This window comes from Pinus tabuliformis, chromosome 8 (genome assembly GCF_031772625.1).
Source record: "Pinus tabuliformis cultivar Carrire ecotype Pingquan chromosome 8, CPIR1, whole genome shotgun sequence".
Lineage (NCBI taxonomy): Eukaryota > Viridiplantae > Streptophyta > Pinopsida > Pinales > Pinaceae > Pinus > Pinus tabuliformis.
The window spans coordinates 114663135-114951492 of record NC_142294.1 but is presented as its reverse complement, the minus strand read 5'-3'; the positions used below and the strand labels follow the sequence as shown (position 1 = coordinate 114951492).

The 288358-nt window shown below is 38.3% G+C and overlaps 2 protein-coding genes and 1 non-coding gene across 3 annotated transcripts in view; all 3 read right to left on the bottom strand.

Annotated features, from left to right (window-relative positions):
• Positions 1–51330: 51330 nt before the first annotated feature.
• LOC149234389 (sodium/hydrogen exchanger 8-like) lies at positions 51331–179057 on the bottom strand. The gene is made up of 5 exons (XM_089368257.1): positions 179030–179057; positions 130075–130377; positions 51903–52000; positions 51606–51737; positions 51331–51473 (listed from the first exon to the last, which is right to left on the bottom strand). Exons 1-5 carry the CDS (start codon positions 179055–179057, stop codon positions 51354–51356), a joined length of 681 nt encoding a protein of 226 aa, XP_089224383.1. The 3' UTR covers positions 51331–51353.
• LOC149234390 (small nucleolar RNA Z107/R87) lies at positions 154070–154164 on the bottom strand. The gene has a single exon (XR_016246932.1). It is a non-coding gene; the product is annotated as a small nucleolar RNA Z107/R87 (small nucleolar RNA).
• A 38648-nt stretch (positions 179058–217705) lies between the features above and the next one.
• The window catches only part of LOC149234388 (sodium/hydrogen exchanger 7-like), a 418034-nt gene continuing 347381 nt past the window's right edge, over positions 217706–288358 (bottom strand). Inside the window, exons 5-8 of the mRNA XM_089368256.1 lie at positions 231556–231740; positions 218661–218714; positions 218310–218417; positions 217706–218023 (exon numbers count right to left, since the gene is read on the bottom strand). Of these exons, the coding sequence (XP_089224382.1) occupies positions 217706–218023; positions 218310–218417; positions 218661–218714; positions 231556–231740 (665 nt within the window). The remainder of the gene's footprint in view (positions 218024–218309; positions 218418–218660; positions 218715–231555; positions 231741–288358) is intronic.

Genomic DNA, 288358 nt, shown 5'->3' with positions numbered 1-288358 from the left:
TAGAAATTGTAATACATTCTCTATTCATATTATTAATGCAAGCAGGCTTAAATAGTTTTTAGGAGTTGCTTTCCCTTATAAAAATATTGTGCATGCGTGTCGCAGTAGAGTAGAATTGTGTCGCTTGATTTAGATTAAAATTTCTTGAGCATTTGTGATTCTACACCATATTTCTACAAAATGATAGATATATTCATTGCTATAGAATTAAAAGCATCACAAACATAATTTCTTTTCCATTTTCATTTATTCTGACGTGTGAAAGGGAGCTATAACTCAAATTTTCATTATGGCATGAACAAATACCCACTTTACAAGTTTTCAAGATATATTGCACCTTGCACATAATGCCCCTTCCTTGACACAAATGACCTCCACCTTTTCCCCTCTCCAGTCCACCATGAACAAAATTAAGGAAAGGAGTAAAAACACCAAAATATTTGTTAATCCAAACATTGATGTTGGAGTTCAAGGCATCTAGTTAATGTGATAACATCCTCGCTCACTATTTTAATTTCCTCTCAATGTTTAATTAATCTCGAGTTCTTATCCTTTTTTAGGTTTAATATATCTAGTGTTAATATGGATTTGGGAGATAGTAAGACATGATTACCTCCATTTATTTCTCAACTAGATGGTAGAATGAATCAAAAAATGGGCATTGATTTGTAAATTGGCTTAGGTATCTCATTGCATAGATCATCACAACAAAGCTTTCTAGAATTTTACTAGTAGAAATTTAAATACTATGGTTGTTATGCACTTTCATGTATAGGAATGTATAACTATGCCTTTCTTACTTATAATAATATACAAGAATAGAATTTGAATAACATGGAATAAATTAAAACTTTATATCAAACAATAAAACTACTGACAAAATATTTATTGTAGAGAACCCATTGTGGGAAAACTCCCAACATCCAATCAAAAACGTACTCATTATGCGTCCCCATGTAGATCAAATCAAGAGAAAAACATTATCATTGGGATTTCATACATTCTTACTTGTGCTAATTTATTTTCAAAGATGTTTGTTTCTAATGAGTCACACTCCCAATTTGAGATTGTTATGTGCATAGCTTAGGTTTAGAGATATTATTGTTGTATTGTGGAAGGGGAACAATATCTTGAACATGTTTCCCCTCATTCTTCATAACAATTTCTTTTGTTTTGGATTCCCATGCTTCCTTTTCAAAAAACATCACAATTAGAAGGTTCCCATGTAATACCCCTTCATGACCCCTGTGTTGTATATGTATGTATGTGGATATATAGACTGGTGGTGTCTTTGGAAGTATCCACATGGTTAGGCTAGTGGATTGAGTTATGACATTATTAATGTCATAGTTCTTATGTAATAGGACTAACGACTATGATATTAGGTTGGTGACCCAGAGTTACATTATTAGGCCTGTGTGCCCATGTAAAGATGTTAAACATGCTTTGGAGCCATCATGTTCGGGTAGATATTCTTTAAAGCGGTTGTGAGGCCGAAGAACCTAAAGTTGTAAATATGATATAATTAAACATTATTAATAACAAAATAACGCTCACTGCGAAACCCACTCCACGAAAAAGAGTATGGGGAATGCAACTCTAGGGACAAGGCAATAGTTGGGTGTTTTCTTTAAGTGGAAAGTGCACCCTCGGGCCCACATGGCTTTAGGGAGTGCCACAAGACAAGTGAAGGTCATGCATTTATAAAGGGGAATGTTTTACATGTAAAGGAATTCATTCAGGCATTCATTCATGGATCATTTGGGGATTATTTAGTTTGGGTGACTGAGGAGCCAGTGAGTCCAGAGGGTTGGACTTTTGAACTGGCTAATGGCGTGGTTGCGCAGTTAATTGTACTGAATGGATGCATCTTGGTTTTATATCTTGGTGTTTTGTTTATGTGAGCCTTGATGACTCCGAGATATTGGTGGCTCTAAGATCTTGGTGCTATGATTATGGCTTGGTGGCCATGGATTCTAGTGGGGAACTCAGTTCAATGATAGTTGTGGAGTCCTGGTTTGGACTTTGGCACCAAATGTGGGGTTATTTTAGTTTGACTGTTTGGAACTTAGACATTGGACAACAACAAAGCTCTTGGAGTTGTAGGCTAAGACTATTATGGTCAATTGTAAGTCACCCTAGAAGGTGAGCACTGCAGAGGGACTTGTGTTGTGCCACTTGGGTGTCATTTAGGGGAACATAAGCCTATATTTAGACATTGAGGTTGTTGGGGTTGGTGCCTTGGCCAAGGTTTGTTGTTTGTTTGATAACTATTCCTTGTGTAGTTGTTGCTCCAACTCAGGGGTTACCTGTGGTTGAGACTATGAACCAGATGGTCTACAACTAGGAGGAAGATGGAGAGCTCGTAACCAGCTGGATAATTTATGCAAATAAGTGTTCACTATGAAATATTATGCTTTATGGTTTTTTGTGTGTGTTTATGTGTTTCTGATAATAAATCCTAAAACAAGTATTTGTCATATTTATGATCCATGTGAATATTTTTGTGCTATTTGTTATAAACCCTAGTCAGGGTTTGGTATATATGTGTATTTAATTTTGTTGAGCATGTTTGTTTGTTAAAATGTATGAATAAATGGTTAATTGTGGCATGGTACATGGTGGTTGAGTATTTCTTGATTATGTCGGTAGATAGGCATAAAATATATGAATAAATTGATGCTAGTTACATGTACATACCCTAACAACACTAATGTATTCAAATGACTCTGGATATGAGCAGGGTGTTCAAAATCATACTAATGCCTTTTAACCTTTTGTAGAAAAATGGCAGTACTCGAAAACTTGGTTGTAGTAGAGTTTCCCAGTTGGGGGTTGAGGACGTTACAAGGTGGTATCAAAGCTAAGTTACAACACCAAGTTTGAAGTGGGTGAATTTAAAGGTTACCCACCATTTGTTTGATGGAAGTCCCAATGGTGGAAATAGCAGAAATCATTGTAAATTTTAAATAAGATGCCATAAAGAGGTAAGTAGTAGGTTTAAAAGAAATAACATATCATAATTTGACTATTTATGGGCTTGACTGGGCCATATTTAGGGTAGAATTAAAGAAATACCTATATTTTAGGGATTTGTGAGTGGATATGAAGAGATGTTACTTGCTAGATGTTAACATATGGTTGTAACCACATGAGATGTTTGTGGGATAGAGGAGTGATATGTGGATCTAGGAGATATTTTTGGATCTACATTTATGAATCAATTATTTTATTTTTTGTATAAATAAGAGTTCCTTCTCCATTCAAAGGTGTGTTAAGTTTGGAATGCTTATCCTTGATGTTATGAATACTATTGAAGTTTACGCATTGTTCAGTTCATACAGTCTTTTGATATGGTTATGCCTTCATGATGAGATCTGGTGTTTGATCAATAGCTTCTTGAAATTTCCACCTCTCGTGCACTTCAGGAGGCCCCCCTAATGAGTAAGAGTGTATTTTAGTGTTTCATACGCAAGATAGATTAATTTCTTTTATGCTCATTTTCTACGAGGTTTATTTCAAGTCTTTTAATTAGATGCTATGTTTTCTACGCATTGTCTTTACGTTATTTTCTGCTCATTCCATTTATGTTCTTTTGCAGATCAAGTGCTTGAATTACATTTAAAATACCAAAAAATATTTACTTCTTTAGATTCTTCTTTGCACACTCATTTCATTTTCATTCATAGACATATCATGGTTTTAATTTATGAATGAACTCTAAGCTTTGAACACACATTGAATTTATGAATTTATTTACAGTCTTCAATGCTTTCATAGTTAATTATATCATTTTCATAGATTAAATTTACAAGCTTTCATAGATTAGATTTACTCACCTTCCTAGATTAAAGATTTCCATGCTTTTATAGACTAAATGTCAAATGTTTTCATACATTAAGATTTCATGCTTTGATAAATTAAGTTCAAGTGCTTTCATTAGATTAAATATACTACTTTAATTAGCATAAGTGTCTTTACTTTCACTAGCTTAAAATTTCATTAGAATCAGTAGTCCTTGCTTTCATTAGATTATAATAGTTTTCTTTACTTTTATTGTTTTCAAGAATAGCCATTTCATTGCTTTCATCCAAATTAAGTATATGTGTGTGCCTTGACTAGATCTCATCTCACTCATCTCATAGATTTTCCTTACATTTGTAGTCTTTAAAATTCAATTGCTTTCTCGATTAAGATTTCATTTTCACTCCATCTCATTCTATTTGATTCATTGGCATAAGTTTACCATTCATTTGTTGCTATTGATAAATTAGAATTCTTCTTTTAGAATTAAAATTGAAAGTTGATTTCCTAGAACAAATAGTGTAGTGTACTTTACAAGTATACAAACTTAGATTGATAATTTAATGCTAAGTAATTTAATTAACAGTTAAATTACTCAGCATTTTAGTGTTGTTATCGGGGATGTATACATAGGCGTTAGCTTTCAATCTAGAATGTCTTTTTATTTATATAACTCCGGGTAGGAAGAGCAGTAAGATAAGAAGTAAGAACTTGCACATCATGATTGTGGGGTTCTTCCTAACCAAAGTTGTTGAATTGCATCTCTTTTTTCGCTGCATAAGTAAGAATAATAAATAAGATGCATGAATTTCAATTACTTTTGGGTGCTCTAAGAGTTTTGATACTAATCCATTTGTGGACAGGAGTTCTAGAATGATGATCAAGCATTTATTGGAAAGCAATGACTACATTGAAGATTGGTTCCAAGCAGTGACTAGGCCATAATATTCCTCCATTCTTCAACAAAAATTGGCACCAAATCTAAATGTATAGTTGGTTTCTCATATCTTGGTGTATATATAGGTATATTTTTCAAAGTTGGATATGAGAATACTAAAGATCTTGATCTGTAAATGATTTCACTGGAAATTCTTTTACACTTGACAAAACTTTTTCTTTTCCAAAATATAGTAGGATAGAATAAAGAAATAAAATCAATCTTGATGATGTTTTTGAGTTTTTGTTTTGAAGTTTGATTGCATTAGTTTCATGGAAATTTTCCTTTGGTGGTGTAGTAAAACCACCTCATTCACTAAACATTGCAGGAAGATCTACAAGAAAAGGGAAGTTTGTTACGGAGGAGAAAAAGTAGAGTTTTGGGAGCTAAAAATTTAAGGTTTGAGATCAATTCTTCTTACTTTGTTTTTCAAATTTCAGATTTCAAATGAATAAGGAATTGACAAATTCCAAAATATGCTCTCTTTTTTAGCCTTGTTGTGACCTAGAACATTAGCAAGGAAATTTGGATAAATTAGCTTTGAATTTTCACAATATAATTCATAGATCTAAAAAGAAATGGATATGAGATCTAAATTTACTATTCATTCTAAAATTTTTCTTAAATTTTGATCTCCAACTTCCAATTAAATATGTCTCAAAATTTGTTAAAATGATTTCTTTTATTTTATTTAAATAAAATAACCTAATTAAAATTTTCTCTAAACTTCTAAAATAAGTTATTTATTTTCTAATAAAAATAAAATAAAAAAAAGCATAAAAACAAAATCATTAAAAAAACAAACATTAAAAAAATACATAAAAACAAAGAACAAACACTTAAAAAAATATATAATAAAACAAAAAAACAAACCATTGAAAAAATATATAATAAAACCGATATGTAAAAACCCCACCTATTATATATAAAACAAAATAATAAAAAATTAATAAAACAAATAAAAAAAACAAAACACATAAAATAATTAATAACAAAATGATAAAAAATAAAACAAATAAAAACAAAACAATAAAAAACCATTCATAAAGAAAACGTAGATAGGATTTCTTAATAAACCATACAGAAAATAAAACCTAAAAAAAAATCTATAAGTTAAAAGGAAAATGAGTGTCACATTTCGTATTTTTTTGGGCACATATCACAATTCGAATCAGATTAAAATTATTCGGTGGATAATTAATGATGCAACATGTGGTGTAATCATTGGAGGTTTAGATTATGAGGGCGGAGATCTCGGGCTTGACCCTATCCACCGTTCATTTTTAAACTTAAAAATAAACTTAAAATTTAAATAAATAAACTTTTCTATATTTATCACATGTTGACTTAATGGTAAGTTGTCCCATTTGTTAATGCAAGGTCATGGGTTTAAATTTGGAAATTTCCGATTACATGGTTAATAAATCAATTTTTAAAACAAAATGAGGCTAAAACAGATGGGCCTATGTGGTAATTTTTAAAACAAAATGAGGTTGACATTGATTGGCTCACGTGGCAATTTTTAAAACAAAATGAGGCTGCAACTGATTGGCATATGTGGCTGCTCATCATTAGTCCATGTGTCGGTTGCCACTTCACACTGCCACATTAACAGTACAATGATCATTTAGCTAGTTGCCATGTCATCATCTAGTCAACAACCTAGTCAGCATCTTGCTCAGTTGCCTCATCAACATCTCAATCACCTTGCCTAGTCAGCATCTCAATCACATTTCCCACTCAGCCTCTCAATCCACATGTTCGTCTCTGTGTTGCCATGTGGCACTTTCTGGAGCTGCCTAGCACCCCTACATTGCATTTTTCTTATTTCCCAAAAACTTCAGACCAACTTAACATTTTCATACGATGTTCGTCTAAGGTGATTCAAGTGTTGTTGGAAAGATCTCGACGAGATCTATGGGATCATTTTCATTATCATTTGAGACAATAAAAATATGGTCATTTTTTTTTTTTAATTTTGCAACAATTGCACTTAGAAAAATGATCAAATTATCAAAAACATTTTTCTAATATGAATGTGCTTTAACCTAGTTTTTTAATCACTCAAATCAGATATAACAAAGAAGCTATCAATGAAACACTAATAGATAGTCCAAGGTACCACTTCCCGACAGGTAAAAGTGCATTTCAATTTTATTTATCTTCCTTGGATTTGTTTTATTAACACTATTTTAGAAAAAATTTCATATATATCAAAAGAAGAGAGATTGATCACCTCTCTCCCTCGATAATCTTACATTTTATTGTAGATTAAAACTAAGTTTTTGCAGACTCTAGGATGATCAAAGAAGATCAACCCATGCACAAGCAATTTTCAACGACCAATTTCTTTTTTAGAAGAACATAAAGAAGTCAAGTCCATCTCAAATCACATCCATCATGTCATTGCTACTCATTCATTTTCCTCTCTCTAAGCTTACAATCCATCTACATTGAAGTCCAAATTTTCCATCGTCCTACTACTACTAGATCATGACCTCAAAATTTGTTTTCCCTTTGCAAGTTTTGTACTTTCATGCCTCACCTACATTTCATCCCTAACCCATGAATAAAGTCATTCACCTCACTTACGATTCTGAGTTACCTCATTTTCCTCATCAAGTTTTTCTAAATAAATCATGTTTGATAGTGAAAATATGTCATCTATGGTCCTCTAAACCATTACTATATACTCACATTAGATGACGGGGGATTCATGAAATCCTTCCTTCTAATGAGTCTTGACCCATCGATTTCAGTAAATTATTTGGGTTCAACACTAGAGATATTTTTAGTACCTTGAGCCCATCTTGAGGCTTGCATTCCTCAATGGAAATTTCTCTCTCCAATAAATAGCGGGAATACATCAATGTCCCATGTTTGTCGCATCTTCTAGGTGTCTCGACTACAACTCATTTATCTGTATGTCGTATGATGTACTTGGGAATCTTGACTCTCATTGACATCAATAGTGAGTACTCTTGTGTTCGTTAACAAAATTCATTAATGGCTGGCAATCTAACAATTTCTTCCTATGTTCGACATCAACAAAATTTATTCACATAGAAAAGAATTATGCCGTGATGTAGATATGAATGAAGACTATATGATTTCAGTGTTGAGAAATCTAGGGTAGAATAGTTAAAATATTTCTCTTCTTGATAATTTCTTGTGATATACTTTTACTTCTTAGCTTATAGTCTTTTCTTCGTTATGTTATTATTGTGTTCTTTTCATCAATAAAATTACCAATATGCACAATAAAAGACAAGTGACATAGTATGTAGGCTTGCCAGCCAGGGCCAAAACCTCTTACCTCTTGAGAGGAAAACCTGATCAAAAATCTTCTTCTAGATCTTCAAATGATGAGTACAAAGACCATGACAAAGACCCTTGTCTCTAGTATCCTTCCAAGAACCTTGTCACTAACCTTGATGCTCTGCCTCTTCCCTTTCTCAACTTTCTTCTTGAACTCACACTGCTCTCCTTGGCTTCTTCTAGGGACACTCAGTCTCTGTATTCCACACTACTCCTTCGCAGCTTCCCCTAGAGAATCTCGGTCTCTAGGCTTTCACTGGTCTCCTCTAGAGAATCGCAGTCTCTATCTCGGTTACCCAAAGAATCTAGGTCTCTTAGGTTTACTCTAGATTAGAAACCCTAGTCTCATTTAGAGAGACCTATATTGCTTCTCTAATAGGTTCTTCCTTCGATCTTCTTGCGATGCCTTCGTTCCTTCCTCCTTCCAAGACAAACCCCAGAATAATCCTTCCTTCGCTGACCTAGATGAATTCCTTCCTTCGCTAACCCAGAAGAGATCTACCTTCACTATCCCAAAAGAAATCCTCCTTCGCTATACCTTCTTCGCACTTCTGTTGTTGGGATCTACTTCACACTTCTTCTTGATCGAATGTTAGTTGAGTTGCTCGCCTATAAGTGAGGCCGAGTGAGGCTACTTATACACATCAACTCATGACCCTTAGGGCGACATGATGACAAGTAATGAGGTCGACTTCTTCTAGCAAGTTATTCCATTGTTGTAGGTTGACTTGAAGAGGATAAGTGACAAGGTCTTGGAGGATATTTTACATAGACAAGTTTGACCTTTTACAAAGTGTAACATGAATTCATTACATGACAATGACTCTAACATTTTATGACTAGATGAAAAATAATTCCTAAAGACTCTCAATGGGAGTCTTGACTCAAAAATAAAATCTCTTGCTCATGAAACCCATGAAGCAAGAAATGAAATAATTATATTATTCTTCTTTACATCTCATTACATAGAATCATAATTACATAGAATCATAATTACATGTCATTATGAAGACCGAAAGTAGTTACACTTTTCAACTCTCCATCTTAACTAGGGAGGTATTCATAATGGTACTTGGTCATTCTCAATATGAAGAATTTCTCATAAGAAGAATTTTGGATTGATAACTCATTTATATAGAATCATATCAATCAGCATTGTTACACAGCAAGGCCTTGACTAACAGCTCCATCTCTCCTCAAGATCTAAGCTCAATGTTGGAAAGACTAATGATTTATAGACACTCTCATCATTATCTCTCTTGGAACATCCCCTACTTGGGTACTCAGGGTGTGTTCTGTTGGGCACCAAATTGGCCTATCTTTCCCCTGCATGTCCACTCATCTTTTCACACTTTTTGCATTCATTCGCATATATTTACTATGTAACATTATGAGGTAATTCCCCTTTATCATCTCTTGGGATATTTAATTAATGAAGTAGAGTCATGAAGGTTTCTACCTATACTAATCACTAAAACTTGTGATGACTGCAGATTATGGAGCGCAGGTGTTGACCGCGCAGCATATCGCAGCAGTTCCGCAATTCACAACAGCTGATTGACCACGAAAAAACAGCATAACTGATTGCAGCTGCTCTCAACCCATTTTTAACCATTCCTATTCTTGCTTCTCTTGGCTCTAGTGCTGCGATACAACTATTGTATATCTTTGGGCATACATTTTCCAGGTTTTGGGGAGAATTATTCTCCTTTGTATTGTATAAAATATGGGTCATTCCTGTATTAAGGCAATCATAGATGACAGTGTAACAATAGTATTCAGATTAATAAGATATAACCCTTTTTTCTAATCTATCATTCGCCATGAGTAAAAGCAACCCTGATCAGAGAGTTGGGCCCTCTCTTCTGATCGGGTGTTGCACGTTTCATTATGTTGTGTGTATTTTCTATTTGTTGTGTGTATATTCCCTTGGTTGAGGGAAGATCGTAACCTTGCCCCTGCATATACCTTGCGTGTTTCCTTGAAAAGAATACGCACCCGGATTGATACATTAATGTAGCAAAGGAGTACACCGACACCAACATTTTTCCGTTGTTTCCGGGGAGGCTAAAGAGGTGTAAGACATGATCTGTGTTAACCAAAGGGTCAATCTCTCATCCTGGGGAGTGAACGATCTTTCTCACTTTGCTCCAGGTCCTGAGCACAGGTATTTCGCTTATTTTGAATTTTTATTGTTTTTGTTTTAGTAGGACCGATATCTTGCCCTGGGGAGGGAGGAGTCTTTTGACACCTTGCTCCAGGCTTTAAACCTAGATTTTTCTAGCATTTTTGTTTTGATTTCAAGAAACCCAATCTCTCGCCCTGAGGAGGGAAGGGTCCTCTGATGCCCTACTTCAGGTCTTGAAGTATTAAGGTTTTCTCGTGTGTGTGTGTTATTTCTTGATTAAGGTCTTGTTCCTAGGGAGGGAGGAGTCTTTTGACGCCCTGCTCCAGGTCCTGAACCCTAGGCTCCTGTATTTTTTTTTTTCATCAACAACCCTCTCTTCAAAAGAAACCTCTCGTCTTGGGGAGGGAATGGTCTTTTGACACCCTACTCTAGGCTTTGAGCATAATGGTTTGATTTCTATTGCCACACCAACTTATATGGAGAGCCAAATAAAAGGGGCAGAGCGAGAGCCCCAAAGAAAGGAAGATAGGATTTGGGAAGGAACACCTACATCCAACGAATCATTGCAAAAGCTGAGTCGGAGGCATCTTCCCATGTAGCCGTGAGGCCAGGTGCATGAACAAAATTGGAGGGACAATTTGTAGATCAACTAGTGATGTTCACAGCACCCCCCTCTGGTTCAATACAACAGATCCTTCTAGCAGCTGGAGAGACAAGCAATAGTACGCCTGCTAAAGGAATCTCATTGCTTGCAACCCAAGAAGAAGAAGTTACAAGTAAAGCATCCGGAGGAACTGTCCATCCTAGTAGGGAAGAAGAAATTACAGAGAGGAGATCCAAAGGGTCTAGCCATGGTGACAGAGGGGAAGAGATTGTAGAAACATTTATATCACCAAATGATAGAGGAAGTGCTATTAAGGCAACTCGAACCCCTATGATAAAAACCCTTCCTACGGAGCCAGCTAAAATCCCTAGTGAGTATTGGAGGATATTCATGGCACCTACAACCTCTACTATTGACTTCCCAATTGGGGATTTGGGGATTGGTGCACCAACAAAGCCCATCCCTTTAACAACTTTACCCAGTTTCCATGGGCTTACTTCAGAAGACCCTGACACATTTTTGTTTGAATTTGACATTGTGTGTCGAGGGTATGATTACATAACGGATGCTCAGAAATTAAAATTTTTCCCTGCTACACTAAAAGGGACAGCCCTGCAGTGGTTTATGGGTCTTGGGGGAAGGTCTATCACCACGTGGGAAGCAATGAGAACTACTTTCTTGGAGAAATACCAAGACTACTGTAAATCACAGGATATTAAAGAAGAGATTTTTAAATTTATACAGAAAGAGGACGAAAATATGGAAGACTGTGTGGAACGCTTCAAATACACATTGCAAAGGTTAGGTCACTCCGACCTAGATAAAGACATTCTGAAAATTATCCTCCTCTGGGCCTTCTGAAAAGACTCTTTAGAATTGTTGAATATAGTCAGAAAAGGGGATATATCAAAGGAGGACTTTGATACCATCTGTGATTTGTGTATTCAGTGCTCAAGAGGGGTTGCAAGAAATAAATGAGGAATTCGATCAACGAAGGTATCTGGTAGAGGTGTTACAAAAGCAGAAATTGGGAACCTGCTGGACAGCCTGAGGACTGATATCCTGAGTACCTTGTCTGAACAGATGGACACACTGCAGGTAAAATAGAAACAACTAGAATTAGAAAGAACTATGGTCGTATTTTGCCCCACATGCAGAAAGAAACATCCACAGAGGGAATGTCCGTTGAACTCTGTAGAGGAGTGTGCAATCTGTGAACTAAAGCACGCGACAAGTTCATGCCCATCTTTGCCAGGACTAAAAGCAGTTTTTCAAGGGACAGGAGAAGATATGGAGCAGTTGTACTTTATGGGACCTAAGAAGCCATGGAAACCTCGGCCGTCGATGGGAAATCAAGGTATGTTTCTAGATCCATCTCAATATTTTAGCAATTTTAATATGGGTCCCCAGACTATGCCTTATCCGCCCGTATGGCCCCAATACCAGTTTCCATCTTGGCAGTAGTGGGCTCCTCAAGCTAGTTCAAGCTCCTCATGGGCTCTGAATTGGTGAGGACCTTCCCCTCCTGGTCAGTTTTCTCAGTCAATGCCACAAAAACAACTTCAGTTGCCCTCTAATGTGCCCCCTGGTAATCAGCCTATTCATCCTCAACTCCCTATCCAACCGAATCCAAAGCCTAATAATAAAGGGGTTCAACAAATTAACACCCTCAACCTTCCTTCATACAACATCTCCACTGCAGAATTCTATGAGATGCATTTATGATCTGTGTAGCCCGTAGGCGCTCAGCCCTCGCCAGTTATCATTGAGCAGATTGACAATGAGGAGAAGGAACTAGAAATGGTTGGAGAGGAACCAAACTGAGCTAACAAAAATCATACACCTCCTCAAGCGTTAGCTACTCAGAAACCCCAAGCTGAACTGCCCTATCCAGAAAGGTTGGTTGTGAGTAAACCAACCCCTCAAACTGAGTTTGACTTGTTAAGGGAGCTATAGAATTTATTTGTCAAGATTCCCCTGTTGCAAGCCATGAAAGATGTACCTATATACGTGAAACCGCTTAGGGAATATTGTGCTAAGAAGCCTAAAAATAAATCGAGAGATCCACTCACCATTCATGTAATGGGGAAACTATCAGATTTCATGATGGGAAGGTCCATTCCTGTAAAGTATGGGGATCCCGAGAACCCAATTTTGACCGTGCTCATTAATGGGGTAGAAATTCCAAATGTACTAGTAGATTTGGGTGCTGCCATAAATGTCATCACTGTTAAAACCATGCATGCATTAGGACTTCGTAACTTGAAACATACACCTATAGTGTTAGGAATGGCAAACCGATCTACAGTTAAACTAGTTGGGAAATTAGAAGATATCACAATTTCAGTGGATTCATGGCACTACCATGTGGACTTCCTAGTACTCCAAACACAATATCCAGCTGGAGGCCATCCATTGATCCTAGGAAGACCTTGGTTGGCAACCGTAGATGCTTATATTGGGTGTCGGTCTGGGCATATGATCATCTAAAATGGGAAAAACACTAAGGATCTAGTGTTATATCCACTAGCAGAACCTAACCCATCAGCAAAACCAGCATGCCATAAGAAATATATACATACGAACGAGTCTGAATCATAAAATGAGGAGTTAAGACCAGTTCTCACTATTGGGCAGGCCCTCCAGTTGAAAGATGAGATAGAAGATGACACAATTACTACCTTTATCAGTGATCCTTGTTCTGTTTCAGATTTGAATCAGCAAATATTGGAGTCCATCTTGAGTTGTGAGACTCAGGAAAGTATTGAAGCAACAGATGGATTCGAGGAGCTACTTACATCCACGCCCCATGACAATGTTTCCATGGAAATAGAACTAGGAAAAACCCTGAATATCAATCCAGAACTGTCAAATACCCAAAAAAAACTCCTGCAGGTTCTTCAGAAACACAAAGAAGCCTTCGCCTAGGACTATTCAGATATGAAGGGAATTCCTGCTAATTTGTGCACTCATCACATATACATTAAGGAGGATTGTCGTCCTATAAGGCAACTCCAGAGAAGAATGAACCCTGCTTGAAAAAAATTGTTAAGGAAGAACTCCAAAAGCTGTTGGAGGTGGGATTTATCTACCCCATTTCAGAAAGCCAATGGGTTTCCCCATTTCAGAAAGCCAATGGGTTTCCCCATTGGTAATGGTCCCTAAGAAAAATGGTAAATGGCGAATATGTGTAGACTGCAGAGAATTAAACATTGCAACTCAAAAAGACCATTTTCCGTTACCATCCATTGACCAAGTCTTGGATACATCAGCGGGGAAGAAGTTTTTTTCCTTCCTAGATGGATTTAGTGGGTACAACTAGATACATATAGCTCCTAACAATCAGGATAAGACCACATTTACATGCGCCTAGGGAACATTTGCATACAAAGTCCTCCCATTTGGTCTTTGTAATGCACCTGCAACGTTTCAAAGGGAAATTTTGGGGATTTTCTCTGATCTGATGGATGATAGTGTTGAAATCTACATGGATGATTTCACGACATATGGAGATTCATTCGAAGAAGCATTGGGAAAGCTAGAAAAAGTTCTTGAAAGATGCAAGCAGGTGCATGTCTCCTTAAGTACGGAAAAATGCCATATGATGATGAATGAAGGAATAGTCCTGGGACACTTGCTTTCAGCTGCAGGAATCTGGATGGATCCAACCAAGATAAAGGTAATACAACACTTTCCAATACCCAGAACACCCACTCAGGTATGTAGCTTTATCGGTTGTGCTGGTTATTACAGGCGCTTTATAGAAAATTTTGCTAAAACAACACATCCGCTTTTTCAATTACTGACAAAAGATGCAGACTTTGTGTGGACAGATGACTGTGATGCAACCTTTGTGAAGATCAAGAAACTGGTTTGTAGTGCTCCGATCCTTAGAGGGCCAGACTGGGCATTACCATTCCATATTCATGTTGATGCTTCCCAAACAGAAATTGGGGCAATTTTAGGACAGCAGGTGGATAAGGTACCATATGCAGTTTACTATGTTAGCAAGAACTTGGCCTCTGCTGAGTTAAACTACATAGTGACTGAAAAAGAATTCCTCGCTGTCATCTATGCCATCAACAAGTTCCGGCACTATATAATTGGTTACCCCACCTTTTTACACAAGTATCTTGTAGCCATGAGGTATTTGATGAATAAACTCGTTACTCCTGGTCGTATTACAAGATGGCTTTTGCTACTTCAAGAATTTGATATTACCATAGTAGATAAACCAGGAAAGGACAACGTGGTTGCAGATTTTTTGTCTAGATTAGAAAACAATACCGAAGGTACACCTATCGAAGATAACTTTCCATATGAATATATTTTTGCAATTTTCGCTAACACTCCGTGGTATGCAGATATTGCTAACTATCTTGCTACAGGAAAAGTACCTCCTCATTTGTCATACAAGGACCAACAAAAAATTATTCATCATAGTACCCGATATTCATGGATGGTTGGATACCTCTTTCATACAGGGGTGGATCAATAGATTTGGCGTTGTGTATCAAAGGATGATATCTATGAGATATTAAAGGTTGCCCATAGTGGTTCGTGTGGAGGAAATTTTGCAGATAAAAGAACAGGCCACAAGGTGCTGCAAATGGGATACTACTAGCCTTCTATCTTTTGAGGTGCTAGAGATTATGTCCGAAGATGTGACAGTTGTCAACGTATGGGACAACCTGGGAAATCATATTAAATTCCATTATAGCTCCAAATAGTCCTGGAACCTTTTGAGAAATGGGCCATCGATTTTGTTGGACCCATCAACCCACCCTCCCATCAGAAGGTTCACATTCTGGTTTGTACTAATTATGTGACTAAGTTGGTGGAAGCCAGAGCGGTTGTGAAGGCAACAGAACAGGTGGTGGCAGACTTCCTTTTTGAAAAGATTTTTGCCCGATATAGTACCCTAAGAGAAATTTTTTTAGATGGAGAAGCACAGTTCACATCCCACATGATAGAGAATATTATGCAGAAATATGGGGTCAAACACAGAGTGACAACTCCTTACCATCCCCAAGCGAATGGACAGGTAGAAAGTACAAACAAGGTGTTGGAGAATATCTTGACAAAAATTGTAGCAAGTCATCGCCGGGATTGGTCACAAAAACTCCCAGAAGATCTTTGGGCGTATAGGACGACATGGCGAAATATAATCAGATTTTCCCCATTTGAGCTAGTCTACGGGAAATCTCCCTTGTTTTTGGTTGAATTCGAGATCAAAATGCTCAGAACATCCTTGGAAGTAGGATTGGACTTATCAGAGGCCCAGAAACACCGGCTGGAACAACTCAATGAGCTAGACGAGATTCATTCAAAAGTTTTCCAGAGAACTACTATTGTCCAACAGCAGAGAATGAAATGGCACGATAAATTTATCAAGAATAAGGTGTTTCATACAGGGGACTGGGCATTGTTATATGATTCCCGGTTCAAAGATTTTAAAGGAAAGCTTTGCACTCATTGGATGGGACCTTATGAAGTGGACGTTGTATTCGCCAATGGCACAGTCAGATTGGTTACAATCAATGAAAATCATACTTCCTTCCTGGTGAACAGACACCGTATGAAGTTATACCACCGTCCAACGTCTAAAGATGCCTTCATAAAACATATTTCTGATACATCTGGTTTGATGGATTTTGGTGTAGAGAATGCTCCCTCTGCCTTTTCTAAAAAATAAAAAATAAAAAAAAATATGTTGTTACTACTTACTTGTTTGTCTTTTTGCAGGAATAAGAACTGAATTATGACAAGGAGAAATGGAGAAATTTTTCAAAGTAGCAGTCATTGTTGTTACTCCACTGGTTGTTGCTACTCTGTCGGTGTTGTTACTCCACTATTGTTGTTACTCCACTGGTTGTTGTTACTCCACTAGTGATGTTACTCCACTGTTGTTGTTGCTCCACTGGTTGCTGCTACTCTGCTGATGTTGTTACTCCATTGTTATTGTTACTCCACTGGTTGTTGTTACTCCACTGTTGCTGCTACTCCACTGGTTTCTGTTACTCCGTTGGTGCTGTTACTCCACTGTTGTTATTACTCCGCAGGTGCTGTTACTCCGCCGGTGTTGTTACTCCACTGTTGTTGTTACTCTGCTGATGTTGTTACTCTGTCGGTGTTGTTACTCCACTGTTGCTATTACTTCACCGGTGCTGTTACTCCACCGTGTTGTTACTCCACCGATGTTGTTACTCCGTTGACGTTGTTACTCCACTATTTTCGTTACTCTTCCAGTTATCTTTGTTGCTACTCCACCGTCAAGTAGGTCGCCAGGTACGCCTTCATTGACTCTTATAGATTTAATTAAAATATTCCAAAAAGAGACTAGTATGTGCCACGGACGGCCGCATTTAAGTTGGGGGGGTCTGATCATAAAGAAACGACATCATACCTAAAACTGTAATCATATCACATCATTACCAAATCCAATGAAAATAGAAACCAAAAAAATTGTGTGATTTTGTAATCATGATTCCCACGCATTGGAATTTGAAAACGTACGCCAAGAAATTTACCGGTCATTTCCCTAGTGCGTTGTATTCAATTGCCATAATAATTCACCTGTATTGCCACACCCTGCCATTAATTGTTGTGTTTTTCGAGGTGTACCAGTCATTATTATCCTTTCATCCTGCGGCCACCATGCCAATAAAATTGTCATCATCAGTTGGGTTGTTGTTACTCTCGCCCCTACCAGCCGACTGCACCCATTGTGCTGGTCCAGTTCTTACAGCAATGGGTGGACTTGCTGTTCGCCATGAACCAGAGGGCATGACAATGGTAAGAAATAATCTAGAAGTATGGTAGGTCTTCGTAAATGCAGGGTGGACCGTTTATTTTGATAGGTTGCAAGGACTTAACGAGGCAATTGTGATTGAATTCGCACTCAATCTAGAAGAAGAAAGCTCTCCAGTCTAGGGGATAGAAATCCCTATCACTGAAGAAACCATTGCAGATGTCAGTGGGTTACCCCAGTAGTGGCATAAATGGTTTTCACGAAGAACTTCCCTTCTAGAGTTCCCCAAATCATTCTTACAGGCTGGAGAATACGTTATTCAGAAGGGCCAGGGGTACGACCGAAACTCATTACCACACCCATGGGGTGAGGTAGCAGGTTTTGTAATGAGATACATAACCGGCGAGGGGAGGTATACTACCATGTTTAAGTACCATTTTAGAATATTGGCTCACCTCTAGTTCCCATAGGCAGAAGCCTTCTTGTTGAATATGCCTTTCTTCCTGTTAAGAAGTCTCTAGCTGATGGCGTACTCTACTCGACGTTTGTGAAAAGTGGCATCAATCATTACCAACCATGGCCTGGTCCAGCTGCTAGTCATGCATGCAATTGGTCGATTTCAAATCCCGTGGGAAACATTTTGGGATTCTATAGAGGAAGAAATAATGGCTACTCGAGCTGCTAGAGAGGAAGAGCCGGAAGCAATGGAGGAAGGAACCGGAGCAGAGGATGAATATATAGATCAAGAGGAACTGGAGGAAATGGAGATGGAACTTGAAGAGCAGGAACAGAATCAAGAATGTGAACTAGGAGAGATAGTCGAGGCTACTCCACAAGAACCAGCCTTGACCTCGGAACCAATGGAAGAAGAAGTGCTACAGCAAGGGGCCAATATAGAAAGGGCCACTAGCACCACGACCCAGGCTGTCTTTCAAGAATCAGCCTCGACTATAGAGCCAGTAGAGCAAAGCAGCAACACTATAATAAGCAAAGAGGGACCACATCAGGCTGAGGTGGAGGAATCCATTAATATTGTGGCCAGGGGTGTCCCACAAGAACCACCCTTGACCGTAGAACCAATGGAGGAAGAACCAGAATGAGAAGGGCCCGAAGCTGAAAGAACTGTGGGGCCAACAGAAGAAGAGGATAGGGGTTTAATGCATGGAATCGATGTGATTATGCAAGAATCCATCTGGATCAATGCCATGCTAGAAGAAACAATGCCAACATCGCCTATTCAAGAAATGCTAGACATGGAAGGTGGTGTCCCACAAGAACCACCATCAACCTGTCCGACTTTGGAGACCACAGAGGAATTAAATGTCGGGATTGACACTATTCCAAAGGAACCAGCGTCAACCTCAGAACAGGGGACTACACAGGTAGAGGTTTTAACCTGGAGCGGAGACGCTGCAGACAGAGGGAAGGGGCCCAAGACCACAACTGGTGCCGAGATAGATCAGGTAGGAGAATTATTTCAATTTTCCTCATACTTCTCCATTCCGAAAGGGGCAAGGGTGTCTCGCTTTGCCCAACATATAGAAGAGGAGGTGGTCATTCCACTGATTTTGAAATATGATGGGTTGAAGAAGGGACCAGCTGCCACAGGCTTGTTGGCCATAGATCCCCACATAGACCTCTCTCAAGGACCCAGAATAGAGGAAGAGGCAGATGTTTTTAAAATAAGGGAACCTGGAAGGAGAAATTTGGCTGAACCACCGATGAACGTTCACCGAATGAGCCTACCACCTGTTGAGATAGCTTCACAACAGGGCAAGGTAGGAGACAGTAAGGAAATGGCTGCTCCCTAGGAAGAGAAACCAAGTAAGGAAGCCCCGCGGAGTAACCCTATGGATACTCCCTCGGGTAAATCACCACCTGTCGAACCAGCTGTAGTACCAGATGAGGTGGTGGTTAAACAAGAATGGGTGGAGTTGTGTGAACAACGAAGGCTGCCTATGAAGCAAAAATATCAGCTTCAGTTCAAAGAAACGATGCGACTCAAAACAGAGGTTAAGAAGCTGAGGAAACAAATGCACCGGTTGAAGAATCAAGTGAAGAAATATAAGCGGCGGGCTAAGAAGCCCAAACCCATGACGACTGAAGCAGGGACGCAGGTAGAGGAAGTGGCAACAACTTCTGTTGCCACTCAGACAGACCCGATAGAATATTTGTTTGAGGGCCATGAATTTTCTTTGTCGGCTGAGGTATAGACCTGGAAGTCCACCGCGGCACGATATCTGAATGAAGCAAAGAGAGCCCAAGAGCGAGCATCCATGGCTATCTTTGAATATGTAGAATGCATTGATATAATGCGATTGAGGCATGCGAAGCAACAATTCAAGGTGGAGCAGCTGGAAAGGCAAGTAGCAGAATTAAAAACCGATAAAGAGCAGATGCTCCATTTAGCACAAGAAGCAATGGCATGTCGCCCTCCTGCTTCCTGTTACTCTTTATTTTTGCATGAGCGCTTTCTTTTCTTTTGTTTGGAAAGCATCCAGAAAGAAATTAGTCACGAGATTGAGGATGGTGTACAATTCCTCTAGATATTGAGAGCCCATGATGTGCCAACTCAGCACTTGATGTGTGACTTTATATGCATGGGTATCTCTTGCGTGTTGAGAAAGAATTTAATCAGGTTCTATATGTGGGGGACATTCATTTAAGGGCCCTCACCTCTTACACTTTTAATCAAATAAGTTGGCAGAAGGTTTCTGACACGTTCAAGTCAAATCAGGCCACGAAGCCTTTTATGGTAAGAGGAGAACCCGAGAGATCAGTGACTATGTATAATAAGCACACTACATTTTTGAAAATTATTGGAAATAGGGAATGGATGTTGAGGACACAAAATTGGTGCATCGATCTCTATGTCAAACAATTAGTCACGTTTCACGCTGAGGCCCTGGATAGTTGTCAGAAGAGGTGGGTGATGTCACCCACATTTATTCGGAACAGAGAACCATTTGGAGCACCAAATTTTGCATGGGAACTTAGCAGGGTGCCAAGATACGTGGAGTGCATCAAAAAATGTGGGGTCCGATGGATGGGAATTCGATTCCAGTACCCTGTTCTATGGCTGCCAGCGAAACACTACACCCTAGCCTATAATGTACCAAATTATTGGTGGAAGGAAGTTCTCCTCTCAGAAGGGTTTAAGGTTCCAGGAACATAAATGGCCGAGGAATATGATCTCGCCCGGCTTCAGGAAGCACACAGCCTATCCAACCCAGACCTGTAGAGACGGCGAGATGCATGAGAGCATGTAGAAGGCTAGTTGGGGGGAGATGTTGGGCACAAAATTGGCCTATCTTTCCCCTACATTTCCACTCCTCTTTCCACCCTTTTTACATTCATTCGCATATATTTACTGTGTAACATTATGAGGTAATCCCCTTTATCGTCTCTTGGGATATTTAATTAATGAAGTAGAGTCATGAAGGTTTCTACCTATACAAATCACTAAAACTTGTGATGACTGCAGATTATGGAGCACAAGAGTTGACCGTGCAGCATATCGCAACAGTTCTGTGATTCACAACAGTTGATTGACCACGACAAAACAACATAATTGATTGCAGCTGCTCTCAACCCATTTTCGACCATTTGTGTTCTTAGTTCTCTCGGCTCTAGTCCTGCGATACAACTAATGTATATCTTTAGGCATACAGTTACCAGGTTTCGGGGAGAATTATTCTCCTTTGTATTGTATAAAAGATGGGTCATTCCTGTATCAAGGCGACCACAAATGATATTGTAACAGCAGTATTCAAATTAATAAGGTATAACCCTTTTTGCTGATCTATCATTTGTCGTGAGTAACGTAGCCCTGACCAGAGAGCTGGGCCCACTCTTTTGATCAGGTGTTGCGTGTTTCCTTGTGTTGTGTGTATTTTCTATTTGTTGTGTTTATTTCTTATTGCTGCTACAGATCTCTTAGATAACTGTGAATACCTTTTTACATTCTGCAGTTGATTTTTACTTCTGCCTCAAAAATGTTTTGATTGTCACTCACGAACCCTTGGTTGAGGGCAGATCATAACCTTGCCCCTGCATATACCTTGTTTGTTGCCTTGAAAATAAAATGCACCCGGATTGATACATTAATGTAGGAAAGGAGTGGATAGTTTATTCATACACTGACACCAACATGTTCCATGAGGAATATTCTTATCTTGGACTCCCCATCCCTCAAAGAATATTGGTCCTCCACAACTACTCTTCTATTGGATGCCCTATCTCATCCTCAAAGAATATCAAATTTCAAATAATTACCCAATCCTCCATTTTGTCTTCCCATGTGAAGACCAAAATGATGTGTCTATCTCTTCCTCTCAGATAAGGAGGACATATTCCAATAAAGGAATGTACTCATTCCTACAAAAGTAATGTACCTACGCTCCCTTTTGTCTTAGGAGTTTCCAAGTTTCTTCCAAGTAAGTGATCTGAATTTAAACAAGAATGCAACAAATTACAGATATAACCATAAATACAGAGGTAACAGAAATAACACTTCGTTTCATTAATATCAAATAACGAAATACACTTACAAATAGAATGGAAATGAGACTAGCTCGGGTGATCATAGCTTATCTTTGAGAAGAGATGTGGCGGCTACATGCCTTTGAACTAAGTTACAATGAGGCTCAATGGCCTTTTTATTATTGAACAATAAGAGAAAACCATAAAAAACCAAAACCATAACCCGAGGGGATGTAACACCAAGAGTTTATGGGCCCTGTTTGGGTTAGTTGGGCAACCAACTTCCCGGGTCATAACTTGGTCATATTATCTCCATTTGATGCACATGATACCTCGTTGGAAAGATCTCTTTGAGGACACAACTAAAAAAATGATTTCAACAAAATAGACTAAACGAATATTGCCAAAAAAATTCGGTTTATGGCCTCAAATCGGCTATGGAAGTTTAGGACCTGAAAAACTACCAAAAATAGTAAATTGTGCTACAATTAAGGAAACTGAAAAAAATGAAAGAAACAATGGTGGGGGTCCAAGTGGAATAGGGGGTGGCCACCAATATCCACTTGGATCATTCCTCCCCCCTTAGGAAGCAATTTTCTCCATTGCGTTGAGTTCCTCCATGAGATGAGGAAACTTTTGTTGAACTTGGTCCCTAGAGAGCCATTTTCCTTGGTGTAGGAGTTGGCCAGCTTTAACAACTCGATACAGTTGGATATTCTGCTAGTGAGTGTTCTTGATCTACGTGTCCATGATCCGATCAGTTGCAACTTGTTCCATGCAGTCTGGATTTAACTTTGTTAGTGTGAGTTGTTCTACATTGTCGGATGTGTCCAATAATGGTGGAAAGTATGGCCGACGGCGATCCACATTGAACACTACGTGTAGGCCAAGGAATGGGGAAATGTTGAGCTCAAAATCATTATCTTCCATAGCCTTGGTGATGGTGTATGGCCCATATCTAAGCGGGCGAATCTTGTAGTGGGGCCCAATGAGGTGCTCCTTCTGCAAATGTAGCCAAACTTTGTCGCCCACTTGGAACTTGTGTGGCACCTGATGTTGATCATGCCGCTGCTTGTACTTAGCATTATATTTTTCCAATATGTCATGGACCTGTTAGCGAATGTGTTGAATGTGCTCAATGAAGCTATTTGCCTTGTCAACTTCGGACTGGAAATGAGCCACATCTACTTGAGTCGCTGAAAATGGTATCGCCACATCAATGGGACATAGTGGCTGGAATACCAAGCCCACTTCAAAAGGGTTGTGGCCAGTCGAGTTGTGGAGATCCTAGTTGTAGCTGTGTTGGACATAGGGAAGGCTCTCATCCCATGTGCGTGGATGCTTTGAGTTGTACATGCACAGAATGTGTACGATCATCTTGTTGATGCCTCTATCTGGCCATTAATTTGGGAATGGAAAGTTGTGGACTTAGTGAGATTGGTGTCTAGCATCAACCATAGACTGGACCAAAATGTACTAAGGAACATGTTGTCCGATCTGAGATGATAAACTGTGGGATCCCAAAGTGTACCCACACTTGTTCAAAGAAGAGTTTAGTAGTAACTTTTGCTGTGATACTCTTCTTGCAGGCCGCCATAATGGCCATCTTTGAAAATCTGTCAACGACCACAAAAACACAGTCGTTGCCATGCTTAGTAGAAGGAAGGCCTGACATGTAATCCATGGATATGGATTCCCAAGGTCGACTAGGGGTAGGCAGCAGAGTATAGAGACATTGCTTCTTGATGTTTGGTTTGGAAATGGCGTAGGCAGTGCAATATCTGATGTACTTCTCGACATCTTGTCGAAGATTTGGCCAATAGAAATACTTTTGCAATATTGCCACTGTTTTCTCGACCCTGAAATTCCCAATGGCTTGATTGTAGTGCACTTCCCAAATCATCTTCACATGCTCGCTTGAAGGAACACAAAGGTGTCCCAGGTGGCATAACAGAGCATCCTGGAGGTGAAAATATGGAACTTACTGACCCTCCAAGAGCGTATGGTATGTGTGGCTAAATTCTGGGTCGCTTTTGTAGAGAAGTGGCCAATCAGAAGTCTCGTGCCCACAAGAGTTGAGCACGGTGGTTAACGCCATGATCGGTGGTCAGCTGAGGTAGTCTACAACATTATTTGTGTTTCCCTTCTTGTACTTGATATTCAAATGGAACTGTTGCAGGTATGTGGACCACTTCTTATGGTGATCATTCTGCAACTTCCCTTGCGTTTGTATGAACTATAGGGGTCGGTGGTCTATGTGGATGACCTTTTCCTTCCACAAAATGTAATGCTTCCATTATCGGCAAGCCTGCACAATGGAATACATCTCTTTGTCATAAGTGGGATACTTCTAGACTGTGTCTGAAAGTGTCTCACTATGATATGCCACTGGATGCCCCTGTTGAGTAAGGACTGCCCCAATAGCATAGTCAGAGGCATCTGTCTTGATCTCAAATGGTTGTTTCAAGTCTAGTAATGTAAGCATTGGTGCAGAGCAGAGGTGATGTTTCAACTCTATGAATGCCTTCTGTTGAGATTCAGACCAAAATAATTTTTCTTTCACTCCTCCTTTGGTGACTTGACTCAAGGGCCAAGTGATATGAGAGAACCCCAACACAAACTTACGGTAGAAATTGGCAAGACCAGAAAGCTACAGAGCTATGTCAGAGTGGTTGGGGTTGGCCATTCCTGAATGACTTGGATCTTAGTTGGATCCACATGCACCCCCCATTCATCAATAATGTATTCGATATAGTGACCCTGGGTCATTCCAAAAGTGCATTTCTCCAAATTGGCACATAGCTTGAGTTTCCACAATGTTCGAAGAACCTATCGGATATCGTGGAGGTGCTCTTCCCAACTCCGGCTGAAGATCAGGATGTCAATCAAGTATACCACTACAAATGAGTTAGTGAATGGCCGCAAGATGTCATCCATCAGCCTCATGAAGGTTGTAGGAGAATTTGTCAACCTAAAAGGCATAACCAACCATTTGAAAAGGCCCTCCTTGGCTTTGAAGGCAATATTCCACACATCGGAGGTTTCAATTGGTACCTGGTGATATCCGGACTTCAAGTCAATCTTGCTGAAATATTTTCCCCCCTTGAGTTGGTCCAGAAGGTCATCAATCCATGGGATCGGGTACCTATTTTGAAATATGATATTGTTCAGCGCCTAATAGTCAATACAAAGTCTCCAAGTCCCATCCTTCTTCTGTACCAACACGATCGGGCTCCCACAGGGTGATGAACTTGGCTGAGTGTGACCTTTCTACAGAAGCTCCTCGATTTTCCTCTTGATTTCATCATTCTCCATAATGGAGCACTGAAATATTGGTCCATTGGGTAATGACACACCTAGGGTCATATCGATGGAGTGCTTGGCCTGACAGTGCAGAGGCACCCCTACGGGAGAGGTGAAGATGTCCTCGTACTCCTCCATGACCTTGTCCATCTTTTTTTGTCATGCGGAGGGGTCCTGTATAGAGGTTGTGGCCACCGTCTTCTTATGTCCTTGAGGGCGTATCATCAGGAAAACAAGTTTCCTGGTTTTTGAAATGAGCTTACTGCATTGTTTTGTAGTAACCAGATAGATGGCAGTAGGTGGTGCTACCTCAGGTATCTCGTACAACATATTTCCCAACGTAACAATAACAACCTTGAATCATACACAACAAGTATGTTTGGCCTAATAATACATCACAAACATCAAGGGGAGCAACGTCACATAATACCTCATCCGTGAAGGGCTTGATGCTTTATGGGATTCATACATGCAATACCATGGGTTAGTACCATGGTTCTTATTAATACCATCTATCTAATACCATGGCCCATTTGCAACTAACTATGGTCCCTTCTTTAAATGCGGGTCAACCACTTACAATTATTAATATGGGCTTTATTGACTCTTTACTTAACTATAGTTATGACTCGGCCCTATTACATAAATAAGCGGGTTAGGGTTGGACCCTAACATGCCCTCCCCCATAAAAATAGCCTTGTCCTCAAGGCTGAAGCTGTGAAAACTGCTGAAGGATAGTGGCTGGTTCCCAGGTCACATCTTCTGAAGAGGTATCTTTCCACTTTACGACGACTTCCTTGATCGTGCGGCCTCGCAGGTGCCGTTCTCGCGTGTCAAGAACCTGTTCAGGTTGGAGCCAGATTGAACCTTCTTCATCCAATTCTGGTAGACTAGTTTGAATTTGGTAATGGTTCCCAACCACTTTCTTGAGGCATGAGACATGGAATACTGGATGGATTTTTGCAGTGGGTGGCAAAGCTAGCTTGTAGGCTACTTCTCTGATGCGCTGAAGTAATTGATTATGTCCGCAGAATTTTGGGGATAATTTCTAACAACCCTTGTTTTTTAGGGATGTTTGCTTATATGGTTGTAGCCTCAAGAATACCTGATCCCCTTCTTGAAATTTGTGTTCTGAATGATGTTGATCTGCCTATTGCTTCATGCGGTTTTGAGCTTGATGGAGATTCTCTCTGAGGTGGGCCAGCATGGTTGTGCGGTTCTGTAGGAGTTGATCCACTACTTGTACCTTCGAGCATCCCTAGATATAAGAAGTAGGTGAAGGACGGAGTTGACCATAAACTGCTTCATATGGAGTCATTTTGGTGGTGGCATGATAGTTAGTGTTATACCACCATTTGACTAGGGGTAACCACTGTACCCATAGATGTTGCTTTTCTGAATTGAAACACCTACGGTAGGTCTCCAGACATTTGTTGATTGCTTCAGTTTGACCATCTGTTTGGGTATGATAGGAAGTACTGAGTTGTATTTGGGTACCTTGTAGCCTGAAGAGTTCCTGCCAAAAGTTACTAGTGAATATCAAGTCACAATCAGACACAATGGAAGTGGGCATGCCATGCAATTTGAAGATCTGTTCCATGAAAGATTGAGCCACCAAAGCTGGTGTAAAAGGGTGGGGTAGGGCGCAAAAATGAGCATACTTAGAAATTTTGTCCACAACCACCATGATGCCTGACTTGTTGCCTGACTTCAGAAGATCTGTAATAAAGTCCATAGAAACTATGGAGCACTGAAGAAGGTATGTTTTTATCGATTATTTTGTCATGTTTTCTTTAAAAACCATAACCTTTTTGTATCATGAACTAGGTAGATAATAAGAAATCATGACAAAAGCTATGGGATTTATATGCAACACAAAAATACTAATAATTGCCATTTTCTTATGTAGGAAAGGGAAAAAACGAAATATTGTCATCCCAAAGGAAAAGACAGGGCAAAGTTAACTGTTGTCCCTTTGGAAGGGAACCACATGCAAACAAGGCGATCCAAATTCAAGTGTATCAGCCAAGGAAAGGAAAAGGAGATATCGAATGGGCGCAAGAGAACAAATGGATAACTGGGAATTAACAGTTTGGCGAATCCCTCAGGATCCTTTGATCCTGAGGGATCGCTATCTTAACTATTTTTGCATCATTGATATCTCCGCTCGGCTGTTATAAGAAGGGGCAGCACTGCTAGCCCAGGGGACGATTTTCTGTTATTTTCTATGTAACTTTCCTTTGTATTTGAAACTTTGATCATCGACTCTCGTTGAGAAGTGATCCACTGTAACTCTGCTTTGATGTTTTAATATAAATCTGGTTGCCATTCCATCTTTGATCCTGGAGTAATCTCAAGCGGTGTGTCCCTAGAGGCTAAGGGCCCGGCCCTGGTGGAACACTTGCTCCTATACTATTATCTCTAATTCGTGTGCGGTTTTCATTAGCAGTTTTGTCTAGTAATCTGATGTGTTTTGTTATTTTACATCACGGTCCTATTATATTTGATTTATGTTCAACTGAGTAATATTGTTCTCTATGACAGGAATGTTGTATTGTTCATTCTAACTTTGTAATGCATTGTTGTTCCTTTAATCATTGATATAACATTGTTGTTCCTTACAGAATGCTATTGTTGTTCAATTACAGAGTAACCGTGTTGTAACATTCATAAGTTGGTATTACTGTATTCATCTATGGTTTACACTTAATCGCGATTGTTGTTCAACTGACATTGTTGTTCCATTTTGAATTACAATCGTTATTCTTTATAACTGAGATTGATACCTGTTGTATCGAAGTCAGATTACTGTTTCTCTTAATATTAAGCGTGCCGCGTGTGTTATTTATCTTGGTTCATTGTACATTTACATTTGACTCTAGTTGTTGTTCTATATTTCATTGCCTATTAGTTGTCGTTCTATTTCTGTTTGCTGTCTGATTTATTCTTAGAGTAAAGATTGCTATCTGATTTCTGTAGGATACGATTGCCGCACTTATTTCTGTAGATTAAGGTTTTGTTGTTTATAAGAACTAGTTGTTGTTCCATTTCCTAGTTTCTATTCCATTTCCTGTTATTTGCGTTATCATTGCTTTGGTGTGCAGAACGATCTGAGACTATAGTGAGCATTGACATTTGTTGTCTAGTTCCCAGGTTGATGATCTGTTCCTTGATTATCTTTAGTTACATCAGTTTACAGAGGGATGAGTTACCATTACTATACCCTTGACTGATAAATTGCTAGAGTTTTCTGAATGCATGATTTAAGTCTTAAAGTGCTTTGCTGTAAGTAGATCTTGTTTTAAGCATCCGTTTACTCTTGTATTCTGAGCACTATACTACTAGCATTACTCTGACAAATGACCGCCTCAAACTGAGTACACTCTTTGAGATAACAAATCGTTCCTGGATTGATAAGTTAATGTGAGGTAAATAGAGGTGAAAAAGACCCTTTTTACTGCTCGACAGAAACCTCCATCTAGATTGAGGCCGGGATGGGCAGGTTGTAATGTGCCTAGGGATTTGACTATTTCTCCTTTGTGGCGCTGACACATGTCACATTCAGCTACAAAAGTAAGAATGTCCTTTTTCATGCATGTCCAAAAGAATGAACGTCGAGTACAAGCATAAGTCTTCTTAAAGCTTGAATGACCTGTAGTGGGAGATGAGTGCAACTCCACCAAAATGTGACTTTTGAGGGTGGATGTTGGTGATATCACTACTCTGTCCTTGTAGCAAAGAATCTCATCCTGCCAAGAGTAGCCCGCTATGGAATTTGGATCCGCCTGCAATTTATTAATGAGTTGGGAGAGCAAAGGATGTGAAAACCATTCCTTTCGAGCTTCTTCAATCCATTCTCAAATGGGAAGGGAGATTGCGAGCAGGGTGCCTTCCTCCTCAAATTGGCATGATAAAGCATCTGCTATGACATTTTTGCGCCCTTTCTTGTAAATTCTCATAATCATATCCCAACATTTTGGCGAGCCATTTATTTTTTTGTGGTGAGGATAGGCATTGCTCCAAAAAATATTTAAGTCTTTGATGGTTTGTGCAGATTTGGAAACGCCGCCCCAATAAGTATGGTCTCCAGGTATCCATTGCATGTAATATGGCCATCATCTCCTTCTCATAGGTAGGTTGTCCCAGATTTTTCCCACTTAGTTGTTGGCTAATGAAGGCCAATGGTTGACCTTCTTGCATTAAGACCACCCTAACCCGTACCTAAAGCATCACATTCAATCACAAAAGATTTGGTGAAGTCGGGTAGTGCTAATACGGGAGTGGAACACATGGCATGTTTGAGAGCTATAAATGTCTGTTGTGCTTCATCATTCCAGAGAAATGATTTTTTCTTGAGAAGGTGAGTGAGGGGTCTAGCTATGCAACCATAATTGCGGAAAAATTTGCGATAGTAGCTGATAAGACCCAAAAATCCTTTCAAGCTCTTCAAGGTCTTTGGTTGAGGCCACGCCTGCATTGCCTGGATCTTTTTGGGGTCCACCCTGACACCTTCACGCCCCACAATGTGGCCTAAATACTCAACTTCTTCCATGCCAAAAGAGCACTTGGACCTCTTGACAAATAATTTATGCTTCCAGAGCAGTTACAAGAGCAGATCTACATGCTAAAGATGTGTTGCCCAGGTGCGTTTGTAGATGAGGCTGTCATCAACGAAAACAAGGACAAATTTTCTGAGATATGGTTTGAGCAGGTGGTTCACGAGGCTCTTAAAAGTGGATGGGGCATTGCAAAGACCAAATGGCATGACCAAGAATTCATAATAGCCTTCATGAGTTCGGGAAGCATTCTTTGGAATGTCTACTTCTTTCATGCGAATTTGGTGATAGCCCGAGCAAAGGTCGAGCTTAGTAAAGAATTGAGCCCCATTTAGTTCATCCAGAAAATCATTGACAACCGGGATGGGAAATTTATCTTTGACCATCAGCTTGTTGAGGGCCCTGAATTCTGGACACATATGCCATTCCCCATCTTTCTTGAGCACCATGACCACAGGCGATGAGTAAGGACTAATGCTAGGACGAATGACGCCTGCTTCTAGGAGTTCCTTGAAGATTTTTTCAATTTCATTCTTTTGGGTGAATGGATATCTATATGGGCGCGCATTTGGTGGTTGTGCCCCTAGGACCAAAGTAATGTTATGATCATGTTCCCCTCTCGAGGGTGGAAGCTCATGAGGCTTGTCAAAGACCGGAAGATGGTTATTTAAGATCTGTTGCATCTTAGGATGAATATGAAGATAAGTGGGTTCGAAGGCTTGGATGGCATTAAACTGGGCTATAACTCTATGGTGTCCCTTTTTTAACAATTCTTCCATCTTATGCGAGCTGATGATAGACGGAGTACCCGCCTGGAGTGCGCGGAGGGTATGTGTGTGGCGATTCTACTTAAAGCTCATATATAAATCCTAGAAATCCATTGTGATTGGGCCGAGTGTGCAGATCCATTCAGCACCCAAGATAATGTCACACCCACCCATGTGTATGGCAAACATGTGGGTCTTTAGTTAATAATCCCCCATTTGAAGTTTAACATTTTCACAGTGGCCTTCACATTTCATTGTCCCCCCATCAGCAGTTTGGACCTGGAAATTAGAGATTGCTCTGACAAAATAATGCACCGCTTCAACAACTCTTTGATGAATAAAGTTATGTGTACTGCCACTATGAGCTAAGTTTTACTCCGCGCTTAGGAATACTGCAGTAGCAAATTCCCTGAAAATTTGCTTATGCCCAATGTCCTGTGAGAATCTTTCCCAGGTATAGGAGCCACACAATGGCGGATCTTACTGTTGCGACTGCTACTGAGCCCAACTATTGGATCTCAAAGGTGGATCTGATAGATCTGATTGACGGATCTGATATATCTAAGTGGCGGAACTGATTTTTATTGGGGCGACCAAACCCAACCTATTAGATCTGATCAGGCAAAGATGATGCATGATCGAGAGAGAGATAAGGGAACTAGGGTCTCAAGGAGTGTTAGGTGCTACAGATCGCAATATACATAAGGGTCTGACAATAGTACTTGGCCCAATATTTTAGGGCACTAACCAAGGAGGATCAACCGTACCCTTAGCCGTACAACCCGACTACCCTATTTTACACACAAGTAATCTCCCTGAGCATTATTCTCGGTGTACTGTAGCAGCAAGATGGCCGACAATTTATCTATGGTGAGGTTTCAAGAGAGCCTAGGGGGCTTTCAATATACCTAGAGGGTACTTGGAAGACAGTTCATGCATGGTTCTATCTAATGCGCTACTACTCGAAGGGGTACCCACAGGGGTTACAAGGGAGTCCAACAAGTGTGACCACCTCTTGTATTTCCTACGTGCATTCCTCCCCAAATCCGTAGGTTTATGCGCTCAACGACAGATTCCGTGGTTTAAAGATGCCGAAACACGTCTCTAGCCCAAAAAAAAATTCTGCTAAAAATGGAGATCCCACCGGCCCTAGAAAGTTCTTTGATACCACTTGTTATGCTCTTGACCTGTGAGAAGATACCAGAATACAAAATATGCGAAGAAATATACCCAGAACACAGAACAATAAGAGATAACAACATGTATTTTATTATTCAGAAAGGAAAGCAATGTTCACTTGCCTCTTCGAGGGGGCAACCTCCAACAGATCTGGGCTCAATTAAAAAATAAGACACGACACTCCTCGAGGGGAGTTTCTATCCTTTATATAGGATTCATACATGCAATACCATGGGTCAGTACCATGGTTCTTATTAATACCATCTATCTAATACCATGGCCCATTTGCAACTAATTGTGGTCCATTCTTTAAATGTGGATCAACCACTTATAATTATTAATATGGGCTTTATTGACTCTTTACTTAACTATAACTATGACTCGACTCTATTACATAAATAAGCAGGTTAGGGTTGGACCCTAACACTGTACACCATTGGGTGGCTTCACCAAGGACAGGATCTTCGCGTGAGGTAGCAGTGTTGCCTTCCATACAACATCAAGCCCTTCATGGATGAGGTATTATGTGACATCGCTCCCCTTGAAGTTTGTGATGTATTATTAGGACAACCATACTTGTGGAAGCGACACGCTATGTATGAATCAAGGCCCCATGTTGTTATTGTTACTTTGGGAAATAAGTTGTGCAGGATATCGGAGGTAGCACCGTCTACTGCCATCTCTTTGGTTACTACAAAACAATGCAGTAAGCTCATTCCCAAAATCGGGAAATTTGTTTTCCTGATGATACGCCCTCAAGGAAAGAAGAAGACGGTAGCCACAACCTCCAGACAGGGCCCCTCTACACGACAACTACAAATGGACAAGGTTGTGGAGGAGTACGAGGACATCTTCACCACCCTCACAGGGGTTCCTCTACACTGTCAAGTCACTCCATCGATCTAACCCCAGGTGCACCACTGCCCAATGGACCAATCTATTGGCACTTCGTTCTAGAGAACGATGAAATCAAGAGGCAGATTTAGGAGCTATTGCAGAAAGGTCACATCTGTCCAAGTAATCACCTTGTGGGAACCCGATCGTGTTGGTACAGAAGAATGATGGGACTTGGAGACTCGGTATTGACTATCGGGCGGTGAACAAGATCACTGTCCGTAATAGGTACCCGACCCCACAGATTGATGATCTCTTGGACCAAATAAAGGGGGTAGAATATTTAAGCAAGATTGATTTGAAGTCAAGATAAAACCAAGTACCAATCGAACCCTATGATGTGTCGAAGATTGCCTTCAAAGCCAGGAGGGCTTTTTTGAATGGTTGGTTATGTCTTTAAGATTGACGAACACTCCTGCAACCTTCATGAGGCTAATGGATGACATCTTGTAGCCATTCACCAACTCATTTTTAGTGGTATACTTGGATGACATCTTGATCTTTAGCCAGAGTTGGGAAGATCACCTCCACCACATTCGATAGGTTCTCCAAACACTGTGGCAACACAAGTTATGTGCCAATTTAGAGAAATGCACTTTTGGCATGACCTAGGTTCAGTATCTGGGATACATTATTGATGAATAGGGGGTGCATGTGGATCCAGCCAAGATCTAATTCATTCAGGATTGGCCATCTCCAACCACTCTGACAAAGCTCCATATCTTTCAAAGTCTTGCCAACTTCTGTCGCAGGTTTGTGTTGGGATTTTCTCATATCACTTGGCCCTTGAGTCAAGTCACCAAGCGAGGAGTGAAAGAAAAATTCTTTTGGTCTGAATCTCAACAGAAAGAATTCACAGAGTTGAAAGATAACCTCTGCTCAGCACCAGTGCTCGCATTACCAGACTTGCAACAACCATTTGAGGTCGATACAGATGCCTCTGACTATGCTATTGGGGCAGTGCTTACTCAACATGGGCATCCAGTGGCATATCACAGTGAGACACTTTTAGACATAGTCCGAAAGTATCCCACTTATGACAAAATTGTGCAGGTCTACCGACAATGGAAGAATTACATTTTGGGGAAGGAAACGGTCATCCACACAGACCACCGACCCTTGCAGTTCATACAGACCCAAGGGAAATTGCAAAATGATCGTCATCAGAAGTGGTCCACCTACCTGCAACAGTTCCTTTTGAATATGAAGTATAAGAAGGGCAGCACCAATAATGTCGCAGATTACCTTAGTCAACCACCGATCATGGCATTAACCACTGTGCTCAACTCTTGTGGGTACGAGACTTATGATTGGCCACTTCTCTACAAAAGTGACCCAGAATTTAGCCACACATACCAGACACTCTTGGAGGGTCAGCATGTTCCATATTTTCACCTCCAGGATGCCCTGTTATGCCACTTGGGTCACCTTTGAGTTCCTTCAAGCGAGCGTGCCAAGATGATTTGGGAAGCACACTACAGTTGGGCTATTGGCATTTCGGGGTCGAGAAAATGGTGGCAGTACTGCAGAAGTATTTCTATTTGCCGAATCTTCGACAAGATGTTGGGAAGTACATCATATCATGCATTTCCTGCACCATTTACAAACCAACCATCAAGAAGCAAGGCCTCTATACCCTGCTGCCTACCCTTAGTCAACCTTGGGAATCCATCTCCATGGATTACATGTTAGGCCTTCCTTCCACTAATCATGGAAACAACTGTGTTTTTGTGGTCGTCGACAGGGTCTCAAAGATGGCCATTATGGTGGCCTGCAAGAAAAATATCATAGTTGAAGCCACTGCTAAACTCTTCTTTGAACAAGTGTGGGTACACTTTGGGATCCCACAGTCTATCATCTCAGATCAGGACAAGAGGTTCCTTAATACATTTTGGTCCAGTCTCTGGTAAATGCTGGACACCAAACTCACTAAGTCCACATCCTTCCATGCCTCAAACTGATGGATAGCAGAGGTTTTCAACAGGATGATCGTACACATTATACGCATGTACAACTCAAAGAATCCACGCACATGGGATGAGACGCTCCCCTATGTTCAGCACAGCTACAACTAGGCTCTCCACAGCTCGACTGGCCATAGCCCTTTTTAGGTGGGCTTGGGATTCCAACCACTATGTCCCATTGATGTGGCCATGCCATTTGCAACTACTCACGCAGATTTGTCTCATGTCTAGTCTGAAACAGATAAGGAAAACAACTTCATTGAGCACATCCAACATATTCGCCAACAGGTCACTGACATTCTGGAGAAATCAAATGCCAAGTACAAGCAGTGACATTATCAACATCGGGTGCCACACAAGTTTCAGGTGGGCGACAAAGTCTTGTTGCATTTGCAAAAGGAATGTGTTACCGGAGCCTATCGAAAACTCAAACCACTCTGATATGGTCCTTACACCATTACCAAGGTTGTGGGAGATAATACATTTGAGCTCAGCATTCCCCCATTCCTTGGCCTACACCCAATGTTCAACATGGACCGCCTTCAGCCATACTTTCCACCATTACTATACACATCCGACATTGCAAAACAGCTCACACCCACAAAGATAAATCCAAATTGCATGGAACAAGCTGCAACTGATCAGATCATGGACACAGAGATCAAACACACTCACCAGCAGAATATCCAACTGTATCGAGTTGTCAAAGCAAGCTAACTCCTTCACCAGGGCAAGTGGCTCACTAGGGACCAAGTTCAATAGAAGTTTCCTAATCTCATGGAGGAACACAAGACAATGGGGACCATTACTTCCTAAGGGGGGAGGAATAATCTAGGTGTATATTGGTGGCCACTTGCCAATTCCACTTGGACTCCCACCATTGCTTCCTTCAGTTTTTCAGTTTCCTTAATTGTAGCACAGTTTACTATTTTTAGCAGTTTTTCAGGTCCTAAACTTCCGGAGCCATTTTGAGGCCCTAAATGACGTTTTTTTTGGAAATATATTGCCAACGATTTTGTCCAAAATTGTCTTTTCTTTCGTAATCCTCAGATATATCTTTCCAACGGGTTATCATGCATGTCAAATGGAGATAATATGACCAAGTCACGACCCAGGAAGTTGGTTGTCCAACTCACCCCAACGAGGCCCATAAACTCTTGGTGTTACATCTCCTCGGGTTAGGGTTTTGGTTTCTTAGGGTTTTCTCTTATTGTTCAATAATAAAAAGGCCCTTGAGCCTCATTGTAAGGCATTTTAGAAGCATGTAGCTGCCACATCTCTTCTCAAAGATAAGCTACCATTGCCTTAGCATGTTTATTTCCATTTCTGTTTGTAAGCATATTTTAGTATTTTACATTAATGAGATGAAGTATTATTTCCACTGCAGCTCTGTGTTTATGGTTATCTCTGTAATTTGTTGTGTCCCTGTTTAAATCCAGATCACTATTCTCATAAAGTAACTTTGGACCAAGTGAGCTAGTTTAAAAGGTTAGTAATTTTTGGAAAAGAGGAAAGGTTTTTTTTTTTTTTTAGTCACTGAAGCTTTGGGGTACGTGCTTACTTGAAGAAGCTATTTTTTCCTACAAAAAAAAAAACCACACAACAACCCAACATGGACATAAAAAAAAAAAAAAAAACTTTTGGCTTGAAGTTAGCTTTTGCCGGAAACTAAATATTTTCCTCAATGTTTCTGATTTTCTGACATCACACTAAGGCGCAATGGAAAAGAGCATACGCATGAGAAAAATCCTTCCTTTCTATTTCTAATTTTCCCAGATCGCACAGAGTCGCGGGGCAAAGAGCATACGCAGAAATGAAAGGTATAGATCTGGTAATGAAAACAAAGAGATAAATAAACCGAAATAAACAGAGAGATAAATAGGTAAAAATGCAAATAAATACTATATACCTCCAAATCTTAAAAATGACGTAGCTAGGGCTACTTAAAACCTTTTCGCGTGAAACGAAAGGGGTTCCTCATTGGAATAGATGCTCCTAACAGAATAGAGCAAACCTCTTGGCCCGAAAGTGGTCAGAAATAGTTGATCTAGGAAATGACAGTCGGATGCAATTTTACTGGCTTCGAATTTGGATCACCAATGGATACAGCCCTCAAATAGCTCCGATACCATGCAGGAATTTATAGGGTAGGTTCCTCAGATAGAACACCAAAAGACACCGTTCACAAATAGATCACAAATCAATACACCAGTATTCTTGACGTGGTTAAAACCCTCAAAGAGGGAAATAGTCCACTGGCTGAGCCAACGTGGCCACTTCAGGAAATTTATTAATAAAAGAAAGAAAATTTACATAAACTTCTCTCATGAACGGTCACCCTACAAATGACCCTCCATGCTCTTTAAATAGAGATCATGGACCAATCGGGTGCTAAGCCATGGATCAAGTGTCGGTAATATCGAGGAGAAAATGAATCGTTTTATCACTTCATGTCGAGAACATATCATGACTGTCGGATTCTAAGTTACAAATGTACATAGTAAAGAAACACACTTTACCTAACCCTACACTAGACCAAGTTATACTTAACTATTTCCTATGTGTTGGAATATCCTAACAAAATCAAGGGACCAATCTTCACCATAGGTTGTTTGTGCATGAGTATCGACCAAGGAGATAAAATGAGGATGGGATGAATGGACCATAAATCTAATTTTCAAATTTCATAACTTGAACAATAGCACTAGAGACCTCTATATTAGGAAAAGAAAATAAATGAGGATAAGGAACAAAAGGAATAGTAGGTTCCTCCATGGGAAATAGAGGCATCTCATGATTAATAGAAGTTAGGAGAGCACAATGAACCAAGGATTCAAATTTAGATTGTTTCAAGGAGATTTGAACCCAAGCGTTGAAAATTTTATTTAAATAAATCCGATTTCACATCTTCTTCAAGAAACTCATAACACAGGCAAATAAATATATTAGTGAAATCCCTATTTAGTCATCAAACTTCATTCTAAGTTTATTAATTCTTTTGTAAACATCTCAGTAATCATACTTGTTAAAGGCTTGATGAAGCTCCTTGAAGAGTTGTTCAAATGAATGAATAGAAGCAGATGGTAAGGTATGACACCATAGATTAACTCGACCTTCAAGAGTGAGAGTGAATAATTTACAAGAAACATCTTCACAATTGATTTCATGAGATTCACAAAACTTGAGAAAAGGAAATGTATGTTGATCTATGGATATTGACCCTCACCATAAAACTTTAATTGAGACAAGTTGTAAGAAAGTTCCATGAGGATTGAAAGTTTGAGATTGGATCTACTAGAAAAACATATTGGGAGTATGATTTGGGAATGATCCATTCAAGGTAAGATATTCAAAATAGAATCAACGGGCTCAACTTGTCCAATCAAAAGAGATTCAATCTTCCATAGTGATCTAGTGTCCCTTCATCTTATTGCTTGATAGTATCTTTGTCTCGTTTGCTTCACAAGTGTGTTCTTGCATGATCTCCTTGGAATCCTCCTTGAGCATCATCCTATCATGTCAAGATACAATACCTGCAAATGAAATTTACTCATCACAAGATGAAATCAATTCATAAATATCCTAATCTAACTTCTTCATGCATTTCACTTATTCAACCCAAGACAGAGTGCAAGATTTAGGACATTGTGCTCATGTGGATGTGTTGTAATTTTTCTCTACAAGGCATACAATGAAAAAGCCCTTAGTAATGCTTTAGTCCTAGCATTTCCTCCCAGAAGCATTCCATATATTTATATTCGTGGTGTATCTTTGTGAAGTAAGCTAGGATGAAAAGGAAACTCTTTGGTTGAAAAACCAACACTCTCGTCAATGAGTGAGTGAGAGAGAGAGAGAGAGAGAGAGAGAGAGATGAAATTTACTCATCACAAGATGACATCAATTCATAAATATCCTAATCTAACTTCTTCATGCATTTCACTTATTCAACCCAAGACAGAGTGCAAGATTTAGGACATTGTGCTCATGTGGGTGTGATGCAAGATTTTGGATTTGTGTTTGTGATCTTGTTCTCTTTCGTAGTGGTTTTACATTAAAAATAGAGTTGATGGCATAAGAATGATCAAATGACCGTTAAGCGAAACCATTTTAAAGTCTTTGGCTTCTTTAACAGAGGTAAAAGTTGAAGTATCATTTTCAATCTAAAAACAAATGGTTATATATATATATATATATATATATATATATATATATATATATATATATATATATATATATATATCTTAGGATTACAATTCTTTATGAGGGTTACAAGCTCTTATAGCGGAATTCGGGTTTAGTGAGTTTTGGGTACAGATTTTGAACCAAAGCTCTGATACCATGTGTAAGAGCCCTATCCTAGGGTCTTCTAACAGATCTATTTCTCTAGAATTTAAATGCAACCAGAGGCAATAATTTACTTTCTTACAAGACTTTTAAACAATGAAAATTTTACCATTTACATCCTAATCCTTATAACTCATAGTGAACATTCTATTTTAATAAAATTACATGAACAATCTATAGAGAAATACCTGTACCGGTGGCTGGTAGAGATGCCTGTGAGAAGGTGCTCCTGCTGAACTCTCCTCTTGACTAACCCAACTGGATTTACCTCCCAGCCAACTAGGAAATAATTCCTAGCCCAAGAAACCTCCACAGGTTCCCTAACCCTCCGAGCCCATGTCCAACCAGATGTAGTGTGTCCAAAATGAATAATCCAGATCAAGATAAACAATATTTCCCTCCTCTCAACTAACCCAAGAAACCTCCACAGGTTCCTCGGGTCTCCAAAATAACAACAATTCTAAAATCACAGCCAACTCAAATCACAACAAACGCCAAAATCAAAGCAAGGCCCCACATCCCCCTTTTCTCCCTTCCCCCTTCCCTTTTTATGCCCTCCCTCTCTTCTCCATCTCAACCACCTCTCATTAATGTCATTAACTTCTCATCCATCTTTACAGTTGACTTCTCTTCTCCCAAGTAAAGCTCGGAGTACATTTGGAAATGTGACATGAATATAAAAATGAGAAATTAATGGGAGAGGACCATGTTTCTCCCAAGTAAATCTGAAAGTACATTTGGGAATGTGAGATGAATATATATATATATATATATATATATATATATATATATATGATAATTAAATGGAGAGGACTATGCCTTCTCCCAAGTAAATGTGAGGGTACATTGGGGAATGTGAGATGTAATTAAATGGAGAGGACCATGTATTCTCCCTAATAACTGTGAGGGTACATTGGGGAATGTGAGATGAATATATATATTATTTGAAATAATGGAAGGAGACCATACCCTACCTAAGATTCAATTTGAGAAGATAAGTTGGAAATTTGAATAATAGAAATCATGAATTTGATATTAGACCAATATTTCTCAATATTTTCAGATAATGTAAACATTAATAAAATTTGCAAGATAAGATTTAAGTGGGGCAATACATTCCCCTTCCATAGACTTAATAAGTGACTTACAAGGAATTGAGTGCCCTAAGATGACTTAAATATATATTAAGTTCTGAATCCCATCAAATCCATTGTAGAATAATATTTGAAAATGTGAAGAATAATATATTTCTATAAGTTAAATGGTATGTTGAAGGTATCCAAGCTCAATTTATATTAGCGGGGAATAAATTTTCCTTTATATAAGACACCACCTTTGATGTCCTCTCAGTGATTCACGTCTCCACAACAACTGAAATGTGATGTGTGGGATTCAACCACATTCAATGATCTAATGATTTAGTTCTCCGCTCCACCCATCAATGGAGTTCATTGGTCACAAGCATTAATCTTAGGAACCCTAGTTTTGTTCATGCTGAACCAAAAGCAGTCTCAACAAACCTTGAGCCATAAGCTAAAGCAGTGCCCCATGAATGTGAAGATGCATTTTCCTATTATTATATTATCACTAAACTAGTTCACATGGCATGCCAATTTTAGAGTGTAGGGGGTCCTCACACAACAACATTACAATGATTCAGCCCACAACCCTCTCAATAAAACCAAGGTTTGCGAGTTTAGGTTTGAATCTAAACCATAACGTTCTCCTCCTTGAGCTTTAGTAAGGGGAATCTCTCTACCAACAACACCAATATAGGATTCATGTTATGTATTCGACAATTTGGTTCAATACGAGCATGAAGATGCAACAATATTTATGGACTGGTGACAAGGAATTGTAGTGACAATGCATAAGGGTGAAAGCCCTACCTCATGTGTGAATCAAGAGTTTAAATAGAGGTACACAAACAACATCTAGGATACCATGAAATTGTTCCACAACTCTAAAACAAACAATAATAACCAAAACAATAGAAACCAAATAAGTTGAGGGCTTTTGAATTGACAACCTCAGGAGCCGAGTGTAAATGGGTATGGTGGAAAAAATAAAGGATATGCAATGTGTCGACGTTACACAAAATGCAATAGCTAGGGATTGGCTGGACCATATTAAAGGCATGTTTGCCAAGAGGTAGCAGAGTCTGGACGTAATGGGAGAGAGAGGCACTTGGTCAGATAATGTAGTCTATCAAGTAACGAAGGCATATGGACTCTAATACTCTCCATGGATAAAGCAGCATAGAGTTAAATAATACAAGAGGATGGCCATATACTAAAAATAACCTTTGCAAGGAGTTACAACAATGAATAACAAAGTTGTAGCATGACAAGAGAGGTGGCATGCCTTGCTTGGATCATAACCAAATAACCATGTAAAAACTAACCATGACATGTCAAAATGGTAAAACTAAAGGCCATAAAACAAGTGGCTCAAATTTGAGAAGGGCAGGTATCCACCTGCTCTATACCATGTTAAACACTCACAAAAATAGATAAGATTAAGATAAATCATGAATACGTTTCAGTCACAATGATATACACATTTATATAATGTCTTGTGACCCTTAGTTTTCATATTCCAAGTGATCTCTTGGACTCCAGTGACTGTTCATATCCCACACCAAAACCATTAGTGGATTAGGTATCCAACACCATTGTATATCTTTGTAAATACATCCTTTTGAATGATTAATAGAATTCATGTTTTTCTATGTTTATTTTATGCGTTTGATACCATGTCAAAAGGGCATATGTCTCTCGATTAAGTCAATTAATGTGCAGAGAGAGTGTGGTGACTATTGAAGAATTGAACATGCCTCAAGAGGCCACAACTTGTTACTATGCCTTTGTTTAATGAACAATTCCTTCATGAATTTCCCATTCATTGTGTGTGATTGGCATATTTAAGTCTAGAGAATGAGAACTATGTGAATCCTCTTAGTATACATAACTCACAACTCAAACAATGAAGTATCGAGGGTCATCAAAAGCATAAAAGGAGTTGAACTGACCATTTAACCCGTAACCCAAAACAATATCATGAGAGGCAGGCCCTAGCTCCACATTGTCGGGCTAGGAAATGGTTGGCTAGTCGCAGACAATGAAAGTTTAAAAGAAGCTAGCTCAAGCCCCGACCCTTGAACCAGGGAAAATTTTATGGGCAAAATTTCACTAATTGACTATTTTTTGGACATTTTCTGAAGAAAAAAATATTCACTCATTTGGTTAAAAATTCACCTATTTTTTACCTGCATATGATTAAATGGATAATATTAGCCAAAAAATTAGTAATTTTAATAGTAAAATACATGTTTTTTATTGAATATTCGTATATATTTTATATAAATGATTTTTCAAACTAGAATAGTCACCTATAATACTATACATAGGCATAATATTTGAATCCTTAAAAAATACCTTGCCCCGACCTCAAGGTGGAATAGTCAAGCTTCATACAAAGAAAATATATAATGTTATCGCTAACCTCCTAACCTTAATGTAAGCTAGTTTAAATGTGGGATTATTTCTAACCGTGTGAGATCTCATTCACCATTCGAAGTGCACTAAAGGTAAGCAATGGTTTATTTTATATGCTCTTGTAAATCAAGTTCCAATGTTGAATCCATTATCAAAGTAAAGGGCATTGTCCTGGAGGAATAACATGGTAAATCGTCATTGTATTCAAGAATCAAGTATACTGTGTTTAAGGATCAAATTTTGTTTTACACTCAATTGTAAAGAGAATGGGAGATGACTTTGGTCATAACTAATAGATTAGGTATGACCGATGTCAATTACAAAATTAGTTATTGTAATCTTGGCATGAATTGAGATTGATTTTTAATGGTTCACAATCCAAGCATCCATACTATAGATTAGATTTTGTACGTCATCTTTATCTTTCACATTTCATTCTTTGCCTTGATTGCATGCCTTTTTGTAATGATGACCACATGGCCATTTAAACAGTAAATGCTTCACATGTGAGTGTTGGCAGCCTCTTTTGCCCTTGTCATAAGTGATTGATTTAGGAGGACCACTTGACCAATTAAAGGCTCTTGGTTGGGAAGTTCCTTTCAACTTTGGGGGTGGTCATTTAAACAGTGAATGCTTCACTTGTGAGTGCTGGGAGCCTCTTTTTCCCTTGTCATAAGTGCTTGATTTAGGAGGACCACCTGACCAATTAAAGGCTCTTGGTTGTGAAGTTCCTTTCAAAAAGTTGTGTGAGTGGGGGACAAGCTCTTTCGTTTGTCTTTTTCGAAAGTGATTGATTTATGCACACCATGTGGCCACTCGAAGACCATCACTTTGAAAAACACGTGGAGAAAGTGCGTCGGATTGCTAGACTATTATTGTTTAGAAAATTTAATTCAAAATTTATGTGCAGAATTGAAATGCTTAATTATGTTGTAGGTCAATGTACTTAATTGATTTTAATTTTTTAATTTAGAAAAGTAATCACTGTATTATACAATTTAGTAAGGATTAAAATATATAATCTAATATTAAAATTTAAATAGATAATTTTATTTTTTAATTTATAATATAAAATTAAATTTTAATAATTTTTTTATATTTAAATTTAAGATTTTATATTTATCATTAATAAAATGATTGTTATGAAATCGAGAGGGACTTGGGAACATTAAGGAAAGCATCGAAGCCTTGGCACCTTCTTCAGCCACCACTTCCGCAACCACATCTGAACGTGTAACTTCAAAGGGCATCATCATCAACGAACCCAATATTGTGGGACAACGCAGCGCTCTTGAAAGGCTGGAGGAATTAGTGACCGATGCCGAGTCCAGCTCTCCCTTCTCCCGAATTGGCGTGGTTGGGAAGGGTGGTTCCGGCAAGACTCTGCTTATGAAAACACTCTTATAACATTATAACATTATAATGTTAGAGGAAAAAATAAAGAAATAAAAATTATTATAATGTTAGAGGAAAAAATAAAGAAATAAAAATTATAACATTGCATACAATAGAGACAAAAAAAACTTTGAAGACTAATATTTAAAAGTGAGAGGTACTTTGTCAGGCTGGTTTTATAGTGAATTTTTTAATAGTGAGATTTTCGTATTCCTTCCAGATCTATATCTTCCTTTATGAAGATTTTGTAAATTTATATTTTACTTATCAACATATGTATAAATATATCATGATTAACCTATTTACATTTGCAAAAATGTTGTTAAAAATGGTTTCATTATCAAATTTTGTAATTTGTATTTTTACTATCAACATCCACTACAATGACAAAAGAATTCATAGACCAATTAAATTGACTTTATACTAAACATTTCAATAATGAGTTTTCCCAATTCTTTTGAGATCTCTATATCCATTTACAAAGATTTGTAATTTGTGTTCATCTTATTAATATTTTTATATCATAATGATATATATGTATTATGAAATTTTTTAACAAATATTTTTATTATGGAAAGTTGTAATTTAAATTTTATTATTAAGATTTGTATCATTGTAAAAAACAAATAAAGCATATACTCTTAATATTTGATATTTTTTTAAAACCATGGTGAATTGATAATAAATTGGAGGCCTAGTTTATCAAATATAATAGTTTTATATATAAGTCACACTCTAATAAGAATTTTATTAGAGTGTGTGCAATATAATGATGGTCTCTTATGACATGTTAGTGTCAATGCAAGTTTGGAAAAACAAGAATATGTTAACTTGGAGAGATGATTCAAGGTGCTTACATGCTGAATTTGAATATGACATGAAAAGATGAAATGTAGGAAAGCAAATTAGCTTTCCAACTATACAAGTTCTATTTATAGAAATTGCATATCACTATGTGAATTTTGAGTTTTCCTAGGAGTGGTATGTTATTTCTCACACAAAATATACTGCATATGTTTTTGTTAGTGCTAACATTGAGTACCTAAATGATGAGATTTTTATACAAAAAAATTCTAGAATTGTAGAAAATATATTATTATTTTGTACAATTATTATTTTTCAAAATTGATAATCTTTATTTTATTTATATATATATATATATATATATATATATATATATATTAAATTATGAAATTCATTGTTTCCTTGAAATTATAAGGCCTTCTCTTAGTGCTTTTTTTTTTTCCGGAGAAAAAACGAACTTTTTATTATTATAAAAAGTTACATATACATTCTACAGCTTCCTTTGTTGTTATAGCTGTGTGAGCCTGCATAATATAGTTCAAAAGCCTGATCTTTCCTCTTTGTGAGGGGAAGAAACAGTTCCCAAAAAAAACTGCTGATATTCTAGGCCTTCTCTTAGTGCTACTTAAAAGGGTCTTAAAATTATCAAACAATTTATAGGTCTCATGCACCATACAATTCTTTTTCAAACGTTAAGGGAAAAAAGAAGTTATAGATGAACTAAAGGAGGGATGCATTTTAAGATTCTCATATATGTCAAGACAAAAAAAAAATAGCAAACACTATTAATTCTAAAAAATTCATATACTTAGAATGTGTATAATTGAGTCTAATATGTCTATGGTTTCATGAATAATGGATTTCTCTATCATAGAGAAAAATAACTTCAACAATAGATAAGAGGTTTTAAGAAAAAATGAGATTTTCATGTATTTGTGTAAGTTCTTAGCTCCAAGAATGTGCACACTTTTCTAAATCTAGGAACCCTTGCAAAGGGAAAAGGGTTTAGATAAGGGGGAGGGAAAAGAGAGAGAGAGAGGGGCAAAGAGGGAGTGAGAGAGAGTAAGAAGTGGAGAGTAGGAGAGATAGCATTTTAGGGGAGTGTGGAGGGGGGGTTAAATAGAGTGGTGGTTGGGGAAGAGTCAAAGAGGGAGAGTGAGTGAGTGATAGGAAAAGATGGAGAGAGGCAGAGAGAGAGATAGGGAGGGACAAAGGGGGAAAGAGTGAGGGATTGAGGGGGGTAAAGCAAGAGTGAGGGATAGAGTGAGAGAGAGGAATATGGGGTAAAGAGATAGTAGAAATGATACAAGAGGGATAAAGAGAGAGATTGAGGGAGGGAGTGAGAGAGAGAGATTGTATATGTGATATGTGGAAAGCATATAGAGAGGGAGTGGGGGGGAGAGAAATAGAGAGAGGGAAATGGAGGGAGAGAGAGAGAGGAGGGGTGGTAGTAGAGGAGGGAAGGAGAGAGAGAGGAGGGGGTGGTAATAAGGAGGAGGGAGGAAGATAGAGATAAAGTCCAAGGAGGGGGAGAGAGGAAAATAATGTGTGTGTGGGTGTGAGAGAGAGAGAGGGGGGGGGGGGGAGAGAGAGAGAGAGAGAGAGACAGGCAAACAGACAGAGAGAGACACACAAAGAGAGAGAGAGAGAGACAGAGAGACAGAGAGAGAGACAGAGAGACAGAGAGACAGAGAGAGAGAGAGAGAGACAGAGAGACAGAGAGATAGAGACAGAGACAGAGACAAAGAGAGAGAGAGAGAGAGAGAGAGAGAGAGAGAGTGAGTGAGTGAGAGAGCGAGAGAGAGCGAGAGAGACAGAGAGAGACAGGGGAAGAGAGAGAGAGGGGGAGAGAGAGAGAGAGAGAGAGAGAGACAGAGAGAGAGAGAGAACTATATTGTTTTATTTAACTGTGTGGATTTCTCACATTGTGGATATGCAAATACAACTCTTTGATTTTAATTACTGTGTCTGGATATGATTGGTGCATTAATGTATTGTATTACTTAAATAAATATACTAGTTAAATACATTTTTATTCTTCGTAAATATATAAATCATCCATATATGTAAATAGTATTGTAACATTTCACAACATTAGACAATGTAATAAAACAATAAACCATTTTATTATAGATGAACAAGGTGTTGAAGGTGATGGAAATCTGTCAACCAAAGGGATCTCCTTTATATGAAGTCCCAATTAGACCTTGAATCATTTGGAGTGGGAGCCCCAACGAGGAATACAGTCGGTTGCAATTATTCATAGAAATTTTCCTTAGCTGCAATTATCAACATAAGAGATTATACAAATAATATTTAAAACAAGCAATTTGACACTGTGAGACATAAAATTGCAATGTATATGAGGTACTTTCATGGAAGGTAAAAGAGAGAGTGAGCCTCTAGAAGAAAAGTAATAGTACTATCATAAAAGAGACACACACGAGCATGGAAATAGATGTTTATTAAATTGCAAACAACAAGCATAAAAGAAAGTACAACACACATTCAACAAGATTCATACCAAAGCCAATGAAGTAGTTCATTTTCATTAGTATGTGTTAACATAAACATATGCCACAAACAATGAAAGAATAGTCTCACAATCATTGATGAAATATGCATGAAAGTGAGCCATCTATGAGAGCTTCATATATTAAGTGAAAGTCCCAAGATATACAATGAAAATGTTGTCACACCATCCCAAATATTGGAATATTAATTCACCACTTTCTCCTCCAAAGAAAAATCTTCTCTCCTATTCCAAACTAGAGAAGCCAAGGTGAAAAGTTCAAAGTCCCGAAATCGCTCCTCTTGAGCTATGAGGGTGTATTTAAAACAATTGAGGTGAATCTCCACCTCCTATGTGACTCTTGACATCCCTCATGACTCTTGAGATTTTACTATGACTTTTTAGCTTCCTACATGACCTTTGAGCTTCTACATGAATTTATAACTTTCTAGTGACTTTTCACATTCCATGTGGGACTCCTGGTATTCCACACATTCTACATTTTATCATTTTAAAAAATAATAATTACATTCCACAAATGTTGTGGAAAGATACATTGACACATATGGATTTTTTATGAAACTTGGACAAGCCATGACTTAGCCTTGATGACATGGAACTTCATGGTGATGTGTACAAGAAAATCCTTTCTCCTAGCTTCTATATATGTATCTTATTCATGATGCATCTTTGCTTGTTCTTTATCTTTTCCCTCCAAAGGATCTAGATGAAGGTAGGAACCTTCCAAGTCGGAATGAGTTTCCACCATTCTGTCATGGTCCAAGATTTATTCATGTCTTAATGATGGTTCTTCTGGTTCTTCTTCTCTGCAAGTGCTCTCTTGTAGCCTCTTCTTGATGACCTCCCTTATATCTTCATGATAATTCTTACATGTGTTTCATCTTCATCCTCCTAAATCTTAGATTATATGAAGCCTTTCTTGTGATTTTGATCTTCTATCTTCCATAGTGATCTAATGTCCCTTCATCTTCTTGCTTGATAGTCTCATTGTCTCTTCCGCTTCGCAAGTGTGTTCTTGCATGATCTTCTTCAAATCCTCCTTGAGCATCATCCTAGCATGTCAAGATACAGTATCTGCAAATGAAATTCTCATGAAAATATGACATAAATCCAAAAATATCATATTCTAACTTCTTCATGAAATTCACTTATTAAACCCAGGACAGAGTGCACGATTGAGGAGGAAGCTCAGGGATAGCAAAATGCATAGTTCCAAGAGGTAGTGATGAAGTTATAGTCACTGTGACTACACAAAGTGTAGTGGCTAAGGGAATGGAAGATAGAACTACGCAGTTGAGAGAGACAATGAAGCAATGAGGCAAGCTTTCTCACTTTGATTGCACAATCCATAGTTCAGGGACGACGTAGCCAAGTGATTGCACAATTGTGCATGTCATGGAGACAGCGAGACCTTACTGTTGGTTGAAACTACCTAGTGCACAGTGGAATACTGACTGAGAGGGAGAATTGTGTAGTTTTCAAGGACAAGAGGCAGAGACTCAACATCGTGATTGTGCAATGCACAGTCCTTAGAGCTAGTGACTACACAGTCCATAGTTCTAGAAGGAAAGGATGCTTCACTGTGACATAAGACTGTGTAGTGCACAATTCCAAGAGGGATAAAAGATCAACAAGTTCCAAATATAGTGAAAGCTTTTAAAATGGCTAAGTTTGGGATCAGTGAGGCAAGAGAGAACAAGACATGCAAACAAGTCCTAGGATAGTGATATCACACTCGTATGACATCAACACAAGCCAATAGAATGCACAATATCCAAATTCAACATGCATACCTTGAAGTGACAACAAAGCGACACTTATTTATAAGTATGACAATTGAAACGTAGTTGTACGACACTCAGAATACAAGTTATGACACAAGTGTCAACTACAAAAAGAAAGTGCACTAAGCTATGGGAATGTGTCTAGCATATATTATTATCACATATAAGATCAACTAATGCAAAAGAGTGTGCTAGAGCTTCCTCTAGTGTTCCACTAAAGTGTGACACATGTAGGAGTGCAATCAATTAAAAGGCACACTTGTGACAAAAAGAAAAATTGAAAACAACTCTTGCAAAAGCTTAAGAAAATGAAAGTGACACATGCTAAAGAGAAGAGACAAGGAAGTGTGGTAAGCTATGGGAATGTGTCTAGCATATATTCTTATGACATATAATATCAGCTAATGTAGAAGAGTGCACTAGAGCTGCCTCTAGTGTTTTGCTAAATTGTGATACATGTAAGATTGCAATCAGTTAAAAGTCACATTTGCAATAGTAAGAAAAAGTGAAAATGACACTATCAAAAGCTTACGAAAGTGAAAGTGACACATGCTAAAGTGAAGAGAATGAAAAATCAACACTTTTGAAAGTGAAAGCAAGAAAGAATTACAGTTGTGAAATTGAAAGCGACACATCTGAAAGAAAAAGCACACAAAAGCACCAATTGAGGAAACTCACTGGAATGATAATACAATTGCAACTAAGAGCGAGAGAATGACTGACTCATAGGATTGCATGCTCACTGTCAACTAAGATTGTGCACTGATTGTCAACAAGAATTGTGAAGTCACTATCTTTATGAACTACACAGTTACTGTCAACAAGGGTTGCGTAGTGACTATCATCGAAAGTTTCACAGTCACTGTCACTGGGCATTGTGCAGTCACTTTATCTAGGGATTGCACAAGCACTACTTCCAAATATTATGTAGGAACTGCTCTCAAGGATTATGCAATTCCTATCTTCAAGGGTAAACATTGATTAGTGAGATTGCCAGAAGAGGGTGCACTTGTGGATGCATTAAAGGCTAAACATGTGGAAGCAACTTTAAAAGTTATAATCTCATAAGAAAAGTATAAATCAATCACAAAGTGTCCATGAATAGCTTGAGGCGATAGATCATGAGACCATAAGTAGGTTCGAAAGTTCAAGTGTGAGTAAAATTTTGGAGGATGTTTGTTGCAATGACAACACAAGGAAATCTTAATTATATAAAATGAGATAACATAAAGGACCATGATAACCAAAATATCAACAAATAATTGTTACAATTGTTGGTAACATCGTCTTCATATAATTGACACAATATTTCCATGTTAAATAAAATGTCCCATTTTTGTAGACAAACTTTCCAAAATATATATCTCGTAACATTCAATTTAGGTGATCATCATTAATCACTCAAACTATTATATTTCTTAAGTAATCCTCATGCATCATTTTCTCATCACAGCTTGCACGAGATATTGTACTTAGGTTATTTGGAATGCTTTCTTAATTGGATTCATTCTTTTCTAAATCGTCATGTTCCTTCTACAAACATGGAAATAAAGTATAATTTATATGTTTATATTTATACTATAACATACATGATTGCATAAATTAAAAAGTGTACTATATCCACAATTGATTTATAAGTAATACACATTCTTTTAAATTCATTCTCATGTTATCCTTTAACCAATCTTATAATAGAATTTATACTTTGTTTCCTATAAAATTCATATAAAAAATAGAACATATACATAATTAAATATTTCTTCGCATTCCACTAATTATAAAATAAAGTAAATAAAACAACATAACAACAAATAGATTGTTCAATATTTAAAATACTCACAATCCATATTTAATTTAATGTTAGTATATTAATTTAGCCATTTTTTACTATCTTTTTACACTCCAATACATGTTAAAAACATTCATGCATAGTTCAAAAATTAATTAAAATAATAAATATTTTTTATTAAACATATATAATAAAAATAAAAATAAAAATAAATATTTTATATTTATATATATATATATATATAGTTAACATAGGCTTACAGTTATCAAAATACTTGTATGTCATTTATATGACTAAGATACTTGTATGCCATTTAGAATACTAAGAATTTATAACTCTTAAGATGGTAGTTAAAAATAAAAAAGAAAATTTGTTTAGAATCTCTTGATTTTATACCTATGAAAAAATATTCTCAGTATATTAAATCTTGATTTTATACATATGACAAAATATTCTCAATATATTAAATCACAATTATAATAATTAAATGCACTCATCTTTATGAAATAGGTCCGGAGGTTTATTCTAATTCTAATTCCCTGAGTTGACTACCATAATTAAAACATCGCTGCAAATCATAGAAAAGAGCTCGAAATTTTTGGCCAAAACTTTCCTTTCCCAAAAGTCTTTTCAGATCCATCTGCGTATATAAATATAATATGCGTCAAGCAACACATGCTTCAACAACAAAGTGATTGCAACAAGTCCTAATACTATAATTTAATTTAATTTAAGTTAAGAGAGTTAGAATGCATTTCAAATCAAAATTTACCTCCACAACTTCATGAAGGTGATCCATCTCTTTTGCCTCCAGTAAGCCAGACTTCCTGAGATTTTGAACATACTCACTCAGGTGTAATAAAATACAGTATGTTACACTCTTTCTTCGTACCTCAGGCAATACCTGCAATTACCCATAAAAATTCTCTCATGATGCCACAAAGTAGAGCATTGTTACCATGCAATTAAGTATCAATTTAATACCATAATGAGAGAATAACTCCATTGTCAAAAAGTTGTTAGTATAGAAACTAAAGGTTATACAGAATATATATGATTATTGTAACACCTGAGGGAATTCAGCCTCAACGTGTCGTAGAAATTGGGTTGCTAGGTCCCCTTCTTCCTTACTTTCTCGAATTACATCCTTATCAACAATGCTCTCTCCTGTAAGAGAAAGAGAACTTTGACAATTATAAGATTCAAATTATTGAAAAACATAAGTCCATAATCACAAAACAACTAAATTCACATCCTAAAAAGTGTATCCAAAATACTACTATACAAAAGGATAGAAGATGAGCAATCCCAAAATTTCCAAAGAGATTTCCATTGGACCATTACATGTTTATATTATAGATTTTACATATTTATATATAGAGAGAGTGTTTTGTATTCAAATGTCTACAACCCCTACTCCTGTAAAATAAACATAAACTAATTTTCATTAAAATAATAGAAGAGAAAAGGGAAATGAGGAGGTCGTATGGTACAAAGAAGTATTAGACTACTCATTTGGATTCAGCATTGCATTGTGTGAAGAGTCTCTCAACCTACTGCATTGGATTTCAATAGCTTGACATCCTTAATATGCATTAGTCTTGTACCTTGCCATGTATGTCTTTTGGTTAGTATTGGTATTTTAATTATTAATTTGTAGATTTTTTCTCTCCTTGATATGGTTGTATTTTTCACATTATAATAATAAATATTGTTTAGTTTCACTTCTCCCTTCTTGCATAATCTTTTCCCATTCTTCCTTGAGTTTTAGTCATCTTGTTTAGCATCTCAGTCTATATCATGTGGGTGTTTATGCTAAAATATTTTTTTCTTTAGAGAGATGTTAAGCCTTGGGTAATCTTAGTGTCCTCATAAGACTCTTGCAAGAACATTATTAGTCCCTTCCTATCAATCATACAACATTTTTTTTGCAAATAACTAAACCATTTCTTACATTGAAGGTCACATTTATTTGTATAACTCTTCATGGAATATTTTGATTGCTATTATTTTTTTATCCACATATTCTTTTCCATATTTTTATAAAACCAATATTCTTATTTCCTCTACCTTTATTGGATACAACCGTATTTCAATGAAAAATATCTTATAATGGGTTACTATTGATTATTTCCATGTTATCAATTGTTTTTGCATCCTTTAGACTTCTTGATTCCATCTATTTTGGATGGAATTAGTCCCCACACCTCACACACATTAAAAGTAAAGCTTGTATTAGTGCTAGAATGAGAGAATGAGGGAGTAGAGCATGCCACGATCCTAAATATTTATTTCCTTACATCTACTCTAAAAGTATGAACATAACTCAGAGTAATTATAATTTTCTAGGTAATTATAATTTCAAGTTATCTCAAGTTGGTTATCTAAAGTTGAATTGTGCTTTGGTTTCTTTTTGAGTGAGATAATTTCCACCTTAGTCTTGCATATATTTACATTAATCTACACCTTCATAAAAAAATGTTTCAAAACATTGTAAGAGGATTTCTAAGTTACATAGTGTTCTAGTTATCAATATTTCATCTTGAGCATATAATAAAATTTGTATTATTCATCTTTCAATCTTTAGCTCCCCTCTATTCTTTTATTTTGTTCATGTAGAGCTCAAAAAAGTGTAGGGGATAGGGTGCTTAATCTTATATCAATGCTAAAACATTCTAAAGAGTCATATTTGGATTTTATTATTTCCTTTAACCACTCATATAACTTGCACGCCACTATGTTACATTCAATTGGAAATCCCATTTCTACAGTCCATAAATGTTAAGAAAGGTGGTCTCTTTCCCTAAGTCTTGGAATTTCAAGCCCAAAACCTAAGTCAAAAGACTAGTAGTTTGTTAGATAGAAAGATATAGCCTTCTAACTACGTATAAGCCCCCTAGACCTACCTCTAGAGTCAATATAGGTCAATTTTCCACCCTATAAAGGCTTCTCCAACTCAATAACTATCCTCACAACCTCACACATCAATTCTTATAGCATCCAAATATCAAGATTATGGACCTCCATATCTTTCTTAAAGTCCTATATCTTTGTAGGTGACCCAAACCTATGACAATTAAGGACATTTGAAATATTAATCAACCTCCACTACAGTTAATCTTGTTTTAATAAACCCTACTAATGAGACTTGTCTCCAACATTCAATTGTATATTTCCCTTGGGAAATTATAAATAAAGGAATTTGTTGTACCTTCCCTCACACTTGAAAACCTTCCCTTCATGCTATATAAATCCTCCCAATAGTTGTAAGATCCTTCATTATTAGTCCTTGTTATACCCACTAGAGATTTTTACTCCAGTAGACCCCCTCCAACAAACCCATAGGTGTATCTAGACTAGCTACAAGAAGCATAGAGTTCCCACTAAATCCAAATAGTAAATCAAGGAATTCCTTACCCCCCAATCACATTCAAATGTTATATTCTCAGTGGGAAAAGAACCAAAAACTACTAAGGTATGAACATGATACATTGAATCTAAAGAGGGAAAATTATTCAAGCCCTCACCAAAAGATGGCAGAAGTTGCTTTGAGAAGGTCACATTTTCAATGCGAACTTCCTAAGGGTGAATTCCATATCTATTATTGTAGCAACCTCTTTCTCTAGCACAAAATCCATCAACCTCAAATTTTCATTAGCACAAAAGACTCATCTAAGTTTGGAAGAGACAAATCATATTTGAGAGGGTTTTCCCCAATGGTCCTTAAGAAGAGTAATAGTTTGTAGTTGGTCATGATAGCAAGTGTCAATTTTAAACTAGCAGATACTATTGAAAGTATGGATATTGATGATTTCATCCCAGTGTTGTGATGATCTCCCAGTACTGAGATGACAGTCCCTATGTTGGAGAATTCATCCATCAAAGGTTAAACTTAGACCCTAAGACTTCTTCAATGTGTTACATACTAGATTCACATGGAAACTTACAAGATAGACTATCGATCAAAATATCATCGGTAAAACAAAGTTGGGTAGGTCAAAAATTTGATGAAAATATAATAATCCATATCAAGGATCTCATGGTAATTGAGATGGAAATTGATGGCCACCCACCTATTCCACTTGGAACCCCATCATTGTTTCCTTTTAGTTTCCTATTTTCAAGCATGCTTTATATTTTTAGAAAGTTTTCAGGTCCTGAACTTTCAGAGTTGTATTGAGGCCCTAAATGGTGTTTTTGGGGAAATGGGCAAATGGAGGCTTGTTTTTTGTGGTAAAAGATTGTTTTCCTTGGGTAGACCTTTCTAACAGGCTATCATGCATGCCAAACAAAGATCATATGCCAAAGTATGACCCCAAGAAGTTGACATTCCAACTAACCCCATAAGGGCCCACAAGCATTTGGAACTTCATCTCCTAGGGATAGGATTTTGGATGTTTAGGGTTTCTCATTATTTCTTCATGATAAAAAGGCCTTAGAGCCTCATTGTAACTTAGTTCAGAAGGAATCTAGTTGTCACATCTCTTCTCATAGACAAGCTACCATCGTCTGAGCTAGTTTTTTTCTTTTATGCATGTAAATAGTTTTTCAACGATTGCTATTTATTAATTGAAGTTTTGTTTTGCTATATCTTTGTGTTTTTGTTTAAATCTATATTTAATTTCATTCCTTCATAAATATAGATCAGTGGTATCAAATTGGTATGCTCTTTCTGTATTTTTTTTTGCATGTCCCCAACGAGGTCGAGGTATAAAGAGTTGGGACTTGAACTAGCTGAACCCTTACAAGACCGGACTCACCGACCCTGACAGCCTCCCATGGTGGAAGAAAAGAAAGATGAGGGGGCAAGAGATCCTTTCAAACTGTTGCTCAAAGAGTCCCTTAAGTGACAAAGGAACGAGATGATGGAAAAATTTTCACAGATCCTTCAACGGGTATTAGCAGGAAAAACATATTCATCCAGCAGCCATTTTGGACTGGTGGGAAACTTACTGTGAGTAGAGGGACGAGGAGGAACCCTCACTATTTTTAGCCGCACCCTTCTGGAATTTTTTCTGAGATGTCGAAAAGGAACAATATTACCTTGTCAAGAAATATGAATATAAATACATAAAGTGGACCACACTACAGTAGGAAAGAGAGCATGACATGCTAGAATTCATGAACATTTTCCATACCCTATGCACGAATTTGGGTATCAAGGATTTTGAGCAACATCTGATACTCAAGTATCGTGGTTGTCTACATAAATACATATAGGATGAAATGGATTTCCAATACGTCTCCTTGCTTGGCGCAGTGTACTAATATGCTATAATGATCAAGCATAAATTTAAACAGAAGAAGCGAGACTTTGGATTTGCAAATTTGAAGCAAGGGAAATGGACCTCCAAACTGCAAAACAAAGGACAAATCCAAAGTGGAATGACCCAATACATCCCATCAAATCCACAATCAAATAATAGCACCATGAATATGAAGGAAACTAGAAAGTGGTGTGAGTTCCATAAGAGCCCCACCCACAACACAAATGAGTGTTGCACCAAGCTATCACTGGTGGACAAGCTAACAACTTCATAGTCAAATGCGTGTTCTGACTTGTTGTGGCCACAACTACCACCCTATTAGAACTTGCTCTAGTAGCAAATTTGAATGGGTCCCCTAGAAGTTTGATCTTTCATGTCTCTGAATGATAACTCTCTGAATGATCTGTTTTTATCCCAGGGATTTTAACTCTCTACTGAGTCAAACCTGCAATTCTTAATAGTTAAGACCCCCCTGAATAAATCTCTGCGACATGATTCATTTATAACCTAGTATAGCCCTTCATTCATATCCTTCATTAGGACTTTTTCAACCCTCAAAACCTTTTATCGCATCCTTATTTCTATATCAATGCTTTGTAATAGAAATACTATACAAATATGCATAACTTACCCTTTTCGTGCTTCCTCGGTCTTTACACATCTCTCAATGCATGCCTTCATTGCTTATCGCAATTGCTTGACCACTCCTCCATCGCATATCACTTTTTGCATTGGTAAAGGGCTAAGGTCTATCTCCCATGAGTTACTGTGATGCTATCAAGTCTCTGATCGCATCGGATATCGCAATCGACACTTTCAACGCTGATACATAAGGCGCACCATGATACACCGGGCCTACCAGGATTATTAAATATAACACATATTTTTCGACTCCACTTCCCCAATCGCAAATCGCAATCGACAAAGTTCAGTGTTTATACATAAAGCGTGATGCGATATGACAGACCCGCCAGAATTATTAACCGCAGCGCATATATTTTTCGTGTTCGGCCTATTGCAAATTGCAATCAGAAAAACCCAAGGCCCATACATAAGGCATTTCGCGATATGGCAGACCCGCCGAGATTATTAAGCACAGCACATATGATTTTGGGTCCGAAGTCCATCGCAAATCGCAATCGGCAGAATTCAAAGCTTATACATAAGGCGCGATGCGATACAGCGGACCCGAAGGGACTATTAAGCCTAACACATATGATTTTGGGTCCACTCCCCAATCGCAAATCGCAACCTTGGCTGAACTAGGGGCCAATTATTTCACACTTATTCCTTTTGATTTTATAAGAGGTTTATTGAGGGCAAGATTTGTGTTTTTAGGAATTTCTATCATATTTTCATAAGCATAGCTGATGTTGATTATTTCTGCAGGCGAGGACCAAGAGAAGGCAAGTGAGGTCGAAGAGCAGATGCGTAAGCATCAAGAATGGCTCCGGGTAAAAGATGCATGAGCGGATCCAAAGAATATATATATGCAGGTGTACTCCATTTAAGATCCGGCCTTAGGCATTCACGGTCGGGTTTCCATGTGTTACCTGTGTATTCCGAAAGTGATGTTGTCCCAGTTTCATCATGAGGAGATGACACACAGTCATTCTCCTTTCCATCGGCATCCATTCATTCCCCCTAGGAAATAGAACGCTCCAGCAAATGTGACCTCGACGTGTCAGCAGTTTCACTGACCATTCTACGTCTATATATTTTGATTTGTATATTGAAAAGGGGAGGAAGGTGGAAATTCGGGGGAGACGAAGGGTCAGTCTTGTTCTACATAAATATTACCTCCAAAGATGGGAGGACGACCTTTTTTTGGCAGAAGAGGGGTCGATTTTATTATGCTAATAAAGAAGACTGTTTCGGTCAAGAAGAAGCCTTTTTTCATATTCATTTTCCTTTTTATTTTATGTTTGGAATCAGGGTGTTGTGATGGGCATAAGGATATATATGTTTTGTTTTTATGCATAGTTATAACAGACAGTTTGTGACTAGTCTTGGTTATTCAAATATAATTTGTTACCATGGTTAATTCATAAGCGGTTGCTGATTCGAAACCTTGTTAAACATCAGTTGTAAGTTTTATTTGTATGGAAAGGAATGTGTATTCCTATATGAGTAATTAGATTGCAATTAAGATTTAATATAGCCTTGTTCATCTATGAACCAGTAATTGATTCATTTGAACTTGGAATCTATATATGATGTTTAATCTCCTTTTGTTATGCTCCTGCAGGATAGATTAGAATAGTTAGGACTAGCATAAGTAGTTAGAATCATTATAGATAAGATTTGATACATATAGGTTAGTTGTTTCTTTTGTTGATTTAATTGAAGTCTTCCTCCAAGAAGCAATCTTTCAACACCTATAACAATTACGGGGTCCTTTAAAACCCGTTGGAACTAGCCATTCCGAAAGAAAGCAGATCTAATCGGGGTTTGCGATCGGGTTGGTTCCCTTTGTGGGCATAGCAAAATTTCGCCATGTCAACAAATTGGCGCTAGAAGGAGGGCCTAAACCATCGTCCACAGCTTTTCATGATTTCATCTATAAATGTCGCGCATGGATTCGAAAATATTAATGTATGGATCGTAAAGGTCGAAAAGATCATTCTACCCATTTGGAAGAGCCTCATTTCAAAGAAGCAGAGATCCCTCTAAGTCCCGTGTTTGGGTCACCCAAAGAAGAGAGACTGTGGGAGTATCCTGTCACTCAGGAACAACCAGTCAGAGTACTTACTCGAGCTTACGCTTGTTCCCTCTCTTAGCTCCCCATCTTTCACTCTTTACCTCTGACAACTAAAAGAAAGCCAAGGGTCTTTCCCATAAGCGAAGAGACATCTGCAGCCCCTTCTCTTGAAGATATTGTGCTAGAGTCTTTGCAAAGTATCGACACTCCTTGGGAAGAAATTCTTGAGGATCCACTCTCTAAAGGTAATTCCTGGCCCGATTTGGGAAATCCTAACAAAGAAACCTTCAACCAGAACCTCCCTATCCATAATATGGCTAACGTTCCCCCTCTATGTGGGAATCTGCCTCTACTGCCTCCTCCAGGTGGGAATCCGCCTCTACCGCCTCCTCCGGGTGGGAATCAACCCCCACCTCCTTTGGGAGCACTCCCTCCCTAGCTTGTACAGGATGTCGTAGCAGTACCTGGGCAGCAGCATGCCTACCCAAGAACGTAGAAAGAGTATTGCCTAAATTTGACCCTAAGCGGGGGAACACTTCTGATAACCATATTCACTCTTTCTTCCTAGTCGTGTGCATTTTGGGGGTAGCCGATGAAGATGTAGTATGTCACTTATTCCCTTTTACTCTGATTGGTGCGACCTCCACATGGTACTTTAGCTTGAGAATAAGATCGATCACCTCATGGGGTGCCTTTCAGTAGGTCTTCTTAGACAAGTTTAGCAATGATAAGATGCCTACAGCCTTAGTTTTAGAACTATCTCGTTTAAAAATGCAAGCCAAAGAAAAGGTCAAGGATTTTAACATCCAATTCAACACTTTTATCAATAGAATCTCAGCTAACGCTAGACCTACTGATGAGGTGCTCATGGAATTCTACATCATTGCTCTCCCTGTCCCTACTGCGATGTGGGTCAAGAGGAGTAATGCACAAACCTTACAAGGTGCTATCGATGAAGCAGTCAAAGTCGAGAATGAAATGATAAGTCTCACAGCATGTCATCATACAACTGAAGAAAAGAAAGCCTCTCAGTCATCCAAGAAGAATAATGGGAGTGATAACAAAGTGGTTGAGATCAAAGAAAAGGATACCACATATGTGGAAGGTTTGCATTAGATCATTAAGAAATTGATGAACATAGTCATCGATATGAAAATGAATTCTGGAGAGAGTACAAATGGGAATGAAGGAGATGATAACAATAGAAAATCCTTTAAACCTTTATATCGTAAGAAGATAGAAGGTGGTCATGTCCAACTTGTGTTCCCTGCCCCACCCAACGAAGGGAATTTAAATATGGAAGAGCTGGCTCTTATCAGATCGCTCCTTACCAAAGAAGAACCTACAGTGGAGCTGGAGCTAAAACAAGAAAATGAGGAAGAATACCAAGTAGAAGAGCCCTTGGATGAGGAATCTCAAATCAATGTACTGTGGGATTTCTATACAAATGAGAACGATGACGACGAAGGAGATAATACGGCAGAAATCCACACTAATGAAATCCACACACGAAGTAAAGGGCCACTTGTGGGCGTGATGAAGCCTGTAGACCAGGCAAAGAAAGATGTTCGCCCTTTGAAGGCATCTGCTCCCAAAGTTCCTGTTGAGAAGGGTAGACCTAGTGGTGATTCCATGATCGGAAAATGGGGCACTAAAGGCTTCTTGTCAAGCTTACAAGAACCTCTCCCACTTCCAAAGCTTAAATATTCCCAAGATATTATGGTTGACCAATTGCAGAATTAATAATGCTTGAAATAGGTGTATGCTTGTGTTTGTTCTTAACTGATCATGTGCCTTAAATTCATTTGCTTAAATTGATATAAAATACATATAACAGTAAATAAAGTAGCAAGTAAGCAAACACATAAGACAACAATATAATTAGGAGTTCACCCAAAACTCTTGGGCTACATCTTCGTGAGCTCTAGTCAACTCAACTAGGCTCTCTGGGATTATGGCTGAAATCTTTTACAAGCTCCATGCTCAACTCCATAGATTTACAAACATGACTCTATGGGTTTAGAATGCCATCTTATCCCGTTGGCTATCCTCACTCTGCAGACAGATCTAGGCTTCTCTGGACTTGACTCCTTCAATCAGCACTCTGAGCGATCTTGCTCTAGCTTGCACCAACTCCCTTAGAATTCCCTCATTGTCTCTGGAATGCCTTCTTCTGTCTTCAGCCCACTCTGGACACCAGCGACAGCTAATCATTTTGACCCTTTACTATTCTGCAACTTCACTACGACATCACGGCTCTTAGAAGTCTGCTTTGAGCTCTGTGGCTCTAAGGCTCTGCCTCCAACCTCTGGTGGCTATGCCTCTGTCAAGCACTCTGGCTCTGCAGCTCTGGTGCTCTCGCTCTCGGCTCTAGCTCTGGCTCTTGGCTCTGGCTCTGGCTCTCACGAGCTTCTCTCGGCCTCTGCATGCATTCTCAGCAACCTTCCAGCAACCTTCAGCAACAACTCGTTGTTGTCAATTGAGCTCTCTGGTTCACTCGACCTCCAAGTGACTCCAAAAACTCTTGCACTCTCTCGGCATACACTGAGCTTTCCCTTTGGATTCCTTAGTGTTCAAATAGCTATGGGCTTCTCCAAGCTGCCTCTACGCATTACTCTCGGCCTCTGTGTGCATATCTTGAGCTCTCTGTCAAGCACCCCCTGTTAATCATGCTCTCTATGTTTTTGTGAGGCAGCCTTCTGGCTCTGCGGCTTCCACAGTTGTTCCTCTATCCTTCGATCATGAGGAATCATTCTTCTGCCTCTGCATTTTCCCTGCTCCCTGTGGCTCTGCGTCTGACCCTCTGGCTCTCTGGCTCTGTGGCTCTGCGCTTGGCCATCTGGCTCTGTGGCTCTGTGCATTACAAATGCATCATTGTTACGAAATGCCCACTTGCAGCGTGGCACAATGATCAGGGATAATTACAAGGAATCGGGGGCCTTTCTTCGAGCAAAAACCCGAAAACGACCATATTTCCCAATACACAGAGATATATTGGAAATACACAGGAAAACGCCACATGAAGCATTTAATCGGACTTCAAATATTATTGAATCGCCCCTATAAACACTATTAGGTCCGCCTTTCATCGGCATATTGCAATCAATAAGCGGGAGGTCTAAAAACCTCAATACATGGGAATACACAGAAATCCCGAAAAAACTGGATTTCAAATTTTATGAAATCATGTTTATAATTCCCATCAGGTCCGTCCCTTATCGGCTTATCGCAAGTCACGTGCCCAACGGCACTTTGTATCGGGGATCACCGATCACCCTGATCGAATCCTGACCGTTGATCTACGCACCCAATCCAACGGTCCACGCGCAATCGCACATCGGCCCATCACTTGATTGCATGTCGCAATATCGTTGTCGCAACGGCCCAGGGATCCGCCCTTTGGTTATGCCGACCATCGATCCGCCGATATCGCACCTCGCGTATCGCATCAGCGAGGTCTATGCCTCTGCTCCTTCGATCCTCAATCGCCACGTTCACCGATTCAATCGCATACCACTCTACCTGGGGTCCCGATATCAGGTGCAACCTACCTTCGACCCGATATATCGATGATCGCTGAGTGGGGTTTCTTTCTGCCCTTGCATTAAGTCATTCCCTTTGGCCTTTTGTGATGCGATTTTCCTTAAGGAGCCTTTTAGGCCACTTTTAGAAGAAATGCCTCCTTTTTCAAAGGACAAAGGCAATCTTCTTTCTGCGATAACTTCTTTAGCCAAAGATCATTTTAGCCCATTCAAATTGCAGTAGATTCAGAATGAGAAGATCTATGCAATGGACTATTTCCAAGAGCATCCTTAGACTTTCATTTTCCTCTGTGAGGAACACTTCAGAATTAGAAGTCTATCCTGTTAGCTCTGCTATTCAATTCATCTTTTGGAGGACCAAATACAGGCCTGATCGAGTGTTTACACAAAAAAGGGGGTCGCAGCAGTCTATTTCATTCCCCCCCTTCATTTTCCTTATACCCTCATAATCCCACTACCTCCGTTCTTTCCTCCAAAACTCGTTGGTAACCCTGTTTCGTAAAGCCCCTAGGTGCTAAGCTCTAAACGCACATAACCGCGCGCTTTTACAAGAGCCCTAGCCTGCCGTTTCCTTGTCACATCAGTTAAAAGCGTGTGCATTTAAGCCTTGCCATCTGATCGTCCGTTGTAAGATCCGACGGCATTCGCACCTCCCACCGCCGAAACATTCCCGTGCTTTAACCCACGGGGAAAGCGGTTTCCTGCCCGTCACATCTTCCACACGTCATCGCCTGAATGGGATCGCACGGGTTTGTACGATTACCGCCACCCTCCCGAAAGCAGTGCGAGGAATACCACTTACCGCCGTCCCGCCCGTCCCCGCTCGTTAACCCCCGCGTACTTTCAACTCCCGATAACCGTTGGATCGGCTTGCATGAGATCCTACGGCCTGCGTCTTTCCCGATCCCACATCTCCCGTTTCTGCTTGCAAAACGATCCCCGTCGTCGATCCAACCGATCCAACGGCTTAGTTTTGTCCCCGTCATAGTCATGCCTCCACCATACTGTCCGTGCCACCCTTGACTGTTCCATGCTGCCGAAGGACAATGGCGATCAACTATTAGTACCCGGTGCAATTACTCCAAAACAACTGCATTTATCAAGGAAAGAAAGCTGTGAAGGAAAGAGAACTTTAAAGCATTAATCAATCATGGAGCTTTATTCATTTTACACTCCAACTGCTCGAGGAGTATAGCAGAACATCAGAGAACGTCAAATTCATCCACTGAAGCAATCAGATTGTAGCAGAGACCCATATTAGATAGTTAATGTGGTTGGTGGTCCATTATGACCCCTCCACGCATAGGATAGCAGAGCATTTTTGTAAACAAACTCTATATATACCCAAAAAACAGATGTAATCAGGGTTGATGGTTGTAGTTTTGATGTAAGGTTCAACTTCTGGAGACTGTAACTACTGTGATACTTGCAGCATCTGGTCTTCATTTTTAGCTAATACAAGCTTCTTTTGTTGTTAATTGCTCACTTTTCATTTCTACTCTGTTCTATGTTGTGCCCGTTATGCATTATTTCATGTGATATTGATATTTAGCATTTGAGGGGTTGTCATCCCACCTCTGTGTTGAAGTCTAGTATGTATCATTGAATGTGTTATGCAGGTTTCTGTTTACTTAGTGCCAGAGAGCTGTCATCTTGTCTGTGCATTAGGAAATAGATTTACAGACCTCTTTACTGGTTGCAGCCGGCCATCACATGGTCTTGTGCATCTGCTGGTGTGGTCAATATTCTCCATGTTCACCTAATCCTCAAACTGTGAGTAATTGGTGGTCTAAAGCCTTGTAGTCTGGGGGTGTTCACCCATGTCTAGGGTTAAGCATAGTAGAAGTGGTTATCTGGCTTGAATATGCATCATTCCTTCCATTCATCCATTTCCAACATTTTGTTGAGTTTGTAATGTTCCCGAGCATCTCTGAGATACAACCTAGGAGAGTTTCTTGGGGTGATAACATTAATTGGCGTCGTTGCCGGGGAGAGGAGATTGAAGCTCAGCTTCCCTGGGAAACGACACAATTCCAGATTTTGATGATAGACAAAGTCTGGGCACATTTCTGGTTGTAATCATCTATCTAGCAACTCCATTGGAGGAAGACCAACCTTGGCGACTCCACATTGCAGTTCTGGCTCAGTTTGTGAGGCATACACGGAGAAATCCTCGGAAATCACCAGCTGACCCAGTGCCTGACCCTGAGAAGATTGCTAAGTAGAAGAAAACATCACAGAAAGGGGCATCAGGATCAGGTAAGCCTAAGAAAACTTATGCATCTCTGAAAGATAAGGTTATAGCTGAAGATATACAGTTTGAAGATTTAGAGCCCAGCACTGTTAGTAAGGAAATTCCTTCAGAGATTAATACAGCCCTTTGTCCATCTAGTTCCCCTTTGAATCTTAGTCCAAAGAAAGCCTCCCATTCAGTTCATCAATTCCCTTCATTACTTTCATCTAGTTCCTTAGCTCCTACCATTCAATCTACCAGTGTCATTCCACATACCCCAGTCATGGCAGGACAGCAAGCACCTACAAAGATGGAAAGAATCATTGCTGCTAGGTATGGACCCCTGGTCTTGCCTGCTCCTTTGAATGCTATGCCTGCAGGAGAATATCATAAATATATGCCCAAGTTCACTGGCACAGAGGGAGTAACAGCTGAAGAACACCTTGAGTCTTTTTACAGTTATGCTGATAACCTAGATATCAGTGAAGATGATGTGTGGATGAGAGTTTTTGTCCAAAGCCTTGATGGTGAGGCTAGGAAGTGGTTCAGAGAATTACCCCATAGGTCCATAACAGACATTGAAGCATTGGATGATGCATTTTTGAAGCAATGGGGAGATAGAAAGGATCTGCTCTATTACCATACAGAGTTTGGAAACCTAAAGAGGGAAAATGGGGAATCATTGCCTGATTTTAATAAGAGGTTTAACCGTATGTATAGTAAGATACCAGCTGAGGTAAAGCCTACCCCCACTTCTGCCAAACTCACCTATGCCAATGCTTTTGACTCTAATTTCTGCCTGTTATTGAGAGAAAGAAAATGTGCTACTCTAGCTGACATGCAGGATGCAACACTAGAGGTGGAATCCAATATTATGGCTGCAGAAAAGCTTAAAACACATGCTGATAGAAGGAGGCAGAGAGGTGAGGCTTCTTCTTCCTCTACTTCATCTTCAAAACCCAAATTAGACAAAATGACTAAGATGATAGAGTCATTGGCTGCTGAGATATCTAAGCTGAAGGTTGAGCAGAATTCAGGAAAGACAAGGCAGCAGAACACATTTTCTCCAAGAAATCCACATCCATTTAGAAGAGCAAATGAATAGTTGCAAATCATTCAGAGGGGAAAAGAACCAAATGAAGAACAGAAAGTTAAAGCTCCTTTACAGAATGCAGTCATGGAGGAGGAACAGATTGAAGATGAGGATGAAATTCATTGCATGGAATATAAAGGCAGTGCTGCATTTTTGGCATTGGCTGCATATGAAGAATCATTGCTACAGGAACAAGACAATCAGGAGTGGGACAGAGAGGCTATTTTGCAAACTGAGGAGCAGCGGAGATATAACCTGAGGTCAAATGCAAAAAATGTCAAGGAGAATCCTGCCCAAAGAGCTGCTATCCAAACAGAGTCACAGAATATCAGACACAAAAGGCCAGCAGCTGACCCAGTCATCCTCAAAGAACCAGTTCAAGAGGTAAGAGGTTCTGATAAGTTACCTTCCTCTTTCAGCTTTGAGTCAGAAGTCCGGAAATTAAAAATATATGTGCCTCTGGTAGAGTTGGTAAAGAGTGAAGTATTTAGAAAGCCTATCCTTGAGGCCCTTGAGCTGGAAACCACACAAAACCCCACTGACTCTGTCAATTTGCAAGATGATAAGCTTGTTGTTGTGCTTAGCCCCATGATTGAACTTGCTGATAATAATTCTCCATCATTTTATGTCTCCTTGACCATTCATGACAAAATCCTCCACAATTTCCTGCTAGACACAGGACCCAGCCACACTTTGATGCCTAAAGCTATCATGGAAGAGTTAGGCCTTGATATCACTAGACCGTATCATGATTTATTCTCATTTGATTCAAGGAAAGTGAAATGCCTAGGATTGATCAAAGACCTGGCCATTACCCTAACTCAGCTGCCCATGAAGAGTATGATGATGGATATTGTGGTAGCAGATGTCCCTCCTAAGTTTGGCATGCTGCTGTCCAGAGGATGGATTAAGAGACTAGGTGGGACATTACAGAATGACCTATCTTATGCCACTGTCCCAGTTTTTGGAGGAGAAAGCAGGAGGTTATACAGAGAAGCACAACTGGCATACATCATCAGTGATGAGAAGAATCCTACTAATCATCCCATTTATGCTGTGGACACTGATTTTGGAGCATGTATCCTCCAAATATAAGAATCCCAGAAGACCTCAATGCAGCTCAAGAAACCATCAGTTCAGGCTGAGGAAGAGCAAGGAAGTTAGGTTTGGGAGATGTTCTTTGATGGAGCATGTTCCAGGGAGACTGCAGGAGCAGGGGTGGTGCTGATATCTCCAAAGAAAGAAAGCACACGTCTGTCTTTTAAGCTGGCTTTTCAAGTCACCAAAAATATAGCAGAGTATGAAACTCTGATATTGGGCCTTAACGTAGCTAAAGATAGAGGAATCAGGAACATAAAGGTGTTTGGAGATGCTGATTTAATCATTCAGCAAGTAAATAGAACATTTCAAGCAAAGCATCCAAGGTTGAAAGCATACAGAGATGAGGTATGGAGACTCAAAGATTCCTTTGATAATTTCTGTATTTCATATATCCCTAGAGCCAAAAATTAGCTTTCTGATTCCCTTGCTGTGTCTGCTAGCATGTTTATCCCTCCCATGCCTCCCAGACTAGTTTATGAAGTCCAAATGAAATATAGACCATCCTTGCCTAATAATGTCCACCATTGGAAAGTTTTTGAAGATGATGATGAAGTAAATAGGTTCTTGCAAGTCATTGATGAATTTTATGAAATGAAAATTGACCAAGAGAATGAAGCCTTGGAAGAAAGTCCCCAATCCCAGCTTAGAAACAAAATTGGTAAAGATAGCATTGTCCAGCTTCCCAGCAATTATATACCTAAGGGTTTAATTCCTTTAGAAAGACTGTTTGATCAAAATGATGTGCCTTACAAGGCTGCCCAAAAATAGGATCAATCTGCAGTCTGTAAGCATGATATAGGGAGTCCAGGTCATCCTAGATACATAAATATGTCTTCCCATCTGTCTGCTAACCAAAGTTCTGAATATTGCAATCTAATGAAGCAATTTGCTGATGTGTTTGCCTGGGAATATAGTGACCTGAAAACCTATGATAAGAAGATCATCCAGCATAGAATTCCCCTAGAAAAAGGCACCATACCTTTCAAACAAAAGCTGAGACCAATAAATCCTTTGCTCCTTCCTTTGATTGAAAAAGAAATAAAAAAGTTGTTGGCTGCCAAAATCACAGTCCCTCCAAGATATTCAAAATGGGTAGCCAATTTGGTAGTGGTGAGGAAGAAAAGTGCAGAAATCAGACTCTGTGTTGATTTCAGAAACTTAAACAAGTGCTCCAAGAAAGATAACTACCCTCTACCCAAGATGGAGCATTTGTTGCAGAAGGTTTCAAGGGCCAAAGTGATGTCTTTCCTAGATAGATTTTCAGGCTTTAATCAGATTGTTGTGCATCTAGATGACTAAGAGAAGACTGCATTTACCACTCCTTGGGGCACTTTTATGTATGCTAAGATGCCTTTTGGAATGATGAATGTTGGAGCCACATTTCAGAGAGTTATGGATATAGCATTTGTGGGACAGAAGAATAAATTTGTCCTTATCTACCTAGATGATATAACAATATACTCCAGCGGCCATCAAGACCATTTGCAGCATTTAAAGAAAGTATTCCTGAAGTGCAGGAGGTTTGGGATTTCAGTCAATCCTAAAAATCACAATTTTCTTTAGAAGAAGGCAAGCTGTTAGGGCATGTTGTTTCTGCTGCAAGGGTCCGAATTGACCCAGAAAGAGTAAAAGAAATACAGACCCTGTCTGTCCCGAGATCAAAGAAGGACATCCAGCCCTTTCTGGGTAAGATTAATTTTGTGAGGAGGTTTATACCGAATTTTGCAAAACTTGTGAAGCATATTACCTCCATGTTGAAGAAGGGGTCAGAAATCAAATGGGCTGATGCAGCAAGAAAATCCTTTGAGTCCATCAAGAAGGCTATTATGGAGACTCCCACTTTAATAAGTCCAGATTACAGCAAGGAGTTCCATATATTTTCATTTGCCTTTGAAGACACCCTTGCAGTAGTTTTATTGCAAGCAGATGAAGAAGGCTCAGAGCATCCAGTGGCATTCTTCAGAAAACTGAAGTAAAAACTTCTGATACGATGAATGAAATGTATAAATATTTTATTAAATAGATGATGTCGATTACAAATGGGGTTCCTGGCTTATATACTGCCATGGACACCCTTTGGGGAAAGGGCATGATCTTATGATCGTGCCCTTTCGTCTAATTTAACTAAAAATTAAATAATAAACCTAAACTAACTAATTTTTACATAGCATTGCCTTCCTCTCAAAAGAATGCTTTGTCCTCAAAGAATACGTAACAACAGATGTTGATGACAAAATGCTTCATTCTCCCAAGAAGCATTTTCTTCAGTAAGTTCTTCCACTTGATCAGATATTCCAAGATGATCAAGGTCCCACACTTTAAAAGGTCTTGGATTAATCTCTCAATTTCCGTTTTTTGGTGATGTGAATATCAGTATGGCTTGATGTTGACGGGGTATGATCTTGCCTTGACTTCTATTGTATGCTCGGTTTCCCTATTAGGCGGCATCTTCATAGGTAGGTCTTGAAATACTTTTTCATGCTTTCGAATCAGATCTTGTATCTCTGGTGACTCTTCTCTGGTCATATTTGCAGATAAAATTTCTAATTGGTGACATTGTACTACATAAGCAGGTGTTCCTTTTCGACTCAGCTTCATCATCTAAGATGATGATACAACTTGATTTTCTGGTGCTTGGAATCTGTGTAGTTTGTACTTTTGACCTCCCCATTTGAATTTTATAAATTGTACTTGATGGTTGGCGGCATAAGTACCTAAATTTCGTAGTCATTGGATACCTAAGACTACATCTACTCCTCCTAATGGTGCGGTGAAGAACGGAGACTCTAGATTAAAGTCTTGAATCTGCAAATTGACCTTATCGCATTTCCCCACCTTTTCAATCTTCTTAACGTTAGCTACCATCACTTTCATGTTTGGCAAGGGAAATGAAAAGATATTGAGTCTCTTTGCCACGGTTGCATCTAAAAAATTGTGTGTGCTTCCAGAGTCTATGAGAACCACTACGTTGTTCTTCTTTATATGTCCTTTTAACTTTAAGGTCTGAGGTTGTGATATACCTATCATGGTTGATAATGACACTTGCAGAATACTCCCATCATCTAATTCTGGTGAGAATTCTAGGGCATCTTCTATTTCTTCTATGTCAGAACCTTCACTGTTTGAATCATTGAATGCTTCACAATTATATAGGTTCTTTGGTTCCTTACCTTTAGCACATCTATGTTTGGGTGTAAAATTCATCATTTTACACAGAAGTTTCAGCATTGTTAAGGCATCTCTGATGTTTACTTCTGTTTGGACATGTTGATTTTCCATCTTTATTTCTATTCGATTTGTCGTATTGTGAATATTTTTTATTTCGTCAGCTTGCTCCCCAAGCTTGATCTAGAATTCATTTAATTTTTTACTGACCTCATCGTGGTTGCTATTTATCTTATGCTCCACGTCCAACAATTTTTTTTGGAAATCCGCCATTGTCATTGTCGACATTGAGCGGGTTTGCAGGGGCGTGTATTTATCTGCCAGCTTAATTTTTTTTTTTGTTTTGAAATAAGTAAATTAATTTAATTATATGACATGAGTTTTTTTAAAATAAATTTAATTAATTAAATTAACTTATATATATATATATATATATAATTTTTAATTAATTAAGTTATATGTATTATATATAATATATAATATAACTATATATATGTGTTATATATATTATATGTCACGTTATATATATATGTTATATATATTATATGTCACGTTATATCTATTTCAAATCTATGCTAACCGTCACGTCCAACAAGTCTATGCTGACCGTCACGTCTGCTGGTGGGGCTCCGTTGACCGTTCAAAGAAAAGCCCTCAAGCGGATATCACCGCAGTGCTTATTCAATTTAACGCAGGTCCACCACACGGGATAATCCACGACGCCGATTTTCGGTGATGGTTCAGCGTATCAAACAGCAGGAACTCACAACTTACCGCAGGTTACCGCAGTGTATTACCACAGGTTACCGCAGAGGAAAACGACGCTGGTTCACTGAGGGTTCAGCGTATTACTTTTGATGCTGCAGCATTTTTTTCTTTTTTCGCTGTGGTGTGAGATTGTAGTTAGCTGTTTTAACCGCAATTCTGTAACAGCACACTCTTGGCAGAACAAGGATAGTCCACACGCACCGCTTTTTTTCTGAAAGCCATAGGGCCTGATGGCCAGCGGAACTTGTGGGTGTCACCAGTTCGTGTTGGCTCTGATACCAAATGATGCAAAAACTTCTGATACGATGAATTAAATGTATAAATATTTTATTAAAAAGATGAATAGACAGATGATGTCGATTACAAATGGGGTTCCTGGCTTATATACTGCCATGGACACCCTTTGGGGAAAGGGCATGATCTTATGATCATGCCCTTTCGTCTAATTTAACTAAAAATTAAATAATAAACCTAAACTAACTAGTTTTTACATAACAAAAACCTTAAGGGATGCTGAACTGAGGTATGATATTATTGAGAAACAAGAATATGCTCTTATCAAATCTTTGAAAGCTTTCAGAGTTTACATTCAGCATTCCAAGATAATTGCATATGTACCCTCTGCTGCAATAAAAGATGTCTTAACACAACCTGATGTTGATGGAAGAAGGGCTAAATGGATTGCAAAGTTAATTGAATTTAATATAGAACTGAAGCCCACCAAACTTGTCAAAGGTCAGGGTCTTGCCAAGTTGTTAGCTGAAGAAAATTGCAGATCATTGGATATTGATTTCCTGTGCACAATTGCAGAAATTGGTCAGATAGGTGAAGAAGAAAAAACAGCTGAACCATAGAAGGATCAGAAACTAGCCGAAAATCTAGCTTCTTGTGATTGGTACTCTGAAATAGCTAACTTCCTACTAAAGCTAGAAATCCCTCCAGGCTTAAGCACTAGTCGAGCCAGAACTGTTAAACTCAGGGCAGCTAAATATTGCATTAACAAAAATCTGCTCTACTGGAGGGATCCATCTGGAGTGCTTTTGAGGTGTCTGGACAAAGAACAATCAATGGAGGTTATGCACCAGTTTCATTCCAGCATGTGTGGGGGACACCATTATTGGAAAACCACTGCCCATAAGATCCTTAGAGTTGGATATTACTGGCCCTCCTTATTTTCTGATGTATTTTCATTTGTTAAATCTTGTGACAGGTGCCAAAGATTTGAAGGGAAACAACAGTTGAAGTCCCTGCCCTTAAAACCAATACATGCAAAAGGACCTTTTCAGCAGTGGGGCTTGGATTTCATAGGAGAGATCAGTCCACATTCCAGTGGCCAGCACAGATGGATATTAGTAGGCACTGATTATTTTACTAAGTGGATTGAAGCAATCCCTACCAGGAAGGCTGATCATAATGTGGTCATGAAGTTTTTAATTGAGAATATCTTTACTAGGTTTGGATGTCCACATAAATTAGTCACAGACAATGCAGCAGTCTTCAGGGCAAAAGAATTGGTGGAAATGTGTGATTCAATGGGCATTAAGCTGGTTCATTCCACATCATATTATCCCCAAGGCAATGGTCTAGCAAAATCCTCTAACAAAAGCCTGATAAGGATAATCAAAAAGTTGTTGGAGGACAAAAAGAAGAATTGGGATTCTAAGCTCAAGTATGCACTGTGGGCTGACAGAGTGACCATTAAGAGATCTACAATAAATTCTCCATTCAGGCTGGTATATGGCGCTGAAGCTGTATTCCCAATTCAGTTAACTCTTCCTGTGGCAAAATTCCTTCAAGAAGGACAGAATGAGGAAGAAGACATGGCACGAAGGATCACTGATTTGGCAGAGGTCCACCAAATCAGAGAACAACTGGTTGAAAAGGCTGCAGCACATCAAAAAAAGATCAAGGAAGTTTTTGACAAAGGGACAAAAGTAGATAATTTTCAGGTTGGAGACTTGGTTCTGAAATGGGATGCACTAAAGGAAAAGAAAGGAAATCATGGGAAGTTTGATGCTTTCTGGACAGGGCCTTTTATCATTCCTCAGATTCAAGGGAACAACACCTTCATATTGAAAAGTATGGAAGGAGAGGCAGTTTTTGATGGCCCAGTTAATGGGCGCTTTCTGAAAATTTATGTTGTTTAAGGTCTTTTGGCCTTAAAGTTGTAAATATTTTGTTTTATCAGTTTAGTGTAAGCAAAATAGACTCCAGGCCCAATGGAACACTAGGAATTTTGCTAATTTGTTTTCATCGGAAAGGAATTGGTCTGCAGGTTCTTGAGACCTCACAGGGAGGATCTCATCCCCAAGAGGAGCCAGTGTTAGCTCTGTTATTCAATTCATCTTTTGGAGGACCAAATATAGGCCTGATCGAGTGTTTATGCAAAAAAGGGGCTCGCAACAATCTATTTCATTCCCCCCTTCATTTGCCTTATACCCTCATAACCCCACTACCTCTGTTCTTTCCTCCAAAACTCGTTGGTAGCCTTGTTTCGTAAAGCCCCTAGGCGCTAAGCTCTAAACACACATAACTGCGCGCTTTTACAAGAGCCCTAGCCTGTCGTTTCCCTGTCGCATCAATTAAAAGCATGTGCATTTAAGCCCTGTCGTCTGATCGTCTAGCATAAAATCCGACGGCATTCGCACCTCCCGCCGCCGAAACATGTCCACGCTTTAACCCGCGGGGAAAGCAGTTTCCCACCCGTCACATCTGCCACCCGTCATCACCTGAATGAGATCGCGCGGGTTTGTACGATTACCGCCACTCTCCCGAAAGCAGTGCGGGGAATACCACTTACCGTCATCCCACCCATCCCCGCTCGTTAACCCCCACATATTTTCAACTCCTGATAACCGTTGGATCGGCTTGCATGAGATCCTACGGCCTGCATCTTTCTCGATCTCACATCTCCTGTTTCCGCTTGCAAAACAATCCCCGTCGTCGATCCACCCAATCCAACCGCTGAGTTTTGTCCCCGTCATAGTCATGCCTCCGCCATACTGTCCGTTCCACCCTTGATTATTCCGTGCTACCGAAGGACAACAGTGATCAACTACCAGTACCCGGTGCAGTTACTCCACAACAACTACATTTATCAAGGAAAGAAAGACATGAAGGAAAGAGCAATTCAAAGCATTAATCAGTCATGGAGCTTTATTCATTTTACACTCCATCTGCTCGAGGAGTACAGCAGAACATCAGAGAACGTCAAATTCATCCACTGAAGCAATCAGATTGTAGCAGAGACCCATATTAGATAGTTAATGTGGTTGGTGGTCCATTATGACCCCTCGACGCATAGGATAGCAGAGCATTTTTGTAAACAAACTCTATATATACCCAAAAAACAGATGTAATCAGGGTTGATGGTTGTAGTTTTGATGTAAGGTTCAACTTCTGGAGACTGTAACTACTTTGATACTTGCAGCGTCTAGTCTTCATTTTCAGCTAATACAAGCTTCTTTTGCTGTTAATTGCTCACTTTTCATTTCTACTATGTTCTAAGTTGTGCCTGTTATGCATTCTTTCATGTGCTCTTGATAGTTAGCATTTGAGGGGCTGTCATCCCACCTGTGTGTTGAAGTCTAGTATGTATCATTGAATGTGTTATGCAGGTTTCTGTTTACTTAGTGCCAGAGAATTGTCATCCTGTCTGTGCATTAGGAAATAGATTTACAGACCTCTTTACTGGTTGCAGCCAGCCATCACATGGTCTTGTGTATCTGCTAGTGTGGTCAGTATTCTCCATGTTCACCTAATCCCAAAACTGTGCGTAATTGATGGTCTAGAGCCCTGTAGTCTGGGGGTGTTCACCCATGTCTGGGGTTAAGCATAGTAGAAGTGGTTATCTGGCTTGAATATGCATCATTCCTTCCATTCATCTATTTCCAACATTTTGTTGAGTTTGTAATGTTCTCGAGCATCTCTGAGATACAACCTAGGAGAGTTTCTTGGGGTGATAACATATCCAAGATCCATTTTGGATCATTCCAAGAGTACTCCAGTTGTGAATTGTCCACAGAAAGATAATACATCTCCAAATGCAACGAAGGTGACTCAAAATGGTAAACTCCCACCTAAGAATGGCAAAACAGGTATGTTTACTCTGCCCTACCCTGTTTATAACATTGATTACAACATTGTGGATGATCTCAAGAAATCTCGAGCTAATATCACATACTTCGATTTGTTAAAGTTAACGCAGCAAAGAGATCTCCTTTTGAAAGCTATGAATGAACGAAATTGCAAATCTCCCACCAATCTGAGTAGCCAAACCAAGAATTCGGCATCCAGACCTATTAGTACCCCTAGTACAGCCCAAACGCCATCAGCCATGGAAGCCACTCTGTCAAAAATGAATCGAACCCCCCAAGATGTCAATGCAGCCATGATAGGAAGGAAATCAAAATCCATGACTCCACCTTTCCTTATCACATTTGAAATCTTCAACATGAACGTATACAATTGCTTGGTAGATTTTGGTGCCTCGTCCACTGTTATGCCTTACGTTGTTGCTAAAAGACTGCATGCAATGCCTGATAAAACTGGAACTCGAATTATGCAACTGGACAAAACGAATGTGAAAGTAATTGGAGAATTGAAATATGTGCTGATTCGGATGGCTGCCAAACCACAGTACACACAAGTCATTGACATAGTGGTAGTTGACATACCCGAGGCATATGGAATGCTGCTTAGTAGGGACTGGTCAGCAAATCTGAATGGGTATTTCTCAATTGATTGGTCCCATCTCTTGTTGCCTTAGAAGGGAAAAGGTGATATGCTGAGAGTTGATCGAGAAAGATACATGAAGTATGTAGTGATAGAACTAAACGACCCCAATGAACCTGTAATGTTTACCAACTCTATCCTTGGGAATTATAGTTTCGACGTTTGTGCCACGGAAACTTGTTTTGGAGAATTCCATGCAGAGACAGTTGAAGAAACTGCAATAAACACACAGTTGGAAGCTCTCCCCTGTAGTCCGACTGATGAGCTACCCTGTAATATGGTAGATGATAGGGCCAATTTCATAGAAGGCAGTTCATTTGATGTAACATCAAATTCTATGTTTTGGACACTCTACTTTGATGGCTCTAACTGCCTTGAAGGTGCAGGTGCTAAGAGCATTCTCATTAACCCGCAAGGGAACCAACATCTGATGGCTAGCCGGTTGGAGTTCACGTGCACCAACAACACGGTAGAATACGAAGGCTTGCTGCAGGGCCTAAAAAATCCATTGATATGAAGGTGAGAAATCTTAAAGTTTTTGGTGACTCACAGATAATTGTGGACCATGTAAGGAAAGGATACATTGCAATTCACCACACCTGGTAAGATACCAACATGAGGTATGGAGCTTAATTGACAGTTTTGATTCTTTTAATATCAAACACATACCCCGATGGCAAAACCAAGACGCTGATCTAATGGCTGGTATGGCTACAAAACTTTTACCTAATCTTAGATTAAACAAGAATAAATATTATGTTGAATTGATTTTCAGACCATCCGTACTTGACAACATCTCAAATTGGCAAGTGTTCGAAGACGATGAGAAAATCCTTGAGTTCCTACATTTCGAAAAAGCATTCAAAGATGCAGTCATTGATGAAAAAGAGCATGAAAAATTTATGAATGGGAGTGAAGATGAGAAAAATGATACTGTCACCCCAAAAGTAGCGTTAGGAAACTCCTCATACTTCCTTGTCTATGGACAGGAAGCCATCTTGCCTCCCAACATTACCCTTCCCTTGTTACAACTCTCCCAATCCTCGAGAGGGACCCCTTCAGCCTTACTTCAAAGAAGGATCAACCAACTGGTGAGGTTGGAGGAATTGAGAGATAAAGCCAGAAATAAATTTAGAAATCACCAAATGATTGTGAAGAGATGGTTTGATCGCCATCTGGTAGGAGATAAAGATTACCAAGTAGGAGAGCTAGTCTTGAAATGGGACAAGTTGAGTGAGCCAAAAGGTAAGCACACGAAATTCCAACACTTATGGCTGGGCTCGTTCCAAGTTGAGGAAAAAATTGGTTAGGGAACTTACAGATTGAAAACTTTACAGGGAGAAACTGAAAACTCCCTGTTAATGGCCAACATCTTAAGAGATACTTCCAGTAGCCACCACATGGTGGTTACCTCCTGAGTAGGTTAGGATTCATTTTATTTTTTCTGTTAGCTTAAGTTATATTTTCGTCCCGTCCGTTCTTGTTTTTTCGCAAAGTTTATTTTCCTTCTGTTTTGAATTTTAGTCCTTTTCAGCCAATTGATTTTGGTCCTTCAGTCTCGTTTTCACCTTTATAACTCTCTTCAGATTGCCCTCATTCCCCACCTTCAACTTTTTGCCTCCCTCAGTAACCTGCTGATGAGTCTGCCAATCCTAAATTCATCGTTACCTTGCAAATCAAGCAAACTTTCAATGAGCCTATGAGAACTAGAAAATTAGCGGTGAAATTCAAATCAAAGCCACTCATTGGCATCTGTTGGGAACTAGGTAGGATCTGTTGATAACCTGGATACCTGGAGCATGTAGGGGCATCTTTATAAAACGAAAAATGGGTAACCACAGCTGGACTAGCATGGAAAAATGATGCATTTTTAAAATCCCATCTAGACCTAGCCTATACTTGTCTATGAGGTTTGTAGTCATTCTCCATTGGTTTCGTCCACCACACTAAAATTTCCAATATCTGTCATCTACAAGTAAACCTCCTCTCATGGGCTAAGCTCGTTGTCGTATATCTTGTGGCAAATTTAATTATCTCTAGTCCTTGTGCCTGAAACTGGAAGGACTTATGTAAAAGAAAATGAAATGTTGAGTCCTTGTGCCGATCTGGAAGGACAGGTTGTCTGGGAAGCCGGTTGGAGTAGGGACTGTTGCTAGACTCAAAGTACCGGTTGACACAGCAAGCCCAACCTTGCTTGAGCAGTTTAAAAATGTGGCATGATCCATGATTGCGCCCCATTCAATCATACGAGAGTATAGCACTAAAATTCTTACATAAAGTGCAGATAAACATATCTACATCAAGTTTGAAGAGCGATAAAGAGCTGAGGTACACACCTAAATAGGTATTGACAGACAGGTGATGGCCCCGAAAGGATTTTGAAAGTAGAAAACAAGTAAAGGAAGGTCAATAAATCCCATAATACGACCATTGGAGAATGCCTGTCAAAACCCTATCAGTAAGTAGAAGCTATTTGTCTTTATCTCGCCTAAAGCTATTAATGCTGAAGTGGAACCCATGCCTATCCATCTATACAATTTGCATTTCAAGTTTATCTTAACACCCTGATGTTCTACTGATCCAAAGTTTATTTGGTAACAGAGATAATTGGTTCGCCATTTGTTGTGGCCACAACTACCACCCTATTAAAACCTGCTCTCGTAGCAAATTTGAATGGGTCCCCTAGCATTTTGATCTTTCATTTCCCCGAATGATAACTCTCCGAATGATCTGATTTTATCCCAAGGATTTTAACTCTCTGCTAAGTCAAATCTTCAATTCTTAATGGTTAAGACCCCCCTAAATAAATCTTTGCGGCATGATTCATTTATAACCCAGTCTAGCCCTTCATTCATATCCTTCATCAGGACTTTTTCAACCCTCAAAACCTTCTATCGCGTCCTTATTTCTATATCAATGCTTTGATAATAGAAATACTATACAAATATGCATAACTTACCCTTTTCGTGCTTCCTCGGTCTTTACACATCTCTCAATGCATGCCTTCATCACTTATCGCAATCACTTGACCACTCCTCCATCACATATCGCTTTTCGCATTGGTAAAGGGCTAAGGTCTATCTCCCATGAGTTACTGCGATGCTATCAAGTCTCTGATCGCATCGGATATCGCAATCGGCACTTTCAACACTAATACATAAGGTGCACTGCGATACACCGGGCCCGCTGGGATTATTAAATATAACACATATATTTTCTGGGTCCGCTTCCCCAATCGCAAATCACAATCAGCAGAGTTCAGTGTTTATACATAAAGTGCGATGAGATATGGCAAACCTACCGGAATTATTAACCATGGTGCATATATTTTTCGGGTCTAGCCTATCGCAAATTGCAATCAATAGAACCCAAGGCCCATACATAAGGCGTTCTGCGATATGGCGGACCCGCCGAGATTATTAAGCGTAGCACATATGATTTCGGGTCCGAAGTCCATCGCAAATCGCAATCGGTGGAATTCAAAGCTTATACATAAGGCGTGATGTGATACAGCAGACCCAACAGGACTATTAAGAATAACACATATGATTTCGGGTCCGCTCCCCAATCACAAATTGCAACCTTGGCTAAACCAGGGGCTGATTCTTTCACACTTGTTCCTTTTGATTTTATAAGAGTTTTATTGAGGGAAAGATTTGTGTTTTTATGCATTTCTATCATATTTTCATAAGCATAGCTAATGTTGATTATTTCTATAGGCGAGGACCAAGAGAATGCAAGAGAGGTCGAAGAGTAGATGCATAAGCATCAAGAATGGCTCCGGGTAAAAGATGCATGTGCGGAACCGAAGAATATATATGCAGGTATACTCCATTTAAGATTCGGCCTTAGGCGTTCACAGTCGGGTTTCCATGCATTACCTGTGTATTCCGAAAGTGATGTTGTCCCGGGTTTCATCATGAGGAGATGACACGCATTCATTCTCCTTTCCATCGACATCCATTCATTCCCCCAGGAAATAGAATGCTCCAGCAAATGTGACCTCGACGTGTCAGCAGTTTCACCGACCGTTCTACGTCTGTATATTTTGATTTGTATATTGAAAAGGTGAGGAAGGTGGAAAGTCGGGGAGAGATGGAGGGTCAGTCTTGTTCTGCATAAATATTACCTCCAGAGATGGGAGGAGGACTTTTTTTTGGCAGAAGAGGGGTCGATTTTATTATACTAATAAAGAAGACTGTTTCGGTCAAGAAGAAGCCATTTTCAGATTCATTTTCCTTTTTATTTTATGTTTGGAATCAGGGTGTTGTGACGGGCATGAGGATATATATGTTTTGTTTTTATGCACAGTTATAACAGACAGTTCGTGACTAGTCTTGGTTATTCAAATATAATTTGTTACCATGGTTAATTCATGAGTGGTTGTTGATTCGAAACCTTGTTAAACATCAGTTGCAAGTTTTATTTGTATGGAAAGGAATGTGTATTCCTATATGAGTAATTAGATTGCAATTAAGATTTAATACAGCCTTGTTCATATGTGAACCAGTTCTTGATTCATTTGGACTTGGAATCTATATATGATGTTTAATCTCCTTTTTTTATGCTCCTGCAGGATAGATTAGAATAGTTAGGACTAGCATAAGTAGTTAGAATCAGTATAGATAGGATCTGATACATATAGGTTAGCTATTTCTTTTGTTGATTTAATTGAATTCTTCCTCCAAGAAGCAATCTTCCAACACCTATAACAGTTTACAAGGTCCTTTAAAACCCGTCGGAACTAACCATTCCAAACGAAAGCAGATCTAATCGGGGTCTGCGATCGGGTTGGTTCCCTTTGTGGGCATAGCGAAATTTCGTTGTGTCAACATGACTCTAAGCCAGAACTTGACAAAGAGAATGACAAGGGGAAGCAAATTATTGATGAAAAACCTAGTTCCATTTTTTCCACCACCAAGGTACAAAATATTTATCTTGAAGATCCAGAGGAGGGCGAGCGCCTCCTCCACTCACAGATGTGGGTGAAGGGTTCTCCACTGCAATTCATTATCAACAGTGGGATCCAAAAGAACCCCGTCTTAGAACAGGTCATTAAGCGGTTGGACATATTGACCACACCATACCTGCAACCATAAACCATCAGGTTGCTCCACCAAGGACGATATCTTCATGTCAACAGCAGTGTCACCTTCGCTACAACATCAAGTCCTTGATGGATGAGGTATTGTGTGATGTTTCTCCTCTTGAAGTCTGTGATTTTTATTAGACCAACCATACTTGTGGAAGTTTCATGTTGAGTATGAGTGTAGACCTCACACTATTATTATTACTTTGGGAAAAAATCTATACAGGATACCATAGGTAGCCCCACTTACCAACATTTCTTTGATTTATGCTAAGTAATGTAGTAAGATCATCTCCTAGGCTGGGAAATTTTCTTTCTTTATGATTTTCTCACAAGGTAAGGGGAAGATCATGGCCACATCCATGGCCCCTAGAAATGGTTCCTCCGTGTAGCATAGCAAGTTGATAAGGTCATGGTAGAGTATAGGGACATCTTCTCCTAACCCACAAGGGTACCTTCACACTGTCAGGTCAAGCATTCGATCAATCTAACTACCAGATAACCTCTACCTACTAGACCACTATACCATTGCTCTCTTCTAGAAAACAAGGAAATTAAGTGGAAAATTCAAGATTTTCAACAAAAAGGGCACATCCGACCAATTTCCTCACCTTGTGGGAGCCCAATTGTACTCATACAAAAGAAGGATGTGACCTGGAGACACTCCATTAATTAACGGGAACTGAATAAGATCATTGTCAGGAACATATACCCTATCCCATGGGTTGATGACCTCCTGGAGCAGCTCAAGGGTGCCAAGTACTTTAGAAAGATTGATCTGAAGTCTGGTTATCACCAAGTTCTAATAGAACCCACGGATGTTAGGAATATCACCTTCAAATCTAAGGAGGGCCTATTTTAGTGTTTGGTCATGCCCTTCGAGTTGAAAAATGGCCCTACAACTTTTATGAGGTTGATGACATATTTCATCCTTTCACCAGCTCGTTCATGGTTCTATATTTGGACAAAATCCTCATGTTCAGCAAGAGTTGAGCAAATGATCTAGATCTTTTCACTTCAAAGATGCATACAAAATTGCATTTAAAAGGGCATGTAACCATAAGATGCATACACATAAAAGAAGTGGAAATAAATGATGACCATGGAAAGCAAAGACACAACAAGTTGATAACAGAGTACACCCAGTGTGGGCTACATCTCCAGGCTCTTCTCAAAGTAGGGAGGACTCTTTTGTTCATCTTCAGTGAAAATCAATTTACATGCAAGTACAAAAAAAAATGTATACTACCACTTCTGGGGATAGCCTAAAAATGCACACCTCTACTGAAGAAATGGACTGCATCATTGAATTCCTTTTGAAAAATCATGAAAAATGACTGTAAGCTTGACTCCTTTCTAGCTCAGTCAAAATCTGGACCCCTGGGAATCTCAAAGATTCCCCAAAGGTTCCTTCTCAGGAGTTGATGATCCAAAATCTTTTGCTTATAGATGTGTTAAAGAATTACATGCATAAATTGTAGCTTACCATAGAAAACTTAATATGCACATGAGAGAAAAGGAGAAACACATAAAGCATAAAAGAAGACAACAAGACTGGATAACGGAGTTCGTCCGACTTGGACTACGTCTCCGGGCCCTGCTCGATCAATGGGGAGGCCTTCATTCATTAAGTGGCATGAGAAAGAAGAGTACAAGCATCGGTTACAAAAAGGAGTTTTATACCTCCATACTAAAAAATGACTAAAAAATGCAGAACTCTGATGGAGAAACAAACAGCGTCATTGCGTTCATGGCGTTGAGAAGCGTTGAAACCATATAAAATTTATCAAATTCTGACAACGTGAAAATTCGGCCCTCCTGCAAAATTCTGCCTCGAACTGCGTGCATTGCCTCCTCTGCCTGGGCACACTGACAAACTGCGTTTAAGTATAACTTGGGTGGTGGATTATTCAATAAAATTGTTATAGTGCGGTTGGTGGAAGGTCCGGTTAATATGGATGAGGTTGGGTGGTCAAACCCCGCCTCCTCCTTTTTACATATAACAAATTCATTATACAAACAAATTTTTGTTTAAATCAGATGTTTGGTTGGGTCGGGCCCGCCTTGGGTGGCCTGCCCACCATACCTACCTCCCGCTAGCGTTTGTGATAAGTGGAGATTGTGTGTCTCGGGGTCGGGTCCATGCCCCAAGGGCCGACCCACCCCTTCTCCGTTGAATATTGGTTATGGGTGTGGGGTGGCGGTCTATTACTGATTTTGTGGTTCCGTGGGAGGGGCCGGGGGTCGTGGCTTGCCCCTCCACCATATTACATTATTTGTTAGTTGCGGATTGGAGTTGGGGTGGCGGGTTTGGTGGCTCACCACCCCCCTTTTTTATATATTTTTTGTTATATAAAAACAAATGGTGCAATTTTGGCAATTCGGTTTTGGACCGAAGGAGTCTTTTTAACGAGGCCATGATTTCGCCTGGAATCTGGCTGGATTTGGCTGGATTCCATCTACCGGAAAAGTACAAATTGTGTCCTCATTAAACCTGCACAGTCATCAAAATTCAACCCAACTTTGACTGCCTCTATCTCCTTCATCCGGACTCAGATTGGAGTGTGGTTCACACCATTGGAATCAAGGCAATGAGCACTTCGATCTGATGTCAAGTTCATCATTTTTCCACCACTCTGAATTTTGAGCTTTTTCCATGCCACTGTGTCTGGAGATCCACCTGGATCAATCCTCCCCATTGAGGAGATTTTGGACCGCCAAAATCTTTATCAGACAATTGGAAAGTGAGGGAATTGTTCCCTCACTCTTTCTTTTTCCAGCCATTTTGCCTTGCTAGGGTGCATCCCCTTGAAACCAATTCGAAGGTATTCCACATCTCCCCGTCGTGAAGTCCTGGTTCTTCTGTCAAGGATGATGTCTTCAAGTAACTCATCAAGATACTCTAGTGAAAAGTCATCAACTGTAGGAACTGTGCCCACCTCTTCGGTGTCCATAATCAATGGTGGCTCATACAGCTTTAAGTTTTCCACATTCACTACGGAGTACATTTGCATATATATCGGCAAATAGAGATGGAAGGCATTGTTTCCAATCTTCTCCAAGATGGTGAATGGACCATACCAGATTGGTCACAACTTCTTCCCTTCTCCCTTCATCATGTCCTTGTTGATATGGAACCACACTTTGTCACCCACTTGAAATTGATGGTCAATTTGGTGTTTGTCATGTCGAGCCTTATACGGAGCTTGACTTTTCTCCAACTGCTCCTGTACTACTTGGTGAATCAACTGGATCCGTTGATTGAACTACTGGACTTTGTCCCTATCATCACATCCACTGGAGTCATCTTCCCTTCCAAATACCATATCAAAAGGGTCTTTTGGCAAGTAGCCAAACATGTCTCAAATGGTGAACGATGCGTAGATGAGTGCACTGCTCAGTTGTAGGAATGTTGCACATATAGAAGATGCCCATCCCACAACTTAGGATGTTTCCCACAATAGCCTCGCAACAAGTGTACCATAGTGCTGTTGACAACCTTTGTCTGTCCGTCAGTCTGTGGATGGAATTTCGTGCTTCTTTTCAACTTGGTGTCCATCATCTTCCACAAGCTGGTCCAAAATTATCCGAGAAAGCGAGAGTCCCGATCTGACACAATCAATGTGGGTAACCCAAAATGAACCCAAACATGCTGAAAGAAAAGATAAGCAGTGTGCTCTGCAGTGATCTGCTTTTTACAAGGCATTAAAATACACATCTTACTAAAACGGTCAACAATGACATACAAATAGTCGTGACTTTTTCTAGACAAAGGCAAACCTCCTACAAAATCCATTGACACACTTTCCCATGGACGACTTGGAATAGGAAGTGGTGTGTAGAGCCTGAGTTTTCTATTATAGGGCTTTGAAATAGAACACATCACACATCCATTTACATAACGAGTCACAATGTTCTTCATATGAGGCCAAAAACAAAATCTTTGTACATGACACAAAGTTTTTTCAATACCATAATGACCAAACACAAGGGAAGTGTGGGCCTCCCGAATTACATGTACCCTTTCTCCTGTGGGTATGCACAATTTGCCAAGGTGATACAACAGTTTCCCCTGCAAGTGATAGTTGTCCACCTGTGAACCATGGATTAGTTTTGCATAAATATCCTTAAATTCATCATCGTTAGCATATTGTTCAGCATAACTTTCAAAAGATAACGAAGCATTATGCAAAATAACAGAAGCAGAAATAGGAGGGCGAGATAGCATGTCAGCCACTTTGTTGCTAGTGCCTTTCTTATACTTTATTACCAGATGAAACTACTGAAGAAAACCCATCCACCTGAAATGACGAGATTGTTGCAGCTTGGTTTGTGACTGAAGATACTGCAAGGGCTAATGATCCCTATGGATGATGGTCTCCTTGATGATCAGGTAGTGTTTCCACTTTTTCACACTCTGGACCAAGGCATATAACTCCTTGTCATAAGTGGGATAGTTTATCACGGCATCTCAGAGAACTTCTCTGAATGGTAACATATCGGCTTATTTTGTTGCATCAGTACAGCTCCCATGGCATATCCGTTGGCGTCTGTTTTGATCTCGAATGGTTGTTGGAGATCTGGTAAGGCCAAGACCGATGTGGTGCTGATATTTTCTTTCAATGTTTTGAAGGACTTCTGTTGCTTTCCTCCCCATTGAAAGACTTGCTTTACACTTTTCAATGTGTGTAAAGGTGTTGCAATAATAGAGAAATTGGCAATAAATCTCCTCCAATACTATACTGCACCCAAAAAGCTGTGAACCTCGGTTACACTTGTAGGTTTAGGCCAATTTACAATTGCTTCAACTTTAGAAGGATCAATTTTTAGCTCACCATGACCAACAATATGACCTAGGTAAACGAAAGAGGTTTTCCCAAACTCACACTTTGACAATTTTACATAGAGTTTTTGTTTTTTCAAAACATCAAACACTTTCTTCACATGACATATATGTTCATTCCAACTTTTACTAAAGACAAGGATATCATCTAGATATACAAGAACAAATTCATCAATGAAAGGCCTAAAGAGATCATTCATGACCCTCATGAAAGTGGTTGGAGCATTGCAAAGTCCGAATGGCATCACCATCCATTCGAACAACCCATGTTTGGTCTTGAAGGCGGTTTTCCACACATCCTACTCTGCAATTCGAACCTAGTGATAACCACTACGCAAATCCAATTTGGTGAAATAGATAGCATTCTTTAACTGATCTAATAAGTCATCAATGCGGGGAAGAGGGTAACGATTTTTCACCGTGATTTTGTTTAGTGCTTGGTAATCCATGCACATCCTCCATGTGCCATCTTTGTTCAACGCTAAGGCAATCGGTGAGCCGCATGAAGAAGTGCTTGGTTTAATGACCCCTTGGTTCAATAGTTCTTGCACCTGCTTTTTGATCTCCTTCATCTCAATGGTTGACATCCTGTACATGCCAATATTAGGTAAAGGAGTGTCATGCTGCAAATGGATCTCATGTTGGATTTCCCTATTTGGAGGTAATCCCATTCATTCCTGAAACATCTCATCATAGTTAGAAATTAACTCACATAATTCCTTTTTATGCACATGATCACAACCCTGGAAAGTATCAGATAATTCTGCAACTTTTCCCCTTACAACCATAAGCACGCAACCCTTATTGGAATTCACCAACCTCTTCATTTGTCAGCACTTACAAGGCTAGAATTGATCTTAGTTTGATGAGCCCTTATGATATATTCTAACCCATCTTTTGTGATTTGGTATTTGTTTTCATGACGGAAGAAGATTGCCTTTCTATCATATAGATATGGACTCCCTAACACCATGCCACAGATATCCAATGGTATCACGTCAATTTTTACCTCATCCACTAACTTAGAAGCGATCAAAAATTTAACCTTACACTGCTTAGTTACATTCAGTTTTGCTTTATCATGTATCCATCCAAGTGGGTAAGGTTTTGGATGTGGTTTAGTTTCCAAGCCTAGCTTCTTTACCAAGGACTCTGAAATTAAGTTTTCTTGGGATCCGGTATCAAATAGATTTTCTACTTTTGTATGATTTATGATAACTCTAATATGAAACAGCTCAATTCTCTTTCGTTCATTAGGAAGAGACTCATCTATTGAACTAGTTCCTTCATGTGATTCAGAATTAACATGAGGTGTAAGAGTACCTTTTCTTCCTATTGTTGTGATCAATGCTTCATCTCCAGAATCGGATCCAAGGTCTTGCTGCACAGTTGCCATTGTCTTCTGCTTGCCTTTTCCTCCATACTTATTTGGTCTCTTTTTTGGGTCCTGTTTCCAACAATAATCGTCGTCATGACCTACCTTTTTGCAGTGATTGCAATAACGTCTTTCTCCTTCATCTTTCTTGGTTGATGTCATCCTCTTCTCCTTTCCTTTTCCTTTCACTTTGGGTTTTCCATTTGGAGGTTTGAAAGGTGGTTTCTTGAAATGATCATCCCTTTCTTTTTTGTCCTTGTTCTCAAGATGGATTGCCTTCACACTGGCGGAGTCAATAGTAGTTGGTTCAAACAATAATAATGAATGTTTAAGGTAACTATGTAATGATCCAATATACTTAATTACTACTTCACGTGAATCAAGCGCAATGTCCAAATTAAGTGCCTGTTTTCTAAATTCCTCTGTAAAGCTTTGAACATCCTGACCTCTACCTTGCCTTAAGTATTTCCAATCCATTAAGGCTTTTTGTTTGTAACCCAAGGGATAGAATTGTTCCGTTAATGTTGAAATGAAATTAGGCCATGAGGAAAGAATATTACCGACACTCTCATTGCTTCGCAATTTGCTTTCCCACCTAACAAGAGCAGTGCTACTCAGCCGAAGAGAGGCCAACTGCTTTGCCTCGTCCTCTTCAATCTACTAAATCCTGCAGTAGATTTCAATCTGCCTAATCCAGTTATTAGGCTTTTCTGCATTACTTTCACCGTTAAACATGGGAAGATCAAATTCGACATCTAATTTAAAGAAAGGTTTCTTAGATGCATCCCTTGAATTTCTATGATGATGGTGGTGAGAGGAAGAAGAACTTTCACTCGTGGAAGGAGAAGGAGGCGGTTCTTCTCCAACATTTCCATGCACTGAACCTTGTTCTTCTAGATTTCTCCCTTCTACTTTCTCCAACCTTGAAAGCAACTAGCCGACATTCTCTGCCATTGTATAGAAGGTTTTGTGGAAATTGCGCTCCTCTTCATGACCAGCCTCTTCATCTACCATGTTTCTCCTTCAATGTGCACGCCCCGCTTCGGGATCGAAAGACTTTAGTTTCCCTTACAAACATGCAATTCACATCTAAAAAAAGACCTGCTCTGATACCACTTGATCCAAAATCTTTTGCTTATAGATGTGTTAAATAATTACATGCATAAATTGTAGCTTACCATAGAAAACTTAATGTGCACATGAGAGAAGAGGAGAAATGCATAAAGAATGAAAGAAGACAACAAGACTTGATAACGGAGTTCGTTCAACTTGGACTACATCTCCAGGCCCTGTTCGATCAATGGGGAGGCCTTCATTCATTAAGTGGTGTGAGAAAGAAGAGTACAAGAATAAGTTACAAAAAGGAGTTTTGTACCTCCATACTGAAAAATGTCCGAAAATGTAGAAATTTGATGGAGAAACAGATAGTGCCATTGCGTTCGTGGCATCGAGAAGTGCTGAAACCATATAAAAATTTTCAAATTCTGACAACGTGAAAATTCGGCCCTCCTACAAAATTCTGCCTCAAACTGCGTGCACTGCCTCCTCTGCCTGGGCGCACTGACAAACTGCATTTAAGTATAATCTGGGTGGCAGATTCTTCAATAAAATTGTTATAGTGCAGTTGGTGGAAGGTCTGGTTAATATGGAGGAGGTCAGGCAGTCAAACCCCGCCTCCTCCTTTTTACATATAACAAATTCATTATACAAACGAATTTTTGTTTAAATCAGATTTTTGGTTGGGTCGGGCCTGCCTTGGGTGGCCCGCCCACCATACCTACCTCCCGCCAGCATTTGTGATAAGTGGAGGTTGTGTGTCTCGGGGTCGGGTCCGTGCCCCAAGGGCCAGCCCACCCCTTCTCTGTTGAATATTAACTATGGGTGTGGGGTGGCGGGGTCATGGCCATCCACCCTGTGTCTATTACTGATTCTATGGTTCCATGGGAGGGGTCGAGGGTTGTGGCCCGCCCCTCCACCATATTACATTGTTTGTTAGTTGCGGATGGGAGTTGGGGTGGCGGGGTTAGTGGCCCACCACCCCCCTTTTTATATATTTTTTGTTATATAAAAACAAATGGTGCAATTTTGGAAATTTGGTTTTGGACCGAAGGAGTCTTTTTAACGAGGCCACTATTTCTCCCGAAATCTGGCCGGAGTTGGCCGGATTCCATCTGCCGGAAAAGTGCAAATTGTGTCCTCGTTAAACATGCCCAGTCATCAAAAGTCAACCCAAATTTGAATGCCTCTATCTCCTTCATCCGGACTCGAATTGGAGTGTTGTTCGCACCGTTGGAATCAGGGCGATGAGCACTTCGATCTGATTTCAAGTTCATCGCCTTTCCACCAGTTTGAATTTTGAGCTTTTTCCATGCCACTATGTCTCGAGATCCACCTCGATTAGTTGATTGGAATTCATCTGCTTAGATGAAGAATCAGATCATACCATCACGTTCCTAGTGAAAAATTGAGAAAAATGAGTATAAATTCGGCCTGGTTCTGAGACTGTCAATTTCAAGCCTCCAGGGAATCTCAAATATTCTTCAAGATTCCATAAAGGTTATGTTCTACAGGTTGACTGAAATTAAGCTACTCAGGTGACAAAACTGACTTCACCATTGCATTCCTTGTGAAAAACTAAGTAAAATGAGTATAAACTTGGCCTATTTTTTTCTAGTAACTTTTAAGGCTCTAAGGAATCTATAGATTCCCTAGAATATTCTAGAGAATATTCCTCAGAATATGCTCAAAATCTTGGCTCTTAAAATCCTTGCCCAAGGCGCACAATTCTGACTTGGTGACAGGGTTATGCTCCTCTGTTATTTGGTGGTCTCGCTCCCCCTCCTCTCGACGAACTGAACAGTTTAAATAATGGTGTGTCACTTTAGGTGTAACGACCACTTCTCGTGCTTATATGGTAAGTCGTTGTCTTTGTTGGCCAGAGGTCATGAGTTCAAACCCAAGTTCAAAAATCAACACGACATACCAAACTTTCGTCACTATACCAAACTTTCGTCACTTAATCCAATTTCCGTTAAGGGTCACCAAAAAATTTAACTAGGCAACAATTTGGTCACAGCTGGTGAAATTTGTTGCCTGATTAGTTCAAATTCCAACCATGCACCATGTGGAACCTTCTCATTGGCTCTCTATTCGTCCAGTCATCTGCCACATGTCACACTCGGGTTGGTTTGTATTGCCATGTCAGTCTGCTGGCGTCATGCAAACATCATCCACCACATGTCACACTTTGGTTTGTCCATACTGCCACATCATCATGTTGACATCATGCTGATGTCATCTACCACATGTCACATTCTCATTGGTTTCTTATTGATCGTACCTCCATGCTAGCATGCTTACGTCACCATCTGTGCGGTTGATGTCATCCTATACGGACATGCCATGTTTTGTGCTCTGATTCATTGGGAATATTATGATTTAGCTGACATCATCATGTGCACCATGTGTCAATGTACAAACATGCCACGTGGCATGTACCCTGCATCTACAAAAAAAAAATATATTGTTTCCCAAAAACTTCAGTGGGCCATAATTTTCTCATATGATGTTGGATTTAGGTGTCATTCACGCCGTTGGATTCATAAAAACGAGATCTTCGACTTGAGACTGGTTTCATTGCATTTTGAGGACTTTGATTTTTGAGCCTTTCCTGAGCCACCCAAATCAGTGAAGCACTTGCAACATATTTGGAAGGTCCTTCAAACCCTAGAGCAGTAGAAACTATCTGCCAACTTGGAGAAATTCTCCTTTGGCATGAATCAGGTCCAATATTTGGGCTATATAATTGATGAGCAAGGTGTGCATGTGCATCTAGTTAAGATCCAACTCATTCGAGATTGACCAACCTCGACAACTCTCACAAAGCTTCGTAGCTTTTTGGGCCTTGCCAATTTATATCAAAGTTTCATGTTGGGATTCTCTCATATCTCTTGGCCTTTGAGTCAAGTTACCAAGGGCAAAGTGAAAGAAAAAAAATTTGGTCTGAGGCACAACATAAGGCATTTGTTGAGTTGAAACATTGCCTTTTCTCTATGGTAGTACTCACATTTCCAAACCTGCAACAACCATTTGAAATTGAGACATATGCCTTTGATTATGTTATTGGTGCAGTTCTCACCCAACACAGTAATCTGATGGCCTATCATAGTGAAACACTCTCTGATACTATTCACAAATACCCCCTCTATGATAAGGAGATGTACTCCATCGTGCAGGTTTTTCAACAATGGAAATATTACATTTTTGGAAAGGAGACGATAATCCACACAAATCACCAACCTCTTTAGTATATGCAGACAAAATGGAAGTTGCAAAATGATTGACATCATAAATGGTCCACATATCTGAAACAATTCCATTTCAACATTAAAAACAAGAAGGGCATCACCAATAATGTTGCAAATTGCCTCAGTTAATCCCCAGTTGTGGCACTGACTATTTTTCTCAACTCTTGTGGGAACTAGACTTCTAGATGGCTTCAGCTATACATAAATGATCCAAATTTTTCCACCACATACCTTTGTTTTCCTTCAAGTGAGCATGCCAAGCTAATTTGGGAGGCGCACTATAGTTGGATCACAGGAAACTTTGTTTTGGAGAAAATCGTGGCAGTATTGTAGAAGCATTTCTATTGGCCAGAACTCTGACAAGATGTCAGAAAATATATCATATCATGCACTGCATGTGTCATTTCCAAGCCAGTCATTAAGAAGCAAGGCTTGTACACTCCTCTACCTACTCCTAGCTAGCCTTCGGAATCCATCTCCATGGACTATATGTCTAGCCTTCCTTCTACCCAGCATGGTAACAATTGTGTATTTATGGTCATTGACAGATTTTCTAAGATGGCTATATTGACTGCTTACGAGAAGAGTATCATAGAAAAATGCATTGCCAAAATCTTCTTCAAATGAGTGTGGGTACATTTTGGGATTCCATAGACCATTATATCATATGGGGATAGCAATTTCTTGAGTGAATTCTATTCAAGCCTCTAGTTATTGTTGGACACTAAGCTCACTAAGTCGACTGCATTCTATCCTCAGAGTGATGGCTACATAGAGGTTGTCAACAAGATGATAGTGAACATACTACACATGTAAAACTCCAAGCATCCACAAACATGGGATGAGAGTCTTCCCTATGTGCAACACAACTATAACGAAGTTCTCTATAGCTTGAATGACACAACCCATTTCAAGTGAGCCTAGGATTTCAACCATTGTGTCCCATTATGTTGCAATGCCTCTTGCGACTACACAAGTATAATTTTCACATGTTAAATATGAAGTTGATAAAGCCACTAGGTTTATTGAATGCATCCATTACATCCACTAGCACGTTCATGATATCCTAAATAAATTGAAGGTCAAGTAAAAACAACATCATGATCAACATCAGGTGCCACATAAGTTTCAAGTGGGTAATAAAGTTTAGTTGCATTTGCAAAAGGAACGCCTTACCGGAGCCCATCGAAATATTCAACCACTCTTATATGGACCTTACACCATCACCAAGGATGTGAGTTACAATTATTTCAAGCTAATTATTCTCCCATTCCTTGGTATGCACCGAGTATTCAATGTAGACCGCCTTCGGCCATACTTTCCACCATTATTGGACACATCAGACATTGTTGAGCAATTGACACCATTATAGCTCAACCCAAACTACATTGAATATTCCACGACTAATTGGATCGTGGACACACAAATTAATAACACTTGCCAACATAAGATCCAACTATATCAGGTTGTCAAAGTTGGTTGGTTCCTACACCAAGGCAAGTGGCTCACCAGGGACCATGTTCAGCAGAAGTTTTCGCATCTCATAGAGGCACTCAATGCAATGGGTACCATTTCTTCTTAAGGGAGGAGTATTGATCCAGGTGGATATTGGTGGCCACCAATCTATTCCACTTGGACCCCCAGCACTATTTCCTTTTAGTTTCTTATTTCTCAGCATACTTTCTATTTTTAGTAGTTTTTCGGGTCTTGAACTTCTAGAGGCGTTTTGAGGCCCTAAACAATGTTTTTTGGGGAAACAAGCAAATGGGAATCTATTGTTTGTAGTTGAATTCTTTTTTTCTTGGATGGAACATTCTAACGGGCTATCATGCACACAAAACAAAGATTCTATGTCAAAGTTATGACCTTGGGAAGTTGATGTTCCAACTAACCCCATTGGGGCCCATAGACTTTTGGTGCTTCATCTTATAGGGTTAGGTTTATGGATGTTTAATGGTTCTAATTGTTTCTTCATGATAAAAAAGGCCTCAGATCCTCATTGTAACTCAATTCAGAAGGCATTCAAAGATAAGCTACCATCGCTTGAGTTAGTTTATTTATTTTCTGCATGTAAACATTTTCAGCAATTTTTATTTATTAATTGAAGTTTTGTTTCGTTGTATCTTTGTTTTTTGTTTAAATTTGTATTTCATTTTGTTCCTTCATAAACATTAAAGAAGAATATTTTTATTCAACAAATAGTCAAAGCAAAATTACATGTCCCTAGGAAGGGTGGTTCACAAAGTACATAGATAAAGCTTTCCAAATAGAGGAAATTGTCCTAGAAGACAAGGATTTCAAATTAAAATAATAAATGAATGGAATAGGAACTAAAGAAGTACCTTCAACTTCCTTAATCAAGTTGACCATTCCACAACTAACCAGTAAAACATAGCCAACTTCATAGTTAGGTTAATAAAAAAAATCAGAAAACATAGATTACCCTGTATTCTTCCTAGCAAAATCCATAATCTAAATACATGATTGGCTTAAATCACATTCCAAATTATGAAGTTGATGAAGATCCAAAACAACACTATTTTTTATGTGATAAATTTTTCGATGTAACAAATATTACAAACAAAGACAAAAAAAGGGTCCAATTTGTAGGTGTCCTCAAAAAGAGAGCACTCACTAGCTTGATGAATTTCACATAAATCCAAACAAGAATTAAAGAAAAAATAAAATAAAACTTCTTATATTTTTTAAAGAAAAATATGTCAACCATCTGGTTGCTCAAGAACTTAAAGAAATTAAGCAAATCCTAGGGGAAACAATTTGAGAATATGACAAATATTAAAGGACATTTTAAGTCAAATTCCCTTCTCCATAGTTGAGGAACTCCTATTGTAGTTGTACATGCTAGATTATTTAAAAAGTCAAAGGACCATTGCAAATGCATGACATCAAGTCATCGGAAGAAGTATTACAAAATGTGTAACATGAAGAGATTGATGATGATTGTCCATGAACTAATAGGTGCTTGGAGGAAATATTAGAAATACTTTAGAAATCACTAAAAAACTTGGATATTCAAAGAAATGATCTTCGGTGTACATATTTGTTGACGGGCTAGAATGTACCGCCAACAAGTAGGGGGTATCCCCAGTGTGAAGTCTCAATTAGCCCTCACACTATTTGGGATATGAGCCCCATCCGATATGTAGGCCCAGTTTCCATCATGTTGGTTTCGCTCTTGTATTTCAAATGAGGAGATGTTAGAGCAAGGACAAGAATAAAATGCTTAGACAATGGGGACAAGGTCAACCCAAAATTGACAAACCACAAAATGAGATACAGAAAAACAACAACAACAAGAAGTATACCATGAGAAGGATCAGTGAGCTAAAACCATCTCAGACATGAACAAGAACATGTCGAATGTTGATTACAAATCAATTCACAATAGGTTACTAGCATGGTGTGAAATAAGTAAGCATGAATTCAAAGCGGACATGAAAACGATAAGCTAAGAATGAATTCATTAACATATGCCCACATGAAAGAACACATATTACAAACATGATGGAAACACAAGAAATCTAGTACAACCATCATAAAGATGTAGGTGAATCCATACATAAAGCAAATAACCTCTTATTAATGTTGTTGTGAATACAAGTACAAGCCCTGCAAACCATCAAGCCCAATAGCGAAACATGGGCTACCCATACCATTATCCAATGCAAAACCCTAAACTCACCACATCTCACCCTACAAGCTGACAAGAGTTGAATTCCTTTAGCTTCTCAAGCACCAATCAACTATATAATCCTATCCCTAGCTCAAGTGCTAAAAATACCCTACATATGAGGCATGAGAGTATAGTTATAGAGGTGAAGTGATTGTTCACCTACCGTGACTTCTCACCTACCCTAATGACTCTTGAACTTTCTCATTGCTCTCTCATATCTAATGACTAATACATGCTCAATTGATATCAGCATAATAGTTGGCATCGTGATGAGAAATATTTACATTATGATAGCACAGAAGACATGAGGCGAGTACAGAGGGTTCTTGGAAACCCTAAAATGCTTGTTGCCTATATGTTGCAATGATGTGGGGATTCGCATGGGTTGATGAAAAAGGTGGTGATGTTCATTTGTTGTGTTTAATGTTTATTTTCTTGCTACTACAGTTGCCATCAAGGTTGACATAGTTCTTTGGCAGCTACATGGAGCTTGTTCGCATGTTTGTCGAAACCCTAATTGTCTAAGATCACGCATCCATGAAGTAAAAAAAAATGCTTGTTCCACAACATCAAAACTACAAACACACACAACCGTTGGTTAAAAATCAAACCAAATACACTTTCATTAGAAGAAATTTCAGCCAAAAAGTGGCCTCCTAAGGAAAAAATAAGAAAATAAGAGTTATGAATTTTGGAAGAAAAAGAAGAAAACTATTTTTTTAATTGTATTTTTGGTTATCTCCTTATAGGTATACTCAAATTTCAAGTATAGACACTCATTGGATTCATAATTAACTTCCACATCCAACGAGTGCCCATTATGCATAATTTTGAAAAGAGCCACACTGATAAAAATTGAAAATACATTAAAAAAATAATTTAATGAATTTTTTAAGATACATTCTTTTAATGCATCTTCAATTTTTATCAATTTGGGTCTCCTCAAAATTATGCATAATGGGCACTCATTGGATGTGGAAGTTAATTTTGCATCCAACGAGTGTCTACACTTGAAATTTAAGTAAACCTATAAGGAGATAAGCCAAAAATACAATTAAAAAAGTAGTTTTTCTTATTTTCCCTCCAAAATATTTATATGTACCTATTTTTAAATTTAAAGGATTTTGATTGGTTTGCATATTATGAAATGGAAATTACAAGAAAATTCCATGGGTGCTTTTAGGCTAAAATTTCATCTAATGAATGAAACAAAAAAATATCACAAATAATAATAGATAAGAATTATAGTTGTGAGATATCAGCATTGAGATGGCTTAGACTTCTATAGTTGCTTGCATGTATCATGTTCATACTCAATATGTCCTCTGGATTTATATGCAAATTTTACCCTTGGTTGCTTTTGATTTGATTGAATAAGACGATATTAGGCATACGTCCCCCCATTATTAATCCTCTGCTTTGCACCATCTTCCTTGGATTTGACATTACAAAACCACTCTTAATCTACCACATTGTTGCATGTGGTGACAGAGAGCCTAAAGTTATGCGCAATACATAAGAATATACAATAGAATGATATATCCCATACAATTATGTCTCATCACCTAACCTCCAAACTATATGTTATGTTGTTTCCAATGCTTGTCAAATACTCGCTTGCTTTTGCTAATATATTGACTGTGCATAGACACATATTGCTATTGAAACATCCAACATGTGTGCCTAAAACATTGTCCAATTTAAAGGCCAATTATATCAATTGTCTTTAGCCATGATGTTGTTTTTTTTAATTTCATCCAACTAGCTATGAAGCAATCTTGCTCTGCAAGGTTGGTCACATCTTCAAATGGACTATAAGTTTGTGATATTTGACTTAAAGGTTCATTGTAAGTTGTGATTAAGACTAGGTTTCATTTCCTTTTCCTCAGCGTTTGTCACATATTTAGGTCAAAGTGTTGGTCACACCTTCTCTCCACAATGTCATTCCCACCATTAGGCCTCCTACATGCAAGACGTAGTTTGAGGGAGGACATAGGTAAATGTGACTTATCGAGAGGTCATGTAGTCACATAATAGCATAGATCGCACTTTATAGTTATACCTTTAAGGATTTGAAATGTGACTTTGCGACTTGTTGTGTCAATGGGATGGTTTAGTCACAAATTTGATGAGGAGTGAGGAGGTTACTGTCCAAGTCGCATTTGGAGATGTAACCTAGCTCAAGTCACAATCTGGAGGTGCGACCTTAATTCGAGTCACAATTTGGAGGGGTGATTGTATGATTTTAAAAGAAAAGGTGACATGTGTAACATCTCAACACAATGAAGCCTCCTTGTCTTTCAGAATCAGGCTCCAAAATAGCATGCCTCTTTCCTCATAGTTGTGCTTTCTTTCAAATCTAAAGTTGCATTTAATTGCTCGGTAATTCTTGCTTTTACTCTCCAAGATTGTGAAATTTGATGGAAGTTGTCAATCCTTTTCCTTGCAAATTCTTTTTCTGTAAACATTTTCAAGTAATTAACTAAATTTGTTGCATCTATCTTTGCCCTTTAACCTGTCATCCTCATTTTCATTCAAAGTTACAGCTCCGAAATAGTTATCTTAAATTTTTCTTCATAGGTTTCTGAAGAAATGTTTGGCAACACTGCTTGTATGGCCATTATTTCGCACTTGTAAATAATGTATGGACATTGGACAAACTTATAAGTTCGACATTCCCCAAGGAGAATGTTCTACCATCTCTAGGAAAAGCTCCTCTTTTTATTAACATAACTAGGATAACCTCCCTTTGAAAAGTTAATTGCTTCTTTCAAAAGCAAGCCACGTCCTTCATCTTGTTCATCAACTCCCATTTATTGTGCAGGCCCTTTCCTTTGTAAGTAACATGAATTTCTCCAACTTTGCTTACCATTGTTTGTGTACTCTTGAAGAACATCTTCAACAAGTGGTTTTGTTTTTTGATAATTTTTGAATCGCATTCCTTTCCATAAAATCTTGCATGATATGGCACCCTTCCATTGTGGTTACATCAACATCATGAAATATTATTGCTCCAAGCCCCTTCCAACTTTGAGAGTGTTTCATGGGTTGAATTACAGAACTGTAGCAACTTCTCTCTACTATCAAGAGAGGTGGAAACCATGTTTATTGCAGATCTGAATGTATTTTCCAAACATAAAGAAAAGAAAACTCCCCTCCTCAAACTAATAATATCTATGGAAGTTGGAGTAATGCTTGATACTTCTCTCCAAAAGGATGACACAGTATATAGCTCAATCTATTCATATGTCGATCATGCGCCGAATATTCCCTATCTAATAAGGGGAGATTCCACAAAGCCTTTTTGAAATGATCCCTTTCTATGTTCTAAAGTATGGCAAGGATATGAAGAACGATGTCACCTCTTAATCCAAATCTTCTCTCCCTTTAGTTTTCTTTGAAAAATGCCAAAGGAAAAACTCAAAACCATTTTGGTCACATGTTTCAACTCTTCTTCCATCGCAAACAAAGGATGATGTATCGCATTCCCAAAATTAGTGTTATTCGTTATTCCAAGAGGCATTATGCCACTTATAAATGTGACCTATGATAGACAAAGTTTGTGACATTGTAAATAGTTTCAATAAATCCAGCTATAGGACTATTTCCTTTTGTCTCTGGTATATCCTTTAGCAAGCAATGGTAGCGATGAGACTCAAGCATGCAACAACAGTTTTGAACAAAATAATTTGACAAGCAAGAGTGCAATTTTGACACCATGTTCATTGGTCAAAATGGCATTATGTTCTTGGTCTGCCTTCTGTTAGTGTCATTATTTGCATACTACCATCAGTGATCAAAAATCCTCTTTTCATATTCATATTAGGGTCTCGCTCAGAAATTTTTGTCACTTCACCTAGGTCCTCATTCAAAAATTTACTCACTGATGGTAGCCCTAGTCAAGAACCTCACTCTCCCTAAAAAATTCATACTTGTTGCCCCACCTTCATGTCATACTGAGCATACATCAATTATGAAAGCTCATTTCATCATGTCTTTATGTCAGTCAAGTCACCATGAAGTCTACTTGCCCAAGGTTTCCATTAGATCTCTAGGTTTCATTCTTTCAAGGTCCAATAAAACACCATTTCACTGCATAAGGCCAGCAAAAGGATGAGAGTCAACACCAATAATATCCCTTTTTCATTTAAAGAGTATTTGCAAACATGTAAAGATGGTTGCCAAAGTTGTAATTTTGATTTTAAGTATGAGTTTCATTCTAGATTGTAATTTTATCTTTTATTTTTTTATGTAATTTTATGTCAAACAAATGTAATAAGCACGTGATTTCCAAGCTGTAAATTTAGAGTTCCAAATGCCAAAGGGCCAAAAATTCAAAGGTCGAAGTGTTCTCAATGTATATCAAGTGATCAATTTGTCAAAGAAAAAGTCAAGTTTAAAGGTATAGTTTCCAAGAGTAAGGTGAATGACAAAAGGAAGAAAGTGGGTCCCAAGATCAATTTTGAAAATTTAAACAATGTGTAAAGGCCATAAAATACCAAGGGAAGGCTCATTTGAACTCTTATCCATTGATATCTCACTCACCTACACTCCATCTACCTCCCTTGGCCTTTTCCCATGCCCATTCCTCTCATTTCCCTCTCCTAGGGTTTTGAAGACATTTTTCTTGGTTTCATGACCTCCATGGTTAAATCATCAACAAAACTTGTATCATGATGCTCTTATGCCTTCCCCTATTCTTAATATACCTTCCTTAACACTTCCCATCATTCCTATCCCTCAAAATCATCATTGTTAAAAAAACCCTAGCCTATTGCTATGCTTTTGACACTTTTCTAGATTAGGCCTGTGTTTTTCCCTTTCGGAGCCCTTCCCCTCAAGCAATCCTTGAAATTCTAGTTTCCCCTACTTTCTAACATCCCTCCCTACCTCCAAAAATTTTCCTAAATATTTAGAAGCCCCCTGTCCCCTTTATTTCTCTTCATTCCTATAAATTTCCCAAATCCCCTATTTTGCCTACACTAAGCCATAATTTCCTCTCCCATTGAGCTAGATTTTTCTATGGAATCAGAGACATATGAGAAGAGGAGGCATAAGGGAGGTCTTATCAGCAAGTATGAGGCCATTCCAACTCATAAACATATGTCTCCATCATTTTTCAAGAATTCATTCCAAGCGATAAATCATTGGCCACACACAGGGCCAGTTTTTCTTCAAACTATGTTTCTGACCAAACAGAGATGAATTTGACAAACGTGAGAGAGTTTTTGGTCCATAATATGCCAAGGATGAAAACCCTCATTCATTTTTTCCACAGGTGTCATGGTTTTGGATAAATTTCAAAAATACAGTTACTACAAGAGAGTTGTTGCACTTCTGGAGTTCCCTTGGGAAAATCAATTTTTCTCCTAGCGAGAGTGTCCAAATGACTTTCTTGATGAGTCAAATGAAAACTAGACACAAATTTATTTCCAATGAACTATCATGAGCTCAATTTGGAGTTGAGTAAGACCTCCAAAAGTTTCCTTCAAGATCACACTTCATTGTTGCACCCTCATTCTGCACTTTTTGACCAGTCTTGGGAGAATGAGGTTTTGGAGGGTCAAATAAAGTTCCATTTGAAAGCTAAAGGAATATTTGGAAACTAGACTAGATAAGCTTTCCAATGAGCTATCCTAGGCTCAATTTGGACTTCGTGAAGGTAGCCAAAATCATTCTGTAAGATGGAGGGCATGTTTGACACAAAGAGGGCGTGTTTTACCAGTTGCCTGTCAAACGCGCAACACCTAGGGTGCCTCGCTCTCTTTTGGGGCATCTAATGAGAAAAATGTCAACATAATTGGATTCAAAGTGATGAGGACATGCACCGTGTGCATTTTCTAGGCATTTGGAGAAAAACAGGTAGTCAAAAAGGTCAAAAACCACCAAAAAACCACCTTTCTGCCTCATTTCTAGCTTGGGCACTGCGCATTTACCAGTCTTGGGAGATTGCATTTTTGACCAGGCAAATGAGCTCCAATTTTAAAACTGAATACATGTCTAGAAAGTAGAGTTGAAGGTATTTCAAACAAGCCATCTTGGAGAAAATTTGGACATTGGGAAGGCACCCAAAAGCAGTCCTGAACTTGGAGGGTGTGTTTGACAAAGAAAGGGCGCGTTTGACAAAGAGAGGGCATGTTTGACAGTCTTCTCCAATTTTCTGATTTTCTCTTCTGTTTTGATTTTCACCTTGGCGAAGGATGATTTTACCTATATAAAAGATCAAATTGGATGTAATTATCATGTTTTTACTATTACCTAGGGTAAATGCATTAGGTAAATGGCCTCCATGACTTGTAATGGATTAGTTCACTTAAGATAGGAATGAGTCACTTGGAATCCTAAAATTTAGCTATCAATTCAGATTTTTGTGTAATATCTTCCTCACCCCATGGATTCGACCCCTGAGGATGAGGCGAAGTGGTTTTCATGTCTATTTAGTCCCTTTCTTCACCATAGACAAGTGTTGGACTCAGTTGGATGTTGTACTATTAATCAGAGACACTAGTGTAATAAGTATTTGGTAGAATTTAATGAATGAGTTGCAGCTATTTTGGTGGAATATCTGTGGTATGGAATTTTGACATAGTTTCTTCCTATTTTGAATATGTTTGAATGTTTTGTACTCCCATATTTCATTTCACTTCTATGATATGTTGATTTTCAAGTTGATGAGCAGAATACATCTTATATGCTCTGTTTTGGGGAAATCTTCATAGTTTGTCCATTTTCTTCAGTTTAGAAAGAATACATGCTTGTCTTGCTCTTTCTAGCACCTCACCAATCTTATCCATCAGATGTCTACAATCGTATCCTTATTTGCCTTGACCTAGTCTCTCTGACCTAATCCTCTTCCAACAACCCCACCAAATCAAATCAAACAACCTCTGCACATCATACCTAGCCTAAAACCCTAATCCATCCAACCCTCTTGGCTGTGATCCTTTGGAGAGAGCCCTCTCCGGCTTGGTAGGGATAGCTACCAAGTCAAAATATTGGTCTGTGGTTACCTCAGCTGGACTCTTCCTCAGCCTTGGACATCCGTAGCAGTGATAACATACTGGCGCCATTTCCGAGGAGCGAAAGCTCTATCTTCCCCGGGAAATAACGACAATGATTTAGTTCTAATTGTTGATGGTGAACAATAGTTGGACACATAGGAAGGTTGTATCATTCACCTAATGGCTCCATTGGTTGAAAGATCCAAAAAATCAACACTTCCTGGCGACTCCACTGCATTAAGATCAGTAGCTTGAAGAACTTTCAAGATGGAATCTGTTGCAAAACGATATGCTCCAGTGAAAAGAGATCACATTCCAGGTTTCCCAAATAAACTGCCTAAGGTAAATTGGCAAAGCAATTTGCCTATGTTCAAAGATGTGAAAGGTTATGATGTTGCTCTTCATCTGGTGAGATTTCACATGCATGTGCGTAGGTTAAAGATTGATTTTCCTGAAGACTGCTTGATGAAGATATTCATGGCCACTCTGGAAGGTGAAGCCCAATCTTGGTATGAAAGTTTGTCGCGTGCTTGTATTTATTGTTTAAAGGATTTTCATACCATGTTCTTTGAAAGGTATAAAGAATCTTCTCCATCCTTAATATTAGTTCAAAACTATTGTAAACATGTTGATAGTTTTATTGAAAATCTTGAGAATGCTTATGAAGATGATGAATTCATGGACGATGAGATCATGGAAGCCCTGTATGAAAATCCATTTTACCAGCATAAAGAAAACTTAGAGGATACTTGTCAAAATACTCAGGAAAGTTCGCAATAGGCTGAAGATCTTTGTACAGTTGAAAATGATGGAAGACAAGGTCTTATTTCAGATCTGATTGCAGCAGAAGATGGTATGAAGGAAAATCAAGTTCCAATTTCAGATTGTGATAAGGTCAAGCTGGTTATTTCAGATCTAGATTCAGATTGTGATGATGAAGAGTATGTTGTTCAGGATCCCAAGAAGGAGAGCTTTATTGTTGAGATAACCTTGAATGAAGATAACAAAGTTACCGACCCAAATGTTCTCATCCCATCACAACAAAGTCTTCAGAAGGAGGTAGTCCAATCCCTTTTTGAAAAACAAGACGAGATCTTTGTTCAAGTAAGTGAAAAATATTCTTTGTATGACTATTTGGTAAATGATAGAAATTTCAGTTTTGAGTTTCAAGAACAATCTGAAGAAGCTAGTCACTTTGATACACAAGAAGATATTCAACATCCTTCTCAAACTTTATGAGGGAAAGAAGACAATTATTGTTTTGTCCAAAGAAAAAAAAGAGTACTTCCTCCTTTGACTGAAGAAGAAATAAATCATATTCTTAATTTGCAAATCCATATTCCATCCATTAAGAATGATGATGTTATTGTACAGTCTTTCCAGTTTCCAAGTGACTATGAAGAGGAGAACAGTGATAAAGAAGAAGTTGTTTTAGAGCCCCTTGCATATACAAATCTTCCTCAAGGTTCAGAAAATGAAAGTTTTGTTGATGAAAAGGAGTTTTCCCTAGATCCTATAGATATGGACACTTATGTTGTTGAAAATATTATGGAGGATCCCTTTGCTAATTTGTTACAGCCATATGGAAATAATGATTATTGTTCTACTTTTATTGATTCACAAAAGAAAATGCTTCATAATTTACAAGATCCCTTAGACATTCTTTTGCAAGCATTGGAGAAGATGAATCTTGTTTTGTTTATCAGCATAAATCTTGGTTTCAGTTTTCATTGTGAGTTGCCTACATGTACATCATTATGTCTACTTACAGAGGATGTGAGCAGAATTTCAATGAATGGTCATCTCCTTTTTTTGCTTCATTGGAAATTTCGCATCACTTGAGTGAGCAGGTTATGGATCAATTAGAATAGATAAGGTGTGATGAATAAGCTCAACATTATGAGCATCTTTTTCAATGTCAATTTCTAGTAGAGTTTGCAGTTGACGGTGTACAGTTTAACTTTCTACAAGTGTGAAGTAGAGAATCACTAGAGTTCGGAGCCCGAAGTGAAGGCCATGGAGCTTCACTGATTTTCTGCCATTTTCAAAGTTCAGTTGTCAGTTAAGTAAGTTAGTATTGAGTCATTTTTTAGTTAGTTTTCAGTTTGTCACAAGTCATTTTATGTCATTTGAGTTTGCATCATTTAGTCATGCTCATTAGTTATTGAGTTTTTTACCGTATTGGCCCACATGGTTAGGCACTTGGTCTATGGTGTTCTTGACACCTCCAAGGAGCTTCCATCCCCAATAAGGCCAATGTTAGTGTCAGTATTTGTATACTGCCATCAGTGATCAAAAATCCTCTTTTCATATTCATGTTAGGGTCTCACTCATAAAGTTTTGTCATTTCACCTAGGTCCTCATTCAAATATTTACTCACTAATGGTAGCCCTAGTCAAAAACCTCACTCTCCCTCAAAAATTCATACTTGTTAGCCCACCTTCATGCCTTATTGAGCATACATCAATTATGAAATCTCATTTCATCATGTCTTTATGTCAGTCAAGTCACCATGAAGTCTACTCGCTCAAGGTTTCCATTAAGTCTCTAGGTTTCATTCTTTCAAGGTCCAATAAAAGACCATTTCACTGAATAAGGCCAACGAAAGTATGAGAGTGAACACCAATAATATCCATTTTTCATTTAAAGAGGATTTGAAAACATGTAAAGATGGTTGCCAAAGTTGTAATTTTGATTTTAAGTATGAGTTTCATTCCAGATTGTAATTTTATTTTTTATTTTTTATGTAATTTTATTTCAATCAAATGTAATAGGCACGTGATTTCCAAGATGCTAATTCAGAGTTCCAAAATTCCAAAGGACCAAAAATTCAAAGGTCAAAGTGTTCACAATGTATATCAAGTGATCAATTGGTCAAAGAAAAAGTCAAGTGTAAAGGTATAGTTTCCAAGTGTAAGGTGAATGACAAAAGGAAGAAAGTGGGTCCCAAGATCAATTTTGAAAATTTAAACAAGGTATAAAGGCCATAAAAGACCAAGGTAAGGCTCATTTGAACTCTTATCCATTGATATCTCACTCACCTACACTCCATCTACCTCTCTTGACCTTTTCCCATGCCCATTCCTCTCATTTCCCTCTCTTAGGGTTTTGAAGACATTTGTCTTGGTTTCATGACCTCCATGGTTAAATCATCAACAAAACTTGTATCCTGATTCTCTTATGCCTTCCCCTATCCTTAATATACCTTCCTTAACACTTCCCATCATTCCTATCCCTCAAAATCATCATTGTTCTACAAACCCTAGCCTATTGCAATGCTTTTGACACTTTTCTAGACCAAGCCCATGTTTTTTCCTTTTAGACCCCTTCCCCTCACTCAATCCTTGAAATTCTAGTTTCCCCTACTCCTAATATCCATCCCTACCTCCCAAAATTTTCCTAAGAATTTAGAAGCCCCCTATCCCCTTTATTTCTCTTCATTCCTATAAATTTCCCAAATCCCTTGTTTTGCCTACACTAAGCCATAATTTCCTCTCCCATTGAGCTAGGGTTTGCTATGGAATCAGAGACATCTGAGCAGAGGAGGCATAAGGGAGGTAATATCAGAAATTATGAGGCCATCCAAACTCATAAACATCATGTCTCCATCATTTTTCAAGAAGTCATTCCAAGGGACAAATCATTGGCCACACACAGGGCCAGTTTTTCTTCAAACTATGTTTCTAACCAAACAGAGATGAATTTGACAAAAGTGAGAGAGTTTTTTGTCCATAATAGGCCAAGGATGAAAAACCTCCTTCCATTTTTACACAGGTGTCATGGTTTTGGAGAAATTTCAAAAATATAGTTGCTACACTTCTGGAGTTCCCTTGGGAAAATCATTTTTTCTCCTGGCGAGAGTGTCCAAATGACTTTCTTGATGAGTCAAATGATAACTATACAGAAAGATATTTCCAATCAGCTATCATGATATCACTTTGCGGTTGAGGAAGACCCCCTAAATTTTCATTCAAGAGCACACTTCATTTTTTCACTCTCATTCTGCATGTTTTGACCAGTCTTGGGAGAATGAAATTTTGGAGGGTCAAACCAAGCCAATTTTGAAAACTAAAGGCATATTTGGAAATTATACTGGATAATATTTCCAATGAGCTATACTGGGATCAATTTGGACTTTGGGAAGGCAGTCAAAGTAATCCTACAAGATGGAGGGCGTGTTTGACATAGAGAGGGTGTGTTTGACCAGTTGCCTGTCAAACGCACAGCACCTAGGGTGTTGCACTCTTTTTTGGGTAATCTAATGAGAAAAAGGTCAATAGCATTGGATTTAGAGTGATGATGACATGCACCCTATGCATTTTCTAGGCATTTGGAGACAAATAGGTTAGTCAAAAAGGTCAAAAACCACCAAAAAACCACCTTTCTGCCTCATTTATGGCTTGGGTGTTGTTGGTTTACCAGTCTTGGGAGATTGAGTTTTTGACAAATAAAATGAGCTCCAATTTTAAAACTGAATACATGTCTAGAAAGTAGACTTAAAGGGCTTTCAAACAAGCCATCTTGGAGAAAATTTGGACACTCTGAAGGCACCCAAAAGCAGTCCTAAACTTGGAGGGCGCGTTTGACAAAGAAAGGGCGCGTTTGACAAAGAGAGGGCGTGTTTGACAGTCTTTTCCAATTTTCACCTTGGCGAATGATGATTTTACCTATGTAAATGATAAAAGTGGATGTAATTATCATGTTTTTACTATTACCAAGGGTAAATGCATTAGGTAAATGGCCTCCATGACTTGTAATGAATCAGTTCACTTAAGATAGGAATGAGTCACTTGGACCATCCTACAATTTAGCTATCAGTTCAGATTTTTGTGTAATATCTTCCTCACCTCATGGATTCAACCCCTGAGGATGAGGGGAAGTGGTTTTCATGTCTATTTAGTCCCTTTCTTCACCATAGACAAGGGTTGGACTCAGTTGGATGTTGTACTATTGATCAGAGACACTAGTGTAATCAGTATTTGGTAGAATTTAATGAATGAGTTGCAGCTATTTTGGTGGAATACCTGTGGTATGGAATTTTGACTTAGTTTCTTCTTATGTTGCATATGTTTGAATTTTTTTTACTCCCATATTTCATTTCACTTCTATGATATGTTTATTTTCAAGTTGATGAGCAGAATACACCTTATATGCTCTGTTTTGGGGAAATCTTCATAGTTTGTCCATTTTCTTCCATTTAGAAAGAATACATGCTTGTCTTGCTCTTTCTAGCACCTCACTAGTATTATCCATCTCACTTCATAACCTTGGATTGTTTTAGTGCCTACCTACCTTGCTCCATCAGATGTCTACAATCATACCCTTATTTGCCCTGACCTAGTCTCTTTGACCTAATCCTCTTCCAACAACCCCACCAAATCAAATCAAACAACCTTTGCACATCATACCTAGCCTAAAACCCTAATCCATCTAGCCCTCTTGGTTGTGATCCTTTGGAGAGAGCCCTCTCTAGCTTGGTAGGGCTAGCTACCAAGTCAAAAGATTGGTCTGTGGTTACCTCAGCTGGACTCTTCCTCAGCCTTGGAGATCAAGAGGAGTGATAACACCTTCCACATAGATGGTAGGTGTCCTATTCAATAGCAGCTTCAGTAAAATGTGTTTTCACCCTTTGAATGACATTATAGATGTTAAAACGAACAAGAGGAATAGACTTTCATCTCTTGCATGGTATAATTCTCCCTTAAAAAGGTCATTCCTCACTAAGAGTGAAAGGGTGCACAAAACTAGGGTTTGATTTTAATGCCACTTGGGCACTTGTTGCATTCCTTATAATCCCTGTGGCATGATGCTACATTTTCCAACCGTTGTCATCGCACATATTTAATTCCCTTTGTAATATGATCGTACCTTTTCAATGTAGTGTTTGCATGTATAAATATATATGCATCACAAGGGAACGTCTTATCCAAATTTTCACAGTCCTAATTATATATGTTGCCCCTCATTGTTCCCAATATATGTGATGACATAGTCGTGTAGTCTATACATGCCACTAGAGACAAATAGGGCCTTTGCATTATTTATATTGTGTTTGTATCATTTTGACGTCGAGACCTTCATGGTGTAATTCTAGACATTCCTCATTTCTCACCCTATATGCACAATAATAAAATGTGTTAATAGAGCTGTGTAATACAAGGAAAGAAAAATAAAGTGTAAAGGTATTTAAAAGCATAATAAAAGAGCAAGTCTAAAATTTTTAGTAACTGCAAGAGTTGTTTTCACGAAGCCCCAACTTCATGGAACTTGGCAGTTAAAGACTCTTATGGACTCATCAGTTGCAGGTGACTTTAACATGCCATGATGCATTTGTAATGCAGGTGCCATGAATGATTACAAAAATGCATAGTAAGGGTTGTGGAGTAAAACATGATTGGGACTTTTATCACGATAATTAGGGTTTCAAGGGTACGTGATTAAAGTAGAGCTTCACAAACCCTAATGTGAATAGAATGAAGCCATAATTAATGAGACAATATTTCTTTGCCTAATTATAATGCATATAATAGAATGATAAAACTTTGAATTTACATGATCCAAAATGGATCTAACATAGACTTCTAAGTCTATGAATTTTCCTCAGAGAGGAAAAATGAAAGTCAAAGGATGCTCTTGGAAATAGTCTCATTGCATAGATCTCTTCATTCTAAATCTAACACAATTTGAATGGGCGAAAACGGACTTCGGATGAAGGAGTTATTGTAAAATGAAAATTGTCCAATGTCCTTAGAAAAGGAGACAATTTCATTAATCTTCAAACTATATTGAAAATGTTGATTTTTGGTATAGGCTCACGGGCCAATCCACAGCTGACACATGGCAGGCCGGGATTGGGCCACGTGGCCTTGTTTGATTGGTCGAAAAGGAAATCGGGCAATATTATATCGCATCGCAAAAAGCCAAAGGGAAGACTTAACCAAAGGCGTGAAGACTTGCGATGGGTCGATTGCGATGAGCATTGTCAGCCGTCGGATCAAAAGGGAATCAACGGTCGAGATGCAATCGGTGATCGCAAATCGGAGAGGCAAGACTGCGGGCCATGGAACCAGCGATATGTTGACCGCCGATATGTCGAAACGCCGATAAGCGATATTGCGATACTCCAATAGCGCCGATCAGAGCGATCGGAGATCGGATCACATGCGATGGGGCCGATATGCCGATAAAGCGACTCGCGATATGCCAATAAAGCGATTGGCGATATTGATCGCATCGAGGAAAAAGGCATGGGAGGTAGACCTTTGGCCCTTACACAGCGCGATTGCGACTTGCGATAAAGCGCGGACCCGATGGGATTATAAATGCGACTGCATATAATTTGAAATCCGGGTTATGCGGATTTCTGTGTGTTTCCCGTGTATTGAGGTTTTGACCTCCCACTTGTGCAATTGCGATATTGCGACCAAAGGCAGACCTAATGGGATTATGGACGCGATTGGATAAAACTTGAGTTCCGATGAAAAGCGTTTTTTCGGGTTTTTCTGTGTATTCCTTTGTATTTCCATTACGAACGAAATATGTGTTATTTCACAGATTTTGTTCTGGAAAAAGGTCGTTGATTCCTTTGTAACTGTCCCTGTTCTAAATCCATTATGCCACGCTATAAGCGGGCGTTTTGTAACAATGATGCGTTGTAACAGGAATGTGTTATATGCAGAGAGCCACGGAGCCAGATGGCCAGTCACAGAGCCACAGAGCCAGAGAGCTAGAGGGCCAGTCGAAGAGACAAAGGGATGATTACACACATAGAAACGAACAGGAAACCGCAGAGCCGGAGGGATGCCTCAAAAAAACCAGAGAGCACAATTGAAAGAGGAAGTTTTGGAGTCGCTTGGAGGTCGAGCGAAACCAGAAGCTCAGAGACCCAGAGCCAAAGCCAAGAGCCAGAGCCAAGAGCTAGAGCCAAATCCAAAGCCAAAGCCGAGAGCCAAAGCTAGAGCTAGAGCCAAGAGCCAGAGCCAGAGCCGAGAGCCAGATCCAAAGCGAGAGCCAAGAGCCAGAGCTAGAGCCGAGAACCAGAGCCAGAGCCAAGAGCCAGAGCCAGAGCCAGAGCTAGAGCCAAGAGCCAGAGCCAGAGCCAGAGCCAGAGCCAGAACCAGAGCTAGAGCTAGAGTCGAGAACCAGAGCCAGAGCCAGAGCCGAGAGCTAGAGCCAAGAGCCGAGAGCCAGAGAGCCAAGAGCCAAGAGCCGAGAGCCAGAGAGCCAAACGGCCAGGGATAAAAATGGTATTCTAAGCCCAATGGTTCAGTCATAACCTATTGGAGTTGAGTGTGGAACTTGTAAAAGAATTCATCCATAACCCTAAAGAGTCTAATCAAGTTGATTAGAGCTCAAGGAGACATCGCCTAAGATATCAGGGTGAACTCCATATTACATTGTTGTCTTTTGTGTTTGCTTATTTGTTGCATTATTTACAGTTGCATGTATTTAAATATCAGCATAAGCAAAGAAAACAAAGCACATAAACAGTCTAAAAACAAACATAAGCATACACCTCTTTCAAGCACTTTTAATTCTGCAATTATCAATCATAAGCATAGATCTTGGAAATTGTTTAAGCTTTGGAGTGGGAGAGGTTCTTGTAAGTTGAAAAGAAGCCTTTAGGCCCCATTTCATATCATTACATGAGACTTTTATTGCATCATAATCCCTAATGCATCAATAAGATCCATATTCGAGATAGAACACTTTGCGCAAACGTCATCGCAAAATCACAGGCATCATGAAAGTTTGATAACAACCATGTCGATGCAAGGTCTCTCTAGCTCGAAGTCATAAGCATTGAACGTTGGGACCTAAACAAGCAAAGGGGGCACCCAAAATTTTGGAGTTAGGCTAATAATTTAGGTAGGTGTTGTAGTCGCTACAACAATTGGCAAACCACTGGTAGAATCCAGCATCTCTGCCTACGTCCCTATAATAGATCAAGTCTAGTCTATGATGCAGTGAAGTACTAAATAGATATTGTGAGTACCTCTATGGATACTTGAACTTTTATGGATATGCCCTTGTCCTACATCCCAACTAGGTCCTATCAGTGTTTACACGCTAAAACAAGAGCTCACACATGCAAGTCTTCAATGAATATGCAGAGAACATGACAAAGAACTTATTGTATTCAGAAATTTAAAGTGAGTTTCTAGTGTTGCTTCACTACCAATAGGCCTATTCAACACCTCGGCGGAGTCACTTCAAGGAGTCATAGGCATTGCTTCACTGCCAGCAGGCTTGTTCAGTACCTTGGCAAAGTTGCTTGGATCATGTCTCTGCTCATGAAGCCTTTCTCAATCCTTTATCCTTAATATGGTTGATTTTCTCTTTTATGCATAGTGGCATCATTTATTAGGTGTTCATTGCATTAGGGTGGATGAGGGATCCTGACTCATTTTATAAGCAAGAGAGGTTGTTCCTTGTTTTTATAGAAACTAAAGGATTCTCTAATTTAGTTTTTCCCTCATGCCATGCTTCCACATCTCATCTCCGATTGACAAGTGGGTAATGAAAAAATACCTTTGAAACATTTGGGACCATGTCGAACATAAGGTTCATGTTGTAGGTATAGGTCATACAAACTGACTAAGGTTCCCCAAGAGCACCTACTTGTATTTTCCTTACAGATGAGTCAGAGTAATAGGAAATATGTTCAGGACGCAGTTTTGATAATTGGATCAAATAGAAGTTTATTCTTGGAGTACCCATCACAGCCACACACAATCGTTAGGGTTAGGGTTTCATAATTAGGGAAAAGTGACCAAGGAAGCTCTTTTAGGGCTTCAGCAAATGCAAAGAGGACAAGGAAATCTCATTACAGCAAGTTTCGTAGGAGCAAGGCTTGAGAAGGCTCATGCAACATAGAGAAAAAAAGGCAATGTTAGGTAAATGGTAAGCAAGTGTAATGCAAGGAGAAAATAGTGTAAAGCACAAGATGAATGCATGATGTAATGCAACAAACAAAACTACAGGAAAAACCATGTAGTGTGAATGCAATGTAATGCAAGAAAAATATAATCCATGCAATGCTAATAGAAAAAAAAAATGTAAATGCAATGCAGTGATGAGCAATGCAGGAAGATGGATGTTAGAAAAATGCACAATGTCATGAAGCTACTAAATTATATGCAATAAGGAACATACAAACTCTAATAAGAAAATTGTAACAAGTAAACTCTAATAAGAAAATTATAACAAGTAAAATCTAATTAGCAAAATATAAACTAGTTTAAACCTAAAACTTTAATTTAACTAGAGGGGAGGTTAGATCATGTGAAGTCAAACTTCCAATGTAACCACCAAAGTAGTTCGTAAAAACAAATGTGTCAATGATTAGAACCAGTATAAGGAAGTTTACAAAAAAAAAAGTACTTACCTATAAAAATATGCAGAAGGTCAATAAGGTTATGCCGTTTGGTAGGAAAGCATTCTAGAAAAGATTGTTCTAGCCAAGCTACAACTTTATCCTCGTAAATCGAATGATAAACTTGTAATCCCTATGCATTCGTCCATGATATGCATTCATTTATGTTTAACCCTAAAATGAGCATAAGAGGGATGAGATGTGGCCTTCTCACAGAGGAATTTTCCAGATAAGAACCTTCCAACAAATCAGCAATTCTACCATGAAATTCAAGATGATCCACTTGAAGACCTTGAAATTTTTCTGAAGATGGGCCTCCACTAGGTGCAACTGAGATATGAGAGGACTCTAGCATGGAATCCTTAATTTCAGAAACCCTACTTTAAGGTTGTTCGTGGATATTGTCATGGACGTGAGGACCTGACATAACCATCATCGAGAGCCGAAGTGCCTCACCATTCTACCAAATTTCTAAACCTTCAAATGGTAGGCCATCAAATAATGGCGGTTTCATAATATCAACACATGAATGTGCATGGTCATCATCATATATGTCATCAAACTCACTATTGAATATATGTTTGGTTTGATCAAATGTTATAACATTGACATACTAGTTGTTCAACAAGTGGGATTCTTTCGTACAAGTCTCCTGAGATAGGTGAGTTATGTGATTTCTTCCTATGCACATAATAGAATGTGAGACAGCACCAGCTTGTACCTAATTACCATCCGCACCAGGTAGGCAGGAATCATAAGGATTTGAAACAATGGTTGGTGTACTCTCTTTAGAAAACAAACTAGGGTATAAGGAGTAATGAAACTCATAGTCTTTCAAAAATGAGCTTTCATCGGGTGAGATGGTGCCGAGAAGGGAATTATGCGAGGAAACCATACTTGACCTGGTTTAGGGATCTCGTCAATAACGTGAGAACCTTACATAATCATCAACAAAAGTTGAAATGCCTCAACTTCCTGATGAGTCCATGAACCTTTGGAAGGCGGATCATCAAATTTTGGTGTGTTAGTGAGGTCATCAAGTGAATATGAACAACTATCATCAGTAGCATTAGTGAAGATATTACTAATAGGGTGATAATCGTCAAAGCCACTAATTCGATTAGGTTGGGCATCTGCCACATGAGACTCTTCAAGGATTAAGAATGATGATTAACCAACCATTGGGCTTCCTTGAACCTTTTGAAATGTAGAATCTCCTTCTTCACCCATTAAAGATTGCAAACTGAAAAGATTATGAACAAGGGATTCAAAGTTTTCATCTTCTGATTATGAGAAAACACCATTATGCATCTTCTTAGAATCAACATTTGTAGAAATTGCTGGTGTAGCAAACTTATCAAACAAATTTGTGTATAGAACATGAAAAGACTCAAGTGAAGAGATGTCAATTTCAACCAAATCTGGTTCAAAACTGACATCCTTCATGATAGTGTCATCTTGAGGAAGCAATGAATCAGCATGCATGTTATGCTTTGTGGAGTTGATAGGGAATTCAACTTTATTCAAGACAAGAGTAAGGCCATTGCAAACAAGTGAATGCAAGAGCATAATATGAGGAGATTCAGGCAAATTCTTAATAGGGTCAAATTGGGACTCATGAACAGGGAGGGGTATTTTATCAACTTGATTTTCATGTTGACCAAATTCAACAGGATGTATGAGTGCTTCGGATGTAGGACAACTTGGTTCCATACCTTGTGAACACTTTTCATCACCTACATGGTTAATGACTAAAATTTCATTAGATAATGAAGCTGTGAGAGGATAAGGAATTTCACAGTTGATAATTTCCTCCTCTAAGCCTTGATATCTTTCCCGACCGATAGAGGTTGGAAAGGCAAGATTAGGGATAATATTTGGCCAATTTGAAACTTGGAGATTACTAGAATCATCATCAAAATCAAGATTCATCTCATATTCAAATTGTTGCAAAGAAATAAAAACCAATCACCAGAATTCCTCACTCAAATACGTCCAATCCATGTCCATTTCAGGAAATTCATAACAAATATGAGCAGACCTAATAGGAAAATACTCTAATGATTCTTCGAGTTTCATCCTAAGATTATTTATCCTTTTAAACACATCTTGGTAATCGTACATGTCAAAATCTTGACCAAGCTCATTGTTGAGTTGCTCGAAAGAATGGATTGAAGCAGCTGGTAATGTGTGGCACCATTGCTTGACATGAACTTCAAGCGTGAGGTTGAACAATGTCGCAATAACATATTTACAATGCATTTCATTAGAATGATAGAAGTGGATAAATTGACACATATGTCCAAATACAATTGTTAAACCATCACCATCAAACTTAAACTGTGACAAGTGATGAACTGTTTCCTCAAAGACTAAAAGATTAAGACTTTCAGAAAAACAATTTGGGGTAGATATTTCGGAAGGATCCATTTCAAGTTATGATGTTAAGATGAAGGTTCCATTGGCTTAGCTTTTCATCTAGCCCTCCTTCTAGCACTGAAAATCTATTGACAGGCTGGAATGTACCGCCAATAGCTAGGGGGTCTCCCCAGTGTGAAGTACTAATTATACCTCACACTGTTTGGTAAAGGAACCCCATCTAGTATGTAGGCCCAACTACCATCATGTTGGTTTCACTTCTAGTTTTCAAATGAGGAGATGTTAGAGTGAGAAAAAGAATAAAATTCCACAACAATAGGGACAAGGTCAACCTAAGATTGACAAACCGCAGAATGAGATACAGAAAAACAACAATAGCAACAAGAAGATGTATGCCATGAGAAGGATCACTAAGCTAAAACCATCTCAAACATACATGAACAGGAACATACCAGAGGTTAATTGCAAATCAGTTTACAATAAGTTACTGGCATGGCATGAAATAAGTAAGCACAGATTCAAAGTAGACATGAAATCCATAAGCTAAGAATGATTTCATTAACATATGCCCACATGAAACAACACATACAAACATGATGGAAACACAAGAAATCCAATTCAACCATCATAAATATGCACGAGAATCCGTACTGAAAGAAAATAACTTCTTATTAATGTTGCTGCAAATACAAGTACAAGCAATACAAACCATCAAGCCCAATAATGGAACATGGGTTGTTCATACCATTATCCAATGAAAAACCCTAACCTCACCATAGCTCACCCTACAAGCTTCCAAGAGTTGAATGCCTTCAGCTTCTCAAGCACCAATCAACTATCTAATCCTAGGCCTAGCTCAAGTGCTAAAAATCCCCTACAAATGAGGCATGAGAGTATATTTATAGAGTCGAGGTGATTGTTCACCTACCGTGACTTCTCAGCTACCCTCGTGACTCTTGAAATTCCTCACTTCTCTCTCATATATAATGACTAATACATGCCAAAAAATTGATCTCAGCATAGTTGTTGGCATCATGATGAGAAATATTTACATTATGATAGCAGAGAAGACATGAAGTGAGTACAAAGTTTTCTTGGAAACCTTAAAATGCTTTTTGCCTATATGCTGCAATAATGTGGGGATTCTCACGAGCTGATGAACAAGGTGGCGATGTTCATCTGTTGTGTTTAATATCTATTTTCCTACAACTACATCTGCCGTCAAGGTTGACACATTTCATGGGTAGCTACATGGAGCCTGTTTGCATGTTAGTCGAAACCCTAGTTGTATAAGATCATGCATCCAGGAAGTACAACAAGAGCCTATTCCACAACATCAAACATGCAAGCACACACAACCATTGATTAAACATCAAGCCAAATAAACTTTTAAGAAACAAAGAGAAAATATCAAAAATAATAATATAGAAGAATTTATATCCCTAAAATATCAGCATTAGATGGCTCAGCCTTCCATAGTCACTTGTAAGTATCTCATTCACACTCAATATGTCCTCTAGATATATGTGCAAATTTGACCCTTGGCTTCTTTTGGTTTGGTTGAATAAGATGATCCTAGGCATATGTCTGCCCATTATTAATCCTCTACTTTGCACCATCGTCTATGGATTTAACATTACGAAACCACTCTTAATCTACCACATTTTTGCATGTGGTGACAAAGAGCATAAAGGTATGTGCAATACATAAGTATATACAATATAATGAGATAGCCCATATGATTATGTCTCGTCACCTAACCTCTAAACTCTATCTTAAGTTGTTTCCAACGCTTGCCATATGCTCACTTGCTTTTGCTGATAAATTGATTGTGTGTAGACACATATTGCTCCTAAAACATCTAGCATGTGTGCTTGCAACATTGTCCAATTTAAAGGAAACTTATATCAAATGACTTTAGCCATGATGCCGCTTTTTTTAAATTTCATCCAACTAACACAGACCAAGTGACTTTGACTTTATGCATCTTGAATTGCAATGTTTGTTCCAGTCACATGCACTTCTTTCTTATCATGTTTAGCCAAGAATGTCAAGCATTGCAAATGTTTTCTTCCTACAGGTGAATGTTATTTGGCAATAAATTCTTGTACTCTTTTGTTAGCCTAAACCCATCTGCATCCTGTCCTCTTTGTCAAATTATTAAATTCTTGAATTTTCTAACGCACTCCAACTGAGGAATTCAGAGGTAAAATGGGTTGATTGCTATGCTCAATGATGGCCTTATACAAAAATAGGTGTAGAGAGGTAGATTGATGGGACTGGAAAACCACTCAAACTCTTTTTGGGCTTCTAGTGATTCCGGTGATTCTCTATGGTTGTGAACTATGGGCTAGCAGTACATCTAACATGCAATTGAGACAAGTTGAGAAAATTCAGAAGCGTTTGATTACAAAGAAATTCAAGATTAAAAGTGCAGTTCCTTATGCTATCTTGTTAAGTGAAATAGGGGCTGCTCCTATTGAAGCAATTGCTATGGTGTTTTTGAATAGAGGGACGGAGTCACTCGACCATCGGGAGAGGGACTGTACTACGTCATAAGGTATTTTACAAAAATTGAGCAAATGGAAGAGGGTAGATGGCCTAAGGTTGTCTTTAATGACAGATTGTGCCAAACAAAAAAAAAACTTAGATGCAGCAAAATAAAAAATGGTTTAGTAAATAGGGTATTTGCTTGAATGCGTGTCCCATAAACAGCAAAGAGATAAAAGCTTTTGTTATGGAAAAGTTCCACAAGCATACTTGGGATAAGGAGCTAGGAAGAAAGAAAAGGCACTATATTGAAGTGTTTAATCTCACTCATAGTCATCAACCAAAAGCATACATAGTGGCCAATATTTTTTGGAGAGTCAAAATTCTTATTGCTCAATTAAGGACTAATTTTCATCAACTCCATTGTGAAACAGGGCGCTGGAAAAGGCCAAAAGAAGTGTGGGAGGAAAGAGTATGCATTTTTTGTTCTTCCGGAAAAGTGGAAACAGAAAAACATTTCATTTCAAAATGTGAGGCCTTAAAAGGCAACAGGGAAAGTTATGCGGATACGCTGGCAGCTAGCTCTTGGGATAATCTATTTAGCGAGGGGTTTCTCAAGAAGATGGGAGCATTTATTGTAAAGATTCACAGAAAAAGGGTCGAATACATCAAGCAGATGAAGAAGCAATCTGTACCATAGGCTATCTTGAGCCTCATGAACGTTAAAATAATTTCTTTCTTTATTTCTTTCTACATCATATCAAGAGCCCTCTTTCCACATACACCATCATGGTTATATGCACTCAAAGATGGCCCAACCCTTTGGTCACCTTGCGTTGATGTTTCAAAGAGATTCTAATCTCTTAGCAACAATTGCAGCAAACTTATGCCGTCCGCCTAAATTAGTAAAAATAGGTAATCACTTCCAACATCCAAAAATAAGGCTAATATGGATCTCGAAAGATTTCTCCCCAATCAAGATTTCTTGGCTATACATTGTTATATAAACTGAGGCATGTGCAAAAGGAGGTTGCATTCCCAGGTCACGGTGCTATTCACAGGTTCCAATTGCGATGTTGGGAACTAAAATGTGACCCGCAATCTTAGAGGAGCATATATACCTAGGACGCAATCTTGCTCTGCAAGGCTGGTCACATCTTAGAGTGAACTAAGAGGTTGTGATATGTGACTCAAAGGTTCACTGTAAGTTGTGATTAACAGCAAGATGCATTTCCTTTTCCTCAGCATTCGTCACATTTCTAGGTCAAATTGGTCGTCGTACCTTTTCTCCACAATGTGAGACGCACCATCAGGCCTCCTGCATGCAAGTCATAGTTTGAGGGAGGTCACAAGAAAATGTGACTTTGTGATCTGTTGTGTGAATGGGATGGTTTAGTCACAAATTTGATGAGGTGTGACGAGGTGACTATCCAAGTTTGATGAGGTGTGACGAGGTGACTATCCAAGTCACATTTGGAGATGCGACCTAGCTCAAGTCGCAATCTAGAGGTGCGACCTTAATTCAGGTCGCAATTTGGAGTGGTGACTATACAATTTTAAAGGAAAATGTGACCTGTGTAACATCTCAAGACAGTGAATCCTCCTTCTTGTCTTTAATATTTAGGCTCCAAAATAGCATGCCTTTTTCCTCATAATTGCATTTTCTTTCAAATCTAAAGTTGCATCTAATTGCTCAGTAATTCTTTCTTTTACTTTCCAAGCTTGTGCAATTTGATGGAAGGTGTCAATCCCTTAGGCTCCAAAATAGCATGCCTTTTTCCTCATAATTGCATTTTCTTTCAAATCTAAAGTTGCATCTAATTGCTCAGTAATTCTTTCTTTTACTTTCCAAGCTTGTGCAATTTGATGGAAGGTGTCAATCCCTTTCCTTGCAAATTCTTTGTCTGTAAACATTTTCAAGTAATTAACTGAATCCTCTGCATCTATCTTTTCCATTTCACCTGCCATCCTCACTTGCTTTCGAATTTCCAACTCCAAAATAGTTATCTTAAAGTATTATGCAAAGGTTTCTGATTTGGCAATACTACTTGTATGGCCATTATTTCGTGCTTGTAAGAAATGTATGGACATAGGACAAACTTATAAGTTCGACATTACCCAAGGAGAATGTTCCACCAGCTCTATGTGGAGCTCTTTTTCTTATTAACATGACCAAGATAACCTCCCTCTGAGAATTTAACTGATTCTTTCAAAAGTAAACCACATCCTTCAGCTTGTTCACCAACTCCCACTTATTGTATGGGCCCTTTTCTTTGTAAGTAGCATGAGTTTCTCCAACTTTTCTTACCATTGTCTATGAATTCTTGAAAAACATCTTCAAAAAGTTGTGTTGTTTGTTGATATTTGTTTAGTCGTATTCGCTTCCACAAAATCCTGCATGGTATGGTGCCTTTTCATTGTGGTTACATTAACGTCATGCAATATTAGTGCTCCAAGTTCCAACTTTGATAGTGTTTCATGGGATGAATTATGAAACTGTAGCAACTTCTTTCTATTGTCAAGAGAGGTGGCAACATTTTTACTACAGACCCAAATGCATTATCAAGAGAGGTGGCAACCATGTTTACTGCAGACCCAAATGCATTAGCCAGAGATAAAGAAAAAGAAAAGTCCCCTTCTCCAACTAATAATATATGATGGAAGTTGGAGTAATTCTTGATACTCATCTCCAAAAGGATGACCCAGTAGATAGCTCGATCTATTCATATTTTGATCAGGCATCAGATATTCCCTATCTGAACAAGGAGAGATTCCACCTAGTATTTCTGAATTGATCCCTTTCTATGTTCTGAAGTATGCCAAGGATATGAAGAAGGATGTCGCCTCTTAATCCATCTCTTCTCTACATTTAGTTTTCTTTGATAAATGCCAACATCTCTTCTCTACATTTAGTTTTCTTTGATAAATGACAAAGGAAAAATTGGAAACCATTTTGGTCACATGTTTCAACTCTTCTTCCATCGCAAACAAAAGATGATGTATTGCATTTCCAGAATTAGTGTTAGTCGCTATTTCAAGAGGTAGTCTACACCCTGTAAATGCGACCTGCGATAGACAGAGTCCGTGGCATTGTAAATAGTTTTGATAAGTCTGGCTATGGGATTGTTTCCTTTTGTCTCTAGTATACCCTTTAGCAAATTATGGTAGCGATGAGACTTAGGCGTGCAGGGTTTTGAATGACTAAATTTGCCAAGAAAGAGTGTAGCATTGGCACACGTTCACTGGTCAAAAGGGCGTTATGATCTTTGTCTGCCTTCAAGATAGATGACAGGTGTCCCGTTCAATAAAAACTTCAGAAAAATGTGTTTTCACCCTTTGCATGATGTTCTATATCAGTGAAAATGAATGATAGGAATCAACTTTCATCACTTACATGGTAGAATGCTCCCTTAAAAGGGTCATTCCTCAATGAGAGTGAAAGGGTGCAAATAAATAGGGATCGATTTTAATGCCACATGGGCACTTGCTGCAGTTCTTATAATCCTCGTGGAATGATGCTACATTTTCCAAGTGTTTCCATGGCACATATTTAATGCCCTTTGTAATATGATCGTGTATTTTCAATGTAGTGTTTTCATGTATGCATCTATATCTATGACAAGGGAACTTATTATCCAATTCTCACAGTGCTAATTATGTATGTTGCCCCTCATTGTTCCCAATATATGTGATGGCATAGTCGTGTAGTCTATACATGCTACTAGAGACCAATAGGGCCTTTGCATCGTATATATTGTGTTTGTATCATTTTGACATTGACACTTGCATGGTGTATTTTTGGGACATTCCTCATTTCTCACCTTGTATGCACAATAATAAAATGTGTTAATAAGGTTATGTAATACAATGGCATCAAAACAGAGTGTAAAGGTCTTTAAAATCATAATAAAATAGCAAGTGTAAAAGTTTGTTGTAACTATAAGAGTTGTTTTTACAAAACTTTATCTTCACAGAATTTCGCAGTTAAACACTTTGATGGACTCATTGATTGCAGGTGACTCTGACATGCCATGATGCATTTGTAATGCAAGTGCCATGAAATGATTACAAAAATGCACCATAAGGGTTGTGGAGTAAAACATGACTGGGACTCCTATCATGATAATTAGGGTTTCAAGGGTACGTGATTAAAGTAGCACTTCACGAACCCTAATTCAAATTTAATGAAGTCATGATTAATGAGACAATATTATTTTTCCTGATTACAATCCATATCATAGAAGGATAAAATTTTGAAGTCGCATGAGACTGTTAATGCATTATAATCCCTAATGCATCAATAAGATCCATATTCAAGATAGAACACTTGGAGAAAATGGCAAAAACACATGAATCAACAAAGTTTGATAACAACCATGTTGATACAAGGTCTCACCAATTCGAAGTCATAAGCATAGAACCCCGAGACCTAAACAAGCAAAGGCGAGACCCAAAATTTTGGAGTTAGGTCAAAAATTTGGGTGGGTGTTGTAGCCGCTACAACAATATTATAGGAATGAGGATAATACTAAATACAATTGCAATATGGTGATCAGTTTGGAAGAAAAATAAAGAGTCAACAAATTCAAGTATAATTATCTATGAAATTTGTTAAATTTTAATAAATCTCAACACTAGAGGTTTCCCACAAATATGGCTTCCTTGAATGTGTTTGACCTAAAATCATTTTAGTTGGAAAATAAGCTTAGTTGATTTATATTACAACTATTTTAAGGAAATACATCTTCTCTTTATTGGCTATTATATCCATGTTAATTTTCATATTTTTCAAGTGGTGCAAACCCTAGATTTGTTTATTAATTGAGTCCTAATTTTTATTGGCTTACAACTCATTTTGAATTGATAAATTTCATTTGTATTAGTATTACTACTATGATTTCCTATCTTTGCTACAATTATTATAATAAACATTGGTAATTTTCAAATTTATAATGTTTGGAGATCATTTTCCATAATATCATATTGATCCAAGAGAATCCTAAAATAGGATGGCCGTGCCAAGTCAGAATAACGACAAACGCCAACAACGTAGTCACATATGATTGGGCCAATAATTTGTTTTGGTGCCATTTAAAATGAACATGTCGACGGTATATTGTCTTAATTGTTATAACAAATATAACATATGTTTTATATGTGGACCGACAACATGCCAATCCAAGCTTGATTGTCATGCCACCGTTAGTCGTATGGAATGTGCAACGGTTTATATATAGCATGGTTTGTTGAATATTAATTGGACCATGGATTTATGTTGGCCACTTAGCATTAATATGCAATCCATATGTAACCAACGGTTATATTAACCAATGCACCACCTTCTCACATACCCAACAGTAATTGGAACAAAAAGAGCGTGGTCATGTAATATTGGTTGGATACTCTGTCGGTTGTATTAATGTTTTGGTTGTTCCAAGGGCATTACATATATAAATATGGTTTTAATTTGTTATAAAAAATTGTTTATATTTAGAATAACCAATGTGCATATTCTGGCAGCCCATGGGCTCGACTGCCCGTCCACCAAATGTTAAATATATGCTTGCCATGGTGACAAGGGTTTTAGGCAAAACGATGTAGAGAGAGCTTTGGAGGGAGATTTTGGTGCGAAGCTTTTGAAGTGTTGAGAGCATTTAAGCTTGGTTTTTAGTTTGTATATTTTTTTATTTTATTTATTTTTTATTTATGTCAGTGGAGTTTTTGAGAGCTTGATTTTGGAGCAACCAAAGGAATTTTGGTAGCAAAAAGCTAAAGTTAGTAATAGAAACATTAGTTTTGTAGCAGGATTTTGGAGGAAATTTTGGTGATGTAATAAAGTATTTGAGGCTTAGCATCATATTAATAAAATAGGCCAGTCTTGTGGAGGTAGGACCTGGAGAGTAGTTCACATTGGACAAATTATCAATTGGTTTCGTCCTTGTTTTTTTTCGTCTTTATCTTTTATATTTCATTTTAAATTTGTAGTTTCATTTAAATTCTTTCATATTTGATTTTATTTTTAAGTTGGTTTAAGTTTTATCATTTATGCGTGAACATTTTTACAAGCCAAGTCACTTTAAAATATCCTAGATCAAGTTTAGATCACATATCTTGATAAAGCCCTAGAATAGCCTTAGTGCAAATTAAACCAAATATAAAATCTACTTTGAGTGACCATCTATCCATAATTTACCTTATATGGGTAGCTACTTATGATATCTTAGAATTAATTGTGTCTATCTTTATGAAACCTAAGTCCTAGGGAAGATTCCCTTGTGTGGATCCATCATTCACTAAAATGAGGGAATTTATACAAATGCTTATAATGTTCCTCTAGCCATAGTGCTTTATGAGTGATTTTCTATAAATGTCTATATTATGTTATATAATTTTTGGTGTCATTCAATGGGAGAATAGAGTCCTTATCCACGGGTATATAAAGTCTATGCATCAACCCCTATGGATGAGTTCAAATCAAATCCTAAAATAGTTTACTCATTTTTTACTCCACCACAAGAAAATCTAAGAGTTGGAATTTCCAACCAAACACGTGTTAATTTGGTAGCTCAATGACAAATTCCAACCATGGGATGAAATTCATCTTTTTGAGATGACCAATTTTGACTATTGAAGTGCTCAATTTGGATAAGGGAAAGCGTATTTTTGAATTAAGCCCCACGTGTGCATATTTGATCAGGTCAGCCCAAAAGATAAATTAGATACCCAAGGATTGCTATAAATACAAGTCAAGTGACCCTCATTTGGACATCATCATTAAACATTCTTCTATTCTTCTTTCTTTAGTTTGGCTCGCACAGGTCTCAGATGGTTCATGGAATTTCGCACACATAGGCCCGAGATTGCAGGGTCTGAAGCTCGCACGTGTGCTAGGGTTTTGGTTTCTGACCACAGACATGACATAGCCATTTTTCGATCACAACTGCAGACATGCGGCCTCATGCGTGTGGTTGGAGGGTTTCAGCTACACGCACATCACTCTATGCGTGTGGTTGAAGGGTTTCAGCTACACACACATCACTCTCTACGTGCGGTTGGGACCTAGTGTTTGGTTTTATCAGTTGACCACAGATTTCACTCATTGATCGCAAGGTTCGGTAGTTGACCATAGATAGTGACAGTTGATTGCAAGCTTTTGAATCAGGGTTTTGATTATTAGCATTGTTGGGTTCATCTCATGAATATTGTTTACCTGATTTTGTTGAATAGGTGTTAAGTTTTGTAGATGTTCTATGCTAAGAGCAATTTCACTTTTCTCACAGCAATCATACAAGTAGTTAAGCAAAATGCAGATAGAACATATAAGCAGATCTTACAGAAGACAAATCAGAAACAGGAAAAATGTGTGTGTTCGTTTCGGCGGTCAACAGGATGCTTCAACCAGCAAAGTCTCCTTTGGTCAGCCAACCCAGATGTGTCACAAGATCCCTCCAACTAGTAGATGAGTCAACCCAAGTCAATTCTACAAAAGTCAACGCTGTCCTGAAAAGTCAACGCAGGGGCAGCAAGCTAAAAGTCAACGCAGCAGCAAAACGGTCAACCCTTTGACCTCGATTTTTGTGCCAGATAGTACGGCCTTCAAAAATCGAACTTTCCACCAATTTTCAGCTTGATTGGACCAAGCGTTGACCAAAGTCAACGCTGGTCAAACTTTCTGCGAAACCCTAGCAACAGGAAATCCGTACGGTCTGTCCTCTTCGTCCTTCCCACGTGTGGCTGAAATTCGTCCTCCAGGTAGCGTACTCTCTAAGATGAGAGAGGAAGATGTGAGTTGAGTTGTGATGAAATTCTCTCCAACTTTTCCTGTATATATATCCATCAATGAGGGTGTGTGACACATCTGTTGGGCATGTGAGCCTACATTACAAAACTGGCTGACCTTGCACATATAATTTATTAAGAATAATAAATTCACAATATAAGTTCTGCTCATCGGATTAAGACTATTTTTATATGGATTTTACACCTCTCAGAAAGAGGAATCCAACAAAAATATTAGCCTCTTAATCTGAGCATCAGAACATGGAGTTTGGACCTAGTTGTCCAAATTTAACAATAGGATTATGGTATTGGAAAGAAAGATGAACAAGTTATTCTCTCGATTCTATCCAAGATCGAACCAAAATATGTTATTTTTGTTTGTTCATTCCATGTTTCAAGATAATTTATGGGTGCAACTTGGAAGATGACATTGATGGACTCTTTCATTGAGTCTCTCATGCAATAATAGGACAAACTTATCAAAATTGGAACCCTCAAAAGTTCTAATGTGTATGCACTTGTTGTTCAAGGAAGCAACAAGAGCAAGCAAAAGAAAAAAGGAAAGAAGGGGCATGATAATAGAAAAGTACCAAATACTGGATCCAATGATGATTCCTCCAACTCCAAAAATGAGAGATTGAAGAAGGAAAAGAACAAGTGCACTTACTGCAATAGAGGTTTTCATCCCAAATCTGCATACATGAAGAAGCAGATTGACATCATGGAACAGACACAAATCGAGGTAAATCTCATGCACTCGCAGAAATTGTGTATTCTTTTGATTCTTGGATCATTGGTAGTGGGGCATCGCACCATATGGTTGCCTCATGAGATTCATTTTCGACCATAAAAACATATTCTGGTTCTCCCATACTGATGAGAGATAATACTCCTATCCAAATATATGGAAGAGGAAGAATATATATGGACAATGGCTTCTTTCAATTCGTATCGCATGCCCCACTATTATCCATAAACCTACTATCAGTGTTCCAGATAATATATTCCGATGGAGGAAAGTGCGTGGAAATTACACCTAAGATTGTTTCCATCTCTAAGATGACATATGACTCTAGAATTGTTGTAGGTAAAGTTAATCATTCTACAAGGTTGTATTTTTTTCAAAAATTGTTTATGAATCTTCTTCAATTCTGTTACAAACTGTTAAATTGGCAACTAGGGCCAAACTCCATGTGGGTCGGCTTATTTATGGCAGCTGATATTTTTATTGGAACCCTCTCGTTGAGAGGTGTAGGATTGATCCAAAAATCATCCGATTCCGATAAGTATTTATGGAGATATGAATTTATTTTGTTTATGTAATTATTATCAACCCAACCAGCGCTTATGTAGGCTCTAGAAGCCCAAACTTCATGTCTATTCACTTATACGTTTTTTAGTATAAATAGAAGAAGACTTTAAGTCATTAGACACACTCACTCTCTCATGATCTCTCTTCATCCTGTTTTGGGTTTGATGGAGAAGAAATCTAAAAGGAGTGCCCTAATATCTATGATGCCCTAATAGAAAACGTAGTCATGAATCATCTACGAATTAAGGCGCAGGGATAGAAGTAAACGCAGTCAATACATTGTCATGGAAACCCTTACACACAGTTATGCTGAACGCAGGACATAAAGTTATTAATACGCAGTTATGAAGTTACCCTTACACGCTGTTCATATGATATATATATATATATATATATGCCGTCAGCTGCAGTAAGATAAGGAACACAGCGTGGATGGAACGCAGTTATATACAAAATATACATACGCTGTCCAGAAGCTCGCAGTCAAGTAATGAACACAGCACTGCTGTCCAGAAACCCTTACTCGCAGTAATGAACGCAGTCAAGGGAGCACCGTTGTCCAGAAACACGCAGTTAGATTATATATGGACGCAGCAAATCTATGCATTGGATATATATACGCAATACAACGCAGCAAGATTCACGGGCAATGACTCAATGCGGCAATATCTATCTATATATATATATATACACACGCAGTATTGAAACGTAGTTATTTATGAAACGCGGGTCATATAATCAACGCATATATGTTGTTCGAGTAAAAATCAATTAGCAATTGCTTTATCTTCAGCAGAGTATAGAGGTCACAGTGAATGTAACCATGCAAGCTATCTGATTGCAACACTTTCTCACAGAGTTTGGCATACAATTCCATCACCCAATGGTCATTTGGTGTGACAACTAGAGTACTTTAAAGTTTTGCAGAGATCTAATCCAGTGACAATGTACCAAACACATCGAAGTTCACATGCACTTCATTCGAGGCTTGATTTGCGATGGTATCATTGATCTGCAATATTTTTCTTTCATCGAACAAATTGCAGATATCATCACCAACCCCTTCACAGAAAAACAATTTGTAGCCTTGTGATATTTTTCTAGCATGAAGGCAATAATAACTGCCTAGAAGTTGTCTCTGTAACATTTGAAGAGGGGTTTTGTTCCCACTAGGTTTTCCCTCTTTCCTCTTATTTTTTTCTTGTTAGGTGCATTGCATATTGGGTACCTAACATGGCTACATATTTCCGAGACCCACTTTATTTAATTTTAATCTCAGTTGAGCTTTGAGTGGAGGGGGTATATTTAGTCACATGTTTGTCTTACGGTGGAACCATCACCATGCATTGGTTTCATCACCATACATTGGATTCCTCACAATAAGTTAGGAGAAAGTTGTACTCCATTCATGCTTAGTTGTACCTGAATCACACTATGAGTAGATTCATGCATGAGCCATGAAATAGTTAACTGATGATTGCATGTTGATTCTCTAGTTATTTCTAGGATTCTATTAGTTGAGTTGACTAGTTAACTAGTTTACTTAACTAGTTAACTAGGCCTCTACTTGAGGTATGTTATCCTTGCACTATGACACCCAACCAAGACCTCCATGTCCCCATGGAGGCTATATATCATTGTATTATACTTTATTTTTTGATACAGAGATATAAAAATAAATTCTATTCTAATCCCCTTTGCAATCTTTCGTTATTAGTTTGCAATTGTTACTTTTGTTTCCACCCAGATTCTGCACTAACTAGAAAAAATCACTGTGACCTGAATAAACCACCACTACAAAAAAGACTTACTTGTTCCTTAAGCACAAGATTCTTGGCCTTGGAAAAATGAACACCATCATAAATTTGTTCTCAGAGATCAATGATGATTATAATTTTGCAAGCGTCTATTGGCCATTTCTTTAAAACACGAGAAATGATTCCCATTAATTACGTGTGAATACTAGAATCCTAACTAACTGATAGCCTGTCTCTTTTAGCTAAGTTGTTGAACATGGGGGATGGAGGATCCTGGACACCTTATCGTTTAATAGGGCCCTCGTTTGCAAAATCTTGTGGAGAGGTTTGTCGAGTAGGGATCTTTGGTCTCAAATCATCCAAGGTAAATATTTGGGATATCAGGACTTTGAAGTCTAGATTAAAGGTGGTGCTAAAATCCCTTTCTCAATTTCATATATATGGCGCAGTATGATGAGACAAAAGCATTGGCTATTTGCGGGGATTTGCCAGGTGGTCAGTGATGGTAGTAGGATCGAGGTTGGGCTGGACATTATCGGTGGCACCCAAGGGATATGTATGTTTTATGTTCCCCTCTTACAAAATTTACATGACAGAGGTATCTATTTTCTTTCTCATATTGTTTCTTTTCGAGCATATTCTCCATATCTTCAGACTTGGCTCCGAGTAGAGGACATGGATATTTCGGGTCTTCTGGCTACCGAATGGACTCTTTATATAAGGCAGATTGAGCTTGCAGGTATTTATATTTTAGATAATAATGATAAGATGAGATGGGTTGGGCAAGTCCATAAGAATTTGATTGCGACCAAAGACATTTATAGGTCCATTTCCTTACCAGCTAATCCTTTTGTGGAGCTATCCTGGTTCCACAAATCCTAGAAATGGAACTTCCCATAGAAGCTTAAATGTTTCGGTTCGCTGGCATTGAATGACAAGTTCTCACTTGAAAGAATTTAGTTCACAGAGGTTTCATTGGTCCTAGTATTTGTATGTTTTGCAAGAAAAATTCGGAAGATGTTGAACACCTCTTCATGAATTGTCTGGTTTCCACAGAAATTTGGTACACAGTCTTCATTTTATTCCAAATTGTGGAGGATTGGGAGCATAGTACACTGTTGACAAGTTTTAAGCACTGGTTTCAGTCGCAACAAGCTTTTGGCATCCTGCCTTTTTTCATCATTTGGGGCTTATGGCACTGCAGGAACCTTATCATATTTGAAGATAAGCCATTTGATATTAGATACACTATTATGGGGATTGTTTCTCATTTTTCTGAGACAGGCCCTATGAAACAAATTAAAAAATCTAGAAAGGTCATATTGCAGGAGGTTTGGAATGATTATCTAGTGGGTTTTTTTATGGGGCTTGCAAATTTGGACTGTGTGGATGTGGTGTTCTTATCACTTTTGGTGGGAGGGTGGTTCAGGTTTCAACAACAGAGCCGAAATCATCTCACTATGGGGGTTGCTATTCACTGCTAGTTGGCTCAACATCCACAATATGCATATTTTCGGCGACTCTAAAGGATGCATCGATTGGCTAAAGGGAATGTCATGTTTCCAACCTCATCTTCTGACCTATTGGATGAAGCGCATTCGTATCTTGATCAATTCATTTCAGTGTATTAATTTCAATCATATATATAGGGAGCAAAATCTCATCGCTGACATTCTCTCTAAAAGAGACATTTCAGCACCGCCTCGAGTCATTCATTATGCTTCTTTCAACCGGGACTCCAGATTTGATTTCGGCTCTAATCCGATTTCATAGATAAGACTAGCATATGTCTCTTGCTTTTTTCTCTTCTAGTATTTTTGTAACAAAGCACTTCTTAACCGCACATGAACTTTAAGCGGATGACAACGCAGTGGTCTGTCTAAGTTTTTATTTTCTGTTGGGTTTCTTGCTGCTAAGTTTTAGTAATTTAGCTTGGGACAAAATCATATAACTGTACTTTCTTCAGTAATAATAAAAGACTTTTATTTTAGACTTCAAAAAAAACTAACTGATAACCCAAACCCAATAATGTTTATAAAAAACTCAACCATAACAAACATTTAAGAATCTCCACTTCAAACTGTAGTTCCTTGAACTAATCAATCATTTTATCTCAATGATAATCTCCCAGCTTTATAAGTTTCTTAACATGGTTCAAATATGAAACCAACTTATCCAGATGGTTAAGACTAAAAATAGAAGAAAGCATAAACAGGTTGCAGGGAAATTGTCTGACCGATATTACGTAATTGTCTTCTAGCAGTTTTATGAGCACGAAGAAATGCCATGCAGATGTAGCATGCCAACCTCGATTTCTCAACAGTGAAAAATGTCGGCAACTTTAGGGGTAGACACCTTATCTGAAAGCATTTAGAACGACCTGCAAATTCCAGATAAGCCTCTAATCGTTCCCAGTCAACTAATTTATTACGAGAGTATACCATGTCAACGGCTTCATCTATTGAGCGCATAAGTAGAATGGCGGTAGTTTGTGTTATCTTTCCTTCACAGAGCATTCGCCAATAAGCAGCTTGAACACCTGCAGGAGAAAAATGACAATCTGATTAACTCTGTGCAAAAAGTATTCCATATTTATGGAACCTAAATAAAACAATTATCTCAATCAACATAATTAACATAAATGAAGTGGAATAGATTTTTCAGAATTCTCATTCTTTAAAAACCTAAAAAATTCAGGATTATATAGATTTAATAATATAAAAATATATATATTTTTATATAGATGATTTATTTTGGAATAAGTATTTTAGAATTTGATTTAAGTAAAAAATTATAGAGCAGTTTAGATTTATTTTGATTTTGGATGTATTAAGCCTTAAGAGGGATTAAATCTCTTTTTACTCTAAAAAAGGTTTGCATGTTAAGAGATTTGATTCTCTAGCGATTCAGAGTTTTCCATGTCAAGAGATTTGATCCTCTCAGTGATTGAGAGTTAAGATGGATTTAGCTCGTATTGATTTCCATGTGAAAATAAGTTATATTCCACATGAGTACCATGGGTTTTCATTATTATTATTTTATTTTATAAGATTATTTTATTTTGTTATTTTTTATTTTTTTATTTTCACTATACAATTTAAATTTGCAATTTTAACAAATCTCTATTATATTTTAGACAAAAGTGTCCTTCAAACATACTTGAAAGTCGGCCAAAATGTAAAAGGTAATATTTTAACCATAATAATATGTATGGAGCACATTCTCCATATTAAAATAGTTTTTTATTATTAATACACTTTGAAATACACATCAATATTTTTTTTTGTAAATCAACTTTATATTCATTCATTTCAAGATAAGTACATCAGCAGCAAAATGCAAGTAGTCTCACCCTGATCAGGTTTGTTGACTACCGCGATCAACATATGACAAAGAAATAGAAAGGCAACCAAAGATACAATCCACAACTTAAGAGGCCAAAAGCACCAGAAAACACATAAAACAAGAAGAGCAAATGTGACCATGGTAGTGATCTGAAGTGATTGACACTGGGTTATCCGAGGTTGTTCCAGAAGGAGGTGGAGGGCATAAATAACACTAGACATGCTCCTCGAAGTGGGTCATCCAAGACTCCAGCTTCTCCACTCTCTTAGCTAACAGGTTTTAGCCACACCAGACCACCACGACTCACTCTCGGACATGGCATTGGAAGTGGTGCATCTTGTTCAATGTGGCTATGAGCTCAGCATGTTCTTCCTAGTGTACTCGCTTGGGGTTTCCAAGCAATCAAGCACCGACTGGATCAAGTCTTTGCAATTTTCCAAACAACATCGATGGTCATCGCTCTGTCCATGTCCCACACGCCTTGCCTTCCCTCGTTTGCCTGAAACTCCACGTCGCACCACTCCAACACATTAGTGAGGCTGCAGAATGTGACCCCCACGACGAGCCTTCGAGCCACCACATCAATATTACTTAATCTTATAATGCAATATTTTATTTATGGCCCACATTGAATCCACATTAAAACATTTACGATGATACATATATATATATAGAGATATATATATATATATATATAAATAAGTTACTTAGATAGACTTCCAAACATTTTATTTATGGTTCCAATACTAAAAGTGAAATACTTTTACCATATCTCTTTCATCTTGGGTTGTGATATTAATTACCACATCTCCTTCATTTAGTGTTGTAATATTAAAAACTAACCCAATTGAGGAAGCATAGTGAGAGTGGGATTATTGGTGTTTTATAATGTTTTTAGTTAAAACTAACTATTACGGTACATTCATTTATGTTTTTATTATAGCCGACGTTGATTTTTATTTATAGTATATTTTATTTTTATTTTGAAAGGGACACATGTCAATTCCATATTGAGAATGTAAGGAGTCACACATCGCCCTCATATTGGGTTGTAGAATGTGCATCTTGGCACCACTAGGGGAATAAAACCCCTATTGCAACGAGTTGCTAGGGCCACTCCTCCAAAACGAAAAGGCATTGCTAGGGTCACTCCTCCAAAATGAAAAGGAATATGTAGTAACTTTATTGAAGGAGTTAAAAATGTCATGAGAAGCCACTCATGGTGATGTTTGATGGTTGGATGGAAGGGAAGGGAAACACCCTTGTTAGTTGTCGGCAAATTGTGCCAAGAGCATAATGTTTATGTAATTTATTGATGTATTAGTACATGTTAAATATAAATCATTATAATGTAAATTATTTGATCAATTTGATTAAGTGTTAGGTGTGCAACATGCGATGTAAGTAGTCATTGATAATGTTGCTAATTATGTGGCCATTAAAAAGTTACTATTGAAAAGGCTCCTTGCATTATGGTGGATTCCATGTGTTACCCATTGTATCAATTTGATACTCAAGAATTCAACAAACTCACATATGTTAAGGCAAACATTGATGATGGTGACATCATTACCAAATACATATATAAAAATTCATTTGTCCTTAGTCTCATGAGTTGTTGCACCTTGATATTACATGTTTGGCCACCATTTCATTTCCCTTCAATCACTTCAACATTTTGAGTTGTAGATGAAAAAGATGTTTGTTTCTAATGATTGTAGTGATTGTGCATATAATACAAAATAAAATAAGGTAGCCATTCTTAGACTCACAAACTATGATGGCTTCTAGGAAGAGCGAATTGTTGGACAGTTGGCATTGTTTAGATGGTCAATGGCCTAGTGAAGATATCTGCAAGTGTGTTGGCATTGATGTCAACAGGCATGATGGCAGGAGTGTCGGCATTCATGTCAACCAAACTAGCTTGGATGATTTTCACAGCAGATGTTGGCAGTGAAGGACCAAGTGGAATCCTATGGTTGTTCATGGGTCAGAAGGATTTCTATGATAGCTGCAAGTTTTAAGTAGAGAATCATCATATCAACACGCTTAGTGGAAAAGCCATAAAATGATGATTACATTGATGGCCCGGGAGGAACCTCATGGTAGCTGCAAGCTTCATGTAGAGAATCATCACAATAGCAGGGTTACTAAAGAAGCCATAAAATGATCACCTTGGTGGTTGTGAGTTCAATGGTTCAGAGAGTCGAGGAGGAGACATTTTGCAGAAATTTGTAAGCAGAAGATGGGCTCAAAGCCTACATTGGACCCTCTCCATTGGAAAGTGCTCTGAATAAGCTTTCCAACGATATGTGGAAGTCCAAAAATGGATTCCTAGATCAAAAGATATGGTCTGCTGAAGTTCAGGGTTGTAAAGCCTTAGGAAGGAAGGAATATCAGCATATCAGAGATCAGAATGTCAGAGGTCCAGCATATCGGCATATCAGAGATTGGAATGTCATAGGTCTAGCATATCGGCATATCAGAGATCAGAATTTCAGAGGTCTATCATATCAGCATATCGGAGATTCAAATGTAGGAGGTCTAGCATATCGGCACATTGGAATATCGAAGGCCATCATATCAGCGCATCGGCATATCAGAGAACAAGATGTCGAAGGTCAGCATATTGGTACTTAAGCATATCAAAAGTCAAGGACATCGGTGTAACCGCATATCGGAGATCTGGATACTGGAACATCATAGGATTGGCACAAGTGGCACATCAAAGGTTGGAGCCTTAACACATCGGAACATCGGCATATCAAGGATCAGAATATCGGAACTTCTTAAAGTGAGGAACCTTTAAAAGTTGCGATATCTGATAAGTGTCGATAAGCCTTTATAAGCATTGAGGAATGCCAAAAGAATATTAACAAAGGATTTCAGTGCAAAACCAAAGATTGACAAGCCCTCTTCTCTCTCCTCTAGTAGGACACATGGCAGCATATGATTGGCTCCGATAAGCTACAGTGGCATTTAACGTCAGCATGACATGGCAGTGTAGCAAGACACATGGCAGCATATGATTGGCTCTGATAAACTACAGTGGCCGCTGACATCAGCATGATGTGGCAATACGACAGGACACGTGGTAGGCATATTCAACCTTATTGGGTAGGCTAATGGGCCAGAACCAAGTGACACATGTCACCACTAAGGAGTCACAACATGGAGTGATGACGTCATATTAGAGGTCGGCATATCGGAGGTTGAAGATGTTGGAACTCTAGAATAGTTCGGTAGCAAGGACCGTGATCATTAGCAAATAGCAAGGACCATGATCATTAGGAAATAGCGTTGGGTCTGCCTTAAGGTGAGACAAGCCATCTTTGTGCTTTGATGCACACTTCAATGAGTTAAATGGATGAATCGGTCAAGAGCTGAAGAATAAATGAAAATCGGAAGAGTTGGTTCATGGAGTCAGATGGATTTGAAAAAAGAATTAAGACAAGGTCACAAGGTCAACAGTTCATAGAGAAGCCATCCCAAAGCATAGCCAAGTTGTGTGAAACCATAAATAAGCGTGGACAGCCTCAGCAATAGGAGAGTTATTCACAGAGAGGACTGTTCCTGGTTAGAGTGTGTAGGTGGACTGAGAATTCATTCTCATTATGGATAAATTGTCAAGTGTCCATTCTCATGGTTAATGCAGTGGCAGAGACCAAGTCAGACGCAATAGCATAATGGAAAATCCATGCCAAAGTACTCTCGGATAGTGTGAATACAGGACAGGAGTGGTAGCATCAATTGGCATGCAGCAGAGGAACAAAACCTAGGATCTCAAATGAGCATAGTGGGCGAAAGCAACATTGTCACTAGAGATCTAAGTGGAAAAGATCTGTGAGTGTGACGTTGTGTGAGGCTAAGTGAGCATGTCCTGCAGAGAAAGTTCGAGAGTGCTTATGCAAGGTAAGTGACCTCGAGAGAAGTTGTGTTGTTGTGATTAAGGTTGAAGGTGCCTTTACAGAGAAAGAAGTCTGAGAGCTGACTATATGTAGTTGAAGAGAAGAGAGCAGAGAGGACTGTATGGCCTGGTTGAGTTGGTGAGTGTTTTTAGTGAAACAGCGTGTTGTTGTAGATCATGCAGAGGGCCGAGAACATTAGAGTGTTGTTAGGAGTTGTGATGATTGATTGTTGTTGAGCAGATCGATGTGTTGCTACAGAGTGAGCAAATAAAGAAGAGGTGTAGAGAGTGTTCTGTGGGCCGAAGGCTTTGAAGAGAACAGAGCTGTCATCAAGCAGAGTGGCTGCCAAATTACAGAGAACATTCAGTTCCTATTTGAGTGTGGGTTGGAGCCTACATATAGGAAGTTGGTGCTTCCATCTCTAATGGGTGCTTGAGAAGGCTTGGGGGTTGGTGCCTCCTGCAAGTTGGTGCTTGCAACAATCCCATGAAGTCAGTGCTTCACATGGTACTTCTGGAAATATGGACAAGTGTCTACAAAAGGAGGGATTTGGTGCTTCCTGCTAATGGGTGCTAATAAACATTCAAAGGGAGTTGGTGCTTCCTGTGAGTGGATGCTCACAAAAAAGATTGATGTAATTAGTAGGTGCTCTTATTTCACATCAATAACAACAACAAGCTTTGGTGGTTTTTTCCCAAAAGGGTTTTCACATAAAACCTTGTGTCTCATGTGTATGATGCTCATGGTGTGTCCTTGTATGTTGATTTCATATCGCTGCCATATTATGTTTGTTTCTGAGTAGATGGATGGTTTCCAAGTTTGAATAAGAAAAGTAAATAGACATAAATAAATGAAAATTAGCCTTAATACTGATTCACCCCCTCTTAGTATTAACATTGTTTCCAACAATTAGTATCAGAGCCACGTTGCTTCAGGAATAGCTTAATCATTAGAAGGTATATCAAAGGGAAATAATGGCTAATTAAGCTTAGCTAACAGCAGAGGAGTTCCATTTTTAAATGGATCAAACTATGAATTCTGGAAGGTTAGAATGTTGGCCTATTTGATGATCTTGGATGTTGATATGTGGCTCTTCGTAGCGTATGGAGAAAAGAGTGAGTTGAATGAAGAAGCCCAGAAGATTATCATGAAGAGGCTATCTAAGTTGGATGTTGATAAAGTGAGACATTGTGAGTCAAAAAATGAAGTGTTGGATAGACTGCAATGTTTGTATGGTGGAGATAACCATGTGGCTCAAGAAAAGGCTGAGGAGCCATGTTGCTCTAGCAATGAACCAAAACATGGAGAAGTTGTTTCTGATCAGACTCTTGTTCATGATGAAGAAGCCTCGGAAGAGTGACGATGTTGCTCAGAAAGTATGCTATTTCTTTGTGATAAGTGCAAAGAAATAGGTTCTTCATTATCTAGATGTACATGTGTATCACTTGAAGATAGAGATATCTATGCATCTAGTAATTGTAATGAAGATAGATCCACTTTAGCAGCAATAGAAAATAAGGAATCCTCAAAGGAAGAATAGAGATTCTCGGTGTGCTCACCCATCGGAGTAAATGAGAATACCCCATGTAGAGATGATGAAGGGATAACCCTTAGACCTATGGAAGACTCCATGTACACAGAGATGGATTTAGATCTATGTGGTAACTTAACTAGCACCTCTGGTAGTGAAGAAAAGGATATAGATGAAAGGATTTTTTAGAAATAGGTTAATCTTGGCTCTAAAATAGATCAAGAACCTATCAGAGGAAAATCTTAAGCAAGAGGAGCAACTGAAATTTTATGAGCTTGAGAATGAAAGGTTGAGCAAAACATTAGTTGATCTAAATCATAAAGAAGAAGAGGCTAGCAGACTGAATGGAAAGTTAACCAATCAGTTGGGTGAGAAGGAAGCTTACTGTGGGAGAATACAAAATGAAGTAGTCTCATTGAGACATGACTTAGAAAAGTCAAAAATAGAGTTGTCTCATTATCAAAAGCTTGAGGAGAGAAAGACGGGTTTGGGTTTCAAGGAAAAACCAAGCTCCAATCAAGTGAAGGCTAAAGGGTCAACCTCCCATGTAAAGGGAGTCAAGATTCCAACAACAACAAAGAAATAAAACTTGTTGGATAGTAGTAGCAGCATGGAAAGCAACAACAACAAGAGAAAGAAAGGCAACAGTAGAAGGCTAAGAAGCAGCAGCCGGTAGTACAACAGAAGAGGGCTAGGCAGCTGCAAGGAAGAGCACATGACAACAATGCAAGATGTCATGGAAGGCGCATGAAGAGCCAACAGAGGACCCTTCCTTCTTAATGACAGAGCCTTCAAAGAAAAGGTAGTGTCTGTCAACACAAGCATTTTTATGAGTATTGTTTTTCTTGCAATAATTTTGGACATAAAGCCATAGACTGTAGATGGCATGCAAGGAAACAAGATGTGTTGGGTAGCAGCAACCCAAGAATGCACAAAAAGGCTAGGAGAAGGCATGTTGGCCACGATAGGAGTTTTGACAAAAGCATTGTCAAAAAGAGTAACTACTCTACCCCGGTTTTAAGTCATTTTGAATGCTACAACTATGGCAATATCGGGCACAAGAGAGTTGGTTGCATAAATGAGAAGAAATAGCACACTCCTCAGCGTATGCATGCGGATGTAGCAGCCCAGGATTTAAAGACAAGAAAAAACAATGGATTTGAGAAATACAGACTTGTCTTGAGTGCCCTGTGTCAAAAGAGAAAGATGAATAGAGGAGGAAGACATCAGAAGAATGATCCTTTTACCCATGTGATGGACCCCTCTGTAAAGTAGAAAGGCATCAAGAGGATTTGGGTGAAGACAGAGGAGGTGAAAGAGAAGTTTCCTCTACCCATGTGCAGCTGAGAGAAATCCCAAATATTGGAAAAAAAGAATATGGAGAGTAGAGCCTTTGTCAAGACCCGGCCATTGAAGGCCTGGAGCGAGGCCAAATAAGTCAAATCCAGGAAGATAAAAGGAATGGATAGAAAGGTGCATCTGATTGATGAAGATATGGTTGTGTTTTCTTTTTTATTACAAAATAAATTGGTTTATTTTGAATGTATCATCATTGTGTTTCACTCCTCCGAATCTCCAACACTGAGGAAGAGTCTAGTTGAGGTAACCATAGACCAACCTTTTGACTTGGTATCTAGCCCTACCAAGCTGGAGAGGGCTCTCGCCACAAAATCATAGCTAAGAGGGTTGGATGAATTAGGTTTTTAGGCTAGTTATGATGTGCAGAAGGGTTTGATTGTTTGAAATTGGGTTGTTGGATGAGGATTAGGTCAAAGAGACTAGGTCAGCACTAATAAGGGTATGATTGCAGACACCTGATGGAGCAAGGTAGGTAGACACTCAAACACTTTAAGGTTCTTGAGTGAGATGGATCAGACTAGTGAGGTGCTAGAAAGAGCAAGACAAGCATGTATTCTTTCTAAACTGAAGAAAATGGACAAATTATGAAGATTTCCCCAAAACAGAGCATGTAAGATGTATTCTTCTCATCAACTTGAAAATCAACATATCATAGAAGTGAAATGAAAAATTAGAGTACAAAAAATTAAAACATATGCAACACAAGAAGAAACTATGTCAAAAATGCCATACCACAGGTATTCCATCAAAATAGCTACAACTCATTCATTAAATTTCTGCTAAATATTGATTACACTAGTGTCTTTGATCAATACAACAACATCCAACCTGTGAAAAGATTCAAGAAATGATAGATATAGCCATCAAACAAATTCTTCCATACTCTGGGGTAGAATCTATGAGATAAGGATGTGTTCCACCAAAATCTGAACTAAAACCTAGAGTGTAGGAAGGTCAAACTCACTCATCCCTCACTTTTTGGAAATTGATTCATTACATGAAAAAAAGAGTTGTCACCTAATGTATTTACCCTAGGTAACTTTAAAAGACATAATTACATTTTTTTGACCAATTATATCAGTAAAACTTCATAAAATTCCTTGAGTAACTGAGAAAGTGTGAAAAAGTAGCAAAATATCAATTTCTGGTCCTTTGATCTGTGCATAGCGCCATCTTCCAGCTGAGTGTTGAAGGGGTTCCTGATGTCCAAATTGAGCTTAGGATGGCTCATTGGAAAGCCTGTCCTGTCTAGTTTCCAAAAATGTACTTGGTTCCAAAAAAATTATAAGATTTTTCTCTCCAAAAATTAAATCTCGCAAGACTTCTCCTCTACTCAGTGCCTAGCTGAAAAAGAGGGAAAAAATGTGATTTTTGAGGTGTTTTTGGCCATTTCTCCCTGTCAGATTGCCCAATTTTGGTGTGCCAATAGTCAAAATTGCATGTTTACTACCTTATGAATCTAATGGTGGTATTTGTTTTTCATTTGGAGGCCTCTAGAAGGTGCGCAACGCCTAGGGTGTTGCGCATAGGACAGTCAAACTGTGCAAAAACTATCAAAGTTTGCACAAAAACCCAAAAATTTCAAAAAATGCCCAGAAACTTGTCAAAATTGATACATGAACTACTGATGAAGTATGTCAAGCATGGAAAGAGGCCTCAGCAAGGATATCAAGTTTTCTCTTCTCCTCTTGCATATTTAGGGTTTCAAGCTTTGACTTCACTTTCTTGAGTTTTGACCTTGCTATTTGGTTTCTTCGACAATAATACTTTGCCATCCTCCTTTGTATGTCATTGTCTTTCTTTGATTTCTTCAGGAGCTTCTCAAGATGGTTGTTAACTCTCTCAAACCAATGCTCACTATTTTCATTGATCATTATGGCAAATTTCTCATCTAACTGTTTACAAATCATCCTCAGATAGTGAAGAGATGTTATTTGATCACTATGAGACTTGCTGACATTATGCAATGGAAATGGTGTTTTATTGGACCTTGAAAACCCTAGGACCTAATGGTAACCTTGACTAACCAGAATTGATGGTGTCATGACTGATATGATGACATGATGACTTTGACCTCATGACTGATGTACATTCAGCAAGGTATGACAATGTGCCAGCAAGTAATGAAATTTAAGGGAGAGTGATGTTTTTTTACTAGGGCTACCATCGGTGAGTAAATTTTTGAATGATGACCTAGTGAAATGACAAAAAATTCTAAGTGGGACCCTAATATGATATGAAAAGATAATTTTTTTATCACTGATGGCAGGATGCAAATATTGACACTAACACATTGAAAAGGAGGAGTGCAACCAGCATGAAAAGTACACAACAATATCTTATGTTGTGGGAAGAAGAAGATGGGTTGCAATGGAAGTGTGGAATGACAGGAAGCTCATAGACAAATCAGGTACATAGGATTAGTTTCCGAGTGGAGGCAAGAAAGCATTTGCAAGATATCAAAGAGCATTGTCTCACGTGGAGTTGCTTTGATGAGCAGTAGCAGGCAACAATTTGTAGCCTCAGAAAGGAAGATTGTTGAGAAAATGAAAGGTTTGCATCTTGGGTGAAATACCCTTATTTCATTTAAGTTGTGAGTTTGATTATGCATAGCAGTCTTGTGTTCATGAAACACAATTGGTGCAAGATTTTCATGTCCCTTAACCCTCAATTGGTATCACTATGTCAATTGATAGTTTGGACTCATGTAGAGTAACCTTGTGTGCAAATGGATATTCTTTCTAAAAGAAAGTATTAGAGTTTTTCTAGTACATTGTTCCATTTGTATCATTTCCTTTGGTGCAATTGGTATTAGTTGAGAGGCAGTCCCTATTGTATAAGTATGATCTCAAGGGGAGAAGTGGAGATGCTAAAATGAAGTGAGCATAGTCTCGGAAGTAGCAGTAGTAGTGAAGTGCAAGCAGAAATGCATCATCATTAATTGGTATTTGCAGCAACAACAATACCATGAACAGTTTAATTGATATCATTTTTTTTTAATTTGGTACAAAACATGCATTAGTGGAGAGAGTACTCAGCTAGCATTCGTAAGGTGTCCAAAACTGAACGCATTCAAATCAGAGGCAGTATATGTTCGAGGGGAGCATATCACATATGCTCATTTTATGGAACCACAGTAGCGATGAGTCCTTGAAGAGATGTCTACATAGTAGAATACACATCTCAACAGCTAGACTTTGGCCTTCACAACTAGTGATTTCATAGGGAGAAAAAGACAACTTGTAGCCCCTTGCCATTGATGACAAAGGGGGAGATAATTTGTGGAGAAGTTGTGATGGCTTGTGTAGAAGAAATAAGGTCAATGGTTTCCCATGCTTTGGAAGAAACATGTGGAATGGCCATCAAAGTGAATATAAGGATGAGGTGTTGCGATCAATTCCAAACGGGGAGATTGTCGGACAATTGGTATTGTCTGGATGGCCAGTTGCCTAGTGAAGAGATCTGCAAGTGTGTTGCATTGATGTCAACATTCATGTTGGGGAGATGTGTTGGGAAGTTGAGTCTAAACTTGGAATTAGGTACATCAAAGGTTATTATTCTAGGCATAAGCATCATAAGAAATATCAAGGATATTAATAATTTGCAATATGCAGATGATACTTATATTGGGAGGATATTCAAAGATTATATCCCTTTCATTCAAAAGAATAATGGAATCTTATTTGGAACTCTCAAGTGGCCTTATAAACAAAAATAAAAGTCAAATTTTTGGATGGAATTTCCCTAATTCAGTTTTGTAGGAGATATCCATTGCTCTCGAGTTTCCAACTAGAATTGGTTGGAAATCATTTAAATATTTGGTTATCCCAATCTTGTTGGAAGCTTTGAACTTAGAATAATGGATATCAATTCTCCAAAAATTCAAAAATAAAATTCAATTATGGGAAGGCCAATGGCTAAACACAACAGTTCGCAATGTCTTAGTGAAGTTGGTTTTATCAGCTCTTCCAGTATATATGTGTTCCGGTATTTTGGCTCCAAAAGGAGTGATTAATCAAATAATATTTCTAATTCATAAAATTCTATGGCAAGGTGGGAAGAAAAATGACAATAGGTATCACCTAGTCCAGTGAAATTTGGTTCAACTTCCAAAAAAGTATGAAGGGTTGGACATCAAATACCCACATTATATGAACCTTTCTCTTGGTTTGAATATCATTTGGAGAATTTTTTTATTCAAAAGAATTGTGGAAGAGGATATTTTTAAAAAAATATTTCCATAAATCTCGGGTTCTCATAATTGAAGATGTTAATTAGTGAGGAAATGGCTCCAAAATTTGGAAACTTTGTAAGGAAGTAGTCCCACTCATCATTGATCACTTAAGTTTGAAATTTGGTAATGGAGCTCAAATAAATATATGGAAAGACCATTTCTCCTTGGATGTTCCATTTGTAGAGCTAGAAGACCTAAAAAAATTGGTTGATTGGATGTAGCAAGAAGGATTTTTTAAATTACAGGATAGTTCAGTCTGGGAAGAGAATGGAATTTGGATAGGACGGTTGCGTATGTTCCTCCCCATAAATATTTAGCATGATCTACATACTGAAAGGTGTGGCCCCTATCTCTAACTCTCATCAAGATCAACGATCGTGGAATAAAATCCCACATATTTCCTATTTGGTAAGGAAGGATATGCTTCACTTATCACATAGCTGCAGCACCCTGCTCCTCACAAGTTATGGTTGAAAATATGGGAAAAGATGGAATTCCAAAGATAAATATTTTTTTTGGACACTTGTGCACTAAAGAATTCTTATGGCAGAGAACTGATTGAAAAGGAACATAGAAGGTCCATCAATATGTGTACTTTGTAAGGCATCGGAAGAAAATATTCATCATTTATTTAGGAAATATACATTTTCACTAGAGACATGGAAAGCATCATATTCCCCTTTGTTCAACATAGAAGTAATTCCTAATACATCGGAAGACATGTTCGAAAATTGGAAGATGAAATTTCCCTAGAAAAGGAAATCCTCATCGCTTCCAATTCGTTTTTAGGAAACTCTTCCCAAATTTTTATGTTGGACAATTTGGATTGCAAGGAATAATAAGATATTCAATGCTAAGGAAATAGATTCTTTATTGGTTGCAGCCAAAACCATTATACTTCTATTTGAATCCTTTACAATATGTAGTTATAAATCCTCATAATTGGATTATCTTTCCCCTGAAGGGCGTGAATGGATTAAATTTGGTAAACCCCAAAATCAAGCTACTAGTTACGCCCTTCAACCTTCTCATTTGAGGCATTTTTGCATTAGACAAGACTTATAGTAATTCAAGCAATGTTAGATGGATAGAAAGTGGTGCCTCGAAAGGAAATAAGGGGGTGGTAGGAGTGGGAGGGATGATCCTAGGCCCCGAAGAAAAAGTTGAATAGCAGTATGCTTGGGGATTGGGATCAACCACCAAAAGCCATGATGAATATCTAGCCTTATAGCAAGGACTATAAGTTTCATTGGACAAAAACATTAACTCATGGCTTATGGAAATTCCATGTTGGTCATCCATCAACTAGGAAAATCAAAGGGTCATCAATCCTAGACTCTCCTTAAATTGAAAAGGATTCTAATTCAATCTAAGTTAGACAGGATAGAATTCTTTCATATATATTGACATCTTAATTCCATGGAAGATTCTTTGTATAATAAAGGGGTTCATATGGAACTAGGGAAATATTAATTGACCATGATAGAACTCATTTTTCTCCTAGCCCATGATCAAAATCGAGTTCATAGTTACTCTTAAACACTTTTAAAGGGCCTTCTGAGCTAAATATTGTTAAATTATGAAACTGGGGTCAAATTCAACTTTGTACAATTCATTTTATGGCTATGATGATTTCATTAAATTTCTCTTTTATAGAGGACCAAAATCGACCTAAAAATCATCAAATTTGGACAAGGGAAAATGTACTTATGAAGAAAAGCCCAGATATGCACATTTGGACAGGTCGGCCCTAATAGTAAATTGGTCACCCTTGGAAGCCTATAAATACAAGTGACCTCAAGCTCATTTGTACATCACCAATAATATTCTTCATCTCTTCTTCATTTATTGGTTCTCACAAGTCTAAGGTTGGGATGACAAAGAAGTTCGCAAAGGTAAAAAATTATAGGGTTTGAGGCTCACATCTGTTTTAGGTTTTCTGAGTTACAGTCATTGGCTTGTCATAGGGAAAATTTAACCATAGTCACTGGCTTGCAGGCTCAAGGGAGCGACTGGAAGCCTTCACCCGCTCGCACAACTCCTCCATGCGACTGATAAGTTTGACTTAGATTTTACCGTTGACCAAAGTTGACCACAGTTCACTGTAAACAGGGAAAGTTGTCTCTGATATATTCTGATATTGGAAACATATTTTTGAATGCTATTTGGTTGTTTTATTGGATGATATTATATTGGGCTCATTTTACTCTCTGCTGAACATTTTATGACAATCTAATATAAGAAGAATTTCAAAGGGTTTTTCTCAAAGTGGGTTTTCCCATGGTCTTTGAGCAAACCTAGTGTCTATTTTTGTTGTGTTGATTGTCTCCTTTGTCATTGCATTTATTGTTCTATACTCAATTACTGTTGATAATTGGAAAGACTAATTGGTATTGGAAATATTTCTAATTGAAGTATTGAATTGGACTAAAGTAATTGATACAGCATAGAGCAATCAGAAATTTTAACAAGGTATCAGAGCTAAGATGAAGGACAAGCCCAAAAGGAGACAAGAATTGAAACAATCATCTTTGGGAAAGTTGAAGTAGACAATATAGTCAAGTCAAGATGTCTTCCTTCTTCAAGAAAATGAGAAGTTGGGTAACTCATCCAATTTTGTTGCGTGGAAAGTCAGGTTGGAGATCATAGCTGAAAACAATGATGTTTTGGAGTACACTCAAGGAAAAGTACTTGAGCATCTGGAGAATGCTTCCAATACTGCCAAGAACAAGTAAAAGAAAGGTGAGTTGAAATAAAAGAAAATTATAATTGATGGTTTACATGATAATTTACTTTCATATGTTGACAATTTCAGGAAGTCTAAGGACATGTATGATAATATAGATGGCATGTATGAAGTCAACAATCTGAATGAAATCATCTCCTTGAAAGATCAACTTAAAGACACAAATATGAACAAATGAGAGTTTGTGTAATTCTACATAATGAGGACATCTCATCTTAGAGATCAATTACAAAGAGTTGGGAATTTGTGCCTAACAAGGAATTGGTGATTGTGACTCTAAGAGGCCCCCCTCCTATTTGGGAAACCTTTATTACTACAATAAGCAACAACAATTTCCTCTCATCATTTGATGAAACTATTGGAAATATCACTCAAGAAGAATCAAGGATGATATCAAGAGGAAGGGATTCAAAATCATGAATAAGGAGAGCCCATTGCATTCATCACTCATGACAAGAAGAAGAAGAAAGGAAAAGGAGGTCCATCAAATTCAAGAAATCCTCCTCCTCGAAATTCAAATATAAGGAAGGAATTATTGCACATTGAATGCTGCAATTGTCATAAGAAAGGCCAATGTGCTCGAGATTGCCCCGAGAAGAACATTGGACCACGCTACAATACTAGAAGCAACAACAACAAGTTCAATGACCAAATAAGAATAGATGATTGAAGGAATGATCATAATGGAAGAGATGAAAGGAGAAGAAGAGATGCTCCAAGTGATCATGAAGAAGATCGTCATCCACAAAAGAAGTAAAGACTCTCCATGTATGAGATTAATTTTGCAAATCAATCTTAATATATTATTATTTATGCCCTTACTAGTTCATCTCCTCTATATTCGTCGGGTAGTTGGTTGGTTGATAGTGGGGCCACTTATCACTTCTCTATTTATAAGGAAGTTATCTCTAAGTTATCTCTAATTTGGTAGAGAGGGAGTCAAATTTAAAAATTGTTCTTGGAGACAACTCCACTCGCCCTGTTAAAGGTTTTAGGTCCGTCAAATTTCATTTGAATTCTGGGGAATCTATTTTTCTCCATGATTTGATGTATGTGTCGAGATTGAAGAATAATTTGGTATCAATATCTGCTTTGGAAGACAAAGGGATGAAGGTTTCCTTCATAAAGAGAAAGGTTCTTACTTGGCCTGTTGGATCACCTATGAGAGATGCATTCACATTGGGATCAAGATATGAAGGACTCTATAGAGTCACTGGAAGACCACTTCTAGCATTAGTCCATAAAAATAATCATCTAAGCAAACTATGGCACTGAAGATTGGCCCATCTACATTATGATGCTCTGTTGAAATTGGATAAATTGGTCTCAGGGATTCCCAAGGTTCAAGCCCATCATGATGGAGTATGTTGAGGTTATGCCTGTGGAAATAAGACAAGGGGGTAATTCGCCTATAGCAAGAACAAGACAAATGACATCTTCCATCTCATTCATTCTGATATATGTGGTCCAAGGCCCGTGCATTATATTGGTGGCCATCTATACTATGTCATCTTCATTGATGACTTCTCATTAAAGACATGGATAAATTATTTGAAGCACAAGGATGAAGATTTTTAAATGTTCAAGAAGTTCAAAGCTTTGATCAAAAATCAAACATGGAAGAAAATTAAAATATTCAGGTATGACAATGGTGGAGAGTACATATCAAGGGAGTTCATTTATTTTTGCAAGGAAGGTATCAAGAAAGACACAATTGTGCCCTATACTCCCAAAAAAAAATAGAGTGGATGAAAGAAATAAAATATCCATTATATAAGTTGTTTGTGCCATCCACCATGTTCAAAAGTTGTTAAAGTTCTTTTGGGGAGAAGCAACAAATGTCGTCTTATATGTTCAAAACAAGGTATGTCATCAAGAATTAGACAACAAGACCCCTGAAGAAGTATTCATATGTGTCAAGCATGACGTTGGTCATCTTTGTATCTTTGGTTTCCTCGTATACTTTCATGTGTTGAAGGACAAAAGAAACAAGTTGAAGGTCACTGGAAGAAAAGCTACGTTTGTTGAATGTTGTGAAAATTCTAAAGCATTTAGAATATATATTATTGGTAAAAGGAAGGTTGAAATTAGTTTGTATGTTACATTTGATGAAAATGCCACCCTTGGAAAAGCAAGGGACATTCCTTCCCCTCCTCCTCCTGAGAAGAATGATGATATGGATATTTTAGATTGTCCTTCCATGCCCGAATCTGATACAGATATTGTTGATGATCCCATGGAGCCCATGGATCCCTTAAATCCTCCTCCATGTGATCCTACCACTAGGAAGAGGCCACTTTGGCTTTGATACACACTACGAGATGACAAGAGATGTGTGCTCATTCGAAGATCATTGATAGAAAGCAGGAAGCCTTGCAAGTACTAGGGATATGTTGTAGCCATGAGCACTATGATTCAAGCCAAAACTCTCACCTTTGAAGAATCCATAAAAGAACAAGTTTGGAAATATGTTATGGTCGAAGAATATGAATCAATCATGAAGAATGACGTATGGGATGTTGTGCCAAAACCAAAGGGGAAATTTGTGGTGACTTCAAAGTGGTTATTCAAGATCAAGCATGGAGTTGATGGTAGCAATGAGAAATATAAATCCTGAGGTTCATGGCCAGAGTTTTCTCCCAGAAAGAGGGAGAAGATTATGATGATATATTTGCACTTGTTTCTCAATATGCAACCATTCGTTCAATAGTTTCCCTTTCTACAAGTCAAGGATGGACCCTTAAATAGATGGATGTGAAGGTAACATTCCTCCATGGCATGTTGTAAGAAGAAGTGGTACATTGAGAAGCCATAGGGATTTTAAGTAGAGGATCGAAAGACACATTTTTGCAGGTTGAAGAAGGTATTGTATGGTTTGAATCAAGCCCCTAGGGCATGGTACACCCACATAGATAGTTATTTGGTGAGGTTAGGATTCACAAGTAGCAATGTCGATCCAAACCTCTACTTCAAGGTAGTCCAAGGTATGTCGTTGATTTTGGTTTTATATCTTGACAATCTATTCTTGAAAGGTAGTGAACCCCTGATGATCGAGTGTAAGAGGGAGCTAGCCCCTGAATTCAAGATAAAGGACCTTGGACTCATGCATTACTTTTTAGGCCTCGATGTGTGGCAAAGGCTTGGTGAGATTTTCCTTTCACAAGGAAAATATGTTGTGAAGTTGTTGGAAAGATTTGGAATGACAAAATGCAAGTCCCTACCCACACCGATGGAAATGAACATCAAGAAGTTATGTGGAGAGGTCGCAGGACTCGATTTTCGAATCCATCCGAGTATAGACAGTTGATTGGGGCTCTGATTTTCCCAGTGAACACCCATCTAGACATATGCTACACATTGAATACGTTGAGTTAATTAATTACTGAGCCTCTCCATGCGCATTGCATTGTTGCCAAACACATTTTGAGATATTTTCATGGGAAAATCACACTTGGTATGAAATACTTTATTGAGGATGTTCGACTTCATGGATACACCGATGCTTTACTAGGAAGGAAACATTATCGACAAGATGTTGTTTTAATCTTGGATATTCCACGATATCTTGGATGAGCAAGAATGAGAAGTTTGTAGCACTAAGTACCGCAAAGGAAAAGTATGTTGTCGCTAGCATGGCTAGTTGTGAAGAATTTTGGTTGAGAAAGCTCTTTAGAGAGCTATTTGAGCAGATCTTAGACACTACAGCAATATATTACAACAACAAGAATGGGATCTTTCTAGAAGAGAATCCCATATTTCATGACAAGTCTGTAGGTTTTAACCCTATATATAAATTACCTACAAACGAATTCTTCAAACAGAAAAATATACAATGATGAGAACATAAAACAAATATACACATATATTTTCCCCTTGATCCCAAAACCAAGACTACCAAATTGACTTTTCATTACATTCCTTTCAATGTTATAATACATATATATACATTCTGAAGCATTCATAAACCTCAATCCATAACCCTGTATTAGAACATAATCATAGTTCCCTTGAACAGATCTACAAAATACCATAGGCATAAAACCATCATACCCAAAACCATGTGCAAAACCCATGCACAAAACCACGGGTAGGTCCATCCACCATCTTCGGGTCTGCCCACCATGGGTAGGTCCGCCTGCCATGGGCAAGTCTGCCCACCATTGTGGGGCTAGTCATGGAAATAATATAACACACACCCAAGAATGTCCAAGCACATAGAGATATGATATCACTTCATTCGAGACATGGTGCAAAGTGGAGTCTTTAGACTCCATCATATATCGATAGATGAGCAGATTTAGATATTCTCACCAAGGCTTTACCGAAAGGGAATTTCTTGATCTTCAGAGAGAAACTTGGATTGATGGATGTGACCCTCCTGATAAGGGGCATCGTTGATCAAGGACACAAAGCCATCTCTTCCCCCTATTTGAGCTCCTAGGGTGTGGAATTGAGATAGAAGGCTCCTGGAGTTGAGGGATCTCTAGACAGGGTATCACCCCTATCCATTACCCATAGGGTTGGAGATGTTTCTCCCCTATCTTGTTCTTTGCAGAGTATACGCCAGATGGCATCATACCCACAAGTTGGGCTTGTTGGGTTTGTCCATCCCCATCTGGCCAATGGGTTGAGAAGGCTTAGGGCATGTGATCCTTACCTTTTTTCAATTCGAGTATATAGCCCAAGCTCAGATTATGATTAAGGTGGTATTCCACATGACTCTTGAGGGTCACTGTTGGCAATATCGATAGGAAATTGGATGGGTTGAGATGTGCTCCCCTATATCGCCTATTGCTCGATATGGGATCAGAGAAATTTAGCTCCCCATGAGATTGTGGGTTGACATGAACTCCCCGATGTGGTTTTGGATTGTAAATTCCCTCCGACGATGTAGAGGGTGGTAGCGTTAACTCCTCGATGATTATTCTCCTTTAGATTCGATAATGTTTCACCAAATAAAGTTGAGAAAAGATGGGATATGATATGATGACAGGACTCTTGATGAACACAAAGCACGAGCTATAGCAAGTGCTTCTAAAGAAATTCAAGGCAAAGGTTCATTTTGAGTTCAAAGTGATGGAGGCATGGGTGGCCAAACTCAAAGTCCAAGATGGTAGCAAGGTCATCTTCTATGGAGATGCACTCGATCTTTGGGAGGACCCAGTGCATAACAAGGGCAAAGGTGTGGAGACCGATGGATAGATATGTGTCATGGAACTCTGGAAAGTTGTAGCTTTGGGTCTTAGTTAGTTCTTTGTTGTAACTTTTAATGTTATGTCAATATCAAAACTTTTTAGGGGTTTTTTTCACATTTACAATAGGATATGTAATATATGTCGTAAACCTACAAATATATTAAAATCTCCACATACTACGTACCCACAAACTCATATTTTATGCCCATATCAACCCAATGACACCTTGAATTTTGTCTTAAACTTGAAAAATGTTTTCATGCGGCAACACATACACTTAGGGATCCCTTTGTTTCATCATTTCATCAAAAAAAAGCTATGTATACTTAATACTCCTATTATTAAATTTTGTTTACTTCCATTAATTGTTTTTATCAATTAGTACTCACTTTAGGTGCAAGTCCCTTCAATGTATTCATGAAGGGGCATTATTAGGTATGTACTTTCAACTGGTATACTACGTTCTCCCTATGAGAACCTTGCATATACCACTTCACACCCCTTGAGCTAGCCTTTAGACCCCCTTTATCTGACATCATCCACTTCAATTATCCTCTTTACCTATATGGTTAAAGCTAGTTAGTAGTTTGGATCACCTTAGCATCCATGCTACATCATCCTTAGTATCAATAGCTTTTTCATTTGTTACCCTTGAGAATCAACCTCGTGCTTCTCTCTAATCATTTTGGTAATTCATTCCTTCATGATCCTAGTCATTCATTCCTTCATTATCCTAGTCAATAATTCATGAATGCACCACCACATTCGCATTTGGCATTTCATTCCCCCACCTTTAGTAGACCATTTATGCAATAAACATCCATTCATGAACCCATATCGAGACCAACCAATGGGTCCCATCCCTTTGCAACATTCCTCTTGCACCACCAAGCAAGCCACCTTTCTCATTAAGACACCCATCTCAGTGTTTTTACATTCCCACCTATATTTGTTCATTCATTTGGAAAGTGTAAACAGATTATTTTGGAAGCAAACCTCCTCCATCATCATATCACTTTCCATTTTTTTGATGGTAGTCCTAGTTATCATCATCAAAATCAATCATTATTTTCGCCACATAATCATCGCATATCCAACAAATGTTTGTCAAAAGTGCATCGGATACCCAACCCGACGAACAATTTCATTGAAATTCCAAGGGAGAGAAACAATAACAATGGGCAGAAGATGTTTTTCAAGCCAGGGCAGAAGATGTTTTTCAAGCCATACAAGAGGATTGCTGAAGATGAAGCAAAGAAATCTGCATGTGAGTGGAGAAATACTCTCCAAAAGAAGTTGCAAAGAGGAAAGTTATGTACTTTTAGAATGGCGCACAATAAAAGCATCTGAATTACGCAAGACATACATAAACCATAGTTGGCGACGAGGCATCGAGCAAATTTCAAAGGAGTAGTCTTTAAAGCGACCTTTTGAAAGCTTTTCCGGCGATTTTTTCCGGTGAAAATCCGGCAGTAATTTATTGGAATCCAAGTTTGATAGCTAATTTCTGCACAATGAAACCGTCCCAGGGGTTTTTCAGGGTGCTGAATCCGAATATGCAGTTAAAAAACCATTTTAACTGCAACAAATCATGATTTCATCTCAATTTCTTCCGCCGGATTCCGTCACCGGAATCTCAAAAAGTCGCATTATAGACAACTCCAATTTCAAACAGTACAAGAGGATTGCATAAGATGAAGCAATGGAATCTACATGTGACAGCAGAAAAGAGATTCTGCAAAAGAAGTTGCAAAGAGGAAATTTATGTAGTTTTAGAATGGCACACAATAAAAGTATCTGAATCAGGCAAAAGCATACATAAACCATAAAGTAGAGGCGAGGCATTGAGCAAATACTGGAAAACCCCAGCCAAAAAATAAGCCGAGACGAGACCGACAGGTTGGAGCAGGTGAGCAGACCAAAACTTAGAATCTCAGGTTACTCATTCACTAGATAGCAGAGATTGATAAAATTTTAGTTCAAATCCAAATGAGGACAGCGAAGAGTAACACATAAGAAATGAGTCAAATATGGAGACAAGATGGTGGGAAACTCAAATGAGTTACTTGAATTACTGCACACTGATTTTCTCATTAACAGTGTGTTCAGAATTTCACGAGTTTTCCGTGAGATATGTACAAAGCAATCAAAGCCCCAAATCAATTGCACAGTACATTAATGAACTAATGTTTTCTCTTCAAGATAAACAAAATGAGAAAACGTATTGCCCAGATAGCATAGCCATTGGCAATCGCCAAGCCAAGCAAGAAGTTCCAAAATGTTATGTGGACATAAGCAATTGAAGTAGAGCTAATTGCCTAACTTTTTAGGATAGCAGAAATACTTTTTTCAGGATAATAGACTATCACAGGGAAATACTACAACCAAAATTTAAGAAAAATAAGTACTTGTACCTGGTGCGAAGCTTGTACTTGGGGATTACTGTTGCGTTCATGTGTAACAAACAAGAAAGGGAATTGAAACCCCTTTCGGAGATGTGAGATATTTTACAAGAGAACTACTGTAACTGATCTCTGAGAATAATTAGAAAAGATCCTCTAAAAACTAATATATTCTCTGGGTTATTTATTACCAACAGTTGGACAAAAATATCGTCCACCCCTAATAAACCCAATTAAGGAAAAATTCTGCCTCCTAAATGCTGGTTTTGAAGGGATAATTAAATAGTCCATGGAAAATTAACTACATATCTGTAGTGAGATTTAGAAGAGCCTACCAACATGGTTATCAAGAGTGAACATGTAAAAAGGCTTCTGCCGCCACCGGGTTTCAAAGTTAATGACCTCCGGACAGTATGTTGCTCATTGTAGAGGAATGTTGTCATCATCCAGCAGATATTTGAACACGTTAAGCATAGAAAAGTTCAGTTCAATTGACTTTTGGTGCCTCTTCTAAAACTGACAACAAAACGAAAGGACTTCCATAACACCATAAATCTATCTCCATGGTCGAATAGGTTCTGATACAAAAATATCAACTGACTAACACTTGTACCCAAACTAGGGTGTGGGGCAAGGGAGGCAGGGGCTTAGGAAAGGGCTTGAATTAAACCCATGAGTTTACAGATCTCTTCACAACAGGGTACGACTGAGGAGAGCACATAAGCGAAACCTAACTCTACATATCTCCCAATAGCATTCTGGCATAGTGTGATTTGAACAAAGTTTGGATTGATGAGAATGGAAAATTGATGCGCCGAAAAAGAGGGCCTGGTGATATACACAATAGCATGGCCAACAAAAAAGATAAATTGGAGACTTTAACACATCCAATAAAAATGACTAATAATAAAGATGTAAAGTACCTTGTAAAGAAATATGTGAACCGATTATCACTGCCAAAACCTCGGGAACAGTAAAATAGAACCGAACCCACTTATACAGCACTGATAAACCAATGCGAACCACCAGTCCCGTATTTAGCGGTATTGTGTTTCAGTTTATGCTCTAATAATATAGTCTTCATTAATCTAGTTAACCCTGAAACTTTACAACCTTCTGTAAGCGAAAAGGCAAACGTGCAGACCCTGTTTCAACAACGGGAAAGATAAAATTGCTAAAAGAGCAGCTCAGCGTGGCGGTAAATTAGGTTCGATTCATGCCAGCAGTTTCCTCACTCGGCTCGGAAGAGGGAGCTTAGTATCATCACAGCTGCTTTTACACATTAACGATCAAGAAAAACGAACAAAAGCATTTTAAAATATTACTATACGGAAAATTGGATCAGATGAACAAAGAGAGAAAATTCGAATAATGTCTCGCATTTTAGGTTTAATTCTACGAGAATTTGTTTCGGACATCTGGGTCCTCTCTATGCTACCTTTGCAACCATCGATAACGGAAAAAATAAAAGAAAGGAAGTCCAAACATTCAAACGAAAAACGGAAAGAAAAGGTTGCTCAGTTCAGCGGGGTAGTCGACATACAACTCCAGAGGAGCAGCAATCCGTTCTGTTGAGCTTGATATATTGAAAATCATCACCGCAACCATTCAAAAAACAAAAGAAAACAAAAACCTCATCCTAACATTCACCTCCCAAGCATTTCACAATGGAGAACTGTAAACCGTGTGGGTTATAACAAGCCTGAAAAACATAAAACCCTAAAACTTCCAATCACCGCAACACTTCACAAAAGAATACAAAACCCTCGTCCTACCATTCATCTCCGATCCTTTCACAATGATGAATTAGAAACAAGAAGGGTTATAAAAAGCCTGTAAAAACAAAACCCTGAGACTTCCAGTGAAACCCTAATCGCATATCTCCGATCCTTTCACAATGATGAATTAGAAACCCGAAGGGTTATAAAAAGCCTGTGAAAATAAAACCCTGAGACTTCCAGTGAAACCCTAATCCCATATGCCCTGACTACTGCGATTGTAAACGAACTCACTTTTCCTCTAAAGGGTTAAGGTAAGGGAAATCTTCTAGAAGGTAATTAACCCACTTTGTCAGATTGATATTTCAAAATTGATGTGAGGTTCCCTTTACATTTAATTGTACCTTCACAACGTTTTTAGTTCACATTATTTACGTCTGCGTGGTAAATAGGTTCATTTTAATTTTAGGCTTGGAGTTGCAATTCTTCCGGAAAAAGGTTCGAATTAGAAAGAAAAAAAAAATTGGGGGGATATATTAAGCGTTGAGGTGGGTTAAATCCGTGTAGATTATTTGGGATAATTCGGTATTTATTTCACTGTAAGGTAAGAGGAATCAAATTTTTTTTTATTATAAAAAAGTTTATATCTTAGAAAAATTGATTTATATAATGCTTGATAAATCTGAATTTATATGAAGTTAAGATGGATTTAAGTTAGCTTTAAGGGTTAGCTTTGTTGGTCCAGTTCCCCTTGTCAAGTATCTCACTAGTTGGGAGGTCACAGTGTCAAATCTTCTTGACCTCCTCCCTAGATTTCCCCTGTAATGGGGAAAAAAGATGGATCTAAGTTAGTTTAATTAGTAATTATAATTATATTTATAAATATAATTATTATTTTTTTATTTTTTTATGTTTTTTTGTAATTTTATCGAAAGTTTGATCTCCTTAGATTTTTCCTGTAATGGGAAAAAAAGATGGATCTAAGTCAGTTTAATTATTAATTATAATTATATTTATAAATATAATTTTTAATTTTTAATTTTTTATGTTGTTTTGTAATTTTATCGAGTTAAATTGTTCTATTAATAACCATAAGTATTATTATTTTTTATTTTATTTTTATTTATTTTTATTTTTATGTAATTTGATCGAGTTAAAATGTTTAACTAGACAAGATAGGACATGTGCCATTACAAAATTTCTCCATAGTAAGCTAGAGAGCACCTCTCATCCCTCATCTGCAATTACTTGAGGTGTAAATTTGTTTTAATATCAAAATTGAAAAAGTGTTTGTACCTAGAAGAATTTGATATTTCTAAGTACTCTATGAATTTGGAATGAAAATGTCCCTTAATTAATTCAACCTTTAAAATGATCATTATTATGTATATGTATTGTTGTACATGAAAATGATCCTTTAAAAAATAATAATTATCATTTATAATATGTCTAAAGGGGTTGGATCCAATAGTGAAATGTTATATACCTAGGGGGGATAATATGGGGTACCAAGGGAGGTACCCAAGGTAATAATGTAATAATGGGATGGGCCATAGTAATAAATAAGGTGGTTAACCCATGTCATGTAAGGGACCACAAGTAGTTAATAATAATGTAAAGGGCCCATGGTATTAGTTGATGGTATGAGGAAACCATGGTAATGATGCATGGTATTGTATGTATGAGGCCTATATAGAGGCTAGAGACTCCACATGAAGATGAAGAGAAGTATTATTGTATGAACAGGCATATGGCTTGTGGAGTGCTCTCCTTCCTTAAGGAGTGAATGTATGGTGTTGCCCTATCTTAAGGGTTTGATCAATAAAGAAACATTTCTATCTATGTCTATCTTATTGTTTCTCAGTATATTTGCATTATCTTGTATTCTCATATCAGATCTATAGTATTTCTGTGTCAGATCTACAACAATTGGAATCAGAGCTACAACAAGTGGTTATATAACATGAAAAGTGAGGAGTTTCTCACTATTTGGCAATGTTCAATTCTCATGGGGCTTGCTTACTCTATAAGCCATGGGAACACCTTGAGGTAGTGGTTGAACATGTGGTTGCACCTAGAGAGACTATATTTAATGGTCAACTGACCAATGCACACATAAGTGGATGAAAGCCCACCTCCATGCTCCTCTTTTAAAAGAAGTCAAATCATGAATGTTTGTTGGATATCCAACGAACATTCAATTATCATCGAATATCCGACAAACACAATTATTGTCAGATATCTTACTAACGTATCATTGGATATTCGACGATAGTTGTGTTTGTCAGATATCTGATGAAAGTCGGGGCTTTAAAAAAATACAAAAAATGCAAGTAAAATCTGATAGTACTATCGAATTGTCGAAGTACGTGTTGAAAATTGGGGCAGTTATGGAATGAATTTCCCTATGAAAAACCCATCTACCCCAAAAGAATCCCATCTTGCCCTAAGGAACAATTTAAATTGGTTAAAGGAAAATATTATTATTAATGTGGTCTTGGCACTCCTTTTTGAGGTGACAAATTTATATGGGCTAGAAGTCTTCTAGATGATCCATCAAAGAACTCAAGTCAACTTATTATGTGGAAAATAATAATTTTTTTAAATTTATTGTGGCACAGGTTCAAGTCGGCCTCATAACATTTTATGTCATCCTACCTAAGGGACGTGACCCTTCATAGATGGCACCTTACCTCCATCATTTAGCATTTGATTTTGACTTCGACTGTGGAAGAGTTCAAACTTTTACGACATATATTGTGGCTATCTGAGGCAACTTATGCGGCTTAATGTGAGGCATCAATGTGGCCTAATATGAAGCATATTTGTGACCTACCTCAATGCAACATCTTTGCTACCTAATCTGGCCTCCTTTTATGGCATTTTGTGGCAGATCGTTTGGTGTCCTTGTGACAGTCTGTATGGCATTCTATGGCAGCTTTATCTCTTTGTTTTGCTAGGTATGTTTGAAGACCCTTTTATGCATGGATGGTTGGTGTATCTCTACACAATAGGCTGCATCTTTCTTATGTTTTTGGTGGTAGGGTCGAGCCCTTATAGCATCTATTTGGGAGGGCCGAAAGGTATTTTTTTTGGAGGGTAGAATCATCTAACACATATCTAAAAAGAGGTCGAGTTTGCTACTAAGGACAGTATGAGATTATGAGGTGTTTTGTGACAAATCTTTAGGGCTGCAAGAAGCCCTAACCAGGACCAAGAAATTACAGGTATTTATGCACAAGCTGAAGGGTGACAGAGGGCAGAAATATGACATCTTTTAGAGGTAAGTATCTCTTATGTTGATGAATTTGCTAGGAGTTGAAGTCTTGTTTGGACGGTTTGCATATCAACTTATATATTGGTGTATTGAACTATTAGAAGTTGCCTTAAAAAGCCCTTAGAATAGTCTCTTGTAAAAAGACAAAAAGGGCAAATGGTTTGTAATATAGATCCTTGATATCTAGTGTGAAGAAAGGATTGTGACTTGAGTTGCAGAGCTTACCTTCAGTGATGTTTGGCAAAGTTCTCATGACAATGATGTTTGGAAAAGTTCTCTTGACAGCAATGTATAGCAGAGTTCACTTGGCAATAATGTATAATCTTGTGACTATGATGTATGCCAGTGGTTTTATGATAGTGATCTATATGACAGTGACCAAATGATAATGATACGAATTATGTATTCTGGTGATGTGAGATTGACTTATGACAGCAACCCATATGGCAGTGACCTTGATACATTACAATGGCCTTCATGTATGAAAGTGACCTATGAAGCATGGAAATAATCCTTGTTCTTATGACAGATATTTGGGTTGTAGTTCATGTTCTTACGACAGTGATATGATAGTGATATATGGCATTGACTCTTGTGTAGAAATTTAATGGGTATATTCAAAATTGCTCATGAAATTTATTAAATCACAAGACTTGAAACTACTCTACTCATTTGTGGAAACCAGATCACGATCTAGAACACAAATCATTAACATGCATCCAGATTCAACACACATACAGAGAGATTTATATAGGGGAAAGCAACTGCTCAAAACCCCTTATTATTTGTATTGTGTTAATTAAAGAATAGAGAAGAAATACAATGATTGCTCAAGCCTAAGCAACCTTTGCACTAGTATAATCTATCTCATTGCCTCACAGATTGATTCAAGCCAATATTTCCTTGCGTTGTTCCCTTTGGAATTAGGCCCCTATTAATTAGGAAATTCACCAATTTGGATTGTGTAATTCATTTATGCCCTTCTTTAACTGCATGCACCACCTGTACAACTTGGAAAAGTTTACAACTTGGAAAAGTTTACAACTGATAGTACACTACCCTTGAACTCCAATATCAACTAGGTAACACGAATTCTCTGATTGCATAAGTTAATTTAGGTTAATTGATCAGTTTAACTGGATCTCAGTGTGAAAAAATTTACACACCCTTGACTGAACCTCCACTAGTTCTACTAACAGTGAGAACTAGTTACACTAACAATAACTCAAATTAACTTAAATAGATTGCTACAAATTAGAAATCAATCATGTAGAACTGAAATCAAGTGTCTCCAACTTGAATTTACTGAGTTAACTAAGTGACAAGACCCATGTCACCTCAGTTAACTACCTCCAAGTATTTTACTGAAATTGAAATTCGAATTTCTCCTAATTTAATCAAGGCAAAATTAAATTAGGATTTTCTTGCTGCATTTTCAACACTCCCTCTCAGCAAGAAAGGGATTATCAGATACCCCAATCCTACTTCTATGGAACTCGAATTTTCCTCTTGACAAAGCCTTTGTCAAAATATTTGCATCTTGTTCCTCTGTCGAAATGTACTGCAACAACATAATCTGCCTCTGCACACAATCTCATAGATGGTGATACCGAATGTCGATATGCTTGGATCGATCATGAAATACTGGATTCTCAAAGAGTTTGATACAACTTTGATTGTCACAGTAAATCATTGTAGGATCCATCTTTTGACCAAATAACCCAACAAGAATCTTTGTCATCTAGATAGCCTCACATGTTGACTGACTTGCAGCCATGTATTTTGCTTTTGCTTAGCTGAGTGCCACAGATATCTACTTCCTATTGTACCAAGAAACTGCTACTGACCTAACACTGAAAATTCCTCCTAAAGTGATCTTCCTTTTTGATGAACTCCTGGCCCAATTTGCATATGTGAAGCCTTGCAGCTTCACTCACTTTGTTCATTTGTACCAAAGACCAAATTGAGTAGTGCCTTTGAGGTATCTCAACACATGTTTTGTTGCATTCCAATATAGTTTGGTTGGCTTAACCATGGCTTGACTAAGTTGGTTAACTGCATAACACATGTTCGGTCATGTGTTCACCAAATACATGAGTGAACCCACAAGCTGCATGTAGATGGTAGCCTCCACTTCCTCACCTGAAGTGGCATCCTCTTTCCTCCAGTTACCTTCTAAAGGAGAGCCAATGGGTTTGTTGCTGTCCATGCAGAACTTCTTTAGTATCTCGTTGGCATACTTGCCCTGAGAGACAAACAGCTTTGCATCTCCTTACCATACTTCCAAATCGAGGAAATAATGCATGAGTCCCATGTCCTTCATCTCGAACTCTCTTGTAAGGTCCCCCTTGCAATATTTGATCAGCTTCTCATCACCAGTAAGGATAAATTCATCAACATATAAAACAATAATCAATAACTTACCTTCTACCACAATGTGATAAAGGTTTGCATCTGCTTCACTTTTGGTGAAGCCCAAACTGGTGAGATAACTATCAATCATGGTATACCAAGCATGAGGTGCTTGCTTGAGTCCATACAACGTTTGCTTGAGTCTGCACACATGACTCTCTATCAAAGGTCTCAAACCCCTCTAGCTGCTCAATATACACCTCCTCCTCAATAACTCCATTGAGGAATGTTGTCTTCACATCCATCTAGTGGATCTTCCACCCCATCTGCGTTGACAGTGCTAGAATTGACCTAATAGATGAGTACCTTAGTACTGGAGAAAAGGTCTCCTCATAGTCAATTCCCTCCACTTGAGAGAACCCCTTGGCCACAAATTTGGCCTTGTGTTTCTCTATGCTCCCATTTGCTACATGCTTTACCTTGTAAATCCATCTCGAACCAACCACTGATTTTTCTGTTGGTCTTGGGACCACTTCCCAAACATTGTTTATGACAATGGAATCATATTCCTCTACCATAGTGTCAACCCATATTGGTTGTTGCGCTGCTTCCTCTAATGAGGATGGTTCTATCTCAACTAGCTCACTCATCAAATCCATGTACCAAGTGTACCAATCTTGTGACCTCCTCTGCCTGTGTTGTGATGTGGGTGCTCCAACATTCTCTCTAGCATCTTGTAATACTTTTTTAGCTTCCCTGGTCCGCTTCCTTCCTTCTCTGGATGTCTCTACTTGAGTGGATGTATCCACTCTCTCCTCCTCTACTTGTGGCTACTCCATGACTTCCTGAGGTTCTTCCTTTGGATATAAAAGCTCCTGATCAGGTTACAATTGAAGCTCCCTCTCAAGAGAACACCTCATTTCCTTCTCCTCATCAAACTTCATATCCTGTTTGACCACTATCATCCTGATGGATGGAAAGTACACCCAATAGTTGTGAGATTTATTAGTGTACCCCACAAAGATGCCCAACTCAGTTGTTGGCTCTAGCTTTTTCCTCGCTTCATTGGAAACATGACAGTAAACCGATGATCCAAAGATCCTGAAGTGTGACACATCTGGTTTCTTCCCTGAAAAAACTTCCTCTAATGTACTCATGCCGAGAATCCTGTGAGGACTCTTGCTATGCAAATAGACCGTTGTGTTACATGCTTCAGCCCACAAGTGTAGAGGTAGGCTTTGGTCATGCAACATCGCTCGTGCTACTCCCACAATAATTATGTTCTTCCTCTCATCCACCCTATTTTGTTGTGGGTTCTAAGGTGATGTCAACTCTCGTCAAATGCCTTCCTTTGCAGATAATTTTTTAAACTCATTCGACATGTACTCACTACTGTTATCGCTCCTTAGAGCCTTCACTTTCCTACCAATCTCTTTCTCAACAAGTGCTTTAATATCAACAAACTTGGAGAATGTCTGGTCTTTCTTCTGCATGAAGTAGATCTAGCACTTCCGTGAGAAATCATCCATAAATATAACATAATACTTATGCTTGGCGGTGGAGGCTGTCAGGAAAGGTCCACATACATTAGAGTGGATCCTTTCAAGGATTGCATGTGCCCTGTTGTCCCAATCATTGAAGGTGGTTTTTGTGTACTTTCACAGTGTACACCCTTTGCATGTATCTCGGTGCTCTAGTGCTCCTTTAGGGAGGCCTATAGAAATATGTTGCATGATATTCAAAGCACCATGATGCAAATGGCCAAGTATTTTATGCCATAATTCACTGACATCTCGGCTCTATACCTTCTCTGCTTTTGTGCTCAATGTTTCACAATCTTCCACAACTAATTTGTACATGTTCTTCACTCAAACCCCGATTTGCTTCACTTGTCCCGTGTCGATGTGTCTCAAGAAATCCTTTCTTTTTTTGAATATCACATCGTATCCACGGTCTTCCAACACCGCAACAGAAACTAGATTCTTCTTTAGACCCGGTACATACATCACATTCTTGAGCCTAAGAGGGGGGCCAGACTCCATCTGAAAAGTAATTGTACCAATGTCAGTCGCGTTATACCTTCCATCATCTCCCATCTTGATGTGCATGTGGAGGTCCTTCTCCTCCAAGTTACTGAAGAATTATTTGTTGTCTATCATGTGGAATGAGGCATCGTTGTCGAGATACCACACACTACCCATCATTGTGCTTGCCATACATAAATGCAATGAGGGTAAAATCAATTTTGAATTGTGATGCCAAGGCTTCACCTGCTGCTCATCCTGCAGTCTTCTTGCCTGCTTTCTTCTATGGACATTTTGTGGCATAGTGTCCCAGTTCATGACAGTGAAAGCACTTGATTTTAGACAACTCTTTATTCTTTCCTCTTTGAACCGATTATGCTTTGGATTGGGATTTCTTCCATTTCCCTTTATTTTCCTTTCCGTCGAAGGCACAGTTCTCCTCATCATCACCCTTGGACGAGGTTCCATCTCTAGTGTTCCACCTTATCTCCTCCTATACCAAATCAAACCAAAGGCATTCCCAATTTGGTAGCTTCTCCCTCCCATTTACTGAATCTTGGTAGTTGTGCTAGCTCGTGGGAAAGCCTAGAAGTGCTGGGCTTACCAGATCATCCTCTGCTACAATAACACCAACTTGACCAAGTTCATCACGACATTGTGTGAACCTGCTAAAGCACTGTGGAATTGTGTTGCCCTTATGCATCTTGATTTTCTGAAGCTTGTCCTTCAGTACCAACTTCCTATGGTCACTATTGTTCTCGAACAAATCTATCAAGGCCTACCACATTGCATATGGAGTCTCTTTCCCATGGAGATTCGAGACAATATGATCTCGAACTCTCTCCAATATGATCCTACCTGCCTTTGCTACACACTTCTTCCATTTTGTTAGATCCCTAGCATTAGATGTTTGAGGCTTCGGGATATCATTATCTATGAATTCCTTTAGTCCATTATCTTCCAACACTGCCTCCATCCTATCCTTCCAAGCAACATAATTCGAGCTACCCTCAAGGGCATACTCCAGTCTCGATCCATAGAAAGTCATCCCGCTAGCTCTAAAGAATTGATCCTGCAAATTTGATTCACATGCAAAGATAACTTCGAATTCTCTTCTCTACTATGATTCCTACTTTGATACCATGTAGAAATTTAATGTGTAGATTCAAAACTGCTCATGTAATTTACTAGATCACAAGACTTGAAGCTACTCTACTCATCTGGGAAACCAAATCATGATTGAGAACACAAATCATTAACATGCATCCAGATTCAACACTCATACACAAAGATTTATCTAGGAGAAAGAAATTGCTCAAAACCCCTTACTATTTGTATTGCATTAATCAGAGAATAAAGAAGAAATACAATGCGTGCTCAAGCCTAAGCAGCCTCTGCACTAGTATAATCTATCTCACTGCCTCACAGACTAATTCAAGCCAATACTTAGCCAATTTCTCAGCCCGCCAAGCTCCTATTTCCTTGTTTTTTTCCCTTGGGATTTGGGCCCCTATTAATTAGGAAATTCACTAATTTGGATTGCGTAATTCCTTTGGGCCCTTATTTCACTGCATGCACCACTTGTACAACTTAGAATAGTTTACAACTATTAGTACACTTCCCTTGAACTCCAATATCAACTGGGTAACTCGAATTCTCCACATGCATGAGTTAATTTAGGTTGATTGATTAGTTTAATTGGATGATCACTTATTGTGAAAATGGTTACACACCCTTGCAGAACCTCCACTAGTTCTAGTAGTAGTGAGAACTAGTTACATTGACAATAACTCAAATTAACTGAAATAGATTGCTACAAATTAGCAATCAATCATGTAGAATTGAACTCAAGTGTCTCCAACTCGAATTTACTGAGTTAACTGAGTGACAAGGCCTATGTCACCTCAATTAACTACCTCCAAGTATTTTACTGGAATTGAAATTAAAATTTCTCCTAATTTAATCAAGGCAAAATTAAATTAGGATTTTCTTGTTGCATTTTCAACATCTTGTGCTTATGACAGTGACAAAAATATATACAGTGAAACCGAGGTAACCCTATGAGATATTTTATATACTTGTCTGTTGACATCTTAAGAGGATCCTGCATGATCCTATATTGGTCTTGAATGTCCTTATGTGTTTGATATTGAAATACTTATGTATCATTGTACATTCTATCTCAACTAAACATTTGATGAATATCTAAGAAGAAGAATGTTGGGTTTTTCTCCTTGTGGGGTTTTTCCCTGGTCTTTGACATAAATCCATGTGTCTCTATTGTGTATGTTTTTCTTCTATTATTCCTTATTGTTCTGCTACATTGTTGATGTTATTGTTCTCTCAACATAATTGCTAATGATGATATGATGTTATGGGGTGAATGTGATATGAAAATGTTGAAAAATATTAAAATTGCAACGATCTACAACAGAGAACAATCTAGTCCTAAAAATTAACATGGTATCAAAGGTGGGTTGAATAAAGATCATTGAGATCACCCATGTGAAGACACATATGATGGATTTCTTGAGTGAAAGGGATGAAGATGTTGGAGACCTAAAAGAATGTTAGGGTTTGAAGGAAACCCTAGGGAGCCCTTGTTCGTACAAATAAATATAAGGGTTCATAAGAAACCCTAGGAGTGGCCTTGAATATGGTAAAGTCTTGTCTTTATAGCATTGGAACCCTAGTGTGATTTAGAATTTTCATGATATGATATAATCTGTGCAAAGTTATTGAGCTATTCAAGTACATATGTCAGATTCAGAGTAACCCTATATTGGCCTATCTCCCTATAGGAGATAATGTGATCCAGAAACAATGGTCTTCTTGAACATTAATAATTGAATTTGGTTGTTGATGAAAGAGATTAAAGATATAGGTGGTGTTCATTTATTCCTTTGCAGATGTCATCGACATATGGTTGATGGATAGTGGTGTCCCATGGCTAAGAAGGAGGCAGGATCAAGAGGGAGTTGGTGTTGGAGAATGAAGAAGCCACTCTCATGTCTAGAGAAGAAAGCATGAAGAAGCTCAAATGTAGAGGATTCTATGTAGAGTCATGCTTCATCGTCAGGTACACTTTCATTATGTTTATTTATCTTGCTATTATTACTCTTTCTCTTGTTTTGGGGTTAATAGGTACATCGAATGAATGTGAGGACCAAGTTCTCTATATCAAGATTGAGGAAGATGTAGAGCCACCCCATGACTAGAGCGACACTTGCAAATGGACAAGACCTCAAGACCTCAAGGGAAGGATTGCAGTCTCCTAGGTTGATAACTATGATTGAAGAGGCTTCCTATTCAAAGGGAGTAGACTATCAGATGAATACAACAATATGATGAGATGATGAGAGCAATATGTCCTTCATGAAAGGACCATACTAGATGACAAAAATGCAGCAGTATCATATAATTTTGTGGTAGAAAGTTTGTGCTCTCAGAGGGAAAGCACTATGCTAAGATCCTAGCACCAGTTTCTATATGCACTATTATCATATGTATGTGAAGTTGGCTTCCCACATGATGCATTTAAGGTAGAAGCATATTTGGAACTACCTTAGGGCTTTGAGGCACGTGAGAAAGAGACTCATGATTGTTGATCTAAGAAAGTCCCGCATGAACTCAAGTAAGTCCCCTAGGCTTGGCACACTTGGATTGATGGACATCCGATGTAGATACCAACCTCTCTTCAAGGTTGAAGGTATGTCTTTGATATTTGGTCTTACATGCTTATAATTTGTTTTTTGATAGGACCAAATCATCTCATCGTTCAATGTCAGAGGGAGTTGACCTATGAGACTAAGGTGATCTACTTTTTTAGACTAGAAGTGTAACTAAGATATGATGAAGTGATCTGTAAACTTCTGTGGATATTCCATTGGACAGCTCATCACAATAGATTTGATAATATTATGTTAAAAAAAATATGAGTTTCTACACTATTACAGTTTTATTAAACTTTAATATTTTCATATTTAACTTTGAATAGTGCATGCATGTGAATGGAAATTATGCATAAAAGTAGAGAATGACAAGACAATCTCACACACACAAAAAACACAAGATATGCTCTCTGGGAAACCCTTTCGGGAGAAAACCTAGTTGGAAGGTGAGCATGCCTCACTCTCTTTCTCTGTCTGGAAATATGACTGCAGGTACAAAGAAGTAATGTCTGTGGACTATGGGATACTATAGTGGGAGTATGCTCTTTGTTTTCTCTACCTCATATCTCTCCCGGCTATCTTTGCTCAGTTATGGAACAAAATTCTCTCGAAAGAATGGAATGCCTCTTCCTCCTAGTTGCCCGGTTATAACACAACCATATAGCCTACTAGTGGTTAATTTTGACTACATAAACTCTTAACCAGAGTTACAATATACACTCTTCTAGAGTATTTTACATCATAATTACGTGGCTAGCCCCTTTTCCATGATAGGGGGATGTCGTGGCAATCTCCCAAACTATAGGTGTGAAAACAAGAAGGTCAACTTCTAATTGACATAACTTTTGCATACAGACTCTGATTGATGTGCTTCTTGTGTTGTTGGAAATATTTTTGTGTGTAGAATAGAATTAAATGGTGCAACATTAAAGTTTCAAATTTTTACCCCCAAAAATGTCATTTTATGCCTCAAAACACTCTCGGAAGTCTTTAGACCTCATTTTGCCAAATTGGGTCTGTTGGTAAAAACGGTCCTGTGAGATTATTCCTCCACTTTTTCCACTCCAAATGCATTGAAATGGATGAAAAACAATATAATGATCCAATCCATATCACACCTCCCCAGTTTGGGAGGATTTTGGTCCCCAAAAGCTTTTACTGAATGAGGTGAGGAAAATTTTCCTCCACCTTCTCTCTGGTGTACCATTTAGCTTTTCCTGAAAGTTGTCCCTTCAATATAATCTGCCAAAGGTCATGCTACCCCTTTCTTGTAGTTTTGGAACTCTTCTGTAAAACTTTATCTTCTTTCAACTCTGCCTGAGCATCTGGTGCCAAATCCTCCACAAAAGGTAGGACTTGTTCCTCTTCCTAATATAGCATGGAAGGTTCATATAGCTTCAGATTCCCTACATTCACAACCGAGTAAATGTGCATATATGGTGGTAAACTAAGTCGATAGGCATTGTCACCCACCTTTTCTAGTATCTCAAAGGGACCATACCTCAAAGCCTTGATTTTATTATCAGGCCCCTACAACCTCTCCTTGTTCAACTGTAACCATACTTTGTCTACCACCTTGAATGACTTCTCTGTTTTGTGTTGATCATGCAAGGCCTTATACTTATCTTGTGACTTATGCAGTGTTTCTTGTACCTATATATGGATCTTCTTGATCTTTTCTATAAATTTTTCAGCCCTCAAAGCATCTCTTGTAAGATCTTCCCTCACTCCTCCTTGTTACCCATATGTAATATCCAAAGGTGAAGGTGGAAAATATCCAAAACAAGTCTCAAATGGTGACTTTATTGTAGAAGTGTGGATTGATCTGTTGTAAGAATGTTGTATATATACCAAATTTTCATCCCAGGTCTTCAAATGCTTCTGGTTGTATCCCCTCAGAAGTTGCACTAAAGTATTGTTGACTACTGATGTCTGCCATCTGTTTGTGGATGGAATGTTGTAGATCTCATCAACTTCTTGTCCATCTTCTCTAACAATGTAATCCAAAATGCACTAAGAAATATTGTATCCCTATCTGAATGATGCTTGTTGAGAGATTTAATGGGTGTATTAATTCTCCTGCATCTACATGTCAATCCAGGCTCGTAAACACGAGTTGTATTGCACTTTCTAAATTTAGTTTTTGGTCAAAGTTCTAATGGTTTCCTTTATGAAATGAGTTAGTTGAATCTAGCACACAATTCATCAAACCCTAGCTAGCAGAATCAATAATCAAATTCTAACTTGAAACTCTTAATGGATCTATACTTAAATGAAATCCTAATCTGTATCACAAGATATATGCTAAGCAAAAAATTCCAATTAACACTTTATCAAATAACTCAGATCTCATGAAAACCCTAAGAGACCCTAATTTTGTTACCCATGCTACTCTTGAATGAAAAGTTGCAAATTCTAATCTACATCAAGCATGTTCGGAAGGCAAGTAAACTTGAAACTAAACTTTCCAAAGGTAACTTCAAATCTGTGATAAGCTTCACTCTTGGACACGACTCGGAAGAATCTCTAACTAAAAACCTATTCAATCCTCTTGCTTGTTTAACTAAGTGCAAACTTAAATCCTATACCTGAAATTAAAAAGACACAATAACTTCAAATCTGCTATCAAACCCTCACTTTAACAAAATACAATCTTCTAGCATTGAATCATTACGAAAGGAAAACTTAACTCAATGAAATACCAACTCTCCTTGTCAAACCAATGAAAGCTTGTATGCAAACTGATAAACTTATGACACTCCAAAGCTATACTCTATTTTTGAAATAATAGAAATTTAAGTTAAAAGCAATCTTCTGCCTGATCCAATCAATCAAAGAAAGAACGATCCTCTGGTATCTAACTATTCTTAATTCTGTTATGGAAATCGATTCTTAAGGCTTAACACTTGCTCTGCGAGTTATGAATGGGAAAATCGAAAGTGGAGTTAGTTATCTCATCAATTCAATGATTATAAAACCAAGTTAGATTTCCAGTTCTAGGATTTCATGCTAAGTTTTAATGATTTAATGAGATTGATCAGTCTATACTCCACATTGTGACTCTAATTCTCTTGCTGTATACACAACATTCATTCTGTATTTCTCGAATTCATATCAGTATTTATAATCGGATTTTTATGGGGAAATTGAGATGATCGTTGTGCAATTCAGGCTTGGGATTGGGATTGTACCTACGATTGGGCAACGCTGTTGTGCAACAAGAGATGGAATGCTCACGCAGAGACTCTGAAAGTCATTTTAAATCAGAAGTAAAGGATCAGAGTGCTGGGTTGAGGACGCAGTGAACAGAGGCTACTACATTCATCGTTGATTCGCTTTGAAAACAGAGAGTGCCTAAGAGAAATTAAGGAAATGCGTTTTTGTTTGAGATCAACTTGTAGAGAGCGTGCAATCCAATCAACTATAAATATTGATTAATCTATTCATTTACCATATAACCAAATCAAATCTTTTGAAAACTTGCTCACTCGGAAACCAAAACAAAATATGTCACAAATGCCAGAACGATGTAATGTAAACAAAATGAATTTGAAAGCTCTTTAACACAATCAATCAATGCTGGAAACTAAATTTAAATTCTTCTCAAAACAATTCAGAAATAAACTAAAACTTAGAACAAGAAAATCGACTACTAACTACGAAATTAATTTGCCTAGTGGTGGTGGGCCCTTGCCACTTTCGGGTATGAAACTTATAGCAAAATGGAGAGAATCAAATGACTATATCAAACATTTACAGCTCTTGCAAACACAATTTCCTCTTCAACACAAAACCAAGGCAAAGATCATTTCCATTGATAAAAATCTCAGTAGAATAATAACAGAAAATCTTCAATCCCCCTCCCTCTCCTATGCGTGTTGTTCTTCTTTTTATACATGCTGAAGGTGAGATTAATTACATTCTAAATGAAATGGGACAACAAAACAAATTCATGTTGTGTTTGACTTCTCTAGATGGCCTTCGAATAGCTAATGGTTGATGCTGATGTTGATCAATGCATGGATGGAGGGAAAGAACTTATCAAACCGTAATTGTGGCATAAAAATAGGCAGATCCGAATTTCACTGTTAAGTACAAATCTGGATATTTTATATAAATTGGCCTCAGAGAACTCCACATATCTCCCAAACCATATGGAATTTTAGAAAACTACTTCAAAGTTAGTAAATTGGCTATACTGGGACCAAAACCCATGTGCCATATTTTCTTCATTCGCCTTCACCTGCACAAAAATCAAGGCGGAAGTTGGCAGTTTGAAAATTATTGTAGATTTGGGCAATTTTGTGAATTTCCTTCTAGAGACCTGCAAGAGTGACCTGGGTGCAATCCAGGTTATGGAAAGGTAGTACAACATTAATTTTTACAATAACCTCTCTCAGTTTCTCCAGAAGCATGCCGAAAGTGTTAAAAGCCACAAATTGGTCATTTCCGTACTCTACTGGCTTGTGAAGGAACTCGTCGATCGAAACTTGTGAAAAATGAGCTTAGCGAAACCGTCATTAGTAAATCATGGCATAATCATCTTTAATCATAGAAAATCTAAGAAAACTAATGATAGTCAACCACAAGACATAAAATGTGATTTGGCAGCAAGTTGATGGAATTAGGGTACGAAACGGGTTAAAGACCTAGGGTTTTAAGGTATGAATGGTGATATTGCATGATGAAAACATGGGCATTTTCGAGGCCCATCAATGCTCCTTGGTATCCCAAAGTGCACCGAAACCTGTCAAAAGAACAAGTTTGTTGCTTCTTGCCCACTGATGGTCTTTTTATAGGGCATCAGAACACACATCTCACTGAACCTGTCACATACCACGAATAGGTAGTCATGTCCCTTCCTAGTTTGGTAAACCTCCCACAAAGTCCATGGAAATTCGTTCCTAAGGATGAGTAGGTACAACTAAGGGATGAAATAGACCCTATTTCCTGTTCTTAGGCTTGTTGATACAACAAAGCATGCATCCTCTTTTGAACCTAGTTGCATGTGCTTGCATCTTGGGCCAATACACATGCCTTTACAAGTTAGCCATAGTCTTCCCTACACCAAAGTGCCCTGCAACGTTGGAGGTGTGAGCCTCTTTGATCAACTACAATCACTCACCTTTAGGAACACATATGTTATCCATCCTGTAGAGTAACCCATCCTGGAGATGGTAGCCAACCGTGTTCTTGCCATTGTGCACATGACTCTGACTCTGCAACTGTTGATACACCTCCTTGAAGTCCTCATCTTCTGAATATGCCTCTTTGTATGCATCATGGGTGAATGGATCCATGTGCATAAGATTCCCTAAAGTTGTGATCTTTGATGTGGGTGGCCTTAACAACATGTCAACAAACTTGTTTGTGCTTCCTTTCTCATACTTGATCACCCAATGAAACTATTGTAGAAACCCGATCCACTTGTAATGCCTGGTATGTTGTAGCTTACTTTGGGCTTGCAAGTACTGTAACGGCTGGTGATATGTGTGGATTACTGTCTCCTTTCCCATCAGATAGTGCTTCCACTTCTTCACAACTTGCACCATGGCATAGAGCTCCTTGTCCTATGTAGGGTAGTTAAGGAATGCACCATGAAATACTTTAGAATGGTAGCATACAAGCCTTCCTCCTTGCATCAGGAAAACTCCCATAGCATACCCACTCGCATTTGTCTCCACTTCAAAGGATCACTGCAAGTTTGGTAATGTCGAAACTGGTGCTTGGCTGATCTTCTTCTTTATCTCTTCGAAATCCCTTTGCTAGGCTATGAAATTCCTTAGGTACCGTGTTGCCCCAATGAAACTCTTGACCTCAAAAACATTAGTAGGCACCAACCATTTCATGATGGCCTCCAACTTGGAAGGATCTATCTTCAGTTCTCCTCCACCGATCACATACCCCAAATACACCAAGGATTGTGTTGACAGTACTGGACCTGCCAACATTCAGGGGATCTCCTCGGAATGAAGTCCCAACTAGACCTCACACCATTTGGTGTAGGAATCCCATTGGGTACGATGACCTGGTTTCCATTATCTTAGAGATTTTCCTTAGCTCTTATTGTTCAGTACATGAGTGTGTTATGCTTGTATTTTAAAAAAGCGACGTTTGTATGCCTGGTGAGTGCGTAATGTAACTTGTTTCCAAGTTCTGTTACTGTAAAGGGAGAGGGTAAAAGTGAGCCCCTAGATTAGAGGTATTAGTACCACCCAGGGAGAGACACATGCGAACCAACAAGGGTCTGACCAGCATCCAGCGAAGTAGTCCATAGCCACAGCGGATGCTGCAGTCATTAAAACCAAAGTGCAATGGAAAACAAGTACACCATCTAGCAGAGTAGTCCACATGAAGGTGACAATTGTTATAACCAGTAAACAAGAATGGTATGTCTAATTTCCTATGGAGTAGTCCACAAGGATGAGACAACAGTGATAAACAATACAACACATCTTCAACAATGTAAGTACTAAAATAACCAAAGTAGTTCAACTATCTTAGTACAGGTTAAGAAAACATGCATTACAAATGTTTAAAGAGTAGTCTTACAAACATCTACAAAACATGTGTGAAAACGTGCTAGCCTTAACAGGCTTTTGAATTAAGCAAAACTCCCAAGACACATATGTACACCATACATCACTAGTCCCAGTAGTGGGACATTGGAGCTACTCTTCACTCCTCAAAGAACAAACTACAAACTCTCAAGGATATGTGGGAGGAGCCAAGGTGAAAAGTCCCTACTCATACAATGGGAGGGGTATATATAGCCAAGGGTGATTCTTGACCCTTGTGACTCTTGGACTGCCCTCGTGACTGTTCAACTTCCCATGAATTTTCAGTTGACATGACTCTTCAGCTTCTTATGTGCGTCCGTTGGACTTCACTTTACATTAAATTCAGTTACAAAGGATATGGACCATAGAGGTGATGTGGTTGAGACAACTCATGACACAACTCGACATGACACTGCTGACATGTATTGGATGACTGTGATGTCCATGCTAAGCTATTGCGCTGCTGAGTGATGGATGTACTCTTGGTGTGCTTTGTCTTCTCCTCCACATGACATAGTGCTGCAGGGTCTTCGATGGTCTTGGTCTTGCTTGATGGTTCAATGCATGTGTTCCTTTTTCTTATTGCTTGATATGCTTGGTACGTCCGTCCAGCTGCAAGCAAGTCTTCTAGCATGTGCGCTCCTTCTTCATCTCGTTCATTGTCTCGCCATGATCTACTATTATACCTTTTCTTGTAATGCACTCATGACAAGACGACATCAAATCCAAAACCTCCTAGTCTAGCATGATACATTGTTCTCATGTTCCAGGTGGCAGGGAGGGAGGAAAACTCACTGAGACAGCGCAGAGCGTAGCTTAGGCTGGCATGAGGAATTCTGGGAGGACAACCTGCATTATCGGGAAAAATTGCACAATGATCACTAGCGGGCAGAATTGCGTAGTGAAGTTTACTAGTGTCAGCTGCTAGGTGGGACCCTGAGGGGGGGAAGTTCTATGTAGTTTCCAGAGGGAAGATAGTTTGGGCTACAGAGGGACAACTGGGCGGTTCTACGCAGTTTCTAGAAGGAAGACAGAGCGGGACTGCAGAGGGGAAATTGGGCAGCTCTCCACATTTTCTAAGAGCAGTGTAGGACAGGGATGCAAGAGACTTGCTGAGCATGACTGCATAATTTTTGGAAACAGTGCAGGACGGGCAGTAGAGGGTACTTCCAGACATGTTTGCACAGTTTTTAAGGGCAGTGCAGAGCAAGGCAACAAGGGTCAGTTGGGAAGTTCTACGTAATCTTTTAGAATAGTGCAGAGCAAGGTAGCAGAGGACCAGTTGGGCATGTCTGCGCAGTTTTGGGCAACAGTGCAGACCCAGGTCTCAAAGTAGTGCAAACTTTCAATAGGCAATAAGGAGGCATGATGATTGTGCTTGAGAAATGCGCAGTTTAGTTTGGACATGGAGGTAGTTTCTGCGCAATTATGGGAGACAAATAGGCTGCTCACCTCCAGGATTGTGCAGTGCAGCTGACATGGAGGACAAGCTCAAGCACTGTGCAGTTTTGGGCAGTAGAACAGGGTCACTGAGGGCTGAGACTGCGCAGTGTAGCTCAGTTAGGGTTCGGTGGAAGAGGGTTGTTCAATTAGACAGATTTTCAGGAAAATGGTTGTGTTGAAAATGAACGTGTGCAGACTTGACGTTGTGATGAAACACTTAGCATACTTTGACGATGGGACAACACAGACCATCAATATAGAAAGACAAAACATGCCCTTGTTGAGCCTATCTTCGACTGATACTTTCGGATGACCGTGACGACACTTGCGCGACAATGCTTACAACTTTGTGTATGAGTACAATGGGTGTTCACATAGTGAAGACAACCCAAACACATAAAGACAAACCTTCAAAATCACCAAAACAAGATCGCAAGCACGACAAAGCAATCAACATTCTGAAAGACAATCGCTGGTCAAACAAGCAAAAGGTAAAAAAGACTTCACAAGAGCTCATGGGGTGAGCTTGAGTGTTTGCAACCATCAAAGGAAAAAACAAGGAAGGCTCCCAAATTTGGATGTAGGCCAAAGTTTTGGAGGGTATTGCAGTCGCTACAACACTTGGCGACACACTGGTTGAATACCAACTTCTCTATTTTGGTTCATTTCAATGTAGGGCCTTGGCCTTTCAGGGAGTATTGATTCATTGTACAGATCACTTCGGCTTCCCCATTTTCCCCATGGACAAACATGGTTCACCTTGTATCGACTCAGTTGAAAACAACACAAAATTTAGCCAGATCTCAGTGTTTCAAATTAGGAAGGGTAATTTGGCTCGTGAGCTTAAGATTTTAAGAGTATAGTTTTTCATCTCTTGTGTTGCTATGCTGCCAGCAGACCTCGACAGTACCCCGACGAAGTCACACAGGAACACAAGCATTGCTCCATTGCCAGTGAGCCTGGATAGTACCCTGGTGGAGTTGCTTGCTTCACTTCTCTATGCAGGAAGCCTTTCTCTACTTTTTCCTTTGTTATTTTTTTTTGAAAGAGGACTGTGCATAGGCACTTATTTATTATTGGGGTGGAAGATGGATCATGACTTATTGAGAGCGGAAGAGGTTGTTCCTTCATAAAAGCATGTAAATACCTTTGATTCGGGTTTTCTCGTTTAGATTTTCGCCTTCTCCATTTCTACTAGTTGGATAAGCTTGAACACACAGAGCAGAAAAGTGACTATAGGCATGAGGTTTCTCAGACTAGACATGGGTTCATGGTTTGACCAAATCTTTCCTTACAGACAGATCGTATTTTCCATCAAGGCTTCATTGGCCAGAAGTTACAACCAAGCACAAAGAAGACAGACACAAGACTAGCCAAGTGTTGCAATGTCACAAGACTCTTTGAACTTCAACCACATACAAATTCAGAAGCCAGAACAAAGTGCGAGACAACACTTATTTACAAAAAAAAGCAACAAGATAGCAAAGAAAAGAAAAACAACAAAGCAAAGAACAAAACAATAAATCAAAGCAAAATAACAAAGCAAAGAAAAAAACAACAATAAAATGAGTATGTACACAGAGTGAGGTGCAACCCCAGATTATTGAAAATAATATTTTAAGTCTCGACCATTGACAGGGAGAGTGTCAATCTTCCTGTCAAGTGATTGTAAATGATACGTGTGCTGGCCAAGCTTCTCACGAACGATGAATGGGGCAATCCATAGGGACTGAAACTTTGTGTGTTTGCCTTTGTCTTCATGGGGTTTATCCCACTTCAAGACTAAGTCCCCCATAGTGAAGTTGGTACTCCCCGCAGACTTTCTATCGAACCATCTCTTGATATGGTTCTGGTGAAGTGTAAACTTTTCTTTTGATTTCGCCCTTTCTTCCTGTAGCCTATGTAATGTGTCCATCCTATGCTGAATTAACAGACATGACTTGCCTTGGTATTCTTGGGACAACTGGAAAGAAGGCAATTAGATGTTCGATGGGAGGATGGCTTATTTTCTGTATACCAGGAAGGAGGGGGAGATATTCAGAGAGGGCTTAGGTGTGACTTGATTAGCCCATAGAGCATTCACCAGAGCGGAGTGCCAGTTTCGTTGTTTAGAGTAAATGGTCTTTTTTATGATGCAGATAAGATTTTTGTCTGTGGACTCGGTAAGACCATTTCCCTGTGGGTAGTGTTAGCACTTAAAATTTCACCTCAGGCTGAGAAAGGTAAACCTCAAGGCAACATCAAACCACTTAGCCTCGTAGCTAGCCCTACGGGGCTGGAGAGGGCTCTCTCCGGTCTATCTCGATAAAGATCTTCAATGGGCGAGATAACCAATAGGGTAACACTGATTTTAGGCTAGTAACCTAAAAAAAAGGGTTGATTTGGGATTTTTAGGGTTTTTGGTGGAAAATTGAGGAAATGGCAATTTTGGGTGCGGGGATTGGACACAGTTTCTGCAGGGGGTTCTTTGGGGCGAGGTAGGAGACAGTATTGATGCCTTTGATAGAGGTGAATGGATGAGAAAGACAGGTGAGGAGCTAAGGAGAGCAAACAATAACTTTGAATTCTCCTTAAACAGTTGAAAACATTGATATTAAGCAAACTTAAAAGCAGAGCATGACAGTCATGAGTTCTACTTTAACACTTCATTTGCCTAATGTGCATAAGGAAAAGTAAGGAAATGATTCACATAACACACTTACAAGTACAAAGAGAAACACATCATCAATACATGTGACCACAAGAATCCCAAAAAGGACTGCAAAACCCTGGTCTTCCTTAGCCAAAAATTGCAGAGATACAGTGAATAATACAATGATAGCTTCTCCCTCAAGAGTCCAACCATGAAAATGAGCCAGAAAGTACATAATATAGATCATCTAACATCTTTCCCTGCCTCTAGGGGTCGAGCTCACTATCCTAAGAGCTGTTTCAACCACTTCTAAACTAAGCACTAAAAACTAGGCAGTCAAAACAACTTGCCTCTATAAGCTAGGAAACCAATTCATTCATTTAATTTTCACCTATTTCATGAATGAATCTTCTAGAAGAGATACATAAGTGTAAAAGTATCAAAAAAATTACATTATTTACATCAATGAGGATAACAATCCACTCCAAAAAGTCAAACATGGTCAAATCTGCGTTTTTCTGAGCTGTACAGTGAAATTTTGAGAAAATTGCCTGATAGGTCGCGCACCTCTGCCTGACGGGTCACGCGCCTTTGAGGGCACTTTTGGGGCACTTCCAGGTGTTCAAATTGAGCAAGAGTAGGCTTGTTGGAAAGGTCTGTGAGTCTACTTTCCAACCTAACTGGAATTTCTGAATTTGGTGGTCATTTGCCCCTCCAAAATTGCAATCTCCCAAGACTGCTTTCTGTGTCTCAAAAATGTGGCAGAAAGTCATTTTTTACTTGTTTTTTGACTTTCTGGAGGCCCAAAACTTCATAAAATCTCTTGGAAATGGATGAGAATATGTAAATTTTCATGAAAAATCTGTAAATGTTGAGTTTTTTCAAAATGGAGTTGCCAAGAGAAAGGGTCGCGCGGGGGGTGAGACCCGTTAAGCGGAAAAACCTGTTTTTTGCCTTAAAAACCAAAAATCACCCAAAATGCTCAAAATTTCTTGGAATTTGTGTTGGGGCTGAGCTATTTAGTGCCATGCTCCTTCAAGGAAGCCTCAGCCAATATGTGGAGGGGATCGGGCCTTTTTCTCCGTTTTTGTGCCTTTGGAGCACCTTCATCTTTGCCTTGCATACGTGCATTCAGGCCCAATAGTGGTTTTTCATGTTCCGGAGCAAGCTCAACTTCTGGTGTTGACTCACGATCATCACTTTGCTCATAGTCGGTTTCGGTTTCTGACATGGTTTCAGGGGCAAAGTGACTGAAATGTACTGCTGCTTCTACTTTGTAAATTGCTGATTAAAATGTTGTTTCAAGGGGACAAGGAGCACGAGGGAAATGTTAGGGGAGGGATACTTTAAAGGGAAAATGGGAATAATAATAAAATAGGGAGTTTAGGGGAAGAATTATTGCATATACATCATTATACAATTTGATTTACAAGGATATTATGAGAGGTAGGGTTAGGGTTTAATTTTTCTTTCTTAGGGAAGAGGGGTAGGGTTTAGGGCTCTTCACAAATTTGGAAGGGAAATTTACATAGAATGATAAGGAATATGAAATGGGAGATGGGAAAAACTGATAACAATGGGATACCTCAAAACAACATCATAAACCCTAGCAATTTTTACAACTTCAAACCAAAGCACAATGGAGTTTTTCACTTGCAAATGGAGACTTTTACAAATACAATCATGACTTTCTCGAACTGTAGCAAGCAATAATTTTTCATGATGGAGGGCCTACCTTGCAAAATTTGGCAATTCGTGGCTCCTTGGTGAATTTGCAGGTGGTTTTACAAAGAGGGCGCTGACGGGTCGCGCGCCTCTGACGGGTCGCGCCCGTTATAGTTTTGCACTGGCGGAGGGCGCTCAACGGGTCGCGCGCCACTGACGGGTCGCGCGCCTGGTTCAACGGGTCGCGCGCCTGTCCAGCTCACAAATTTCGCCCAATCTCTCTTGCAATCACTTGCTCTATGACTTAGATGCACAATGAGGCTCGATGGAGGGAGATTGGGACTTTTATAACCTTATTTGAATTAATTTCATGCCCAAACCCACTTTATAATGTTTTTCCTTGACACTTTATAAACTTGACTTTTTGGTTTCCTTTTGTCCTGAAATTGACTGATTTGATGCTTTTCTTTGATAATTTTTGCAGGGATAGCATCTGAGGGATCTTGGCAAGGGAGCCAGGGTTACATGCTGTCCTTTGAAGCCTTGTGAATTTTTACCATTTTTTACAAAATTTCGAGAAATGACCTTGGCTTTAAAAACAAGGTTTTTAAATCCAAGGTGAAAATTAACTGTACAAGATAGAATCTTTCGAAGAAACACTTTGAAAATCATCCCTCTGGCTTGCTGGGCACTTATTGACCTTCAGAGACATGACCTTGAAGACAAATTTGACCTCAACCCTAGACCTAAGACTTTTGACCTCAAGACGAGACAAACAACTTTGATATAGTTTATTGACTGAAACAACTTGATCCAGCAGTGCCAAGAGGGGGACAAAGACACCAGCTCCTTCATCACGGTTATGGCATGCCTAATGGAATGCAAGACACTGATGAGACACCTACTTATGCAAATGCAAAGAGCTTTGATCGCTGATGGAGGGCTACTAGACCGACTCTAACAAGTAGTAGTTAGCAAAATGATTTAGCGTAATAACATTTTGCAATGAAAAGTCATAAAGCTTTAGCGAAGAAAAGTATGTTGCATTTTCAAAAACAAGTGATACAAGAATGCCAAGCCTTGAGATGATGTTCTGCCTTAGGAAGCTGATGACTTCCTAGTCATTCACTTGTTTCAGCAGAACTGCTTTTGTCCATCGTTTGAAGTAATCTATAGCAGTTAAGATGTAGTTGTGCTACTTTGACGAATGTGGGAAAATCTCCTCAATGATGTCTAAGCCCCACTGTTGGAATGGTTCGTCCATTGCAATAGGTTGCAGCGGGGCTACTGAACTTAGTTTTATGTCAGCACATCTCTAACAAGCCGGACACTTGTGGGCATAAGCATGTGCATCTTTTAATAATGTAGGCCAGTAGAAACCAACCTGCATGACCTTGAGTAATGTTGTGTTTCCTGCGAAGTGACCCCTGACTGGTCTGTCATGGAGATCACATAACACCCTTTATAAATCCTGTGCCTCCAGGCACTTGAGAAAAACGTCGTTGTGATGTTTTCTGTAAAGCACTCCATGCACCAACTAGTAAGATAAAGCTTTGAGTCAGAGTGCCCTCTTCTGCCGCATAGAGAAGTGAGAGGGCATGGTGCCACACTCTAGGTGTTGGCACATGTCTGCGTACCAAGAGTTTTCGTGTGAATTGAATTGGGGGGCTCACTCAACATTATACATTTCAATTTCTTACTCCCAGCTGGCGAGCTCTTCTTCTTCCTCTTGCACATGTACTGCTTTCGTTGCTAGTCTGCAAAGACCGTGACCCTTTATGGTGTGAACTGGCTTGATGTCAAGGTCATACTCTTGCAATCCTGTCATCCAGTTCACCCTTCTCTCACCCAGCTCTTGCTGAACAAGCAGTGATCTGACTGCTGGGTGCGGCACAAAGACAATGCAATGATTTTTCAAGAGGTAGGGTCTAAAGTGTTTAACTGCCTTGTATACTGCATATGCTTGTTTTTCCATGGTGGGATAGTTTAGTTCAAGTCCTTGCAAGCTCGCGCTCATGAAAGAGATAGGTCGTTCATTATTCAACTCGTCTTTCTGAGTGAGCACAACAACGAGTGAAGTGTCAGAAGCAAACGTGTAGAGAAATAAATCCTTGTTGAAGTTTGGGTTGTACAGTAAATGCGCCTTTGCTATAGCTTGCTTAATCCAAGAGAACGCTTCATTTTCCTTTTTTCCCCAACTGTAGACCACTAAGTCCTTCCTAGCCATCTCTTGAATGGGTTTGATAATCTACTCATAATCAGAGATGAACTTTCTGAGGTATACCACTACGCTTTGTCTGATAAGCCCACGGAAAGCAATGTCCATTGTGCGCTGAAATGTAGCTCCTACATTTACCAGCCCAAACGAAATTCTATAGTAAGTGAATGTACCACACTTGGTATAAAAAGTTGTTTTCAGTCTATCAGGCTCTGCTACCAGAACTTGATTATATTCTGAGAAACCCTCTAGCAAAGAAAACATCTCTGCTCCAAATATTGTCTGTAATATGTGCTCCATAGACGACACTAGGTAGTTATCTTTGTCTGAGGCATAGTTAAGATTTCAGAAATCAACGCACAGGTGGATCTCCTCGGACTTTTTTCTAACAGGGACTAGATTTGAAACCCACGTGGAATGACAAACCTTGTAGATGATCTGAGCATCTAGTAGCTTAGTCAATTCTTTTTGTATGAGGGGATCAAGTGATGGATGCACTTTCCTTAGCTTCTGCTGAAAAGGCTTGGCCCCTTCCTTGATTGGAATGATGTGTTGGATTATCACATGTCATATGTTTTCAAGTCATCATACGTCCATGCGAACACATCACGGTATTGTCTGAATAGGCAAACAAAATCTTGCCGCTCTTGTGGTGTGCAACATGTACCGAGATTCACAAACTTCGGATCTTTGTCTGTTCCCAGATTGATCTGTTCGTACAACATTGTGGAACTATGGGTTTTGGCATTCACGAGCCCCTGAAAGTGGTTTTGTAGGTCATACAACTTCTCGAGTGATACCACACCCTTGGGGATGAGGTTTCCTTTGCTATCATCAACTGCGTTCTGCAGAGACTGCTCGTGCTCATCTTCATCTATCGTTATGTCTTTGAAGACGTTAGTGTTAGCCATGAAATGCAGTATCTGTTGGTCATCATCAAAAACACATAAATTAGTGATGTTATTAGGGACATATGGCTTATACAAAATTTCAACTGAAAATATATCCCTCAACAGTGTCATCCTAACAACTGCATTTTCCAGAGCATCTGCAGCTGCGTTACGCATTCTTGGTACATAAATAATATTGAAATCTTGGAAGTTAGAGATAAGTTGCCATACCTCTTGTTGATAACTCTTAAGATGGGTGACACACAATGTATAGTGTTACGTACCTGACGCACCACAATCTCTAAGTCACCTACCACTTTTAGCACAACAACGTTGAGGCTGATGGCTTTTTGTAAGCCCAAAATGAGTGCTTCATACTCGGCGGTGTTGTTCATGCACTTGAACTCCAAGTGGCTAGAGACTAAATGTTTCCTTTACAACATTCCTGTCAAGACACAACCAGCTCCAGAGCCCTCCTATGTCTTGGATCCGTCAAAGTATAAGGTCCACATATTATTTGTACACGGACCAATTGCCACACTAGTACTACTATCTCTACTGCTATTACTGTTACAATATACTGTATAGGTTTCATTTTCGCCAGTTGGGCAAGGAAGGAGACCCAACTGTGTGTCTGGTGGGGTGGGGGATGGCTGTGCAAGATAACACCCCAACTGTGTTTCCAGAAATCAATTGCCGAACATGAGTTCTGTGAAAGCCAACGGTTCATTTTGACCATCCAAGGGAGTAACGTTGTGTTTCATGTATCTTTTCAACAACACTTGGATCTGGTTGTTTTTGCCCTTGTGAAGAAGCCATAAGTGTGACCAGTCTGTAGCAAAGTAGACCAATCTCTGCTGAGCATTAATCCATATGCTTCCGGGATGTCCACAATCACAATGTTGATGCACTTGTTATCCTCCACAATGTCCTAGGCTAAGAGGAGATCGACAGAGGTAACCACAGACCAAGCTTTCAGTTTGGTAGTTAGCCCTACCAAACCAGAGAGGGATCTCTCTATGATCACAACCAATGAATTGATTGGAAAAGAAATATATTTTAAGCTAGGTATACTAGGCTCGGGTAGGTTTTGGAAAATTTAGGGTTTTGATGCTGGATAAGGGAGAAAAACTAAGTAGCTAGGTCAGAGGATCAAAGGGTTACAACAGAAAAGATATAAAGGAGAAAGGTAGCAATACTTTTGTGATGGATCTTAGGGTTTGTCGGTGTAGTGTAGTGTTCAGAAGAAGCTAAAGGTCTTAATGAGCATGAAACATGAATTCATTAAGCAAGAAAGAAAGTAACACATAATGATTTTTCCATCAAAACAAAGCTTTATGCAAATAATTCTGTTTATAAATTGTAAGGAAAACCATTGAAGAATTGATAAATGGAAAGAGAAGATGAATATCTTTCATATAAAGTGATAACAAAGAAAAAACAACATCACAAACTTACTGCACATGAATTCCTAGATAATAGCTACAAACTGTATCCTTTGATTTCCAGAAAATATCCAAGTACAAGCTACAATAGTTCTCTCCTCTAATGTCCAACGTGTTCTATGACTAAGAAACTAATACATAAATATCAAAACAACATCTCCCCACTCTCATGGGTCGAATCCATGACTCTAGGAACTGCTCCATGAGGTGTTCTAACCAAACCCTATTGTCTAGGGAAGTTAAAAACAACTTCTTCAATTAACTTTGACTCCAACCACTCTCATAAATGAGGCCAAATTTACATAAAAACCACTTACAAAGACTAATAACCTACTATTACATCATATTTACACTAGGATTACTCAATTACATCATTTACATAAGTGAAAAAGTCAAACTAGGTCGAACTGCTGAAGAAAATAGTCTCTTGGAAAAAGCGCAGCGTCAACTTGCAAGCCACTTTTGGAGGCCTTTCTGAACTCCAAATTGAGCTCATGATATCTCATTGGAAATATATTTCTGTATGCTACAAAATGGATGCATCAAGCATTGAAAATTATCATGTATAGCCCCTAAAAAATCAATTCTCCCAAGACTGGTAAAAAAGCGTAGCATGGCCTCCAAAAACAAGGCAGAGAGGTGTTTTTTAGGTGGTTTTTGGCCATTTTCACCTTGCAAAAGATGATGATTTGGGCTGCCAAGTGTCCAAATATGATGTAGGGGTCAAAATATGTCCAAACATGTATAATTTTTCCCTTTGGAGCTCTCCAGAAAAAGCACAGTGTGGCCCATGCTACGCTTTTGGCAAGGTGACTGTGCCAAAAATTGCCAAATTTCTGCGAAAATAGGGTTGAAAGGTGGAGCGATATCTTTCTAATCATTAGGATTTTTGTAAAACTGAGAGAGGTTTTTGTTATTTGGTATTTTAGGAAGAAAAAAATCCTCAATGTTTCAAAAATGGTTTCCCATTTGTTCAGAATCTAAGTTTGAAGTTGGTCACCTAAAATTGGAAAAGCGCAATGTGCTCACAATAAAAGCGCAACAAAAAATTTGGAGAGTGATTTTAGGGCCTTACCCTGCTACAAATTCATCTATTGATAGCTCATTGGAAATTTGTGGATTTACGGTTATCATTTGACTCCTCAATAAAGTCATTTGGACACTCCATGATAGAGAAAAATGCATTTTCCCAAGACTACTCCCAAAAGCGCAACAACTCTCCTGTAGCAATTATATTTTGGGAATTTATCACCAATAATAACACCTTTGTATAAATTGAATGAGGTTTTTGTTCATTGGTCTATTATTGACAAAAACCTCTTTAGATTTTTTCAAATTCATCTTCCTTACTTCAAAAACCAATTTTGAAGTAGAATTGTCTCAAGCATTTCAAAAAATTCACCAAAACCAAAATTTCTCCAAATTTAGCTCGCAGAGGTTTGGTCTCGTGGCCAGTAGACGATCTGCTAAGTCATCCATGCCGATATGCAGGTCACGAGTTTGAGCCTCGTCTTAATTGAGGGTCGTAATTGTGGGTTGGGCGGTTCCTCCTAGAGGTTATAGTGGCAACCGGTGGGATTCGACTCCGTGTAACGCGAGTACGATACCACCGCCATTGCCGATTTTGCTAGTCAACAAAAAAAAAAAAATCTCCAAATTTCTTCAAAATGGGTCCAAAGTTGCTACATGAAGTTATGAAGTGGTATGCTATGATATGAGGGAAGCATCAGTAAGAAAATCCAACTTAACATTCTCTTTTTTTCTAATTAGGGTTTCCTTGAGTTTTTCCTTCAACTGCTTGATTTTGACCTTGGCAACCTGATTCCTTGTGTAATAATGGGCATCCATGTGTCTTTGTAGCTTGTTGTCTCTATTAGCCCTCTTGAGAAGCTTCTCCAAATTATCATTGACTTTTCCTAGCCAATATTCCTTGTCTTCATTGATTTCTTTGTCAATGAGCTTTGATGTAGGGTTGGTAGAATTGGGCATCCAACTCTTGAGTTTTGAACCATTTCTCACCAATATTCGGTATCCCTATGGCTACTGCTACGATGTTAGTTGATATAGTGAATGTAACCCCTGCAATTGTGACTTGATCCTTCTTAAGATGTGTGGCAAACAAACTAGTCAACTTAGCATGACATTTGACTTTTTTCAACTTGCTCACAAAACTCAAGACACCCTACATGCTGAAAACATTGCTTGGAGAGTGGTGAGGACATCAACTCCTGTGTATTGAGGAGTTCATACCTTGCCATTTTCCCACCCTTGTTGTAAGGCCTCCTTTCCTTCTCCATAGTAAACTTGTGAGTGCAAACCCTAGAGGGAAAAACAGGGGAAGGGAATGAGGGAATAGGATGAAGGGGTTAGGGAGTAGGAATGGGTGTAGGAAAAATTTATGAGATGGGGAGGGATGTTAGGGAACTTAGGGAAGTGGAGGGAAGTGAAAAGAGTGAGGGAATAGAGCTAGGGAATTTATACACAGTCCCAGTTATGAAGGCTGCCAAAAACGCAGCGTAGGGCTAGGTTTTAGGTATAGGAGGTTTTAGGAATGAGAATGAGGGGGTGTGAGGATTTTAGGAGTGTGTTTAAGTGTAAAGGAGGGTAGGGTATGCTAGTAACATGTTTTTAGGGTTTGCAAACAGAAAATGATGGCTCTCCCACAAAAATGCAGCGTGGGAGAAAATAGGAGGTTTACACCATAAAGATTATGAAATAAATTGATGGAAAGGATGTTGAGCCTTCAACTTACTTGATTAACCTTGTTGGAGATTTGATTTGGCTTTGAAAACCCATATAAACTTGTTTGATGACCCTTGAAGAAAAGTGTAGCGTGCAGGGAAAAGCGCAGCGTGCCTAGTGAAAAACGTAGCGTGTTCCCTAAAAAGGGGGCGAGGTGGCTTAAAAACGCAACGAAAGAGTTCGAAATCAATTTTTGGAATGTCTTTGGCCCTAAAAATGGTGAGGAAGTGATTGATGATGAGTGAGAGCTTCTTTAGAAATGAAATAAATGAGAGAAATGAATAATGATGGTCTTTTATAGCTTGTGAAGTTGATATATTTTCATAGTAGTGGGGTGGCTCACACTATGCCTTTCTCACTTCTGCTTTGGAAGCCATGTAACTTAGGAACCTTTGAATGCAGCTTGAGATTATTTGAAGCTTATTACAACATACTCATTTGAAATAAAACCTTTTTGAACCAATTTGTATCACTACTCCTTCACATGCCAATTTTATGAATGGAATGAGAAATTCAATGATTGAAACACTAATGACCTAATGGATGATAGTGAGATGAATGAAAACCATGATAATGAGACTGAGATGACCATAAAACTTTTTAGAGATGGCACATCGAAATGTATGATGACAGTGACCAAAACATGGCAATTTTGTAAAGGAGTAATTGACAACCTAGACACACTAGCCAGTGACCAAATTTTATTCTGAAAACCTAGTGACATGATAAAATTTGACTTTGAGATCCCTAACAATACTTGGTAAAAGCATATTTGATCACTGGTGACAGGAAGAACTGAATGACACTAACATTGGCTCCAGTTGGGGATGGAAGCTCCTTGGAGGTGTCAAGAACACCGTAGACCATGTAGCCTTATTCATTGGGAATGGAGTCAAAATGAAAAGACCAAAATCAAACTAAAAATGGACTGACAAACTGATTGACTTGACTCTAAAAAACATACTGACTGAAAAACTGACTTTACAACTTTTTTAACAAAAATAAAACAATAGTTGATCATAGAAGCCTTATGGCCTTCTCCTCGGGCTTCAAACTTCTGATGATAACTGCCAACCTGCTGAAGATGTATATACAATCATGTAATATTCCTAACCTAGAATATTCCTCAAACCCCAACAAAAACTCCAACCAAATATGTGCAATGATATAATAACCCAGAAGTGATAAAATAACAGTGGAACAACATATAATAATGTAAACCGGAAATATAAGAAGATACACAAGAAATGCAGCGAGAAATGCTAAGCCATTTTATTATACTGAGCAATAAATGAGTACAAGAGGTGATTAGACAGATGGCACCTCAACTTGCACAAGGAAAGTGAAGAAATACTCTAAAAATGACAAGAATGGCCTCTCTGCGTGGACGCTATTGCTGTGCTACTACTGCTGCTAGGAAACAAATGATGATTTGGGGCTGCTCCCCTCCTCGGAAAAAGCAGAAACTATAAATTCAGGCTCTACTCAAGAAACCCAGAAAAACCCAGAAAGCTTTCCTGGAATGGCCTCACACTGATCTGCATCCCAGCTGCTGGAAAACTGTCCTGCTATTGTTGCTACTGGAAATTGAATGAGGATTTGGGGCTGCTCCCCTCCTCAGAAAAGGCTGAAACTCTAGAATCGAACTCTACTAAAAAAAACCCAGAAAAACCCAGAAAGATTTTCTGAAATGGCCGACCCCCAAAAATCACCCCCTTGGGGTTCTGCGTAGTTCCTCAAAGACGCTGATGAAACTGTTGTTGAAATGCTGATGAAACGGCTGCTGAAATCCTAATGAAACTACTGCTGGAATGCCAATGAAAATACCTTGCCCGAGCAGGCACTCGAAGTCCCCCGGGCCTAAGGGTGAGATCTCTGAACGGAGACACTCAATGCACTAAACAGTACTACAGACTAGCTAAACAGCCAGAGTGCTCTAAGTCGAAATGAATATCACAAATTCTCATAACCAGAATGATCCTAAATGAGGGGGTTCCTCTCTATTTTATAGCCTCTGCCTCTCATAATCCCCTAGGCTCACTTTCTCCTGCTTGATCCCCTTCTTGCCATGTGTTCCTTCCCTCCTGCGCAGTCCCTCCATGTGTCTGCGTGGGCCCCATTTTTTTGTCCCCCTTTGGCCTCCTTGGTTCCCCCTTAAGTCACAACGTTGTGCTACCTAGGAAGTGACTTTTTATTCTAAAGTGAGTTATGTTCCCCCTTTCTCACTTTTTACTTACAAAACTATAGAAGGCAAAAATCGAACAAAATCGAATATTCCAATTAGCCATAGCTAATTAGGAATATTACAAATCATGTGTAATGATCCTTCCAGTGTAACCAATCCAACAAATGGCTACTTACTTGAGTCCTGCTCACACTTTCCTTGAGCATACATAAATAACAAAAGTTAGGCCACTCCAAGTGTCCACTGAGCATGTGTACATGATCCATAAATATATTAAAACTCCTCTCCCTTGATGACTGCATCAACTTAACAAAAGGATCCTGAAACTCGTGAATGACTACATTTTGTTGATGATCAACAATGAGACAAGAATCTTCTTCCTTTTTAGACATTGGTTGTTTTATAGAATGAAGTTTGTCATTCTTAAGCGAAACAGATGTAGACTGCAAATTTTTGTGATGAACTATGTAACGAGACTCCTATTGAACAAAACAATGAAGCCAGCTGCCTAATAAAATTCGTGTCATCTTTGTTTTTAAAGCTCATAGTAAACTAATGGAGAAGGACTTTGACTACATATATCATCCACAAACATCAGCTATTGGATCAAGAAAAACTTGAGAGGAATGTTGCAACTTGTCATACATTGTTTCCAATGAGGCTACATGATTTTCTATAAACTCTTCATGTTCCACACTTTCAACTGCATTTTCAAACTAAATTTTGCTTGGTAACGGTGATTGTGGACTAAAGAAAGGTTCTATATTACAAACAACATTCTCAACAACTTCAGGAGAAGGTTGCCAACTATTGTTAACTTGCTTATTTTCTTCCTTGGTAACCTTATAGTTTGCTCTTATTATTTCGAAAGAAGAGAAACACAAAGGTAAGGAGTCTTGGTCAAGAATTTCATGGTCTTCTTCGTGCTCAACATCAAAACTGAAAGACTGCTGATTTCTAATCTTAGGAAAGTTTTCTCTCAGTAATTGAAATGAAGTAAAACATAAAGGCAAAGACCTTTCACCTGATTTGAAATTTTCTGGATTCTCTTCATTGTTGTCATGATTGATATGCATAGGCTGAGTGCTACATCTGAGCTGCTGTAATGAAGCTTCTTCCTCCCAAAAACATGTCGTTGATTGCCTTGTAGAGTCAGCCTCTATTTCAACAACATAATCATCATCATACTAATCATACTTGGGTAACTCATCAATATAAGGAATGACATCAAACATACACATTAGATCAACAGATTGATCCTCCATGGATTGATCTACAAATCCATTTTCATGACTGTCCATAAATGAATACATAAAACAATCACTTTCTGATCTATGGTAACTAATATTAGCAGCAAAATGATTAGGTTCAACGACCTCTTCTTCTTCTGCAATAAGCAGGACATGGCATTTTTTAACAGCAAGTTTATATCTCATGATGATGTTTTGCATCATCTATTCCATTGAGCTTACCAAAATGTTGAGCTTCAATTCTGAAGATGTTAGATGTTCCTTCTCTATGTTCTCCCTCGCTTCTTCTTTCAACTTTCACCTTTTGACTGGCAAATTAGCTTCCATAGCTATTGCACAGTCCTACCTTTCTTTGAGTGTGGTAGTGTTCCTTTCTCTCAATTGAAATGCCATTTTCAGATCAAAGGCATCCGGGTAGTGTAAGAGAGCTAAACTGGGTGGCGGTTTTATATCAGCAGGGATTGAATGGTATACTTGATTGAACCTCGCTGAAAAGTGTTGCACTGTTTCTCCTGGTTGTCTTTCCAAATGATTATATTCTTCTAAAATCAAAAAAGGATTTCTCTTGATCACCCATCTATCAAGGAAGACTTTCACAAACTGATGGAAATTGAAAATGCTTGCAGCTGGCAAGTTCTTGAACCATTTCTTAGCTTCACCTTGCAAAGATAAAGCAAAAATCCTGATACTGACATCATCTTCTTCAACCTCAAAAAGGTCGAGAAAATTTTCAAAATTCTGAATGTGTTTCTTAGCAGTGATGTTACCATATTCTCCATCAAACCTGGGAAGATATTTGTAGTAATTTTCAGGGAAATCATGGAGTATAGGAGGTAAGATGAGTGGCTTGTATCTATCTGGAATTTTACAAGGTGTAGGAGTATGTACAAAAGCTATAGGATTAGTCTTGATCTCTTGAGGCTCATCAAGTTAAAGATGGTCATCATAAGATTCAGAAGAAGGGTCTTGATCAAGATCAAAATTTGTATTCACAATCTTCAAAGGAAAGGAATCAAATGCAAGTCTAGGATCTTTTCTCAAATACAATATACTTTGGAAAACCTTCTTGACATTCTCAGGAAAAGAAAAGAAATAATTTACAATGAAGAACATGAAGTATTGGATGAAATTCCAACTCGAATACCTGATCTTCCAATATTGTCGTTTCACTTTTCTATTGGTAAGGGTCATCCTCTAGTGGAGTCTTTGAATTAAATTTGAAACTGATTTGGAGTCTCCAGGTGAATTATTTCAACCTTCATATGTGTCTGACCGCTGTCCACCATCAACAATCAGATCTGATCCTTGTCGTTCTTTCCCAGGGAAGATATGATCTCTCGTTTCCCCAGCAATGATGCCAAAATGTTATCCTCCACAATGTCCCAGGCTGAGAGGAGATCGACGGAGGTAACCATAGACCAAGCTTCCAGTTTGGTAGCTAGCCCTACCAAACCAGAGAGGGTTCTCTCTATGATCACAACCAATGAATTGACTGGAAAAGGAATAGATTTTAGGCTAGGTATACTAGGCTCAGGTAGGTTTTGGAAAATTTAGGGTTTTGATGCTAGATAAGGGAGAAAAACCAGGTAGCTAGGTCAGTGGATCAAAGGGTTACACAAAGATATAAAGGAGCAAGGTAGAAATACTTTTGTGATGGATCTTAGGGTTTTTTGGTGTAGTGTAGTGTTTAGAAGAAGCTAAAGGTCTTAATGAGCATGAAACATGAATTCATTAAGCAAGAAAGAAAGTAACACATAATTATTTTTCCATCAAAATAGAGATTTATGTAAAGAATTTTGTTTATAAACTGTAAGGAAACCCATGTTAGAATTGATAAATGGAAAGAGAAGATGAATATCTTTCATATAAAATGATAACAGAGAAAAAACAACATCAAAAACTTATTGCACATGAATTCCTAGATAATAACTGCAAACTGTATCCTTTGATTTCCAGAAAATATCCAAGTACAAGCTACAATAATTCTCTGCTTTGATTTCCAACCTGTTCTATGACTGAGAAACTGATACATAAGGATCAAAACAACATCTCCCCACTCTTAGGGGTCGAATCCATGACTCTAGGAACTACTACATGAGGTGTTCTAACCAAACCCTATTGTTTAGGGAAGTTGAGAGACTCCTCTTTGGATATAGATTTGGTGGATCCCATGATGAGCCAACAACCAGATGGATCCTTGATTTGTAGCATAGAGCCTGAACATATATATTGGGGTGCTACAAAGATGCTATTAAGATACCTAGATGATGTAGTCACTCATGGGTTGAGATACACTACTAGAGACTTGAGACTCCATGGATACACCGATGTTGATTGGGCTGGAAATGTTGTTGACAAGAAGAGCACATCTGGGTGCTGCTTGAGCTTGGGGACTGCCATGACTTCCTGGATGAGTCGGAAACAATTCTTTTTTTCTTTGAGTACAATAGAGGTAGAGCATATTGCTGCTAGCATTGTTAGCTGCGAGGCAATTTGTTTGAGAAAGCTCTTTGGAGAGGTTTTTGAGCATGTGTTGGACACAACTGTGATATATTATGACAATAAGAGTGGGATTTGACTTTCAGAATATCATGTGTTCCATGACAGGTCCAAGCACACTGAGATTAAATATCACTATATATGTGATATGGTGCAAAGAGGAGTAGTAAGGATCCATCACATTTTGACTGATGAGTAGAAAACTAACATTCTTACCAAGCCTTTTTCGAAAGGGAAGTTCTTGGTCTTCAGAGAATAAATTGGACTAGTGGATGTGATCCTTTCAGGAAGGGGTCATGATTGATCATGAACATTGAGATCTAGGAGCTCTTATGGGGCATGTGATATTCCTTGGAGCTATAGGGTTTGCAGGATCCTTATCATTTTTATAATTTTATCTCCACTAGTTAAGTCCGAGACTTGACAAAGTATATACCCCAACATGCATCCTACCACAAGTCAAGCTTGTTGGATTTCCACTCATCTAGCCAATGAGTGAGGAGACTTAGGTTTGGAGGATATTTACCTATAGTAGGTGCATCTAGTGAATTGATCTCCCTAAGTCAAAGATACATGGTCTTCAACCACTTTATCACTAAGGATCATGTTGGATATGACATAGGGTTTGGAGGATATTTACCACTTGTGGTAAATCGATCTTTCCTATGGTCGATGAGGATCAACCAATGGACAGAGAGTATGGAGGATATTTACCGAGGAATGATAAATAAATATCCCCTATTGTCATTGGATATAAGGTTTGGAGGATATTTACCCTAGTGGAAAATTGATCTCCCCTATGATGATTCTTCTTCTATGAATTGATAGAGAATTTTTTTAATTGAGATGAGGTCATGGATCTTGACCTGGAAACCAATAGGGTTTGAAGGATATTTACCCTTGTGGTAAATCGATCTCCCCTACCAGTGGTTGCAAATTGTTCTTCTTCTTTAAGATGATATGAGACGAGATGAGCTTCTCTTACGATGAGTCATGTACATCCGAGATGAGACACATGGCACAACCAGAAATTCCTCCCTAGCTAAGAGGGAGTGTTGAAAATTGGGGAAACTATGGGATGAATTTTCCCATGAGAAACCCATCTACCCCAAAAGAATCTCATCTTTCCCCAAGGAACAATTTAAATTAGTTAAAGGAAAATATTATTATTAATGTAGTCTTGGCACTCCTCTTTGGGGTGAAAAATTTGTTTGGGCTAGCAATCTTCTAGATGATCCATCAAATAACTCATGTCAAGTTATTATGTGGCAAATAATGATTTATTTGAATTTATTGTGGTACAAGTTCAAGTTTGCCTCATAACATTTCATGTCGACCTGCCTAAGGGACGAGACCCTTCATAGGTGGAAACAACTATAAATTGGCACCTTACCTCCATCATTTGGCATTCAATTTTGACTTCAACTATGGAAGAGTTCGAACTTCTGTGGCATATATTGTGGCTATCTGAGGAAACTTATGCAACCTGATTTGAGGCATCTATACACTCTAATATAAAGAATATATGTAGCCTACCTCAGTACATCTTTGTGGTGTAATGTGGCCTCCTTCTATGACATCTTGTGGCAGATCGTTTAGTTTCCCTCTGATAGTTCGTATGGCATTTTGTGGTAGCTCTATCTCTGTGTTTTGTTAGCTATGTTTGAAAACCTGTCTATGCATGGATGGTTGGTGTACCTCTACACTATAGGCTACATCTTTCTTGTGATTTTGGTGGTAGGGCTGAGCCCATATAACATTAGTTTGGGTGGGATTAAAGGTATGTTTTTTGGAGTGAAGAATCATCTAACATATATCTAAAAAGTGGTTGAGTTTGCTTCAAAGGATAGTACAAGATTATGAGGAGTTTTGTGACAAATCCTAAGGGCTACAAATGTTGGAAAATGTAACTAGTATCAGTATTCATAATTTTCATTGTACTCATGTCATTATGTATATCTTATATTGCAAGCAAAATAAGAAAGAAAAATGCTATTTTTTAAGCATGGGTTTCATGCTCTATTTGTATTGGTCATCTAGGTCAAGCATGAATTTCATGCTCCTAGGGTTTGTCTAGTCAAAAGATTATTTTTTCTTGAGTCAAAAGAGTCTTTTTCATTTGTATAAGACCCCATTAGGCAAGTTGTAACATGTAAAAGATATTATTTTGAGTCTAGAAAGTCAAAATACGCCTCCAAACATAAGTCGACCCTACCAGTGAGAAGTTGGTCTAGAAAGGGCTATTCAACCCCATGAAAATCATATATATAGAAGGAGATTCAACTCATTTTGGATATACAACTTCTGTAGTTTGATCAGAATCAAAAAAGGAGAAGAAAATAAGAGTAAGAATCAAGGAAGCAAGAGAAAGACCAAAAACGAAGAAAGAAAGATCTGAAATTTTCTACTTTTGTCCACACATGTGAAAATTAGGGTTTTTACAACTATTGCAGGGCAGAGAGTTACAGGTTGAGGTTGCAGATTCGAGTTAGCGGCCGTAACTAAGATTTGAAGCAACTTGAAGGAGGATTGACTGTTGTTGACTTGGTGCTTGGAAGAGGACTTTGTCTAAGAGTTTGGGTCATGGTTTTTCTCATTTGATTAGATTCTATAAGAAGAGAAAATATTTGTTTTGGGTTTTCCCCTTTGGAGGGATTTTACCTGGGCTTGGAGCCTACTTCTTGTGTCTATTGTCTTTATTGTTTATATTATTGATAATTATTTGATGAAAATATCTAATAAAGAACAATAATAAGATAAATAAAGTTCACAAGCAATTATTAAGGATAAGGAGAATTGGTTTAAATAACTTCCCTACTAGATTCTCCAACATTAAGAAGCCCTAACTAGGACTAAGAAATTACGGGGATTTGTGCATAGGCTAAAGGGTGATAGAGGAAAGAAATATGATGTCTTTTATAGGTATGTAAGTATCTCTTGCGTTGATGAGTTTGCTAGGAGTTGAAGTCCTGTTTGTATGGTTTGCACATTAGCTTATATACTAGTGTAATGAACTGTTAGAAGATTCTTTAAAAAGTGCTTAGAATAGTCTCTTGTAAAAAGACAATAAGAGCAAATGGTTTGCAATCTAGATCCTTGATATCTAGTGTGAAGAGAGGACTGTGACTTGATTTGTAGAGATTACCTTCAGTGATGTTTGGAAAAATTCTCTTAACAATGATGTTTGGAAAAGTTTTCTTGACAACAATGTATGGTAGATTTCACTTGACGATAATGTATGACAATAACCTTGTGACTATGATGTATTCTAGTGGTTTTATGGAAATGACCTAATGACAATGATATGACAATTATGTATTCTAGTGATGTGAGTTTGACTTATGACAACAACCCATATGGTAGTGACCCTGATACATGATAGTGGCCTTGATGTATGACAATGACCTATGAAGTATGACAGTAATCCTTGTTCTTATGACAAAGATATTTGGGCTGCAGTTCTTGTTATTACAACAATGATATATATGGCAGTGATATGATAGTGATGTTGAAGAAAGTATAACTAGGTTCGGTATTCATAAATGTAATTTTGATCTTTGTACTTGTAAAATAAAATAATTATTATTTTTGTCATTATCAAGAATGGATTTCTTGTCCATTTGATAGGTCAAGCACATGTTTAAGTCCTTCTAGGAAAGTCAAAGAGTCAATGTAATTGTTGAAGACCCATGTGGGCATGTTACACTATGTAAACATATGTATTAGAGTCAAAGAAATATGTTTAGAGTGGTCCTCCAAAGAAAAGACATGTCTCCCCTTCAAGTCGGCTCAAGAAATGAGTTGTTATGCACAAATGTCAAGTCGGCCTCACCAGTTGATCAAGTCGGCCTAAAAGGAGGCACAAACTCCTATATATAGGGTAGTTTGACCTCACAACAATATCACTACTCATCTATCAAATCTATGAAGAAAAGAGGATGAAAAAGAGGTACGAAAAGGAGCATTAAAGTGCTTCTAGGGCAGCGAAAAAGAGAAGAAATAAATCCAAGTTTTTGGGACTGTTTTAGGGCTCTTTTCTATCACACTTGTGAAGGTAAGAGGGGACATTATGCTACTGCAACAAGTTAGGAATTGAATCTCTACAAGAAGTTTCGATTGGGTGGAAAAGAGGCTCCAAATAAGCCTCCATATCAAGCGAAGGAGATCCCACAACTAGCAAAGGAAAGGAGAAAATGAAAGGGTTTATTTCAGGCCCTAGATCAGCCACACGTGCAAAGAAATCATAGCATCATTAAGGGTTAAGAGGATCAGCCTATAACCTCAAGGAAATACCTCAAGGAAGGCCTCAGTCTATAGCCTAAGTATCAAGGGGAAGGAAAATTGCCAAGATAGGTAGATAAGGAAAGAAGGACACCAAAGAAGAGGTCTTTAAGGAGATCTAGGGTTTCTGCAGTTGCCGGAAAAAGAGCTTCCAGTTGCTGGAAGAAGTGTGAAGGAAGAGATCAAGGTGCAACCTAGAAGAAGGCATCAATTGAAGGACAAAGAAAGAGAGACTGTGACTTGTGCTTAGAGGATCTTCTTTTCAAGGGTCTAGGGTTTGGCATTTGTCAATTGAAGCTTCAATAAGAGAAATTTGCAAAGCATTTTCCTCTATAGGAGAGAGAGTTTTTTTCCTTGGCTGAGAGCCAACATCTTGTGTTCTTGTCTCTTTTGTTTTGTTAGCTGTTTGATGAAGTAAGAGAACACATACTAATAATAATAAGAGAAGATTATACTAATAAGAAAAGTAAAAGTACTTCACAAATTGTTATCATCAGAAGAAGAATCTCATTATAACATAGATGCCCTAGATTCTTCAACATGGTATCAGAGCTAAGGTGACACATCAAGGAAGGGCATCTCAAGAACGCATAGAAGGTTGAAGCATCAGATCTACAAGTAAGGGTTCCAGATCCATCAAAGTCAAGGAGGATTACCATCTCCTATCCTAGATTCATCAAGAAGGACTACCATCCTGGGAACTAGGAAAGAAGAAAGCCTTCCATCTAAAGGAATCTTCAAGAAGGCTCATTCAATAAAGTTCTACATCAAAGACTCATCATCTTCAAAGATCCAAATCTCCAAATCTACACATTGAGAAGTTTTCATCAACAAGAAAATCTATCACAAGGCACCTTGAAGGAAGCATCTTGAATAACTCCAAGATCTAAGAATTCAAATCATCAAATCTTCAAGGAAGCAACAAGGTCTCTTCACAACAAATCTCTCAGCAACAAATTGGTTGGGACTGCTAATTTCCTTGCATGGAAAAAGAGGACTGATCTACTTCTCAAAGAAAATGAACTTCTGGACTACATCAAAGGGATTGTCATTGTTCCTGCTAAGGAACAAACCCCAAGCCCTAGAAAAGTATAATAAGGTTGAAACAAGTGCTTAAAGGATTATGATAGAATCCATCAAGGACCCCCTCATTCCTTATGTTTCCAAACTTGAAACTATAAAGAAATCTATGATAAATTGGTGGAGCTATTCTCAGTCAGTACAACTGGAGAAGTGATATCATTGCGTAACGAACTATATAAAATGAAGATCTCCAAGGAATAAGGAATAGCTACCTACTTCATGAAGGTCTTTGAGATTAGAGACCAGCTGCAAGAACTAAGAGAAGTTATGTCAGACAGAGAGGTGACAATCGTGGTGCTCAATGCATTACCTGAGGAATGGGGCAACTTCACATCAAGTATATATGCCAAGAAGGAAGATACCCTGTTGATGAACTTTGGTCTCTATGCGAAATTGAGGAGACTAGACTCAAAGCTAAAGATGATGTGGGATCAAAGGAGTAGAAATTTGCTGCTATGGCCAAGAGAAAAGGGAAATTTGGCAAGTTTGGTCCACAGAGAAAGGGTAAAAGAGATATGTCCAAAGTCCAATTCTTTGGCTGCCAAGAGTATGGACACTATAAGAGGGATTTCCCTAAGTTCAAGAAGGACAAAAATAAGAGGAAACAAGAAGAAGTCCACATTACCTAAGAAGTGAAAGAAGAAGATAAGAAGCAGAATAAGGAGGACCCTCCAGATCTCTACTATGACTGTAATCAACTTCTTCACATAAGTATTCTTTAAATTTTTGGGTATCATAGGAACATGTAGCAGTAGAATATAATGCATGATTGATTAGAATGGAATCTTCAGGAGTATAGGAGCATTATGCAGAGATAGCTCAGATAGATATAATCATGTAGGAATGATGTAGCCATTGGATGACCTCATAAATGCATAAAGAAATTATCACGATAAAGAAGAATCATCTTAGAAGGACACTATTATCTACGGGGAGGAACATTTGCAGGATGAGGACTACTAGAATCCTCCGATGAAATATTCAATAGAAGGTTCATAATATTTAGAAAAGGCAGATGTCTAGATGGGAATTTCACTTAAGGTGATTCAAGAAAGGATGATATGTAGGCAAGGAAAGATGTAGAAAATCAAAGAAGATTTAGGTAATCTCAATCTAGGAAGCTATGCAAGGAAGCAGAGATGATTAAGGACTAAGATGAGGTATGTATGTATCTATGTTTTCAGTTAAATTCATGTCATCATTTGTCTCAATGAGCATGGAGAATTTCTATGGTAGCATGGTCAAGAACAAGGTAGATTTCTTTTCACTGAGAATATGCGTGAAGGCATGGTTCACACGCCAATAAAGGTCAACATGAGAAATGTCCTCATATGAAGTATGAGGTGCTTGACAAGAAAAAACTATAAAGAAGCATATGGGAAAAGAGATCATGGATAAAAGAACACCATGGACACAAGGAATCAACATCCAACAAATTTGTTGAAGGCATCTCCTGGAAGAAAAAGATCAAAGGACCCTTGACACCTAGAAAGGCCTTGGAAATGTAAAAATGCAGGATGTTGATAATTCAAGCCAACAAGATGTCATGATGGAAAGCCATCTCATAATGTACTATTTAATTTAATGTTATTTTTGATTTCTTGAATAATATATGGATGAGTTCATGTAGGGCTACTCGAAAAAGGGTTGTAAAGTACAAGTACAACTAACACTGATGTGGTGGATGGAAATTCCTAAAAGAAACATGATGAAGAAGAAGTAGCCATATGGTCGAGGTTCTAAATATGTATCAAGAATGCCACTTTCCATGGAGAAAGGAATTACATGAAGAATTAAGAAGGAAAGTGATCTATGGTTAATGCCCTACAAGGAAGAAGCTCAAATGGATTTCATGACATCAAGGAAAGAAATTGATCAAGCAGCTAAAGGACCCACGAAGAAGAAGTTGTTGATGAAAAGTAGAGCCCTAATTAAGAGGGAGCTTTGAAAAGTACCTAATTAAGAGGGATCTTGGGCAAGTCCCTGGTTAGAGGGAGCTTGGGTACATTCCTTTACATGAATGGGCATGCCTACCCTAGTTGAGAGGGAGAGATAGACACAACATTATTGTCTTCACTTGGGAAAAAAGAATGAAGGATTGGGTAATCATCTGGAATCTGATACTCTTTGAGGATGTGTAGGGCATCCAAGAGAAGAGTAGGCAAGAGGACCGATATTCTTTGAGGGTTGGGAACCCAAGATAAGAATAATCCTAGAAGGTCATACTCAGTGAACACCTAGGTGAGTATGTACCTTGAGAGACAATGATGAAGGTGTCTATAATCATTGGTCTCACAAACATTGTGCTCTGATCTATTGAGAGATAGAGTTGTTAGTTAAGGCCTTACTGTGGAAACAATGTTGGTTACTATGATGCTATAATATATGGATTGCCAATCCGATTTCTCTTATGTGAATTTCTTCAGATTGAAAATGTCCAAACACATTGTAATTATTTATGAACACCTCCCTAGTTAAGAGGGAGTGTTGAAGAAAGTGTAACTAGGTTTGGTCTTCATAAATGCAATTTTGATCTTTTGTACTTGCAAAAGAAAAGAAATATTATTTTTTTCATTATCAAGAATGGATTTCTTGTTCATTCGATAGGTCAAGCACATGTTTAAGTGCTTCTAGGAAAGTCAAAGAGTCAATGTAATTATTGAAGACCCATGTGGGCATGTTACACTATGTAAACATATGTATTAGAGTCAAAGAAATATGTTTAGAGTGATCCTCCAAAGCAAAGACATGTCTCCTCTTCAAATTGGCTCAAGAAATGAGTTTTTATGCACAAATGTCAAGTCAGCCTCACCAATTGATCAAGTCAACCTAAAAGGAGGTACAAGCTCCTATATATAGGGCAGTTCGACCTCACAAGAAGATCACTACTCATCTCTAAAATCAGTGAAGAAGAGAGGATGAAAAAGAGGTATGAAAAGGAGCATTAAAGTGCTTCTAGGGTAGCGAAAAAGAGAAGAAATAAATCCAAGTTTTTGGGACTGTTTTAGGGCTATTTTCTGTCACACGTGCAAAGGTAAGAGAGGACATTCTGCTACTATAACAAGTTAGGAATTGTAGCTCTACAAGAAGTTTTGACTACGTGGAAAGAGGCTCCAAATAGGCCTCCATCTCAAGCGAAGGAGATCCCACACCTAGGGAAGGAAAGGAGCAATTTAAAGGGCTTATTTCAGGCCCTAGATCAGCCACACGTACGAAGAAATCATAGCAACATTAAGGGTTAAGAGGACCAGCCTATAACCTCAAGGACATACATCAAGAAAGGCCTCAATCTCTAGCCTAGGTATCAAGGAGAAGGAAAATTTCCAAGCGAGGTAGAGAAGGAAAGAAGGACACCAAAGAAGAGGTCTCTAAGGAGACCTAGGGATTCTTTAGTTTCTGGAAAAAGAGCTACCACTTTCTGGAAGAAGTGTGAAGGAAGAGATCAAGGTGCAACCTAGAAGAAGGCATCAATTGAAGGACAAAGAAAGAGAGACTATGACTTGTGCTTGGAGGATCTTCTTGTCAAGGGTCTAGGGTTTAGAATTTGTCAATTGAAGCTTCAATAAGAGAAATTTGCAGAAGGGTTTTCCTCTCTAGGAGGGAGAGTTTTTGCCTTGGTTGAGAGCCAACATCTTGTGTTCTTGTCTCTTTTGTTTTGGTAATTGTTTGATGAAGTTAGAGAACACAAACTAATAATAATAAGAGAAGATTGTACAAATAAGAAAAGTAAAAGTACTTCACAAATTGTTATCATCGTAAGAAGAATCTCACTATAACCTAGATGCCCTAGATTCTTCAACAAGTGATATATGGCATAATTTACTCTTATACTTATGGCAGTGACAAAAAATCTATACAGTGAAATGGAGGCATCCCTATGAGAGGTCTTATAGACTTGTTTGTTGACATCTTAAGAGGGTCCTGCATGATCCTGTATTGTTCATTAATGTCCCTATGTGTTTAATATTAAAAGACTTATGTCTCATTGTACATTATATCTCAACTGAACATTTGATGAATATATAAGAAGAAGAATTTGGTTCGGTTTTCCCCCTTGTGGGGGTTTTTCCTTGGTCTCTCACTTAAATATTGTGTCTATATTGTGTATGATTTTCTTCTATTGTTCCTTACTATTCCACTACATTGTTGATGTTATTGTTCCCTCTACATAATTTCTAATGATGATATGATGTTATGGGGTGAATTTGATATGAAATGTTGAAAAAATATAAAATTGAAATTATCTACAAAAGAGAACAATATACCCCTAAAAATTAACAATGCGACATCGAATTTTCCGCCCATATGTACTAGTGGTAGGATGTCCACCTTGGGAGATGCGACAAGTCCCTTGAGCAGGTTCTTTATGATTTCATGCCCATTTTGAGGATTGAATCTTGAAGAAGGGTTCTTGCACTCATGGTTGAATATGCCTTACACTGGACAAGATCGAGGAAGTTCCAAACCCTAGATCTAGGGTTGCATTTCATATTTTTAAGGCAAACTAACTTCATGAGAATTTGTATTTTGACAAAGTGCTCATTTTTATACTAGATCGATGATACTAGATATAGAGTGGAAACAACATTTCCAATAGTCTGAAAAGGCAATGATTTTTCTCTGAGAAGAATGGTTTTTCCGGGACAAATTTGATGAAATACAACATAAATTTTTGGAAATCCAAGTTACAATTGTCAAGTTTCATAATTTTAGGTGCTTCAAGGGTTCTTTAGGGTGTTGAATCCATTTCCACCATTCAAAATATGGTTCAAATACTTCCATTTTCATATTTTTGAAAAAAAAATCATCAAATTCTGACAAGGAATTTATTGTTTAGGTGAAATTATCGCTTGCCTACACAAGTCCATCCCAATTGTTGTCATAACAGAACTACAAAAAAAATGATGCAATTATGATTCTTCTCTAGAAATTTATTGTGGGAAAACTATCACCACATTTTGGCCACTCATTTCAGGGACAAACCACCTTTTTTCCTAAGCATTTTGGTAATTTGTAGACATCATTATTGATATATACCTGTTAGCTCTGCTATACAAACGGATCAAAAATGGATGCTAAACGCTCTCAAGGTCTGCAAACTCACTGAAATTCATGCCAAGAGATCCGTGAGTGCTGATTGAAATCTTCAATGCTGGGTTAATAGTCTTCCACCGATCAAAATAGCGCAAGAGGAAAAGCCCTTGAGAAGGCGGAAACACTCTATCGAGAGGCACAAATGCGCTAAAATTATGCAAAAAACCAAAGTTGCAGGCTTAAGGGTCCGAAATCATATCAGCCGTTGGATCTGGCCGGTCAACGGTCCAGATCGCGTCGGCATTTCGCTATCGGCGATTACAAGGGGCAGGCTTTAACATAAGTTATGCGCCGATGCGATGGGCCGGACCCGATGGCCCTTCAACACTCCATTTTATAAAATATCGGGTCCGCGGTGATCGCCGATATCGCATCGGCACTTTCAAAGGGGCTGGGCTTTAACACAAATGATGGTGCAGGTAGATGGGCCGGACCCGATATATACACAACACTCCATTTCATATTTTTTAAAGTCCGCGCCCATATCGTTTTCAATGTATTTGGTGTATTTTCTTTGTATAAAGAAAAATAAAGGGAAGCCTTGGGCAGATGCTGATTATGATGGGTTTTGGATCCGATGGGATTCGAAAGTAAAATATATATATTCTTCAAATCCGCCAGAGCCATTTTTCATGATTTTGCAACTATTTTATGTATATTGTTCAAATATTAAAAAACAGAGGATTGGCCCGTTTGAACATGTATTGCGACTCGAAAGGTGACCCGATAGAGGAGTTATGCATGCATTGATTGTTGATATTTAAAAATGGCAAGGTGGGCGGCATTTCTCAGTGGCGCGAAGCTGGTTAAAGCAAGCATGCAGCAGTACAACGCAGCAGGCAGCTGCATTTAATCAACAGTATGGCCGAGGAGGAGCAGGACACCGCCGATCAAATCAGAGCATTCAATGGTTATGGGTTTCACCCATATTTCATTCCACCTACCCAAAGAAGGACCGCAGAGAGCCAGAGGGAGGCAAATCCATTTACAACACAGCCAGATTCGTATCAAAGGCCCATTCCTAAATGTAAATGTTGTTGGTCCTCATTTATTGACTCCTCCACGCATAACCAGCAGAGCAATTTTGTAAACAAACTCTATATATACCCAGAACAGAGATGTAATGGATTGATGAGTGTTTGATGAATGAGAGCTTATTGTAGCCTTTTAACTTCTGGAGACTGTTAATACTATGAGACCTGCAGCTTCTGGTCTTGATTTCCATTAATACAAGCTTCTTTTGCTGTCACCTGCTCACTTTTTCTTCTTATTCTAGGCTGTGCCTGCTTGCATTTATTTGATGTGCTGTGAATGTTTGATATCAGAGGGGCTGTCATCCCACCTCTGTATTATAATTTAGTGGCTCATTGAAATTGCTCGCAGATTGTTGTTGTTTAATATCAGGGAGCTTTCATCATGTCTGTATATTAAACGATAGTTCTATAGATCTTCTGACTGGTTGCAGTTGGCCATCACAGGGTCCTGTGTATCTGCTGGTGCATTTAGTCTTCTCCATCATCACCTTTACCTTAAACTGTGAGTAGTTGGTGGTTGAAAGCCTTGTAGTTTGGGGGTCTTCACCCATGTCTGGGGATAGTCATAGTAGGAGTGGTTATCTTGCTTAAATGTGCAGCGTATCTTCATTTATCCATGATCTTATCCAACATAATTGTTGAATTTTTAATGTTCCTGAGGATCACTGATTTACAACCTAGGTGAGTTTCTTGGGGTGATAACATTAATTGGCGTCGTTGCCGGGGAGAGGAGAATCGAAGCTCAGCTTCCCTGGGAGAACGACATAGCTTCAAACTTTGATGACAGACAAGGTTTGAACACAGATTTTGGTTGTAATCATCTGTCTGGCGACTCCACTAGAGGAAGGCCATCCTTTGGTGATTCCACATTGAAGTTCTGGCGCAGTTTGTGAGGCATACTCGAAGAAATCCGCAGAAGTCTCCAACTGTTCCAGTGCCTGACCCTGAGAAGATTGTTAACCTGAAGAAAACATCATAGAAAGGAGCATCAGAATCAGGTAAGCCGAAGAAATCTTACTTGTCTCTGCATGAGAAGTTTTTAGTTGAGGATACACAGTTTGAAGATTTAAAGCTTGGTATTGGAAAGGAAGAAATACCTGCAGAGATTCATGAAGCTCTTTGTCCATTTAGTTCCCCTTTGAATCTCAGTCCAAAGAAAGCTTCCCATACTGTCCAAAACATCCCAATATCTCTGCCATCCATTACATTATTTCCTACTACTCCATCTGCTAGCGTTCTTCCACAAATTCCAAACATGGCAGGACAACAAGCACCTACTAGGATTGAGAGGATTGTTTCTGCTAGATATGGACCTTTGGTATTGCCTACACCTTTAAATGCCATGCCTATAGGAGAATATAAAAAATATATTCCCAAATTTACTGGAACAAAGGGAGTGATAGTAGAAGAACATCTTGAAGCTTTTTACAGTTATGCTGATAATTTAGACATAAGTGAGAATGATGTATGGATGAGAGTTTTTGTCCAGAGCCTTGATGGAGAGGCTAGGAAGTGGTTCAGAGAATTACCCCAAAGATCCATAATAGATATTGAAGCATTAGATGATGCATTTTTGAGGCAATGGGGAGATAAGAAGGACCTGCTGTATTATCATACAGAGTTTGGAAACTTGAAAAGAGAAAAGGGTGAGTCTTTGCCTGACTTCAATAAAAGATTTAATAGAATGTATAGTAAAATACCAGCTGAGGTAAAGCCTACCCCCACTGCTGCTAAACTCACATATGCCAATGCTTTTGACTCTAATTTCTGCTTATTGTTGAGGGAAAGACGATGTGCTACTCTAGGTGATATGCAAGAGGCAGCCCTGGAGGTGGAATCCAATATTATGGCAGCAGAGAAGCTGAAGAGTTAGGTTGATAGAAGAAGGTCGAGAGGTGAGACTTCCTCTTCCCCTGCTTCAATTTCAGAGCCTAAGTTAGACAAAATGACTAAGATGATGGAGTCATTGGCTGCTCAAATCTCTAAGCTAAATGTTGAGCAGACTTCAGGCAAAACAAGGCAGCAAAACCCACTTGCTCCAAGACATCCATACCCACTTAGAAAGGCAAATGAGCAGCTACAAATTATGAAAAGGGGTGAAGAAGCAAGAGAAGATCATAAAGTAAAAGCTCCCTTTCAGAATGCAGTCATGGAGGGGGAACAATCTGAAGAAGATGAGGATGAAATTCACTGCTTGGAGGATAAAGGCAGCGCTGCATTTTTAACATTGGCCGAATATGAAGAGTCATTGCTGCAAGAGCAAAACAGCCAGAGGTGGGACAGTGGTGCCGTTCTGCAGTCTGGTGAGCAGCAGAAAATATATAATCTAAGATCCAATGCAAAGAATGTCGAAGAAAATGTTTCACAAGAAGCAGCTGCCCAAACAATGCCACAGAATAGCAGGCAAAGAAGACCCGCATCTGATCCTATCACCCTCAAAGCTCCAGTTCAAGAGGTAAAAACTGCTGATAAAGTATCCTCTTCTTTTAGTTTCGAGTCAGAAATTCAGAAATTGAAAATATCCATGCCTCTGGCTAAATTGGTGAAGAGTGAATTATTCAGAAAACCCATCCTTGAGGCCCTGGAACTAGAACCTAAACAAATCTCTATTGACTCTGTCAATTTGCAAGATGACAAACCTCCTATTGTGCTTAGCCCCATGATTGAACCTACTGATAATAGCTCTCCATCTTTCTGTGTTTCATTAACTATCCATGATAAAATCCTCCACAATTGCCTGCTAGACACAGGGGCCAGCCACAATCTAATGCCAAAACCTGTCATGGAAGGGTTAGGCCTTAATATCACTAGACCTTATCATGATTTGTTCTCTTTTGATTCAAGGAAGGTAAAATGCCTTGGATTAATTAAGGATTTGGCCATTACCTTAACCCAGCTGCCCATGAAAAGTATGATGATGGATATAGTGGTGGCTGATGTTCCTCCGAAGTTTGGTATGCTGTTATCTAGAGGGTGGATTAAGAGACTGGGTGGGACATTGCAGAATGATCTATCTTATGCAACTGTTCCAGTGTTTGGAGGAGAAAGCATGAGGTTATATAGAGAAGCACAGCTGGCATATGTTATTAGTGATGAGAAGAATCCTACAAACCATCCCATATATGCAGTGGACACTGATTTTGGAGCTTGCATTCTCCAAATAGAAGAATCTCATAAGGTCGCATTGCAGATCATGAAACCAACAGCTCAGGCCGAGCATGATACAGGAGGTCAGATTTGGGAGATGTTCTTTGATGGAGCACGTACCAAGGAGACTGCAGGAGCAGGGGTGGTGTTAGTATCTCCACAACAAGAAACAGTTCAGTTATCTCTAAAGCTGGTTTTTCAGGTGACAAACAACATAGCAGAATATGAAGCACTATTGTTGGGCCTTCATGAAGCCAAAGATAGAGGAATTAAAAATCTGAAGGTATTTGGAGATGCTGATCTGATAATTCAGCAAGTAAACAAAACATTCCAAGCAAAGCATCCAAGACTGAAAGCTTATAGAGATGAGGTATGGAGAGTCAAAGAGTTCTTTGATTCTTTCTACATTTCATATATTCCTAGAGCCCAAAATCAGCTTGCTGATTCCCTTGTTGTCTCCGCTAGTTTGTTCATCCCTCCATCGCCTCCCAAACTAGTTTATGAGGTACAAATGAAGTATAGACCCTCTGTGCCTGATAATGTCCACCATTGGAAGGTTTTTGATGATGATGATGAGTTAAATAGGTTCCTTCAAGTCATTAATGAGTTCTCTGAAATGCATATTGATCAAAATAATGATGCTTTGCTAGAGGATCCCAAGGCCCAACTTAGAAATAAAATTGGCAAGAATAGCATAGTCCAGCTTCCTAGTAACCATATTCCTAAGGGTCTAATTCCTCTTGAGAGATTGTTTGACCACAATGATGTGCCTTACAAAGCTGCCCAAAAAGAAGATCAGTCTGAATTTTGCAAGCATGATATAGGAGGTCCAGGTCAGCCCAAATTCATAAATCTGTCCACTAATCTATCTGCTGATCGGAGTTCTGAATATTGCAAATTAATGAGGCAATTTGCTGATGTGTTCGCTTGGGAGTATAGCGATCTGAAAACATTTGACAAAAATGTAATTTAGCATAAAGTCCCGCTTGAAAAAAACACTATTCCTTTCAAACAAAAGCTGAGACCAATGAATCCTATGCTTCTTCCCCTGGTTGAGAAAGAAATTAGAAAGTTGTTGGCCGCTAAGATTATAGTGCCTCTCAGATATTCTAAATGGGTGGCCAATCTGGTGGTTGTGAGGAAGAAGAATGGAGAAATCAGATTGTGCGTTGATTTCAGGAATCTTAATAAATGCTCTAGAAAGGATAATTATCCCCTACCAAAAATGGAGCATTTGTTGTAGCAAGTCTCAGGTGCCAAAGTGATGTCTTTCATAGATGGGTTTTCAGGCTTCAATCAAATCGCTGTGCATCCAGATGATCAAGAAAAGACAACATTTACCACTCCTTGGGGCACGTTCATGTATGCAAAAATGCCATTTGGGCTAATGAATGCTAGAGCCACCTTTCAGCGCGCTATGGATATTGCTTTTGTGGGTGAAAAGGATAAATTCGTGCTGATATATCTTGATGACATAACTGTTTATTCTGGCAGCCATCATGATCATCTACAACATTTGAAAAGAGTGTTTTTAAAATGCAGGAAATTTGGAATTTCACTCAATCCCAAAAAGTCCCAATTTGCTTTGGAAGAAGGGAAACTGTTGGGGCATGTAGTGTCTGCTACAGGTGTTCAGATTGACCCAGAAAGAGTCAAAGCGATTCAGGCCTTGACTCTTCCAAGATCAAAGAAGGATATATAGTATTTTCTGGGCAAAATTAACTTTGTAAGGAGGTTCATTCCTAATTTTGCTGAGCTAGTTAAGCACATAACCTCCATGTTAAAAAAGGGAGCAGAGGTGAAGTGGACTGATGCGGCTAGAAGATCTTTTGAGTCCATTAAGATGGCTATTGCAGAAGCTCCTACTTTAATAAGCCCTGATTATAGCAAGGAGTTTCATCTATTCTCATTTGCCTCTAAGGATACCATTGCAGCTGTCCTGTTGCAGCAAGATGAAGCAGATCAAGAGCATCCAGTGGCCTTCTTCAGCAAGAATTTGAGGGATGCTGAACTAAGGTATGATATTATTGAAAAGCAGGATTATTCTCTTATCAAATCTTTGAAAGCTTTCAGAGTATACATCTTGCATTCCAAAATAGTTGCATATGTGCCCTCTGCTGCAATAAAGGATGTCTTAACGCAGCCTGATGCTGATGGAAAAAGAGCGAAATGGATTGCAAAAATGATAGAATTCAACATAGAGATGAAGCCCACCAAGCTGGCAAGAGGTCAAGGGCTTGCTAAGCTGTTGGTTGAAGAAAATTGCAGGTCTTTGGACATTGATTTCTTGTTCAATGTAGCAGAAAATGGTCAGATAGAAGAGCATGAAACAACTGAAACGCAGAAAGGACAGTCAGTGGCCGAGAACCTAGCTTCATGTAGCTGGTATGCTGCAATAATTAATTTCTTGCTAAAGCTAGAAGTTCCTTCGGAAATTTCTCAAAGTCAAGCAAGAACGTTAAAAGTCAAGGCAACGAAATATTACATCAATGGTAGCTTGCTTTATTGGAGGGATCCATCTGGAGTGCTTTTAAGATGCCTGGATAAACAACAGTCAATAGAAGTTATGCAGCAGTTCCATGACAGCATGTGTGGAGGACATCATTATTGGAGAACTACAGCCCAAAAGATTCTCAGAGCCGGGTACTATTGGCCCTCTTTATTTTCTAACGTATTTGCTTTTGTTAAATCTTGTGACAGGTGCCAGAGATTTGAGGGTAAGCAGCAGTTGAAATCCTTGCCCCTAAAGCCAATAATTGCAAAAGGACCTTTTCAGCAGTGGGGCTTGGATTTCATTGGTGAAATCAACCCACATTCCAGTGGCCAGCACAGGTGGATATTAGTTGCCACTGATTATTTTACAAAATGGATTGAAGCAATCCCAACAAGGAAGGCTGATCATAATGTGGTAATGAAATTTTTATCAGAAAACATTTTCAGCAGATGTGGTTGCCCACATAAGCTTATAACAGATAATGCAGCAGCCTTCAAGGCAAAAGAGTTGGTGGAAATGTGTGATTCAATGGGCATTAAACTTGCTCATTCCACCTCCTATTACCCCCAAGGGAATGGTCTAGCAGAATCCTCTAATAAAAGTCTGATCAGGATTATTAAGAAGCTGTTAGAGGATAATAAGAAGAATTGGGATGCCAAGCTCAAGTATGCACTTTGGGCGGACAGAGTGACCATTAAGAGATCTACAGGTTGCTCTCCTTTCAAGCTGGTATATGGTACTGATGTTGTTTTTCCCATTCAACTTACCCTCCCTGTGGCAAAGCTTCTCCAAACAGCACAGAATGAAGAAGATGATATGGCCAACAGAATCACTGATTTAACAGAATTATATCAGACCAGAGAACAACTGATTGAAAAAGCTACAACACATCAACAAAAGGTCAAGGAAGCCTTTGACAAGAAGACAAAAAGAAACAATTTCCAGGTTGGGGATTTGGTCATGAAATGGGATGCTTTTAAAGAAAAGAAAGGCAATCATGGGAAGTTTGATGCTCTCTGGACAGGCCCTTTCATCATTTCACAAATTCAAGGGAACAATACCTTCATACTGAAAAGTATGGGAGGAGAACTAGTCTTTGATGGCCCAGTTAATGGGCGGTTTCTGAAGAACTATGTGATTTAAGGTCTTTTGGCCTTAAAAGCTGTAAATATTCTGCTTTCATTAGTTTTTAGTGTAGCTGTAATAAACTCCATGCCCAATGGAACACTAGGAATTTTGGCTAATTTGTTTGTTGCTGGAAAGGCATTGATCTACAGGTTCTTGAGACCTCACAGGGAGGATCTCATCCCCAGAAGGAGCCAGTGTTAGCTCTGCTATACAAACGGATCAAAAATGGATGCTAAACGCTCTCAAGGTCTGCAAACTCACTGAAATTCATGCCAAGAGATCTGTGAGTGCTGATTGAAATCTTCAATGCTGGGTTAATAGTCTTCTACCGATCAAAATAGCGCAAGAGGAAAAGCCTTTGAGAAGGCGGAAACACTCTATCGGGAGGCACAAATGCGCTAAAATTATGCAAAAAACCAAAGTTGCAGGCTTAAGGGTCCAAAATCATATCAGCCATTGGATCTGGCCGGTCAACGGTCCAGATCGCGTCGGCATTTCGCTATCGGCGATTACAAGGGGCAGGCTTTAACATAAGTTATGCGCCGATGCGATGGGCTTGACCCGATGGCCCTTCAACACTCCATTTTATAAAATATCGGGTCCGCGGTGATCGTCGATATCGCATCGCACTTTCAAAGGGGCGGGGCTTTAACACAAATGATGGTGCAGGCCGATGGGCCGGACCCGATATATGCACAGCACTCCATTTCATATTTTTTAAAGTCCGCGCCCATATCGTTTTCAATGTATTTGGTGTATTTTCTTTGTATAAAGAAAATATAAAGGGAAGCCTTGGGCAGATGCCGATTATGATGGGTTTTGGATCAGATGGGATTCGAAAGTAAAATATATATATTCTTCAAATCCGCCAGAGCCATTTTTCATGATTTTGCAGCTGTTTTATGTATATTGTTCAAATATTAAAAAACAGAGGATTGGCCCGTTTGAACATGTATTGCGACCTGAAAGGTGACCCGATAGAGGAGTTATGCATGCATTGATTGTTGATATTTAAAAATGGCAAGGTGGGCGGCATTTCTTAGTGGCGCGAAGCTGGTTAAAGCAAGCATGTAGCAGTACAGCGTAGCAGGCAGCCACATTTAATCAACAGTATGGCCGAGGAGGAGCAAGACACCGCCGATCAAATCAGAGCATTCAATGGTTATGGGTTTCACCCATATTTCATTCCACCTACCCAAAGAAGGACCGCAGAGAGCCAGAGGGAGGCAAATCCATTTACAACACAGCCAGATTCGTATCAAAGGCCCATTCCTGAATGTAAATGTTGTTGGTCCTCATTTATTGACTCCTCCACGCATAACCAGCAGAGCAATTTTGTAAACAAACTCTATATATACCCAGAACAGAGATGTAATGGATTGATGAGTGTTTGATGAATGAGAGCTTATTGTAGCCTTTTAACTTCTGGAGATTGTTAATACTATGAGACCTGCAGCTTCTGGTCTTGATTTCCATTAATACAAGCTTCTTTTGCTGTCACCTGCTCACTTTCCACTTTTTCTTCTTATTCTAGGCTGTGCCTGCTTGCATTTATTTGATGTGCTGTGAATGTTTGATATCATAGGGGCTGTCATCCCACCTCTGTATTATAATTTAGTGGCTCATTGAAATTGCTTGCAGATTGTTGTTGTTTAATATCAGGGAGCTTTCATCCTGTCTGTATATTAAACGATAGTTCTATAGATCTTCTGACTGGTTGCAGTTGGCCATCACAGGGTCCTGTGTATCTGCTGGTGCATTTAGTCTTCTCCATCATCACCTTTACCTTAAACTGTGAGTAGTTGGTGGTTGAAAGCCTTGTAGTTTGGGGGTCTTCACCCATGTTTGGGGATAGTCCTAGTAGGAGTGGTTATCTTGCTTAAATGTGCAGCGTATCTTCATTTATCCATGATCTTATCCAACATAATTGTTGAATTTTTAATGTTCCTGAGCATCACTGATTTACAACCTAGGTGAGTTTCTTGGGGTGATAACAATACCAATGGTGAATACCACCCTATATCTTAAGGCCACATGGCCCATATTTTTTTTCATTTATTTTAGTGTTTGTACATGGATGTTTTACCTTTAAGAGCTATACATTCACTTTGGAGGAGATCTATGAGGTTTCAAACCTTAGATCTAAGGTTCTCTTTCCTACTTTGAGGAGGTAGTGTGGACCTTTCCACTTGGAATTGTTTAGAGGCTAGAGGTGGCACCTTTGACTAATCTATTTCCTTCTTTGATGGATACATTTCATTCTTTTGGGGATATGTTTAGTGGAGACTAATATATGTGGCCTTCACCACTTCATTATTTTGTGTTGTTTATTAATTAATTAGAGTAAATAATTATTTACTTCTTTGTAGGATAGATCTAGGGTTTTCACATGAGATACTATTATTTTATGGTAAATAAAAGTTGACGTATACTTTATATAGATAGTATACCTTCTTCATTTGTTCCCATCTCTGGAATTTTGGAAGTTCCCCTCCTTGGAGCTTAATGGACATGTCATTCTTGGAGCATATGGCAGATGTATAAGGGCTATCTTTTTGTTGAGTGCATCATATTTTGGTAATTAAAGCTTGAGGTAGTGTGGTTTCTTATACATAAGACTAAAAAATTGATCTATTTGAAGGGTAATGTATACCACTCGCAAGGGGTTTTGTATGTCAAGTAATTCCTCTCCATTTCACATTTTTAGCTTCGTAGTATTTTCTTGATCCCTTTCTTTGTATATCCTTTAGGAAACCTAGAAATACAATTAATTTCTATTATTAAATTATAGTTGAGTTGCCTAGTTAAAGGTTGGTACTTTAGGCCCTTTCCTTGTATAATTTTTGCATTGAATTCTAACAAGCTTATTGTAGATGTACTAAATCCTTTTTCCCTAATTCAATTGCTAAGACATAATAAAATAACCCCCCCTTAGATATTCCCATGAATCCATTTCCAATGTTGTATTGGAACTAATCTCTATTTCCTTCCATCGTCCTTTTTCTCAAAATGATTAAAAAAACATTGTTTTACTAAAGCTACTCTCATATTTGTCCATAATTACTTAGCTTTAGTTATTAGTAATCTCATTAGGCATACCCACCTTGAGCCAAAGGAGATCCAATCTAAAGTGAAGAGGAAATCTCATGCACACAATATTATTGTTAGGAGTTGTCAAATAACATTACAAAGTAAATCATAATAAAGAAAAAGGTACTAAGTTCTAGAGACTACTTCTAAATAGGAAAAGGAATAAGAGATCTAGTATCTATTAACCTTTCCTCTTGCCATGAGAAAATTCTAGTTTCTTCTCTTTTGATCTATAAATAATAGGAATATGAGTAGGTGCAAATGTTCATGGAACATGACCAACAACCATATGGCCCCCGTATAATGTTGTATGCTGTGGAGATAAATGAAAAACTAATACATTTGGAAACTTTCTAGTGGATGAGGGCGGCATGTTTGCTCCATGTATATGATCACCATCATGACCAACCAAAATTTTAGCATCTAAGTGCTTTGAAATGGCTCCATCATCCAAATTAGCCTCCTCTATATGTTGTCCCAAGTCACATATCTTACATCATTATTTGTTGGCTCACAATAATGGGACAACAACTTCAAGTTGTAGTGTGCATAAACCAAGCTTTAAGCCTGGTCTACATTCAAGTTGTTTCTCTTCACACTATGGATGAATCTATAGGTTCTCAAACACCTATCGCAAAATAAGTGTTAACAACCTATGAAAACAAACTCATTGACAATTTACATAGATGTGTGGTAGAGGGGCCATACTTGTTCTCCCATTCAATAGGATTCAACTTGTCTTGATCTTCAATTGCATGTAAGTTAGCAAAGGCTCCATGTTCATTGATATGCTTTCTCAATTGGCTTCATAGTTGAGCACATTCCTCTTCATTAGGGACCAATTTTTATAATGTAAGAATATACCCATTTTGTACGTATGGATTTGTGTGTGGTTTCTTTCTAAACCCACCTCAAGGTTCTATTTAGGCCAACCAAGATGGAGAATAATATTTGGGTATACATTTATATGTTAGGCCATGGAGTGGAACATCCAAATTATCCCTCTAGTCAACCACATGTTTATGTATATGATCATACAAATATCGCATATCTTGGCTCAACAATGTCTTTGAATTGGCCTAACGCATTGTCCATATACTCATACAACTCCCAAATCACTAGCTAATTTGTATGCACAAACCAAAGCATAGTATAAATAGGCTTGGTGAACTACAAAACATACCTAACCTATTGCAAAAACTAACCATCGAGCACAGTGTCATCCACCTCCTAATATTCATGTTTATCAGATGTGGATGTAGCCTTATCTTTCAAATCCTTCTAGGAATCACTTGAGAACATAGGAGGAAATGATTCTCCTTCCTTCAAAAGGTGCTTGAAGGTGAGGTACCAATTAACAAATATGGTCTTTAAAATATTAGTAGCTCCAACTTGAAGGGGTTTCAAAAAATGTTTTAGGCCATGCGATGATTGGTAATAAATTCTATCATTTCGTTGTCTCTCTTGCACAATGCACTTATCCATTTATAAACATGACCCTTCATCTTCACAAAATCACACATCAAGAGGTTCAATGTGTGAACCAAACACCCTGACCAAAATATGTGAGGGCACCTATCCTACATGATTGCTCCTGCTACCTTACAATTAGAAACATTAAACGTGATGTGTTGAATGAAATTATATGCCCCAATCTATTGAATGGATTTATTTAAGGATTCTTCAATATTGATACCAACCTTATACTAATCTGAGTACTTATGCATTGAAAGGAAGACCACACCACTAGAAGACACACCAAGAATATTTATCAATTGCCTTCCCTTAGCATTTTCCAACCATTAGATACAATGGATACCCCATATTGGTTCCAACCATTTGTAAATTTTTCCCAATGCACTATGGATTTTCTTTTTCCTTATCAAGTCCCACAGTCCTAGTTTTTCATACTTGGGGCTCTAGTATCTTTTAGGGTCACCGTTGATGGCTTGTACCATTTCATGCCAATAGGATGAGTGAAGAACATTGAATGGTACACCACGTGCATAGAGAAACTTGAAAATTGTTGCATCCACATCATCTCTATGACCTTGGTCAAGGAAATATAATATTGTTCTATGCCCTAAATGCATAGGAAAGAATCCACTAGCACTAAGGGATGGGGATCAACCACTAAACATTTTTTGTGAACTCTGAAATTCAACCTCTAGTTTTTTGGATTTGTTTTGTGTGGCCTCCTCTTCTTGCTAACATTTGTTTCTATCTTTGACTGGCACATTCTTGTAAATGTTGAATCCTATAGATTTACCTTCATATCATGGAACAATCCCATAAACATGTTTTCTAACATAGGTATAGGAAGTTTTGTAAGTTTTATGATGATGGGAGCATATAAATATTGTGATTCCACCCCCTTTCCTCCCCCAAGATTTGTTATATACTTCCGTAAGTGTGTTCAAATTTCTTTGTGCTTCTATCCATTATCATGGTCATTTTAATTATCAACACACCCTTCCATTTCTTCATCCTCTCCATGGTATGTATTGCCTACCTCTAGTTCTTCCTTGTCATCAATGGTATTTCCACATCCTCTTGACACCATCATCATAATAAAAAATGGAAACACAATGATATAAAATATTGAAATACACATCATGCTTGTTGAGCCTTGAGAATAACTTTCTTCCTATGATAGAATGATGATGAAGGAGAAACGGGAAAGTGCAGGAGAATATAACTTTCAACCATTCAACATAGTAAATACACTAGTTTGGAACACATGGAAAAATAAAAAATAAATAAGGGTGAGCTTTAGAGCATACCTATTCAGCTCTTTAATGGTGATTGAAAGTAACTATGGCAACCATCAATCTCCCTTAAAATATCTCACAAATGGAAGCCTTTAGTCTTCCGTCCAAGCTCTAAGAAATTTGCTTCTCAACAACCAATAAACAACCCACTCAAAACCCACAAAAGATGAGTGAAATGAGAAATAAAATGAGAGAAAATGGAATGCCTAAAGTAATATTTTGGAACCTTGTCTTGGTTCCCAACAACAAAAGAAATTGGCTAAACTCACCCATCATATGGGAGTGCAATGACACTCCCTAAGTGCTCCCTAACTAATCCCTAAAAGGGTAGGGGGCTTTATTCTAATGGATTACGCTCCCCAAAGGCACTCCTAAAAGGGAGCATTTAGGGAGTGCCTTCCCAAGGGAGCTTCTTGAATGCTCCTTCTAGGAGTGTGCTTCATGAAAAAATCATTGAGGGGAGTGGGGCACTCACTTGTAGCATATGATGGACCCTTTTGTTCCAACAAAATGCATCAACGTGTTTGCAAAATAATCCCCAAAATGGCACGTGTGGACCAATAAACCATGAGTAGTGGACTCGAATAAGAGTAATTCAAAATATGCCATGAACCCATATGCCAAGTCATTAAGAACCCCACCAACTCATCACGCAGAAGGATGACCTCATCAAAATATTCATCAAGTGAATATAAGTGTGCACATGCTTGCAAATCTGGCATAGGAAGGGAAGCACTGAAGGTGATTCCCTACTACATGCTACAAGTAATCCATCCACATGTGAATACCATCCATAAGAGCTAGGGCATTAGGGTAAAGGAGCACTAACCATGAACATTAAACGATCTGTGTAACAAACCATGTGTAGGAAAGTGAGTGTATGCCAAGTGCTATATGACACAATGAAACCAACCATATCAAGTCAATGCAATGTCCACTTAGCCCAACAGTGGTAGGGTGTTCCACCAAAGGATTTATTTATTCGTATATGTAATCATCTAGTAAGGAGTGGACACTAGAGCATCACATGATAAAGTGTAATGCTATCCCTCCAAGATAAACAAGTATAGCAAGCAATATATCATAAAATCACTAGCACATCATCATCCGTGTCATTAACAATTCATGAAACTGAGTGAATATTCTAACCACCCAATGCTTTATGTGATGAAAATCACAAGGGTAGTGAAAATATTCACTAATGTAGGCTTTATACAAAATAAGGGGTAACAATTCCAATCATCAAGTACAAATCCCAGGGGAAATTATGCTAAATCAGCCATTGTCACCTTGGTGATCATCCTCCTCACTTTTGGTCTACTCTCCTCCAACACAAGGGAAGATTCTCTTTGATAAAATCATTAATCTATTCACTAATACTTGGCTTACTGATGTTTTCTCTTCCACATTAATGCACCTTACAAATGAGAAGTACTTGTATTTCCATATATTTCTATGCTTGAATATCCTTCATAAAAATATAAAAAGAACTCTCTGGAGAGAACTGAGGATATATGACTCCTCAAAGTGAATTTGATTTCTAAACAATTTTGAATGGGTAAAATCTTCCAAGTGTCACCATCTTAGTACAAACACTCTATTAGTTCTTGATTTGTGGAGATTTGTCCCAAATCCTTGATATCCCGAATAAAGTGGTGCACTCCCCTACTCTTATCCCTTTGGCTAGACCACATGCTTTGAATGAGCCTCTAATACTACATGTCATATGATAAAGGAAAACAAGTCTTCAAATGCGTGTAAGAATTTGTAAAAAGGCCCACTTGATACTTCTCCTAGGAAAGCACTCCCTAGAAACCTTCTATTAAATCACCTTCCTAATTAAAAAATATAATAAATCTCCCTTATGGATGGAGAGCTCCACCATTCATTAGTAGTTAGTAAGTTTTGTCATGAAGTATATCATCTTATGCTCAAAAGGTGGCACACTTATTTACTCTTATGTTAGGGTTTTTGGGATGGTTACCCAATCATTATATACTCAAATGAAGGGTGTTCTTCTAGGTAAGCATAGTTACCCTTGTTTCTCAAGGCATCCCTTTGACATTTCTTTCTCCGTATACCACAAACTTCATTTAAATTGGAGTGTCCTCTACACATTTGTCCTACTTCCTTTTGTCATGCCATCATGTGTAAGGCATTACTCTTATGTTGGAACTTGTTCTGTGAAGAGGGTTGTGGGAAAAGTCTTGGGACAACTTACTAACTTTATAATATTAAAGCTTCTCTTCTTGTGTGTACTTTTAATAATAGAATGTGTCCAAATGTGAATATTACCTCTAAATTTCTAAATTTCCTTAAACGCTGAAATGACACCCTTTGAATAGAAAAATATACTTCAAAGTTTATAGACATATACTCAACTGATAATGTAAACTAGTACTTCTAAATTTGTGAATGGAGAAATAGACATATACCCTAAATGATTAAATATCATCATATGTGCAATATTAATTCCAAATATGTGAATTCCCTATTCTGTGCTACAACCCTCCATATTCCCTGTATAAATACAAGAGTAGGAATAGTGGACTTGCCATTTAGAAGCAGCAATCGAGTATCCTGCTTGTCCATCCTGTGCTGCTCGTTTTCATTTATCGATATGCAATGACCTTCCTCTGTTTTCAAACATGTTATACGTTGGCATACTGATTGCCTATCATCTGGCCCCAGTTCTTCATCTTCCCCCAGTTCTCCCAATTTCTCTAAAGCTTTATTTTTCATTTCAGACCTTATGTACTGTACAATCTGCATCTGCATCTCAAAATGGAAGAATGTCAGAAATCCCTGAAATATGAGAAATTATGAATCTCAGTAGTGATAATTCAATAAAAAAAGATAATTTAAGCGACAAAACTTATTTGCTAATTTAAACAACAAAATTCATTTTTATATTTTGTAGATTCTTGAAATATTTCAAAATTTCTATCTATTAGATTCCGAAATATTCTAAATATTCCTAAAATTAACATTCCAAAATATTCCTAAAACTAACATTGATATCAAACACTCTAACAGGATAATTAGGATGGAATCATACTTTGGAGTCAGAGGTTTTATCCATGCCCAGAAAATGTAACAAAAATTGAGTAGTGGATCCATTCACAATAAGAGTGAGGAAAACTACTCCGCCGGTGAAAAAAACGAACTGCAAGAAAATTGTCAACATTCCTCTCACTAAGCCTGACACTGAAAAATTTCTCATGTAATCTGCACAGACTAAATTTAGAGCATTAATGGCAGATAACATATAAAATTTGGACGCAGTTGGTGAGTAATATAGTAACAAACATAGCAGAATGTAATCTGCACAGACTAAATTTAGAGAAGTAATGGCACAAAACATACTAAATTTTGATGTTGTTGCTGAGTAATATAGTAACAAACATACCAGAGCTCCAGTTTTCCGAGTGAGTTGAGGAATGCCCAAGCTCTCGCTTGAGTGCTGTAACACAAAAACTATAAGTCAATTTTTGTGTGTATTAACTATGGTGTGTATTACATTAGTGCAGAGTAATGAGTAGAGCTTTTTTAATTCTAAATTCAACAAATATAATGGGAAATTAATTGTTTAAACTATACTTTTTTAATTTTTAAAAATAGCGGTAATGTCAATTTTTAAAAAATATCATTTTAATTATTATTTATATAATAATCTTGTTATGTAAATAATACAATACATATGTATTATTTATATAATAAATATAATCTCAAATCATTAAATAATTCTATTATCTCTTATTTTGCATTTAGAAGATCCAAGTTATTTTTATTTCTTATAGCATTTAGAACAACAGAGTACTGTACAATCCAACCCAGTAAAAAGGTGGTAGAAAGTGAAAATATCAACGAAAAAATATAATATAATATAATATTAAAAAGAAATACATTAAATAATTATAAATCTGAATTTATTAAATAGAAAGAGAAATCAAATTTATTGAGATGTAAATGTTTTTGATAGAGAGAAAATAATATATATATATATATCTATATATATATATATAATTTATTTTTTTAATAGTTAATATTTTTATACTTAAAATAAATTATAATTATAATTTTATTTTTTTAAATGTAGTTTATTGAGCTTGAGAGTAAGTAGACCAGTTGGAGGTATGGGATTACTTATTTGCAGGTAGATCCCGAGAGTGTTGAGAGAATTGAACCTATGCCTTCTCAATAAAAAATATAATTTTTTAACATTATATCTTTTTTATAACTAGTGTAATAAGCAATGTTGCTACATGCATTTTATGCAAAAAGTAATTGATAGTTAAATTAAAATAAAAACAATAAAGAACTAAAATTGCATAGAAGACAATTATATATAGGCCAAAGAATGTAATAGCTTTTGATACATTTGTAAACAATTTTGTAACAAACATTTTGGTCTAGTTGTGTGTGTGTGTATATATATATAAAGTTAAAAGCAAGTACTCTATTTTTTTTATAACAAATGTAACACGTAGTGTTGCTGTAGCTTCGTCTTATGCAAAACATAATTAATAGCTAAATTAAAGTAAAAACAATAAAGAACTAAAATCTCATATATCCCATTTTACAACAAGAAGACAATTGCATTTAAGCCAAAGAATGTAATAATTTTTACGCATTTGTAAACCATTTTGCAACAAACATTTTGGTTTGGTCTTGTGGTATAGACAAATACTTTCAACAACTAATAAGGTGGAAGGTTTACCAACAATAAAAGTAAATATGATGCCATAGAGAAACACATATGGTTACTAGGGATAAGAAACACTTTGAAAGGATAAATGCCCCTTTCTCAAGGAAGATTTTTTTCTCCAATTTTGTTTAATCGAGATGATGAAAATTGACAATGTAAGAGGGAAGACTAGGTCTAATAAACTAACACTTCATACGATGCACTACATTCAATCATTCTCCTTTGCATTAACTTGATCATCTAACATTTATTTTAATTTATTAAAATTAGTTACACCATATAAATGGAAATATTTTCTTTATTAAAATCATTATTCAAATATCATAATTCCAATAATTGAAATAACAACTCTTTGCTTTTTCTTTCTCTAACATAGATCCATCTTAACTCTAAATCTACCAAATGCCTAGAGGGATAAAATCTCTCAAGATGCAAACATCTTTTTGAGTGCAAAACTTGAGTAAAGGTTTGCACATCAATAAATTTGATTCCTCTTGACTCTTGGTAGATGATGCCAGCCTAAGCTGCAAACACCATAATGATGCAACCTAAGCCACATATACTCACAATATGCAAATAAAATTGCATGTCATCTACATGTGTCCCAGGAATTCCAAAATTCCATACCTAGGGAAAATTCTCTTAAACCAAAGTTTTAACCAGCGGAAATATAACATCTGATGAAAACCCACTTTATCAAAGTTCAATTCCTTAAGTGGAAATATTTCATCTAACTATCCCAAGTTTAGACTTTAATAAACCTTTGAGCGGAACCTTCATAATCTTAGGTTAATTCTTATTACCCGTGCATATTAACCATACCCCTTTTACTCTGGTTTAAGTTTAACCCAAACTTAAACCATAATCCATTGATTCTGCTTATTTCTATTATAATTTCCGTATAATAAAAATATTTCATAAACACTCTTAAAGCTTACCTTTTCGCCATTCCACGGACCTTTGCACATATACCGATGCTCCCTTTATTGCATTCAATCAGCACCATTGATCTGTCTCCTCGATTTGACAGTTATCGCGTCGTCTGCTCACTTCTTCAGACGGATTCCTTAGTGCATTAAATCTCCACTTTTTATTCCTCCTACCTCAATCCAACGGTGATCACGTAATCTTGCACAGATTACGTGCACGATCGATATTAGATCGAGAGCACGCAAGAAAAGTGGTTTTCTCTTTCCTCCGGGTGCTTGGTGTCAACCCATAAGGTTAATCGCGTGAACTCGTAGAAATACCATTTTCCGCTTTGAGGGCATGCGAGAAACTACTTACTGCCTATGAAGACTGCTCTGTCCTTATGCTAACACATGGCTTAATCTGATCTCTTCGCTTCTTCACTTTAGTTTGCTTGATCGGATCTCTGCTGCTCACCTTCCATTTGTTCTGTCCATCAATCTGACTGATCCAACGGTTCCTGTGCACGGTTACATACATTACTTGTTCCTTCCTTTACTTCGTCTTTATGCAACTTCTCAGTGTTCTGGTCTATTTACCTGACTCACCTATATCATCCTTTGTGCATTTATCCCTTCTAAACCATTCAATCACAGTCTTCCGATTGCTGTACTCCTCCTCTATGCATTGTCCTCTCTCTGTTCTTCTTTGTATTAGGTGTTCTCCAGGGTTTCTGGTCTTTGGTTGTTCTACAACACAACTTCCTCCTGAACTTACTTCTGTGTACTCTTAAACATTATCACTCTTGAGCTTCAACTTTGATCCTTCAAATGGATTCAACCAATCAGATCATGATCCTTCACCCTCCACTTCTTCTTTGCGATCTGCTTAATTCCACCTGCATACATATACTATGCAGAATTACTCTAATTCACACATAATTCATTCAATTACTCCATTCACACCACACAAACTCAGAAATCGAGTTATCTGTATTAATAAACAAGTAATTACAAAAGGAATCCTTTTTAGCCCGATCTTCACTATCAGTGGTCTTTTCCTTTCCTGTCCGTAGGCTTACAATCAACCCTATCTAACTAACTCACTCTCTAACTCCTAGCTAGCTAACCCTCGAATTAAATAACTCTCTCTATGCCTTTTAGGCTTACATTTATACAAAAGGTTCTGTAACCCAGTTCCTGGTTCAGATCCTTAATCTGCTCATCAAGTCCTAAAATCCCTCAATGATCCCTTGAGGATCTCAACAACTTAACTAAATCCTAAGGATTCTCTTTAATCCCCAAAATCATGAAACCAATTCCTAATCTAGGATTTACAATATTTCAAAATCTCTTAATCCTCACTAATCACTCATCATCACTCATGTTCTCCTACATTTGAGAACATTTACAAATATGCCTCACAATACTTAATTAATCCCTATTCTAGTTTCTCTCATTAAAATCACTCAAAATTTTAATAATTACATTAATTTGATACATAGGAATCCAACTTCCTTGAAAACACAAGACCCCCTATGTCTACTAAAATACAATGAAATTTCTGAGCTAAATGCTCCTGCATCAGACTCTCAAGGTTGAAAACATTCATGATCTCCTGATCATGTGTTCCCATATGTTGATAGAAAACCTCCAGGGTCCCAAACTTTAGTTTGTAGTTGTCTGAATGCTCTATTCCTTTGTTGCTGCTATATGTTTTTTGTCTTCTGTTTCATTTTCCTCTCCTTTTCAATCAATTTCAAATTCTGATTGATCACTCTTCTTGTTGCTGTCAATCTCCTCCATTTGGATTGCTTCATCATTAACTGCCATAATTCTTCAATCTCTATCTCTAGCACATCCTTGAGTTGGTACATACTCTGCCATTTGCTGCTACCTCTTTCTCTTTGCTTCAGTTTGTTGCTGCTATCCACTAGCTCTTCAACCTGCTGTTCATTATCTTCTCTTTGAAGTTGTCGGATTCTTACTACCGCCCTTTCATCCTTTTCCTCTTTCATGATTATCTCTTTCTGCATCAAATCTTGATTCTCTAGCATTCTTTCCAGCAACGTAATATCTCTATTCCATGGATTAAATACTTCCACAAAATCTTCCTCTTCCATCTTTACTTGGCTGCTCATATGTGCCAAATTTCCTTCAGCATCTGCAACAAAACCTGCACTCACAAAACAATTATTAAAATGAAAAACATAAGGCCTCAATGCCTCTTCTTCCTTTGGCAACATTTCAATATGCTGCTATGATTTTTCCTTCTTTATTAGCACATCAGTATGCTGATTTAATCTCTTTAAAGAATTCTCCAAAGGACTCTCGAAACTGTCAACAAGTTTCTCTTCCACACCATCTGCTTCAATAATGTCTTTCTGCTCTTGTCCAGTATAATGAACTCCTTCGTCCGCAATCACACTGTCATACTCTGTTTTTCAGCAAATATTCCAACAATTCAACTTCTCTGTGACATTTCTTAAGTACTTCATCATCACTTATAATTGCTGCATTTGTATACAATTTATCAGTTTGAGAATTACAAGGTTCAATAGTCTCAACTGTTGCTTCACATATCAGTTCTTCAGACTTCAATTGAACATTCATTATCTGTTCAAGCTTCTTCAACTCTTTTGCTAACTGCATATTCACCTGCTAATTTCTCTTCTCTTGTAGCCTCTGCCACTTTAATTTCTTCCTCATGACATAGCCATGCTTCTAGTCATCCTTATTCATCTGCAACATCTCCATCAATAACTCAAGATGGATTGCAATCTCAGCCTTCTCCCTCTCATATTCTTCTTCACTTAATTGTCTCTGTATGCCATTTTCCTTGGCATCTTCTTTCTTCACCTTTATTCTGTTGTGGTCTTCCTCAGAACCTTTGTTACCTCTGTTATGACTATCAATAGTCATCTCCTTCTCTATTTTCATGAGTTCCTCACTCACTTGCTATGAGCTACACTAAAGCATCTGCAACAACAAGTTCTCCCTACTGCCACTTACCTCAGCAAGATTTCCTCTGTACTTGGTCTTTTGACAAGCACTTGGTTCTCTATTTCCTGGAACCTCTTTGAGCACTTCTCTCTGCTCCTTCTAGGCTTCAACTCATCTACACCTTTTAAAAACAGAACTGTCCTCTTTATCCAACCTCTATTGGAATTATTCAAGGTTCTGCCACATTCTGCTTTCATTCAGAAACTCTTACCATCTTTCTTCATCCCTTAGCAATTCTACCCACATTCTCTATGGAATTGCCTTGATGATCTTTCCGTGAGATGTAATAATACCTATGCAGTAACAAGTCCCTCGTGCTACATGATACCTCACTAAGCTTCTCTCCTCTGAGCTCAGTCTTTTGGCATCTCTCTGGTTCTTTCTTTTGGAACCAATTGAGCACTCCTTGCTCTAGGTTGTTGCAATCTTCTCACCTTCTTATGCCGCTACCTTCAAGACCTCTGCATGATCTTGTTCTACCATTCACTTGCACTTTGAATGGATTGTTCTTTGTTTCCCTGCATCTGCAAATTCTCCCAATATTCTACTATACTTTATGTCAGTGTGTCTACTGTTTGTCAGATTCAATATCTGATCACCTTTCACCTGTATACACACCTTTAAAACATAACTATGTTCTAAATTTCTCAAAGAATTCTTACACACAGAACTTCTTTGTTCATCTCCGATACCAAATGATGCCAGCCTAAGCTGCAAACACCATAATGATGTAGCCTAAGCCGCATATACCCACAATATGCAAATAAAATTGCATGTCATCTACATGTGTCCCAAGAATTCCAAAATTCCATACCTAGGCAAAATTCTCTTAAACCAAAGTTTTAACCAGTGGAAATATAACATCTGATGAAAACCCACTTTATGAAAGTTCAATTCCTTAAGCGGAAATATTTCATCTAACTATCCCAAGTTTAGACTTTAATAAACCTATGAGCGGAACCTTCATAATCTTAGGTTAATTCTTATTACCCACGCATATTAACCAGATCCCTTTTACTCTGGTTTTAGTTTAACCCAAACTTAAACCATAATCCATTGATTCCGCTTATTTCTATTATAATTTCTTTATAACAAAAATATTTCATAAACACACTTAAACCTTACATTTCCGCCATTCCGCGGACCTTTGCACGTATACCGATGCTCCATTTATTGCGTTCAATTCGCATCATTGATCTGTCTCCTCGATCCGACGGTTATCACGTCATCCGCTCACTTCTTTAGACTGACTCCTTAGCGCATTAAATCTCCACCGTTTATTCCTCCTACCTCAATCCAACGGTGATTGCGCAAACTCACGCAAATTACATGCACGATCGATATTAGATCGAGAGCATGCGAGAAAAGTGGTTTTCTCTTTCCTCCAGGTGCTACGTGTCAACCCATAAGGTTAATTGCGTGAACTCATAGAAATACCATTTTCCACTTTGAGGGCACGCGAGAAACTACTTACCGCCTATGAAGATTGCTCTGTCCTTCAGCTAACATGTGGCTTAATCTGATCTCTTCGCTTCTTCACTTTAATTTGCGCAATAAGATCTTCGCCGCTCACCTTCCATTCGTTCTGTCCGTTGATCTAACTGATCCAACGATTCCTGTGCATGGTTATGTTCATTACTTGTTCCTTCCTTTACTTCGTCTTTATGTGACTTCTCAATGTTCTGGTCTATTTACCCGATTCACATATATCATCCTTTATGCATTTATCCCTTCTAAACCATTCAATCACTTTCGATTGTTGTACTCCTCCTCTATGCACTATCCTCTCCCTATTCTTCTGTGTATTAGGTGTTCTCCAGGGTTTCTAGTCTTTGGTTGTTCTACAACACAACTTCCTCCTAAACTTACTTCCACGTACTTTTAAACACTGTCACTCTTGAGCTTCAACTTTGATCCTTCAAACAGATTCAAACGATCAGATCACGATCCTTCATCCTCCACTTTGTCTCTACGATATGCTTAATTCCACCTGCATACATATACTATGCAGAATTACTCTAATTCACACATAATTCATTCAATTACTCCATTCACACCACACAAACTCAGAAATCGAGTTATCTGTATTAATGAACAAGTAATTACAAAAGGATTCCTTTCTGGCCTGATCTTCACTATCAGTGGACTTTTCCTTTCCTGTCCGTAGGCTTACAATCAACCCTATCTAACTAACTCACTCTCTAACTCCTAGCTAGCTAACCCTCGAATTAAATAACTCTCTCTATGCCTTTTAGGCTTACATTTATACAAAAGGTTCTGTAACCCATTTCCTGGTTCAAATCCTTAATCTGCTCATCAAGTCCTAAAATCTCTCAATGATCCCTTGAGGATCTCAACAACTTAACTAAATCCTAAGGATTCTCTTTAATCCCCAAAATCATGAAACCAATTCCTAATCTAGGATTTACAATATTTCAAAATCTCTCAATCCTCACTAATCACTCATCATCACTCATGTTCTCCTACATTTGAGAACATTTACAAATATGTCTCACAATACTAAATTAATCCCTATTCTAGTTTCTCTCATTAAAATCACTCAAAACTTTAATAATTACATTAATTTGATACATAGGAGTCCAACTTCCTTGAAAACACAAGACCCCCTATGTCTACTAAAATACAAAGAAATTTTTGAGTTAAATGCTCCTGCATCAGTAGATTTGGAATTAAGATGGATCTAAGTTAGTTTTGAGCAAAACACTAATAAAATGTTTTAAATATAAGATTTTATTTTATTTTATTTTTATTTTCACTAGTTTTATATAATATATACATTTCAAATTTTTATTTATTTATTTATGATTCACATTCTTTAGCTTAAAATGTTAATGCCCCTCCCATCATATTCAAAAGTAGAAAACATATACCCATAGGATACAATCTTTCTCTCATTTAATTATTTTTGTTATTAATATTTTTTAAAATATCACATATCAATTTCTTATTAAACATTGAAGGAATTACAAATCTCCCTCACACCTTGAATTAAAAAGAACTTATTAATAGAATGTTTGATGTTAAAATATTTTATTCAACATGCATATTGAAATGAACCACATTAATATTTTTTAATATAATATATCATTCTCATATTAAGAATGAAATAAATTACACATCTTAATTATAATCGAAAATGAAAATATAAGAATTTTTTTAATTTTAATTTTTTTATTTTTTCTATCTAAAATTGATACAAAATTCTCTTATTTAATATGAATATTGAAATATTTTATTTACAATTCACACAATTTTTTTTTAAATATTATAATATAATATTACACATCATATAATATCAGTAGCCAAAAATTTCTCTTATGTGATTTCTACCGATAGGCTTTTCTTAAATCAATAATATTATTTTTACATGTCATTTTTCAACTCCATATTAAGTAGTGAAGAAATTAGAAATCTCTCTCATACTAAAAGGTAAATTAATTAATTTTTTAAATTTCAATGATGTAAAATTAAGGTAGAAATTAAAGTATTTTATTTATAACCAACATTGTTTTTTAGTTATTACTATTTTTTTTTTTTTGTTAATGTATGTAATATTTTATTATGTTTAAATGCAAGTTACTAAACAATATCTACTTCATATTGGGCCTCTAAAAGGAACTAGTAAACAAACATATTCATAGTTTATTTAAGCTCTATATTGAAATATTTTTAAAAGTATAATAATTATTTATCTTTGGCATTACTTAAAAGTGAAAATATAATATTTTGTAGTTTTTTTTAGTTTCAATACCTTTATCTCTCTTTAAAACTTACATAAAATCAAGCTTTTTCACATGGACATCTAAATATTTTGTTTATGGTTGAGAATGTGAATGAAATATTTTTAGTACATCTCCTTCATATTAGGTTGTAATATCAACCACCAAACCAGCTAACACATGAAAGTGTCATTAGTGATAATGCGTTTAATGAATGCTAACTAAACATGTATATTTAATTTTGTTTTTTATTATATAGCCAACATTGCTTTTCATTCAAAGAATATTTTTCATTTTTCTTTATTATTATAATTGGCATTACTTTTTGTAGAATTTTTTATTTTTATTTTAAAATATATATGCGTCAACTCAAAGTTAAGCATAGAAAGAATTACACAACTCCTTCATGTTGGATTGTAGAATGAACCTCTTAAGGAGCAATTTATACAAAAGTAAGCATTCTTAAGAAGTAGAATAGAAAAGTGGGTGTGGCAATTTTTTTTAAATAACAGGGAAAATGACTAAGAAGAATAATTTACATATTTAAGAAGAAATAATATGAATGTGATATCATGCTCAACATTGGTACTTTTATTTGAGAAACTCTAATGTCTTAACTACATGTGAAAGTTGCATGTACACAATAGGTGAAGGTTGCAAATGTCCCAATGTCTAATTAATCAACATCACCCATTGATGGCCTCTTTTTAATACAACTTCAGGAACACCATCCATTAATGGCCTCTTCTTAATTTATTTAGGAAGAATTATATGGCTTCTACTATATGACGTAAGTTCGAGGATGCACAAGCAAGATTAACTAAAAAAAGAGGAATTGATTTGATTTCTTTTGTAGTTTAAGCTCATTCAGTCTTTACAATTCATTACTAAAATGGAGAAATCCTATCTCTCTTATCATTTTTTCAGAGAAGGAAGTGATGGGTTCAAAACCCAACTTTATGAAAATTATGGTATCATTCCCTTTCCATCACTCATTAATTCGATAATTTTTCTATACAATGTCAATATAGATAAAAGTACTAAAAGGTAAATAGACGAACAACTTTAAGAAAACTTGTATGGTTCTATGTTATTTGGATAAATTTTCCATACAATGCCAATACACATAAAAGCATTAAAAAATAGTTCAATGAACACAACACTTTTCACAATAAATTCTATCAACTCACATTATGTTCATATATAGGCCTACTATTATCATTTTTGGTCAACATTTCTACTTCAAGTGCTACCCATATTCTCTCTTCAATGCCTCTTCAAGTTCATTTCTTACCCTCACAAATTACAAAACCTTGGTGACAGTACCTCAAAATTGAGAAATTCATATTTCGCTCTTCATACTTATCACAGTTTGTCTTCGTAGATTTTTTTTTTTTTTAATGAAGCTAGTGTTGCCACTTTGAGGCTACTTTGTTTCTTTTGTTCATAATCATTTATGTTGATCACCTACCTCCTAAAGATTCCATACATACTCCCTCCTACCTTTTCCCTCCCCATGCAATCCTCATTGGTTAGTAACAATATCTTGCTTTCAACTACCAAATGTGTTATGTTCAACTTCACTAAATGCCAAAAGAGTATTTATTCCTTCTCAAATAAATTCAACAATCTCAAAACATATGCAAAACAATGCCTCCTCACATCATAAATCTCTTTGATGTTGTTGTGGTTTGATTTCCTTCATTGTCTCTTTTGAACACTATTGCTAATTATGTTCATTCGACCTTTGCAAGACTCATCATCTTTGATTATTGAATCTACATATTGTTTTTACTTCTAGATGCATTGACCATGATTCTTTCTTGTACAAATTTGTTCATTTTGAACTTGCTTAAAGTTCCTCTTCATTGTACAAATTGATTCTTTATATAGACTTTGGCATGAAAGATCTAGACATTTGAATTGTATGTGTTTGCAACACTTGTGAACAAAAAATTTAATGTTCGATCTCCTCAAAGTTTCTTGCACTAATGGAGTCTGTTAAGGTTGCGTTCTTGGGAAACAACATTGACATAATTTCCTATAGGTATGTCATCATGTTCTACCAAACCTCTTGATTTGTTACATAGTCATCTCATGTAATTTCCAACTTGTCCATTCATTGGCTAAGTATGCACCCCACTTCATTGATGACTGCTCATATCACTTTTGAATGAACATTCTTAAGTGAAAGAGAGGTATTTTTTTCTTTAAATACCCTCAAGGCTCTTGTTCAGAACCAACCATTTCTCTCTACCAAGAAAATTGCACAAACAATGGGGAGAGTGTTACAACCAAATCTAACTCCTCCATATGATGTAAAGTCCCAAGCATCTCATGATTGTTGTTGGTGGATTGCATATGCAAAATATCATAACTACCACTCATACAAATCTTTTCTAGCTTTGAAGATGATCTTCCAAGTAGCCTCTTCTCTGACTCAAAGCAATTGATACCTTGACTTTAAGTCTAGTTTGTTGAAGTATTTGGATTGCTGAAAATGATCTAGCAAACCATTTATCTTAGACAAGGGGTACCTTCTCTTAAGTGAAATTTTGTTTAACACCCTATAATCAATGCATATCCGCCAAGACCCAACCTTCTTAGGCACAATTATAATGGTTGATCCACATGGTAAGGTACTTAGTCGAATAACACCTTATTTGAGTAATTGTTGCAACTACTTCTTCACCTCATTTCCCCCCATAACAAACTGCTTGGATAGCCCAATGTTTGGAAATTTAGATAATGATCATAGCCGCATCTCGTGCTCCACTTCCATCTTGGGTAATATCCCTTTAGGTTTGGAACACACCACTATATGCCTATAACACCTCTTCCCATTATTGTTTTCATTTCTTAGTGCACCCCTTTAGGGATGACTAACTCTCATGGACTCTTATACAAACTATTTTTCTCTTAAAAAATACAAAACATACTTCTTTCTAGAACTGATAAACTTTTTCACCTAGTTGGAACTGACCTATGAGATCTTTGACTTGCCCTTGTGCACATTGATGACGAAGGATTTCCTTCCTTTTTTGAAGCATTCCTAGTTGGCTCTCCACATGAAAATTTCATCCCACGTGTAAATATAGGGACTCCCTAATACAAATCTACATACAGCAAATGGAACTACATCCAACTCTCCTTTAACAATAAAACTAGCACCAATAAGAAATTTGATTCTATACTATTTGCTTACCTTTATCTATTCCTCCTTGTGAACCCATCCTAATGGACATGGACAAGCATGGTTATGAGTCTCCAATCCCAATTTCTTGACCAGATCTATTGCTATGATATTTTCCTATGATCCCGAGTTAAATAGTGCATCAATTTTCATCTTCTTGATCTATATCTTTATATGCAGGAATTTGGTCATTTCCTTCTCTTCCTATTATTGAAAACTACTCGGATTCAACCCCTTTTGCACTAATGTATATAAAATCTTCGGCTTTTCACTTGATTACTTGAATCTATAGCCATGATACTTTTTTTCTTCACATCTCTCTTTTATTTATTTTTGGTTGAGCTCTAGATGCAACTTCCAACACTTCTCTTATATATGATCATCAATATTACAATGGTGGTTGGAATCTTTGCACTAATATGATATCGCTGCTATGATTTAAATACATTCTACGCTCTAAACAATTTTAAAACATTTAAATGATACAAATTTCACAATTCAAATTTATAATTTCAACTAACTATTTTTAAAATTAAAATAAATCAACTCAAAAAAGCATAATAATCAAAACATAAAAATGATTAAACTACAACCCAACTAAAAAATAATCAAAACATAAAAATGATTAAACTACAACCCAACTAAAATCTACTGATCTACTTGATTGCAGTAAAACAAAAAACAATAGCTATATTAATAAATCTCCACCATACAATAACTGCATTTAGTAGCAGGGATAATGCCTCACTTACATTTAGTATGAGGGATAAGGCCAAAGAGACAATTCCTCGCAATCCCGACCATATAAGAATAATTGCCTCCTTCCAGGTTATACCATAACCAAAATATTTTAATCCCGGATATAGTACAACCACAACTATAACTCTGCTTACTTGTACAAACACATAGAGAAGAATGAGAAATCCCCAAGATTGATCTGCACCCGAAATTACATTCAGTCAACAAAAGGCCAAAATAAAATATTAAAAGTTTAAAAACTTGCCTGCCAATTATGTAATTGGAAAAAATCGTTACTAAAAGATTAAGAAAGTTCTATTGCCTACCGAATATAGAATTTCCTTCTATTTTAAAATCTAGATTTTTCAACCTACCAAAAGCATACTTCGACACACATCTTCTTGATAAATCCAAAACATGAAATTTCATGGAACATGGGAACTTCAAATTTTCTGCAAATATAAGTCCCCATATATCCATGGTTCAGTCCATTAATACTAGCCAGACCTGTCTTTTTGGGAATTGAAATGACCATGATTTAGTAAAATGGAATGATTTAAAAAAAAACTTAAATGAGCATAGAAGTGTGGGAAAAAATTGATGTAACTAAAAGTTAATATAATTGAATAATTAGGAAAATTTGAATTACATAAAGAATTACATTGAATGTTTCGAAACATGTTGAGATGATGTGATTTTTATTAAAAAAAAAATTACTTTTCAAAATACCGTGTGGACAAAATTTTGATGATGTGATTTACCGAAAGTTTTCTTATTTTCAAAATTTGTATTGTTAATTTTTCCACCATCCAAACATGTGGACAAAACTTTGATGATGTGATTTACCCAAAGTTTTCTTATTTTCAAAATTTATGTTGTTAATTTTTCCAAAAATAAATAGCCGAAGCTATTATTATTGTGTATTTTTTTTAATGTGACTATTTCATTTACCATCAAAACCATATAAAATTTATACTAATAATAATAATTCACTCAAATAAGTAAAATTATACTTTTAATATTCGTAATTTAATAATAAAAATTATTAAGTTATAATATTATTCATAGTTCAACATGTTTATCTTGGAATAGGGTTTTGAAAAATTTAATTTAATTATCAATAATTATTAGGTAGATGGTAAAGATGTAATCTCCATGGAATATTTTAGAATATTATTGGTAGTATCACAAACTAAAGGTTGAGATTCATCTCAAAATTAGTTATGCCCTATTTGGCCTTTGAATTAAGTTGATTAATTAAAAAACATCTCATATGAACATGGGTTATGGTTTTGTGTGGTATTAGTAAGCCATGACATTGGTCAATGGTATTGTAATAAAGCATATTTACAAGTTTATAAACTCCATGGTAAAGTGGGGGTGAATCTCCATAGTTAAGAATCTTGTGACACATTTTTTCAAATGTATATATATTTAACTCATTACTAGTGTAGCCATATAAATTAACAATAAAGCATATTTACAAGTTTATAAACTCCATGGTAAAGTGGGGGTGAATCTCCATAGTTAAGAATCTTGTGACACATTTTTTCAAATGTATATATATTTAACTCATTACTAGTGTAGCCATATAAATTAAGTTGTTGTTAAGCTCATAGAGATTAAAACACCAAAACACTTATGTCATAATACATCTCACATTGTAAAAAAAATCATAAAAATTAACTAAAATGTAATTTTTTTTTAAGCGAGTGCAACCATATAAATGAAATGACTAGTAAATGCACATATGCATCAATCATAATAAGCATCAAAATACTTATTTTATCATACATCTCAAATTGATAAAATCAAAATAGTAATTAGCTAAATTATAGCTTTATTATTATTATTATTAAATAAATAAAAACATGTAACAAAGAGATTCACCCCACTTTATCATGGAGATTCTTAATATGTAAACATGCTTTGTTACAATATTATGGGCCAATATAATGGCTTATCAATACCACATGCCCAAAAAAACCATAGCTCATTTCATATGACACTTGTTCATATAGTAATTTTTTTAATTAATGAATTTAATTATAAGGGGAAAAAGCATAACTACTTTGGCAATAAATCTTAGCCTTTGATTTATGTATACAACTAAGAACATTCTATGGAATTAAATCTCTATCGTCCATCTAATAATTGTTAATAATTAAATTAAAATTTTGGAACTTCAATTCCTAAATAGACATGAATACTTATTATTGGCGTAGTCTAACTTATAGACGAAATAGCCTTTTCCACCATAATTCACCAAAATTGGGCAATACAATTTCAAGATTTTTCGTTGTTTAAAATACATTTTTAAATCCATAAATGAATTTAGTACACTTGAAAACCCCTGGGGCACTTGAATTATGCGATTAAGCAATTTAAACTCAAGTTCTCAGTCAGATTTGATTAAAATTAATTAGAAAAATGGTCGTGAAAAAAACAATTTCATCTATAAATTAGACTACACCTTTATTATTTATTATCAATAATAATAATAATAATAATAATATTCTTAATCATGGAGATTCAACCCCACTTTACCATGTAGATAGATTTATACAAACATGTTCATATGAGATTGTTTTTAATTGATCAATTTAATTAAAAGAGCATAGAGAGCATAAATGCTTTGGAGAGAAATTTCAACATTTGATTTATAAATACTACTAAAGAATATTTTAGATAAAGTTATAATTTAGTTAAGTTTTTATTTTTTTAATTGTGATATGTATGATGATAGAAGTGTTTTGATGTCTATCAACATTTAGCATAATAATAATAATAATAATTTAAAATAAAGTTATAATTTAATTAATTTTGAAGTTTTTTTTAATCTTAACAATGTGATTGTTAAAAATAGCAAAAAAAAAATCCTAATTTAATTTGTCCTTGAATGGTGAAGGAACCCACGCTAGGGTTTGAGCCCACTTCGCGACCTCCCCTCGCACCTCTGGTTCAGGCCTTTGGTGCCCTGCCGGCCATGGTGGATCCGCAACAACATACTCGCGCCCGGTCCTTCAAGGATATGGTCTCTAGTCGGCCGCGAGACCAAGCTTCATTCTTCACAAAGTTTGCCTCCAGCTTTGCCTTCTGTACGACACCAGAAGGAAACTCTAACAAAGAAGAAACCAGTCATCTACAGCAAAACGGGCTGCCAAAGAGGAACGAAGACACAAGGAAAAGGATAACCATGGAAACTTGAGTAGAAAAAGGCAAGGCTGCAAACTCGCCCTTCCCTGCTAACGTCAATCCTTCAAAATCTCAGGAGCAACTACAGGATTAGGGAAAAAATACTAAAAATAATTGCAACCCCAAAGCCAAGGAAATCCCAGAACTGGAAATCCATGACCCCAGGGTAGCTGAATACAGAGAATACATGCAATAACATGCAATTATATGCAAGTTCATGGGCATTTGGCCAACTGAAAGAGCCCTGAACTGGTGGATTCAAAGCAAATGGACACCTAAAGGGGAGATCAGACTTTAGTTGGGCTCCAAAGGATTTTTCACAGTCATCTTTGACCTCCTAGAAGTTAGAGAAAAAATATTTGAAGGAGGACCCTATTTCTATAATTCAGTCGGTTTATACATGAGATTCTGGAGGGAGAACTTCACACCGGAAAAAGAGGTCTTTACTATGGTTCCAGTCTGGGTACACCTCTACTCCTTACCAACTGATTATTGGGCTCCTTCAGTCTTAAAAGGAATAGGAGATCAGCTGGGGGAGTACATGAAAATGTCTGAAGGCAACAAAATGGGTCATTATGTTTCCTACACCCGAATTTGAGTATATATAGACATTTTTGGTGCCCTGCCAGAAGCAATTAAATTAATCCTCAGGGATGAAGTCTGACTGCAAAGTATAGACTATGAAAATATTCCCTTCCGATGCAGAAAGTGCCATGAGCATGGGCATCTCTTTCGAGACTGGCCAATGAATAAAATCCCTCAAACGCAAGAGCAAGCAAGTAAACGAAAAGATATCGAAGGATTTACTAAATTCATCTCTAGGAACAAGAACATCAGGAAAAAGGATATCCCCAAGAAGAACCTACTTAAAGAAGCAAGCCAGAACTAGTTCAATGTACTGAACAGTACCCAAGAGCAAATGGATCCTAACAAACTGATAGAAGATGAAGTAGGAGAGGAAGAAATGAACCCAGTAGGCAACGAACACGATGAGAGGGATACATGTAATACCAACAGAGGAAAGGAGCATGTGCAAGAGGATACAAAAATGGAGCAAATAGAAACAGAGAAAACACTAGAGGAAAACGCTATAGAGGAAGCTCTGTAGGGGGTATACCTTGCAACAATTGCAGAGGAATGGAAACAAAAAGGAATAAATGCCATATCAGAACAACAACTACAAAAAATCGAAGGAGCTTATCTCCTCCAGGAAGAATTAAAACTCAAAGCTCACCATCCAGTACAAGAAAGCACATTTTCAAAGGGCATATTAGCCAATATTCCAGTAGAAGGACTCAACCTCAAAGGCTTAAGCAGAAAGTGAGGTTGAAAGACCACCAGTTAGCTCCTTCAAGAATTGGGTGCCAAGTTAATCAATGAAGGAAAGGTAAAGGTTCTAGCTCTATAACCATCTCCATGTCAATGAATTGCATCTCTTGGAATATTAGAGGACTTAACAGTCCTGGGAAGAAACGCATCCTAAAAAATAGAATCTTGTTTGATCATCCTGACATCTTGCTAATTCAAGAAACAAAACTTAATTCGACTCCCCCCCTTCCTTCTCAACTCGTGCTTCAGTCCATACAACTCCTTGGCCAACACGGCTACAAGTACGGCGAGGGGCATAATGACATTTTGGAAAAACTCTAAATTCGACCTCATTTCCTCTCTAGCCACTTATCATTCCATAACAGTGATCTTGAGAATCATAGGCACCAATGAGACCATTTACATAACTAATATTTATGCCCCACACACGATGACAGATCGTATCAAAATGCTCCAAAACATCTCCAATCTCCTTGACCCTCTTCACCACCCTCTCAAAATCATAGTTGGTGATTTTAATATGATAACTAACTTGTTTGAGAAGAAAGGAGGTATCCGGAAGTTAGATAAGGACTCTGAGGCTTTCCTCACCACCATTGAAAACCTCAACCTCATCGACATTCCCACTAGCAATGGCTTATTCACCTGGAATAACAGAAGAGGAGGAGACCATCAAATAGCCTCCCATTTAGACCGCTTCCTTCTATCTGAGGCAACTTATATTACCTCCTGGGAAACATAGGCGAGAATCCTACCACAAGAAGGCTCTGATCACTGGCCTATCTCTCTCAAGATTCAATTTTCCAATGGTTCGAAAAATAAGCCTTTTAGATTCGAGGCCTTCTGGTTGGATCACCAAGATTTCATGGAAAAAATGAAACAATGGTGGACTTATACTCCCATCAGAACTAGAAACAAAATATATACTTTCCAATAAAAGTTAAAACATATCAAAGAGGAAATAAAAAAATGGAACAAAGAAACATTTGGTAACATCATCAGGGATAAAAAAAACCTGGAACACCAACTGGAACTTCTCCAACAAAACATAATTCAGGAAGGGCTAACAGAGAATAGTAAGAAAGAGGAACAATGACTAAAACAAAGCTGGGAGGAAAGAGCCATTCAAGAATACAAGTTATGGCAACAAAAATCTAGAATAAATTGGCTAAAATGTGGGGAAAGGAACATGAACTTTTTCCATAAAACAATGATACATCACAGGAGGAACAACATAATTTTGGCTTTGAAGAACTAATATGGTCATCTCATTCACTCTCAAGAGGAGTTGGAAACATAACTCAACCAATATTTCAGCTCTCTTCTCAAAGAGCCAAGGAATGACCAGGATTAGGACATCAAAATGATCACCAAGAATATCCCCAAAATCCTCACGGAGGACCATAACAAAATGCTCCTAAGGAAAGTCTCCCTCCAGGAAGTGGAAGATGTGGTCATGGGAATGCCCAATGGAAAAGCTCCAGGTCCGGATGGTTTCACCATTGATTTCTACAAAGCTTGTTGGCCTATCATAAATTTGGAAGTACACGCCCTGGTGGACGAATCTTGAATTCGGAAGTCTGTCCTCAAATCCCTTAACTCTACTTTCCTAACTCTGATTCCCAAGGCCACCTCTGCAGATTCCTTGGACAAATTTAGGCCCATATCCCTCTGCAATGTCATATACAAAATAATCTCCAAAGTTCTTGCCAATCGAATTAAAGTCATCCTCCCTCTCCTCATCTCCCACCAACAATCTGGCTATGTGGAAGGAAGGAAAATCATGGATATTATCATCCTCTCTCATGAGCTTATCCACTCTCTTAAATCCAAAAAAAAACCTGGTATGATGATTCAGCTATATATGTCCAAAGCCTTTGAGAAAATTAATTGGAACTATATGAGACAGGTCTTGGATGTGTTTGGGTTCCACAAAGAAAGCATCAAGTGGATCATGGCTATGGTGTCGGGAGATTTTTTCTCCATCCTCATGAATGGATCACCTTCGCAACCCTTTAATCCCTCTAGGGGTATTAGGCAAGGGGATCTAATCTCTCCCTTCCTCTTTGTTATAATGGCAGAAGGGCTAAGCCGATCAATCTGTGCTGCCCTACATGAAAATAAGCTCTATGGTCTCCATCCCCATGCCTCTTCCCCCCCTTCAATGCACCAACAATTTGTGGATGATACCCTTCTCATGGGCCTCCCATCTATCAAAGATGCCTCCTCTTTCATGTCCATTCTTTTGGACTTCTTCGTTGCTTCTGGTACCTCCATCAACCCCCTGAAATCCAAGTTGTTCTTCTTTAACACTCAGCTGCCCATTTGCAGGAACATCACTAGACTCCTGGCAATTCCCATTAGTACCCTCCCCTCCACTTACCTTGGTGTTCCCCTTACAGACAAGCCTCTCTCCCAGGCCACTTGGGAGAACCTGATTAACAATATGGAGAAAATAATTTCCAACTGGACCTTCAGATCTCTCAATTTGGCAGGCCATCTTATCCTGGTTAAATCTGTTTTACATCCCATCCCGATTTACTTGTACTCAGCTCTGGTAGACCCAAAAGTGATTTCAAACAAAATTAGAAACCTTCAGAGGAACTTCTTATGGAGAGGTGCAGAGGTCAAACATAAATGGGCTCTGGTAGCATGGGAAAAAAATTTGCAAGCCAAAAAAAGATGGTGGCCTTGGTCTTAGAGACATAGACCTCCTAGGAAAGGCCCTAGGAGCCAAAAACTTATGGAGATGGATTGCAAACCCCAATTCCCCTTGGGGAATCCTATGGAAAGAAAAGTACACCCCCTCCCTAACGCAAGATAAAATCATCAAGCTCAATGGAAATATCAAAGGTTCATTCATCTGGAATCAAGCATCGGAGAACATGGACATCATCCAAAAATATAGTTTCTGGGAAATAGGCAATGAGAAAAAGCTCTTTTCTAGGAGGATGCCTAGCAACAAAGGCTACAACTTGATCAAGATATTTATCACCAAATCAATGCTGAAATGCAAAACAGAGGAAAGATCAAAGTCAGTCAGTACTGGAAAAAGAGTGAAGAAAATGACAGATGGAAAATTTGGATGAAACAAGAGGAATGGACTCCCCATATGAACCCCCAAGCCTGATCGGACCTCTCATCAGAATTACAAAAAGAAAAATCCTTCTTGAATTTGTCGAGGATAAACTCAGATGGGGAAAAATTATGTTGGACACTTCATATTAAGAAAATCCTATAGATATATAGCCAAGCACGATCAACTTCAACCAGAACCGAAGTTGAACGCAAAGTAGGACAAGAAGCACTGGCCAAAAATTTATATCTTTCTATGGTTAGTCATGCATAGTGTTATAGCTCCAAATCTCACTCTTATGGTTTGTGATGCTGTACTCATGGCCTAGGGCAACCCCTCCTTCCAGACCTGGTCCTAAAATTTAAAAAACAGTGTTTTATCCCTTATACGCGACATTTCCCTGAGTTAAACACGTGTATACGCGGGTCTGTGTATATCCAACCCGCATATATGTATTAAAACACTTAAAAAAATATAAAACTCCTTATTTTCAGGCGGAGATCGTGGGTTTTACCTGCTGATCACCTGTTAGTGCTCGTGGCCCAACTGTTCCCAACCAACTCCCAACTAAAAAACTACTTTGGGAGAGGTATAAAAAGACCTCAAAGGGAAGGCCTAAGGGAGGAGAGAAGAGAGAGAAAGGTTATTATGCTGAGATTTTTCCCCTGACCAGGTCTGAAGTCCCTTGTGCCTTCTACACTTCCCCCATTTGTACAGGAAACTCTTGTTTCCTTGTGTGTTGATGTTCATCCACCATTTATGACATCATGGAGTAAGTCATGGAAGGAGTTTGTTAAAGGCTTGAGGCTGGAACGAATCCGGAAGGAAGCTTTGCTTGGATCCTGCTGAAGGTGACTCAGGTGAAATTATTCCTTTTTATGTACTTTATTTGTCTATAATAAAAGAAACACATGTCTTGGTTCCCGAAATGAATCTTCTTTATGTTAATGATATTCATGTTTAGAATTCATATGTAAATGGTTGTTTGGATTTCATAACTAACTACCTTTCTTTATAACATGAAGATGTTTTCTTTATAAGTTTTTGTCCATATACTGTTGTGTTCTTTGGAATTGGTTGTTTTGCAGGACAAAAGAGAAGAAGGGAACTCCAAGAAGGGTTTGGACCCTAAAGGCCTTCTCAAACGTAGGACCAAAGGTATGTACCCTTATCAATAGAATTTGCTTATAATAGCATAATGGCTGTGTGAATGTATGTTTCTTTGAATAGATAGCTTTCAGTATGCTAGGGTTTCAACCCAAAAAGCCCTAGGGGAACATTTCCCTCAAACAGAATTGGCGACTCCACTGGGGACAACATTCTTATTGTTCCTAGTTTGGGTGTTTTCAAGCCAATCAGGGCTCAGCTGCCTTGTCTGCTTGTTGTTACTGTCTGGTGTGTTTTTGAACTTTAAGTTTTGCCAGTTTCTTCAGTTTGTTTTTTATTTTTCTTGAAACCTTTTATATATGCTGTTTTTCTTAGTTACAGAGGCGTATGTACGCATGTTTCTTTAAGTGAACCCGCGTATACGCAGGTTTCCTTAGTTACAGTAGCGTATACACGCAATCTGTACATAAGTACAGTCGCGTATATCTTGCAATTTTCAAGATTTGTAAATCTTTTTGTCTCTGAAGGTTTGGCTGGTAGTTTGAGTCAGTCTGAAACAGTCATTTTCTAGTGTCAGTTGTTCTTTTTATAGAGAGCATCTTGTTCTGAATTCTCTCTGATTATAAGGAGTATTGGTCTTGTTTTTTGTTGTTGCAAGCGTCATCTTTTCTTGTTTAAGCACGCAAGATTTCTTGTTTGGAATCTTGGCTGCTCTGATTCATCAGGGTAGGGAGATTGTTCTCAATCTTCGTGTCAAATCTTGCTTTTGGTGATTTTTTGTTTGCTTGACAAAACCGCTTTTGTGACCATCCACTTCTTTGTTTCATGAAAGTTGTTGATTGACACTTTCTTGAAATTTGTCTTTTTGATCTTTTTGGTTTTCGTTATCAAAGCTTTCATTGCTGCTTTTGATTGTTAAGAGAACTTTTAAACACATTTATTTTTGTTGAGTTTTCATCCGTTGTGTGGTGTCAACTTACAAAAGTGTTTGATTGCCTATTCTTCAATCACAAAGTTTCAGTCTTGTTGAGAGCATTTTTGAAGAGACTCTTTTATTGTTGCTTTTGAAGAAGATATTTTTGAAAAACTTAGTTTTGCTTTCTTGAACTTGGTTTTCATTTGGTTTCCTTTTAGTGAATGAAAGTGCTTTATGTTTGTCTTAGAACTTGTTTTTAGTGTTTAGACGAAATGAATGGTACCATCTCATATTCCATCTAGACATTTTAAGTGGCAAGATAAAGATTGATAAGCAAGCAACTTTCATTTTTTGATTTTAGAATAGTTTCGAATCTTGCATCGGCATATATTTGTTGCAGTAGGATAGATTTGCATACCCTTTTAGGCATACATAGCTTTGTTAGCTTTTTTGAGTGTGAAGTGTGAATTAACGAAAAGAAAAGAAAAATTTGTTTTATTAGAAGTTCCTCTGAACCCTATAGAAATTGCTCTTCATCGAAAAACGAAAAAGTGCATGTGCATGTAGTTAAGTTTTTATTAATTTCTTTTGCGTCAAAAAACACCACTAGTTTCACTTCCGTTACCTTGTGACTTAAAGAACATCCTATTTTAAAATCAAGCGCTAACTAAAATTCACTAGAACTTTTTGTTTAAGTCAGTTACACCAACAAGTTTAGGATTTTAGTGCCTTGGATTAGGCGAGTGGAGAGTTAACTCTCCAAGGCCATTTAAACGTCAAACGTAGGAGTCTGAATAGCGAGAGAAAATCCAATAGCGTTAGGAAGACCAGGAAAGCTCCGGATCTGGGAGTTAAGCACGAGGGTCTGTAAAGACAGGGAAGAGAGATACCCCCTCTCCTACTTGTCCGAACTTACCTCACGATTGTTCCGCCTGGCTTCTGCGACGAGTTGGTACCCATAGTTGCTACTCCTAGGGATCTACACAGGTGGCTGCGGAGGGGAATCCCGTGGCACCTGAGGTCGACGTTGCATCACTCTCGATAGTACTACTGGAGGGCACCCTTGCGAAGCTTGGGGGCTTGCACCGACGCAGGCTGTTGTTAGGAGGTCAGCGTAACTTCCTCTGATACCTTCGCTGATAGGACTGGGCCCTCATCATCCCAGACTATCTTCGGAAGGCCCCTTAATTCACTTTCTTGTATTTTGGTGTCCGGTCCTAATCACCCGGAGCGGAAATACTTGGAAGTTGTTTGACTGGCTGTTATCTTTAGGGACTTTATAGTGTGTGCTCTGTGCTCTTAGTTGGCCTAGCTTTCAATTTTTTGAGTCTTTAGTTAGATCATAACAAAAAATTCAAAGTGGCTGACCGATCTCCCAGACGGTCTCGAAGACTTCGTGGTCTTTCACCACCAAGTTTAGAGCCTTCTCCTAGAAGGCGCAGAGGTAATACTACTGGTGGGTTTCGTCCCACGACAGTTGACGCATCGGGGATTGATCCTCCTCTCGGGGGCATTAGTGTTCAAGCAAGGCCTGGCACTTCCGAACAAGAGAGGGACACTCCAGTCCTTTCTCGAGTTCTCTTTCAAGCGGAGAATAACATAGAGGTAGAAGAACTCTCAGAGTCATTAGCGGCTCCAAATTCTCCACTACCATCTAGTCATCCAGACGTATTACAATACGTTGGGACTCCGACGCATAGACCATCAAGTCCAGGTTACGCTACGTGCTTACCATCGATGACCACTACTGGAAGCATGGATTCTACAGGTGCTACAACTATGCACACTCCAACATCGGTACAGGGGGAGGAACAATTTCCATCTCCTTTGCTTCCTTGTTTGGATCTTTTGCTAGCACATCTTTAGTTGGGTCTACCTCCATTCCGTCCACGAGTGGAAATGCCCAAACCAATGCTTTTGGTACTGGATTCTTCCCATTTGGCACCCACTCACAGGGTATTCCATCGGTTCCGTTTAGTGCCGCTACGTCCATGATGGGCGGATCGGCTTCATTCCAGGGTTTTCCTTTCGGAAGTGGTCACATACCACATTCCAACCCGACGATAGGATCCATGCCTTTTTCTTCTATAGGACAAAGCAGCAATCCTTTCCAAGGTTGGACTTCGGCCAACAAGGGAATAGGCCGTACTCCATGGTTAGTTCGTTTCAAAGTATTCCTCCCCTAGCTTCGGCTTGGAATCCGTATCAGGGGTTATCAACTCCTTATAATCCTTTAGGAGGAAAATTTGCTGGTTATGGAGGCTATACGGCCGGAGTTGGTCAAACTCTGAATTTTGCTGGATCACAAGGCTTGCCTTTTGGTTCAGCCGGTTCTACTGGTTATTTCGGGCAACCTGGTGCCTCCCAAAATCCAGGACAATCTTTTCACAACTTTGGGAGTTCTGCCCAGTCTGGGTGGAATCCCCAAGGTCCTCCTAGGCTTCCATTTCTGGCAACGTTGAACTTGCCAGACCTCACTAAGTTAACAAATGACCCAATCAAGTACAATCCGGCCTGGCCTCCGGTCCCAACCAAACTCCCTTCAGACATTCCAAAATTCAAAGGGAAGAGAGGTGAGGACCCAGGCGACCATGTAACCACATTCCATTTGTGGTGCTCATCTAACTACCTTATCGATGACTCGATTAGGTTGAGACTCTTTCAACGCACCTTGACTGGTAATGCGGCCAAATGGTATATAGAGTTGCCAGGGGGTAGCTTTACATCTTTCGTTGACTTAGCCAATATTTTCTTAAATCATTTCCAGTGGCCTGTCCGTTATGATGCCGGAATTAAACTTCTGGCCACTTTCCATCAGGATAAGGCAACTCACATTTCTGACCATATTCAGGAATGGAGATAGAGAAAAAGGCTCATTAAAGCCGAAATCCCTCCGGAGTACCGTCTCGAGTGGTTTTTGAAATCTTTACAACCCGAGATCTCCAAGGATGTCTCCATGTCTGGAGTCTATTCTGAGGAGCAAGCCATTTTTAGGGCCCAGCAATTAGAATTGATCTACTCTCAGTCTGGGATCCTACAAAAATACTTGCCAGATGCTCCTGGGTCTAAGGTTGACGTAGCTAAGTCGAAGCCAGGTCCCCACACGGATGGTATCGTTGGGTCAGTAGACACAACTACCGTGAACTTGTTGAACCAATTGCAGCAGTTGTCCTTACAAACTGCTTCTAACAACCAAGTCACATTGTCTAATCCCCTGGTTTCCCAAACTTCTTCAATTAATGCCGTCCAATCCGATAACCCCAAAGGAAATCAAAATTCCAATGGGAAAAAGAAAGGACGAGGTAAGAAAAAGAACCAGGATGGGAAGCCCGATGCAAATAAATCCGGCAACAACGCTGGTGGTGGTAGAAATGAGTCTAGAAAGAAAGTCAAGTTTCCATGCAGGTTGTGCAGTGGAGACCATTTAACTCATCTCTTCCCTAAGATTGAAGACGCGCAGCGCTTGTTAGGACAACAAGGAAATTCTAGTTCTCAGGCTGTGTTATCCAACCCTTTTCCCCAAGGGCAGCAACTTCTTGCTGGCGCAAGCTCAAATCCTGGTACCTCCGCAGGGGGCAACCAGGAAGGGGAGAAATCATCGAATGTTTTCATGATGGGTTCTAACGTCCATGTGACTACTCGGTCACGTGATTATGGTGAAGCCGAAACTTCCAAGGACAAGACTGTTCCCGGAAGTACCGACCTTCATATTGAGCGACCCCCTATTGAGACTATACCACGGATACCGAAAGGTTCTGCTAAACGCGTGACTATTAATCCTAATGCCAGGGCCGCCCAGAATTACTCCATTGTGGAGGATCTGGCTCAGAGTCCATGCGCCATGTCCGCTTTAGAGGTTCTCCAGTCGTGTCCGGCTTAGCGAAGTGCTTTACTTTCCGCGATTGGAGCAGTCGATCCAACTAACTCTTTAGTGCTCACTTTGGACATGTTAAATGTCAAAAAGCGACTCCCTCATCATATGGATTTCCAAATAAAGTCTACATACCGGAAAATCAACATTTTTCGTACCGTTATAGATGAAGGAGCTTCCACATGCGTCATGTCGATGTCATGCTGGAAGGTTATTGGATCGCCTTCGGCTGTTCCTTCACCCACCGTCTTGACTGCATTTGATGGTCATTCTCATAAGCTGCATGGGATTATCCCGGCCTTTCCTATATGTGTTGGGGGGAAGGTCGTCAATATTGAAGTAGAAGTCATAGATGCTAACCTAGACTATAATCTCCTTTTAGGAAGGAACTGGGTATACGAAATGGACGCCGTTGTTTCAACTCTGTTTCGTGTCATTTGCTTTCCTCATGAGGGGAAAATCATTAAGGTTTATCAAATGGATTATTGTCCAATCGATCCTCAAGCAAGCTCTGACTCTACTGTTCCTTTAGTGGATAACCCTCGCCCGCCTACCGAGAATTTAGGAGTGGGAATGTATTCCTCATTAATGGGTACCTTTGATTTTCCCTCTCCTTTCGCTAAAATCAATGCCATTTCATCATCTAAGTAGTCTCCTCGAGAAGAGTTCTTTCGAACTCGTTATCTTTCAGACCCTTGGACCTTGCCTTCACCTACAACCACATTAGTTGAAGGACAAGTAAATGGAATGGCATTTCCTATATCTGCAATTGAGCTTAGATATCAGTCTATCATAGACTCTGCAGACAACCACTCTGCTCCGTTTTCCGAAGAGGAGTTAGATGGTGATGTGGCTCCGGCTTGGAGCCTTGATTCTACCTCTGCTTTGGACTGCTTAGATTCAGTTTTACCTTCTGAAGAAGCAATCCTCGAAGTAATGATGGGTATAGATCGACCTTGGGAAGATTTACACCGTCGTTCATACTTTCTTCCTCCATTGCAGGAAATAGAATCGAGATTCTCCGAGCTCTTTACTAGTGATGTTTGTACGGTGTCAAATCCTTTGGCTCCAGCACACGTTTGTGCCGAAGGTAATATGTCGGTGATTTAAAAAACGATACCTATAAACATCTCTAGAGACCCTAACGTGATCGAGAATCTCTTCATCAGAATTGAGTGTTCCCCTGAAGAAATTCAAATTTACATCGACCTATTTAAGGAATTTCGAGATGTATTTGCTTGGTCTTATGAGGAAATGCCTGGCATTGATCCTTCTATAGTTCAGCATGAGATCAAGACGTATGAGAACGCCAAACCAGTTCGTCAAAGGCTTCGGTCGGTTAACCCTAGGAAAGCAGCAACTATCAAAGCTGAAGTTGAGAAGATGCTAAAGGCGGGTTTTATATACCCTGTTCCTCTTACCGACTGGGTTTCTAATCCAGTCCCTGTGGATAAAAAGCAAGGAACAATCCGAGTATGCATCGATTTTAGGGACTTAAACAAGGCTTGTCCCAAAGATAATTACCCCACACCATTCATTGATCAGATTATCGACGAGTGTGCGGGTAATGAGATTTTTTCCTTCATGGATGGTTTTTCGGGTTATAATCAAATTTCTATCCGTCCTGAAGATCAACATAAGACAACCTTCATATGTCCCTGGGGTACCTTTGCATATAAAAAGATGCCTTTTGGTCTTAAAAATGCTGGAGCCACTTTTCAGCGAGCCATGTCATATGCTTTCCACGACATCAAACATGTCATCGAAGCATACTTGGATGATCTCGCTGCTCGTTCTCGAAAGAGAACTGATCACCCTAGTCATCTTCGATTGGTTTTTGAGCGATGTTGTTTTTATAAAATCCGGTTGAATCCCAACAAGTGCGTTTTTGCGGTTACGTTCGGTCGGTTGTTAGGGTTCATCTTGTCCAATGAAGGGATTCGGGTTGATCCCTTCAAGGTTGAGGCAATAGTTCAGTTGCCTCCCCCGTCCTCAATTCGACAACTTCAAAGTCTTCAAGGGAAGGCTAATTTTTTAAGACGGTTTATAGCGAACTACGCCGAGATCACTAAAGGGTTCATGCGTTTTCTACGGAAAGGAGTTCCATTTGTATGGGACGACTTTGTGCAGTGATCGTTTGATGCTTTGAAAAAGGCATTGGTCTCTGCCTCGCTTTTGAGTCCACTGGATTATGGTAGAGACTTCCTTTTATATCTCGCTGCCGCAGAATCAACCATTGGTATGGTTCTCGTTCAGGAGGACGATGCTCTCACCGAGCATGTGATTTATTATTTGAGCCGAGGCTTAATAGGTCCTGAACTTCGCTATTCTCTGGTTGAGAAGTTGGCCTTGGCAGCTGTCCATGCTGTCCAGCGGCTCCGTCATTATATCCTGCTATGCAAAATTTTTGTCTTAGCGACAGTCAATCCATTTCAATTTGTCCTCAGTAGGCGAGTGATTGGGGGCAAATATAATCGATGGATAGTCATTTTGCAAGAATTTGATCTCGAGTTCTTGTCTGCAAAGTCTAAGAAACCTATGGTTTTCGCGGAGCTAATTTCTGAGCTGCCTTGTGGAGAGGATACTGTTTATGAGGAAAGTTTTCCCGACGAACATTTATTCCTCATCTCTTCACTCGACCCTTGGTATGGAGATATCATTGTCTATCTCCAGACTTCGAAGTTTCCCTCTACTTTCTCCAAGGATGAACGTCGAAAATTACGTCACCTGGCTAAAAACTATGTTATCATTGGTGACACATTATACCGTCGAGGGGTTGATTCAATCCTTTGACGATGTTTAACCTTAGAGGAAGCAGAGTCAGTACTCAATGACTGCCATAGTGGAGCTTGTGGTGGTCACCTATCAGGGCTTGCTACAGCCCAACGCATCTTACGTGCCGGCTATTTTTGGCCTTCACTCTTTAAAGACTGTGTGGAAGCAGTCAAACGCTGTCACCCTTGTCAAATTTTTACTTGGAAGATGCACGCGCATCTAGCTCCTCTTTTTCCCATTGTTACCGTCGGTCCCTTTACTAAGTGGGGTATTGATTTTACCACTTGTAATCCGCCTTCAGCGGCGAATCAAAGGTACATTATCGTGGCTGTAGACTACTTTACGAAGTGGGCTGAGGCCATGCCCACTTATAAGAACGATAGTGACACGGCAACATTGTTTCTTTTCAATCAGGTTATCTCAATATTTGGTATCCCGAGAGAGATTGTCACTGATCATGGCAGTCATTTCCAGAATCAACTGATGTCTGAATTGGCTCTCAAATTAGGTTTCCGGCAGGAGCATTCGTCCCCTTGTTATCCTCAGGCAAATGGACAGGTCGAGACAGTCAATAAAACTCTTAAGACGATCCTCCAACGGACAATCGACAAAAATCAATCCAATTGGCACGTCATGTTGTATTCGGCTCTTTGGGCATACCAAACCTCCGTGAAAACGGCTACTGGTTTTACACCTTTTCAGCTGGTTTATGGGATGGAATCTATCTTTTCGGTTGAACGTGAAATTCCATCTCTTAAATTAGCTGTTGAGCTCCTTCCTGAGACTTCGAGTCTCGAAGAGCATTTCCTTCACTTGGAACATCTCGATGAGCAGCGTCGAGATGCAGCCACAGCGAATGAAGGTCATAAGAAAAGGGTCAAAACGCAGTATAATAAATCTGTCCGTCCTCGAGTCTTTTCTGAAGGTGACCTTGTATTGGTCTATGACCAAGATAAAGACACCTTGGGGGAAGGCAAATTTAAGCCTATGTGGTACGGTCCTTTCATTATTAAACGAGTTTTAGAAAAAGGGTCGTATGAGTTGGTCGATTTTGAGGGAAACAAGCTGGCAGAGCCCTGAAACGGGCTCTACTTAAAGAAGTACTTTGCTTAGTTTTGGCTAGGCAATGGCTTCTTTGTACTTTATGTATATTTGTACATATATCATCGAGAGTTTTTTGATATCAGCACTTTTTGGTCTGCTGTGGCAGGTGTTGATGGATGACTTGGTCTATTTTGGGTTCGCCGATGGTGCTAGTCAGCACACTCGGAATCTCGCTTCCGCAGCTTGGGTACTCTATTATCCAACTGGTCAATTGATGATATCAGGAGGCGTATGCATCGGTCCTGCTTCAAACAATATGGCTGAGTATATTGCCGTTATCAATTTATTATCTGAGGCAATCTCTCATGGGATCGACTTGTTGGTAGTGTATCTTGATTCTCAATTGATAGTGTCTCAATTAAATAACATTTATCGGGTAAGGGATCCATATTATATCGCCAGTATTTAAGGGTGAGGTTGTTGCAAAGATCATTTACTTATATTACTTATTTGCACATTCCAAGATCTCATAATTGGTTAGCTGATTCTATCGCTAATCAGGCATTAGACTGGCACATCAATCATTCATTGCAATAAAATCAAGCATCAAAAAGTCAAACTGCATATATCTATATATATATATATCATAAAGCGTCTCGAGTGTACATATGTGTGTCCAAAAATATACAAAATTGGGACTCAAATGCCCATAATCATGTCCGGCATATCTAATGCCCCGGCTCAGTATGAGCGGCTAAGTATGTAACTATCGCATTGGCCACACGCCGAAAAGTGGAACCCAGTCACATGGCATGCCAACCACATGACGCTGCATATCCTCAGGAAGGTCCTCTATGGCATCCATCGGTACTCGGAGCTCAGTCTTGCCAAGTGTCGCTGGACGTTGTGTAGAGTTCGTTCTGTATTAGCAGCCGCCTCTTCGGCTCCTCGGCCGCGCCGTCCATGCCGCGGAAACCCATCTGGTCATATCGGCCCAATGTCTGGAACATGATCATCATATCAATCATTCGAATCTCATCAAAAATATTTTTCAAAATGCATCATTATATTTGAAAAATCCAAAAAAATAAAAAAATAAAAAAAAAAATCATAAAATCAAAAAATTCTTACCAATCTCGCCCCATGCTGCGTTCGGTGGTAACGCTAGATCAGGATCTCCTCGGAAATCCAGCCCAGCATAGGGGTAGTCATCCACGACGATGATTTGCTGATCCCACTAGGTGAAGAAGTCATCGTCGAAGGCAGTCCTTGGGACCTCCCCACCTCCCAGACATTTCATCAGATTAGCCCACCGGCCCATGCGTGGATCGCATGGGGTGCTGATGGAAACTGCTACCCAGGGGCGGAGTGCGGGAACCTTCTCGAAAAAGAAAGTGCACAGGATAGTCCCATATCCGAAGTTTTTGGTATGTCCCCTCCTGATAGAAGTGAGCTGGCTCTTCATGTTGGCCAGAAGAGGAGTACACCAGTCGAACACAGTAGTGAGACAGTCAACTGCTACGCTCATGATCAGCCATGATGCCTGATGCAGAGAGGACGATCCATTTACTCGAGCTATGGTGAATAGGATTATCCTCAGCGATAAACTCGCCACATGTGTGATGGAAATCTGGCTCCCAATCTTCTTGGGATGTCTCGGGCAGTATATCTGTACATAGTCCTCTATCGTAAGGCTACTCCATGTCCTGCCTCGGGAATGTACTACCTCTCCCCTTCGGGAAAGGCCTGTGATAAAATAGATATCCTCCACTTCTGCCCTGAGCGGCATCTGATCGATCATAAAGGCTTCCTCCTCGACGTCCCAATAATCAATGAGCATCTCAAGCAGACGCGTGTTCGCTTTCATATTCGGCAGTTTGAAGAATTTAGGTAAACCGCATCCCCGTAGGGCATCTAAAGCTTCTGGACTGTTCATAACTTCATTATCCACCGCTGCATGCTCTCTTTCACGCCACGTGACAGGCATTCTGAGAAAAAAATGATTTGTAACCGTTAGTTTTTGTTTAAAAATCATTCGCGGCGTATACGCAGGTCCCTGTGCACACAGTCGTGTATAGGGCCCGCGTGTACGCGGGTTTCATATTACCAACCCGCGTATATGCCGCGGAGAAATTTTGTGCAAAAAATTCAACGGTGAAACATTAATAAAAAATCTTAAAACCAGTCACAAACAAATGCAAGCTAAGTATAAGAGTTACCTGGAGGTTTTTGACGAATTTGAACGGTTGAATCTGGCTATGGGAAGTTTTCTCCTTTTGCTCCAAATCCTTTGCTCTCAAACTCAAATGGTAAAAATGGTGAGTCCAAAATTCCTTTTATAAGTTTTGAAAATGAAAAATTTTTCAAAAGTTTTATTTTGTTTGGCCTCATGTGACTTTTAACTTGGGAGCTTGGAATGTCAAGATTGGTTTGTTTTTCAGGACATTTTGGACGTTTTTCAGTTTCGAGACGGTTCCATGACTGCTGACCCGTCATGGCAGGTATCGTTTTCTTATTGGCATATAGGTTAGGGACACCATTTTTTCGTTGCATTATGCATACTAGCCTCAATTTTCCGATACATATGCCATAGGGTTGACCCCATCGTGTTATGATTCGTAAGCCATCTTCACTCGCCGATTTTTTAAATCATGACACGATGGTAGAGCCATCCTTTACATGGGCATCGTAGTTAGCACCTCACTGACATTAGTTGCCCATGCTGCTCCGATTTGAGTAGGCTCGGGAGTCCTCTGTAGTCCCGCCATGACTTATGCGTTGAAGACTCATTCTTCTTTGCTTCTTCGTTTCTTTCTGGCCTTATACCCTAGAGACTCCTTTGTGTTGAGTTGTACTACTGCATTGCATGTTGACCACTTGCACCTTTTGACCTAGAGCCGGCTTCACTTGGACTCGTGTTTAAGCCAAATTTTGACCATGACGACTGCAAAATCAACCTTGCATACCTTTGACTTCTGCAACTTGACACACCTTGACCCATGGAAGGAACACGCCTTTGAGTGTCACTGACCAGTTTTCACCTCCCTACATTGAGCATAGGAACGTTCCATTCCCAGGAACTAGATCATCTGTTTCATCGACACTCGTTCTTTCCACTATACCATAGCATTCTTTTATTGTTTTTCAAGCTTAACAGAAAAAGACAAAAAAAATTAAATATTCCAAAAAAGAGCGGGAATGGGACATTATTTCCATTTATTGTTGGCAGCTAGAGTCAGTCGTGTCGCCCTTGAACAAAGCACTCAAAACGAAGTCTCCTCCGTTTGGGTGGGATTTAGTTTGACTTAGGTACGCCTTAAATTTGTTATTGAGTCAGTTCTCCCCCGATTGGTTATCTCTTCCAATCATATGGAGGGTTCGTTCGTGCCTCCTGCATGACGAACTTATACAAAATCATCATATGCTGCCACACAGTCACATTGAGTCATGCTTTTGTTCAAGGGAAGTTAGCCTGAGTCGGCCTTTCTGCAGTGTCTCTTGACTCATTTTTTAGTCAGCCATCCCTGGTTGTCAGTATCATTTCTATCATCACATCCGCTATATTGGTCCTTTACTCATGCCGGTTTGAGAAGGTCCCCATTGACTTCTTGCTGGCGGGTCTTGTCCTTATCGACGACGACACCTTGCTCTGAGGACAGGCCTAGAGCGGCACCCTGGCCCTATTTTCATTATTGATAGGTCACCTTGTGCTCAACATCGATCAGTATCATGGGTCTTTGACTGAGTGGTTTCCCTTGTGTTCGACGTCAGCTTACATTATCACACATTGGGATTCGTGCAGTACCTTGGTTTCCATTTGACCCTATTGGTGGATACCTCGCCTCTGTGTCAACTTTCATTATTAGTTGGTTCAGAGGGTTTCTGTCGTGCGCTAGCCACATCTTGTGTATGCCAGAAACGTACTTCGGTTCGGTTACTACATCTCTTTCGTCCGATTCCTTCCACATTATTGGCCTACGGGTTACACTCGCGCTAGATTGATGAAGGATTCCTTAATGCCTTCCTTCTAGCGGATCTTTCCCTATCGACTCCGACTCATTGCTCTGGGGCAAAGATCTAGAGTCCATTTGGTAGTATCTTGGGGTTTGCAGTCATTAGTGGTAGATCCTTCACTATTGACAGTGGGAAACCATCATTGTCTCCTGATCGATAGATTCTTACAGGTGTTCGACTCCATCTCATCTATTCACACTTGTTAGATTGTACTGGGTACCTTGACACTCATTATCATTATCGGTGAGTAGTCTTGCGTTTGTTAACGGTATACATTAATGACTGGTAATCAAACGATTTCTCACATGGTTGACTTCAGATCATTTATTCCCATGTTGTAGAAATGTACCACGACGTCGGTGAAGACCTCAGGTTGTATCAGCATTCATTGGTTCACTTGACAGTTGCTCCTGTTGCTACTAGTTGATACCACTCCATCTTATATGTTGCAGTCAGTCATGGCGACATTCTATATGCTGGCACCTAAGTTTGCAGTGTAGTACCATCCTATTCCATCATGTTCAGTTGGTACCTTTTGGGATCAAACTTTGATATCAGTGGTCCGTTGCATCTTTCAGCATCATTGATAGTCTTATATGTGATATTCAGACATGTACTTGTTCATCATGATCAGATGATCCATTATGTATTTTCCAGTCATTTATACTTGTATACTTAGTGGATCCGCTTGTACTTGATATGCGGACATGCTTTACTTTTTCTGAGCATGGGTATGCCTGCCTCAGACAGTGTTTCTTTCTGATCTCCTTTGGTGGCTTGGCAGGCTGAGTTCTGGTGAAGTCCTCCTCAGTTTTTGACAAATTTCCTTTCCATGTACTTGCATAATACATTTCGGCCATCATGTACCTCTTCTGACCTCATATATTAGGGGGCATCTGTTATAGCTCCAAATCTCACTCTTATGGTTTGTGATGCTGTACTCATGGCCTAGGGCAACCCCTCCTTCCAGACCTGGTCCTAAAATTTAAAAAACAGTGTTTTATCCCTTATACGCGACATTGCCCTGAGTTAAATGCATGTATACGCGGGTCTATGTATATCCAACCCGCGTATATGTATTAAAACACTTAAAAAAATATAAAACTCCTTATTTTCGGGCGGAGATCGCGGGTTTTACCTGCTGATCACCTGTTAGTGTCCGTGGCCCAACTGTTCCCAACCAACTCCCAACTAAAAAACTACTTTGGGAGAGGTATAAAAAGACCTCAAAGGGAAGGCCTAAGGGAGGAGAGAAGAGAGAGAAAGGTTATTATGCTGAGATTTTTCCCCTGACCAGGTATGAAGTCCCTTGTGCCTTCTGCACTTCCCCCATTTGTACAGGAAACTCTTGTTTCCTTGTGTGCTGATGTTCATCCACCATTTATGACATCATGGAGTAAGTCATGGAAGGAGTTTGTTAAAGGCTTGAGGCTGGAACGGATCCGGAAGGAAGCTTTGCTTGGAGCCTGCTGAAGGTGACTCAGGTGAAATTATTCCTTTTTATGTACTTTATTTGTCTATAATAAAAGAAACACATGTCTTGGTTCCCGAAATGAATCTTCTTTATGTTAATGATATTCATGTTTAGAATTCATATGTAAATGGTTGTTTGGATTTCATAACTAACTACCTTTCTTTATAACATGAAGATGTTTTCTTTATAAGTTTTTGTCCATATACTGCTGTGTTCTTTGGAATTGGTTGTTTTGCAGGAAAAAAGAGAAGAAGGGAACTCCAAGAAGGGTTTGGACCCTAAAGGCCTTCTCAAACGTAGGACCAAAGGTACGTACCCTTATCAATAGAATTTGCTTATAATAGCATAATGGCTGTGTGAATGCATGTTTCTTTGAATAGATAACTTTCAGTCTGCTAGGGTTTCAACCCAAAAAGCCCTAGGGGAACATTTCCCTCAAACACATAGAAATTTTTTAATGTGGGACAATCTAAGAAGAAAAGGCTTTATTGGCCCATTGAGATGCCCTCTCTACCAGGAGGAAGAAGAAACTCCCAATATCTGTTAAATGTCTACCCTTTCGCGTCCAATTTATGGGATTGGATTTCTCTAGTCTTTAACAACTCTGATCAGGACCCCTCTTCTATTCAAAGTACCATTGCGAATTGGAGATCTGTCTTCTCCCCTCATCCTTTGGTTAACTGCGCATGGAATTTAATTCCTGGTCTAATTTACTGGGCTCTGTGGAAGGAGCATAACGCAAGAATCTTTCGTGGCATCTCTACCCAGGAGGAAATCATTATTGCGAAGATCAAAAGTGTGCTCTGGGAAACAATGACCTCTCTCCCAACTCAGACTATCAAAGCCCCTCCCACCTTCTTTGAAGGGAGAATTTTCTTAATACTGGAACTGCTTCAGATCAAGGTCCATGTAGTCACCCCCCTCCCTAGGCCTGAAAATAAAAATAACACCTGGCGACCGCCAGAGAAGGGGACCTTCAAGCTCAACTACGACGGCACAACTAAGGGGAATTTGGGCCTAGCCAGTTTTGGAGGAGTCTTCAGAAACTATAAAGGAGAGATAATCTGGATATATGAGGGCAATATAGGTTCAACCACAAACAATTCCGCAGAACTTCATGCCCTCGAAAATGGAATCACCAGAATGCACAATCTAAAGCTCTCCCTCTGATTGTTGAAGGCGATTCCGTGCTGGCCACCCAGATTCGCAAAAAACTTCAGTAGGGCATCAACGTGGACAAAATCTCAGAAAAATGGCGCCTAAACAAAATAATACAACGAATTAAGGAGGGAATTAACAGCATGGTAGGCCTCCACTTTCAAGCAATTAGAAGGAAGGGAAATAAACTCGCGGATAGACTGGCGAATGAGGGTACGACTGGTACCCTACGCCTGAAGTCCCAAGCGTGGCAAGAATTGGAGGAAGGTGAACTCCGTTAGCAATGTGCATCAATAAATGACGAAGATAACCACTCTACCAAATAATAACTGTTCGCGTACCAATTATCATTTCAAGGTCGATTCTCTGCTAAGTTGTAAGGACATGTGGATGGTGCACGAGTACGGGCTCATCCATGGCTCACCTAATTCTAGAGCCGGCGAAGCCACCTCCCCTCTCCCTTGTGTGACCACCGCCTCTCAGTCACATCCTTTTTACTCAGTCATTCCTCTAGCAACCTGCATCAGTTCTTCACATTCTTCCCCGTCTCGCCCCCTCTCCCTAATTTTGGCCTCGCTTCATCACCTGGCTTCTATATATCTACCCCTCCGACTTCTCCCTCTCATTCTTCTCTCTGCCCTTATCACTCTATGTTGGTCCTTCGCTCTTTGGTTCCCCTTGCTCCCCAGACCATCTGCTTTGCTCATGGCCCTGAAGAATTGCTCCACCCCTGGTTCCAGTCAGGGAGGTCCATGCAGTCATGTAGCCTCTTGCTAGCAGTCCCTAGGCTTAGCCATTACCACTCACGTGGAGACATCTGCTAGGCGCGCAGCTCTATGCTACGTGGCAACAGTTAATTCAGAAACTCAGCATGGAATCTCAGAATTAGAAGTCCAAGCAAATGTTCTCCGTAGAGAGGTCACTACTGAGGAGGTCAACGTCGACTTTGCCTGGATTCTGGACCCTGCTTTCACTCGGGTGCATGAAAACCTCTACGCGCATACTATCGAAACATGATGGCAAATGAAAACAATCATGGGGCTAACAATGCAGGAGCAAGAGGAGTGCACCAAGGCTCTGGAAACAAATATTGATCGGCTGACTGAGAAGTTAGTGATGTATGTCGAAGCCATCCACCACTGTAGATTCATTACTCAGGACGCACCACATTACACAGTTATCAAGAAGAAGTAAACGAAGAAGGTCCATTCGACTATTGAAGGATCCCCCAGTATCAAGAAAGAGGATGCTGGGGCCTCCACGAGTCCACAGATCACCACCACGTAGCAGGAGGGAAGCTCTCAGTAGACCCATTCATTTGGATGAAGATCTGGTCACCATCAACCAGGAATGATGTCGTCAGCTTCCTTCTTTGTTTTTCTTCCTTTGTTTATGTTTTTCTTCCTCTGCGAAAGGCTTTTTGTCATGGAGAAAATTGTCATTTGCTTGGTCGGTCGCAATAAGGCTGTTGGCCCTCGTTTTTGATCCAATTTTGCTTAATAAAGCACACTTTATTTCTATATTATCCATCCATTTTCCATCATATATACCCCATTTTTATGTATTTATGCATATTCAGATATATAAATTTAGTTTTGCAATTTTTAGATGTTTTTATGAAAATTGAATTTTAAGTGCATTTTTGGATAGAATCAGAAATTCCCATAATGGATTCATGAATGTCATATTTCTAGGACACCTGGACATGAGCTGAGCACATTTCTAGAAATACTGGGAACTAATATTGAACTAACTCCTATTGGCTCGGTCAAACCAAGCTTAAACATGCCTAGTCAAATATGGTCAAATAGGACCAGTCATTCAGGAAATCCATAGGAGATAGGGCAGTTTTATGATTTCATGGGATTTTCCATATTTTTAGTGATGGGATGGTTCATTTCGACTTGGATAGACATAGATGTTAGAGACATTTTAGATCAGTTTTTTTCATATTTATCTATTTAAGGCAAAACATTGAAGGCTTATGTATGTAGAATTTGTATAACTTCATATTGAGACTTCTGAATACTTGGAGTTAATTTGAGGAACCTGTTCTATCTTCATTTTTCTGTTCAATGGTGTGGATGATTGACTGAGTTTGCAGTAGCTGATAATCTCTTCAAGTGTGCAAGGCAAGGGTGGAGGGCCCCCACTCCAAGCTAAGTACACTTCATGGTTAATCTAGCTTGATTTTCATAAACTAGTTTTGCTTCAGATTTTCTTATTTGATTTGATGTATGATGATTGACGTTTGCTGATGAATCTTAGTTTATTTATCATCTTTATATGAAGGGACAACCCAATGTTCAAGTTGAACTCTCCTTCTATTGGATTAATGAATAGAAACTAAATTTCATCTTTCTTGCTTTCAAGTGATTTTCTAAATTTTCAGTTTTCTAACAATGGCATTAATGATGAATGAATTTGTAATGAAGAACAACAAGGACCTCCTTAGTTAGGAGCCTCTTCCATTATTTGTTTATGCATCTTAAGCTATTTTCCATTAGTGGTTTTTGATTTCTATTCATAAAGTAGTATTTTAGAAGAAGGACAAATCTGGTTCTCCTAAGTTAGGAGCCACTTCTCCTACTTATTACATAATAAATTAGAAATTACTTAGTTGAATTTTATATTTGTAATATGCACTTCTAATTAGTTTATGATTGCATTCCCTTCAATTTCTATAACTTATCTTCTAAAGCTGATTATAGTTGATATCCATACATTTTGGAATGCTTCTAAGTTCTACAAACCTGGATTGATAATGAAATACTTGTGTTAATTTACTCTATAAATTAGCCCAATAAAGGCTTTCTTCTCTTTTCTCGACTTATATACTCTGAATTTTGAGAACGTTGTAAAGAGGGTACCTCTCGGTTTCCACCTATGTACTCGTAACCCTCTTTTGTCATGGTTGTAATGTAAAAAAGACAATTCTATGGCCATTATAAGGATCTTGGTTGGGTCTTGTGTCAGGATCTCTCTCCCACACAACCCAAATTTTGTAATCTGTCTGTTTACTCAATAATATATTTTATGTTATTCAAAAAAAAATTGTCCTTGAATTAAATTGGAAATTAAATTATAATTCTATTCTCATAGGAGCTTGTAGTAGTTAACTAAGTTAAGTTGACTTAGTTGGCTCAGTAAATTCAGGTTGGAAGCCTATCTAGAGTCATGTAACTATTTAATTCAGTTTAACTGAGTTAAATTCAGTTAAAATAGTTCTAACTGTTGGAGGAACTAGTGAGTGGTCAAGTGAATTAAATTGGATTTAATTCACATGCAATGATCAACCAGATAACTGATAAAACACTCAAAATAACTCATGCATGTCAGTGTAGATGAAGACCCAGTTGAGATTAGAGTTAAAGGATAGTGTATTATCAGTTGTATAATTTTCCAAGTTGTACATATGGTTTATGCAATCAGTAGAAGATTTATGATGGATTGCGTAATTGTTGTGAGGGATTTTCCCAATTAAATATGGGCTCATTCCCTTAGGGATTATGCAAGGAAGTAGGGGCTTGACAGGCAACAAATTTGCCTAAGTGTTGTCTTGAGCTTGTTTGTTAAGCAGTGAGATAGATTGTACTTGTGAAGAGATTGTTTGGGTTGAACAAGCATTGTATTTTCTTCTCAGATCTTTTGGTTAATGCAATATAAATAGTCGTGGTTTTGAGCAGTTTCTTTCCCCAGAAAAATATTGTGTTATGTGTGATTGAAATTCTTCCTTTTCTGCTTAGTGTTTTCATCGATCAATTTTTGTTTCCACTGATGAGTAGAGTAGATTCAAGTCTTTTTTTTAGCATATTACATAAGAAGTTTGAATCTACAAGTAAAAATATACATGGTATCGGAGCTGAATTCACTTTAGAAGAGGAGACTACGAGTTTGTGGTTGCAAGAGAATTAGAATTTGTAGTTCATACTTCAGAGCCGACATTATGTCTTTCTACGGTTTGAGACTTGATTATGCACTAGAGGACAACTCGAATTACATGGCTTGGAAGGACATGATGGAGGTAGTGTTGGAAGACAAGATGCTCAAAGAATTCATAGATAATGATATTCCTAAGCCTCCAACAACTGATGCACAAGATCTAGCAGAATGGAGAAAGTGTGTGGAAAAGGCGAGAAGAATTATCCTAGAAGGAGTTCAAGATCACATTGTCAGGGAAGAAACTAGATGTGGCACACTTCAAGATCTTTGGTTCATCAGTCTACTACCATGTTACGAAAGATGCACAGAAAAAGCTAGAGCCAACAACTAAGTTGGGCATATTTGTGGGGTACACTGATACACCTCACAACTAATGGGTGTACCTTCCAACCAACATGATGACAGTGGTTCAGAGAGATGTGAAGTTCGATGAAGAGAAGGCCATGAGATGGTCCCTTGAGAGGGAGCTTCAACTACATGCAGATGAGGAGCTTTTAGCTCCAAAAGGAGAACCTAAAGATGATGTGGAGTAGCCACATGCAGAGGATCAGAGAGTGGAAGCATCCACTCATGCAGAGACTTCCAGAGATGGAAGGAAGCACACTAGAGAGGCTAACATATTGCTGCATGATGCTAGAGAGAATGTGGGGGCACCCACATCACATCATAGGTAGAGGAGGTCACCAGATCGGTACACTGGCTACATGACTATGATGAGTGATAGTGTAGAGATTTAGCCACTCTCATTAGAGGAAGTAGTGCAACAACCAGTGTGGGTTGCTACCATGGTTGAGGAGTATGACTCCATTATCAGTAACAATGTTTGGGAAGTGGTCCCAAGACTAGCAAACAAGTTAGTGGTGAGTTCCAGATGACTTTACAAGGTAAAGCAAGCAGCAGATGGTAGTGTGGAGAAACACAAGGCCATATTTGTGGCCATAGGGTTCTCTCAGGTGTAGGAAATTGATTACGATGAGCCTTTTTATCCTGTAGCAAGGTACTCATCAATAAGATCTATTCTAGCACTATGAGTGCAAATGGGATGGAATATACATCAGATGGATGTAAAGACATCATTTATCAATGACATGATTGAGGAAGAGGTGTACATTGAGCAACCAAAAGGATTTGAGACCTTCAACAAAGAGTCACATGTGTGCAGACTCAAGCGAGCAATGTATGGACTGAAACAAGCACCCCGTTCTTGGTACACCAGAATTTATAGCTATTTCATCGGGTTGGTATTCACCAAAAGTGAAGCAGATGTGAACCTTTACCATATTGTGGTTGAAGGTAAATTTTTTATTATAGTATTATATGTCAATGATTTGATTCTGATAGGTGATGAGAAGCTGATAAAGTCTTGCAAAGAGGATCTTGCAAGAGAGTTCGAAATGAAGGAATTAGGGCTCATGCATTATTTTCTTGGTATGGAAGTATGAGATGAGGAACTGTTTGTCTCTTAGGGTAAGTATGCCAACAAAATACTGGAGAAGTTCCACATGGAGAGCAGTAAATCCATGGAGACTCCTCTAGCTGGTAACTAGAGGAAGGAGGATGCTACTTCAGGAGAAGTAGTGGAGGCTACTATTTATAGACAACTTGTGGGTTCACTCATGTATTTGGTGAACACACGATTGGACATGTGTTATGCAGTTAACCAACTTAGTCAAGCCATGGTTAATCCAACGAAATTGTATTGGAAGGCATCCAAACATGTGTTGAGATACCTCAGATGCACCACTCAGTTTGGTCTTTGGTACAAATAGATAGAGGGAGTGAAGCTTCAATGCTTCACAAATGTAGATTGGGTAGGGAGTCCATCCGACAGGAAGATCACATTAGGTGGGATCTTCAATATTGGGTTAGGATCAGTTTCTTGGTACAACAGGAAGTAGAGGTTAGTTGCACTTAGTTCAGTAGAAGCAGAGTACATGGCTGCTAGTCAAGCAACTTGTGAGGCTATCTGGATGAGGAAGGTTCTTGTTGGTTTGTTTGGTCAATAGATGGATCCAAAAATGATTTACTTTGACAATCAAAGTTGTATCAAACTCTCTGAGAATCTAGATTTTCATGATCGGTCCAAGCATATTGACATCTGATATCACCATCTACGAGATTGCGTGCAGATGATAATCATGTTGCTGGAGTACATTCCTACATAGGAGCAAGATCCAGATATTTTGACAAAGGCATTGTCAAGATGCAAATTTTATAGAGGTAGGTGTGGGGTAGTAGATAATCCCTTTCTTGTTGAGATGGAGTGTTAAAAATAGCAACAATAAAATCATAATCTAATTTTCCCTTGAATTAAATTGTAATTCTATTCTCATAACAACTTGTAGCAGTTAACTAAGTTAAGTTGATTTAGTTGGCTCAGTAAATTTGAGTTGGAAGTTTATCTAGAGTCATGTAGAGTGATCCCGAAATTTTAGGGGCCCAGGTTGAGTTATTATTGAGTTGTAATTATTTAATTCAGTTTATATGAGTCAAATTTAGTTAAGCTAGTTCTAACTGTTGGAGGAACTAGTGAGTGGTCAAGTGAATTAAACTGAATTTAATTCACATGCAATGATTAATTAGATAATTGATAAAACACTCAAAATAGCTCATGGATGTCAGCTCATATAAATACCTAGTTGAGATTATAGTTCAAACATAGTGTACTATCAGTTGTATACTTTTCCGAGTTGTACAGATGGTGCATGCAATCAGTAGAAGGCTTATGATGGATTGCGCAGTTGTGGTGAGGGATTTTCCCAATTAAATATGATCTAATTTCCTTAGGGATTGTGCAAGGAAGTAGGGGCTTGACATGAAGCATATTTGGCTAAGTGTTGGCTTGAGCTAGTTTGTGAAGCGGTGAGATAGATTGTACTTGTGCAGAGGGTTTTCAGGTTCAACAAGCAATGTATTTTATTATCAAATCTTCTGGTTAATGCAATATAGATAGTTGGGGTTTTGAGTAGTTGCTTTCCCTAGAAAAATATTGTGTTATGTGCGATTGAAATTCTTCCTTTTCTTCTTAGTATTTTCATCGATCAATTTTTGTTTCCACTGATGAGTAGAGTAGATTCAAGTCTTTTGTTTTAGCATATTACATAAGCAGTTTGAATCTACAAGTAAAAATCTACATTGATATGCATCACGATATGTAGTGTCCATTTTTAGTGAGATAGCTTTGATGACACTTGGAGAAGGTGATTTTCATGCAGTGATATAAATATTATGCATGCCAGACTTATGTATGTGCTTGTATGCTATAAACAAGGTTTAGGTCATACAGTTTCTACGTGCTTATGATAAAGACTGATTTTGGTAAGATTGGTTTTGGTTAAGTGCATATTATCAATGTTTTCTCTTTTGGTATCCTAGTTTGGACATAGGTGTATGACATGGATGGTGATCCAGGATTGAGACACATAGATCCATGGATGATCATGGTTATGTGGAACATATGGTTAATTATGATTTATGGATGATACATGATTTGTATGATTATATATGCTTAATCTTGTATTGAGCAGGATGTGGGATCTGATTATTTGCAAACAAGGATGATCAAATTATAAATGACTGTGGAAGTAATGATGTTCAAATTATAAATGATTGTGGAAGTCATTTCTTCAAAACCAAAATTACTGTGGAAGTCATGCAAAATTCTTGGTCTTTGAGTAAGATATTACCAATGAAACATCAGACGGGCATGAACTCACAATTAATACCTTAAGGCGAAACACGAAGTTTAAAAGCAAAGTATATGAGAAGCCATGGAAATTAGGGTGCAAAGTCCTAAATCCAAGAAAGATAAAGACGTGGAGTCTTGGATCTATAATAAAAGGATTAAAGCTCAGAGTCTTAAATATTTAAAGATCAAGATGTGGAATCTTGGATCCTTGGAGTAGACCAGGGCACAAAGTCCTCAATCTACTAAGGCACGAATATGCATGCAATAGGGATGTGGAATCCCTATTCTTCGGAAGAAAAATACCACTCATAGGTAGCTCAGGGATGAATTTCCTTAATAAAACCTCATTTCCGACAATTCTGAAGTGACTTTCTAAAAATAGAAATTCATGTCTAGCATCTCAAGTATGTCTTTCTAAAAATAATAAATCACCTTGCATAAATTGGTAATCAAATGTAGTTGAAGGAAAATCACTTATCTTATCATTAATCAATCCTAATATTTCATTCTCGACTTAATGATCAATATTATTATTATTATCCTTTATGCTACTATGATATTATTATTAAAAGGAATTACAAGTCACCTTCATCACCTCATTCACTTCACACCTCTGTCCTTGATGACTCTCATGACTCTACATGACTCTCTCTCTTAATTATACATTATACTCTCTTACACTCTCTTTAATGCATATGTTACACTCTATTTAACTAAGACATGCGTACCTCTGCTTAATGGCATGAGTTACAGTCATCTAAATGAAACATGTTACTCTTCCTTAATGCATGCATATTACTCCTCCTTTATCACAAGAATTTTTTGCTCCTCATATGTATCTCATGTCTTCTCACTTGGGAGGGAATATGTGCATTGTAATACCAAGAGTTGGAGAGACTTTAGGAGGACTATGAGAGGGAGATACTTGGAGAGTAGCTAAATGCTATCGAAATCAATATGAAAATTTTAAATTAAATTACCTGGTGGAGTTTACCATGAGTGGTGTTAGCACCTAAATCTGCCTTAGGTTGAAGGAAGGAAAAAATTAGGGTAACCACAAACCACGCTCAGTCTGGTAGCTAGCCCTACCAGAACAGGATAGGGCTCTCTCCGAGTCACGCTCAGTGAATAGACAATAAAAAATGGCCTGAGATGACTTACAATGAAATATTTACCTTAGGCTAGTAAGTGAACAGGGATTTGGGAAACAATTTTCATGAATAACCGAGCTTCTGGGATGGTATGGGACCAACGGTTAGCAAAGAACAGAGAATTTAATACAAAGGCACAAATTACTTCATGAGGCAAGGCAGGCGGAAAGTGTAGCAATTTAGTTTGGAATAACGTGGAATGGAGAGATTGTTGAGGAGTGTGAAAAGGGCATAGGAACATGAATCCTTTTCAACAGAAGAAGAACACTGAACATGAAATTTCCCACAGGCAGAGCAATAAAATTGAATTCTACCTAATCTCACTCAGAAAATTTCACTGGAAATGAACATGAATTGAATTATGAAACATAACAAAATACATATGAAAACATAAGAGACACATTTGCTACACTCACAACCATAAGAATCTCATGAAACAAAGACGTTGCCTTTCATTAATTCTCTGTCAAAATTACACAGTGAAGAAACAGAGTTTCTTTCCCACAGTCTCCCAGAAGTTACAAGCCAACCAACCCTTTGCAAATAGCTTGCATACAATATATAGAATGTGTAGGGAAGAGATAGAATGCCCAATGGTTGGGGAGTTACTCGAATCATTGCAAAATAGAGATGGAGAGCCAACCATCAACTACAGGTGCAACGTTACAAACATGACATTTGGCTTGGGTGACCGTTTGCCTTCCTACGCCACTTGGATAGAAGCCAATCTAGAGAAAAAACACTTTAAATTCCGCCTTTGGTGCCAAAAAACCGAAGTGTATATGAGCGGGCCCACTTGGAGAAGTCGCGAACCGAAATTTCGCGAAACGGAAGCAAATTGGCAATTTTTCCTCTGTGTGCCACGCCATTTTCTCTGTGCGTTGCGCTACTTTGGGGCTTGTTTTGGGGCACTTGTAGGTGTCCAAAATGTGCCCAAGTGGGCTTGTTGGAAAGCCCGTCCTGTCTACTTTCTAACCCCACTGCAATTTTTGAATTTGGTGCTCATTTTCCCCTCCAAATCTCCATTCTCCCAAGACTGCTTTCTGTGTTTCAAAAAAGTGGCAAAGAGGCCATTTTTGGGTGTTTTTTGACCCTTAGGAGACTTAGATCTTGCCCAAATTTCTTGCCCGGACACCAGTAGTCGTAATTTTCCATGCTAAATCCAAAACTGCAAGCCATTCCTCATTTGGAGCCCTAGAATTTTAGCGTCGCGCCAGTGGCGCGGCGCACAGGGAGAAAATCCCTGTTTTTTGCCCAAAAAATTACCATGTGACCAAAATTCCCCAAATTTCTTGAAATTTGGGCTGGAGGTTCCCTATGGGATGCTATGCTGAGCCAAGGAAGCCTCAGCCAAGATTCAAAGCCGATCTTTCTCTTTTTCCCTTTTTGCTTTTCTTGTTGCTTTCCTCAATTTCGCTTTCAAACTCCTTATTCAGGCCTGTGCACTCATGTTTCGCACCCTGTAACGGAAAGCCATGTGTCTCAGTAGAGAAAGGTCTTGGTTAGCCTTGTCCAATAGCCTCTACAAATGCATGTTGACCCTCTCAAGGTTGGCCTCCCGATCCTCATTGATTTCTTGTTCCAAAGATGTGAGCTCAACCCTTCTTCTTTGAGCAGCTTAGCGATGCTCACGAATGTTTTGCAGCTCCATAATCGTCTGCTGATCCTCGAGCTGCTTGTTTCTTTGCTCCAGGTACTTCATGTTTCACTTGGCCCTCTCCAAGTCAAGGGACAAGGACTCAATAACTGATTTCTGCTCCTGGATGATCTCTGTAAGCTCTACGTTTGTTGGTTCTGCATCTGTCTCATCGTCATGGAGGAGAACGAATTCGGTCTCTCACTCACCTAATGGCCCTTCCTCCTACACTGGATCCTTTCCCTTGCCCTGCTCTTGTGATGCTGATGTCGGAAGCGAGGCCCCTTCCACCCTGGGTGGAGATAACACTCGCTTTGCTGCTGCAAATAAGGGTCTACTGCCTTTCTGATAGGTGATGTATACTGGCATAGCAGCAGTCTCATGGCGCTCATGCTGATGTGACGGACCAACTATCTCATGCTTTGCCTCTGATACTACCTGTGGAGCACTGAAGAAATCACGAGAGATGAAGTCCTCCCAAGCAATACCCTGCAATCCTAACTGATGGTCCACCAAAATCAGGATAAGAGCAAAGTGATAAACACTGTTGAGCTGCTGTTGAGGGGTCTTGTGCTGCATGAAAATTTTCATCCTCTCTATGTTCTCGCAAATGAAAAATGGGAGGTTCATCATTCGCACCCTGGTAAAGTGCATGAGCAACCTGATGTGGTAGGCATAAAAGCGAGAAAACCTCCCCTCACAACTGAAGTACTTCATGATCAATTTCATGAGCGGAGCATACTCGTCTCTCAAAAATCTGAATGGAAAAACTCTCGTGAGCTGGCTTAAACAGCTATCCTTAATGTAAGGCTCATAATGATGCCTCTCCACCTTCTTCTTCTTATGCCACTGCTCTCCAATGTTTGGTATGCCTGTTGCCACTGGTATGGTTTCGAGTGTCAATGTGAAAGTGACCCCAGCCAAGATAGACTGTCCTCCATGTAGGTGAAGTGCAAAAAGACGGGCCAAATCATGATGAACTCTGACCTTTGCCACCCTCTGACAAAATTCAAAACATGCTAAGTGCTGGAAACAAGACATAGCAAGAGGGCATGCCTGCAACTCGGTGAGGGTGTTTGGCTCATCTCTAAGATGTCTGCCACTCTGGTGATGTTTCCTGTGGGTTTGTTCTCCTGAAGCTGTATCACTGTGGGTCTCCTCCTCATATTCTGATGAAACCTCGGATGCCATGACTGCTGTTTGCACACTGATTTTAGGCTGCCCTTTGATTATAGTGAAGCTGGAGTTTGCTTTGACAATCTGCCACCAAGGGGACAATTAAAGAGGGAGCATTAGGATGGGGGACAATATAATGGGAATAGGGGTTTATAGGAAAATTGTATTTAGGGATATACAAGGGGTTTTGGGGTATTTTGATAGGGTAGGGTTTGTGTTGTTTGCAAGGTAGGGTTTGGGTTTTTTGAGCAATAGGAAGAGGGGAAAGGGAGTATGATTTTGGTAGGGTTAGGGTAGTGATTATGGGGACAATAGCATAGGGGAATGAGTAATAGGGGTAGGGTAGGAAAAACACCTTGGCAACACTGTCACTGTAGCACAAACCCTAGCATCATGGTTTTCTTGATGCCTCCTTTTGTTTGCTTTTAAAATTTTTTTGCATTTGATTTATAATCATAAAACCATGCTATTCCTTTCAAATTTGATGCAAAAATGGAGGTAGGTTGCCTACCTTTCAAATCGCAGAGCTCCACAAAAATTTGGAGTGATTTGGCAATGTTTTTCGGCCCTTGGTCTGTGTGCGCCGTGCACAAAACCCAGTGCACTGCGCGCTGGGTATGCATCATGCCTGTGGTAATTTTCAATGGTGGGCAGGTTGCGTGTGCGTCGCGCCCTCTGTGTGCACCGCACTCCTGGGTATATGCGCCGCGCCCTCTAAAACCACCTCCGACTCACTCAAACGCTCACAATTTCACACTAACACCTTTGCAACATCTCTCCAAGGCTTGTAATAGCACAATGCCCTTGATTTGGATGAAAACATGTATATATAGCCTTGGAAGAGATGTGTTTAATTTTTGCTTCCTTGAAAACCCATTTTTCTAATGTTGTGTTTTGCACTTTTTCACTAACTTTAAAACACACTGATTTTCACTTTCCCTTTGAAATTTTGGCTTAGATGATGAATTTTTCGGCGCTCTTTGCAGGGACTGTACGATAGGACATTTGGCCACGAAAATCATGACTGCATCTGAAAAAATCAACTGGCGACTTTTTTGGAAAATTTTGTCATAAATGACACTGTTTGACTTTTCTTCAAAACAGAGTTTTGAAGAAGAGTCGAAGTCTATCCACATGACGATGAAGCTCTCTGAATCATAACTGTGTAAGGGCCTCACTTTGGCCTGCATGGCTTTACTGGACATGTTTCAAAGACCAAATTGATCTATCCCTAGACCGAATGACCAAAAATGACCTTTTTCCATTAAAGGACCAGATCTTGATTGTCATGGACTTTTGATTGTTTGACACAAAAACTTAAGCCAGCAGTAACCAGACATGAGGGGAAATGACTAGCATGACCTTCTCCGTCAGATTATGGCATGCCCCTAGCGGAATGCAGGTGAGTGAATGGAGCGGGACACCTTAAAATGCAATGCATAAAGAGTTTTGATCTCTGACAGAGGGCTGACCGGACCGACTCTAACAAGTGGTATTGAGAGGAAGTGAAACTTATATTCCTCAACTTGTCTTGTATATCTCTCTACTGCTATATTTTGGTACTGCTTGTGAGCTTTTACAACTCAGGGGTTCCAGGGGGAGAAGTTCTCCCTGGATATGGTTTGGTAAAAAATCAAATGGTTCATAATGAGCTGGTAAGGGCATTGAAGCTGAAGCATACTCTCATCTAAGGCATTGGAGTTGGAGCATACTCACATCTTTTTGGAGTTATATACATACAATGTTAGGTGTATCTATAAATGTTCTTGAAATTTTGGTTTCTCATTAGTTTTAAAGTGTTGTGGGAATTTTAAATTTATTGGAAATTGTTGCTTTAAAGTATTACAAAATTATGAATATTTATGAAATATTTAGAAAGTTATTTATGAGCTAACCAATAATGAGTTATTTCATGGCAGATATGTATGCGAATTTACATGCAGGGACTTCAAACAAGAATGTGAACTGCCAAGGTTTTCAAATTTTGCTTATAATGAAATTTTGTCCATAGCACATCATATATATTATATGAAGCCAATATTCTCTGTTTGATAGCATTTCATTGTGCTTTTTAGCAATTTATTACACGGTTCATGCTTACTGTGAATTGTGTTATTAGTTAAAACTTAGATCTATATAAAAGGTTGCACACTAAATTTTTGAAGAAATTCCGCAATGGTTGTAGTTTATTGTCTGTAAGTTTTGGTATAAGTTCCATTGCAAACTAACTGACACTAGAGTCTTAATGGTTGCAGCATTCAAGGCTGCCATGCGTTTGTAAAATTGTAATAGTGGTTGCAATAAGTTTGCAAAATTATGTCAAGAGAAGTAGCTTTGTAGGTTATACAATGCTTAATTAAATATATGTATCAAGAACTCAATGAACAACCCATAATAACATAATTCTAGGTTTTCTTTGTTCATGTAGAGTTGTAGATGAAGTTTTCATTCCAAGTGTTTGAAAAAATCTGAAAATGAGATTCCAAGGTCAAGGTCCTTGCTATTGTAAAGATGTGCATGCACAATTTGTTTCATAATGAATCAAGGCAACACCAGGGGGTATACGTTTCATTTGGACCAGTAACCCCTGACTTGATTCCAAAAGGATGCTTTTCAGAACCCAAATCGTAAATCTGAGTGATTTTGTAGATTGTTGCTGCCAACTGTGTTTGCCTGTTGTCGAGTTTTTGGTGAAAGTATATGTTTTAATATGCCAACATTTGAAGTTCAATTTATGAATTTGATGAGTTACATAAGTTGAGGAAAAATCTTAGCTAATTTTTATTAAAATTTGCTTTAAGAGATAATGGATGCCAAGTGTTTGACAAAATGCCTCAATGGTTGTAGATTGCATGCTTGCAAACTGTTTGTCAAAAGGCCTCAATGGTTGTAGATTTTATGCATATAAATTGTTAGAGTAAATGTGTTAATGAATGTAGCTTTGTAGATTGAATGCTTGCAAACTGTTTTTCGAAAGGCCTCAATGGTTGTAGCTTTTATGCACATAAATTGTTAGAGTAAATGTCTCAATGAATGTAGCTTTTATGTATTAGAAATTCATGAATAGATTGTTCAATGGATGTAGCTTCCTATGTCTACAAATTTTTGTATGAATGTGAAAATGAATTTAATAAAGTTGCGGAAGTGTAAATCGAGAATATTTTAGTAGGACAATTGTCACTTTTATCATCTAAAGCTATCATGAAAAAAAAGGTTGTTGTTGGAAATAATTTTATAGTATCCAATTCTGTAGGATTTAATTACTTGTGCAAGTGAGCATAATAAGTTGCTCGAGCTGCATGTATTCATGGGTGTAGTCTTATGCTTCAATGACTGTAGCAAAAAACTATTTGTGCCCAATCTTGGTAGGTCCATTGTTTTACTTGGAACTTTTTGAAGAATAATATGCTTATAAATTTGTAACAGTAGTTGCTTTTGCTTCAACATTTATTATACGAGTCTTATGATTGAAGCAATTCCATTTTGTAAATAATTGTTTTGCCTTAATAATTGGAATTGAAAATTTTTAGTTGATGATTTGAACATGTTGTTGGGTCAATATCTTTTGTGATTCCATATCACATTTATTAGATTCTCTGATGAAGAGAGGCACATTCCTCCTTCAGTTACCGTGTTACAGGTAGGTTAATTATCATACCCTTGTATGTGATTTTTGTAATAGAAGCATGATATTTTAGGTTCTTGTGGCATGCCTTTGTGGTTATGATGTCAAGAGTCAATAAGTGGAACCTATTTAGCATAATCTAGGGGATCAAATAGGTTGATTAAGCTTAATGCTCACACATAACATTATGGTGGAATTTATTTCCAGTCTTAGAGCTCACATAAAAGTATGAAAAGAGTACATGCTTCTTTTAAACTTGAGGATAAATGTGTTTTGGAATTGGTTTTAAGGGAAAGTTATCCCTGACTTCTTATGTTATATTCTTACGTTGAAATAGATGAAGGAACACACTTACAAAATAACTAAGTCAATCATATTATGAAAAAAATAAATTGAGTATTAGTGTTTAATGTGACCTTTGCTTCTCTATATTATTGATGGTTGGTAAGTTTAGACTTTACATGATGTAAGTGTTTTGCTGTCTATCAACATTTAGCGTAATATTAATAATTTAAAATAATTTATGATTTAGTTGATTTTTATGTTTTTATTTTATTTTTAGCAATGCAATATGTATCATGATGTAAGTGTTTTGATGTCTATCAACATTTTGGCCAATTAATTTATATGGTTGCCCTAGCTTTTATGTCCATAGACATGTTTATTTATCTCAAGAGAGTTATGTTTTTTTTTTTTTTAAAGATTAAAATAAAATATATGTAAAATATTTTGACTCTAAAATGTGATATGGTTGTTTTGGACATGTGATATTGATAAGCCATTATATTATAACAAAGCATTCAAAATTTCCATAATAAAATAGAAGTGAAATTTTATAATTAAAAATCTTATTACATGTTTTCTTAAATGTATATATTTTAACTTTTAAAACATAATTTAGTTTAATTAATTTTTATGATTTATTTAATCTTATTAATATAAAATGTATTATAAAATTAACGTGTATACAAAGTTTATCAACTATTTAATTTATATAATTACACCTAGATGTATATATTTATGTACAATTATATGTCAACCATTTATATAAAAATGAATGTGAACATGTAATTTTTTGGATTTCCTATGGACGATCATCACTACTCCACCCTGCCCTAGATTCGAGTGATCTGGCACAACTATAAAATCAACTATTCATATTGAAGTCAACGTCTGATCACTAATATCTAAAACACTATCGCTATTAATATTGTTGATGCAAGCACCACGATTATTCTCAGTTGCACTATTGTTGGAGATATGAAATAGTAGGGTGCTAATCAAAACATGGTATTTCTCAACAAAATTGAAATATTTGCTTCTTATAGAAACAAAATACACGAAGCCATGGAATTAATTAGAGTTCATGTTCTCCTAGATGGGGGTGCTTTCACAACTAGTGATTCCCAGTGAGAGGTATAACAAGAACATCGGGTTTCAACAAGTGGTAAAACTGGAAGGATGTTTTTCGAAGTTAGTTTTCTTGGTTAAAGTTATATTTGACATGTGAACATCGTGTATGGTTTATAGGGTGGCAACCCTCAGCGTTAAAGCCTTGCTCTACACTTGACACAATAGGCCCCTCGCATGGCGATTTCACGATTTTGTAGCCATGCCACACCTACCCAAGTCTGATCGACTTAAATGTGAGCAAGTGGGAGGATGTGGTTTTGTGTAAAAAAAAGTGTTATTCACAATGAAATTCATTTTTTTTTCTCTTAGATGGACTACCCCTCTCATGGCGAATTGGTTGCGGATGGAGAAATCCCTGACCACTAAAGCAAGTTCGTTTATGAGCTTATCATGCTCAAGTGCTTTGGGAAGGCAGAGTATTGGCTTACACTGTACATTTGGCTCGCCATGATGAGCGCTCCTGCTGTTCACCTCAATCAACATGCCCGACCTCTCACGTCCTCAACTTGTTATATCTGCATGGGCTTGGACCCAGGGTGGCGAAAAAACTGTTTTTTGGTTGTGTTGGGGTATATCAATAATCATTTATTTCTTCATGGTGGATAAGAGAAGTTTATATTGGGATATGCGAGGGATTGATTTTCTTTTATTATCCTCATTCTGTCATTATATGGTTGCATCTTAACCTCTTAGAGGTCTGGTCATTACTTGGTCGTATTGTATTTTATTGTAAGTTAGTAAGCTCTTCTCTAGATCGTTGGTTTTTCTTCATGGGTGTCAATGTTCTTTGTGCTCTTTCTACACAATTTAGAGTCTAGTCCGTTGTTTGAATTGGTAGCAGTATTACCCTCAGTGACACCTCAGAACTCTAAGCCTATCAAGATTTCATTCAGTTTCCCAATTTTGGTCTGTGGAGTGTGGTACCCAGGTACCTTCTCCATTTGGTTTTGATAGGGAATATGGCTTTGTTAGAATCTCAGTCTTTCAAGTCTTTTTAGCTCTTTTAGTTCTGGGTACTCATAAAGATTGGGGTTATGGGAAAATAAGGCAGGTTTCAGTCTGACAATATCGCGAGCTTCTAATTTTTGTCTTTCGTCCACATAAGTTTATCTCTTGTTTCAATTTAGGGTTCACAACCTGTATGGTTTTGGGCTCCTACCCTCCCCTTGCCCTGTCCATCTACGTTGTTTAGTCTTCTAGAGTCTCTCTTTGCTCTGTTTGCAAGTCATCTACCTATATGGCTCCTCGATAAAGACTTCCTAGTCACGGTGGTGGAACACTTGGGTCCTCCTCTACACAACATCAACGCCTGTTTGGATGGGAATCTGTGGCCAATTTTTTTTGATGCAGCTCCTCTAGAGGTTCGAAAGGAAATTATTCAAATGGAGGAAAAGGAGTTAGGTGATCGTGTTTAATTTTCTGATTCAGAGATTGGAGGTAGTAGCCTCAAGTGGGTTCCAAATACAGGGAATTTTCATAAAGAAAGGCTTCACTTCTTTCATTCTATTAGCTTAAGTTAACAATTGGAAACTCTACTAAGCATGGTAATTTGAGATAAGAAAGTAGACAACTACAAGTTGTTTGCATTCTAGGAGGAGATCAAGAGAATACTAAGGGATATCAGGTATAACTTGGATGATGTTGTGATTAGATAGAATTGGGTAGCACTTTATGCGGTCTCTAATTCAGAAACTGAATCCAATGAGAAACAAGAGGTGCCTGATGTCATCAATGCTCCAGCTCAGAACTCTCCTCATGCTACCTCTTCTTCCATTTCACCATTTATCATTATGGACTAATAAGTCCACCATGCACTCTATTTTAATGTCTAATGTGGGTTACAACTTGTTTTTGTAAGTGATATTATGATGTTTTTTCATATTTTCTTTCGGGCAGATATAGGTATTACTGTAGTTCATTTTTGGCATTTTTCATGGCTAAGTACCAAATTCCTAGTGAAACTGGGGGATTGAAATTGTTTATGTTGTAGTTTCCAGTTCTCAAGTATTAGAGCCAATTTTTTCTACTGTTGGTCAAGTTGTGTCAATGTTTATCCCTGGTGGTAGATATGATCTCCTAGGACACTCTTTTGGATGTATGTTAAACAAATTTCACTGTAAAATCTTTTGACATCAATAGAAATTTAAAAAAAATAAATTAGAGCGCATGCTTAAAACAATTTTTAATGTAAAACATCAAAAAATAGTTGGGTCAAGTTGAACTACTATTGAAAAAGTGACCGAACTCTTAGCTTTGTAGTTGGAAATTGAAATGTCATTCTTTTTCAATGTATAAACTTGTTTTTAATGTACAATTTTATGTTAAATATTTTCTTTCCAAATTTAAGTTATTGATAATATAATAAAAAATGTTGTGAAAAATCCAAAGCAAATGAGTGCATATTCTTGATTCTATCTAAGTTGAAAGCTCTTTCTCATGGAATTTATCCCATTATGGAACCACTTCGAAAATATTTTAAAATGTCCTACTTTGAGTTTTTAGGAGGTCCTTACTAAGGAACAATCTACGCTTGTGTAATTAGATTGTTCTTTTTGGATTTGAGAATCAAACTCTTGGGTTCAAACCACAAAGGTAAGCACAAAATTTGGGACAAACATAACATTGATCCCTCAAGTTGGTAATTTTGCTTCCAAGCCTCAACAAAAATCAAAATCCTCTACTTCTACATATTTAGAGTTATGTGAGTCTTCCTCCAAGACAAAGAAATGAAGTGTAATCTACAATTCTCATGGCATACTTGGTCACGAAGAATCCAAATGCTCGAGGAATAAGAGGCAAAGAATGAAACCATGTAGCAACACAAAATTTAACTGCCCAACCCTTCTTCAATTTGCAATGGGCATGTAATGTCTACTCAAGCCTTATATGCATATTTAGAGAGTTGGATACTTGATTCTAGCACTCCATCATATGGCTCATTCTTGTGATTTGCTTATTTCCTCTTCTAATAGCAGCATTTAATAGATTGTAGTTGGAGACTGTACATAGTGTAATACCATGAAATTAGTTGATTGTTGCATAAAAAATGTTTTCCTTGTTCTTGAAAATATCTGGCAAGCTACTCTCTACTTATGAGATTTGTCACTCTTGTGAAGGGAAGAAAATACAGTTTTCCGCTTTTCATGTGGGCACTACAAAATTATAGATTCAAAAAATTGTTTCTCCCTCTAGTAAAGTTAATATAAGTTATCAATTGTACAAGTATGTTGATTTTTATCCTTCTTTGATCCAGGTGGATATTGGTGGCCACCCGCCTATTCCACCTAGACCTCCAGTCGGTTTCATCTGTTTCCTTGTTTATTTCAGCATTTACTATTTTTAGCAGTTTTTCGGGTCCTGAACTTCCGGAGCAGTTTTGACCCCCTAAATGATGTTTTTTTGAGGTCTGCCACAAGCTTTGTTGTAAATCCTGTAGTATTCAGAGAGATCTTTCCAACAAGGTATCTTACGTGCCAAATAGAGATAATATGACCAAGTTACGACCCCAGGAAGTTGGTTACCCCCCAACGGGGCCCACAAACTATTGGCGTTACATCTTTTGGGGTTAGGGTTTTAGTTGTTTAGGGTTTTATATTGTTATTTAATAATAAATAGGCCCTTGAACTTCATTGTAACATAGTTCAAAGGCATGTAGCCGCCACATCTCTTCTCAGAGATAAGCTACCATCGCTCGAGCTAGTTTGTTTCCATTCTGTTTGTAAGCATAGGTCAATATTTTTCTATTAATGAAATGAAGTGTTATTTCTACTGCATCTCTGTATTTATGGTTATATCTATAATTTGTTGTGTTCTTGTTTAAGTTCAGCTCAGTGGTATTAGAGAAGTCTGCTCTTTCTCTATTTTTCTTTGCATGTCCCCTATGAGGTCAGGGTATAAGGAGTTAGGGCTCGATCTGGTTGAACCGTTTCAAGACCAGCCTCGCAAACCTCGATAGCCTCCCATGGCGAAAGAAAAGAAATATGATGGGGCAGGAGATCCTTTCAAAATGTTGCTCGAGGAAGCCCTCAAGCAAAAAAGGAATGCGATGATGGACAACATTTCCCAAATCCTTCAACGACTACCCATAGGCGACGCACCTTCATCCAACAACCACTTTGGAGGTGCCACTCCTTTTAAGGTACAAGTTAACTTTGATATTCCCATATTTGAGATTCAGATAGATGTAGACGCCATAGATAAATGGTTAAATCTATTGGAAGGATATTTTTCAGTTCATGACTTTTCCAGTCGGGAAAATATTACTTTTGTACTTCTCAAATCTACCCCACTCGTCAAATATTGGTGGGAAACCTATTATGAACAAAAGGACGAGAGCGAACCCTCACTGTTTTCATTTGCACCCACTTGGGATTCTTTCCAAGACACCATCAAGGGACAATATTACCATGTCGGGAGTGTTATCACTCCAGGAAACTCTCCTAGGTTGCAGCTCGGAGATGCTTGGTAACATATAATCTTCAATATTGTTCTCTGAACTATTGGAATGAATGATGGTTTGGATCAAGCTAGATAACCATTTCAACTCTATTTTCCACTAAAGACATGCATGAACACCCTCAAATTTACAAGGCTTTAGGCCACTAATGCTCAATAGTTTGTAGATTCAATGAATAGATGGGGAATACCGACTGTACCAGCAGATGCATATATAAACACATATGAATGGCTAGCTACAGGAAGTAAAAGAAGCTTGCAAATATAATTTATCAACGCAGAGATAAGATGATAGTTATCTAGCATTAGACACAGAAGAAACATGAACAACCTGTTCAAGTGCAAGCTTAGAATAGAAGAGAAAATGGACATTGAACATATAACAACAAAAGAAGCTTATATTGCTAGAATGAAGATGAGAAGCTTGAGTAGTGAAGTATCAATAGTCTCTAGAAGTTGAACCCTTCATACATTTAGCTTTCAGCCTTTTATAGGCCTTTTACATTGCTCCTAAGCTCTCAAAGGTTCGGAGTCTTAATCTATCCTCTCTGTCCTGTTAACCTTTTGATGCCCTGACTAGGCAAGCATGGCTTGGAGGTTTCTTCTTCTAACAGAAGAGTAACTGCATTCGGGTAGTTTGCTGTGCTATTTGAGAGCTCGCACGTGAAAGCGATGCTCCACAATCACTTCTATTATTTTGGATGAGCCGCGCAGTCAATGCCCATGATGTTTTCATTTTGGGCTGTATCATGTTGTGATGCTCCATGATGCTTTCTGGCCTCTGTCTCCCAACAACTGTTTCCCAGCCTCTACTAGGTGATGGAATGGGTTTGCGTGCCTTTTGAAATCCCTTTAAAATGCAAACAGTGACTATTTTCTGTTTAATATAGAAAAACGCTGCAACTGTAAAATCTCGCCCATCTAAGTTTATTTCAGTCTTCAAAAGTCCTTAGATATGGCCTATTCATCTATCGGGTCGGCCCTTAGGGTCGCTATCGCAAGTCGCACATGGCCTGTTACCTTGCTTCCCTTTGTATTCTGGATATGTTAAAAAACACTGAAAACCATGAACCCCTTTGGGTCTGGGTTTTATCGCATTGTCGTTGCCCCTTTGCATTACATTAAATAATGAAAATAACGAAAATACATTAAAAATGGCCTTTCCTGCGGACCTGAAATATTATGAAATAATACTTATAATGTCGTCGGGTTCGGTTCATCGGGTCACACACATATATGTGTAAAGGCCCCGGTCCATGGTGTTGCCCCGATTGCAATCCACCGATGCGATTGATCGCAATCACATATCGCTAGTGCCTTGGGCCCATGCTAGTGCGCTTTGTATTTTCCAATAGCGATCTTGCGATGTGATGTGGGTTGTCGATTTGCGCGCTTGATCAATGGTCCACATTGCATCGCTGATCGCAATCGCAAGTTCCACTTGGTCTGCCCTTACTCTGCCGGCTTGCCTTTGCCGATTGCAACCCGCCGATTCGATCATCGGATATCACTTATCGGGGGTGTCCTCCGCCCAACCTTAAGTCCTCCTCCATGTAGCACCGATTGCGATTTGCAGCTTAGATATGGGCTGCTGATCGGCCAGATCTAACGGCTGCTGTGCGTTTCTATGTTTATGCCTGTGATACATGTTTTTTCATGGTTTTCTCTGGTTTTTACCTCTGATAGTGCTTTTCCGCCCTTCCAAGTTCTCTTGGCATGTGATTGTTATGATTTGTGAATGATCCTTAGGCAAATCTTGAAGACTTCGGGAGTGTTAAAGAGCATATTTGGATCCATTTTTGGGCCATTTGCCAACAAGGCTAACAATGGCTCCTTCTGGGGATGAAATCCTCCCTGTGAGGTTTCAAGAATTGCAAAACAATGCCTTTCCTGTAAAAACAACTCCTAGTGTTCCATTGGGCATGGAGTTTATTTTGCAATGAAAATAAAAACTGGAAAAAACATATTTACAATACCAAGGCTTTAAAGCCTTAAATGAAATAAAGTTTCAAAAACTGCCCATTGACTGGGCCATCAAAGACTTGTAAAAGCCTATTAATTTGATCATCCTCTTCAAAAAATTTGCAGAATTTGACTTTGTCAGGCAGAGATGGTCTATATTTCACCTCATCTCTGTATGCTTTCAGCCTTGGATGCTTTGCTTGGAAATTTTTGTTGACCTGAAAAGTTAATATGAAAGATAAATGAATGCATTCCTGTGTGGGGGACACAAGGACTACACCTGCCCCTATAGCTTCCTTAGAGCAAGCTCCATCAAAGGACATGTCCCAAATCTGTGGGCCTTCTTCCTCTGTGATCTGGCAAACTGGTTTTTTAAGCTGTGTGGAGGCCAACTGAGATTCTTCAATCTCTATCTATTGTGAAACCAGCTCAAGAAAAGATAGAAAAGATAGATCAACGCCTTAGAATTCAGCCTCTTCGAGGGGGCAACCTCCTTTACATTACATAAATGAACAATTCTTGGATGATACAAATGAAAAGACCTCCTTTCTATATATAGGAGTCTAAGGGGTCATAACATAATTAGAGCCGACATAACAATAATAATGTAAGGGCACAATAATAACTATAGTGGGCTTCTATGGGGCACATTAGTAACAATATGGGCACTACATGGGTACATCAATATAATAAGTGGGTTGTACTAATAACAATAAGGGGTTACACTAGTAGTATAGGGCCCTAACAAGCCTCTCTCCTTCAAAAAGCGTTGTCCTCAATGCTTGAGTAGTTCTTGATGCTTCTGTATAAAATTCTTGTCCTCCCATGTGGAATCTTCAGCGGGTAAGTTTTTCCACTTGATGAGATACTATGAAATTGATCGATTTCGTAGCTGTCGGGTTCTTGTTTCTGTGAATGCTCCAGGTTCCAATCTGATTTTTCCTTCCTTTTCAATATCTGGCAATATTGTTTGAATTGGGATCTTTTGCAACTTTTGAATAAGTGGCCATACTTCTTTGTCCTTCTTCCATTCATCCCTTGCTTCGTTTATCCAATCTAGTTGGATAATAGAAATAGCACAAAACTTTGCTTCCACATCCTCATCCTTGAAGAGTCTTCCCATTCGGTAAGGTCACCATTTTTTAAGTGCATGTAGTATTGCCAACATTTCCTTATCATAAATAGCTTGCTTTAGATGTAGTAGTAAAAATACCCAATCACCTACATCAAAACATTTTTCACTATGATGTTGATCTACCTGTTGTTTCATTTGATTTTTCACCGAAGTGGCGCTATCCTTTAAAAGTTGGAGAACTTGTTGTTGATGCTCGATGTGATCTTTCACTGCTTGAACCTTTTTCTTCTTGATATGTCCTTCTATCTTTAGAGTTTTAGGAGTAGTAATTTCTTCCAATCCTTTACAAGATATGGTCAGATTCATTTCTTGACACTCGATGTGATCTTTCACTTCTTGAACATTTTTCTTCTTGATATGTCCTTCTGTCTTGATAGTTTGAGGAGTGGTAATTCCAACTAGTGAATTACAAGATATGGTTGGATTCATTTCTTCTTTCTTGATGTGATCTTTCACTTCTTGCACCAATTTCTTCTTGATATTTCCTTCTATCTTGAGAGTTTGAGGAGTGGTCATTCTTGCCAATAGTTTACAAGATATGTGCTGATTCATTTCTTCTTTCTCTGGGGTCGGGTCCTGGCATATATCCTCTTCTTTTGATGTTTCTTGATCCTTTTCTTCCTCCTCTTCATACTCTATGTAAAATAATTTCTTCTCAGCACACTTATGACCTTTAGTGCATTTGCTATCACAATTGTAACAAAGCCCTTTTTCTCTTTTTTCTTCCAATTGTTGTGGTGCAACCCTTGTAGGTTGTGGAAGGCTAGGAGGAAAAACACGTCCATATTTATAGTTGTGAGAGGTAGACTTCCTTGTTGCCATAATTTTACTTTCAAATATGTCACAAAGCCCTTTTACTCTTTCCAATTGTTGTGGTGTTGCTCTAAAGAAGGTGTTGCTCTTTGTATCCTCATAATGTGCTATCATTTCCTCCGTGAGAATTGACCACGTAACAAGTTGTTTACGAGAACAAAGCCCTTTATACCATAAAAATTGATCCGGTTCTAAATATGAAGATGCACTACATACCTTTTGTAACAGTGGTGTTATCACCAAAATAGGACCCTGATAGGCTGCTGATCAGACTATCTCAGTGTAACTATTTCAAACCAATCTTTTAGCTAAGGCTTAGCCTCCTTAGCCTGAGAGGGCTCTCTCAAAGGGTTAATGATATTGATTAAAGATATTGATAGATGGCTAACTCTATGGTTTGGATTTTATATGTTTGTATATTGGAAGATGGAGACTTGCTACCATTGGGCTATGGAGTCAGTGACAGAGATAAGGACAACAAATAGCTCTTCTTATAAAACTGAGGCTTGTATATACTTCAATGAAAGAGTGACACATTCAAGAAAGTCTCAATAACTTGAAGTTCATAGGAGTCAGAGCATGTGGGCATGAATTCTGAGTAATGATACATCAAGGTATTCAAAAGGAAAGAATTTAAAGTGATAGATCATAGTTTAATACCTAAAGGAAGTCAGGGCATTCAGCATTTAAACATTCAGAACATAAACTCATATGGGACCACACAGTTTATAAATGTATACAGGAAGTCAGAGCACATTCAGTGAATTCTGAGTGATTATACATCCATACCACTGTAAGAATTAAGGAAAGGACAACATCACATATTCTGAACATAAAAAATCCTTCATGAATCCTGAGTAATAAGCATTAAGACTATGGAAGTAAAGCATTTCAAAGATAAAGATGAAGCTCACTGAAGTACACTAAGAATCTCAACTTCAGAAAAGTCCAACTGCTTCTGTATATATCAATCCCTGCATAGCATTTACAAAAGTAGTCTTTTTCTCTAACATTTTCCAACCCTGATTACATTGCTGTTTCAGCTATATATAGAGCTCTTATTCTAACTGATCGAGATTCCTCATCAAGCATGAGGGGAATTCGAAAACTACTTCTAATGACACCTATTAACCCTTTAGCTAACTAATAAATACACCTGACTACTAATTGACAGCTCTAGAATCCTAAAATAATTAGGATTCTAATTCTACATCATGTTGAATGTAGCATTTATTACAATCAGGATTTATTCCCTGACAAGTGGTCTCTTTTAGTTTGGCTGTGATGGATCTTCAAGGCTCCATGTTGGTCTTCAATGTCACACGTTTTCCATTGTCCTGAAACATAGGAAATTATCCCTGTTTTACTGGTCTTTGGTTTACCTCAAAATGTTCGAATCCAAAGAAGCATGTCCTTTATCCTTTAATTACCCAAAATAGAGCAGACTGCCACGTCCTTGATGTGCTGTCCACCGTTTTCATGTACCTGTGTGATGACAAAACCTTTCAAAAAGATTTGTTGCTTTGTCAATCATAATTGATCAACTGAATTGTAAAATGCAGCTACAGCAGTTTCGTAGCGCGCTACGAAACTGCTGTGTAATTTCAAAAGCACAGTCTTCTTCCCTGCCTTTAAAAATTCACTTCGCATAGTTGATGCTTTGGACAAGGTTATGGGAACAACCTGTAAATGAGCATGATTATTAGCCTCAACTTTTCTGCACAGCGTTTAACAACCTTTACGGCTAGTGCAAGGGCAGCTGGTGAAGCTTTTTGCTTGTCTCTTCTCAAGCTATTCAGTAAAACAGATAACAGTTGTTGTGATATGTCTTCACTCTCATTCAAACCAAACTCATAATTGTTTGCATTGAAGCAGATACGTTTTCAGTGTGATTCTCACTAGCACTGGCAAGGAAATGTTGAAACATGTCAAGGATGAGATTATCACACTGAAGGTTCAGCATGACAACGCATGACCTGACTTTTGCGACAGTTTCTAAAATTGTTACCCTCCTTCCAAATGTGGGACTATTCATTTGATCTAGTCCCTGAAGGCTTCCAACAATCAACTGAAATATTTCCCTCATTAAATCATCATTATATGGTGCTTCAGGTGCCGTTGTTCTAGTGATTTCACTAATGCAAGTAACAACAATGAGCCTGACATCTTTGTCTTGGTGCCCTAGAAGCTCTGGCTTTACCAACGCACTTATGGATGGAATCACTGCATCCTGCATTATCTCAGAAGGTTACTGTTCCACCATAGATAAATAGTCCTCCACTTTCTGAAATTCCTGAACTGTACTTGAAACATTTGGCAGAGGCAACTGAAGTGGTTGTTGACAAATATCATAAATAATCTCATGGTATTCCTTTTGGAAATCACTCTGAGAATCTGCTTCCGCTGACATCTCTGCTGTCAGATACTTCTTCCTTATATAGTTTAACACCTTTTTGAAACCATTTAGATGTTGAAGCTCAAACAGAGATTGCCATTGACAGTGCGTATATGACTGTCCTTTCCACTTAATCAAGAACTCCATTTCACTCCAATCTAGCTCCCCATCCATTTGCATGTTCAAGACAACCAGCTCAGGCTGTTCTTTTTCTGCTGGTCTGCTTTAGTCCATTCCAGAGTCTTTGTCAACATCAGGCAATTCTCGGTGCCATTTGCTTTATGAACCATAGGACCTGCACCAAGAACCCACCGAGGAATAGACATGGCAAACACACCCTTGTTCTACATCCTGAGTAAGAAATTGTCTTTGCGCATGATACGCATTATAACATCATGAGATGAAAGATCTTTGACAACACAGAGTCGCTGAATGCTTTGAAATTGAACGGTCTTTTCCAACACAGATGACCAGGAGATAGTTTGCATTTCCCAATCTGTAATTTTGAGGCTGTTCTTATAAAAATCGCGGATCTCAAGTGTGTCTTTCAGCTGGATGAAAAATCTCAGAAAACAGAATATCCAGTACAATGAGAATATCCCTGAAAACTGAGCTCAAGATTGTTTACAAGGAATAGTTGCAAACTGCTCCAAGTTCGAAGAATAGAAGCAAAACCCACAAGAACATTTCCTTGATTGCTCTGATACTATTTTGAAAACCCTGATTGAACGACCAAAACCGCTGAGTAAAATACAACTGCAAACATGTGCCAGTACCAAGACACCTAACGACCTAATGATGAGGATAAGCGGTCGGATATGATAGACGAAGTGTATAGGCTGACAACTGTTGATGGATTTTGATGGATATGACAGCTGTGAAAGAATGGCTATGGATTCGAACAAATCCCCAATTTCGTAGCGCAGCCAGTGCAAAATATGAATTATGCGCTACGAAACCACCTAAAACATGTTGCGCTGCGAAACTGCTAAAAAGGATTTATGTGCTGCAAAACCACTTTAAAATGATTACAGGCGCTACGAAATCACCTAGACAATTTCGGCTTTGAAATGAGTTTGGACATATGATATCCATGTGAGATGTGAGACCAATGATAGACTAAAACAGAGAATTGACCCCTTTATACATACCAACAATACTCTTAACAAGACTCCTATTCAAACTATTTAGACTCTAAAACCAGATGAAAAGACTAGACCCAAAATTGACACCAACCCTTTGGAAAACAATCGAACTGATGTGAACAATTTAGAAATTTTTCTTGAGTGATAACAGTGGCTCCACTTGGGATAGTGTGCTCCTGTAGTACACTAAGAACTCGTAGGTCCAGTGCTTTTTTTTTTTTTTTTTTATTTATGACAAACGGAAATTTGCTTGACAAACATCCCTTTCCAGCTTCTTGGGCCTTCACCTCGGGCTTAAGCTTGATGATCACTGTAGGAGAAAGAAATCTACATCTACTGAAAAATGCTCAGTTGACCTTGAGCTTATTTGCAATTTCCTACCTACCTACCCTATCAATTTCCACTTGTAGGTCAAGCAACATGATATTTCCAATAAAGCCAATCAATTGTCTTTTCTGATATTGGAGGCTCTTGATTGCATTCAACCTCAAAATAACCATGATCGTGAGATGACCAAATCAACTTATAATGTATATGATCTTCATAATGCAAATGAAAATGAAATACTGATGTGCAAAACTTTGCCATGTATTCATTTATAGGGTCAAAGAAAACATGGTTATTTTGATAATCATCATAACATTCTATCTCTTCAGACAACTGATCCTCAACCACACAAAATTACTTTGATGTGCTATCCAACTGCCTTTCTGCATGATTCTCATAGACAATGTAATTTTCCTCACTATTGTGATCATTCTTTGAAGTAAGCTGCTGCAAGGCATTACAAAATTGAACAACCTTTTCCTCTGCCCGAGGGCTATAAAAGCTATTTTCCAGTACTTCTTCTTGCTGTTTGCAATCAATTTCATACTCATAATGATCTGAAGCCTGACAAATCTGCTGCATCTCTACATCAATCTCAGAGGATGTAATATTATTTTCATAAGTAAACCCCTGCTGATCTTCATGCTGCATTTCATGAGATGTTATACTTTCTTCTTGGTGTTGAAATGCATTGTTATGAAGAGCCTCTAAAATTTCTTCATCCATAAATTCATCATCATCATAACAATCCTCCAAGTACTGAATAAGACTTAAAGAATGTCTACAGCAATCTTTGAGCAACAATAAGGAGGGATGACACTCTTTATACATGTCATAGAACACATCATGGAAATCAGCAAGAGAATATAATGAACCATTTTCCAAACTTTTATACCAAGACCATGCTTTTACTTCTAAAGTGGTCATAAACATCCTCATGAGACAATCCTCAGGAAAGTGAACCTTAAGACCGCGTACATGCATATGAAACCTAACCAAATGAAGAGCAACATTGTCTTTCTTTTCATCTTTGAATATCGGAAGATCTTCTAACCAATCAACCTTTGGCATAGGATTTGGAAAACCAGGGATATGAGACCGATTCATAGGAGCATACCTGGCATTCATTCTTGCAGTGGAACTCATCTTGAAACTTCATCAAGCTACTGATCTTCTAGCAGTGGAGTCACCTTCCAATTTCTTATTCGATGTGTGGAGTCGCCAAGGTAGTTTTGCAACCATAAAAAGATGTTTGAGCTCCTGCTACCTTTAGAAGTTCAACCTCTTAATTTCGGGAATGAATAATCTTCAGACTCCCGGCAGACGCACCAAAATGTTATCACCAAAATAGGACCCTGATAGGCTGCTGATCAGACTATCTCAGTGTAACTATTTCAAACCAATCTTTTAGCTAAGGCTTAGCCTCCTTAGCCTGAGAGGGCTCTCTCAAAGGGTTAATGATATTGATTAAAGATATGGATAGATGGCTAACTCTATGGTTTGGATTTTATATGTTTGTAGATTGGAAGATGGAGACTTGCTACCATTGGGCTATGGAGTCAGTGACAGAGATAAGGACAACAAATAGCTCTTCTTATAAAACTGAGGCTTGTATATACTTCAATGAAAGAGTGACACATTCAAGAAAGTCTCAATAACTTGAAGTTCATAGGAGTCAGAGCATGTGGGCATGAATTCTGAGTAATGATACATCAAGGTATTCAAAAGGAAAGAATTTAAAGTGATAGATCATAGTTTAATACCTAAAGGAAGTCAGGGCATTCAACATTTAACATTCAGAACATAAACTCATATGGGACCACACAGCTTATAAATGTATACAGGAAGTCAGAGCACATTCAGTGAATTCTGAGTGATTATACATCCATACCACTGTAAGAATTAAGGAAAGGACAACATCACATATTCTGAACATAAAAAATCCTTCATGAATCTTGAGTAATAAGCATTAAGACTATGGAAGTAAAGCATTTCAAAGATAAAAGATGAAGCTCACTGAAGTACACTAAGAATCTCAGCTTCAGAAAAGTCCAACTGCTTCTGTATATATCAATCCCTGCATAGCATTTACAAAAGTAGTCTTTTTCTCTAACATTTTCCAACCCTGATTACATTGCTGTTTCAGCTATATATAGAGCTCTTATTCTAACTGATCGAGATTCCTCCTCAAGCATGAGGGGAATTCGAAAACTACTTCTAATGACACCTATTAACCCTTTAGCTAACTAATAAATACAACTGACTACTAATTGACAGCTCTAGAATCCTAAAATAATTAGGATTCTAATTCTACATCATGTTGAATGTAGCATTTATTACAATCAGGATTTATTCCCTGACAAGTGGTCTCTTTTAGTTTGGTTGTGATGGATCTTCAAGGCTCCATGTTGGTCTTCAATGTCACACGTTTTCCATTGTCCTGAAACATAGGAAATTATCCCTGTTTTACTGGTCTTTGGTTTACCTCAAAATGTTCGAATCCAAAGAAGCATGTCCTTTATCCTTTAATTACCCAAAATAGAGCAGACTGCCACGTCCTTGATGTGCTGTCCACCGTTTTCATGTACCTGTGTGATGACAAAACCTTTCAAAAAGATTTGCCGCTTTGTCAATCATAATTGATCAACTGAATTGTAACATGCAGCTACAGCAGTTTCGTAGCGCGCTACGAAACTGCTGTGTAATTTCAAAAGCACAGTCTTCTTCCCTGCCTTTAAAAATTCACTTCGCATAGTTGATGCTTTGGACAAGGTTATGGGAACAACCTGTAAATGAGCATGATTATTAGCCTCAACTTTTCTGCACAGCGTTTAACAACATTTACGGCTAGTGCAAGGGCAGCTGGTGAAGCTTTTTGCTTGTCTCTTCTCAAGCTATTCAGTAAAACAGATAACAGTTGTTGTGATATGTCTTCACTCTCATTCAAACCAAACTCATAATTGTTTGCATTGAAGCAGATACGTTTTCAGATTCTCACTAGCACTAGCAAGGAAATGTTGAAACATGTCAAGGATGAGATTATCACACTGAAGGTTCAGCATGACAACGCATGACCTGACTTTTGCGACAGTTTCTAAAATTGTTACCCTCCTTCCAAATGTGGGACTATTCATTTGATCTAGTCCCTGAAGGCTTCCAACAATCAACTGAAATATTTCCCTCATTAAATCATCATTATATGGTGCTTCAGGTGCCGTTATTCTAGTGATTTCACTAATGCAAGTAACAACAATGAGCCTGACATCTTTGTCTTGGTGCCCTAGAAGCTCTGGCTTTACCAACGCACTTATGGATGGAATCATCCTGCATTATCTCAGAAGGTTACTGTTCCACCATAGATAAATAGTCCTCCACTTTCTGAAATTCCTGAAGTGTACTTGAAACATTTGGAAGAGGCAACTGAAGTGGTTGTTGACAAATATCATAAATAATCTCATGGTATTCCTTTTGGAAATCACTCTGAGAATCTGCTTCCGCTGACATCTCTGCTGTCAGATACTTCTTCCTTATATAGTTTAACACCTTTTTGAAACCATTCAGATGTTGAAGCTCAGACAGAGATTGCCATTGACAGTGCGTATATGACTGTCCTTTCCACTTAATCAAGAACTCCATTTCACTCCAATCTAGCTCCCCATCCATTTGCATGTTCAAGACAACCAGCTCAGGCTGTTCTTTTTCTGCTGGTCTGCTTTAGTCCATTCCAGAGTCTTTGTCAACATCAGGCAATTCTCGGTGCCATTTGATTTATGAACCATAGGACCTGCACCAAGAACCCACCGAGGAATAGACATGGCAAACACACCCTTGTTCTACATCCTGATTAAGAAATTGTCTTTGCGCATGATACGCATTATAACATCATGAGCTGAAAGATCTTTGACAACACAGAGTCGCTGAATGCTTTGAAATTGAACGGTCTTTTCCAACACAGATGACCAGGAGATAGTTTGCATTTCCCAATCTGTAATTTT

Bases quoted from the DNA above. Each gene is read 5' to 3' on its own strand.
- LOC149234389 (XM_089368257.1), bottom strand. From the start codon at position 179,057: ATGGACAAAAGCAGTTCTGCTGAAACAA. The intron at 51,738-51,902 runs GTGTTACAATAA...GGGTAATTGCAG, and splicing joins TTGAGGCTGAATTCCCTCAG to GTATTGCCTGAGGTACGAAG. The intron at 51,474-51,605 runs GTAAATTTTGAT...TTATATACGCAG, and splicing joins ACCTTCATGAAGTTGTGGAG to ATGGATCTGAAAAGACTTTT.